Raw genomic sequence first — 288,358 nt, forward strand, 5'->3', positions numbered from 1 at the left:
CCACTTGTAGTAGAGGAGCATATACTTGCATCTTAGGAGCTTATTAGGAGTTCACCTTGAATTTGGGAAATACACATAGAGGAGATAGAAGATTGATCAATACACATTACCTAGCCTCATCATGCATAAATAAAAGAGGTATAGACTATAGCTAGCACATATCATGAGCCAAAGGATCATATTCAAGAGTTGCTTCATCTCCAATCCTCTACATTTTTAAGATCCACAAATGGGGTTGAGGCTAGGTCTTGGTTACTTAGCTTGGACTTATGCTCTGGGTTGCATCTATATGTGAGCAACCTAGAGGCATAATTTGCAATGCAATTTTTGAGAGGACTTGCTTCCACCTTGTGGTACTCGGAGGATAAAATGCACCAACACACATTGGAAACCCTCTCATGGGATACCATTTAGGATTGCTTCAAAATGTGTTCTATTTCAAAATATTTTTGATAGAGATGCATAGATGAGTTTCACAATTTACATAATGAGGTTTCCTAGTGGCTCAACATGAGAGTTAGTTTTTGGAGTTCTTTTAGTTTGTATATTACATTCAAGAGAAGTTAATTTTCAATTATTTCATTAGGGGTGGAAAGCCCAAAATTTCAGTTTTCCTACAAATGGCCAATCCAAATGACTTTAGGGTTGTTATGGAAAAGTCTCTTATGGAAAAGAAGGTACATGGGAGGACACAAGAGGCATGACAGAAGTTTGTAACCTTGATCAAGGGACTAAAGTGTCCATAGACCTCCCTATCCTTCAAAGGAAAATTTAGACTTATTATAGGATTTCAAAGAAAAACCCAATAGTATCAATATTAGGGACAAAGGTCTAGAGCATAGTAGGGGTCATAGGGTAGTCACATGTGACCATCATCGACACAAATATATTTTAGGTATGAGAGACTATAGGGCTATCAAGCTAGGCCTTCTATGACTCAACAACCTTTTAGGGGAGAATCTAGTATTTTTAGTAGTTAAAATCTTCTAATTATGGGGGGGCCTAGCCAACATAGGGTTACATGAGAGGCACATGTTATGTATATGTTAGTATCAGACAAAGAGTGCCCACAAGGTTTTAGAGTAGGTGGACACCATCCTAGAATGTCAAAGTAGATAGTTGATATGTGGGTCTTTACCCCCCCAACCACCCAAAGGTCAAAGGAAGATTCATTGCTGCAACACTCACTTTTTGTGACAATCTCAAGCACTTAGGATAGTCACTCCTTTCATGGCCATTATTCTTCACAATACTCTCTAACATTAATTATGATGATAGTGTAAAGACCCACGTATCAACTATCAAAAATGAGAGAAGAAACATTCATGTTCTTTTGGTACTTTGTGATTTCTAAACCATGTTTGAATCTTTCTTATCTTATGTCAAAGAATCTTAGCATGATGCCTTTAAGTACATAACCTTAGATACACAATTCAAAAAATTTGACATCATACCAATGGATAACAATTAGATCTAGGAATCGTCAACCTTGAAAATAATATGAATTTAAACAACTAAAATTTGGACCATGCCCATTATCTAGCCTAAGGATAAAATCATATATGTGATTCTTATATGATAAAAAAAACTAGCACATATGGATTTTTAAATTTTGAAAGATCAAACTACAAAAGGTCAAAAGGTAGGAATCTTATGTCTAAGACTTTTGTTGTGGAAGTTAGGGTGGTTGTCACCTATGTTTCCTTTACTCAATGAAATTTGTAGCAATTTGTTGAATCTTTACACCTCAAGTTAATCATTGATAGTGTTGAGTTGGTTGATGATAAGCGATGAAATGAGGGTAGAAACAAATAATATCTCCCTCATCTTGTGTCTATGTCTATTTGTCTTGTGGTACACTAGGTTATCCTAAAGCAAGACACATGTCAAGGTTTGTATAAGAGTGTATGTGAGTGTAGTGTGTTTTCTATGTAGAATTGTTTTTTTTTTTTTGAAGATCGATTACCAAAATAAAATCAAAGTACAAAGTCAACTTACAATAATAGTGACCAAGTTGATTACTCCATCAAATCACCAACCAGGCTAAACCGCCTTAAAATTAGAAGAAAAAAAAAGAATCAGTTTATACGATTAAGAGTAACGTGTAGAGCTTCGAGTCAACGCCAAATTACATCAATATTATATCATCTATTGACAACATATTAAAAAATATAGATTGTAATAGCTTATTAAGATTCATTATCACTATCATTATGTGGATTCTCCTCTTTCTCTTCATTCTCTCCATCTTAATTATTAGCTTCTTTGTCTTTTCCTTTGTCATTATTCTTAGGTTCAGTCCTACTAATTTGGAAAGTATCAAATTCTCTTCCAAGGGGCGCAAAGATCCTCTCTCAACTAGAGCAATCAAAGTTTTGGTGAGCCATTTCTAGGTGTCTTGTAGCTTCACCCCTCTTTAATTTATATTAGTGTTCTTTTTGGTATTTATTGTAAAAGTCTATATACTCTCCCTAGAATTTATTCCCTATCTTTCTTAGATCTTGGGGTCAATAGGCAACATCCTAAATGTCTTATTTATATATTTAAGAGGAACCTTCATCCAATATCTTCATGAATCTTCATGTTGGCATCTTCAATGTAAATGATACCTATTCAATAATCATTAGCATTGTTATTCTAAGATTACACTCAATAAGAACCCTCCCTTTACCTTGGAACACATTCTCATTCCTGCTCTTCCAAAGAAAAAATAATTTCAATAGACAATAAAATCCATAAATAGTTAGACTTTTTACTCAGATTGCAGACATACCTGACAATAATTTCAAACCATGAGAAATTATCAACAATATTCCCGCCTAAAATGTTATAACAATTGACAATCATGAATTTTCTCCTAATTAATATCTTCCATGGTTCATTCCCTTCTAAAGCCTTGACAATCCATTTGATTTCTAAGGCAATACCTTGTTGCCTGAGGTCTTTGATCCCCAATCCACCTAAGTCCTTACTCAAGCAACACCATTTCCATTTAACAACATGGATCATTTTCCTACCTCTTCCATCTAACCACAAAATTGCCTAATAACTTTTTTCACCTTATCTACTTGATAACTAGCAAGGAACCACATAGATGCATAATAAATGGTGTAAAAGGATAAGATTTTTTCACACACTTGGACTCTACTTACCAATGACAGAAAGTTCCTATTCCAACCATTTATTTTTCTTTCTATCTTAGCATACATCCATTCCCACATATTAGGTAATGAGGGGGACACTAAGAATGGTTTACCTGGGCACCTTACAATTTTACTAGGCCCTCCCCATTGCCAACCAAATTGACTCAATCAATCAGGAGGGTCAATAGTCGATCCTAGTAAAGTAGATTTAGGCTAAGAAATATTTGATCCAGATGCATTACAAAAGAACTCTAATCTATAATCAATTTGATCATATTATTCTTGTCCAAGGTAGGAGACATGGCAATATCATCTGCAAATTGAATATTCAAAAGAAAATATTGATTGGGTGGACACCATCCTAGGATGTAAAAGTAGATAGTTGATATGTGGGTCTTTACCCTCCCAACCACTCAACATATACCACCATGGGTCTTTACCCTACCAACCACCCAAAGGTCAAAGGAAGATTCACTGCTACAACACTCACTTTTTGTGACAGCCTCAAGCACTTAGGACAGTCACTCCTTTCATGGCCATTCTTCTTCACAACACTCTCTAACATTAATTATGATGATAGTGTACCTCCTTAAACCTTCCACCAACACCAAACTCAATACCAAACTCTTTCCCAATCTCGCTAATGGACTAGAAGGCATGAACAGAGGATCAACCAAACTCTTTCCCAATCTCGACTAATCTAGACTTGTAGTAGACCTTATCAATTTTCTGATTTTCATAAAGATCTTGAAGATGATGATCACTATTTTATATCATCGACTATGCTCTGAATTTGACTGCATCCTACATTGTTCACAATAGCCATAGATCGTCATCTTCACGCAACAATGACATTTTATCAAATAGGCTATCATTATTCATCTTGTATGCTCTCTAAACTTGGGCATTAAAGTTGTCCTGTGCATTATCACATGACTATTTTTTCTTGTTCTTAGGGTTTCTTATTGCTCTAAACATGATTAGGCTTTTTTACTATGTTTACTACCACCTTTAATGGACTTCCATCATGAAGACTTATTACTATTGCCCTCTTTGATTGTCACAAGATGACTAAAATGTTTGCATAGGTGACTAGATCTATTCATGTGGGTTCTCTTCATAATATTGGTAATTGTCATACTTTGATTGTAATTGTCATTTTTTTAGTAGTTAAACTCATTTTCACAATGAAGGAGCCCAAACAGGAAGAAAAGTTGACATGAACACAAAGATACCCTGAGTGCCATGTGAAATGATGATGATGATGGATTTTAATAACGTCCACGATACAAAAGCAGCCCATGGGACCCACAGACAACACACACCCTATAAAATTAGGGCATTATGACTTTAAACAACATGTATCCTCTTCTCAAGATCTGCTCTTCTTCAGTGAATTTTTATTAGCAAACTTATCATTTTTTTGAGTTTTGTTTCCTCCAAAATCATGCTTAAATTATTTATTTTCAAAATGTCTTCGTAAATGGCACAAATGTCACTATATGCTGAGCATTTCATGACAAAATGTCACTTCGTCTCTACTGCTCCAGTGTTACATAATAGGCACATTCTTTTATCCCATTCTTCTTTAGGCACATAAGGGATATAAATGATGGAAGAAGGAGATACGTGGGGGGAAAGAGGTTTAGGATGTGGGCAGTAGAAGGGGTTGGAGTTAGGATATGTTGGGGAATAAAGTGGAGTGGGAGGTATAAGGGGGTAATGAAAGGGTAAAGGGAATGTAGGTTATAATGGGAGTTATAAGGGGCAAGGAAAAAGGGTAAGGGGGTTGAGTGGTAGGTTAGAATAGGGATAGGATATGGGTAGGCTAGGATGGGGGTAGGTGATAAGATGGAAAGGGTAAGTTAATAGGTGTGTGGTAGAGGTAAGATTAGTGAAATAAAGGAAGTAAGACTTATGGGATGTGGGTTAGAATAGTTGATTTTAGGGGAATAAAGGGGTAAAGGGGTAAGTATTGTGGAGGGGAGTGTGAGATATATGGTATGAGGGGAAGGGAGATGCTAGGATAGAATAGGGGTAGGGGTAAGGTGGAAAGGAAGTTAGTGGAGGGAGGTGAGGGTGTAAGATGTAAGGTAGGTTTAAGTTAAGATGTGAAGGAGGTTAAGGCATGGGGTATGAAAGGTGGTTAAAGGATAGAGGATAGGAAGGTAGGTGAGTCAGAAGGTATGGTAAATGGAAGTGAAGAGTGTTAGGGGAGGAAATGGAAATGGGAGTGATTGGGTTTGGGCACCCACTGAGAGGATCGACAGAAGTGGAAGGGATTATGCCTTGGTTGGGCAAAGGGAATGTTAAACCTCACTTCATTTCAAAGAGAAAGACTTGGCCAGGTAAGACAACTAACCTAGAAAGCGAAAAACTGTATTTTGGTGAAGATTGGGAATATTGTGTTTTGGTGAAGAAACATGATGTGAGAAGTTTGATGCAGAGGCAAGGGTAGAACTTAGTATTTCATATTAGGACAACAACCACATTGATTAGGAAAGTCAAATAAGGTCTCTCCAATGTTTAGGATACAGAAGGGCAGCATTAGTCATGTAAGTATGCATGAGCATGGGAATGGATAGTTACTTTCCTTTTAGACTAATTTGTGCCTATGACTCTCTATAACTTGGGTCTATGACTAACTTGGGTCTATGACTCTCAATGGGCATATCACATGCTCTAAATCGCCACAAAGCCATTAGATATGTTTTGAGATGAAAAGAAGAGTTAAATGGTTTTGGTTCAATTTGCATAATTTCTATGTTCAAGTAATTTAATTTGGTATATTATACTGAAACATGATTTTAGAACTAACATTTCAACTTCTATATAACTAGTTCTATAGCCCGATTTTTTTTCCTGTGAAGAAAGACCATGTCAGACAATATAAACGAACAACAAAATAAGGAGACAATTGCTAGATTGTGGTCTAAGTTGAAAAGAAAAGGTGATGGAAAATGTTATTGTCCCTGCAAAATTTGTAAGGGGTTAAAGACTAGAAGACTTCTAATCAAAACAGCTAAGGAACATTGTAGGATGCATGGTCGTATTGAAGGTGGACATGATTATCATCCATTGATAAGTGTTTCATTATATCATTTTAACAATTTATATACATAAGAAATCACTTGATGATGAGATCATGATCATGGTTTATTTATGTTTATCAATTTTATATAGGTCGAGCACCCCAAAGCACATGATATGGATCAACACAACCAGAAGAATATGGTTTTCAAAGTGGAGGAACATGGAGGTGTGAATATCAAAGCTGAAGATAATGATCCCATGGAAGATGATGATCATGAGCTAAAAAACACAATTGAAGATGATGGTACAAATACATTGATCCATGACACATTTAGTACTAGCATAGATGATCATGATGATGAAGATGACCTTGATGTTGTTCATGGTGTCCCTCTACTCGAGAAGGCATCTGAGGCCTTTTATGAATGCTCCCAAACAACTCTTCTCTCCATTGTATTGTTGTTGGTGAACTTGAAGGTTATGAATGGTTTATCCAACATAACAATCTCACGTATGTTAATGTATGTCATATATGTCATAATAAATGGTGAATCATGATGTACCATTAATATTCTTTATATTAACAAATTATATTTTTTTGATGTAGATTGATAGGTGAGTTTTTGTTACCACCATCAAATATTCTACCTCGCTCATACCGAGAATTATCTGTCATTATGAAAGATAACGGAATGGAGTATCAAGCAATAGATGCTTGTCCCAATGATCATATTATATATCAGAAACAACATGAATTTCGAACTAAATGCCCTGAATGTCATATCAGTAGATATCAAATAGATCAAATAACAAAAAGGGTTCCTCGCAAGGTTCTTCGCTATATTCCCATTATTCCATGTGTGCAACGATTATTCAAGTGCACTAGCTTGGCACAATTTATGGATTACCATGCACGCAATAGAAGTCGAGATGACATTATTCGAATGCCTATGGATGGTTCAACATTTATGGACATAGAGGAAAAGTGGCCACACTTTAAAGAAGATCCTCATAATCTCAGGCTTTCATTGGCAGCGGATGATGTCAATCCATTTGGAGAGATGGGATTTGTTTACTCAGTGTGGCATGTTTTGTTATCAACAATAACATTCTTCCATGGATGTCAATAAAGAGGGAGCACATAATGTTGGCAATGATTGTTCTAGGTATTTTATTATTTAAATATAGTCGTCTACATTTAATTATAAATATTGCAGTAAAATGGTCATAATAGTTATATAATGTTTTTGTTCATTCGATTAGGTAAGTACCAAGTTAAAGATATGAATGTATATATCGAGCCTCTTATCGATGAGTTGTTGGAGTTATGGAATGGTGTCACTATGTATGACGTCTCTAGACCAATAGGACAAAGACAATTTCAATTCCATGTGATGCTTGTATGGACAATACATGATGCCCCAGGGCTAACACATTTTTGTGGTATGTTATAGTGTTCAAGTTGCGCATGATAATTATAATTAAAAAAATCAACATATTTAATCCAATTATACATTATCTTGTAGGTCTTCAAACAAAGGGAAAATTTGCATGTCCATTTTGTGGTCCAAAGATGAAATCTCGTCATTCAAAAAGTTTAGGAAAGTAGGTGTTTGATGAGTATGGGCACTTTCTCCACAAAAAATCATAAGTATCGAAATACTGAAAAACATCTTTTCAATGGGAAAGAAGATAATACATCAAAGCCATGAAGAATGAAACCTCACATGTGGAAGTTGGAATATAATAGAATTAATCGTCAAAGTAATGTCATTCCATCTAATGGTTTATATCATAAAACATCTTTTCTATTGTGTTTTGTTTACTGATGATGTGATTGATGATTGTGAAGGTCGTCAAGGCATAAATGACCACCTTCCTAAGGGACTAAAAAGTTGTCCCCGATAATTTAGTAGGTTGCCCTACTACGAGCAATTATAAATTATGCATTTGTTTGATACTATGCATATTGGAAAGAAAATAATAGAGACATTATGGAAAATATTGGATGGAAGGAGTGACAAAGAAAAAAATGTCAAAATTTGTAGTGACATTCAGGATTCCAATCATGTAATAAAAAATGTCATTCAATCAAATAACCATGGACACTAGATTAATATAAGTGAGCTTACTTGGTTATTAACAGACCAACAAAGCAATGCTATAAAAGAAGTCATACGAAAAATTCAATTTCCCATAGGATTTGTTATGAACATAAACAATCTCATATCAAAGAAAAGTGAATTTGGGATAGAGATGAAAACGCATGATTGGCATACCTCCATTAAGTTAATTCATGTTCTTGTGTTTTTACTATATATTTATATACTACGCATGTACTTTTCATTGTATTATGTTAGAAAAAATGAAAAGATAATTTTATAATTGTTGCAGTACGTTCTACCTCTATCTCTCCCAGACGACTTCGACAATAATGTCAAGCAATTCATATATGATCTTAGAAAATACATGAGGTAAGAAGTGATATTTGTTCAGTTCTTTGTATAGATATTATATTTGCGATTTGTTTTACTTGTTATGTAATATATTTTTTTGTGTCTTGAATATCTTGTAGGTGGTTGTCATGTAAATAAATCCATAAAGAAGATATTAAATATTGGAAGAGAAAAATTCCTCATCTAATGTGTGAAATGCAAAAGTGTCTACCTTCAGCTTTTTTCAATGCACAAGAACACTACCTCATACACCAAGTTGAGGAGATTGAATTGTGTGGACCTGTACACACTAGGTCAATGTGGATGGTTGAGAGGCACTTAAATTTTTTGAAGGATTTGGTTCGACAAAGAGCACATCCTGAGGGTTCTATGGTGGAGGGATATATTGTATACCAAACTATGGTGTACATTTCTGAATATCTTCCTAAGTTTGCAGCAAATATCCACGTGGATCACATTTGGGATCCCAACCCCATTAACAAATTTGAAGGGGAGTACTTGATGGGGAAAGGTAGATTGAGGAAAGTGAGAGGTAATTATAAGATGTTATTATAGTTAATTAATTCTTAATCTTCAAAATAAATCGGTTGTAAGACGTCTATTTATTTTTTTGTACAGTTGGTCGAGAGTGGGATGCACTACATTTGTATATTGCAAACAATCTTGATTGGATGACAATGTGGATTGAACATTGTCAACATTTTGCTCGCACATTAACATGGGAAGGTGTGGCTTCATAGGTTAAAGAATCTCATCGTAATGGAGATTCCAATGTTACGCAAAGGGAAATTGATTTAGCATATGGTTTAAGAGATAAATAGGTACGTATAAATTTATTAATCACCCATATGTTTATCAACTCGCGATGCAATAATTTTTACATGTTTTACATATCATAGGTCAAACACCACAATGCTATGTGCTACAATGGTCATAAATTTCACATCAAAAAGTTGGATGACATGAAGAAAACTTGTGATTCTGGGATAACTACAATCTTTGAGGTGACAAATATTTCATTAAGAAATGGCATACATCCTCAAGAGTCTCAAAATCAATACTATGACATTTTGGATGATAAACCTAAGTGCGACTTTAATTCCTTCAAATTATTTTTGTTCGTCGTCAAATGGTACAGACTACGATTGAATAAAAATGATCATGATAGAACTATTATTGAACATTATAATGGTTTTAAAATGGTTAATACAAGGTCATTTGAACCAGTTGGGGATGAGCCCTATGTTCTTCTGAGCCAATGTGAGCAGGTATTTTACTCAGAGGTTCCACATAAACTAGGTTGGTCATTTGTTGTTAGACATGATCCAAGAGGAAGGTCGATAAAGTATAATGTGATGGAAGAAGAAGATACTGAAGAAGTAGAAGATGAAGTAGATGATGATCACAATCGACAGTTAATCGATGATGATGAAGAAGAAGAAGTTGATGGTGATGGTGATGGTGATGGTGATGGTGATGGTGATGGTGATGGTGATGGTGATGGTGATGGTGATGGTGATGGTGATGGTGATGGTGGTGGTGGTGGTGGTGGTGATGGTGATGACGGTGATGACGATGACGAAGATAATGATGGTGGTGGTGGTGGTGGTGGTGGTGGTGATGATGATGATGATAATGATGATGATGATGATGATCATCATCATCATCATCATCATCATCATCATCATGAATGAAATGTATGAGGTATGCAATTAGTATATTATCTATTTAATATTGATTTCTTGATAGAATTTTTTTTGACTTATATGGTTACATAATTAATTCATTATGTTTTGAATTCTAATGCCATTACATAATTAATTCATGATGTACCTTTTAATGTTTTTAATTCATGTTCCATGACCTCTAGCAGGTCCTTATAGTAGAACTATGCCACCCCGAGGAGATGGAGATAGGGAGAGTGACTATTTATGCGACATTTTAAAAAAAAATTGTTTATTTATGGAATTTGGATTATTTATTAGCTATGTGATGGATGTTGATTTAAAATACATATGTGATGGATTACATATTTATGATGATACATGTGACATTTTTTGAACTTTGTGTTTATTTATAGAATGTGGATTGTTTATTACCTATGTGATTGATGGTGATTTATGATACATATGTGATGGATTACATGTTTATGATGACACATATGTGATGCTAATTATGATGCTCAATTACATATATGATGATACATCATGTGATGCTTATGATGCTTATGATACATATGTATTTATTGTTAATCAACTTACAAATATAATGCTTATGATGGTCAATTGATAGTGTTGATTTCATGTATAGTCCATGTGTGATGTTGTCACCCTTGGTGGGAACAGGTCATTGACTACAGACATCGTCAACCATTTAGTTGAGGATCCTGCATAGTCTACGTAAAGTAAAGGTAAGCAATTAAAAAAATTACAATGATTATGATTACAACATATTTTTTTTATTTAATACTCTTTTTGTCTACAAAGTTCATGTTGTTCATGTTGTGTACTATGTAATTTATAGCTAACATAAGATAATTGAATTACATGTGTAGGAACCTGAACCCCTTTGACGAGGATCCTACATAGTCTCATTGATCAACAGGTATAACTAGTCAATACACCCTATAAAAACAATTTATTTTAAAAAAATTACTTGGAAAACAAACTTCCTTAGTTTTTCAAACATCTACATTAGCAGCAAATCTAATACAGTTATCAACACTTGAGGCCCCAGTTGGACTTATTCAAATTTTAATCACAACATAAACTTTAGGGTCGACTTCTTCATCAACATTACCCTCATTTGCAAAATATCTCTCTCATTACCAGCTAACTCTCTCATTTGATGGAATACAGGTACCACCAAATAGGTATTTGCCAGATGTGTCTTCCTCGAGTGAGGGAAATGTAGGAATAGAAAATGAAAGTGAGACATGTAGTAGGTCTACAATAGGGAGATCAACTAGAGGTCAAAATATTAGAAGAAAATTCAATAAATGCATGAAATTGTTCCTTGCTCAAGGGGGGCCATGTTCTTATGATGATGGGACCAAAGGCATCATTGAGGTGCCCTTGAGGTACAAAAATCTACAGAAACAATGGGTACCCAAGGAACTTCCTCCAATAAACACCGATTTTTGTGTTAACGATAGGATATATCACATAGCACCTTTGTCATTACATGGTTTGGGCCTATTTTCCATGGACGACATAAAGGTCTGTTACAACAAAGTTGCTGAATTGATGGAGTTTGTTAGACCTTGTTACAGTTACAATAATTGGATGCAAATTGTTCGATATAAAAAAAGTATGCGTAGGTATGCATTGTCAGCAAATTATATACAACAGAAAGATAATGATCAAAGTAAATGAGTGGTTGTATACATTGATGGAAGGCCAAAATAAACAAGGAATATTGCAGGTTTTATAAATAGTACGTGACATGGGTCAACTAATAAACAACCCAATTGCATATTTGAGGCGCACGAGGGAAATCATGTATTCGCATGTGCGATAAAATCAATAAGTGTAGGGGAAGAGCTTCTAATTGATTACAATTTGAATCGTATAGATACAAAGTAAGTTACTATCGTGGGGTTGGCATGTACTATATACCATTTAAATTAACCAACCTCCAATTAATGACTCAAATATACCATTTTTATTATGAAGTTTTTTTTAAGTCTATTGGTTTAATTTTGCTAACATTTTTTATATTTTTTCTATGTCACAGGGTGACATGGATCCATCACATAGTGCAGATAGGGATGTAGGTCGCAACACTTCGACCGGCAGGTAAACCTCATTGTAATTGTATAAATTAGATAGAAGCAAATTGTTACATTATTATGTTCTTTTTTGAGTGTTTAGATTAATTTTGTAATTGTTAATGATATTATTGACACAGACGGATGTTTGGGGAAAGGGAAAGGGAGTTGTAGTACCTAAGTACCTCTCTAGGGATGTGGACTCAACAAGATTAAGTGATGATGACCCTGGAAATTCCACAAAACCTATGGAATTGATAAAAAAATCTCTTAGAAAAATTAGTAGAGAGATTGTTGCTTTGGCATCCATGGAGCCTCAGACTGATGAGATATGAGAGAGGGTGCAAGTATTGATGCAGACAACACAAAACTTGCAAGTAAGCAGTAATGAAAGCTTTAATTATAACAAAAGTTCAATAATGGTTTATATTTTATTCTCTTTTATGTCATTAACTAAAATATGTATGTGTTGTTTTTACAGCAATTTATGCGTCCTCATGAAACTAGTGGTCGTGATCAGGGCGTTGTAGGTAGTTTAGGTGATGACGATTTTCTTGGCTTATCACTTGCTTGGATTGTCACTTTGAGTACCCAAAATACATCATACTTGATACTGTCAATGTTCATAATAAAGGTTCATCCTTGTTTACAATTCTTGCATTTTTCATATATTTAATGTTTTATATATTTAATGTATTATTCTTCAGGGTTTGTCAATGTTTATGTGCAAATGCCATCGATGCCTCATGAGAGGTTATCCCCACTTGTATTGCCGATTGCAATGGCGGCAACACGTAGCATGCAAACATCCTCTACTGCATGTCATATTGGCCCGCCCACTGTTGGTAGATCCCTCTTTTTCTCTATCTTCTGTTATGTATTTATTTCCCTTCAAGCGTTCTTTCTTGGGGGCATTTCATAGTGGATTCATTTTCTGCAGCAGGAGATGCACATGAGGATGCACCAGAGGCGACTACTGCTGATAACATACCATCATTTCCTAGATCTTCTCATATTGCTAGTACGGGAATGTTGCAGGCCACATTGGTGGTGAGCGATGAAGAAATGATTCCCTTAAAGATACAAAAGGTTCCAGGTACTTTAAAATTATTATTATATGTAGTCTAATTATAATTTACTTTCTGATCACTCATTTTGGACTAATGATCCCATGAATTTTTTTGCAAGAAATTATATTTTTATAAAAATCTTAGTGACATTGCATTGCAGATATTTGGGCCCACCATTCGTAAAAGGTGGTACATCATATGTGCACTAACCCTAATCCACTATTTTGATTTCATATCATTGCTAGAATAGTTTTCCTTTGATCCATTTCTTGAACTATAATAAATGTAGCTTTAGTTCATTTCTAAATCTAACAGGTTTGTTTTAGCTTTAAAAGGTGGAATGAACAAGAAAAAAGGTTAAAAGATGAATTGACAAACCATATGGTTGAGTGGTTTGGAAATGATGCCTTTGACAAAACCAAGCTCCTTGAAAAAGATGGCACATATCTAAAGTATGTGAGGGACCAATACAGGACCCATTTAGAGAAGAACCTAAAGTACGAGTGTCCCCCATGATTCCGGAGAGGGAGTGGAAGGACCTGATTTTGGATGCCAAGGAGAGAATTGAAAGGAAAAAAGGAAATACACCACCAAACGCCAAAAGAAGGTACGAGATACTATTAAGAATGTAATTATGTACTAATTAATTACTCTTTATATTTATATAATCTAACATATTTCAAACTTTTCATAGACTGAGTGAAACATCAAAGGCAACCAAGGCAAGACAAGAAAAGCATGGGCAACACAAACTCGGCTCTGGTGGTTATATGAAACTTGCCACATGAATTGTAAGTATCTGTAAATGAAATATTGCATCAAAATATTTACAAATTGCAAATGGATTTTTTTTTAATCAAAGAATGCAAGCAAAATTCAGAATACCAAACAAAAATACAAGGCTCTGAATTCAATAGAGCGCCCACAGAAGATGACAAGAGAATTGTCTACCAGCAAGGCAATACAGTCGTGGCTGATCGGTTATGAGAATTGAGTGGGCAAACACAATATTCTGGTGCATCTCTCACATAGGTAAATATGTTAAATGAAAATTATTTCAAAATGAATACTTTACCAATAATCTAATTGATGTTGAGTTCCAATATAAAGTGACTATATTTGTTTTAAATAAGCAAGCAATGATAACAATGTGCATGACATTGGAATGCAGCCCGCTAATCATGAAACACCACCTACACACGAAGCTCTGGATGTACATCCTAGTAGTGGAGGTATTCATTTGCTATTCAAATTTATTTATGTAATTATTAATACAATTAAACATCTTAATTTTTAATTAGAGTAGTAATTAATGTAACCTTTTTTGTTAATATTTTAGAGCATGTATTTGGTGGTGACCAAGTGGAGCATGATCCGAGTAAGCAACATCAGGAACGTGATGTTCCCCAATCAGGTAAAGAGGACCACTGTTATTCCTTTAAACAAATATAATTGCAATTGGTGTCCAACATTAATGTAACCTTTAGTATTTCAACTCCAGATGACTAGAGGGTGTTTAGCATGTTGAGATTGAGGCTAGACAAAATGATGTGGCCCCATAAGGTAAAGAGTGCAACAGTTATGTTCTCTAAATTAATGAAATACTTGTAACAATAATTAAAAATGTTTTGAATTTAACCCATTTCTTTGTTATTGCAGAGGACCCCCCTTCGCTTTAGTGTCCTCGTCCTCAGTATAGGACTAGGCATACATCAAGATCACGAGAACAGGGCGGAACAACTAAAGAGGGGGGAATGTTGGTATTTTGATGATGTTTAGTTGTGATTGTCATTGATGGACACACACTTATTTTATGTATGAACTATTCTCAACCGGTAGCTGTTCTAACCGGTATTGTATGTATAGTCTTTGTTTGTTGAAGACTATCGGTGTTGTGCAGAAAATGCTTATCGGTCTTAGTATGACCAAAGACCTCAAGTGGTATGAAGATCTCAAGCTGAATGAAGACCTCGAGTGGCAGTTAATCGATATATTTAGTTAACCGGTATACATGTAATGTGTGATGAGTTATCATTCACCGACACTATGGCGGTGTTTCTGTGTTGTGTTACCAAATGTGTCTAGATGCACTATACCTAGGAAATTGTAGTCTAATCTTATTGGACTGACATGAAATCAAGTTCCTATATAAGGACATCATGTCTAGGGTTTTCAATATAGAAGAGAAGTTGATATGTGCGAGTCTTTGAGAGAAGAAAAGGTATCTCGTGACTGAGATTGAGAATGAAAAACATAGAAGACTGAAGTAATGCTTGAATGCATTAACAAGGAGTTGTCAAGGATCTAATCAAGAATTTTGTCCTACTATCTAGATCATTCACTTGTTGATTACGAATATCTTTGTCAAGTCTGAAACCCTTAACCGGGTAGGCCCAGCCAAGCCTATTGTAAATCCTCTAACAAGGTGGTTCACAGTTGTGAATCTGAAATCCTTTAATAGGGTAGTCTCTAACAGGACTTATCTCCTAACAGAGATCCGGATTCCTAACAGGATCTGTTCTGGTGAAGAACATTGTAAAACCTTAACCGGTCTGGTTACTATTCTGCAGATAGTTGACTTGTGAGTTTTACTCACCATGGTTTTTCCCATTTGGGTTTCCATGTCAAAACATCTTGTGTTATGGTGATTGCACTTTTGTGGGTGAATGCTTTATTTGCTATTTGGATTATTTATGTTCTAATCAATTTATTGTTTAACCTACTACACCGATCTGCAGTTAAACTGGTTAAGTGTTTGTTTAACTTATTGGGTATACTAATTCACCCTCCCCCCTCTTAGTATTCATCAATTGGTATCAGAGCCAACCTTTCTATAAGTCTAACCACTTGGAAGGAGATATGGGGGAATACAACATGAGGGAACTCACTCACCATTTGGCTGAATCTGAGAGAGCCTATGATGAACTCAAGATCAAGTTTAAAGCCTCTCTAGCCAAGAGAAGAGATCTTGTTGAGTTGTTGTTGGAACTTACTGAAAACAACTCTTCTGATGAAGCAGACATGGATGCCCTAGTTGGAGAAGTGGAAAAATTAAATGAATCCAAAACTAACCTGAGGAGGGAGTTGGAAGGACTGACTATTAGGATGAGTCAGGAACTAGAAAACAAAAGAAAAGCTGAAGATTTGGTAAAGGACAAGGAGCATGAGATCTCTAAATTGAAGCAAGAAATCGGTACCATTACCACCTATCTGCGGGAGGGTAAAGAAGATAAAGAAGAAATGCAAGTTGAACTAAATGCAGCTATCTCTCAAAATGAAACCTTGATGGAGACCAATGATGCTCTTTCCAAGGAAGTTGCTGAGACAAAAGAGATACTTGCTAAGTTGAACCGGAGTGCTGCTAAGTTAGAAAAAAATCTGGAATCGGTAAAGCCATCAAAGGATACCTCTGGACTTGTTTTCTCTAGATACAAGGAAGGTGAGACCTCTGGAACCAAGAGTGATGCACTGAAGAAGCAATCAACACCTAAGAACAACAGCGGAAGTAAAGGTAAGCAAAATTTTAAACATGTTTGCTTTAACTATCTTAAGGAAGGACATACTGCCAATGTATGTAGGAGCAAGCCTTACAATAACTTTCCTTATTTTCAAAACAATGTGACTAGACCTAGTAGATTTAATAGTCACTGTTATGCATGTAAAAAGTTTGGGCATAGACCTTTTAAGTGCAGGTCGGTTATGAACAACTCTGGGAGTTATCCACCAAGATCCAATGGAGTTGTCCCAGAACCTCCTATGAACCGAAACCCAAACCAGTACAGAATCCATGACCACCAGTCAAATGGTTATGAAGCGGCAACCAGTTGGAGAGCAACCTATCCGATCTATCATGGTAGCGGTCACACTGCTGCAACATGCAAAAGGAAGAATGGAAATTTGAACACCGGACCATGAAGAACACCTGGAATGGTATGTATCACTGCAAAAAACCAGGACACACTGCCAGAGCATGTAGACTGAGAAAGAATCCATCGAGAGACATACTGATCAACACTGAAGGGAAGATTAATGTTGAAACCGTTCAGATGGATATGGACAAAACCTGGAAAAATAAATCGGACTGGAAGCCACATAATGTATCAGTTTCCGCACCAAGTGTGGAAATCCTTGAACCAGCAAACTGAGCTTCAAAAAGTTTAGGGGGAACATATCGGTATAAATATTTTGAAACCCCCAGAGTATATCAGCACCTTTATCGGTATTTGTTACTTGTCAACTGACAGAAGAATTGAAGCAATAAAAGGTAAAATTAGGATTTGAACCCTAATAGTGATGCATTTATTATGGTAGGTGGGAGCATGTTTAAAAGTGACTTTTGCCATCATTTCTACTTACCTATTTTCAGAGAATAATTTTTTTTAGCCTGAGTAGCTCAACCAGAGCGATTCATCTTGCATTTGAAAGAATTCAGAAAGGAATCTTGCACAAGATCTTGCAGCCACTTCGTGCTATCAGTGTGAAAGTCAAAGTGGTAATCAAGCATCCAGAAAAGTGTGTTTTGCTCGACACCGGCAAACCCTAAGTTCAGAGAGTAAAGTTATTTCTCGTTGAAACATTCTTATCATTTGGAATCCGTTTGATATGGCATCTGCATCTAATATTCCCTCTAGTTCTACTGAACCTGAGGATACACCTGAGCTTCTTAACATGAGATATAATGCCCTATCTCAAATTCCTGTTGGAGTCATTGTTGAAGGCGATGTTTCAAGATATATTGATTGTAAACTAGAAGACCTAGGGTCCCTAGTAATTCACTCCCAATTGAGTTTGTTCTGTGGAGAGGATAAAAAGATTAAACCTAAATATAGCATAATAGAAAAGAAGAAATTGCATAATGCAGTATACTTTATCAAAGAATTTACAGAGGAACACATAAGGATCATCCTTAGTAGGGTTCACGGTGACAAGATGTACCTTGAACAAATCCATGAAATTACACCGGAGGCAATTCATGTCATGACCGGATTCTGCAATGTTGGGGAAGTCCCTGTTCTTCGAAAGATCCCCAAAACCAAAGTAACAGAGCTCACCACTTTTGTGAGTGACCAACGGGCAATGTCGGTCAATACCATTAGAGATGATTTGGTGAAATATGCGTGTATGGTAATTGGGTATAGAATATTCTATGCTAGTAGAATGAATTATGTTCCTTCAGCTGTGGTGCATGCCGCTTATAGGATGATAAAGGAAAATGTAGAATGTGACTTATGTACCTGTATGTACCTGTATGCAGAAACAACTCATAGATAACCTGAAGTACATCGGCAACTTCAAACTGCCCTATGATTTGTTCATAGCCTATGGACACACTGTTCATCATTATCAACATCAAATTGGAAAGCTTGACTCAGAGATCTGCAATCAGACTCGAGATCTACAGGAGCTTCAGTTGCTCCTATTGCCAAAATTGCAGGTTCTTCAGAAGTGCTTCCTGAACTTAGAGGCTATCACTGTGACACAGGAGTTCAGCACCATAGATGCGATGGAAGAATTAGCCTTCCAGATGAAGACCGAGAGTGAAATTGTTGCCTCTCTTCTTGAGTCATGGTCTTCAGACATGAAGAATTTCATGCAAAACTTTAAATCTCTTTTTGAGAAGTTTTATTCTTTATTGTCATGAACACATACTCTATTTTTATATTATGCAAAATGGCAATATTTTGCATTACTTTGTCATTGTTGGCAAAGGGGGAGTAGTGTATCTTAAAATTTTGGCGAGTATTACAAATTCCTGCACATACTTGTATTTTTTGCAAAGGGAGTAGTGTATATGCATAGGGGGAGTAATTTTGCTTATGGCATCTATTTTTGTTTTGCAAAAGCAGTTGGATGTCAAAAAATTTCCTAAGTGTTGCCATCAATGCCAAAGGGGGAGATTGTTGGTATTTTGATGATGTTTAGTTGTGATTGTCATTGATGGACACACACTTATTTGATGTATGAACTATTCTCAACCGGTAGCTGTTCTAACCGATATTGTATGTATAGTCTTTGTTTGTTGAAGACTATCGATGTTGTGCAGAAAATGCTTACTTGTCTTAGTATGACCGAAGACCTCAAGCGGTATGAAGATCTCAAGCTGAACAAAGACCCCGAGCGACAGTTAATCTTTTGATCAGAATACTATGTTCCAGTTTTCCAGTCTTCACTTGTTAACCGATGATCGGTATATTTAGTTAATCGGTATACATGCAATGTGTGATGAGTTATCATCTACCGACACTATGGCGGTGTTTCTGTGTTGTGTTACCAAATGTGTCTAGATGCACTGTACCTAGGAAATTGTAGTCTAATCTTATTGGACCGACATGAAATCAAGTTCCTATATAAGGACATCATGTCTAGGGTTTTCGATATAGAAGAGAAGCTGATATGTGCAAGTCTTTGAGAGAATAAAAGGTATCTCGTGACTAAGATTGAGAATGCAAAATAAAGAAGACTGAAGTAATGCTTGAATGCATTAACAAGGAGTTGTCAAGGATCTAATCAAGTATTATGTGCTACTATCTAGATCATTCACTTGTTGATTACTAATATCTTCGACAAGTCTGAAACCCTTTACCGGGTAGGCCCAACCAAGCCTATTGTAAATCCTCTAACAAGGTGGTTCACAGTTGTGAATCTGAAATATTTTAACAGGGTAGTCTCTAATAGGACTTATCTCCTAACAGGGATCTGGATTCCTAACAGGATCTGTTCTGGTGAAGAACATTGTAAGACCTTAACCGGTCTGGTTACTATTCTACAGATAGTTGACTTGTGAGTTTTACTCATCGTGGTTTTTCCCATTTGGGTTTCCACGTCAAAACATCTTGTGTTATGGTGATTGCACTTCTGTGAGTGAATGCTTTATTTTCTATTTGGCTTGTTTATGTTCTAATCAGTTTATTGCTTAACCTGCTACACCAGTCTGCAGTTAAACTAGTTAAGTATTTGTTTAACTTATTGGGTATACTAATTCACCCCCCCCCCCCCTCTTAGTATTCATCAGGGAAATGATGAAGAAACCGATGTTCCACTTAGACTTTTCATAGCTTCAAAGAAAAAAGAAAAAAAGAAATGATTGTAATCTACCTTATTTGATAATGACTGATTTTTATGTGTTAATGAATGTAATTATGTGCTAATGAATGGTTATGAATGATATGTGTTAATTAATATTGATGAATGTTGTGTGTTAATTAATGTTAATCAATGTTATGTGTTAATGAATGTTATGTGATATTAATGAATGAATGTTATATTTTATTAATGGTAGAAAGAAAGAATGAATGAATGAATGTTAGACGTTAACAGGGAATTTAGAGTGATGTTAGGGGGGGGGAGGGGCCAAATGAGCTTCCACCTTCATGTGGTTGGCCCTGTTTACTAGAGAATATTAAACTATTCTCGAAACCAAGTGAATCTCAATAAGATAACACACTTTTCAATATTTCATTATGTTGCATAGTTAATTTTATTGAATAATGTATATTGAATCTTAATTGTAGGGTCCAATAGAGCCAACATGAACAACATCACCACAAGTTGCTGGGTATAATGAACTTCCATATTGTCTTGTATGTACACTAACAATATGAGTTGCTTCTAGTGTTAATATCCATGGCGAGACTGCAAAAGCTATGAATATGCCTCATCCTTGTAAGGTTTGTTATTACTTGTCATTTTCTTTAGCATTTATTTACTTCATTAATGAGATGTTTTCAAATGTCTATTCCATGAATACCTCTCTCTTGTATGCTTCATGATCAATGTGTCTTCAGCATGTCCCCTCCATGAGAACCTTTCTCACATATGCTTGTACCTTGTGTGTATTTAAGTATTACTTCATGGTTTACATGTATGATTGATGCCTTGCATGTATTCATATGTATGGTTTGTGCTTTACATAGCTCCTTCATGCCTTGTGAGCATTACTTCATACCTTACAATCTTCTCAGAATATTGCAAAATCATTCAACAAGAAAAAGAGTAGTAGAGGCTACATACTAAAATAAATTAGATCTCCCTCTTTATTTCTTCACTTTCTTCCCTATTTTCTTCCTCCCTTCTTTATCACTTCCCTTTTTCTTTGTTTTTCCTTGATATAACTAACCTTTTCTCCTTAATGTTCTTCATGAATCCAAAGAATCCTTTACAGTCCCCACTTTACATCCATGGCAACTACCTCCATAAATTCACTTAGTGTGAAGTAAATATTCTCTTCTACCATGGCCTTCATATATCCTTTCAAATATTACCATCCATATATATATCGACCTCATTCTAAGACTTTGAATCTGCTCTGTCCAGTTCTGCTTTACATTTCTCTTATGTGACAACAAAATATGAGGATTTAAGAGAAGCTTCAAATCATAATAGCCCTTAGCATTGGTTCAGAAAGAGTCTCATATTATGCCTCCTAGATTGGATGGCTCTGATCCTCATCACACTATTCAACTTTGTCCTCCTCACTAGATTGTTTGTACTCGTGATGACATTATTGTGAAGATTATATTTCAACAATTTTTTTTTTCTCACTTTTGATTCAACGAGAATAGGTTAACATATCCTTTCGGTGAAATATTTTTGTCCACCTTTGGTCAATGAAAAGAAATGTATTGTCATGTATAAAAGAGAGGATGGATCGTGGGCACGTAGTCCCACAAAAAGACATTTAATACAATATATATTAAGATGTATGGTCTAAAAAAGTCCACAATATATATTAAACTACCATATGAAATTGAAGAGTATCAAGTCAATCTTTCCTATCCCTATCCTATTGTGCCTTGTTACACAATATGAATAGAACCTTAGCATCATTGATCATACCCACCACTTTTTATTTTAAAATTTAAAATCAACGTCTGCCTCATTTCTAATGTTGGTAAGGTTCACTATTTTTAAAAGAGTATTAGATAAAAGATTTGATGGAACAAAATTGACAGAGGAAAAGAATAACAACATTATATTTTAGATGTTAAATGTTTTTTAATATATATTTTCTATATGATAATTAATATTTTGGGAGTAGTTAAGGATAAGGACATCAGAGTTGATATTTGATAGTCTATCACAATCCTTATGTTATATTGTACTTTTGTTCTAGGAAAGCTTTTGATATTTTGCAATTAGTGTGGGTTTTTAAGGTGACTCTATATATTTCCTAAAATTGTATGAGCCTAATAGCTTCTACTCTTGTTGATAGTTTGGTGGCTCTGAACAATGGCTCCTTCGAAGAAGCGTGATCCTTGTAATTTTGGTCTTCCTTGTAATTTTGGCTTTCCATGATGTGAAAAGAGGTTATGTTATGAATAATGGTCCAGATGCTTTAGTTATTTCTTATTATGTTGAGTATAAGTAAATTTGGGCTTCCTTGGCTATGGTCACTATTTTCTACTAACTATTGTGATTTAGTGTGATTTGAGCATGGACTTCAAGTAATCAAGAGGGTGGAAACAATATTCAAGTGTTAGGGGGTATGCGGCCTTGACCAAGGGATGAAAGTACCAGGAAAGTACAAGTGATTCATGTGTAGATCAATGTATCATTCACCTATTAATTCCTAGCAACATTCTCAAATAAACAAGCAAAGAGGTATGTTGAGTGCATATATACATTTTATGTTGCCATAATATATATAAGTAAGATATCAAACATGTAACTTAGATTGACTTGCAATTTCATTCATAAATATTAGATCTTCCTTGTGGATTTTTGAATGCATAATGTGTCGTTGATTTCAATATCTTTATTGCAAGTACTCTTTTTAGCATGAAACTCCACTCATTGAGGTCTCTTACTAAATGCAAGTTAGTAATCCTATCAATGACGATGCGTTTTGCATGCATTTTATGGGGAAATCTTATTAATAGCTATGGTTGGGTTGTTCATTGTTTTGTGAAAATATATACAAGTAGATTGGGACATTAGAGTTATAAACATCCTAAATTGTGTTTGAGATCATTGTCCTAATTGTAACAGTCAATCACCATTGGCCCAAGGCCACACCAACATTGTTGTGACACCAAGGTTTGTGCATACTAGTGTAAGGTCTACTATTAGGAAATTTCATTACCATTACATATCCACACCTGGGGTTTCCAAACACAACTTGTTTGAGTAGGCAGTATCACTGGTAAAATTGTGATTGTCATAATCGGTACCCTCAGGACAGTCATTAATATTTGGTCTATGGCACTTTTTAATGGATTCTAAATGCTTCTATGGGGTGTGCAAGGGTCCCACACATCTCTTCCAACATTCCATCCAAGGCACTTCAATATTTAATAGTCTTATATTCCACTTTCTCTATGCTGCTATCCCAGAGGTCCGATACATGATGAATATCAAACCAATCAATCAAATCATAAGCATTGTTCTCTTTGGTGTGGTTTTTTTCTCACAAGGGTTTCACCATGCCAATCACATTTTCTTGAAAGATTCTAAAGCCTTTTTAACAAACCTATCCTATGCTTATCTTGCAATCGTAACGTTTCATGAGGTGACAATAGCTATGAGTTTTAATGGATGCTTTCATTAAAGGAGTTGTTGCATATCCTTCCTCAATTGTGTAAACTACTTTATGTAAAACTCCATTGGATTTATATCTTAAGACTGAAATCTAAACTTAATTATTATTATAATGACATCAAGCAAACAATAAGGTAAAGAAAAATCGAAGCCAAGCAAAACCTTAGACAAAATACCTTTGATGATAATTTATTTCAATTATTTCTTTCACTTCTAATCACCAAAGGTCTTTTGTCTAAGGTTTTTCTTGGCTTCGATTTTTCTTTACCTTATTGTTTGCTTGATGTCATTATAATAATAATTAAGTTTAGATTTCAGTCTTAAGATATAAATCCAATGGAGTTTTATGTAAATTAGTTTACACAATTGAGGAAGGATGTGAAACAACTCCTTTAATGAAAGAATCCATATACCCTTGTCAATATCTTCCCACTAATTATAGTGATCATGGGGCAGAGATCTAGACAATGGAGTGTAGGCCATGGTTCAATAGTCAAGCAAACTTTGTCACTTTTGTCTACCTATTGATAGAAATCCCTTTCAAGGGTTCCTTAGGGACCAATTCATTCTGCATAGATTGATTATATGTAGAAACCCTAGAATTGGCAAGCGATCATTTTTGTCACATGATCCTTGTACTCATGTTAGCATGCTCACTGATATATATAAATTGAGATAAACTAATAGAGCTAACAAATAGAAATTGAAGATAGTTGAGAGACATGATAGACAAAGAAAATAACTTTCAAGACATTATTGTAAGTTTACAAGTATGATAGTAGTTCTTTATAAATTTAACGCTCTTCCACTATTTTGTTAATTGTTATTTAATTTTAGTCTACCTGTAGTATTGTTGGTGTGTAGATATGTTGCACTCTAATACTTGATCAAGCACAATCATCTTGTGATTATGAGAACTAATTATAAGATCTTCAATAGGTTCTTTGCATTCACTTTTCCAGGGAGAAGCAAAATAAACAAATATGCTTAAGAAGATATAGAAATGAACTTAATATAAGGAAATGGCCAAAAGGTCATCACTGGATAACAATAATCAACAAATCCATAACATAAGAATTCACAAATTAAAAATTCACAAGTACTTCAATTCACAATGACAATGGTTTCATATCCCATCCTTTATGGGTACCCTTGGACACACCTATTGGCCACTAGACTTTGATCACCCTTTCAAGGCTTGATCCAACATTACAAGGCAATATAAACATCATGGTAAACTAGTATTGGGCTTGTGACATCATAACAAGTGCAAATTAGTGGATCTCAACAATGTCACACATACTATCATTGATGGTTACTAGTCCTTTGCAATTAGGACTGTCAATGTTGATGGCCAAAGGCCAAATCAACACATCTATGCCTTTAAAAAAACCCCTTGAAAGTGACTTGCAGAACCTACACAAGAAGTAGGACTAGTTTCTTGGACTTCCAACCTCCCAAACCCTCCAACAAGACTCTGTTTTGCAGCAATGACACTAGTAATTTCAATTTGTCACAGTCTGTCCTTCTAGGACAGTCAATAGTGATTTTGTTCTTCCTTTACAACATGATCTTTGACCTTGTTGATTGGATGCACAAGGCCCCCACACATCTCTCTATCACCAAACACGAGGTGAATTAATCTCTATTCATTGAACATGGTGTATATTCAATCTTGTTGTCCTTAAATGTCTGATACATGGAGATATCAGACCCTTAATCCTTCACCACAAATTGGTTTGTGAATAAGCTCTTGATTCTAGTGAATGTGAACCTCTATGTGATTGGTGCTATGAAATTTTTATGGTACTAGAGTTTTTATAGAATATGATAAATGATCATTCGAGCTAGATACCAAACTTGGGGAGAATATGTTGAAGGCAAATGGATTTTTCTACTAAGATAGAGTTGTACCATTCCCATTAGGTTGATAACCTAAAATGGAAACCTGATGGGGGGCAATGTTGAAAACATGCAAGGGAGTCAAAGGCTACAAGCTTAAGAAAAACATCCAAAGCAGGTTTCAAGTAGATAAAGTCATTGCAAACCAAGTGTGACTCATACAACTAGCTTATGAAAAGAACAAAGAAGAACAAGAACAACTAACTTAGATAAAGTCGATAAAGTCATTTCATCTCCCTGATTGGGTTGCTCTTATTCCATTGGTGTTGTCTCTTCCATTTCCAAAAAATTGGCTTTAAAGGCTCTTGTATTTGGGTTAGCTAATTCCCTATCAGCATTAGAGTTGCTCCCTTTGATCCCATTTTTAATAGGTTTACTAGTACTCAGTGGTTCATACAGTCCTCTTAGGAGTTGGACCATCTCAACCATGATGTGCCTCATATTAGCTTGAAACCAGTGCCCCTCATATTATCTTGAAACCTATGCCCCCTATTGGTAGCTGATGGGGATAGAATACCATTCGATGTACATATCAATGAGGTGTGCTTTACGTCTAGATAAGGAGAACATGTCATAGTACAAAATAATCAATTTTTTTTAGTTTTTTAAAAATAAATAGCCATCAGAATTTCGATGGCAACTAAACTTTGCACCGATGGCCAAACCATCGGACCCACAACATTCTCGTCAGTGCAAATTTTTTGATGCCATCGGAATTACGATGACAACTAAATAAACATCCGACAAGGATGTTGTATGTCTGACGACACTTCCTTGTTAGACGATTGTCGATGCATGGTAGTGGGGGAGCATCAGAATTTTGACAGCCATCCGACAACATTTTTGGTTGGAGGAGTGATCATAGCTATCGTCGGAAGAGTTCGTGGTGTCGTCAGAATTCCGACGTTCAATGGCATCATCGGGAAGTCCGACGATGAGTTTTCGACGACTACATTTGTTGGCAGTTTGACAAAAAGTAGTCGGAATTCCGATGATAGGCCATCAAATATTAGCCCCGAATGTACTAGTGTGAGCATTTTAATGTGGTTTAGTGTTGTTGGTCTGCACTTTCCAACTTGTTGTTTTTGTATATCAAATTCTGAAAATTGAAGTGTGTAGTGTGTTTTGAGAATAGTTAGTCTAAATGTAGCTTTGGGAGTCTGTAACACATCATTTGTAGAAATGGACAATGATATTCTCTAATATGAAATTCATGCTATGAAATGCAAAGTTGATTGGTAGTACTAACAACTATCTTATTTTGAATTGTATCACAAGACCCACTAAATAAGTGGAAGAGGCTAACTTTGCCGCCTATCTTATCTTATTGTAATGTTGTCCTCCTGTTGAATAAGAGGTTGAGTAGATTATTATTATCGTTTTGAGTCCTCCTACTGAATAAGTGGTTGAGTGATTGTTGTTTACTTTAGAATCTTTGGTTTGTAATTGGTTGATTACACTGCCAAATTGTTGTTAAAATTTCTATTACCTGTTGGACAAGAGGAAGGGGTTGGCTTGCTGTCCAACATTGTAATTTCCAGTGGATTATTGAAGCTAACGATCCCCTTATCACTGTATGCGCTCACCTTCCCACACTGGGCTTTTGGTGATCAGAAAGTGGAAGGGTTACCTTTCAGCAATGTTATGAATATCTTTTCTAACCATAATAGGTGCTTTGTGATGTTTGTAACTATAAATAATTGAAAAAAAAGTAAGGGGATATTTCAGTGGTATCAGAGCTGGTTTTCCTACCAGCCTGTGTGTTCATTTGATTAGAGCACAAGTTCTCCCTGTCATCCTGTCGGGTCATGTATTTGGGTTGCATATCAGAGTTTGGAAGAATGTGTACAACAAATAAGTCTATGTTTGGGTTAATTGAAGGATTGATTAATTTGATGAAGGGTCCATACATTAAAAGGGGGTTCGTAAAGGTTGTCTCAAAATCCAAACATAAGGAAGAGTTTGAAAATAATATCTTTAATAAAAAGACAAATGATGGAGTTGGTGCTTTGATACATAACTTTGAGACAATGCTTCATGAAGACTCTTTGGCGATGCATGCAACTCTTGTGGTTGAGGTTTCGCATGAAAAAAAGAACAAAACAACAACCTTGAGTTTGAGATTAGACATTTCTAATGATGTCGATCTAGATGGATACGAATTGGATGTCCAAATAGAACCTCTGAAGAGTGATGCTTATGATGACATGAGTGCTAGTGAGTTTGGGAATGATTGTTTCGCAAAGCCTACCTCTCATGAGGAGTTTGGTGAGTGCATTTCCTCTAAACAAGGTGATAAATCCTTGAAATGTGGGATCTAAGTGTGTTAGCTACTAAATATGATGAGGATCCTATATTGGATGAATTTCCTTTTGCTGAAGACCATGATATAAAGTCTAATTTATCCTTGCATGGGGTTGACTTTGAGAAAAAGTTTGGGGATTTAAAAGATTTTGATCCACAACATACTGTTGAAAATAATAATGAAGATGCACAAGAGATTTTGGACAGCTATGAAATCATTAATGATAGGAATGGTAGTTTTGATTTTGGTACTCATCATAACAATAGTTCACTTTATGTACAAAATCAGTTTGTGGTTCCCATTGAAAACCCTTTGTTTGACATGGGTGATGAGAAGATAATTGACAATCCTCTTTTTGAGTTGGATGATGGAACAACTCACAATTGTAGCATTTCACTTGGTGAAAAATAGCAAGGTGTGGGATCCAGGACTTCAGTTTGAGTGTGCTTCCCAACTTGGTTTTGATTCATGTTTACTTTATGAGGTGATTGGCTACCCTCTTGGGAAGCCATTAGATATGACTTATGCAAATTAATAGATAGATGGATGATGCATTTGGACTGATATGAAAGTAGGAGGCGTCATTGTTCCTTACAACATGATGAGTTGTAAGTGTGGTCTTGAGTTTTGGAATTGGCCAACAAGTGAGACACTTCATACCAGATCAAAATTGATAAGTAGTCTTGCATGTCTTTCATATGTAGTTGGAGGTGTTGCTTCTTCATGGGATGAATTGATTCATAGACTTCTACATTTTATATTTTGAAAGATTTCCAAACATTGTTCTTATGCTTGTTGAATTTTCAAAACAATGGTCAGGAAAGGTAGTTTCCATCTTGTTTCTTATGTAGCTTTGGAGAAAGGATAGAAATATGAAATCTATATACTTGACAATCCATCCCTCGGATTGAGTAATGTTTTGGCATTTACTAGTCTTTCTTTGGGGTTGGTTTTGAAGTCAACAATTACTCCTTGTACCTTAGTCATTAATGCTTTCATGGATGACTTATATGAGGTTACACAAGAAATCACATATTTCGTTAATGTGCATGTTGATTTGGAGTTCTAGTGTGCACCTTTCTAGGTATGAAAGAGATTATTCTTGGCTGGCTATCCTTGCTTGGGATTTTCAACAAGAATTGATAGAGATTACTAAGAGTCATAAGAATGACCTTTGGAGTGATAAGGATCAAGATTTCAGACTTAAAGGTGTTGTTCCTTTCTTTACCAACCACTGTGTGTTTCCATTGTTTCACCTATAGGTGGATTGGAGAGAAGTCTTAAGTAAGGGTTGGAACATTGATCAAATTCATACTCTTGGGCATCTTCTTTGAAAAACAATGGATAAGATTTTCAGATTTGCTCTTGTCGATTGCTTGCAGATTAGTCACTTGAACTTCACTTTATTGTTTTCTCTCATTCAGGGGAATAGGTGCAATTTCTTTGTTCATGCACATAATGGTTTTCAATTGGAGATTTCTTGGAGGGGTTTTCTAGCCACTCTTGATTTAGCTTTTAGCATTGGAATGCTCAAATTTTATGCTTATACTTAGAGATTTCATTGGTACTATTGTTGTCCTCTATGTAGAGCACTTCAATTAGATTGCACTTCATTGATTTCAATCATTTGCAGCAATATTTATTGTTTATTTCAGACCTTCCAAACTCAAGAAGTTCTCTTTATGAAGGTTTGTGTTGTAAAATTTAACAATTTACCTCCAAAGTTGGTCCAGGAAAGTGAACTTCTTTATGAAATGGCTCATATTTCAGAGAGCCTTGAAGTTGTGACAATGAGTGTTAGCGCTACTGTCCACAAGTTGATTAGCTTATACATGAGTTTAGATTCTAATTAGCAGATGTGTTGGAGGGTTCCTTCAGGGCAGCAGATGAGTTGTTGATCATGGTTGAGGATTGATGGTAGAGATGAATTTATTAGAGTTGGCTTTTCAACTACTCCCACACTCATGTCTCCAATGCATTTAATGAGATTTCAAATCATTTATATCTATCCGAGTCGTTCCACGTTGTTTATGGTGACCTCTGACTTTGGGCAGTTTGATTTTGAGCACTTGCAAACGATTATGCAACCAGTTGGGGGAGATCCTCTAGGTATGGTTATGTTATTCCCCACTTCCACATGGGAGAGTTTGGGTCATTGCAGTCACTTCATAATGATAGTATGCATACTTCTAGATGATGGTTGGTTGACTAAAGTGAGTTTGGCTTGTTGGGGTACTTATGTTTCTTCCCTCGACACATGGAGGTTAAGGGTTGGTGATATGATTTTGATTGGTGATAGTAGAGGCATTCCTTGGTTGGGAGATTTTAGAGTAGTAACAATGATTGATCTTCTTCATTTTGAGGACATCATGAGAAGTGATGCTTGGGTTTATGTTTTATGGTTGAGTGGATTATACTTACTTTTACCCAAGATTGTCATTATCAGTGAGTTTGTTGATGTGGATTTTATAGATTTACCTTGGCATGATATGTTACATGGCATTGATTTTAGTTGTTTCAGGATCTTTAGTATGGTTGTTGATGTTTGTTACTTAAATGGGCCAATGGAGAGTGTGAAAAAATGGCTGGAGGGCTATTTAAAAAAATATATTTCAGAGTGCAAAAGGCTTGGGTAAGATGACTTGTTGGCATTGTGTTGTCATTGATGTCAACCGGTATAACAGGATACTAGTATAGCTTGTTACTGGTAAGAAGAGGATGTCAACTAGTAGTATGGATAGTGAAGCCAATCGGTAAGCAAGTTAGAGTCACTAGTATACATGTCAGTGCATGGGAATAAGGAACCGATCGGTGAGTAAGTATTGACATCACCGGTAAGTGATGTATTGGCATTGAGTTGTTTCCAACCGACAAGCTTGTGGAAGGCATGTGACCGGTAAAGTTGCTGCAGTGTGAAATAATGAAGATGTGCAGACAACCGATATGCAATCTGATGACACATGGCAGAACTCCCACCGAGTAATGATGTTGCCTTAGGGTGAAGAGAAGAGTGAAGAAAGAATAATGTTGCAAGAGACCAAGGAGGACAAATTGAGGAGCCTACTGGATAAATCCTCCCCATTAGTTGGAATGTCTACATCTCTCCTACTGGTGATTGACGTGCAAATTTCCATCTACTCCCACCGGTAAGTGGTAATACCTTACTTATCCCACATCATACATGACATACTTCATGACTCCTTGGGACAAAACAGTCAGAGTAAGCAAAGGCAGGTAAATGCATGCATAGACCAGATGACCAAAGTGGAAGATGAGGAAGCCTCCAAAGTTTGAGATCAGAGATGTACACTAGATCAACATGTGAAGACATGATGTGCTCCCAGGACAGAGAAGGAGGAGTTGAGATGATGTGTTTGCCACCTTGGCAAACCGGTTGAGAGGAGAACTAATCAAATGAAGATGAGGCTCTGCAATTGCACACATGGAGTTACATGGATGCAAATGGTGAGTGGTGTTGCCACAGGTTCATAATAGTTGGAGATTGATGGCATGGTGTCATCAAGGGTAACATCAGTGTGCAGGCAAGAGAGTTGTCCACCAGTAAACATATCTAGTGGTACGTTGGACAATCTGCATTGGAGACAGTTGTTATGTTGTGTCAATCAATGAGAGACCAAAGAGGCAAAGGTGAAAGGCTCTCACCTGATGAAGAGAAGTGCATACGTGAAGGTTAACCAACAAGGTGAGTTGTACTGACAAGGTTAGAGAACCGGTAGGCAAAATGGACTGGTAGTATGAAACATACATCGGTTGTGTGTTGGTGGTCGGTGACCAAGTCTAACCAACATAGAGGTCTAAGTTGAGATGGATACCGACAGAGGTGCCACGTGGAGTTGAAGTGGGAAGCATGAAGAGGACGGTAAAATGCTCTGTCGATAAGGTTGTTGGCAGTTGGTCGACATTAATGTCAATTATGTATTTCATGGATCAGTTGTAGAGGATTCGCAGCTCGAAGCAGATTGAAGGGGTAGATTGGTGAGTTGATAAAGACATGATGATCCAATCTTTTTTCTCACTTGTCGAAGGAAAGAGCTGAGACATTTATGGCATTTGACAGAAGCAGGTCGAAAAACAGGGTCGTGTTTGCCAAAAATACAAGATGTGCACTAGAAGGCATGATAATGGTAGTGATGTGCAAGAAATCATCTTCGAGACATGATCCGATGAGATTTGATTGAATCTTTTACACCAAATAGATTGGTGAATAAACCCTAAGGCGTCAAGTTTGAATTGTCACTTTGGCGGGAAAGCTTGGATATAAATCGACAGATAGAAACTGAAGAGGGGTGATGCTGGTTGGTGGAGTTGAGTGATCCTGAGCAAAGTAGAGAGCTGATCAGATTGAGAAGAGTCAAGTATCTGAGCATATGAAGCAAAGAGTCAGCAAGGGAGATACAACTGGTGACAGGGGTTAACAAGGGTTCAATCGGTAAGGTTTGAGTAGCCAGTAAGCTACAAGAGTGATTCAGACAAGTGAACCAGTGGTGTTGGAACCAGCAGGAAGGCAACAAAGAGCAGAGAGTGAAGAGTGTCCTATAGAGGAGATCTGATAGGGAGAGAAAGGCTAAATCGATGAGTAGAATAGTTGGTAACTGGTACAATGATTGACTGTTCATCAAATCGATAGTGCAATAGTGGTGAGCTAAGGAGAGCAGAGAAAGAGAGAGTTAGAAGTAGATAGACAAGGCTGATGTTGTGTAGAGGAAGAGGCTAAGGAGGAGTCACACCGACAGGGAGGAATCATTTGCAAGTGGTTACAAAACTCATTTGTAACTGGGTGACTACTTTTGTATTTATTATATGATCTTGTAATCACTGAGTTGGAGCTTAGTGCAGGAGTTGGTGCTCCTTGGGTTGGTGCCCTAAATCAGCAGGGGTTGGTGCTCCTTTGGGTTGGTGCCCATAAACTATCAGGGGTTGGTGCTCTTTGGGTTGGTTCCCTAAAAGTTGTAATACATTATTTTGACTGTGAGGATGGATTGGAGCAGTAGACTCCAACAACATTTCTCACCAAGGTTTTTCCCATCTTAGGTTTTCCTCATATATACTGGTGTAATGTGATGTGGCTTTGTGTGGTTCCATTGTGGTCCCTTGATTTATCTTACCAATAGGATTACTTGGTCTTTAGGTTGTTAATCGATAATCACTCAGGACTATAAGGGTTAAAAATTTGGAAACCACTGATTCACCCCCCCTCTCAGTGGCATCTTATGTCCAACAAGCTTCATTTGGGAGAGTATTGCTATAACTCTTCCTTCCACATGTCATTCAAAATGTTACCTTTCATGGCTCTGTATGGATATGAGGCATCAAGCCTTGTTAATTTGGTATTTGGTGATAGAAAAGCCCCTCAATCAAAGGAAATGGTGCAATAGTGTCAAGATATTTTGAAGGCTTTGAAGGATAAGCTACAGATTGCACATAATCATTAGAAGTTGTATGCTGATCAACAACATGTAGAACACTCATTTGGGGTTGGAGAAATGGTCTATCTTAGATTTCAACCTTTTAGACAGTCTACTCTCAAGAAGAGTGGAGTGGAGAAGCTCAAGCAATGTTTCTATGGGTCATTCAGAGTCATCAGGAGAGTTGGTCCAGTGGCTTATGAGTTGGAGCTACTCGCAAGTAATAAAGTTCACAATGTCTTCCACGTGTCTCACCTCAAGAAGGCACTTGGAAACAATGATGTGGTCTCTTCAAATTTACCTCCCTTGGATGAGGAAGGATAGTTGGTGTTGATTCTAGAGGAGATCATTGATTTTAGATAATGCTCTTTGAGGAGAAGGACAATCAACGAGTACTTGGTGAAGTGGAAGAATTTGCCTGTGGAGGATGCTACTTGGGAGAATGAGGAGATTTTGCAGCATCCAGACTTGCGGTTGCTTGAGGACAAGAAATCTTGAGGAGGGCGGACTGTAATGTCCCCTTCTCAGCAGTGACTAGTTTTGTTGGTCGTTAGCCTATTTTAGAGACCCATATGCTAGCTGAGAGCATAAATTAGGGTTTCCTACCTTTGGGAGGATATTTCAATGTTTTTGGTGGCTTGCATGTTAGAGTTATAGTTTTGGTTCTAGATTCCTTCTGGGTTTTCAGAAAGCTTTGCAATGATGGTACATGCATAGCAATCAATGAAGTTTGGAAAACTTACTATTTTTAGTAAGTGGGGGCGAGGACAGTTTATTTCTCTAGGTTTTCAAAAATCTTCGCGATGGTGTAACATGCAAATGAATTTGAAAACTTTTTTGGACTTAGCATTTTTAGTAAGTTGCAACGGCTGCTCAGAATGTGGTAAAAATCACTTTGTAAACACTTACTATTTTTAGTAAGTACAATTTTTAGCAGGGGTTCAGTTGGTTAGTTCAAATGGCTATTTCTGGCAAGTTAGTTTGAGCAGTTTGTCTTCCAACATTTTTGGAGCTTGTTTGGGCAAGTTAAGTATTTGACGAAAAATGATGTTTTAAATTAAATTATTAACTTAAGGCAAAAGTTGGACGATTTATTTAAGGGGGATTACTTAAGTTATATTGATATCTAAAGTCATTTCCTTTATTATATGTGAGCGATTCTTGGTTGGGGAAAATATTTAATAAGTGAATTATTGTTAAGGCAAGATGGACGCCTTAGGAGGAAAATAAGACAATTTTATGATATAATTCACTTTATTCTTTGGACGTCATATTACACTTTATTGATGTATTTTTTATAAAGTGTATTTGCCATCATGTGATGGGCAATTTTGGAAAAAATGAAATGAAATGCAAATTAAGGAAATTGGAATGTTGTTGTTTAATCCCATATTGGAGGGAAAAGAAGTTCCATTTGAGGAGGATGTTATAAATATGTGCCTTGGCCTTCATTTGAGACCATCCATGAATATTGCAACAAAGTGTTACTAGGATTTCGTTTGAATGCTTCAAGGAATGCTTACCTCCTAGTTGAATGATTAGCTTCTCACTTGAAAGATAGCGACTAGTTTAGACCGTGAGACTATTCTTCACTCAGGAGAATAGATGGAGTTCATTGAGGAGTTTATGTTTGATGTTTTCTAGATTTTTGGTGTGAAGTGTGTGAGTTGCAGGTTGTTGGTTTTTAGTATGGTTGTAGGTGTGTTTAATTCACAAGTCTTTGTGTGGATCCCTATTGGTTTTGGGTATTTGCTCATCCTCTCCCTAAGCTCTAGGCGATTCTTCCTGTCAATTTTCAACACTTAATTCTAAGTCTTGATTTTTATATTGTAAATCAAACTTTTTGCCCTAGTTGTACCATGTTGAAGCTATCTTGGGATACGTGCAAAATATGTTTGGGTGAGTATGTTGCAATTTGTGGGTCTTAGCATGATCACCTACCTCCTAGCTTTCATTTGCAATCAATTTTGAGTTATTCCGTGGAGTATTGATTAAGTTGTGATCATTTTAATATGGTTTAGTGTTGCTGGTCTGCGTTTCCCAGCTTGTTGTTCTTACATATCAATTCTTAAAATTGAAGTGTGTAGCGTGTTTTGAGAGTAGTTAGTCTTTGTAGCTTTGGGAGTGCATAACACATCATTTGTAGCGATGGACAATGATATTCTCTAATATGAAATTCATGCTATGTAATGCAAAGCTAATTAGTAGTACTATCATCTATCTTATTATGAATTGTATCACAAGACCCATTGAGTAAGTGGAAGAGGCTAGCTTTGCTGCCTATCTTATCTTATTGTAATGTTGTCCTCCCGTTGAATAAGCGGTTGAGTAGATTGTTATTATCATTTTCAGTCCTCCCACTGAATAAGTGGTTGAGTGATCATTGTTTACTTTAGATTCTTTGGATTGTAATTGGCTGGTTACATCACCAAATTGTTGTTAAAATTTCTATTACTCGCTGGACAAGTGGAAGGGGTTGGCTTGCTACCCAGCTTTGTATTTTCTAGTGGATTATTGTAGCTAATGATCCCCTTATCACTGTATGCTCTCACCTTCCCACATTGGCCTCTTGGTGATTAGAAAGTGGAAGGGTTACCATTCAACATTGTTGTGATTATCTTTTCTAACCCTAATGGGTGCTTTGTGATGTTTGTAATTGGAAATAATTGAAAAAAAGTAAGGGGATATTTCACTAAAGCAATAACATTCTTGCACACGTATAGGGCTTGTTTAATTATATTATACCCCTATTCAACCTACTAGATGCATAATTTTAGCCTATTCACACGCATGGATCCTCCTACAACCTAATCCATACCTATTTAATCCTTCCAATACCATATACATATTTTTTCAATAAGGTTTGTTAATTGTTATCTTGATTTCAACCTTTTAATTTATATGATTAAATGACATATTTTCCTTGATTTTGTGAGTAGTTGTTGGGTTGGAAAGAGATTAAATGTAGACATGGATTAAGTGCAAGCATATTCTAGTAGATTTGCCTAAAATGGACAATCCAATAGTTGGGGAACTTACTCCATGATAGATTCAAAGTACTTTGAAGACCAAACACATAGAAGACATGTATGGGTTGCTTGTTCCTCCCTTGGCCCTACTGATGGCCTACTATTTTCCTATGGTTAGCTTCCACGTTTCAAGCTCATTCTCATGATGTCCAATGTCTAACAAACAATGATATGGATTCTTAGAGCTAACTTTAAAATGATTATTCTAGATGTTTGTAAAATGTGTTGGCCCAGAGGGAAAATGTATACACAAAATGATAGAAGCTTTGAAATTGCACTATGCTACTTAATAAAAAATTAAATGACAACTATTAATGGAGAAATTAATATGTTTCTCTACACAAGAAAGTGCTACAACATAGCACGATATATGGGTTAGGGAAACCACAATCAGGGGTGAAAAAATCAATTGGTAGAGGAAACTACTCTTCTACTCAAGTATATTACCTATAAACGATTAAGTATAAAGATGATTCAATCCTTTGTAAAAATTATGGCCACTTGAACTTTTTAATTTTAACATATATCGAATAAAGTTGTCCCCCTCTTTTAAATATGAGATCTACAACACACAATTGTCTTTCCTTGCTTGAAAAAACCATGCTTTCATCCTTTTATAATTGTTGCTCATGTTGAAGTGAGTGATAGAAATGTCTTCTTAGAAATTGGAAGTTGTATGAATACTTATTTATTTCATATTATCTTTTACATAATCAAAGTTACTAATGCATATATGACCAAATTTAGACAATTCCACAATTATAATTTTGTTGGGATGCTTTTCAACCCTATAATCTTATTTTATATCTTCATCTAAATTTGAATTTACTTTCCTATAAGTTCTTCTAATCTATTGAACTCTTTCACTTTTTATTAAAATTTAATGATCAATTTAATCTATTTAAAAAATAAATTAAAACAATAAAAAAAAAATTCCCCAAGGCAATGCATAATAATTAGGTAGTGACAAGCTAAATGTTCCATACAATGATGCTCATGGTCTTAAAACAAATTGTGGGTATGTGGTGGCCACACTCCTTTTAAGAGTAAATCCCCAAGCCATGAAGTCTCGGAGAGGTCTATTCATTTGGGTACCAATCTTGGAGGTAAAAACAGGCCAATAGCCTATCTAAATAAAAACACGTGGCAGGCTGTTAAGCCATATTGGCATATAGAGAATTGTGGAACCTGGAACTATAAAAATTGAGAGAGCGGAGCCTGCGTCGGGGAGATGAGGAGTACATAGGTTTGAGGAAAAATGCAAGGTGTTGCAGGGGTAGTGGGAGGGAAATCAACAATATTATTTTATAATAAAGATTGTGTCCCAACCAGAAGATTCACAAAGCCTCATCTCCACTTGAGCAAATGTCTCCTCCAATCTCAGTCTAAATCTCAATTTCGTCAGTATAATTTTTTTCTTTTTCTTTTCCTGCTTACGGATTTTGTTTAAGTGCAGTTCAAGTTTTTGATTTAGTAGGTCAGCATTTCGACCTTCGTAGCTTCCCGATAAATATTATATGGCATCACCCCAGCTTGCAGCTTATAAAGGGAGCCCTGCTGATGGGCATCATCATTGGCACTTTTCTTCTTGTTTGAAACCCAATAACGGCAAATCAGAATTGTTTATTTTTAGTACTACTAGTATTGTAGTTGTTATTGTTCGTAGCTAGTTGCAACAAATACCAGCTGAGGCTTCTTTTATGTTCTTAACGGGCAGTTCTAGTTACCAATGAGTTTTTAAACATTTTACAGATTTTCTTGACTACCAAATTTTTCTCTGTATTTCCTAGTCGGAAGTTAATTCACTGTAGACATTGCCAGGCCCGAATCATGGGAAATTTATGATGTTTTGCATCGATGTCTAGGTCAATCGTCAAGGTTTAGTTTACTCCCAAACTTTGGACACAAGGTCAAAGCCTAAATGAAACAAAGCCTAAATGAAAAAATCCCCTTTATAAATTCACAAAGGCAGTCTAATGCACAAGATCGATGTCTGGCTTGGTTTAGACCTGCAAAACTTTTAGCTTATATACATAAAACTTCCTCAATCCTGTTTTTATTTCTTCTTCCGGCAACTAGAAGATTTCACACCATCGACACGTTACTAGAAACCAGAAATTGCAATGTAACGGAAACGGAATAATGGGCTTGGTGGGGTTGCGCATAAGAAACAAATCCTCTGTACACACATTTATATGGATTCCTTATAAAGATTAATATACCTTTCACATTGATTACGGTGCAGAGATAATAAAGTAACGGAGATTATCTGTAAATGGTGTGGAGTTGCCATTTCTCTGTTTTTCAACTACAGATTTCAAATATACCAGCTCAGACAAACACTTCTAAAAAGCAATAATAAGCTTAAATGCTTCAGAAATCAGTTAAAGCAAGGTCCTATCACTTATGCCAACAATTGTGTAAAATTACTGCGGAGGATTGAAAAACAGTAGATGCAAACATGGAAAGTAGGCTTAACACAACGTACACCTGGAGAAACCCTCAATGGGAAGAAACTCTCGTATGAGTGAGTCTCGGCGCGTATTATATCCGAGTCTAATGCGTATAATAATGTCACACAAACCACTTGAATCTCAAGGCCACAAAAAACCAAATTCCAAACCTACCCGAAACTCCACGAATATCCTATTCGTCAGCTTGCTACAGCCTTCTATGAATATAATAAGAGTGCTGTTCACAAGGCATTAAAGTATTTATATAACTTTATCAACATTCATTTGGCGGGTTTCCTTTGCATTTAACTCTTGGAAGGGGAAGAGACATCATTTGCAACTGTTTATTTGCCCATATGGACAAATTCGTGAAATCACTACTTTCTTCAGTCTGGCTGTTGCTAAATGGTTCCTTCCTTAAACTGGTAATTTTGTCGCCAACTCAAAATTACTCTGTATCTTAAGCACTCCGTTGAATCTCTGATTTCCCTGAGAGGCTCCTGATCAAATCAAAGTTATTTTGACCTTCTCCTATTTCTGATGAATGGTTGGCTGAATGTGCTCGTTGTAGAATGCTAATGTGGGGTCCTCTCACATGACAGCCCTCATTTGGTCTAGCATGGAATCAATGCACTCATACACCTCTCCAAGGCTAGGTGCATTGGCATCTCTATATCTAATTATCTGGACTACTGGAGTAATGATGGAGACTATATATTTTGCATCACCCCAAAAACAATTTTCTTCACTACATCCTTCACCCTCATCCCCTGCTCTGTCTTGGACTCGGGTCATCGATTCCATTCTGCTGTCATAACCATAAGTTGCAATGCCTCTTGCAACTCAAGCATTCTCTCCAAGAGAATGAAATAGGATGCATATCTAGTCTTGACAAGTTCCAAGAATTCCTTCACAGAGAAGGTCCTGAAGGGTGCATGTGAAGTGTGGTGGTTGCAGATAAACATCTGCTCATCAAATGAAACATATCATAGTATTATAAGTTCAACAAAAGGATTAGTTAAACAAATATACAAAATTTTGTTTCATGAAACTTTCTTTTTCCCAATATTATGTCTTCTGCATCCCCATGTCTTGGAAATGTACCCGTCTCAGAAACACAGGGATTTTGGTGGGGATGCGTACCATGGAATACTGCATTTAACCATCCTTACCATTGGTAAGGGGATTACAAGCATAAGGAGAACTATCTTTTGCTAGCAGAATTATGAAATAGGTATGGACTCATGGAGCCTTAGCTGAACTATTTTGTAATAAAGAATGCATGTAAGATCCATATATTCATAATTCTTCCACTATTAGTTTGTTATGAAAGAGAAGTTTGAATACACAACTTTAGTGATGTTTACTGTCAAACAATTACACTACCAATTGCAATATAAATGGAATATAATTCGGCGTCTCCAGATCACTTCACTTCGGTCGTCGAGCCCGGTTAGGGCCTTTAGGGCATTTACACCCCTCTCCTGCCCTATCCATAGTAGAGGGGCCCTTATCCACCCCCCCACTATAGAAAGGGGGGGGTACTTGGCCGAGTAATGGCCGAGGGTTTCCCTCTCTCTAGCGGTCGAGAGCACCCTTACCCTTGTCTTCTCTCCTCCACCATAGAATAGTGGGGCCCACCCCAATCTATACCTGGGTGGGGGGAAATTATAGGGGTGGGTGGGTGGGTGGATATAGTTCGTGGGGGCCCTCAACCTAAAGGCTGAGCGTGTCGAGTCCTTGCGGTCGAGCCGCTGCCTGATCGACCAACCTTTCCCCATGGCTCACCACCGCTTTCTATTGTAGATGAAACCAATGAATACTTAATTTCAGGGTAATTGTTCTATGACCTAAATGTAGACCGAGGAGGATTGCATAGACAATTGGACTACCTTCCTTGACTATGATAAGCCTATTTAAAATTTTAAAGTATCCAATGCTAGTCGAACAAAGAATGACTGTTTGTTGGTGTGAAAGGGGTGTTTTTACCTGGCTAGTTCATCATTTAGGTTCTTTTCAATCATGTTACTTAAGTTTATTTAGGGTAAACATAGGATGGTTATAACTTAGGTTACACATAGGATGGTTATCACTTTATGTCTGAAGTCATAAGATTAAGATACATGTTAATGCATTAGTAGCCTCTGCAAAGATAAGATTTTCCTAACCCGTTAATCTCCTCCATTCTGTTAGATTATCTGATTTATGCTTTCAGAACTGAATATGTTTATCAGACTGTAACTTTGATCTTGATTATGATATTGATATTGGATAATGATGGATTAGATTGACGACCTACTTAACTATGTTAAGCGTCAATCTAAATGCTATCGGGCTAGTAACCCAATAGCATATTAATGTCGATTCATATCTGAATCGGCATTAATATACTATCGGGGTATTAACCCGATAGCATATAATGCTAACAGTTATTGTTATTGTTTACTTTAAACCGATTCATTATCGGTGTGTTTATATTGATCCATTATCATTTGCTTTGACACCGATTCATTATCGGGTGTGTTCATATCGATCCATTACCATTTGCTTTGACACCGATTCATTATCGGGTGTGTTTATGTCGATCTGTCAACATGGCACCGATTAGTCATCATAAACACCGAAGCAAATATGTGGACAGTCACGACCAAGTGACATCTTGGTCGGACATGTCTAAAAGACATGCCCGATCAAGGTGCCACTTGATCATGGCTACCTTGCTACATATACATCATTCAAAAGAAAAGGCATGACATTGAAATCGATAAATGTTCATCCTTCAGACCTGCAGAAGAGAATTACAATAATATTATTGTCATAGTAATAATACCAAAATTGAAAATACACAATCTAGCATATAACTTGTTCATTGAATTGGAAATTGCAATAACATTTACACATGTCATAATCTTATGCAATCCTATGTTCACCTTGGCCTATATAACCAAGGATTCTCCTTTGTAATCTCAATCTTTTTTATCAATCTATCATTTGCATCCTTTGATAGAATACATTATTCTCTCATATGTGATCTCTCTTGTTCTTTCATGAAGTATAGAGCATTCTATAGCCAAATCTTCAGCCAAATCTTGCATGGTATAGAGCATTCTATAGCCAACTCTTACATGCTATCAATGCTAGCTATCAATTCTTACACTGTTGACAACCATTAACAACTGACTCCTAACAATCCACAAGTAGAAAGTTAATTAATAAAGAGTTGGATACAAACATGCTAAAATATATAACAATTTGATTTATGCTATTTACAGTGCCCTATATCTTCTAAGTGAGTAATATTCCACATTATCTTGCTAGGTAACAAATGTTTCTTTTTGCTTTTCTTTGCAATGTATGATGGTCCAGGCTGTTGATAGTTGTGTGCTCCTTAAAATGGGATGGGGTGTTGGTTCATTGACAGTAACAGCACTTGATGGTGCATACGAACATGTCTTAAAGATTTTCATTCAGGATAAATTTGCATGTCCCAGTGGCATGAAAGGATGTTGCACTGTAGGACAAATCAAATTGGGTAATACTATAATACAGATGACGTGCTGGTGAGTTGGATTGAGTATTATTTAAGAGCTACAAAGAGGCAGAAGAAAATCACAGAATCAGAAGTGTATTGTTGCCATGCTCATCTAAGAGTCTCTCAGCCTAGGCTATTCTCAGAATCTTATGCAATGATATGAAAATTCGGACAAATTACTGTTTCTAAGATATAGTTCACTCTTTAGGTTGTTTGATATGTATGGTTTACAGTGAAGCTAGAAAATTAATTTAATGTTTTATTGACCCGATGTTTCTTACATAAGGGTGATTTTATTCATATCTTACTAATTTCTTTAAATTCAAGCGTGCATTATGTTTGAATTTTATTAGCTAGGACAATCTCAAATAGGTAGACATCACTTACTATATTCTCTTTTTTGTCTGCAGTAAGGTACAGGAAATTGATTCGGCTGAGATTGACACAAGATTCCTTTAGAGTTGAAGCGTCCAATGCAGATGTTGGAACTGGCAGATATGAGGAACATGATGAAAAAAATCCACAGGAGCAATTTTCTGTGGATCAATCCCAGATTGATAACGTTTCAAATTTGTAAGTTGTGAATTCAGTTTTGGTTTCCTTACTTCAAATTTATTATCCTTATGTTTGGATTTATACTTATTGAGAGAAAAAAAGAACAATAATCCAAAAAATTCTACTTTATTTTTCTTATATTGGAAGTTTTTCTCACAAGGGTTTCTAGCAATTGTAAGGTGGTAATAATCAGGATTTATTTTTGTAGGCACCTGTTTTTCTGATGCTACTTTTTATTCTCATTAGTTCTATTAATGTAGTTCTTTGAATGATGGATAAGTTACTCCTTGTTCAACTTGCCATAACCTCAATGCTTTCTATTACCTTTTGGGTGACATACATTATTTTTCCAGGCCAGGGGAAACCAAATCTTTGCTCAGTGTCTACAATTATTTGTAGATATGGCTGTGCAAATCCTTACAGCTATCAAAAATTTAATCCCTCATAGATCTCAGACTGCAAAATACTAAGAAGACCTCATCACAATAGTACTACCTCTTTCCTGTTCAGGTGGTGTGATAAAATAGGTCCTCCAAAGAGTTGAGGGCTAGAAAAGGACATCTTGACAAGATAATATCTGAATCACTTAAGCACTAAACCTTATGAAGATATGCAGCGAGTCAAAGGATACTCTCTAGAGAGTGATTGTCATCAAAATTCTGTTGGGATTATAATATAAGGCAAAGTGTGCTTACATCTTGTTATGCAACACAAGATTATGAACTTTATTAGTATACTCTAATTCAATTGGTCAAGAGTCCAAGAATTGTTACCCTCACCTTAGGAACATATTATTATATGCTTGACAACAATGTTAGAAAGGAACACTTTTGAACGCCAATCTTGAAGATCGAGATGAAATTCCTAGAATTCATTATTCCTTACACAATTATGATTGAGAAGTATTAGATAAGATGAATGATGGATTAGTAGAATATGTTAGTAATATTAGTTTCTTCCCCCATGTTGAGTGAAGATTGCATTGATCATAGCTAGAGGTAGTAGAGACCATAAACTATCTATAAGGTTCAGAGACAGTTGGGTAATGTTGTGATGTTTTCACACATTGTCCCATCGCAAATGGGGACCACTGCTTTTCGCTTTTTAGAGTCGTTTTAGGTTAGTTGTCCTAGCTTACCAGCGGTTTCTTAGTTTAAAACCTTTGTGTATGAGAAGGTTTGGTTTGAGTTCGGAATCCATGATAGAGTGTTAGGATTTAGTTTGAGGACAAAATGCTAGAGGTTGTAAAAAATTGTCAAATGTTGTCATATTGCAAAGTTGTCAGGAAAGATGTTAAGGTGGGCAAAAATTGGAAATTTCCTTCCAAGTGTTGTTTTTCCACCCTTTGGAGAATGGTTAAAACCAAATATTGAATGATGAAGTTTGTTTCAAGGTAGTGAAAATTGGAAATTTCCTTGTGGAGGTTGATTTTCCACTCCTAGGGAAAATTTACAAGTAAAGGCAAAAAGGAAGAGTGGAATTTCCTCATCAACCATGAATTTCCACCATTTGACAAGTTGGAAATCAAAATTTCCTTGTACCCATCGAATTTCCACTTTTGGAGATTGAATGTTAAATGAAAAATGAAAGAGGAGTGGGATCTTCCTTGTCAGGGTCGTTTTTCCCCCTTTTGAAATTGAATGAGAAATAAGGTATAATTGAAGAAAAAAATTGAAAATTGGAAATTTCCTTGTGGAGGTCAATTTTCGACTCTAAGGGAAGATTTACAAGGCAGAATAAGGTGAAAGAGTGGAATTTCCTTGTAGACCACAAAATTCCACCAGAGTATCAAAACCCGCTGTGAGTCAGACGAGTTTCCCGAGTTGGCGAGTCGAGTGAAGCTCGGCGAGTTTTTTCGCATAACTTGCCGAGTTCGAGCTTCAGGACTCACACTGCGGCATGTCATGTTTTGACTTGCAAAAAACAAAAAAAATAAGTTTTTTGACATTTTTTTTTGTATTTCATTTTCATTTAACCCTAAAAGGTCTTCTAATTGCTAGTTGTGAGAAGAAGAGAGGAAAAGTGAGAGAGAGGAAGGAAAACAAGAGGCCTAGGTATTTTGAGTCAGCCATGCAACGCTCTTGGATGTGAGCACAATTGGTCCATGTTCGCGTACATCCACTCGAAGAGGTGTAATAGATTGTCTGTGCAGAGGTTGAATGATCCTGTTTTTGTTCATTACAACCTCCGTCTTAGGACCAGACAGGTTTTGGACACTGACTCCTCTCCGATCACTCTAGTGGAGATCGATCCAGAGTTTGAGTGGATCTCTGAGTCTACCCATCCCGTCTTCATTGAGCAGGACCATGAGTGGGTTGAATAGGAAGACATAGAGGCTGAGGCTGTGGCTATGGCAGAGGAGGAGTATAGAGCACAATCCCGCACAGGCGGAGACTATGGCTACTTAGTCATCCAGGACCTACCTTAGACGCCTTTGTAGGAGGTAGACAGACTACTTTGAGGTTGAGGTTGAGGATGAGCTAGAGCCTAAGCCATAGACTTGTTTTTGTTTACAGTTACATATATGTTTGGGAACATTTGATGTCATGGATTTAATATACATTTGACAACATTTTTAACTCTATATATTTATGTTTTCTATTTCCTTCAGCAACAATTTACATTTCTATGCATGTGATGAATGTATGTGATCAAATTACCTTCTATTTGATGATGTTATAGTGTCTTTAAGCTTTATTCAATAATGGGTGCATGAAACAAGTTTTAAATCGTTAAAAATCTCTAAATTTCAAGGGTTTTTTTATTTTGCCGAGTCATAGCTGAGTCACGAGTCGAGTCAGCCTTATCGAGTCAGAGTCTGGGAACTTTGAATTACACCCTTTGTTTGAAAATGAAATTTCTTTGTGTGGCTCGAATTTCCACCCTTCCTTGTGCATATTGGATTTCCACCCTTTGGTGTTGAATTTCAATGAAATTATGAAATGGAAGAGGGGTGTCAACTGTGAGGGAATGCCAAAGGAAACAAAATAAAAGAATTTTATTTGCCTATACAAGGCTGACTTCTACATAAAGATGAAGCAATCCTTTCATTCAAGCATTCATTTCTAAATTCAAAATTGTAAAAGGCAGAGCAAGTAAAATCATTTAAACTTACATTCAAAGCAAAATTCAGCATCATTTAAGGCTGAATTAAGGACATTAAGGAAGCAAGTTTGTGGCAGACCTGAGGTGACCTTTTTAGTGACTATTTGAGGCAGACTTTGAAGCAATTTTTCACCACTTTGCAAGCAGAATCAGAAGTATGAATTTGACCAGACTCAAGAAGGGCAAATTTTTTTAATAAAATGGAGACAAACACCTTGATTTGGAGTGAATTTCTTCAGAGCATTGATCAATTTCCAGATTTGGAACATCAGCATTTCCAGTTTTAAGCATAATTTCCAGAATATTCTCCAAGATTTTAAAATTTATTTCCAGATTGGGAGGTGTTTTTTAGGAGGCATGATTTGCAAGATGTTAGTATTACTTTCATTTACTCCTTAGTGTTTTGATGCAAAATCTCTTTGTCTTTCAGGTTTGATGCATAGGTGAAGCAATAAATAAGGAAGAGCATGGAATGAAGGACTTTTCCACCAAATCAAGAGGACTTCATGGGGATTTCTCCACAAGGATAACGCCAGGGAGTTCAAGAAGATGAGGAATGATGCATCAAGGCTCAACAACATGAAGGCTTCATGTTTAACAACACAAGGAAGGACAAGATTCACACTCCAAGAGTGACAAAGAAGATGATAGAGTTCAAGGTGTTCAAGTTCAAGACATAACTCTGCAATGAAGGATATTTTACAACAACCTTGAATTTCCTTCACAAATCCAAGATCACTGCTAGTACATCAAGGTAGGAATCCAAGACAAGCAATTCTAGATGAAGGATATAATGCATCACTAGGACGTGGATTCTCGAGTGTCAAGATTGAAAGTGAAATGTGATCAAGGAAGGATAGTTTCAAAAGAGTTAATCAAAGTTAGAAGGTCGACTTGATCAAGATAATGCAATTTGGGAATATGATCCACCGCATCACACCAGGCAATTGGGTAATGTTGAGTATCAAGAGATATTGCTTAATCACAAACACTTTGTGATGATCTACATGAGGAGCAAACTTTGGTGGCATCTAGTCATCATTCAACCAATCCGGTTATTCCAAGTCAACACGTCCAAGTTCAACGAACTTGACTCATCCTGTCAAGGAGTAAGTGACAAATGGTGCTTCATCAAATATTATTTAATGTACCTAACCTCATTTTCTATTGGTTAGAACTCAAAGGAGGACATGTGTCCTAAATAATGTAATTTTCTCATTGGCCAAGGAGTTTGTTGTAACAAACCCTAATTGGAGTTTTATTGTTGAATCACGACCATTGATCTCAAATTGATCTGAGTCATTGAGTTGTAAAGAGTCCTCTATGTAAGGCTCAAATCTCTCATTGTAAAGGTTACTAGTTGGTAGTAGAAGTAGTTAGAAGTAGCAGTAGAGTAGGAGGAAAGGAGATTGTTGCCAAGACTTGATGTAATAAACATAGTTTCTTTATTGAAGTTATTGTGGATTTTGGTGTGCTACTTCAACTTGTTGCATGGTCTCTACTTCTCATAGCGTAGATCTTAATTAGATGAATGGAAGACGTTATTGTTGATGAATGGTGAACCTATGTTCATACCACTTCGAGTTTGTTGATTGCAAATTGCAGTGCGTGGAGTTTGTTGTTCATAATGTTGGTGTGCATGGGTGATATGAAAATCATTTTCTTATCCTTAGAAGATTGCACCCTCTTTATGTAGTTGTTCCCGCATGGCGAAGCAAAGCTTAGTTTGGTTGCACCTAATCAATAGTCATTTCTTACATTCTTAGGATTATCATAGGATTTCTATACCCTTATTTCTTTTGTCTTTTATTTTCCAAGTATTTAAGTTAGATTCCATGTTCCAAAAGAGTTAAAGTAAAACACAAGTCCCCTTGTGATTCCAGCAAAATCACATCATATCACTGAGTCTATCCTAAGCAATTAAGTCGCATAGTTCACATTATAAACCTTGGAGTTTCCTTATTTGATCACATCATTCAGCATATAAGGTTTCTTTGTTCAAGAGAGGATAGAATACCTTGGTATTTTATTTTGTGTTCGAGGTGCATAAAAACACATCAACATGTAATATTACAGATTAAAATCCAAAGTATCCAATCTTTTCTCAATATTACCTTTAATATGGTAAAAATAATTCTGAGTTGCATCTTCCATTATGATGTCTGGCTACCTAAACCATTGAGTGCTTTTTGGGTTTTGGATATTTCTTCACAAAAATATCTTTATGTAATTACTATTCTCCCGTCTTTCAATTTTTTGATATAAAAAAAATAATATATATTAAAAATGTTGTACATATTTTTTAGATTAGTCTCTGTTAAAATTTTCAGACCATGGTAAGCAGATTTTGCACTTAGAAATTTAGCCCCAACTGCAAAGTAGCTTGAAATGAAAAACTCCCATAAAAACAGCAGATCTGAGTATGCTAATCTACAAACACATACCGCTGAAAATATGAACAGCAACTACTCACAAATCTGAATCCTCAATTCTGCATCTATGTCCAATTACAACTGAAAAGAATTACACTGCACTGGCTCAACACTCAAATATGCTTTCGCTATCTATTTCAATGGTGTGCCCAAGTTCTCTTTTATAGAACAAAGAGACCTCTAGGGTTTACAATGGAAAGTCACCATCTAAGTGGAGTGCCTAAGCTGGGAGAAAAAACTATAGCATAAAAGTGCCTTGTTCTAAAATAAGAACAGCATCTCACTCACAGAATTTAGAATCCAATTTAAATATATGAAAAGCAAGTGTTGTCATGCTAAAAGACAGAGGAATTGCACCCAGCTAAAAGTTAAAAAAAACAAAAGAAAAAAAGAAACTGATTGTTGTGCTGAATCTGGTTGAGTGCCCTGGAGAACAATTGCCAAGCAACAAGTACAAAAAACTAACAGTTTCTTGATGTACTAGTGCATGCAAGGATTTTGTACAATAGGACAGCAATTGCACCATTATCTAAAAGGATATATTATACAAAAACTATTTTTTATATTTCCTACATTCATTTACAAAGGAGTATCTAATGACTGAAGGACTGGTGTGTAGTATATTGCCTACTTACAGGCAGCACAGTAAAGAACAATTTAGGTTGTACTATTAAAATAGACTTCCACAGTACACAGTTGCAGCAGTAAATGATCTCAGATTAACTTGAATTTTAATAATTCTGAATGGTTTACAATCAGAAATGTCTCTGCACACTCAGAAGTTACAGTAATTTTCAACCTACTTGCTGATTCTATGTTACTGAGCAACCAATAGGTCTGTGGGAATGTCCTGTCACCCATTTCATGCTCAGTGATCAGATCTGGACAAGTCTGAACCCCCAGCAAATCATATCTCGGCGAAATTCTTGTATATAATTGATCTGTGTACTGGCATGACTGGTTAGTGTATGCCTGGTGGTATGGTCGACTGAAGTAGGACTGCTGGTTGATGACTTCGATTGAGTGTGTAACCCTCCTGTTTGGTGTGATGGTGTAGCCTTGAGCCTGTAACTTTTCCTCCTTCCTTAGCTATTGTCTCCAAGGATTTTGTTCTCTTCAGCTAGATGACTTGAAAAATTTAAGAGAATTAATTTTCAATAATTCAAACACATACCTCCCAAAGTGCTCCAAGATACGATTTTATACTTAATGAAAAATAGGTCCCAAGGCCCTAAATTGGGTGCCACAATTTGAAATTTGAACTGTTTTTTAATTTTATTTTATATTTATTATTATGTTGTTTATTTTTTTTAAATTATATAATATATATTGCAGTGTTTAAAAAAGCTATTTTTATTTTTTATTTTTTAAAAATAACAAGGCAAGGCTATTGGTGGGAAAAAAAGGGATCTGACAATCCTCCCTTAAATTGCTTACCCTCAAGAAACTTAAGATTTGAATACTCAAAAAGGTCCACTTCTTCACATGTAGCATCTTCTAATGGAATATTCTTCCATTTCACCAAATATTCTGGAATATTATGGAATGATATTGTTCAGCATCTAATGGTGGTACCTCTTAAGAGGGTATGACCTGCTGTCCAAGAGCCTTTTTAAGGCACGACACATGAAACACATTGTGAATTCTGCTGTTTTTTGGAAGTTCCAGTGCATAAGCAACTTCACCTATTCTTCAAATGACCTTATAAGGCCCATAAAATCATGGCTTGAGCTTTTCCACACCACATCCCCTTGAGGGAAGCCCATCTCTAGGGCTTTAACCTCAAGAAGACCATGTCTGCCATACATTTTTTGCTGATTTTGGGCTTGCTATAGGTTCTCGTTGAGTGCATTCAAAATGTCTAGACTTTATTGTACTAAATCTCTAGCTCTAGGAACTTTACTATTTGAAATAATCAAATCCATGAATGAAATCACATCATAACCATAAAGGGCCTTCAAAGGAGTCATACCTATAGACATGTGATGAGTAGAATTGCAACAATACTCTCTAAGGTGGAGCCACTTAATCCATGTCGTTTGCTGCACTATGACATAATTCTTCAAATACCCTTTCATCTTTTTGTTCACAATTTTTGTTTGTCCATTTGTTTGAGGATGATAACTAGTGCTTGGAGTTAATTCTGTAAGAGTTCTTGGCAAAACAAACTAATGAATCAATTGTCCTTGTCACTCACAATATTCCTTGGTAGCCATGTACTCTAAATATCTTTAAAGAACAAATCAACCACTTGTGGAGCCTTGAATAAAAACGAACAATCTTAGTGAGTCTATACACTATTATAAAGATGCAATCCTTGTTGATGATATAGCGTTTGTAGAAATCTTACAGGCCGACTCAGCAAGATCAAATGTGTGAATGGCCTATTGGCCTTACACATTTGATGAATCTATCAACTTATGTTAATCCTTTAATATCTTTATTAAGTCACATATGCATTATCAGGTTTAATGATTAAACATACATTATCGAGTTTGACTTATCGGATTTGTTTCAAAGGGCCCGACTTTTGGTTAAAGTTCGCCACCCCTCATTTGAAGGCATGCGATGCTTCATGAAGGCTGTGCCTCCTTGATGAGAGCCGACTCTTGGATATCTCCTTTTGACAGATATATATGGACGTGGTCTTCCCTCTATGGAACTGAGATCAGACAGTAAGTTCAATCATAATTAGGCAAATCGAATTCATATACAAGCAGATCAATTGATGGTGAGAAATTTTTGCAGCGTGCTCGGGGGCGACGATAAGAGCTTATCGTCTATGGTTGGGAAGGCACTAGATTTGATGTTTGCCTGTGGTTAACAAGCACTACCTTAAAATCAACATGGTATCAGAGCCAGGTTCCTTCTATAGAGCCTAACCGCTTGAAGGTAGATCCTGTGCTCTCAAGGGAAATTCAATTAGAAAAAATTGCAGATTTATGATCTCTTCCAGATCGAAAGGCGACTACAGAGGATAATGCAGCTTTTACACTCGCTGACCTCCGCCCTTCACAGTGGCGTCGGTCAGGCGTCTAAACAAATCAGGTGGCAATCAGGGGATCGAGTCTCCCCATGCCTCAAGAGCAAGTATGATGGCCCAAAATCCTTTTCGTCTGAAGTTCCGTGGGGGAATGTAGACAACAACCTGTGCAAAATGTTGCCTGCTGCCCAGTCACAGGTTTTCGCCCAAGATTTCAAAGCTCGCAATTGTCAGCGTTGAAAGATGTTGGGTTGTGACTCGAACTCGGGCTGCTGTGGCTGGAGAGGTTTCTGCGCTCGATACAAATTCTTTGAAGAAGAAGAAAGGACTAGAGATGGAGCCCACAACCCTGTGGAATCGGTACTTGGATTGGCTTTATCAGCACAAGGAGCTCGGATTGTATATCGATGTCAACCGAATCGGGTTTATAGATGAATTCGTGGAGGCGATGGAACCCAAGTTTCAAAGAGCTTTTAAGGCCTTGGAAGAACTTGAGGCTGGTTCGATTGCCAATCCAGACGAGGGCCGCATGGTCGAGCATTATTGGCTCAGTAAGTCTAGTATTGCTCCCAATCCTAATTTGCGGTAGCAGATTGATAGAACGCTTGATGCTATCTGCAACTTTGCTGACTATGTAATCAACGTCAAGGACGACCTCTCTACTCAGGGCATTGCCTGATTCTTGTTGCCAACTTCCCAGCGTGACTTCACTTTGAATTTGGTTTTGGAAGAGTTGTAGAAGGATCCATGGGCGGCGCAGACAGATGCAAGAGCTGCACGTTGCACTGGCTCTGCTCTCAGCGTGGCCGCGGGGCTGGTTGGGGCTTTTGTGCTTGGCACTGCTGCCAGAATTATGCTTTTCATTGGTGGTCCCTCTACCCAAGGATCAGACACTGACGAATCTCTATTCAAGGTAGGAAGATTGCTTGCATTTCTTCACAGAGGAAGAATCAACATTCAGAGGGAGTCTGACATATCGTCAGAAGTAACCTTGGACGAAGAGATCAGAAGTTTGATATTTGCTTTAGAGGGAGCTTGTTTTTCAGCTTCAGAGGGAGCTTGACATTTCAGCTTCAGAGGGAGCCACATCATCATGAAGATTTGGTTAATGCATTTTTCTCCGTGATGGAGAAATTTGAGGCGAAAGCCCTTGTTAATGAGTTCTTCTCTGAGAGAGAGAAGTTCAAGGTGCAATCCCTTGTTAATGAGTTCTTCTTTGTGAGAGAGAAGTTCGAGGTGCAATCCCTTGTTAATGAGTTCTTTTCTTGTGAGAAGTTCGAGGTGCAATCCCTTGTTAATGCATTCTTCTCTGGGAGAAGTTTGAGGTGAAAGCCCTCGTTCCACCCTCTGCAAGTAGGTATGGTGGATCCACCCTCTGCGAATAGGCATGGTGGAGATGCATTCTTCTCTATGAGAGGAGTTTGAGGTTTTAGCCCTTGTTATGCATTCTTCTCTGTGAGAGAAGTTTGAGGTATTAACCCTTGTTGTGCATTCTTCTCTGTGAGAGAAGTTTGAGGTTCTAGCCCTCGTTCCACCCTCTGCAAGTAGGTATGGTGGATCCACCCTTTGCGAGTAGGCATGGTGGAGATGCATTCTTCTCTGTGAGAGAAGTTTGAGGTTTCAACTCTTGTTATGCATTCTTCTCCATGAGAGAAGTTTGAGGTATTAGCCCTTGTTATGCATTCTTCTCTGTGAGAGAAGTTTGAGGTATCAGCCCTTGTTGTGCATTCTTCTCTGTGAGAGAAGTTTGAGGTTCCAGCCCTTGTTCCACCCTCTGCGAGTAGGTATGGTGGATGTCATGTGAGAGACTCCATGACTTAGTATTTGTGTGTATTCAGCCTCTGGGAGTAGCCATTGTGGTCAAACATCATGATGAGGTGATATGCTATCACGATCAGGTGATAAGCTTCTTTCATTCACATGAGTGTAGTCATTATGTTAGTCATCTATGAGGTGATGTGACTTGTAGAGATTAAGAAGGATTCCTCCCTAGCTAAGAGGGAGTGTTGATGATATAGTGTCGGTAGAAATCCTACAGGCCGACTCAACAAGATCAAATGTGTGAATGGCCTATTGGCCTTACACATTTGATGAATCTATCAACTTATATTAATCCTTTAATATCTTTATTAAGTCACATATGCATTATCAGGTTTAATGATTAAACATACATTATTGAGTTTGACTTATCGGATTTGTTTCAAAGGGGCTGACTTTTGGTTAAAGTTCGCCACCCCTCATTTGAAAGCATGCGATGCTTCATGAAGGTCGTGCCTCCTTGATGAGAGCCGACTCTAAGATATCTCCTTTCGACAGATATATACGGACGTGGTCTTCCCTCTATGGAACTGAGATCAGACAGCAAGTTCGATCATAATCAGGCAGATCGAATTCATATACAAGCAAATCAATTGATGGTGAGAAATTTTTGTAGCGTGCTCGGGGGTGACGATAAGAGTTTATCGTCTATGGTTGGGAAGGCAACAGATCTGATGTTTGCCTGTGGTTAACGAGCACTACCTTAAAATCAACAATCCTTACCTTGGCTTTTCCAAAGATTTGTGATGAAATCCATTGAGATGCTCTCCAATTTCTGATTTGGAATGGGTAAAGGATGCAATAAATCAGTTGGAAATACATGTTCCACTTTATTTTGTGGACAAGTTAAATTCTCTCTAACATGCCTCAAAACATCACCCTTGAGTCCCGTTGGTCTGATTTTATGCATGTTCAACACAAAATAAAATACCCAGAGATAAACATGATTGAAGGTAAAATACCCAGTTTTGTGGGGGAGTTTTTTTGAAGTTTTCACATGATCGAAGGTAAACATGCATGTCAAACAAAATTTTGGGGGTTTTGTGATCCGCATGGGAAAGTGCTCGAGTCTCTCCAAATCTTCAACCTCCGCTATCTCGTTTGACAAGTCCATTCGAGGTCACTGCCTGGTTACCTTCGACACTACAAGGCAGGTGGGACATTTTGTGGAGCCACCATTTCGAATTTCCCTCTTGTTCGGCACCTATTCCTTGTGGTTTTTGTCGACCATCAACAATTCTTCTTCGACAAGTATGCCTTTTCGAGATATAGCAAACTTAAAATATTAATTTTTGTTGCTATACATTGTAATATGTTAATTTAGCTTCTTATGCTAAATTAATATAATGGGTTATGGATCGACATATATGTAATTTCTAGTTTTATAGGCATCCTTTCAGAGATCTTATCTGATATCAAATGTACAAAGTGCAATACGGAAGATGCTTGTAATTGCACTCATAAGTAGTTGATTAGGCCCTTTACCTAATCTTGTATTTTGTATTTGAGCTGAGAAGGGAGGTTTTCTTTATTAATTCTTTCCTCCTGGAGCTCTTGAATCAGTTTTTTTATATAAATATAATATATTAGTGGCTTACCACTTTTGCCCAAAAAAAACCTAAAAAACCCAGAGATATCCTATTCTCTCTTGATCAAAATCTTCTATGTGCTAAACAATTGAATTGTGTGATCACAAAGATGACTCCAAGTTTCCCAAATGCGTACAGATTGTCTTAGTCGATTTGTTGTGATTTGTTGATAATCTCAAGGGGGACTTACATAATGGATCAAGGAGTTAATCAATCTAAGGATTCTGCTGATTCTCGACACTTGTAACTTTTTTTTTTCAAAATGATTTTGCAATAAGCTCTTTTCAATCCTACTTCTACTAAGACTTGGAAAAAAAGAAAAAAGGGTGAGGGGTTAGGAAAATAATTCTAATCCTAAACTAATCCTATGAACTCTGGAGATAGAAATTGCAAAAGTGTAACCAGTGCTGGCGAAGGAACGAGTAACCTCCAATGGAGCAGCAAGTACGTCATTGGGGGAGTCAGAGAAGAACATAGTTCGGCAGGTGCTACAGACAACAGTACCCATCAAGGTGGCAAAACTTCTTCAAACTATGCCGAAATTGAGAATGGCAATTGCCAACACGGTCATCCAAAAACAATGTAAGCCACACAAGGAGGAACTGACGGGAAAACCACCACCCGAAGGGAATGAGTCCAGTGATCCAATGTTGCTGACGGTGCGCATTGGGAGGAAGTCGGCGGTCGTCACAACAACGGATTATGTTATTCATCGTACGAACACAACAACGGCATATGTCATCCATCGTATGGACACAACAACAACGTACAACATCCATCATACAAACACAACAACAACGTATGCCATCTACCGTACGAACACAACAACTTACATCGTCCATCGTACGATCAAAATGGCGTATGCCATCCACCGTACAAACACATGTACAAGCACGCCAACGGCTTCATCTGTACGCCATATGGGAAGAGAAGTCCGCACGGATTGAACCGTACAAGGAGTTTCCATGGCATCTGAAGAAGTCTGTATGACGACATGAGACAAATTCGTACAAGGAGTTCATATGCCAATTGGAGAAACATGTACGGTTTCCAAAGGGAGCAAGTCCGTAAGAGGAATGGCAATTGAAGAAGTTCATACGACATGAAGCAAAAATTGTATGTGGGGGTAGTTTGCAGAAGGCCGTATGAGTTCAATATAGGAGACAATTTGTCAAGTTGTATAGGCAGAGAAGGCAGAAAGAGCCGTACGGTCGGGGAAGATTTATGTTGGATGAGGGGAAGGCAGGAAAAATGAAGCAACCTCTAGTACAACCATCAATTTTGAAGAGCATAATACAACTTGATCAGAATCTTGACATCATATGTTGGTTAAACATTGTGAAATCTCTATTTTTTGGCATCTTAAAAAATCACAAAAATCATTTGCGCCATGGAGTTCTGTTTGGTTTTGAAGGTCTAAGTTTGGTGTTGGCGGTGAGGGCACTACCTTAGGACCTTGCCCTGTACCGCAACAGGGAGTGCACCTTGGGCACTACCTTGGGATCTCGCGAGGGGCGTTGCCCCTCGATCTTGCAAGGAGCACTGCTCCTTGACCCCGCAAGGGGCAAACCCCCATTTGATTTGGCAGGTACACTACTAGTTGGGGTTGTCTTGTCCAAGTCATTGTTTGTCATTAGTCCTCCCGATATTACTTGATGTTTGCTTGTTGTATGGAAGACGACTTTTTCTTTTGGGGGGGGATAATGTTGTTGGCATAAAATTCTTATTGTTATGTTTGATAATTTTGGTTACTCGACAGTGTATTAATTAATTGTATTAAGTGGGTTGTCACTCTCAGGTAGTTATGTGCCGGTTGGTTGATGGTTGTGTACCTCTTGGCAACCATCGGGTTGTTTAAATATGTTGTGTGCAAGGAAGGCAGTATGATATAGTCGGGTGAATTGTAATCTTTGACCGACCATCTCTGGTCTTCTTCTCTGTAATAATGGCATGTGTGAATAAAGATATATTTTCCTATCGTGTCTAGTATGTGTTGTCATGTACATTATTATTTCTTGTATTTATTTTATCGCTTGTAGCGGTAAACATTCGCCATGTGGAAACAACTACACAAAGATGGTGCAATCTCCTAGGGGAAAGCAAATGATTTTCATATTACTTATGCACACCAACACCATGAACAATGAGCATATATCAATTGATGCGAAGCTTTTAATCAAGTTCACTTTAACCACACATTGCAATTTGCAATCAACAAACTTCAAGCAGTATGAACATTAGGTTTCACCATTCATCAACAATAAGATCTTCCATCCATCCAACAAACATTTACACTATGAGAAGTAGAGACTATGCAACAAGTTGAAATAGCACACCAAATTTGAAAGAAGTACATTTATTACAACAAGCCTTGGCAACAATCTCCTTTTCTCCTACTCTACTGCTACTTGCTTCCTAATTATGAACTTCTAACTATTAACCCTTACAAATGAAAAGGATAGACCTTTTATAGAGATCCTAGTTACAATTCAAAGGCTCAGATTGATTCAAGATCAATGGTCGAGATTACATGACAAAACCCTAATTAGGGTTAACTCCATTCGACCAATGATAAAATTACAATGAATTGGGTGCATGTCCCTCTTTGAATTCTAATCAATGAGAAAATAGGTTAGGTATGCTTGAACAAACTTTGATGCAATGCCATGTGTCGCTTGCTGCATCCTTGAATGAGTCAGATTCAAGAACTTGGATGTCCCAATGTGGCACAACTGGGGTGGTTGAATGATGACTGGATGCTACCTCAGCTACATCATGCAAATCATCACAAAGTGTTTGTGGTTGAGCAATATCTCTTGATACTCAACATCTCCAGTCGCTCAATGTGATGAAGGTAGTGGAACATATTCCGAAATTGTATCATCTTAGCATGATCAAATCAACTTTCAAACTTTGCTCAACTCTTCTGAAACTATTTGCTTCCTTGATCACTTTTGCACAATTTCATCTTTTTATAACTTGGGAATTTTATCCTTGAGATGCACTTCATCCTGATGATGCTTGTTTCTGACCCTCGTACACTTGACTTGAACTCCTTCATTTGGTTCATGCTTGATCATCCTTGTGTATGACGTAGGAAGTATCTTCATTGTTGTACTAGCCTTGATTATTGGATTTCCGGAGATTGTCTTATGTTTTTCCTCATTGAACTCTCATTTTGAAGATCCTTGGACTTGTCTCCCCTTTGTATTGCAATGTTGGAAGTGTGAGGGGTAAGTGTGATCCCCGTTTTACTCGAAGTCCTGATGTTCATTTTCCATGTTTGATAAACTTGGTGCCGTGATGCTCTTCATTGTGACTCCTTACACATTCTTGTGAAGTCTTCTCTCTTCATGTGAATGAATCTTGACACTGCATCCCTTAGTGAGCTTCATCCTCATGTTGCATTTGCCTCTTTGATGCCTTTGTGGAATTCCTCATTGCAAAGCAACTCCCTGCATCATTTCATTCTTATCTCCCTTGTAATGATTCCTGAAAAAGAACAAACACTTATGAATCATGATTGTCAATGCAAACAAATTATGATAGGGAAATCAAAAGATTAACCTTGCACTCTAAATTCATTATGAAAAACTTTGAAAAGGATTTAAATCTGAAAACAATATTTTAGGTCTTTGAAATGCATCAAGCTCGTGAGGGAATTGCTCAGATTTATAATTAAATTACTAGCTTTCTCTCTCATAACCATTTCCTCCTATCTTGTTTCCTTCAATGTCAACTTTGAAATCTGATCTTGATCAGACCTGTCCCTAATTCGCTGTAGGTCTGCTCTGCTCCTAATTCGCATTAGGTCTGCCTTTGTATTGCAGATTCGCTTATAAACTCTTTAAGATATGGAAATGATCCTTCATAGACCTGGAAATGTTTGATCTTCTTATGATTAATGTTTTTTTTGAGATTGGGAAATGCATGGTTCCAGGTCTGCTTCTTCGCTTCTGGTCTGATTGCTTCCTTTCTTTGAGTCTGATTTGTCTTTGATTTTTTTTTGTGGGAATCACTCCTACTTGTCCATGGGCTTACTTTCCTTCAGGCTGTAAATCGCACCTCTGCCCTAATAATTGTTGATTGTTGATTTGAAATGTAGATGGTAGAAATAATCTTCATGCTCTCTCTTTATAGGATTCCTCAAACACTTGCATTTTGTAAAGGATAAGTCGGCCTGGGTTCTTTTCAATTTGTTTTCGTTGTGAATTGTCTTTCTTTCCATTTGAAATTGCACTCACCACTCATTCCTCAAACACTTGCATTTTGTAAATGATAAGTCGGCCTGTGTTCTTTTCAATTTGTTTTCGTTGTGAATTGTCTTTCTTTCCATTTGAAATTGCACTCACCACTCAATCTGGTCAGCCATCTTAATGATTTGCCCTTGCATATGGTTTGGATGGAAAACCTACCTTGTACACCCCAGGTCGGCCCTAATTGCATCTTACCTTGAATAGGTGTTGTTTGTAACTAGGAAAGAGGGTTCAGATTGCCCTAAGGCAACATCCAAAACCCTTCCCTTAAGTATAACGTGGAGGACCGGCCCTAAAAGGTTAACGTGCCTCTAAACAAAGACTAGCCCTATTTACCACGCCACATTAATAACTTGGCGCCAAAATGAATATGTAAAACAAAGCCGACTTAGAGGTTATGTGGGTTAAATGATCATATAAATAATGATCATTTACCAAACACAAATACACAATCTTATTTTCCTCTTGCAAAGCGAAATACTTCTCCAACTAAGTGTGCGAAATTGAGAAGTAAATTGGGCGAACTTATCCAAGAAGGTCAAAGGCATTTGATGTTCCAGATTTCTGTTAAAAGAGCAGATTTAATGCAGACTTGGAGTAATTAGAAGGGCAGATCTGACCATTAAAAGGTGCAGATCTGATAAGAGGTTGAAGGTTTCAGCTAAGTATTGTATTGGTACAATTCAGATTGAATACATAATCTGACTTGTGGGTCATTAGTGCTGGGTTTGTCCTCCTTGGAGGTTTTCCTAGGGTATTTATGTTTGTCTCTTATGCACTTACTTTCATTTTGTCATTTACTTTACTTAATATTAGCAAACAATTAAATACTGATAATCTGATTACTAATCTGGGTTACAAAATTTAACATAGTATCAAAGCTAAGGTGTTACTAACTTCAGATTTCAGTATATCATTTGTTGCATTTAGTTGCTGTTTGTTTTCAGATTAAAATGTCAGGTTTGAGGGCTGAAGACAGACTTGATGGAGCCCTTGATTTTGCTGCTTGGAAAGCTCGTATTCTATTGATTCTTGAAGAGAATGAACTACTTAAATTCGTAGAAGAAGAAAGGCTGTCCCCTCCTGAAGATGCTGAAGAACTGAAGCAATTCAAAAAAGACTCCCTCAAGGCTAGGAAGATCATAATTGAATTTGTCAAGAATCATCTTGTCACTGTCATATCAAAATTTGCTTCTGCTAGGGAAATGATCAAACACCTAGAAGGGATGTATGAAGTCAACAACCTCAGCAGGGCTCTTGCTCTAAGGCAGCAACTACTTCACATCAAAATGAAAGAAGACTCAATCATGGCCTACTTCATGAAGATCAATGAACTAAAGGACAAGCTAAGTACCCTTGATTGCCAAATTTCAGATAAAGATCTTGTCATGATTGCATTAAATGGTCTACTTGATGAATGGGAACTATTCATTCGTAGCATTGGTGGAAGAGCTGATCGTCCCAACTTTGAGCATCTTCAATCTGATTGCATTGAAGAGGAATCTCGAATTGAGGTAAGAGGAAAACTCAAGAACTCTCACAAAGATGATAATCATGTTCTCATAACTAAGTCTAGGAAAGGTGGGCATTGGAAGAAAGAAAAGAGAAGCAAAGATTTTAGATCCTCCTCTTATGATCCAAGGAAAACGTCAAGAGATTCCTCCCACATTCGTTGTTTCAGATGTGATAAGTATGGTCACTATGCTAGAGATTGTCAGAATGATCCTAAGGAAAGAGAAGTCAACTTAAAATGAAGTTGCTGAACAAAATGAGGACTATCTTCTTATCTCTGCTCTATCAAGCAATGTTCCTATGGATAGTGATGCTTGGATAATTGACAGTGGTGCCTCCAGACAAATCTCAGGTTTTCGTGAGCATCTTTCAGATTTGACAGAAAAGGATACCAACCTTCATGTGGTAATCGGTGATGATGCTCGATACTCGGTAAAAGGTTCTGGCACTACCTCTTTAAAACTAGATTCTGGTATTTCCTTACAACTCTATGATATCCTTTTTGTACCTGGTATTAAAAGAAATCTTATTTCCATTTCTGCTTTAGAAGATAAGGGTTTACAAATAACATTTTCTGAAGGGAAAGTACTTGCTTGGTCGAAGAAATCTAACTTCAAATCTGCTCGTGTTATTGGAAATAGATATGATAGTTTATATAAGTTTGCAGCTAACCCAATTCAAGCTCTCATTCATGAGACCCTTGAATCATGCGAGCTATGGCATAGAAGACTTGGACATCTACACTTTCAAGCTCTGCCCACTCTTGGTAAAATGGTTAAAGGTATGCCTAAACTTAGTTTATCCCTTGATGATGCTTGTAAAGGTTGTGCAATGGGTAAGAATGTGAAGAACCCTTTTCATAAAAGTGATAGTAGGGCTAAAGAAAGGTTAGAACTTATTCATTCAGATCTATGTGGTCACATGTCTGTAGCATCTCCTAGCGGTTTCCTTTATTATGTTATCTTCATAGATGATTTCTCTAGGAAAACTTGGATTTACTTCTTAAATCTAAAGAGTCTGAAGAAGTCCTAAACAAATTTAAAGAATTCAAAGCCTTGGTTGAAAACTCTACTGGAAATCGAATTAAATGTTTAAGGTCTGACAATGGAGGTGAATACACCTTAGGTAGTTTTTATGAATCTGTATTGAGACAGGAATTAAGAGGGAGTTCTGTGTTTCCTACAATCCCCAGCAAAATGGAGTTGCTGAAAGAAAGAACAGGACCATTGTTGAAGCTGCAAGAGCCATGATTCATGAGCAAGACCTGCAACCTTTCCTATGGGCGGAGGCATCCAAAACAATAGTTTACATTCAGAATAGGTGTCCTCATCGTGCTCTAAAGAATGTAACCCCTGAAGAAGCCTTTACAAGAATCAAACCTGACATTAGCCACCTAAGGATATTCGGGAGCCCTGTGTATGTTCAGCACGAAGAACTACTCTTGCAGGCTACGACTATCACGGGTCTACGACTACTTCTCCTGCAGGCCACGACTCACGACAGACTAAAGATGTGTTTAAAAAATATTAACAAAAGAAGAAAGCCAAAAATTTATAAAGAAAAAAAAAAAAAAGTTTTTTGAAGTTCGGCAAATTTCAATGAATTTTTTTTTTTTTTGAAGTTCGGCGAATTTCGAACTTTAAGGATGAAATTCGGCTGAACTTGGTGACTTAGCCTGTATCTGCCTCTGTTTTTTGCATTGGGATTTGTGCTTAAATTTTTTTTTTTTCGTGCTATTGCCTCTTCTCTGATTTTCTTTTTTCGTGCATTGGGAAACGTGCAAGATGGCATCATTGACCAACTTGATGTTGGAAGGCATTCAACAATTTAATGGCAAGAATTATAACACTTGGAAGCAGCGCGTGCTGACTATTTTTGAATATCGTCGCCGTGATGATCTTGTTTTGGGAACAAAATCTCGTCCTACCACAGCTGGATCAGATCAGGACAAGTTTGATGACCAGAATCGAGAGGCTGTTATGCTTCTCAAGCTCTCTGTCACAGATGACCAGTTACCTCAGATTTTGCGACATTCTCCTCAGTTTGATGTGATCTTTGGTGCACATGAGTGTTCTATTGTTGATCGTGCAACACGCACTATAGTTGCTGTTGGTATTGAGGATCATGGTCTTTATAGACTTGTGGATACAGGTGATTCTCTTGAGCATGCCTTCGCAGCAAAATCCTCCTCTATCTCCTGTCTATGACATCAACGATATGATCACCTGAACATTCATTATCTTGCTCAGCTTGTTCGAGAAGATTTAGTACATGGCTTACCTGAAATTCAAACTCAGAATCAACGAGTTTGTGACACTTGTTAGGCTGAGAAGTAGCATAGGACACCGTTCAAGGATGGTGACTCCTGGCGAGCATCTAAGGTACTACAGTTGGTCCACGCTGATGTATGTCGTCCAATGAATACTACTTCTGTTATTGGGTGCAGGTATTTCTCACTTTTTGTTGATGATTACAGTCGTAAGATGTGGGTGTACTTTCTTAGATATAAATCAGATGTGTTTCCTGTATTTCAGAAATTTAAGGCCTTGGTAGAAAGAGTCTGGTTGTTCTATTATTACTCTTAGGTCTGATAATGGGGGGGAGTTTTGTTCTACTACTTTCTCCACTTTCTGTGATACACATGGCATAAACGTCAGTTAACCACACCATACACTCCTCAGCAGAACGACATTGTAGAATGTCGTAACCGATTGTTACAGAAATGGCTAGGTCTATGTTGGAACACAAAAATGTTCCTAAGAAGTATTGGGTAGAAGCAGTGTTTACTGCAGTCTATCTCCTTAATAGGCTTCCCACTCATGTTGTTAAAGGGAAGACTCCTGAGGAAGCCTGGACTGGTCGCAAACCCAGGATCAGCCATTTGAAAGTTTTTGGCTCTCTTGCATATGTTTGGATTCCAGATGCCAAGCACTCTAAGTTGGATTCCAAGAGTCAGAAGCTCATGTTTATAGGATACAGTGACAACCATAAGGCTTACCGGCTAATTGATGTAGACATTGATCGTCTCATCTTCAGTCGCGATGTTGTCTTTGATGAAGATCGAGGACCATTTCAACTTTCATTGTCTGAGCAAAATTCTGAGGATTAGCCTTTGAAGGCTTCTGATTTAGGTGTCCGTCTTCCATTTGGTTCATCTAATGGGAGGGATGATGCAGATTCTGTATTTGATGATGCACTACATGAATTTCCTCCGGATGATGCTAATCTTCCACCTGTTCTAGATCCTCTTCCACCTCCAGTTCCTGCTATTCCTCCTCCATCTGATGTTGGCACATCTACTCTCCGGCCTAAGTGGTGGGCTAAGACCATCAGTTATCTTTGTCCTGATGAGCTCATTGAGGGTAGATCTTCCAGAAATAAGGGCAAGCAGCAAAATACAGTTAACTTTGATCTCATGGCCAACATTCATAGCATTTAAGAGCCTTAGACTTATACCAAAGCAAAAGGGGTTCCAAAGTGGGAACATGCAATGGATGCAGAATACTAAAGCCTTCTGAAGAACAACACTTGGGTTCTCTCTGATCTTCCTCCAGGGAGGAAACCCATTAGCTGCAAATGGGTCTATAAGGTCAAGTATCATGCAGATGGTACCTTAGATAAATACAAGGCCAAATTAGTTGCTCGAGGATTCACATAGCAGGAGGGCATTGATTATGAGGAGACATTTGCTTCTACTGCCAAGATGAGTACCATTTGTCTTCTTCTCACTATTGCAGCTTAGTTTCGATGGAAAGTCCATCAGATGGATGTTAAGAGTGCCTTCCTCAACGGTGAATTGCAGGAAGAAGTCTATAGGACGGAGCCTCCTGGTTTCAAGGTTGTCGGCAAAAAACATCAAGTATGTAGACTTGTTAAAGCACTCTATGAACTTAAACAAGCACCTTGAGCGTGGTACATTAAGATTGATCAGTACTTTGGTTGCTCATGGTTTTCAGCGTTGCCCTTTAGACAGTAATCTGTATATCAAACACACTAGTGATGATATTCTCTTTCTTGTTGTCTATGTGGATGACTTAATCTTTACTGGCAGTTTAGCACATTTGACTGCAGAAATCAAACAAGATCTGTGCAAGGATTTTGATATGACAGATTTGGGGCTTCTCCATTATTGTTTAGGTGTTGAGGTTTGGCAGGCTGATCCTCCTATAGATTAAACACAATTCAAGCAACTAGTGGGCAGTCTCATCTACCTTACTGCTACTAGACTCGATCTCAGTTTTGTAGTGAGCTACATTTCACGCTTCATGACAGCCCCCAAGGCTGATCATTGGGTAGCAGCGAAGCGTGTGCTGCGTTATGTGAAAGATACCTCTGATTATGGACTTCTTTACACTAGGAGTCATGATCCTAGACTTAGTGGGTTCACATATTCAGATTGGGTAGGAACGGTTGATGACAGGAAATCAACCTCTGGATATGTGTTTAGTTTGGGATCCGATGCAGTCACTTGGACTAGTAAGAAGCAGTAGGTAGTGGCTCTCTCCTCGACAGAAGAAAATATTGGGGAGCAATTAAGGCAGCTTGTGAGGCAGTTTGGCTTCGTTGGATGCTTGTGGATATGCAAATATCTCAAGTAGGTCCGACTCCCTTGTTCTCTGACAATCAGGGAGTTCTCAAACTTGCCAAGAATCGAGTCTTCCATGAAAGAACCAAACATGTAGAGCTTCATTGTCATTACATTCGACAGTTGGTTGAAGACGGATCCATTGAGTTGTTGTATGTTCCTACAGCAGAGCAGCAAGCTGATATTCTCACCAAGCCCCTCAGTCTAGTTAAGATTGTAAAATTTAGGGGGTCTGTTGGTGTAGTTGATAGATTGAGCATTAAGGGAGGGTATTAATATTATATTTTCCTAAGTTATTAATGCTCAATAATGTAATATATTGTAATTTTAGTTTCTTATTAGAAACTTTCTATTTTGTATTTCTTTGTAATTTTTTATAATGGTCTTCATGATCATTCGTAAATACAACAATAATGTTTTACCAATTATGTCCCTATAATAATTTTGACATCTTTGAATTGGAGTTTAGATCACTTTAACAATTTTTGCAAGGGCAAAATTTAATGAAGATTAGCACACTTAACAAGATCAATTTTTTTTGAAGTTTCACAGTTTTTTCATTTTTCATTAAACGAGGGCAGACTTTGATTCAACACTTAACTTGCTTCATTTTAGTGCGAAACCCTCTAGGTTGCTCAATCACTTAGACAAACAATGCAACATTCTCAAAACTTGATAACCTTGACATTTCCAACAACATTTTCAATGCTACACCTGTCAATTTTAGCACTTTACCCTTTTGACAGCAAATTGACAACATTTCACATTTTGACAATTAAGTGTCTGTTTTCAACATTGTAAAGCAAGACTTGTATGAAATACTTGCAATTCCTTATGAAATTGCAAGTTAATTTTCCACTCCAAATTTGAACTTGCATTTTAACAATTTGCCTTGACGACAGTTTTGCAACTTTTTTTGCATCTTTGACAACATTGCAACTTTGATGACATTGACAAGCCCCCCAACATTGAGCAACTTTCACCATGTTGACAACGCCATTTGACTCAAACATACCCCAAAGACAAATCTTGCACTCCTAGGACCCACTCCATTTCAGGCTGATCAAACCGAACCCTCTCATATGCAAAGGTTGAAGACTTGAACTATTGCTAAGCTAAAGATGACTAAGCAAAACAACTACCCTAAAAGCAAAAATTGGGGGGTCCCCATTTGCAATGGGGCAATGTGTGAAAACGTCACAACAATACTCTCATGCTCGCTAGTTGGATCGTCCTCAACCTCAAGCACAAGAAGGTGAGAAGTGGTAGTATTCAATTTAATATGCTCTATCTAGATACCCTACTCCTTTGTGTCTCTTTGTAGCCACTTTCTTTGTTTGAAAGGAGACACAAGTTGGAATGCACATACACTAAGTCCTCTACTTTTTTTGAGTGTAGTTGATTACGCTTTATTGAGTTTGTGAAGGAATATTTGTTCCATTGCCTCTTGGATGTAGTTGAACTAGCAACCTATTAAGACACAATTAGAGAGTTAGAGCTATAAGTATAATATTAAAATTTAACTTACAAATGAAACAATTTTAAAAATAAAACTCATGATAAAATTTTGATTGGTCATGGAAGTGCCATCAATTGTGAGCATTAACCTTATACTTGAAGAGAATCAATACTAAAGTAATCAGAAGGTACAAAATCCATGAACTTGAGTCTAATTGGACCCACATGTTTGGATGAATGAAGAGTCTACGAAGTGCTTCTTGTACCTTTGGCTGACTTCAATATCTCTATTGGGTGCAGTCCTTGTCGACATAGAAAGGACCCAAATACAATAATATTTGGAACTCAACACAAGGTAAGAAAATGTAGTGGGGTGGTCATTTTATCTCATCTTTTTCAATAATTTTGTGTAGTTATTTAAAAATAGTTTCTTTAGGATCTTGCTCTTTTGTATTTATGATGGCTTGCATCTTCTGAATCATTGAGTCAATGGTATCATATCTCTTCCAAACAAGGCCTATCCATGTTCGCATAATGGATCATACTCAATATGGGCTTGGTGAAATTAAGATATTCGACATGATTGTACCAAGTGTCATATAGGATCACTTGCTTAATATTTGCTGCCCTTACAGTGCTAGATTGCCTCCATAGGGACCAAATTTCGGTTGATGACCATGTTAGAGAGTCTCTTGAACTTTTACAAGTTGTATTAAGACAATTGTGCTAGAGCCAAAACAGGTCTTAAAAACCTATTCAATAGAATTAAAAATGTAAATATAAAGAAATAAAGATTCTTAACTTCTTAAAGAAGAAAACATAAACTAAACTTTAAAAATAAATTAAATTACTAAGATGAAACATAAATATTTAACTATATTTTTTTAATAAATCTTATTGTTTCACTTGCCTTGAACAGCTCCAATTTTGAGATATTCTAAATATGCCTTGTGATATATGGTGGTCGGTGCTGAATATTTTGGATGTCTTTGACCTCACTATACAACTATTTGATCTAATACCAAGAAATATTTTTGCTACTATGAATTTGATCACTCACTTTAAACATATACAAGAGGTGTACACGACAGGTTTTATTGTTAGAATGCGATTTTACAGATACAAGTTCTTGCAAGTATGAGAATGTTAAAATGCAAATTTCAGCAGTTTCAGAACACCAGTAGAGAATTAGTCTAGTTTCAACAAGCTTGAATGACAATCAAACTTTGTTTTGATATTGCATCTACTACTTATATGAAGAAATGACTGAATGCATATCATCCTAGATTTTCTGATTGGTTAATACAATTCTTATTTAAAGCAAACTGCTGTGCAGTTATGCATTCGCACTGGTTGCTTTCATTAAGTTTGTTTTGCTGTGAGGTTTGACTAATTTTTGCTGCTGTTCAAAATTTCAAATTGATTTTGCTTTCACTTGCTTGTCTTGGAACACTACATTTATTTCTTGAGTTTGTAACAGTGAAAAACAGACTGGGAGAATGCACTTCATTCGTTCAGTTTCAGTTGTGATGGTTATAGGCATTGCAGTAGCTGCTGTAGTTACTCTTGTTCGTGGAGGTCCATCGGCCCTCATGGCTACAATTTCAAAATCAGGCTTTACTGCTGCATTTTCGTTGATAAGCGTCTCTGAGATTGGTGATAAAGTAATTGCTTTCCTTAGTTTGATTAATTTATTTTGCCTTTCTGTAATTCCTTTTTGTTTATTCTTCTTCTGGAACTTAATATCCTACAAAACTTCTTTTATGAATGAATGTACCTGTTGCAATTATTACAAAACTGGACATAGAGAGGAGTGCTTACAGCTCCAGTAGTTTTTGATTTGGTTGCCTTTCTTGATGATGGTGGCGAACCTGCCTATTTGCTTTATTATCAAGAAAACTTGCAATAATCACATAAAGGTTCAGATCTGCAGTGTCACAGGGAAGGCACAAAACTCTGTGAAACTCTAGCAAGTTGCGGAGTGTTCAACACTTACTTTCCTTACACCCAACAATATAACGATTCTCATTTGAATTTAGCTTCAACAATAAATTGAGATGGGAAATTCAAGTTAGAAGATAAACAAGAGCATAAAGGTCTGATAGGATCTCTCTGAAAGTTGAGAAGAAGAAACAAGGTTCTCAATGTTTGAGAGTATAACAAGATAAGACAGGTTAAGAGAAATTTGTCTCAAGACCTTAAATAAACAAAGAACCTAATACAATCATGCTTGAGTATGGTGGGGTGGAAAGAGGAAATAATTGGATTTGGACAATAAATGAAATAAGATTCTAAAGAAGTTTTTGAAGTGCTTGATGCATAAAACAGAAAACTATTGGGATAACAAATGGGACTTAAAAAACAAAATTGGTGGGCTGCTTTCTATAATTGAGGAGTATATTTTGTTATTTCTCAATGTCTTGTCTTAGATATGAAAATTAATGTAAACTGGTTCAAAGTCACAAACAGTATTTTTCTTGCAATAATATCATTTTTAGTTTAACTTTCTTGTGAAATCCTTGTCTTCAAACACTCTGGTTTATCATTTTACGAGAAGAACTATGACAATGGGTACCCAATGAGAAATGGATTTAGATTAGATGCGAGTCCAAAAAAGAAGTGCATTAGTCCACAAAGGTCCTAAATTTAATATGCATATATCAACAGAAATAGAAATATATTAGTTGGGTCAGTATGAAAAAGGTAGGCATTTCGTTACTAATAAACTAAAAAATTTAGACTTGCTATCAATAGTGATGAATAGTAAACTTCAAATAAAAGTATATTAAAATTTAATCTCATCCTAAAATCAACTTAATATGTGTCTTCCTTGGGGGTTTTAGAATGTTTTGGGACGTGAGGACAGGGTCAAATGCATACAGAATGTACCCAGCTGTCTCTATTCTTAGAAATTCTAGTGACATCTCAGGGACACTCCCTCACCATGGGGAAATCTCCTTGGAATTTTACATAGAGGGGGACACCAGGAGGATGCAAGGGCATCTCAGACACCCCTATAACATCCTGGGGATGCACTGATACCAATTCCCCCTGGACTGTTAAATTTAATACACGAACAACAAATAAAAATTTTACCTATAAAAAAAATTAAAAATATCTTAAACACTTTTGGTCCTTCCAACATAAATAACATATTATTTACTTCTACTTGCCGTACCCCACTATAATTTTATTGATTTCATTTGCTTTATCAATTTTTTGATTTTGCAAGTAAGAAAGAAGTTTAACAAAACAAAAAGTTGAGGAGAGGTGAAAGAAAACGAAGGAGGAGGAAGGATGAGGAATAGAAAGAGAACATACTTGCAAATGCTTTCGAGTTCCATTGTTTTTTAAACCTTCAATGCTACTTTTACAAACTTACATACATCATGTTAAGTTTTTCGAACCTCCAAACCTTACAAACTTAAAATTTCAACTTGTTTAAAACCTTCAAACATATTTTTTTTAACTTGTTCAAACTTGCAAAGCTGATTTTTTTATTGTTTCTGGCAAGCAAAATCTGCTGGATTTTTTTAGCTTGAGAAGTATTAAGTCTTTTTTGTTATAGTTTCTGTTTTCAGGGTTAAGATGGGTCATTCAGTGGTGGTAATGACCTTGATTTGGGTGATGGTGTAAGATTGAAAGAAAATCCAATCCAAAGTCACAAACAGTATTTTTCTTGCAATAATATCATTTTTAGTTTAACTTTCTTGTGAAATCCTTGTCTTCAAACACTCTGGTTTATCATTTTACGAGAAGAACTATGACAATGGGTACCCAATGAGAAATGGATTTAGATTAGATGCGAGTCCAAAAAAGAAGTGCATTAGTCCACAAAGGTCCTAAATTTAATATGCATATATCAACAGAAATAGAAATATATTAGTTGGGTCAGTATGAAAAAGGTAGGCATTTCGTTACTAATAAACTAAAAAATTTAGACTTGCTATCAATAGTGATGAATAGTAAACTTCAAATAAAAGTATATTAAAATTTAATCTCATCCTAAAATCAACTTAATATGTGTCTTCCTTGGGGGTTTTAGAATGTTTTGGGACGTGAGGACAGGGTCAAATGCATACAGAATGTACCCAGCTGTCTCTATTCTTAGAAATTCTAGTGACATCTCAGGGACACTCCCTCACCATGGGGAAATCTCCTTGGAATTTTACATAGAGGGGGACACCAGGAGGATGCAAGGGCATCTCAGACACCCCTATAACATCCTGGGGATGCACTGATACCAATTCCCCCTGGACTGTTAAATTTAATACACGAACAACAAATAAAAATTTTACCTATAAAAAAAATTAAAAATATCTTAAACACTTTTGGTCCTTCCAACATAAATAACATATTATTTACTTCTACTTGCCGTACCCCACTATAATTTTATTGATTTCATTTGCTTTATCAATTTTTTGATTTTGCAAGTAAGAAAGAAGTTTAACAAAACAAAAAGTTGAGGAGAGGTGAAAGAAAACGAAGGAGGAGGAAGGATGAGGAATAGAAAGAGAACATACTTGCAAATGCTTTCGAGTTCCATTGTTTTTTAAACCTTCAATGCTACTTTTACAAACTTACATACATCATGTTAAGTTTTTCGAACCTCCAAACCTTACAAACTTAAAATTTCAACTTGTTTAAAACCTTCAAACATATTTTTTTTAACTTGTTCAAACTTGCAAAGCTGATTTTTTTATTGTTTCTGGCAAGCAAAATCTGCTGGATTTTTTTAGCTTGAGAAGTATTAAGTCTTTTTTGTTATAGTTTCTGTTTTCAGGGTTAAGATGGGTCATTCAGTGGTGGTAATGACCTTGATTTGGGTGATGGTGTAAGATTGAAAGAAAATCCAATCCAAAGTCACAAACAGTATTTTTCTTGCAATAATATCATTTTTAGTTTAACTTTCTTGTGAAATCCTTGTCTTCAAACACTCTGGTTTATCATTTTACGAGAAGAACTATGACAATGGGTACCCAATGAGAAATGGATTTAGATTAGATGCGAGTCCAAAAAAGAAGTGCATTAGTCCACAAAGGTCCTAAATTTAATATGCATATATCAACAGAAATAGAAATATATTAGTTGGGTCAGTATGAAAAAGGTAGGCATTTCGTTACTAATAAACTAAAAAATTTAGACTTGCTATCAATAGTGATGAATAGTAAACTTCAAATAAAAGTATATTAAAATTTAATCTCATCCTAAAATCAACTTAATATGTGTCTTCCTTGGGGGTTTTAGAATGTTTTGGGACGTGAGGACAGGGTCAAATGCATACAGAATGTACCCAGCTGTCTCTATTCTTAGAAATTCTAGTGACATCTCAGGGACACTCCCTCACCATGGGGAAATCTCCTTGGAATTTTACATAGAGGGGGACACCAGGAGGATGCAAGGGCATCTCAGACACCCCTATAACATCCTGGGGATGCACTGATACCAATTCCCCCTGGACTGTTAAATTTAATACACGAACAACAAATAAAAATTTTACCTATAAAAAAAATTAAAAATATCTTAAACACTTTTGGTCCTTCCAACATAAATAACATATTATTTACTTCTACTTGCCGTACCCCACTATAATTTTATTGATTTCATTTGCTTTATCAATTTTTTGATTTTGCAAGTAAGAAAGAAGTTTAACAAAACAAAAAGTTGAGGAGAGGTGAAAGAAAACGAAGGAGGAGGAAGGATGAGGAATAGAAAGAGAACATACTTGCAAATGCTTTCGAGTTCCATTGTTTTTTAAACCTTCAATGCTACTTTTACAAACTTACATACATCATGTTAAGTTTTTCGAACCTCCAAACCTTACAAACTTAAAATTTCAACTTGTTTAAAACCTTCAAACATATTTTTTTTAACTTGTTCAAACTTGCAAAGCTGATTTTTTTATTGTTTCTGGCAAGCAAAATCTGCTGGATTTTTTTAGCTTGAGAAGTATTAAGTCTTTTTTGTTATAGTTTCTGTTTTCAGGGTTAAGATGGGTCATTCAGTGGTGGTAATGACCTTGATTTGGGTGATGGTGTAAGATTGAAAGAAAATCCAATCCAAAGTCACAAACAGTATTTTTCTTGCAATAATATCATTTTTAGTTTAACTTTCTTGTGAAATCCTTGTCTTCAAACACTCTGGTTTATCATTTTACGAGAAGAACTATGACAATGGGTACCCAATGAGAAATGGATTTAGATTAGATGCGAGTCCAAAAAAGAAGTGCATTAGTCCACAAAGGTCCTAAATTTAATATGCATATATCAACAGAAATAGAAATATATTAGTTGGGTCAGTATGAAAAAGGTAGGCATTTCGTTACTAATAAACTAAAAAATTTAGACTTGCTATCAATAGTGATGAATAGTAAACTTCAAATAAAAGTATATTAAAATTTAATCTCATCCTAAAATCAACTTAATATGTGTCTTCCTTGGGGGTTTTAGAATGTTTTGGGACGTGAGGACAGGGTCAAATGCATACAGAATGTACCCAGCTGTCTCTATTCTTAGAAATTCTAGTGACATCTCAGGGACACTCCCTCACCATGGGGAAATCTCCTTGGAATTTTACATAGAGGGGGACACCAGGAGGATGCAAGGGCATCTCAGACACCCCTATAACATCCTGGGGATGCACTGATACCAATTCCCCCTGGACTGTTAAATTTAATACACGAACAACAAATAAAAATTTTACCTATAAAAAAAATTAAAAATATCTTAAACACTTTTGGTCCTTCCAACATAAATAACATATTATTTACTTCTACTTGCCGTACCCCACTATAATTTTATTGATTTCATTTGCTTTATCAATTTTTTGATTTTGCAAGTAAGAAAGAAGTTTAACAAAACAAAAAGTTGAGGAGAGGTGAAAGAAAACGAAGGAGGAGGAAGGATGAGGAATAGAAAGAGAACATACTTGCAAATGCTTTCGAGTTCCATTGTTTTTTAAACCTTCAATGCTACTTTTACAAACTTACATACATCATGTTAAGTTTTTCGAACCTCCAAACCTTACAAACTTAAAATTTCAACTTGTTTAAAACCTTCAAACATATTTTTTTTAACTTGTTCAAACTTGCAAAGCTGATTTTTTTATTGTTTCTGGCAAGCAAAATCTGCTGGATTTTTTTAGCTTGAGAAGTATTAAGTCTTTTTTGTTATAGTTTCTGTTTTCAGGGTTAAGATGGGTCATTCAGTGGTGGTAATGACCTTGATTTGGGTGATGGTGTAAGATTGAAAGAAAATCCAATCCAAAGTCACAAACAGTATTTTTCTTGCAATAATATCATTTTTAGTTTAACTTTCTTGTGAAATCCTTGTCTTCAAACACTCTGGTTTATCATTTTACGAGAAGAACTATGACAATGGGTACCCAATGAGAAATGGATTTAGATTAGATGCGAGTCCAAAAAAGAAGTGCATTAGTCCACAAAGGTCCTAAATTTAATATGCATATATCAACAGAAATAGAAATATATTAGTTGGGTCAGTATGAAAAAGGTAGGCATTTCGTTACTAATAAACTAAAAAATTTAGACTTGCTATCAATAGTGATGAATAGTAAACTTCAAATAAAAGTATATTAAAATTTAATCTCATCCTAAAATCAACTTAATATGTGTCTTCCTTGGGGGTTTTAGAATGTTTTGGGACGTGAGGACAGGGTCAAATGCATACAGAATGTACCCAGCTGTCTCTATTCTTAGAAATTCTAGTGACATCTCAGGGACACTCCCTCACCATGGGGAAATCTCCTTGGAATTTTACATAGAGGGGGACACCAGGAGGATGCAAGGGCATCTCAGACACCCCTATAACATCCTGGGGATGCACTGATACCAATTCCCCCTGGACTGTTAAATTTAATACACGAACAACAAATAAAAATTTTACCTATAAAAAAAATTAAAAATATCTTAAACACTTTTGGTCCTTCCAACATAAATAACATATTATTTACTTCTACTTGCCGTACCCCACTATAATTTTATTGATTTCATTTGCTTTATCAATTTTTTGATTTTGCAAGTAAGAAAGAAGTTTAACAAAACAAAAAGTTGAGGAGAGGTGAAAGAAAACGAAGGAGGAGGAAGGATGAGGAATAGAAAGAGAACATACTTGCAAATGCTTTCGAGTTCCATTGTTTTTTAAACCTTCAATGCTACTTTTACAAACTTACATACATCATGTTAAGTTTTTCGAACCTCCAAACCTTACAAACTTAAAATTTCAACTTGTTTAAAACCTTCAAACATATTTTTTTTAACTTGTTCAAACTTGCAAAGCTGATTTTTTTATTGTTTCTGGCAAGCAAAATCTGCTGGATTTTTTTAGCTTGAGAAGTATTAAGTCTTTTTTGTTATAGTTTCTGTTTTCAGGGTTAAGATGGGTCATTCAGTGGTGGTAATGACCTTGATTTGGGTGATGGTGTAAGATTGAAAGAAAATCCAATCACATGGATCTGGATCCAGGTGAATGAATGAAGTTACAACAGCAAAAGAGCACAATGTCAACAAGGGTGGTAATATGCAAATCAGAGAGCTATTCCCAAATACAGGAAATCACAAATCAATAATCAGAATCAACTGAATCAACTACCAAATAGATTGATAAAAGTACATATAATTAGGCCCTCTTGGATGCATGACTCAAGGAGATTACATGTCTAGACGTCACAAGTTTGACTACCAATTAGTGGATTGATTAATTGACTCAGTTAAACTAAGAGGGCAAGAGTTGAACTATCACTTAGTAGATTAATTAACTCCATTTGACTATAAGATAGGGGTGGCCTTGATTGAAGAGAGTTGGTATCTAACTATCGTCAATCAAGGATTGATGAGGTAGTGGGGGCACTTCCGAAGTCAAGGTGTACACATTATTATTAACTACCTCGGTGAGGATAGTTAAATATTCATACTATCCTAAGCAAACAATTAATTAAGTGCAATATCACATTTGGATGGAGACATATCCAAGGTGAAGTATGAATATTAAACTGAGAGATGAAATTTAAATGTGGTGGAATTAGTTGAGGGTAGCCAAACTTGAGTCACACGTACAAACAATTCAATTGGGAGTGCTTGCAATCAGTTTGCTCCTCTAATTTGTTGGCACCATATGCCAAAGGGTCATTAACAAAGAAAATCCTTTGCAATGTTATTTGACTCTAATAGGTCAAAAAATTCATATGGAAGTCAGCATCAGAAATGCAACATTTTTCTAGAGCATTGGAAGGATACTCTTACGAGTGTTATTGCATAGTTTTTACATTACTTAATTTAAGGGTTGATGTTTACCCTCTCGGGTGGCTAACTTAAAGTACACAGATAAAACACATAATGCAGAATAACAATGCCATAGATATCAGATAAAATATAAAAGATGTTATTCCATTCATAATCGTTCTCCCTCGTCACAAGTTACATTTGGAAGTATATAAAGATACTGAGGGGGTGCGAGCGCCAACCGTCGCACTGCAACTGCCACCCCTCGGTTGCTAACTAACCAAGACAATTACAACTTAATTAACTAGTTTTATTTTCATGTACAATATTGCCGCCAACATCATCCCCCCCAAAAGAAAAGAAGTCGTCTCTGGACGACTTAATACAAAATAGAGATGACATTAAACAGAACTGTTGACGCCAGTCGAGCCCGAAACTTATGCACCTGCTGCGTCCTCACCTGAAAACCCTTTTTTGCTACCATCTGATGCTCAAGTGCGGATTTCACCATTAGTGCTTCCTTTGACATCACAATCCTCCTGTGCCTAAACCAAACTTGTCTGCAAAACATGCTTTTCAGTCTCAGCCTCTACCAACTGCTACTCAAATGATACTGTCTCCCTAGCCAATTTGTCCTCGATAGCCACCGATGTTGCCCTCTCGGCATCCAACTCCTGGGTACGCTGAGCTAAGTCTCACGTTGTACTGCCTCCAACCTGGTGGTCAGCTCCTCCCGAGCCTTTTGTGCACCCACCAAGGCAACCTCACGTCCAGCTGAGACATACTCCAAGTTCCTCAAAGCGTACCATTCCTGCCTGGAGGTGGCCACAACCCTTTGGCACAAAGGCTAGGAGATGCCTCAAATCCTCCATCACACTCCCCAAAGGTTGATAACTAAACGGAATAACTCTCTGGTGTCGTATGACTTCGCATTCTTGCAATGCCTTCCCTCAAATTCTGTTTGTTCGCAACCTCCAAATCCGTCTCCCTCTACGGCTTATGGCTTCCTCGCCAATGCTTAGCTGCAGGCTTCTTTCTCACAGTACGGAACAACCCAACACTTACCGTGCCTTCTTTGATGCCCTTCGCCCAACTCAAGAAGTGTATTGTAGCTCAAAAATAAATTGGGGGTCTGGGGCAGCGCCCCAGCGGGGTCGAGGGGTAGCGCCCCCGCCGCCAAGACCAATTTACAACCTTTAGAACCACACGAAAGTCCATGGCACACATCATTTCTGTGATATTTTAAGATGTCAAAACCCTTCTTCTCCACTCTAATATTTTCAGTGTCCTGGCTCCACATGTCATCGAATGATTTTTCAATCTGGTCGTCATCGTTTTTTTTTTGTTTCCTCTGTAATGTCCCCGATGGCACCCTGGCCATACAACCTCCCCGTACGGTCAACAACAACACTGACACCTCCAATCGTACGACCACCTTCCCGTGTGGTCAACACCCTCCTTACTGTACGAACACACCTCCAACGTACGGAAAACATGGTCAACTGTGCACACCGTACGGTCCTCCTTCCGCACGCCCAATGCTGCGTGTGTGTTTGTGCGGCTGCGTGGTTGTGCGGTTGCGTGTCTTATTCTTTGCGTGGGCGATGTATCCACCGCACGGTGGTCCCACTGCCGGTGGTTCCACCGTGGCATCTTCGTTTTTAATTTTTTTTTTTGAAATCGACAATACGGTCAACTGTTGTACGGACCCGTATGTTTTTCTTCTTCTAAGTGTCCAGATTTGGCTCGGGTTTCGTGCCTCTGGGATCGCCCTTTCTCGGTTTGCCTCGCCTGAGAGTCTCCCGCTTTGGTCTCGTGCCTCTCGAGTCACCTGCTCGGCCTCTTAGGTCCCCTTCCATCCTATCGGGTTCCCCTCCAGACTCTCGGGTGTCCTTCTGGCCTCTCGGGTCCCCTGCGCGCTTTTTGTGGTAGGGTTTCAATTTGGACCCGTTGGTGGCAAGTCTATTTTCAATGGCCATCCGAAGACCTGGAACCACAAATTCTACAGGGACCACGGTCTCCTTCCCGTACATAAGAAGAAGAAGAATAATAAAGATTTTGAAGGCTGCGGCCTTCCACACAGGGTTCCAATTGTTGCCGACACAAATGATCTTGGGATTATCTACGCCATCGAGGTTTGGGGCGTCTCCCTTCCAATATTATCTATATTTTGGTAGGTACACCTCCTCCGTTACTTGCTCTGGTTCCTCTACTTCGAGCCTGTAGCTCTGGAACATTTCGTAATTCTCCATCTTCCAGTGGAAGAGCCCGTTCAATGACCCTGTCTCATCCTCGGAGCACTCTCCTAGTTTGAGAATCCCTTCGTCGTTGGGCTCTCTACAGCCCCGTCCTTCGTCCCTCAAGTCGCCTTTTCCTTCACCCTTCGATTCCGAAGATGATGCCAGTTCCTTGCCGACAACCTGGGTCCTCAGATCAATGGTGTACTTCCGCCCCCCTTTCTCCATAGAAAGGGTGTTCTTTTTCCAGTTGTGGTTCACCTTTGCTGTAACCAGCCACCCTCTGCCTAAGATGGCATCGTACCCCTTCTTCTTGAGTGGGATTACCACAAAATCTAGTATGAAGGGTTGCGTGCTGATGGTGACCGGCTGGGCCATCAGGGTACCGAGTGGCTTGATGCCGTGCTGGTCTGCACCTACCAAGTTGAACGTGGGTGGCCATAGTGTTGGCTTCCCCAGCTTCTTCCACGTATCCTTTGGCAGTACATTCACCCTCGAACCTCCGTCCACGATGGTGTCTTTGAGGATAGTCCCGAGAATTCCCATCTCTACTACAGAAGGATGCTGACCACTATTTAAAGCCAACAACATTGGGTCAGCCGAGGGGCTGACCGGAACTTCCGCTCGTGTGGCACGCAAAGGTGCCTGCGCAGTGGTTTGTATGGAACTAAAAATGGTGGTTCTTAACTGTGGCATTGTTTCTAGAAGGTCTTTTACCCTTATAGGTACTTCCATCTGCAGTACTTGCCCAATGATGTTATTTTCAGCTTCCGTACGGGATGATGTACTCACCACCTCGTTGTTCCGTCGTTCAGCCGTCATCTCACGTTCAATATTGGCCTTTGCCTCCCGTAATCTCTCCTCCTTTGTACGGGGGTCGGGATAAGTGGCCTTTTTCGTCTGAGCGCGGGTGATCGCCAGTACTTCTTTCTCACCCGCCTTCTCAGCCTTCTCAATGTTGAGGAGATTAACCCCTGCCTTTGGGCAATTTGCGTCCTCATGGTCGCTTGACCCACACCATCGGCAGAGGTGCTGAGGGGTGGCTTCCTTCGTGCAATCATGGGCGAAGTGCCCCCACTGATTACAGGCCCTACATTGGATCATTGGCCGGCCCTTGGTATCATACTGGATACGGCTTCCGTTATTGTTATTGTTGTTATTCCTTCCGCCACTGCGTATGTTGTCCCGGTAACCTTCAGATGATGTCGTTGTGTTGGTTTGCTGGGCCGTACCCGCTGGTGCGGCTGTTGTGGCCTGCTCCGTGAACAACACTCGGCTCATTTGTGTACTTCGGGTTTTCATGTTGTATGGGCATTCCTTGATGGAGTGTCCCATCACTTAGCAAATCTCACAAAAGGCCTTCTTCGGGCAAGTGGCTTTTGTGTGGCCTTCTTCCTTACAATCAGTGCACCACACCTCTTTGTTTTTGCTCGTGATTCCTTTCATGTTCTTAAATTCCTTCAACATATGGATTTTATCCTTTTGAAGAGCTTGCACCTTCTTACTTGATGATTCGTCACTGCTGCTTTCTCCCGAGGACTCTTCTTCTGTAGAGGACTTGTCCTTTTTTTTCCGCGATGTTTTGCCTTCACTTTCCAAATCCATTGCGCGGTTGTATGCGTCATCATATGAGGTGGGCGGTACAATCTTCATCTTCTTCCGCAGGGATGACCGCAACGCTTCCACGAACCATCTCTTCTTTAGTCCGTCAGCAAGCTGGTTTTCCATCTTCCCCAGTGATTCCTTTAACCGTCGGCTGTATGTTCGCACTGTTTCGTGCTTTCCCTGCTTTGTGCTTAATATCTCTGCCACGATCTCATTATCATCTCGAAGGAGTCGAAACTCCTTCTCAAAAGCTTTCTGTACGTCATCCCATGTTCCCACCTTTGTTTTATCCACATCAGAGTACCAATCAATGGCTACTCCTCTTAGGGTGGCAGCGAACTGCACCACCCAATCCGCTTTGTCAACTACCCCGTTGGCTGACCATATTGTCTCACATGTACGATAGTGCCGTACGGGGTCATCGTTGCCATCTCCATTGAATTTAGGCAACTTTTGTTTGCCCGCCATCGATGGGGGTCGTCTTCCTGGAGGTGGCTGTGGCTGCGTCTGTGTGCCGCTCCCTCCGGTGTCGGTGGTGTGTCCTGCGTGGGTGACTGGAGGTACGGTGCTTTGCCTGCTGTGTGTGGCACCTGCAACCGTACGGTTGTCCTCCCCTCCGTTCTCCCCCGCACCCACTCCTGGCTCCCTCTGGTGATCCTCACTTCGTGGCGTAAGGGATAAGTTTCTAAACTGATCCCGAGTCTCTTCGACTAGATTCCTCCGTAACCTTGTTTCCTCTAGAAACTCTTCGTGGCTCCTCACCCTACGGTGTTCTGGTGACGTGTAGAAATTTCCCTCGGCTTCTGCACCCTCCGTGACACCTCCTTGGTTTCCTTCAGGCTACCCTTCGACAGGTCATCCCTCGGCAAATTGTCTCAGCTTCCGTCTACGTTCTACTTGCTGTTCCAGAATCAAGGCCCTCTGCGCGGCCTCCCACTCGTCCGTTTCTGCTTTCTTATTTCTATCTTTATTTAATAGGTTGGGCATTAATTCCCATACATTTCCATAATTCACAACACATAGACCAGAACACGCCTTTATTAATTCATTTCGTCAATACAACTCGTGTCAATATTGTGACACCTTTATTTGAATATAAAATGTTCCTTTGTCCCAATGGGATTCAGGGTTCAATTCCTTCCTGGCCTCGTGCCATCTCGCTCCGCTTCCTGACGGCTGCTTTCTTCGTACTGTTGAAGGATTTGTTGGCGTCACTCTTCCTGGGCAATCTCCTCCAGGCGAGCTTGTTGTGCCAGCGATGCTTGTGCAAGCAACCGGGGAAGGTGATTCATCAACCGATTTACTGCCGGGCTAACCTCCAACGCTGTCCACACGACACTTGGTGGGATTTCCGCCTCTGTGGCCTCTCGTCGGACGTAGGTCTCGATGGCTACCTAGAGCAGAATTGAAAATTCCCTCATCGTAGTGTCTTCTCCGTTGTAGAGCTTTGTTTGTGCATCGTCGGCCTCTGGGTTTATCTCACCAACGGGTAGGCCCATCGTGTCCGTGCGCCATCCGTGTCTTCCGTTCCCGAGTACGTCTAAGCAACGACGCCAAATGTTTACCCTCTCGGGTGGCTAACTTAAAGTACACAGATAAAACACATAATGCAGAATAACAATGCCATAGATATCAGATAAAATATAAAAGATGTTATTCCATTCATAATCGTTCTCCCCCGTCACAAGTTATATTCGGAAGTATATAAAGATACCGAGGGGGTGCGAGCGCCAACTGTCGCACCACAACTGCCACCCCTCGGTTGCCAACTAACCAAGACAATTACAACTTAATTAACTAGTTTTATTTTCATGTACAATATTGCCGCCAACAGTTGAGTCTTGTGGCAAGCTCATACTTGAGGAGAGGGCTAGGATGATTAGATTGTATCATGGAGACATTATTGCACCAATCGTTTTTTGTATACCATGAGGTTCAAGTAGACCACCTACACTTCAGTTGTAGGTTATCATCTTTGAACTCAATTTCATGTGCCAATGAAGATATATTTTACTTTTTTGTCTTGTATGTGTTATCATTTTTATTATTATTTCTTGTACTTAATTTATCAAATATAGCAAGAAACATTTTGGCCCTATTGCCGTAAAAGAAATCGGGTCAGCCCCAAGTAATTCATGCCCTTAGATCCCAATAAAGGTGGGAAGAGGCCACTAGGTGGTCAAGACAAAGTGATTAGGCAATCTTTAAGGATTGTAGAACAAAGAGAATAGAGAAGAAGATTACGAGAAACATTCAAGGAAAATCTAGTCGAACAATTAGACCATCCATCCGTATAGTCAGCATCAGACATGAGGAGTACGAAGAGGGAAACCCTAAACTCATAGACATATTCCACCATCTATCCAGCTCAAGGGAATTGAGATTTGGAGGATTTGAACCGAAGACCCTCGGTTGAAGGGAGCACAGGGACGAGTTAGAGCCTAGGAGTATCCGAAGTGTTGGGGATGCTAGAGGTGGACATGTAGAGGACGTGCGTGTGGCCGATAGTGCATGGAAAGCACCGAAACGTAGCAGTTAGAATAGTCCACCTAGGTTTGGCACACAAGGGAGTAAGCAGGCAAGAGACCAATTTGCATCGTACTGGGAACTTGTCCCTCGTTGAGGAATCAAGAATAAGGGGGCTCGAGCCAAAAACTGCAGGGAGGAGAGAGAATAGAAACGAAGAGGGTGACCAAGGTGTAGAAGATGCAGAAGGTGGACACATAGAGAGCTCTCGCGTGACCAAGAGTGCAAGAGAGGCACAAAAACACGAGCGAGAGTGAGACGGTCCAATCTAGTCGAATACACATGGTACCTTCCGAGTGAAAACAATGATGAACACCTAGGAGAAGCAAAAACTCCCTAAATAAATAGGGGACGGATCGAAGGATCCCGTACGCCATTGCAAGACTTGCATAACAATATGGGAGGCGAATGGTCAAGACGACCAAGATTATTGGTTGAAGACATTCCCCACCACCTTATGGGGAATTGCCATTGATTGGTATACATACCTAGCAACTCAATATAAAGCATCATGGAACGAATTGAAGAAGGCATTTCAAAAAGAGTTTAAACTGCTGAGGTCACGACAATGAAATTGTTGCAGAAATTTATAACACTAGGCAAGGGAAGAATGAGAATGTGCAAGCATATAATCGTAGGCTCAAAGAACTGTTGAACAAGATGGAGAACCAGCCAGCCGACGGGTTGAAGAAGAGGTGGTTCATTGAGGGATTGATCCCCTCATTGCGCAAGAAGATGAACCCCCATCCTCGTAAGACGATGCTTACAATTGGACGATGGACATCGAGAGTGAAATCAAAACATCCTCCTGAGGGAAGAGGAAGATCGACGATGACGAGAGCTCCGAAGGTAGTAGTGATGGAGAATCCAAAATGATTCAAGCCCTTTGATGAGATATGTTGAGAATGATGAAAGAATTGAAGGCTGAGAAAGGAATCAATAAAGACAGTAATGAACTATGGTGTACTAGGTGGAAAATTGAGGGGCACACGAAAGGTAATTGTCCTTAAAAGATGTTTTATGAGATTTACTAGCTGATGGGCCATTCAATAAAGGAGTGTCCATATAATTTGAAGACTAGAAGTACGCAAGTACTCTTTACGCAAGGAGAGTCTAGCTCACTAAAACCACAGAATGTATTGCCTGGCGGCAATGGAAATCAACTAGGGTGAAATCAAATATAGTATGACTCCAGAGGACGTCCTATCATATAGTGTTGACAATGCAGTGAATGGGGACACTTTGCGAGAGATTGCCAGAATAAGAAAGGTAACGTACAATTATTGTGCAAATGGTGTAGACCGGTGAATCGTGAAGACACCTACTACCCGAATCAAAAGGGCATCATGTAATATCCCACAATTTTTTTTTTGAAAACTAGCAATTTACAAGACAAGGAGGACCTGTTAGGGTTAGCAGTGAAAAATACAATAATTCTGAAAACTACAACTCTTCCACTTTCTGATCACCAAGTGCCCAATTTGGGAAGGTGAGAGCATACAGTGCTGAGGGGATCGTTAGTTGTAGAATACTGAAAATTATTACAATACTTGGGCGGCAAGCCAACCCCTTCTGCTTATACAGCGGGTGATGGAAATTATGAAACTTCCTGGCTAACCAAACAACGGAAACAACAATCACTTTACTGCTTATGTAGCGGGAGGACTGGAAATGAAGATTACTATCAACTCCACCGCTTATTTAGTGAGAGGACAACATTACAAACAAAGATAGGTGGCATGGCCAACCTCTTCCACTTATGTAGTGGGGGATACGAGTAATTTGCAGCAAAGGTATTGATCAGTAGTACTGAAACAATCTTACAATAATGAATCCTGCAACTACTGTCGAACCAAGAGAATTATCAACTCTAATAGAAGGAAAGTTCTACTAGAGATTACAATGGATAACACTGAAATTGCAACCCAAATACACACTTAATCAAAACTGAAAAGAAACTATCAGCAACACCAAAAACAAACCAGCAACAATGAAATGCACACAACTCACTCAAAACTCCACCAAATAGCTTCAAACCAGCAGCAAATGAATGCTAGATGATAGGCGATCAAACCCCCCAGCTCAACAACCCCATCAAATCACCACTGAAAATGCTGCACACTGCCCTAGGGTTGGCTGGAAATGTATGGCCAGCAGCGAAGTTTGATCAGCAAGAGAAAAATGCACACCAAACCACTTGACACGAGCCTCCAGATGATGAATCGCTCAACAGAGAGGCTTCTAACGAACTATTTCCCAGAACAAATAGTCACTCGAACAGGAAGATATGACTGAAAATCACCTACAACCACTCCAAAAACTAGCAAATTGGAAACACACCCAACACACCAAAAATGAAAATCTCTCAATCTCTTCGATCAGCACAATCTATCTCTCTGGATGAAAGATAGTCACAAATAATCAGTTAGGTATTGTCTTTCAAGCACGAAATTGATGGTTGCTAGGAAGCTCTGAACTTCGAAGCTCAATTCTGGCACTATTCCGACAACATAACATTATCATTCATCAAGTATATTTGCAAATGAGAGCTCAACACTCTTATTTATAGATTTTGGAGGCTCAAATTTAAATTCACATGGTGCTCAAATTCACCTTTTTTCACTTGCATTTCATTTAATGACCCCTCAAGGCTTGGCGTCCCCTCTTCAACCCTCCTAGTCGAACTTTCCAAGGTCAACATGTTATAACATAAAAACATCATAAAGCGTGAAATATTTTTCATTCTTGGCGCCATTTGACTTGGGAAATAAAATGAGAGTTGGGATAAAAAATTATATATTTCCATTCCTAAGTCGTTCCTCCACATAAATTAAATATTAAAACCTTAGGCTAAGTTAATAATATATAATAAATCACCTTTAATTCAACAACTGATTAATGCCAAATTGAGCTGAAAACTTAAGTACTGAAACCATCAAAACTGAACTGGGTTGGAGCTCTGCACTGAACTGCTAAGAATAACACTGCCTAATATAGCACTTACTAAAATAGTAAGTCCTGGAAACAACTCCATAAAGATTGCTCTTCGAACCCTGTGGATGAGCTCAAAAAACCCAAAAAAACCCAGAAACCCTGACGGTTGCTACCAACTTACTAAAAATAGGAAGTTCATAAAACTTCCTCGAACATAATGCATGGCACACCTTTGTGAAGCTCTCGGAAAAACTAGAAGGAATCTATAGTCTGAATTGTAGAATTCCAACTAGTCCATCATCAAACAGCACATGTAAATCTCCCCAAAAGTTGGAAACCCTAATTTCTGCTTCCAGTTAGCCTACGGGCCTCTAGAATAGGCTAATGGCCAACTAAACTTCTCATCATTGAGAAGGGGACATTACATCTTAATATGTTGGACATAGTAGAACAAGACGAGGCAGCTCTAGCAATCATGAGAGCACAAACGAAGAAAGTAGTGTATTTGGACCCTTGTAAGGAGAAGGAATGACTTAGAGAAGCTAGAGAAAAAGTAGAACAAGTGTTGGCAAAGGAATGAATAACTTCCAATGGAAGTGCAAATATGTCATTGCGAGAGTCAAAGAAGAACGTAGTTCAATAGATGCTACAAACAACCATACCCATCAAGGTGACGGACCTTCTTCATGTTGAAATAATAGCTAGCTTGGATAAAGGCAATTTCCAATTGTACGATTTATTATTGGGTCTGGGCCCAAATCAATTATAATAAATAAAGGCAATAACTTCATTATGAGGCAGGACCTATTGAGTGGTCTAATTGTAAGATGTAAAACTAAATAAAGGCAATGACTTCATTATGAGGCAGTGCTATTGAGTGGTCTAATTGTAAAAGGTAAAACATATAAGCAAGCCGACTTGCTAACTTGACACCTCAAGTCAAGTATATAATCAAGTAAATTGTATGACATTAGACACGATACATTACATCAATGAATTATCTCTGCAAGACTAGTGAATTTCTCCAGCATATGATCAGCGAATTTCTTCTGTGATTCATCTCTCTAGAGGCAGCGATTCATTATTCATGAACAACAAGTCTGAGAGCAGCGAATATCATCCTTGGTCAACGAATTGACTTGCATAATCTGTGCATGACAACGAACAGGCTTCTGAGATCTTGCAGATAAGTTAATGCTATTGTTTGTGCCCTAGTTTGATGTCATCATTCTGCTGTTCTGAGTTATCTGCTGCTTCAAGTGTTGAAGCAAAATTGTAATGTTACAATTTGTTTCTGCATAATAAAGATTGAGATTTGTTGCTGGCTTTTTCACCTCCAAGAGGGAGGTTTTCCTAGGGTACTCTTGTGTTCTGTGTGTGCATTGTGTTGTTTTCAGTTCATTGCTATCATTTTGATCTAAAAATAACATGGTATCAGAGCTTTAGGTTCATTATAAAGTAATTAGATTATTAGTTATCCTTCACTTTCAGTTTGCTATTTTAGTTTTGCAAGATGGTTACAAGATTGAAGGTAGAGGACAGACTTGATGGTGCTCTCAACTTTACTTCTTGGAAAGTTCGTGTCCTTCTTGCCCTTGAAGAGATTGAGCTGTTACAGTTTGTGGAAGACAAGGATCTGCCAGAACCCTCAGATCCAGATGAGTTAAAGCAGTTCAAGAAGAATGCTCTTAAGGCAAAGAAGTTTCTAATTGATTCTGTGAAGGATCATCTTGTTCCAGTCATCTCCAAGTTACCTTCAGCCAAGGAGATGTTCAAACACCTAGAAGGAATGTACAAAATCAATAACATCAACCAGGCACTTACTCTAAGGCAACAACTTCTTCATGAAAATTTCAGAATTGAAGGACCAACTCAACTCCATTGGAAGTGAAGTAGTGGACAAGGATATTGTCATGATTGCATTAAATGGTCTCCCTGATTCTTGGGATCCATTCATTCAAAGCATAAGCGGAAGAGATGAATTTCCCTCGTTTCGCCTCCGGTCTGATTGCATTCAAGAGGAATCTTGCCTAGCCGCAAGAGGAATGCTCAAGGGCACTCATGGAGGTGACCATCATGTGCTTGCATCTCAACATGTCAAAAGAAAGGGTGATCATTGGAAGAAGAACAACTTCAAAAGAGATAGAGACTTCAGACCTCCTGCTGCTTACGATTCAAGGAAGAAGCCAAGGGATCTTTCATGTATCCGTTGCTTCAGCTATGATAAGTTTCGACACTATGCTAAAGAATGTCAGAATCTGCCCAGGCAAGGAGAAGCAAACCTGAATGAAGTTGCAGATCCAAAGGATAACGAAGACTTCCTCTTCTTTTTTGCCTTATCCAGCAATGTGCCAACTGACTGCAACACTTGGTTGATAGACAGTGGTGCATCTAGGCATATCACGGGATACCGGGAGCACCTCTCAGACTTAATGGAGAAAGAGTCCAATCTTCATGTGGTAATTGGTGATGATGCTCAGTATTCGGTAAGAGGTTTTGGCAATACTTCTTTAAATTTAGAATCTGGTATTTCCTTGCATCTTAGTGATATTTTATTTGTTCTTGGAATTAAAAGAAATTTAATCTCCATTTCTGCCCTAGAAGATAAAGGTTATCAAGTAGCATTTTCTGAGGGTAGAGTACTTGCTTGGCCTAAGAAATCCAGTTTTAAATCTGCTCGTGTTATTGGAAATATATATGATAGTTTGTATAAGCTTTCAGCTCATCCCGTTCGAGTACTCATTCATGAAGCTCCCAAATCTAGCGAGCTATGGCATAGAAGGCTTGGCCACCTTCACTTTCAGGCACTTCCTTCACTTGAAAAGATGGTTAAAGGTATGCCTAAACTTAGTCATTCTCATGATGATACTTGCAAAGGTTGTGCATTAGGTAAGAACACTAAAAGTCCATTTCATAAAAGTGAAAGTAGAGCTAAGGAAAAAATAGCACTTGTTCATTCTAATTTATGTGGACCTATGTCTGTTCCTTCACCTAGTGGATTTCTATACTAGGTTACATTTATAGATGATTTTTCTAGAAAGACCTGGATTTACTTTCTAAAATCTAAAGAATCTGATGAAGTGCTAAGTAGGTTTAAAGAATTTAAAGCCCTAGTTGAAAACATGTCTAGTAAAAGGATTAAAGTGTTAAGATCTGACAATGGAGGTGAATACACCTCAAGTAGTTTCAATGACTTTTGTGTAGAGATAGGAATTAAGAGGGAGTTCTGCGTTCCCTACAATCCTCAACAAAATGGTGTGGCTGAACGAAAGAATAGAACCATTGTTGAAGCAGCTAAAGCAATGATTCATGATCAGGATCTGCAGACTTTCTTATGGGCCGAAGCATCCAAGACTGCAGTATACATTCAGAACAAATGCCGTCATCGTGTCCTGAAGAACATGACTCCTGAAGAAGCCTACATTGGAGTCAAACTGGATATTAGCCACCTAAGGATTTTTGGAAGTTTTGTCTATGTTCATGTGCCAAAGGAAATTAGAACTAAGCTAGAGCCATCTGGAAAGAAAGATATCCTTGTTGGATACAGTGAATCCTCCAAAGCATTTCGTATCTACAATCCAGGACAAAGGTATATTGAGGTAAGTAGAGATGGTACGTTTGAAGAAAATATTGCTTTTAAGAAATCTAAAGGTTCCCTTGTCAATGATGATAGAGAAGTTAATGATAATCAAAACATGGATACTGATACTAACCTTGAGATTCAAAGGGAGTCTATTGAGCCTCTCGAACCTATTGAGCATGGTGATCCTCTTGAGCCTCTGGATCCAACTGATGGACCTAGAGATATCGCAGTTAGCAAGAAAATGCCATTTTGGGTTAGGAGCACAATTCAGGAAACTTAAAAGTTTGCAGCTCCTAGTGACACTTTCAGAGAAAGTAGGAGACCTCATAAGTTCTCCAACTATGTTGCAATGATGTGCAACATCATTGAGACTGAACCATCCAACATAGAAGAAGCTATGGACCAACAAGCATAGAAACTAGCTATGGACGAAGAGTACCAATCCATCATCAAGAATGATGTCTGGGATATTGTGCCTAGACCTAAAAGTAAGTCTGTTGTTTCTTCTAAATGGTTTTTTAAAATTAAACATGCTGCTGATGGTAGTATAGAGAAACATAAAGCTAGATTTGTAGCTCGTGGTTTTTTCTCAAAAGGAAGGCATAGATTATGAAGAAACATTTGCTCCTGTTGCTAGATATACTTCTATTAGAACTATTATAGCCATTGCTGCAGCTAAGGGTTGGAAGTTACATCAGATGGATGTAAAGACTACCTTCCTTAAGAATCGATAAGTACTTGGTTAGTTTAGGGTTCTGTAAGAATGATGCTGATCTTAACCTTTACTTTAAAGTATTTAATGTTGAAATGCTAATTCTGGTTTTATATGTGGATGATTTATTTCCAGAGTTTCGTGACTCGCGGCGAGTCACGCGAGTCAGCGGGCCGGGTGACCTCTGCCGGGTCACAGTGACCCTGACCCGGGCTCGGACGGGTCAGTGGGCGTGACTCGCCTGACTTGCCACGAGTCAGCGAGTCACTCCTTGACTCGCCGAGTCCGAGGGTCGTGACCCGGCCGGCGTCACTGACCCGGCCGACGTCACTTACCGAGTCTGATCTGATCCCAAAAATAGCAGGGCCGGGTCCGAGTTTGATCTGATCTGATGAGTTCCTTTCAAGTTTTCTAGATTTGGGGTGAGTGTCTTGCAGTTGCAATATTGAAGAATTATTGTTGGAGTGCCATTTGTCAGAGGCCACCCCTTGGTCAAACCAATTTTTTTTGCCTTCCCCAACTAACCCACTGCTGGTAATTTGTAAAATGGTTTGCTAATGTGATTGGCCTTAAGATTTTATTGTTTTCAGATTGATGGATTTTGTCATATAACACATTCTCTAAATTGAATTGCAAAGTAACCCAATTTTCACAAATATCAATTTACCAAAACTGAAGGCAAGGAGAATGGAATGCATTATTTGAATAAAATACAAACCTGACCTTCAATATTCTGTGGCAGAAAATTTGCCAGCAATTAACAAATAATAATAGGATGCTCTTATCCTCCACTGTTGTTGGTACTAAAGGAATATAGCAGAGATAAATTTCTGAATACGAGTTACCATTGAAATCAAATTTGTAATGACTCCTACGACTCACAAAGCACACAACAGTGGTAGTACAAGCATATCACCTTTGACGTGCATTCAACTGTCCTTATTCAATAATGGGTGTATGAAATTAGCTTCTATTTGATGATGTTATAGTGTCTTTAACCTTAATTCAATAATGGGTGTATGAAACAAGTTTTAAATCATTAAAAATCTTTAAATTTAAGGGTTTTCTTATTTTGCCGAGTCGTTGCCAAGTCATTGCCGAGTTAGCCTTGCCGAGTCAGAGCCGAGTCCGAGTCCGGGAACTTTGTTTATTTCTAACTGGCGAAGATAATCTCATCATTAGGTGTAAGAAATAATTAGCTACTGAATTTGAAATGAAGGATCTAGGTCTAATGCATTACTTTCTAGGGTTAGAAGTGTGACAAAGACCTAATGAAATCATTCTAAGTCAAGGAAAATATATTGTTGATATTTTGAAGAGATTTGAAATGTTGGATTGCAAACCTATGTCTACTCCTATGGAAACTAACTTGAAGAAATTGAGTTTATCTGCAACTAACTCTGATTTTGCAGATCCTTCTGAGTACAGGCAATTGATTGGATCATTGATGTATCTAGTTAACACTAGACCAAACATTTGTTATGCAGTGAGTGCACTCAACCAGTTTATGAACAAGCCAAAGCATGTTCACCTTGTTGCAGCCAAACATATTCTGAGATACTTGCGTGGAACTATTGGCTATGGGCTAAAGTATCCAATCAACACTATCGTTACCGATAGGAAGAGCACTTCAGGTATTTGTTTCAGTTTGGGTTCTGGTGTGATTTCCAGGGCCAACAGGAAACAGTCCTCAGTAGCCTTGAGTACTGCAGAAGATGAGTAGATTGCATCGAGTGTTGCATCGAGAGAAGCAGTGTGGCTTCGAAAGCTTCTTGTTGGGTTGTTTGGACAACCTTGGGAACCCACAGTTATTCATTGTGATAATCAAAGTTGTATTAAAATGTTTGCTAATCCTGTGTTTCATGACAGATCAAAACATGTGGAAACTCACTATCACTATGTTCGTGATATGGTACAAAGAGGTGCCTTACAGCTGAAATACGTCAGGACTGATGAGCAGGTTGTAGACATTCTCACCAAGCCCCTTGGTCATGTGAAGTTTGAATACTTCAGAGATAGACTTGGAATTGTGGAGAATCCAGCTATGACTGAGAGGGAGTCTCAATCTCAGTGATGCATTAAGTTGCATCTTCCACCCTCTGCGGGCAATGCATGGTAGTCACCCTCTGTGGGCAATGCAAGGTGACAGTATATCCTTCTCTAGGAGAAGGTTGAGGTGAAAGACCTCTTCCACCCTTTGTGGGCTATGCAAGGTGGATCCATCCTCTGCGGGCAATGGAAAGATGGAAAGTTTTGTTGTTTTCTTGCAGGTTACATTCATCCTCTACGGGCAATGTAAGATGAATCTCATAAAGAAGTCCATGAAGCATGATTACACTATAGCTGACTAAATCCTCTCTAGCTAAGATGGAGTGTTGAAATAGTAGCTAGCTTGGATAAAGGCAATTTCCAATTGTACGATTTATTATTGGGGCTAGGCCCAAATCATTTATAATAAATAAAGGCAATAACTTCATTATGAGGCAGGACCTATTGAGTGGTCTAATTGTAAAATGTAAAACTAAATAAAGGCAATAACTTCATTATGAGGCAAGACCTATTGAGCAGTCTAATTGTAAAATGTAAAACATATAAGCAAGCCAACTTGCTAACTTGACACCTCAAGTCAAGTATTTAATCAAGTAAATTGTATGACATTAGACACAATACATTACATCAACGAATTATCTCTGCAAGACTAGCGAATTTCTCCAGCATATGATCAACGAATTTCTTCTGTGATTCATCTCTCTAGAGGCAACGATTCATTATTCGTGAACAAGAAGTCTGAGAGCAGTGAATATCATCCTTGGTCAGCGAATTGACTTGCATAATCTGTGCATGACAACAAACAAACTTCTGAGATCTTGCAGATAAGTTAATGCTATTGTTTGTGCCCTAGTTTGATGTCATCATTCTGTTGTTCTGAGTTATCTGCTGCTTCAAGTGTTGAAGCAAAACTGTAATGTTGCAATCTGTTTCTGCATAATAAAGATTGAGATTTGTTGCTGGGTTTTTCACCTCCAAGAGGGAGGTTTTCCTAGGGTACTCTTGTGATCTGTGTGTGCATTGTGTTGTTTTCTGTTCATTGCTATTAGTCTGATCTAAAAATAACACTTCAAACTATGCCGCAACTAAGAGTGACAATTACCTAGAAACAATGTAAGCCACAAAAGGAGGAACGCGGTCAGTGACGACACAATCATCTAGAAACAATGTAAGCCACAAAAGGAGGAATGAGTGTAGAAACCACCATGTGAAGGGAATGAGGCTAGTGATCCAATGTTGTTGACGGTGAGCATCAGGAGGAAGTCAACTGTTGTCGAGATGGAAATAATGGGCCAAAAGTTGATAAACACCATTGTCAACGGGGCTCGGGAGTTAAGGTGTTGTCGAAGGACACTTGGAAATGTCTAGGGAAGTCAACGCTTTGGTCGTTAACCTTCCACTTGGTAGGTGTCGACCAACATGGCATCGAGCCGTTTGGAACAGTGATGGCATAAAAAGTAATGATTGGGACACAACAATTTTTGTTGGACTTCGTAGTCATCCTATTGTAGAAGAAGGCGTATGATGCAGTCCTTGGGAGGGGATGGTTGATTACAGCCAAGGCAAATCATAATTGGAAGCAAAACACACTCTTGATCGAGGGTGATGGGAGGAAGTACGTCATTGACCTGAGGAATCATGTAGTGAATAAAGAGTTGGCATCCTTCGACTCAGAGTCTGAGGGTGGAGAGTTAGGTATGGATGAAGGGAGGAAAGGCATGGAACCTAATGATGAAGGGGTGCTTGAACTTAAAGATTGCTCCAAAAATGAGACGAGTTCCTTGAATGGACTATTCCTCTGGCAAATGGAAGACTACGAGGTATTTTCGCCAACATGTAATTTCTTGGAAGCTACAACCCTTGGCAAAGAGCAATCGATGAAAGTGTGTAAAGTTATGGACAATATATCTGATAATATGAAGATGGAAAATGAAAAGAAGCAAAATATAATGGAGTCAGTAAAAATTAAAAAAGTTAAATGGAGGGCATGACAACATTTGGTGGACAACACTATAAGAGTTTGGCCATGGCATCCCCCGACCCTCATGCCGTACGAAAAGAATTTAGATGCTAGGACCCTCATGCCATACGATAAGAATTTAGACACATGACGCTATGCCTCAAACAAGTCTTCCCAGTTCGTACGGAGAAAGGGATACTTGGTTGTACGAGAACATTGAACCATACGAGGAAAAGATTGGTAGGTTGTATGTGAGCAAAGCAATAGAGCCGTACGGAAAGGAGGACCACACATTGTACGTGGGAGTGAAAGGAAGTAACTTGTACGGAAGGAAGGACCACATGTCGTATGGGGGAGTGGAAGGAAGTCATAAGGAGGAGATGAAGTACTATCCAAGCTCGACAAATCATATGCAAGGGAGCCGTACGAGGGAAGAACAATGTATTGTTGTGCGTTGCACACACTACCTGTTGCCGACAGGGTCCCCCTCTTTAAGTTTTCAGCTTTCGTCCTGCGCAGAGAGTCTCACATTTTTGATTGCCCAAAATCAAAATAGGAGAGTCTGGTTATAGCGTAAGCCTGACAATCTGCTAGATGAAGTAAACGCCTAAGTTTTAAAACCTTGCGAAATGGCCATTTGGGCTGATTTTCGCCAAATGGAGGTAAAGCGTCTAAGTGAAAACCTTTTCAAAAGGGCCATATAGCTCGAATTTCGCAAGAAGTGCATTAAAGTGTTAAAGCGTTAGAACTCAACCATTTAAAAAATTTCGCCTTGTAGCCCGAAATTGCAAGGGTGGAAATCGCAAACTGAAAACCTTTTCAAAAGGTCCCTGTCCCAAAAATCGTTGAAAATAGAAGACCTTTTCAAAATGGCCTTATGGGCCGAATTTCGGGAAAGGTGAATAAAATGTTATGATATAGAACCTTTGCAAAAGTGCCCTTTGGGCCGAAATTCGGCGAATAGAGGTAAAATGTCAAATGTTAAAAGTTTGCAAAAGCTCGATTTAGGCCGAAATTCGGCGAATAGAGGTAAAATGTCAAATGTTAAAAGTTTGCAAAAGCTCGATTTGGGCCGATTTTCGGCGGAAAGGTTAAAAAGGGATAATTAAAAGTTTGCAAAATGCCATTTAGCCCGAAATTGGGCGAACAAGAGAAACGCAAACTTTATAAAGTTTTTGAAAAGGCCTTTTTAGGCCGATTTTCGCCACATACAGTTAAAATGAAAAACTTAAACGAAGTTTGCAAAAGTGCCATTTGACCCGATTTTCGGGGCATAAGGGTAAAACGTTAAACTTGATAAAGTTTTCAAAATCGCCTATTCAGCCGAATTTCGCAAGAAGTGCGAAAGTTATAAAAGCGTTATAACAGTAAACCTTTCCAAAATCGCCCCCAACCCGAAAATCGCCATAATGATAAAGTGTTAAACTTTAACGTTTGCAAGAGGACTCTTCACCCCGAAATTAGGAGAATTGCGCAATACATGAGGCAGGCAGGGTGTCACTAAATTGAGTTTGCAAACACCACACCCAGGCCGAAATTGGAAGAAAGGACCATTTTCGCGAAATAGGGTTAAAGGCCGAAATCGAAAATACCAAATGCGTTAAAGAAGAAGGGAGTGTTTGAAACCATCCGCATGAAACTTGCGCATTTCCTCCTAAAGTCGTGAAATCCCGATAGGCCAAAAAATCAAAGGGCGAGAATAGTAAAGGTAGGGGAAGTCGCAAAATAAAGCCTAGGCGGTGTCTTAGGGTTTACATTTGTTTCCTCCAGCCCGAAAATTGGGCAATCTGAGAATCACGTGAGTTGAAGGTAAGGCGTTTTCAAGAGTTTGCAAAACTCTCTTTTGTTCCGAAAATCGCCAAGGAGTGAAAATTGCGAAAAAAGGAAAGGCATTTTCAAAGTTTTCAGAACGACCCTGCAGGCCGAATTTGCACAAAGCCCTTCTAACCCGAAGTTTGGGGAGATCGCAGGATAGACACCTTGTTTGCCAGGTAAGCTCGCTTTATCTCCTTTGAAATCACTTAAAATAAATGCAAGACTGGTCAATGTGTTTAAGCAGATAATAAAAAATTAATCAAATGGTAAAATTCTGTAGACCACAATTTTCTTTTTAAGGCATCAAGCAAAGCGCAACAACAAAGTCTGTCAAGAAAATTAACCCAAGAATGCAAAATTCAGACTTAGGAAATTTTGAACATTTTTGAAAACTGAACTTAAGACTTCAAGTGCAAAATTGGCAATCATTGAACACCCAAGCCCTGAGCCGCAACCAAGTAGCAAATTTTAAACGAAGAGCTTAATAACATTTCATTTCCAAATTAATCGGGCTCTTTTGCTAAAGCATCGTACTTTCTTCAAATTTCAGTTTTCCCGTTGATCCTAACATGCTAACATCATCCTCTATTTTGACTAACTTGTTTGTTTCCTTCATCTCGTCTCGTAATCCGCATCCGGTTGTGCAGGATAAATGCCTAAATCCGTGGTAGAATCCTCAAAGATGCCTGGTGCAGTCGGAACATCTTGGGTTTCTAAATCAGACATTCCCCGCAAAGGCGAGAAGATGAAGTACCAGTACTAGAGAGGAGGACTGAGGGAGTCAAAAGTCCAGAGCATATTGGAAAACATAGGCGATACTGACTTGGGCCACATAGACATTCAAGACTTCCGAGACCAGGTATATTCTCCTAACGCCTATGGCAAGCCTAGGCGGATGGTGGAAAGTGGTATCGCCCAAGCAGCAGGATTTCCTCCATCTGTGCAAAATTATGAGCTAGTAGTTGACACTGCTCGACATTATCAGCCAGAGACCAGATTAGTAGTTCTAGAAAATATGGTGTTAGCTGATTTCACGCCTGAGGCCATTGGCGAAGCATTCGACATCTCGTTTCCTGATAATCCCATTGCGACAACCATAGATGAAGCACAAGTTGCATATGACATGAACCCTGCTAAATGCAGGACATTTATAAATGAAGAATGGTATAAGGAGAGAAGGCCCCCCGAGTATTAGAATCGAGAAAAAGACCACCAGAAGTGACTTTCATAACGAGCATGGTGATATGGTCACCTTACTCAGTCGGGTTATGTGACTCCCTCAATCTAACTTTTTTGAAGAGTGGATGTTCTACTTTACGGAGCAGGTCTTTGCCAAGAAATCCAAGTTCGACTCGGCCCAGATCATCAATGATAATATCCATACCCAGTTGGTCGAACTTGAAGAAAAGAAGTACTTCATCATGACCTCCTACCTAGTCTATATGTTCGCCCAAAACCAGCCGCTGACAAGATTAATCAAGAAGGGTGAAATCGGGAACGGGCCCAATCAGGTAAAGGTGTACGACTGCTATCCTCAACTACATTACTATGACATAGCTCAGAGGGAAAAGAACAACCCAGCTTATGCAATTGGTCAATATGAGCGTGTCAATGACGCCTTCACAATGCGCCTAGTCAAGTTGATGTTGGGGGGATTGCACATAAGGCTCTCAGAGCAGGCTACCATGTTGGTACAAAAGTACGGCGCCTGGTTTATTCAATTCCCTAGGTTCTCTTATATTCGGATAGCCGGTTTTGAGGGAGCTCCGTTTCGACTTCCACGCTATCCAACATACAAAGTAGTTCTTATGGAAGTTGCAAGGCAAGCACATCCAGCGGGCAGCTTACTCAGAGATAAGAAGCAGTCCGGATTCACCTTCCCTATGATTTTGGGTAACCTCGATGTGCATTTCAAGAATTCAGTACAAGCCGATGAGTCACTTGCCGAGTTAGCATCTTATGGCCTACAGGAACATTTCCCAAGGAAATGTTTTGATCATGACAATTTGGCAAAAAGAGCCTATGACAGGCGCTATAGAGCAAAGGAATCAATTGAGGACTATTGAAAGAATTGTTCTGATGACTATGAGGTCCGATGGCATGAATATTCAAGGTTAAGTGTGCAGCAAATGCGACTTTATGAATACCGTCGGGCCCCGGATCAAGTGACAGATTCTGACAATTGCTTGCAGGTTTAGGAGTTTGAGGCAGTAAAGTACCTCTTGCCGGGCATTGATTGGTCTTAGGATCCGATTACTGATTTTGAGGTAGTTATGGTAGCTCTAGGGAGGTACACCGATGATTGGTTACACCAGTAGATTGAGAGACTAACCCATGAAGGAATTCAATTCACATACCATTTGATGGGCAGTCTTGATTCTCAATCCTCGGAGGATGAGGGAGCCTCAAGTGCACCAAAGGAAGAGGTTGAGAAACTCGAAAAGAGGAAGAAAGCCAAAGCTAATAGAGGGACTTGGATGTCAAAAAGGACTAGGAAGGAAAAGATCCCTATTAGAAGGCCAGAAGTCAGTTCGTCATCCAAGGACCCTAGTTCCGAGGATGATGTAGTTGAACTTGACTATATACCTGCTCCGCCCTCCCAGAGCGATGTTGATGCATTCGAGGCTAATAATCCTCCGACACAAAATGAGCTAGATACAGAGGTAAGGATCATTGGTTCTAGTGAACCTGGAAATAAAGCTAAGGAGGGAGAAATTCTGCCTAACCAAGAGGCTGATATGCATGAACTCACCCAGGGGAGTTGGCATGAATTACATTTGAATAGTGCAGGCAAAGATGACACCACCGTCGAAGGAGAATGAAAGGCGAATAAGACCCACGAGCTCGACAGAACTGAGGAGCAACCATTGTTGGTTGAAAATTTTTTACACTTGGGGAAATATACAAAATTGTGATTTCAACCACAGCTTGTGAGTAAAACTCTCCTAATTAAGGGAAGGCTCCCCCTATCTAACTACAACTTTAAAAATAAAATAGGATGGGACAACAATCTTTCTTCTTCTTTCAAGAAAGACAATATCCTTTTCTCTTCACGGAAAAGTGATAGCGATTTGATATAAAACAGCAGTAACAACTTTCGAAATGAAATGAGAGAAAGGAAATGAAGTTTCCTGAAAGCTCAAAGACCTCTGTCACTTCCTTCGGGACGGGACAACAATATCAAGCTCAAAAACTTGATTATATGAAGTCCTATCTACCCTTTTCTACACTAATTCTATCAAGAACAAATTATAACAGCTCAAAGACTGGAATATCTTATTCTTTTCTACTTAAAACAATGGGAAGTAGTATAAGCTCAAAGACTCTCAGCTATTTCTCACAAAATCTACTCCTAAATTCTCCTAAGAACAAGTGAAAGCACAAAGACTTACAACTTCTCTCAACAAAATATTTATTTTAACCTATATTAACCTCAAATACTTGCAGCACAAAGACTGCAAATCAAATGTGATTAAGCTCTTTAAGAAACACTTGCAAGAAAGATAATATAGAACACAAACTCAAGTATGTAGCACAAAGACTCAAAGCTTGAGCAATTTCCCTCTATTCCTTTCAATTCTTGAATTTACACATGAAAGCTCCAAGACTTCTTTGTTGTAACTTTGGCAGAGTTTTTGCTTGCTTTCCAAAAGATAAAGATTACAATAGACCCCTCAAGTATTTATAGACGAGGAGCCTTGAGAAAAAGGTGGGAGGATCCTAACTAACTTGAGAGATTCTCTCAACCACCAAGACTTATTCAATAACTAACTAAGACTTATTCCAACTACAATCCTAATTGAATACAACTTGTAGTTGCCATACATGTAATTACAAAAGTGCAAGTAATGACTTAACTTGCATTTTACAAAAAGACTTTTACATGTAACTTGCCAAAAGAAAAAAACTACAACTAAAGATTACAAAAGTGGAAAAATACAACTTAGTGCTGAAAAACACTTAATCTGTAGCACGTGAAGACATGAATCCTTCAAACTTCTGGATGATCATTTTTAGTTCATCGAGATCCGGTTCATGGGTTTTCTTGGCAACAAAAATGGTCTTCACAATTGTATCATGGCATCGGAGGAGTGCAGAGTTGTTTTTCTCCAGGATGGACTGGATTTCATGCAAAAAGATTTGGTGTTTCATCAACATTTGAATTGAAACGGCCGAGAATTGTTCGCTCCTCCATTCATTATGAATCCTCATCTGTAAATCAGCAAGAACTTCTTCTTCTGAAATCAGCTCTCCATCCTAACTTAATATGTTGCATGAGGCCTTTTCACAATGAGAGACAATATCTCGGAAAACTTCACCCCGTAATCTCATTGTATCACCAATCTCCTCAATGAGGGATTTAAGAACAAGGGCCTTATTTTCCAGAAGCTCTTCAAATTCCAAGTACATGACCCTGGAAGAGATGATGGCATGTTCCTGTAGAACACTCAACTGTTGTTGGGGCATGGTACGCTAGATTGTCAAACTATCTTCAACACTTTCCAGATTCTTTTTGAAAGTATTGGAAGTCTGATCTAGTTTCTCTTCAACGGTTTCCAACTTCGACATCATCTGAAAAATGTCTTTCATCACTTGTGCACATAGATCATGAAGTTGATCAACTCAGGAATCCAATGCTTGTACCTTCTGAGCAGCCCTTTCCACTCCACGAATTGATTCTTGGGAACTGGAAGAACATATGGAATTACTCCCTTCAGCAGCAAGTTTTGTGATTTTATGGACAACTGCCATAAGTTGTCGGTTTTCCTCTTCTAGCTTGTCTTTCTTTGCTAGAAGTTCATCACACCGCTGTACCAATGAAGCTACAAAAAACTGAGCATCATTTTTAATCACCTCATTCATTTGCTTACCCAATTCTATCCTTGTAACTTTGTAATCAGCAGCTGACATTTCTTCAAGTGGCTTATCTGCAATGGGTTCAACAATTTCAGCTACCTTCATCTTGTTGTTGTCAACAGTTACTCTGGAGATAGTCTTGGCCTTTTTAGCAACCTTGGATCTAGACTATTTTAGTTGCTGATAATCAAAGGCATCAGGTGAGATTTCTTGCTTCTTCCTTTTTGGAGTAAAAGAACTAAGCCATGGAGGTAAAGCCATCAACTCTCCTTCAGTAGGAGCTGTAGGCAAAGGAGAAACAGTTTCTGTTAGAATAACCATGGTCATCCTGGGAGGAATATTTGTTTGGATGGCGACCACGGTTTGCTCAGTAACCAATGGGCATGAAGATTGCCTCGTGAATTCTTCAAAACCAGAAGTGGAGGTATCAATTTCTGACAGCTGGATACAAGCAGGAGTATCTTTAGGAATTTCTTGCACACTCTCTTGTTGATGGTCAGGAGGTGGCTCGTATGCCGAAATAGGAATGGCATTATAAGGAGATTCATCCACAAGCAAGTCAGGAGGAGAAAGGGGCGTCTCAATAGAAACTGGTGGAATAATCTCATGAGGCGAGTCTGATGCGGAGACTTGGGAGCATCATCAAATTGCTGCCCTTCATTTGGATTGTCCAGATTGATCACCTGAACATGAAACCATGACTTTTCCTTCCCACGAACTGTCGCCTCTTCAGGAAAAAACACTACTGCTCGACTAACTCGCAATTTGATCCTTGTGCCCGAAGATGATGTGCCTTCCTTGTTGTCAACCTGAATCTCAGACTTACGTCCGAGAGGCTCTGTAGAATCATCTTCTTTTCCAATCTTGATTTTTATGAGTCTAACAACATTACTTTTCAGCCAAGTGTTGGTGTTAGCCAAGATAGGCTGAAATCTCTCAAGAATGGATATGCACTCCTTGTGTGACCATTGGATTAAAGGAAGTGGAGCTTCCTCAACCCTTCGTGAAAGATATTCAGGATCAAGTATGTGCCCATTGTCAATCATCCCTTGTGGAATATCCACCAAGTTCAAATCAACAACTTGCTCAACAGTGAGTCTGTAGTAATCCATCTTCAGAACCTCGACCTATGTACGAAGATCTACCTAGATATCCTCAATGCGATGCACGTGCACGAAGGATTTTTTGATCTTCTCCTTCATACCCCAGTAATCAAAATCACAGTCGGATACCCGACAGTTGTTCAGTGAGGTAGGGGAGAACTCGGCTATAAGTAAAGGGCTGGATACTGCATCTGTTCGTTCTATGACAGATCAATTGCAGATAGGCAGTGAACCAGCTGAAACCTCTAAGGAGCAGAGTGGAAATTTGGTCATAACATCCGGGCAGACCATACCTCACGACTGGTTAGTTGCTTGTGCACAGCGGAAGGCACCCACCAAGCCACCTATCGACTTGGAGGATATTTTCTCGCGCATAGGGGAAACAAAGTCCAAAGGGAAGAAAAAGCCTAAGACCTACTCTCGGATCACCAAGGATGAACAGAGGAACCACACCATCCATATCGCTATCTCGCCTGTCGATAAGCCAACAGATCAAATTGCGTTGGCCGATTATAGCATTACAATTGTCCCGATAGGGCGAGCCACCAAAGAACAAGAAAGGGAGGAGTTGAAGGACTCCGTGCAAAATATGCTCAGGCAACTCGATGAAATAACTGCTGAGAGAAACATGTACTGAGTTCGTGCTAAGCAAGCTGAGGGGTATATTGATCACCTGCTAAAACCATTGCAACACGCCCCTGAATCCCATGTCCCTCCATTGGCATTGGCGCAAAGGACTACAACAGAGTTTGAAGAAGGAATGGATTTGAGACATTAAGGAATAGGGAGAGCTGATCATTGAAGATGTAAAGGAAATGGCCCACCACCGAGAGACCATTCTAGTGAAATTGTTCGAGGTAAAGAGGGAATGTCTCAGGGTTAATGAGGTGGTTGGTACAACTCTTCCCCTCATGAGGGCTCTTTTTTGGACCCATGCGCAGATTCCCACATTGTCTACTATCTTGGATCCCTATGACATCGACATCTTTAAAGAATGGTACTTGATTGCCACCATGAAGAATGAAACAAAAGATACCATTAATAAAGAGCAGGCGGAATGCGAGGAAATCTTGAAAGACATGAGGGACCTTGGTGGATGGATCCTCCGATCAGTGGTTTTGGGCTGGAAGAATAGTTTGTCCGATGACCAAGTGCAACCAGATTGGGAGGATAGATTGAGAATTGATAAGGTCGCATACTCCACGGAGGACCTGGAGTTTGCCAGTGGATTGCATTCAGACATTTTATGTTTTGAGGCTCATCGGTCCGATTGGAAGGATGGGTTGAAGCATGTAGATCGGCATTTGGAGGGCATGCAATATAAAATATGCCATCCTCCTATGCCTCAATTTATGGTGCTATTCCAGCTATGCATCGGATTTCAAGATTATGTTCGGGTAGAGCGTGCAGCAGGTCGGAACCTCTGGAAGGAATATTTGCATGCCGAGGATGAATTTCTAGAGAAAGGGTCTACTGCAGAAAAGGAGAAAGTGCTTTCATAAAGTGCAAGATTCTTTTAAAATCTTAAAAATCACTTTTTGGCCATAAAGTTCATTTCTAATTGACAAATCAATCGTAAATCTTGAGCTCCATGCGTGTGCACTTTTTTGAGCTGCTTTTGGTAGTTATTAATTACCTTTTTAGGTAGTTATTATTTCTCCTTTGGTGGTTGTTGATATTTTGCCTCCTATTTATGGGCATGGGTACTATGTTGTATTGATGAATCTGGGCCACTTGTTTTGTTTTAATCTTGGCCATTCATCTAAATTTTGAAGCTCTATTTAAAGGGGTTGGTTTTCCCTTCGTTTTATAAGAAGTCTAAGATTCTTGCTGAAACTTTGGCGAAATTCATGTAGAATTAATGGAAATTAAAGCTGTCTTATTTCTTTGTGAGTGCATGGTCTCCTTCTTCACCATTTAATATTCTTGTTATGCATTTTGCTTTCAGATAGTATTTTTAGGATAATATTTGATAGAAACCTTGGTGTTCATACCATTAAGGATTCGCTGATTGCCATTTCCCCCTGCATGGTTAGTTTGAACCCATTTATGTGTTTAGTTCGGTTGTTAAACATCAAATAAATGGATGTCAAGTTCTGCATTTATGTTTAGTAGCATGAAAATTCAGCTCCCTTTGAAGATTGCACTAGATTTTACAACATTGTGCTTTATTGGTTGATAATGTTAAATCTGGTCTTTTGAGGTTTCTGTCTATCTTCCTGAATATGTTATCTTAGATAAATTAATTAGAATATTCTCTATCTCTTTTTCCTTCCCTTTTTTCCTTTTTTATCAAAAGAAACCATACAATCAAGCTGAGATAGTATCAATCCAAGCAAAATTAGATGATATAGGACTGTTGAACTTTAGGGAACTTGTTTGAAACCGATTTCGTCTAACCTTAAGTCCCCTTTGTGTTTCCAGCAAAACACATCAAACCGCTAAGCTATCCTGCAGTCAAGACCTGACAACCAAAACATTGAGGTAATCCCCATTGATCAAATTAACACAACATTAGGGATTTCCTTATCTCAAGAGAGGATAGGATTCTTAGCATTTCTATTTTGCGTTGGCCGGATGAAGTCGCAAGTTCAACGATTTTAGATACGTCAACATGTATGCAAGGAGTATACCGTATGGGCAAAGACAATACGTAAGGAGAAGCAACTAGCGAAGCATTAGAACAAGTAATCCGTATGGCAAACAAAAAGCGCATGTGAGCTGATCGTACAAAGGTGAAAAAGGTGGAAAGAACACGTCGTACGTGGGAGAAGATGAGGTGCTAGGTGAGCCGTATGTGAGGAAGCCGTACGGAAGAAAGAGAAGGTTGTACGTGAGGAGTACACCGTATAGGCAAGTAGGGAGGAGGCCGTACAAAGAGAAAACACACAAGCCGTACAGAAAGAAAGACCGCATGTTGTATAGAGGGGAGATAGTAAGCCGTACGGAGATGAAAGACCGTATGTAACCACAAGAACATACTTACATGTGCCATATGTACATGAGAAGAGAACGTATGGGTTCAGGTCATACACAGAGCCGCACATGATAGTAGAGAAGTCAAGTCCGTACAGGATAGAGGAGAAGCCGTACTCGAATTCAAATACATTGTCCGAAAACACTAAACTGTACATGGAAAACTAATCTAGGCAGTCAAGCCCGTACATAAGGTTTTAGAGTGTACATGTTTTGTTTTAGACCAGATGTGTTTTGTTTCAGGCTGTAAGTGATGTGTATCAGGTTGTACGTGAGGTGAGGGGAGCCGTACGGGAGAGGCATAAAAAGCAAGTGGTAGGAGCGAAATCTCCATTTTCTGGCTTCATCAACAATGGTTTTGGCATCTTTAAAAATAACGAAAATCATGTGTGCCATGGAGTTTTGTGTGGTTTTGAAGGTTATAATTTGGGCTTGGCAAGTGCGCGCCCCCGAGACGCCATGAGGGGCGTTGCCCCTCCACCTCACAAGGGTCATTGCCCCTTGAATTTGATGAGGGCGTTGCCCCTAGATCCCCGTTGGGGGCATTGCCCCCAAAGCCCCATTTGATTTGGCGGTACACTACAAGTTGGGGTCCTCCAATCCAATTCATTGTTTGTCATTAGTCTTTTTGAATATTACTTTATGTTTACTTATCGTCTGGAAGATGACTTTTTCTTTTGGGTGGATGATGTAGTCGACATGAAATGCCTATTGTTATGTTTGAGAATATTTGTTATTTGCCAATGTATTAATTGTTTGTATTAAGTGGGTTGTCACTCTCGAGTAGTTAATGTGTCAATTGGTTGACGATTGTGCTCCTCTTGACAACTAAATATGTTGTGTATCGCCAAGGAAGGTAGTATGGTACAGTCAAATTAATTGTAATCCTTGGCTGACCATCTCGTATGCATTATCATTTGTATTATTATTTCCTATACTAAATTTATCAGATATAACAGTAAACAATGTTCAGTGTGTAGGGAAGGGAGGTGTAGATGAGATCGTTGCCAATTATTATTTTTTGAAATGGTATTCCTTTTCATGTTGCGCAATCACTTTTTTGCAAAGAGCTTATTCACAATGTAGGCAAAGTTGGTCTTGGTTATGTGGGTCCCATGAGACTTGTCTAAAAATCGTCTTCGAAAGAAAGTTATTCTAAGGTTAACTTGTTGATGGAGGAGAGGAAGCTCAAATGGATAACACATGGTTGCAAAATAATCATGGATGGATGGACAAATGTTAGACATAGCCCATATATCAACCATATAGTTTCATGCAACGAAGCAATCGTCTGCAAAAAATAGCGATTATACCTGATTAATCCTGGATCATGGGGCCAGCTGATTTATTCCCCCAAAAAATCCCAATTCACAAAAATATCATTGACCCAATTTTCAATGACATTTTGCATTTAAGTTGTGTTAAAATCATGTTAAAAACCCCAAATATGGTAAAAAAGTGAAAAAAATGTTGTAAAAGCTCCCAAAAACCTAGAAGAACTCATGAAATTACTGAATTGCTTAGAAATAGGGCCGATCCGAGACAAAATCAGAGTCAATGTGGAATCAACATTGAAATAGTTTGTTATTTTGTCCCTTAGTTTTCTTTCTGACATCTAAAAATCCCTAAATAAAGGAGTGGGAGGAGCAATGGCGGTCATGAATCGAATTTGAAAGTGCCTCAATCATCCTAAATTGTGGGGAGCATATGAGATAGTGTCAAAGCAGCTGGCAAATCTGTTCTAAATTGTGGCTTTGATATGAGTCAAGCTCACTGCACATCTTGCCCCATGGATTCTAGTGCGAACAAGTATATGATTAATATTGTACACTAACTTTAAAATTAAGACTATTATGCACTATTATAGATGGCACTTTGACGGGGAATGAGCGAATCCCTATAGTTTACAATTAATATTATAAAGTAGTATTAAAATTTAAACTATTATAGATTGAACATATATTAATAGTTATATAATAAACTATAAATTAAAAATAATGTAAAATTTATAATATACATATTTAATTTTTAATATAATATAATATATATTAATGGAGGAAACTTAGGTTTCTAGATTGGTCTGATCCCAAAGAGACCACTTCTTACAGAGGATCTCTTCCCATGAAGCCATTTCTAGGGGGTCATCATTCCCCACACTTAACTTGTTCAAACCCACGAGCTCAACGGCCTAGTGAATTCAGAAGGCCTGCGAGCTCAATGGCCCAGCAGGGATTTGAACCTTGGTGGCTGCCTCACCAATGAAGTGTTTCTACCATGGCACTAAACGTTGAAAGACATATATAATATATATAGATATAGATATATGATTTATAATTTATAATTGATATAATTAGTTTTTGCTCAAGCAAAATACATATTATGTGAGCAATATATCCAAAGTGCTCCATGAAATAAATCTGAATGACAACAAACAAGCTTACATACTTGTAATAAAACAACCTCCAACACATAATCTTTAAAAATTGTCTCTACCTAAAATATTAGTTTCAACCTAGGTATTGCCAAAACCAGAGGCTTGCTAATCTTTTACTTCAACTAAAAAAATGCCTTTTGTGTTGAATTTTACCCCATATAAAAGACTTACCAATTGCCATCGGGGAGTATAAAGCATTGCAACTGTGGAATATGATTTGAAAAGATTTCTCAAATATTGAACTACCCCTAGAAAACTCCTTGCCTCAATCACAATGAAAGTCTTGGATCACTTCAAAATGGCTTACACTTTTAATAAGTTCCTAACAATAGCTGGATCGCTGTCTGATAAATTTTGATCTCAGCTACTTCATAGACTTGGCTTATCTTTGATCTCAGACTTAGATAACTATTTGGTTTATTTGGTGACTGCCCTTTTAAAAAGTTAACTGAATATTTGCCTATGTAATCAGCAATATGAATATAAACAACAAAAATCTATTTCCTACAATTCATGGGTTAAACTCTATTTATTAACTCTCTATATCTCTATGCTATGGAAATGCCCTTAAGTTCTAAAAAAAAGCAGTTTGTGTCTATTTTTCTACAATTTTTTTATGATTTTTAAAATCCAATTTGTTACCCATTTTTTCAAAAAAAATTATATTTTTGGTTCTCTGATTTTTTCCCCAAATGATTTTTTCTGCTATGATTTAAAGCATTGCAATTGTGGATTATGATTTGATAAGCTTTCTAAAATATTGAATTAACCCTACAAATTTCCTTGCCTCAACCACAATGAAATTCTTGGATCTCTTCAAAATGACTTCCACTTTTTACTAAATTCCTAACAGTGGCTGGATTGTTTTCTGTTAAGTTTTGATCTCAGTTACTTCATAGACTTAGCTAATATTCGATCCCAGACTTAGACATCTATTTGGTGTATTTGGTGACTGCCCTCTTGAAAAGTTAACTAAATATTTGCCTATGTAATCAGCAATATGAATATAAACAACAAAAAATTATTTTCTACAATTCATGGGTTAAACTCTATTTTATTTGCTCTTTATATCTCTGTTGTCGGCATAAATTGCCTATTGTTATGTTTGATAATATTTGTTATCCGACAAGGTATTAATTAATTGTATTGAGTGGGTTGTCAGTCTCGGGTGGTTATGTGTCGGTTGGTTGATGGTTGTGTACCTCTTGGCAACCGTCGGGTCCATTAAATATGTTGTGTACTGTCAAGGAAGGGGGATGGTATTGTCGGATCTAGTGTAATCCTTGGCCGACCATCTTTGGTCTTTTTCTCTGTAATAATTGAATGTGCAAATAAAGATATATTTTCTGCTGTGTCTGGTATGCATTGTCATGTACATTATTATTTCCTGTATTTAATTTACCAATTGTACCAGCAAACAATCTCTATGCTATGTGCTGATGTGTTTTTTATGCACTATACAACACAAAATAAAATACTAAGTATTCTATCCTCTCTTGAACAAAATCCTCCCAAGTGCTAAATTGTGTTATCAAATGAGATGACTCTAAGGTTCCGAATGTTAGGTCTTGATGTACTCTTGGATAGACTCAGTGTTATGATGTGATTTTGCTGGAATCACAAGGGGGACTTACGTTGACTCTTGAATGCTTGAAATGCTGCTGGAATGTGGAAATTAACTTGACTTGAAAAAATAGCAAAAGGATAAGGGTTGAGAAAGCTAATCTAATTCTAGGAATGCAAGAGTGATGGACAATCTTTGGTGAAACTCAACTAGACTTTGCTTTGCCATGCAAAGCAACAACTCCACAAAGTTTAGTATGATATCCTAAGGTAAGCATATGATGCTCAAATTACTACCATGGACATAGACACCATCAAGATGATGCCTATCAACGAGGAAGTAGCAATTGAAGTTAAGTTTGGTTAAGATGGATCCAATTGACTATGCAAGACACTTTACAATCATCAAGGTGTTAGTAGTATGGATGTACGAATTTCACCATTGATCATGCACAAAGTTCTTCCATTCCTCTAACAACATGAAAATTAAATGAGTAGAGACCATGCAAATTGTTGAATCAACACATAAAGTTCACCATATCTTCAATGAAGTTGATCTGCTGCTTACAACAAAGTCTTGGCAACAATCTTTGCCCTCTCTTCCTACTCTACTCTAGCTATCTGCTTATAATCTACTTGCTATTCACTATTGTTGAACTATTAACTATAAACCCTTCAAATGAAGAAGTATAAGTGCTCCCATTACAATGAGTGGATCAGATTGATTCACAATCAATGGCCACGATCAAAAGATAAAAACCCTAATTAGGGTTTGTTACACCCATTACAAAGCATTTAATGCTTGACCAATGACAAATTACATTGAGTGGGACACATGTCCTTCATTGAATTATTAACCAATAGATGAGGGTAGGTACATTGAACTTTGTGCCCTTATGTGGTAGTTATCTGCCTCGTTGAATGAGCTGGGTGCAATGAATCTAGATGCCTTATCTTGGAACGATGTGTAAAGATGAGTTGGTGATGACTGGGCACCACCTTAGCCAGCTGATCCTTGTAACTCATCACAAGTTGTAGGTGATTCAGTCATATCTCTTGATACTCAACATTACCAGGCACTTGTAATGAAGAATGGGATGATGGTGGGAGATATTCCCAAATTACATCATCTTCTAACTTTGATTAACTCTTCTGAAACTATCTCCTGTCTTGATCATCTTTTCATCTTCTTCTTCTTCATACATCGAAAAATCTCTTGATGTACTGACATTGATTCTTGGATTTCTGGAGGAAATTTAAGATTGTGAAAATTGTCTTCCTTTAATGTGTGCATTCCCATGCTTGCTCTTGTAAATCTTGTGCTTCTTTGATCTCTTCTGTGGTGAGATCTCTCTCTTCATGAAACAAGTTTATAGTGTCTATCCTTTGTGATGGAAGTCATCCTATCTAGTGCCTTGCATGAGCTTGAGACTTGGAGTGCTGCAATGTCTTCCTCAGGCCCTTGTCTTTGCCTGCAAAACAAACAAGAGGGTGTCAAATACATATGATGCGAACTAATTCGACCTATCTCTGTGCTTTGAGTTGTCTGATTAAGGAATGTCTTTAGGTCTGATTTTGATTGATTCATGTCTGAGACTTATCTAATTTTACATTACTTCAGGTCCGAGACATGTCCTTACTTATTAGCTCTCTAAGTAGTGGATTGGAAGTGCTTCTCAAGAAGTTCGGGCTTTTTAAGGGTCACTGACAATCAGCACAAGTAAGTCAGACTTTTGAGGGTCCATTTGCTAGAGGTGATCAGACTTCTTGGTGGGCACTGACAGTGCTTGCAAGATGATTATGGTTTTAGGGAGGCATTGACGATGCCTTGATCTTGGTTATAGCCTTTAGATGGAAGCAAAAACTTCCAACTCTTGCCCTCGATGTGCTTTAATTGTCACCTTTTGACCTTTCACTTGATCAGCTTTGAAAATTTCTCCCTCTTCACCTATTTGACCAGATTTTCAAGGCAAACTAAGACTTCACCCAGCATGATTGGACTTTTGACACCCCATGGGAAGTTCAAACTATTCAATGAGCATTGTTTGGGAAAGTTCAGGGATCCAATAGGGCATTGGCTAAGGTGTCAAGCAGGTCGGAGATCCAAGGGGTCACTGACTGTGATAGTTCGGACTTTTCACAAGGCACTGACTACCATCAAAAGAAGATAGAACATTGGGGTAGGCATTGATAGTGATAGTTTAGGGATTTCATGGGTCATTGACAGGAAGTGCAAGCTGATTGGGTTTTGGAGGTAGCATTGACAGTGGTAGGTCGGACTTTTGAGACGCCACTGACTAAAAATGGTCAGACTTTTGATAGGTCATTGACAAGAGGTGGTTCAGCCCTTGATAAAACTTCTAGCTTCCATTATGTTCATGCCTTCAAATGTCTTTAGTGATCCATCTTTTTCATTGAATTCATCTCACTTAACACATTAAACTCATCTTTCCTTCATCTTTGACATAATCATTGCCTTAGACACTTTCATCTAACCTTGGGCAGAGTTCTTAACATGCATTGACAGTCACCTTATGAGATTGTGGCTTTGATAAAGCACTGACTGAGATGGATTGGGCTTTTGATAGGGCATTGACTGTGCACAAAAAATGTTAGCCTCACTTACTCTATCACTTCAATTTCATCAAACATCAAGCATCTATCGTTAAAAATGTTCATCTTGCAAAGCAAAAGGGGCTCCTCATCTAGATCGGACTTTCAGGGGGTCACTGACTAAGCAAGGCAGAGATCGGACTTTCATACCCCACTGACTGAATGAGGTCGGACTTTTTGGGGGTCATTGACAGAGAAAGTTTGGACTTTTGGAGAGGGCACTGATTGTCAGCTAAGGCAAGGTGGGGGTTTTGGGGGGTCATTGACAGGGACTCCACCTTGTCAAATTTTGTGAGTAGTAGCACTCACCTTGCCAACTTAGAGGGTCTGTCATCATGAACAAATTTTTCCCATGCCATTCAAGCCTCTATCCTGATTGACTTGCATTTAACCTCTCAATTTCTATGAATCAACACTTAGACCCATCACCTTGAAGGCGTAAGATGATGATGATCAAATGTAATGATCATCACAAAATTCGTTCATTTCCTAAGCCTTGCGAGCTAACTGACCTTAATTCATCCTGAAGAAGGAGACATGACTTGATCACTTCTTGGCAACCCAAGATACTGCACCTCCTCTAGTGAAAGGTTAATAGCTAAAGACACTACAACTAACCCAGAAAGCAGAAAAAAGTGGGGGTGCCCATTTGCAATGGGGCGATGTGTGAAATGGTCACAACAGTATGGAAATGCCCTTAAGTTTTTTTAAGAATTTTTTTTTCTCTTTTTCTACAATCTTTTTTTTTCTTTTTAGATCTTACTTTTTTCCCGATTTTTGTCAATTTTCCCCCATTTTTCCAAAAAATCTTATGCTTTTGGTTTGCCGATTTTTTCCCCAAACAATTTTTGCTGCTATGGTTTCATTTATTGATGGAGCTTATTTTTTGAGGGGAATTAATTTGTGAGGAAAATGCAAGGATGTTGAATTTTGATTCCAAATCTTGAGAGAAGCTGTCAAGGAAGTTAGTCCTCATAATGAAGTGCAAGTGATTATTGATGCAATATATGTTTGTAGGTTAGTAGGTAGATTGATTCAAGCAACATACGGACACACCAAATGGACCCCTTGTTGTGTGCATGCTATGAACAATGCATTCAAAGACATTGGAAAGATAGAGTGGGTCTGTGATGTACCCATCCAATATGTAAAACCAAACAAGCAAACATTGAGAAAGCTCCTTCTATTATCTCTATAAATGAAGTTGATAGCATACAAGACTAAGCAAGATTATTGGCCAAGTCTATGAACAGCAAGGCATATACTATGACCAACTATGGATAGCCAAATCATATGATCAACAAAGATGGCCAACATTGCTTATGAATACAGAACTGATATTACATCTAAGGTAGTGAACTATTGTCAACGGACAAACACACAACAGCATTTTCAAACATCAATCACACACAAGCGGCCACAATGAGGGATAATCAGGTGCAGATTTAAGCAGAGATCATTATCAAGACAGTGTCATTAATATTCTTAATTAGCATGAACAATGCAGCAGTGATCCATTCAAAACAATATGATTTATGTGATTGGCCAATTGTTGATAAAGAAAGGTAATGCAGTGATCAGATTTAGACATGAAAGACATTGATGATAGCAATGAACAAAGACAAAGATTGGTTCCAAACAATATCATCGACTCAGCATGAGATGGTGGTCGATTCATTAATTTGCAGCAGTCAGCCGATTTCATACAGTGATCAAATAAGTATTCATAAACACCAATTAAAGTCGGCTGAGATAAGACAAATTTAATACTCATCTTAAGAATTCCATTGTGGAGCTTAAATATAACATTGTCAAGGAAATATATATGTGAGTCATTGCTTGTACTGGTGACGGAAGGATAAATCACCGGCCATTGTTGAAGTACGGACAGTAATCATTATTAAAGACAGCGGTTGAAATCTTCAAAGGACAGATTTACACAAATTAATGATTATGGTTAGTGATATACAGCAAAGTCATATGCAGCCATTAATGTTGTGGAGTGGTGCGATTTGAAGAAATATGAGTTTCTAAAAGAGTGTAAAGTTTGTAAAACATGAAGTGTGTTTTCATTAATCAAAGATGCGATTCACATCCTTGACCAATATGCTTAAACAGCTCTGATTATTAAGAGATGCGATTATGGTTAAAAGAAAACAGTTCTAATTAAAAGTATTAAGGAAAAGCCACATTGTCTTTACATTGGAAAGTCACAACCTTTCCATGAAAGGTTATATGAAGGATATAAAAGGATGAATTTATTTTTAATTATGGGGGGAATAAGGGGAAGAGGAGGAAGTACATCAAGGTATGTGACGTATAAATGTACATAGAAATAGAAAGAAGAATTAGAAAGATGTTTCTTTTCATTTGGTAGATATTATAAAAACAGATTGTAAAGAATGAAGAAAATATAAAAGATATATAATCCAGTTTTGTTACAGCAGAGGACAAACAAATATGAAAGCATACTTTTGAAAGATTACCTCCCTTGGTGAAGAGGTATGTTGAAGTTGTATATGAGGAGAAGGGAGAGTGGGTGATGTGTGGTTTCAAGGACATAAAACATATGCATCAGGAAACATTGATAAGGAGATAGACTGCAGATTTAGTTGAGAATTTTATCTCGAATTTATAGCGAAGAATTTTATGGCAGATTTTATGAGGAGATAGTGAAGAATTTTATGACAGACTTATGAGGAGATAGTAAGAAGTTCTATAGCAGATTTGTAAGGAGATAGTAATCAGTTTTATGGGAGATTTATGATCAGCATGAATCCATTGTCGAATCAAAGAAAGCTATCAAGATAAGTTCTATCCTCCGAACTATTCTTAGAATTTTAATTAAAATATTATAATGAAATGTCTTCAGATTTGATAAAACTATATTTATAAATGTATTACAATTCTCACTTTAAGCTGGAAATGTTTTCTCAGGACTAAATTAAGGTAAATCCCAAATGGGGACATTACATCCCAATAACCAGTGGGGGTTTGGGAGTGAAGACCCCAATGGGTTTGAGGGGTAGCTGAGTTTTTTCCAGAGACTTGTTGAGTTCTTGTGAAAAATGCGCTAAAAACTCAGTGAGTTTTCTCTACGAGTTTTAAAAAAACTCAGGAGCAAAAAAAACTCACGAGTAGTCCAGCTATGCTTATATCAACGATCAAGTACATACACTATAAATATGTACAATCTACATAGTGGATAAAGAATGAGAATATATCAACAGATAGGTGAGATTGAATGAACGGGATAATAGGTTAGTTATATGCAGACCAATAGGTACATTCAATACATTGTGTTCTATTAAGGTGAAAGGTTGTGTCTTCTTGTAAAAGTATTATTAACTAATAAGGCATCTATTAACACCATGCTATTTGGCCTGCTAGATATTTGTTTGGGCTGCTTCCTGCATATATTATCTACCATGCATTTTTATTATGATTGTTTTCTTGGTAGGCTACAAAGAGTTGGGAAACCTACACACTTCATGGAATATCAGGAGGAAAGTTTGAAAGTTACAAAACCATTTAATGAAGTGAGTATATTAAAAGGACAACACATTTGTTTTTGTTGCCACACCCATGCCATACAAACAATTCTCACATCTATTTTTAATTTCTGGGCTGTTTTTGCTGTCAATCGCATGTCATAAAAACAATTCTCACATCTATTTTCGATGTCTAGGCGGCATTGCAATCTTAAGGAAATTATTGCTCTTAGTTTAAAATTGGTGTTAACCTTTGCTCATTATACTATTGGTTAGATAGAATGTGGAACGATTGTGATTGATTGTTTTAGATTTATATAAAGTAGCAAAAAAAATGAATATTCAATTTACCAGGGATCAACAAGAATCCAAAATTCTTGACACAGAGATCTTTAACTAGTTTTTAATGTATACAACCATAATACGAAGAATACTAGTTAATTAGGCACCGAATCTGACAAATTGTCAATTTTTCTATGGTCTGACATTTGTGCTGATCTCTACACTTGAGTTGGCATGTAGTTTAATTGGTTGATATTTTATACTATTCTCCATGTTATGTATGTTTTGTTCACTTTTATTTTGTTTCGAAGGTTGCTGAGATCATAAACATTCTGCACATACTGTAGGCTAGATTGGGCTTCTTAGATGCCATGTATCTTTCTTATAGTATGCTTACTTAATTTCATTTATGTTTTGTAGACATTCTTTATTGCTGCGTTATTGGCTATGCAATATACAAAATGGATGGTATGTGGTTTCTATCTACATAATTCATTTGGTTAATTTATGTTTGACATCATATCAGCAGTTTCTTGGTGCACGATTTGTTCTATGTTTGACGAATTTCATTGCAAAGATTTCAAGTGTCTTTATTTTAAGAAAGATTGCAGGGGGAAATGCGTTTATGTATATGAGATGTAAACTATCATTTCACTTAACTAATTGTTTTCTTGCATCTTTAATACACATAAAGAATATCTTTTAAAATTTACATTAAGGAGTTTACATCAGAGGATCTGTGGGTTTACTTTAAATTGGGATTCATTCAATGTAACTGTTTGGTAATGTTCTTTGTTTTAGAGGACCCATTTGCCTAAGAAGTGGAATATCTACATTGTGTTAAGGATGGGTAATTAAGTGACCTTAAGAGAGTAATTAGAAAAATCATTGTGCTAGGATTTACAGCTGTCAAAGTTATTCAACATGTTTTTAAAAAGAAAATCTATTAAATTTTCATTTTTAACAAGGATATATAGCTCATAAGAAACCAAAGCAACAACTATGCTGAGTAACTTTAACATGGTGGTTTACAAGTTTGGTCCATAACATATAAAAAAATGTATTGAAGAAAATCTAAAGAAACATCTACCAACGTTGTCCACATCTTTGCTTAAAATTAGTCAGACAATTTGATTCAAGCAAAATTTATTATGCCGTGTTATTAACAGTCTTACAAATTATTGGACAATAATCTCTGGAGCGGTTCCCATCTATTAATCCTCAATCAAGTTAAACAGAAAATTGAGCTTCCTTTGGTTTTGTGACACACTTTGTGCCCTAATTGTAGATGCATTAAGTCTACTTCCAAAGCTGGCAGCTCACATACATTGTATTGAAAATATGGCACTTACAAGGAGGCAAACATTTCTGTACCACTTGAAGCAAAACAACAAATTTCTACTTGGACAAGGGACCTATTCAAAATCCTCCTCCATGACTAGTTATATTTCCTTGCACTGAAAGGAAACATTTATGCCGATTGGTCAGCTAACAATAAAACAATAGATAGTTAAAAGTAAAACAGATGATTAAGTTAAAAATCATTGACACGAGGATTTTAAAGCTGACATTTTTTGGACTTTCTACTACATGTGATGAATGAATCTTCACAAAACTTGTCAGCATATACTTTCTATTTTACATTAATTGTAGCAAAATTAGGATATACCAACCAATTCATGGCCACAATCCCTTCCAAAGAAACGAATTGTTTATGCCCATTCATCTTCTCAGTCGTTAATAAATCTCCCTACTTTCCCAAGTCTCAATAGAACAAGGCTTGAAAATGTTGTGCTTATAAAAAAATGGTAAGGACACTCTGATGAGTATGTCTAAACATTAAAAGTATAGAGGGGCAATCTATTGATTACTCAATAAAAGATCTAAAAAAGCAGGGTTATTCCTTTGCTAAGAAGGAAGCACTGCCCATTCTCAGGTACAAGTCAATAAAGATTCTCATCTAATAGGGTTTGGTTGGTTGCCCTTACAAACTTGATTAGGAAAAGGAGGACAACAAACCAAGGTGTAATGTCACTTTTCTATTGAACCTTATCTTGATAGGGTGCAATGTGATGTAATTCCCATGGATTGTAAGAAAGTTACCCAGTCCATTAACATGATCCCAACTATATGGTGGCTTCTAGAACAACTACAAATCACATAAGAGGACAAGATCTATAGTTTCAAGTCCCATCAATGCCTTCTTTACCATTGTATTGGTCAAATTGGAAACTATGATTTGTCATCTAATTGAGGCATTCAAGTGGAAATTTCTTGGCTGTTTATTTTTATATAACATTTGACTTACCTATGATGGCAGTAGTAAAGTTGCGAATAGGATTCTTGTGCCTTATGAACATAGTCATCATTTTAAGTTGGACTCGGATTAGGTTTACTAACATTTTTTTGTGCCTTGGCTAAACTTGTCTGGTTTTATGCAGAGTCACAGACACATACTTTTTAAACTTCTTTGAAGTGAAAATTTTTAAATAATTTAACCATCTTGCAAATAATAGAGAAAAAATGTAAATTTTAAACAAGTGTTCTATCCATGGAGGATGGCATTGAGGAAGCTGATTTTGAAAATAAATCAGAATTTATTGCATGGAGCTATTTCTGAAGAAAGGCCGAGTGACTTGGTTGATTTGGATCTACAACCTAATGTTGAGAATCTTCATCAAGTTAGAAGAGAGGCACAAGAGATTTGGGACATTCATGAAGATACTGCCGAAAGGTATGAGGAAAGTTCTGATTTTTACATGCATCATAACAACAGTTCATTAAACTTGCATAATTTGTATATTCATGAGCAAAGATGGAAGAATTAGTTATTGGTGTCCATTGAAAATGAAGTACACACATTATCTAGGTTGGATGACACAAAAAATCTTGTTGAAAATTTCATCCACAGGACACCAAGAAACCAGTTTGAGCAAATTATTTCCCTTGTTGATATGCAAACGATTAAGAATACAATGGAAGAAATGAAAGCAGCCTTCTATGATCTATGATAAAGATGTAGCCACCAAGATTGCAGATGCAGTTTTATCTATGTCTAGGGAGACAAATGGAGAGGTAAGTGAGCTCACCATTGAGCTTAAGTCCACGAAGCTTGCTTTGGAAAGTGTCCAAAATGCACTTCTTGATGTAGTGAAATATCCCAAACCAATTTTTTCAATTTTTCAATTACAAAAAGTAATGCAACACACATCCATTAGGGTTAGCACTTAAACCAAAACGATGCGGAATACAACTCTAACCAAGAATGTACAACAGGATCCCGGGTTGGGCAAGGCGTGAGCATATGGTCAGAGGGTCTTACAGCATTCTAAAAGTGACTCTAACCAAGAATGTGCCCAAAATGGACTAACATATGGTCAGAGGATCTTAGTGCATGCTGAGAGCAACTCTAACCAAGAATGTGCCCAAGATGGACTAACATATGGTCAAAGGATCTTTACAATTACAACTGCTGAAAGGAAAACTCGACACCAAGCATGTGCTTTCAAACCCAGGGTGGGAATGGAGCTACCATATGGCAGAGATGCTAAGAACTTAGAAATGGAATTAAATGTAAATAACAAGCGTGAAATGGAAATGAGAAGAAATGCTGCCAGTACTACTGTTCAGCTTACAATTTGATAGTGAATGCTTGCCAAGATCATAAGATTAAGACTATACAATGCTGCAACAATATAGAAGACTCTCCCAGGCTTAACAAAAATGATAAGTCCAAGAAATTCTTCTTAAGGATCAATCTTAATATTCTGATTTATGACAGACCTGCACTTGAAATGCTTAATCCGCAACACCATGGAATCACTAAAATGCTCATTACTCTCTCAATACTAGTCCGAATGACCCAAAACCAAAAGCAATGGCTCCCTATGAAGGAGGCGACCAAACCAATACCAAGAAATCAGACATTAACCCAATAGATTATTTAACACGAACCCCAAGGCAATTCCTAGCAATGACGCCAGGCAAGAATGGCGATTCTTCTCTATAAAATAAAACACTTCATATTAGAATCTGCAAATTTGCACAAAGGAGCGCCCAGCCAAAACAAGAGGAAATATGCAATACCTAGAATGAATATGTTTTTATTTTGAAATATACGAGTGAAACTACAAATCTGCCCTGCTAACCGCGACTCCCGAAAATGAAATGAAATGCAAATAACTGAACTTTAAGCACAACTCAAGCTACAATGCAATCCCCACTACAAACTCTCACAACTACACTAAATCGCCACTAGTTGCTATCTTTCAAGCAAGAAGCAATGCCAAGGCTAGGAGGCATTCATTCCTCGAAGCAACCCCAATACCATTCCGGTAGAGTAACATTACAATAGACATAAGATGCCCAAATGAAGGGAAGAGGCCTCCATTTATAAGCTTAACAAGGAATCTCTAGAGGCTTCTAGAAAGTGCGCCCTAATTTCACATTTGAATTTTCCTCCAAGAGATGGCGCCACTTTTAAAAGCTTAATTAACCTTTATTTTAATTCACTTCTCTTCATAAAGTTGGCACCCCTTTTCATAAGCAAGATTTTAGACCTTAGGAAATATTAAATCCCTTCCATGATGCGTCCACTCTTGAAGACCACCTTCTAAAACAACTTGAAGTGATGAAGCTAGGCCAAGGGGTCAACTTTAAAATATAACATTAAAACATAACATTATTTAAATGAATTGAACTTATCTCTCCAAAAACATCCCAAGGCCAAAAGTGACGAAGCCAACTGAACCAATTGAAGAAGAGAACCAACTGTGCCGAAATAATCAGGACCACTGCCAGAAATAGAATTTACTAAAAATAGTAATTTCCAAAAGATGCTCGGAACGCAAAACCAGACATACCACTGTGAAGCCATCTGAAAACCCAAAAAGAATCCGCGATCCAAACTCTAATTCACAAGCAACAACCTCCAAAACTGGAAACCCTAATTTCACCCATTGAGTAGCCTACGTGTCTCCGAAATAGGCCATCGGTCAATTGAAACATCACGCCTGAGAAGGGGACATTACAGTCTGCCCTCCCCAAGAAGCAATTGCAAGTTTGGATGCTGCAAAATCTCCTCATTCTCCCAGGTTGCATCCTCCAAGGGCAAATTCTTCCACCTCACCAAGTATTCCTTGATTGTTCTTCTTCTCAAAGAACGCTCTCTAGAATCAATAATTTCTTCCGGAATCAAAATCAACTGCCCTTCTTCGTCCAAAGGTGGTAATTGTGAAGAAGCAATAACATTATGTCCAAGTGCCTTCTTGAGGCGAGACACGTGGAAGACATTGTGCACTTTACTACTCGAAGGTAGCTCCAACTCATAAGCTACTGCTCCAACCTTTCTGATGACTTGGAATGGCCCATAGAAATGAGGCTTGAGCTTCTCAGCTCCACTCTTCTTGAGAGCAGATTGTCTGTATGGCTGTAGTCGAAGATAAACCATATCTCCAACCTCAAAAGAGCGCTCAATGCGTCGTTGATCAACGTACATCTTCTGCTGATTCTGAGCAATCTGCAAGTTGTTTTCCAAGGATTTCAAGATGTCTTGACTTTGCTGCAACAAATCCTTGGCTTGAGGGGCTTTGCTATCACCAAACACCAAATCAACAAAGCTAGGAGCCTCATAACCATAGAGAGCCATGATGGGAGACATCCTTATTGACATGTGAAAGGAAGAATTGTAACAATACTTGCCTATGTGGAGCCATTTCACCCAGGCTCTTTGCTGCTCCGAAACATAGTTTCTCAGATAGCCTTCCAACCACTTGTTCACTATCTCTGTTTGTCCATCGGTTTGGGGGGTGATAACTAGTGCTTGGAGTAAGCACCGTACCACTCATCCTGAAGACTTCTTGCCAAAAGGTGCTTAGGAACTTGCTGTCCCTATCACTCACAATGTTTTTCAGCAACCCATGCAATCTAAACACCTCATGAAAAAACAAATCTGCAACTTGAGCTGCTTAAAAAGAGCTCGTGATGGCAAAGAAGTGAGCAAACTTTGTCAATCTGTCCACTACAACATAGATACAATCTTTTCCTTGGGCCTTTGGCAACCCAGTGATGAAGTCCATTGATATGCTTTCCCATTTTTGGTTGGGAATGGGAAGAGGTTGCAGCAGACCAGCAGGTAGAGTGTGCTCATTCTTGTTCATCTGACAAGTAGGACATTTCTGGATGTAGCGTTGAACTTCCCCTTTCAGCCCTTTCCAAGCAAATCTTTCCCGAATCTGCCTATATGTTTTGAAGAAACCCTGATGACCAACAAGTGGAATGTCATGGAATGTCATCAAAATCTTCTTTCTGAGCTTAGAATCAGCCACCACAAAGATTCTACCCTTGTAGTGTATCAGCCCGTCAACCACCTTGTACCTTTCGTCATGAAAAGTACCTTCAATGATGCTGATTGCCAACTGATTTTTGGCATAATCAGCGAGCAACATGTCCTTCCAATCAGCAGTAAGCTCACACAATGAACTCAGATGAGGTCTCCTAGATAGAGCATCAGCCACAATATTGTTTTTCCCTTTGACATACTCAATGTCAAAATCGTAAGCTTGAAGCTTTCTCACCCACTTTTGTTGTCTCTCGTTCAAATCCTTTTGATGCATGAAGTGCTTGAGACTATTGTGATCAGTCTTGACCACAAATTTGCTCCCCACCAAATACTGTCTAAACTTAGCTAATGAATGCATGAGTGCAAGCATTTCCTTGTCATAGATGGAGTAGGTCCTTTCAACACCTCTTAATTTTCTGCTCTCAAACACAATGGGATGCTTGTCTTGCATCAAAATAGCCCCAACACCTTCTCCAGATGCATCACACTGTAGCTCGAAGGGCTTGGAGAAATCTGGAATTGCCAAAACCGGACAAGAGCTCATGATCTTCTTAAACTTATCAAAAGTAGTTTGAGCCTTTTTTGTCCAACAAAAAGCTCCCTTTTTCGTGAGGTCAATAAGAGGAGTAGCGTTCTTTGAATAGCCCTTCACAAATCTTCTGTAAAAACCACAAAGACCCAAGAACCCTTTCAAATGAGTCAAGTTCTCTGGGGGTGGGCAATCAACTATTGCCTTGATCTTTTTGGGATCAACCTTCACTCCATCAGCACTAATTATGTGACCAAGGTAAAGTAGCTCCTTCATTCCAAATTCACATTTGGATTCTTTGGCAAACAGACTTTTTGATTCAAGGATGCTAAGCACTTCCTCTACGTGCTTGAGGTGTTCTTCCCATGTCCTACTGTAGATCAGAATGTCATCAAAAATGATTAACACGAAGTTCCTCAACTGCTTCTAAAAGACTCTGTTCATACAAGACTGGAAGGTAGCAGGAGCATCAGGCAACCCAAATGGCATGACTAAAAACTCGAAGTGACCATAGTGACATCTAAATGCTGTCTTCTCAACATCAGACCCTCTCATCCGAATTTGGTAGTAGCCCGACATCAGATCAATCTTTGAGAAGAACTTGGCTCCATGTAGCTCATCTATGAGCTCATCTATCCTTGGAATGGGGTATTGATTTTTGATGGTGCTTTGATTCAAAGCACGATAATCCACACACATGCGAATGGTACCATCCTTCTTCTTCACAAGAACAACTGCTGAAGTTAAAGGACTCTTACTTGGACGAATGAAGCCCATCTCCAAGAGTTCCTTAATGTTTTTCTCAATCTCATCCTTTTGCTTCTTAGGGTACCGATATGGAGTTGTGATAACTGGTTTAGCCCCTTCCTTGAGCTCTATGACATGCTTTGAGCCTCATTCGGGAGTTGGCCCAGGAGGTAAATCAGCAAACACTTTACTCTTCCTGGTGAGTAAGGACTGGATATCAGGAGGGTAGTCCCTCTTTGTTTCAACCGGACTAGCTGGGAGAATCATACATTCTGCAGCCCACTCAACTTGATCATGCTGAATCAACTTTGCCATTCGCTTGAATGACACGATCCGAGGTCCACCGTTAGACATTCCTCTCAACACCACCTTCTTCCCATCGGATTGAAACTTGAGCTCCATGGTTTGCAGATTTAGGGAGATCTCTCCAAGTGAACGCAGCCATTGAATGCCTAGGACGGCATCCATATCTCCAATGCTGACTACATAGAAGTCATCCTTGACTTCGTAGTTGCCCAATTGCATAGACATATTTGGGATCTTCTTGGTGCAAGAAATGTGAAACCCATCAGCAACCATAACCTTGAAGCCTTCAAAATCTTCTGTTTGCAGCCCTTTCTTTGCCACCAGAACTTCATCAATGAAGTTATGTGTTGCTCCAGTATCAATCAAAGCGACTATTCGCTGCCCCTTAATCATCCCTCGAACCTTGAAGGATTCATTTTTTTGAAAGCTCGAAAGTTGAGCCAAGGTACCCCCACTTCCTTTTTCACCTTCAAATTCTTCGTGAACTCTTTCCACTTCGTTGTCATCACAATCTGATTGCTGGTCTGAAGAATCAGAATCGCTTTCTCCAGCTGAATAGTATTCAATTTGATGAATTTTGACTCCCTTTGGGCAAATATGATCTTGGGACCATTTTTCTCTACATCGGAAACATAACCCCTTTCTTCAGAGTTCGTTAAGTGTCTCTGGATCCAGCCTTGTGACATGAGTGTTATGCTGTTTGAACTCCTTATGGTGAGGTCCCTTTCCTTTATCCTTTTTGTGAAATAATGGCTTCCATTGAATTTTTGCCTTAGGAGCAGCCCACTCCATATTTCTTGCTTTCTTCATGGCCTCTTGTAAGGAGGGTGGATCGAAAGCTTTAATCCAACCCTTGAGTGGTTCCATAAGCCCTTCACTGAATAGGATCACCAACCACCTCTCGGTGATTCCCGTGACCATTACTGAAAGCCTTTGAAATTCAGCTATGTAAGCATCGACTGTGCCATGTTGTCTAAGTTGTGCAAATTCTCTGAAATGCACTTCTGGATCCTTTTTCTCGAATCTCTCTGTGAGCCTATTGGTGAACTCATCATAGGTAGTGATCGACCGATGCCCCAAGGTGACTAGACCATGGTACCACCATTCGTGTGCAACCCCATCTAAATGAAGCGTAGCAAACTTGATTGCCTCCTCTTCTGTCATGGGTCTAAGAGCTAGATAGTTGTCTAACTTCTGTATCCAAGCTCTAGCTGAACTACTGTCACTCCCGTCAAAATGTGGAAGCATAACCTTGTTGATTGCTTGATGCAAATCCCTCTGTACTGTTGCTTACCTATGTTCACGATGTCTCCCATGTCCTTTATTCTTCCTTTTATGGTCCACGAAATCATTGTAAGACATGTCTAACTTGATTTCATCAGGAAGAGACTCATACTCAGCACAATCAAGTCTCAACTGTTCCACAAATGATGCATTCTCTCCCGGATTAGGTTGAGGGTTCACTGGTGCCAAGAAGGTGGGTTTAAAAGGCCTAGAAGAAATGTTTGTTCTAGTTGAGGTATGCGGAGCAACATGTTCACTATGCTGGTTGGAGCCACTGTGTTCTCCGGTGTGCCCTTGATTGTTCTATGAATTATAACTCTGACCCATTTTCCCCATCATGAGAGATGCCATATCCAATAAGGCATCCATCTTCCTCTCGAACCTCCTTCCCGGACTTGGTGTTCTTTCCCTTCCTTTTCCACTTTCATTCCGACTGCTTGTAAACCTCTCAGTACCACCCACTAGCCTCTCACTGTCCCCCATTTTTGTTTCCGGAGAAGACTCCCAGTGAGCCCTCAAAACCTCTGATGCTGTTTGACCTTCAGGAACCTGATACCACTGAAACTGAAACTGACTTGCAGCCTTCTTATCTTCCCTTGCTAAGTATCTTCTTTCTCTGTCACTCATAGAAGGTTTGTTTCACAGGATGGCAGGATGTGAAGCTCTAATACCACTGAAATATCCCAGACCAATTTTTTCAATTTTTCAATTACAAAAAGTAATGCAACACACATCCGTTAGGGTTAGCACTTAAACCAAAATGATGCGGAATACAACTCTAACCAAGAATGTACACCAGGATCCTGGGTTGGGCAAGACATGAGCATATGGTCAGAGGGTCTTAAAGCATTCTGAAAGTGACTCTAACCAAGAATGTGCCCAAAATGGACTAACATATGGTCAGAGGATCTTAGTGCATGCTGAAAGCAACTCTAACCAAGAATGTGCCCAAGATGGACTAACATATGGTCAGAGGATCTTTACAATTACAACTGCTGAAAGGAAAACTCGACACCAAGCATGTGCTTTCAAACCCAGGGTGGGAATGGAGCTACCATATGGCGGAGATGCTAAGAACTTAGAAATGGAATTAAATGTAAATAACAAGCGTGAAATGAAAATGAGAAGAAATGCTGCCAGTACTACTGTTTAGCTTACAATTTGATAGTGAATGCTTGCCAAGATCATAAGATTAAGACTATACAATGCTGCAACAATATAGAAGACTCTCCCGGGCTTAACAAAAATGATAAGTCCAAGAAATTCTTCTCAAGGATCAATATTAATATTCTGATTTATGACAGACCTGCACTTGAAATGCTTAATCCGCAACACCATGGAATCACTAAAATGCTCATTACTCTCTCAATACTAGTCCGAATGATCCAAAACCAAAAGCAATGGCTTCCTATGAAGGAGGCGACCAAACCAATACCAAGAAATCAGACATTAACCCAATAGATTATTTAACACGAACCCCAAGGCAATTCCTAGCAATGACGCCAGGCAAGAATGGCGATTCTTCTCTATAAAATAAAACACTTCATATTAGAATCTGCAAATTTGCACAAAGGAGCGCCCAGCCAAAACAAGAGGAAATATGCAATACCTAGAATGAATATGTTTTTATTTTGAAATATACGAGTGAAACTACAAATCTGCCCTGCTAACCGCGACTCCCGAAAATGAAATGAAATGCAAATAACTAAACTTCAAGCACAACTCAAGCTACAATGCAATCCCCATTACAAACTTTCACAACTACGCTAAATCACCACTAGTTGCTATCTTTCAAGCAAGAAGCAATGCCAAGGCTAGGAGGCATTCATTCCTCGAAGCAACCCCAATACCATTCCGACAGAGTAACATTATAATAGACATAAGATGCCCAAATGAAGGGAAGAGGCCTCTATTTATAAGCTTAACAAGGAATCTCTAGAGGCTTCTAGAAAGTGCACCCTAATTTCACATTTGAATTTTCCTCCAAGAGATGGCGCCACTTTTAAAAGCTTAATTAACCTTTATTTTAATTCACTTCTCTTCATAAAGTTGGCACCCCTTTTCATAAGCAAGATTTTAGACCTTAGGAAATATTAAATCCCTTCCATGATGCGTCCACTCTTGAAGACCACCTTTTAAAACTCCTTGAAGTGATGAAGCTAGGCCAAGGGGTCAACTTTAAAATATAACATTAAAACATAACATTATTTAAATGAAATGAATTTATCTCTCCAAAAACATCCCAAGGCCAAAAGTGACGAAGCCAATTGAACCAACTTAAGAAGAGAATCAACTGTGCCGAAATAATCAGGACCATTGCCAGAAATAGAATTTACTAAAAATAGTAAATTCCAAAAGGTGCTCGGAACGCAAAGCCGGACATACCACTGCGAAGCCCTCTGAAAACCCAGAAAGAATCTGCGATCCAAACTCTAATTCACGAGCAGCAACAACCTCCAAAACTGGAAACCCTAATTTCACCCATTGAGTAGCCTACGGGTCTTCGAAATAGGCCATCGGTCAACTGAAACATCACTCCTGAGAAGGGGACATTACATGTAGAAGAACAACTTTATGAGGCCGAACAATTCAAGGAGCAAGAGAATATAGAAAGGGCCAAGGAGATCAAGCAAGGTCATTGAAGAACTTGATTCCCTTAAGGAGGTTTATGATCTAATCCATTGTTCCAAGAAATTAGAAAATGGAAGACGAGATCAACAGGAGGATTGGTTTGAGTTTGGGAATGCAAATAATCTTTATTTTGCTGATAACCCATTGTTTGAGATGAGTGCTGATAAATCATTTGATAATATCACTCTTTGAGTTGGAAGATGGATCTCTTCTCGATTTTAGTAACATGGTTGGTGATAATCATAGGATTTGGGACCCAATGGAAGTTTTCAGCTGTAAGGTGTTGACTTGGACTGGAGTTGTGGACAAAATTTCAAAATTGCTACCATTGTCCACTTTCCAATCAGTCCACATAGAACTTTGGTTCCTTGCACAAAGATACAATTCTTGCCCAACAATGGGTTTTTAGTGGTTGGAGTTGATTGGGGAAGGTGATTTTTTCCAGCCATTTCCATGATCACATATCCTGTGTTTTTAGAGGTATTTCATATTGACAGCTGCTACCCTTGTATTTCCATGTTGATTATGGCGACATCAGTTTATGAGCCGATAGTTTTTGAGCCCTTGCAGGCCTTGTGGCATCCAATTGTGGGAGTTTTTCCGTATATAGTTCAGTTATTTTTTGCTTATACCTTGGTGAGTAATGGTTACTGCAATCATTTCATGGTGTTGGTATGTACATCTTGAGATGATGCTTTGATGATTGTAGTGGGTAGGGTGTGTTGGTGTGCTTGGGATCCCCCCTTTGACACTTGGAGATTAAGTGTCAATGATGTGTCATTGGTTTATGACTGTAGAGGCATTCCTAGGATATCTAATTTCTGAGTTGGTTCTGCTGACATCTTCTATAACAGCCACTTGTTAGGGACTGATCTGCCTCAGTTCTAGGGCATTGTGAGGAGATATGCTGATGCTTATTCTTGGGGGTTGAGCAGATTATTTTTCTTGTTGTCTAGGATCATGTTAGGCAGTGGGATTGTAGATGTGGACCTCACTGAGGTGCTTCGGCAGGAGATCTTTCAAGGTATAGATTTCAACCCTCAGGTATTTTAGCTTGTATTTTGATTATGGTTACATTATTGGGTTACAAGAGAGGAGAGTGTGGAGTTTTCACAATGGATTTTCAGTTATAATTAGAGTGGTGTAACATTAGCATGGTGGGTTCTTTCCGCGATTGACGTGGGATCCTGGGATCACATTGGTTTGCAGTCTGGATCAGTCTGGTGATTTTGATGTTGTGCAAGCAATCTTTGGGGAGGAAGGACTACAATGTCCCTATTTTTGGATTCTCTAGCTTTGCAATTGGCTCTGACCTTCTCGATGAGTGTTAGCCTTGTTAGTGGGGTTATTTGATGTTGTCATTGAGCTTAGATATCTTGAGGACACTTATGCATCGTTACAAACTGATTTCAGGCTGTCAGTGTGTTCTCTAATATTCTTGGAGAGAGTGTCTATTTACAGTAAGTTACTTAGTTGGCTTTGTTTCTCATTATTCATCATTGATATCACTCTAGTGCAGTCAAAATTTGATTTTGATGCCATTCAACAATTTCTACAGCTTGGGTGTATTAATGGCTTTATTTTAATTATTTTACTAAGCTTGCTTAAATTATATTAAAATATTTTAAAAGCACTTTGGTATAATAGCTCCTCAAAATGAGAATTGAAAGTTCTAAATGTTGGACGCTAGTAATGTGACTTTAGTGCCAAGAATAATCAAATAATAAATTAAATCACTTTTTGGAGCATTAAGGCTTATTTAATTTATAAAGTGATTTTTTATTATATGTTCCAGAAAGGTTTTGGAAAGCTTATAAAGGAGGTTTGGAGAGCTCTTTTGGGATTATGCAGTTTATTCTATTTCTCTCTGGTGAAACCCTTGTGGTTTGGGAATTGAACTTGGTTCATCTTAGCCTTAATGAGGACAAAAATCCTCTTGGAGAAGAATACTCATGATGGTAAAAGATCCTCCTTTGTTATTACGGTGTGGTTCATTTGGAGTTATAGTTTGTGTGGAAAGGATTTGTAGGATTGGAGTAAAGATTCATCTTCCTAGTTTTGCAGGATTTCTTGGTTCGTAGGTTAGATTTGTAAGGGTTTACAGGCAGTTGATCAATAAATGTTTTATTTTTCTGTTTGTGCTTTTAAAAAATGAGTAGAAATTATGTATTGAGCAATGCTTCATATGATGTCGTACATAGTTTTGTGGTGTCGCACCCTTTATGTAACTATTGTCATTTTATGACACCCTTGGTCCATCAGTGAGAACCGATCAAAGATATGTTCCATGGACCAGCGTTGCCTAGTTTGATCCAAGAGAAGACGATGGAATCATAAAGTATGAAGTGTTGTCTTGTCGGAAGTTCCTTTCCCAAGCCTTCTCTTCCTCTCTCTTTCTCGGAACTCCGGAACCCCAAGGTTCCAAAGTTCCCTTCCTTGGTCTCTTGTTCTCTTTCCCCAGAACTTCGAAACCCCTAGGTTCCCAAGTTCCTAGTTCTTTGACCCGGAACTCCGCAACCCCCAGGTTCCCAAGTTCCTTTAGTCTTCAACCCTAGAACTCCGAAACCCCCAGGTTCCCAAGTTCCTAATTCCTCAACACCGAAACTCCGGAACCCTCAGGTTCCCAAGTTCCTTATTCCTCAAACCCGGAACTCCGGAACCCCCAGGTTCCCAAGTTTCTAAGTCTTCAACCCCAGAACTCCAAAACCCCCAGGTTCCCAAGTTCCTAGTTTTTCAACCTTGGAACTCCGGAATCCCCAGGTTCCCAAGTTCGTAGTTCTTCAACCCTGGAACTCCGGAACCCCCAGGTTTCCCAAGTTCATAGTTCTTCAACCCCGGAACTTCAGAATCCCCAGGTTCCCAAGTTCCTAGTTCTTGAACCCCAGAACTCTGGAACCCCCAGGTTCCCAAGTTCATAGTTTTCAATCCCGGAACCCCCAGGTTCCCAAGTTCCCAAGTCTTCCCAACTTCGGTGACCTAGGTCTCCGAAGTTCCCCCAACTTTGGTGACCTAGGTCTCCGAAGTCTTCCAAACTACTTCCGGCTTGCAACACTTCCAGATAGCGTGATCGACACTCAAAGCTTTAAATACTTCAACAACTTTGGTGACTTATGCACCTTTTTTTGTGGAGCCACAAAGGTGCATTTAATGTTTTTGGTAGGATTTCCATCAAGGGAGGTATGGGGCCATGCTTGTTGTGGTGACTTATGTCATGTCTGCATACTCTGACTTTGGAAGGTTAGTCAATCCACCCTTCTCAGAATTGCCTTTTGTGGGTATGGCTAGGTTGCTTGCATGTACAAGTCAAGTGCATGCACTTCCCTGCAATCCCAGGCTGACATACATGGGTCACGATCACTCTTGTAACCATTTTTCTATATAAAGGCTGTAAAGGGTTCTCTCTTTGCTGGTTTGAGCTATTCCATGCTCTCCCACTTCTCTTCTATTTATCTTGCATTTGTGCAACTGTAAGTTTGGCCTTTGGCCTTTGAACGAATTGAAATTACATTCTTGCCTTCCTTCAACTTATGCATGTTGTGTATGTTTCCTTAACTTCATCATAAGTGTATGTTTTGTGGTTCTTCTCTCCATATATGGTGTGTTTGTTGGTTGAAAATTTTGTACACTTGGGGAAATATACAAAATTGTGGTTTCAACCACAACACCGTCGAAGGAGAATGAAAGGCGAATAAGACCCACGAGCTCAACAGAACTGAGGAGCAACCATTGTTGGTTGAAAATTTTTTACACTTGGGGAAATATACAAAATTGTGATTTCAACCACAGCTTGTGAGTAAAACTCTCCTAATTAAGGGAAGGCTCCCCCTATCTAACTACAACTTGGAAAATAAAATGGGATGGGACAACAATCTTTCTTCTTTTTTCAAGAAAGACAATATCCTTTTCTCTTCACAAAAAAGGATAGCGATTGAATAACAACAGTAACCACTTTCAAGTGAAATATGAGAAAGGAAATGAAGTTTCCTGAAAGCGCAAAGACTTCCGTCACTTCCTTCGGGACGGGACAGCAATATCAAGCTCAAAGACTTGACTATTGGAAGTCCTATCTACCCTTTGCTATATTAAATTTTACAACGAATAAAAGATAACAGCTCAAAGACTGAAATAATCTATCCTTTTAACACAAAGACAAGAACTAATGCAAGCTCAAAGACTTGCTGCTATTTCTTATCAAACATTAATTTTTCCTCAAGAATAGACGCAGGCTCAAAGACTTGCTGCTCCTTCAAGAGAGTTTCCTATTTTAATTAATCTTCTCTACTTGCAGCTCAAAGACTTCAAATCAGATTGGACTAAGCTCCTTTAGAAACACTTGGCATAGAAGAAATAAAAGATTCAAACCCAAACATGTAGCTCAAAGACTCAAAACTTGAGTAACCCTTCTTTATTATTCTTCAAAAACTTTCAATTCACATACATAAGCTCAAAGACTTCTTGTTGTAAATTTGGCAGAGTTTTTGCTTGCTTTCCAAAAAGATATATTTACAATGGACCCTCAAGTATTTATAGAAGAGGAGCCTTGAGAAAAAGGTGGGAGGATCCTAACTAACTTGAGAGATTCTCTCAACCACCAAAACTCATTCAATAAATAACTGAGACTTCATTAACTAACTAAGAGTTACTCCAACTAACTAAGACTTATTCCAACTACAGTCCTAATCGAACACAACTTGTAGTTGCCTTACATGTAATTACAAAAGTGCAAGTAATGTGTAACTTGCATTTTACAAAAAATACTTTTATATGTAACTTGTCAAAACAAAATTACAACTAAAGATTACAAAAGAGAGAAAATTCAACTAAGTGTTGAAAGACACTTAAGTTGCGTTTTGTGAAGACATGAATCCTTGAAATTTCCGGATGCTCGCTTGTAGCTCCTCGGGATTCGGTTCATGGGTGTTCTTGGCAACAACCATAGTCTTCACAATAGTGTCGTGACAGCGGAGGAGCGTGGAATTGTTTTTATCTAGGATAGACTGGATTTCATGCAAAAAGGCTTGGTGTTTTGTCAATGCTTGAATTGAAGCTGCCGAGAATTGTTCGCTCCTCCATTCATTATGAATCCTCATCTGTAAATTAGCAAGAACTTCTTCTTCTGGAATCATCTCTCCATCTTGACTTACTATATTGTAAGAGGCCCTTTCACAATGTGAGACAATACCTCGATAAACTTCATCCCGGAATCTCCTTGCATCACCGACCTCCTCAATGAGGGATTTAAGAACAAGGGTCTTGTTTTCCATGAGTTCTTCAAATTCCAAGTACACGACCCTGGAAGAGATGATGGCGTGCTCCTGCAAAATACTCAGCTGTTGTTGGGGCATGGTACGCTAGATTGCCAGACTTTTCTCAACACTTTCCAGATTCTTTTTGAAAGTGTTAGAAGTCTGATCCAGTTTCTCCTCAATAGTTTCCAACTTAGACATTATTTGAAAAATGTCCTTTACTACTTGTACACATTGATCATGAAGCTGATCAACCCAGGAATCCAGTGCTTGTACTTTCTGAGCAGCCCTTTCCACTCCACGAATCGATTCTTGGGAACCAGAAGAACCTATGGAGTTACTCCCTTCAGCAGCAGGTTTTGTGATTTTATGAATGGCTGCCATAAGCTGTCGATTTTCCTCTTCTAGCTTGTCTTTCTTCGCAAGAAGATCGTCACATTTTTGCACCAGAGAAGAAACAGAAAACTGAGCATCATGTTTAATGACCTCATGTGTTTGCTTGCCCAATTCTACCCTTGTAACCTTATAATCAGCAGCTGACATTTCATCAAGTGGCTTATCTGCAATAGGTTCCACAATTTCAGCTACTTTCATCTTGTTACTATCAACAGTTACCCTAGAGATAGTCTTGGCCTTCTTAGCAACTTTGGATCTGGACTGTTTGAGTTGCTGGTAGTCAAAGGCATCAGGTGAGATTTCTTGCTTCTTCCTTTTCGGGGTGAAAGAACTAAGCCATGGAGGCAAAGTCATCAACTCACTTCCAGTAGTAGCCGTAGGCAAAGGAGAAGTAGTTTCTGTTTGAATTACCGTGGTCACCCTGGGAGGAATATTTGTTTGGACAGCGACCACGGTTTGCTCAGTGATCAATGGACATGAAGATTGCTTCATGAATTCTTCAAAACCAGAAGTGGAAGTATCAATTTCTGATAACTGAATGCAAGTGGGATTATCTTCAAGAACTTTCAACACACTTTCTTGTTGCCGATCAGGAGAAGGCTCGTATGCTGAAATGGGAACTGCATTCTGAGGAGACTCATCTACGAGCAAATCAGGAGGTGAAAGAGGCGTCTCAATGGAAACTGGAGGAATGACCTCGTGAGGCGAGTCTGAAATTGGAGACTTAGGAGCATCGTCAGATTGCTGCCCCTCTTTTGGATTATCCAGATCGATCACCTGAACATGGAACCGTGATTTCTCCTTCCTACGAATAGTCATCTCCTCAGGAGGAAGCACTACTGCACGACTGACTCGTAACTTGATCCTTGTGCCCGAAGATGAAGCACCCTCTTTGTTATCAATCTGAATCTCAGACTTTCGTCCAAGAGGCCCCGTAGAATCATCTTCTTTACCAACCTTAATTTTGATAAGTCTAATAGCATTACTTTTCAGCCATGCATTAGTGTTGGTCAAGATAGGCTGAAATCTGTCAAGGATGGAGACGCACTCCTTGTGTGACCATTGGATCAAAGGAAGTGGAGCTTCCTCAACCTTCCGTGAAATGTATTCAGGGTCAAGTATATGCCCGTCATCAATCATCCCTTGTGGGATATCTACCAAGTTCAAGTCAACAATTTGCTCAACAGTGAGCCTGCAGTAATCCATCTTCAGAATTTCGGCTTCTGTGCGGAGATCTACCCAAATGTCTTCAATGCAATGAACATGCACAAAGGATTTCTTGATCTTTTCCTTCATACCTCTATAATCAAAATCAGCTCTAGGTTTGAACCTCTTAAGCTTGATTTCCTGCAATTCAACCTCCATGGCCTTAGCCTTTACAGATGTGACGAGGGAGTATCGACCAATTTTTAATGGGTTTGTGGTAGAGATCCCCATTCCAACCTTGTGTCTAGCAGACTGAAAAGTATGAACAGCCATGATCTGTCTTCCCAACTCCATAAGAATTATCTTATCGGTTGGGTATCTTGGAAGCATGTATGGCTGACCATCATAGCATCCAATCCTCATATAGGTGAAGGTGGGAAATTGCAGGAACAAACACCCATACTCAGACACCTTGACCCATGCCTCATCTAATACTCTTTTGTTCCTGAGATCCATGTCAAACTGACACATGAAATATCCGAAGAATGCATCTTGGACCATTCTAAAATGCAATCTGCTGGGTTTCAATGGCAACTGGTCATAATATTCCCAAACTGGTATAAGCGAACGATCACCCTTGGTAGAAAGACCTGGAAAGTGTCTAAGTGACGCTGCTAAATATACCAAATAAGAATTCATGAAGAAGGTCATGGTGGTAGGAACTGCTGCAAGTTGTTCGCACAAGGTATCGCTGATGACTTCTCCCCATGAAATGTGATGTGACTACCGTATGAACATAATGAATTGATACATCCATGGCTCAAAGACATTGGAATGCTCAAGGCCCATCATCCTGCTGAGAAGAGTGATGGTGTCTCCTATCTCCCATTTGAAATCACAACGGTACAACTTTGCCCACCTTGAGAAGGAAGGACGTGGCTCTTGGATCCACCTATTGATGTGTCGCTTGCAATCTTTTTCCCTTTTCACATAATACTCTGCTGCACTTTCTTTGGTGATTTCCATATAAACAGGTGCAGGAGGTATTCTGAAGACCTTCTCGATTGTATCCGCATCAAGACGAATTATAGCTTCACCATCATCATTTTTGATGATTCTTGACTCCTTGTCAAAATGATGGGCGGATGCAAGAACGAACTCAGGTTCTAGGACAGCCACTGGAAAGGAAGATGCATGATGGATATGGCTGTCCAACAACCGCTGCAAGTTGTTATCCTGTGGATCTTCTACCTTGTTGATGAATTCTGCCATATCAACGTGCCCTATCTCCGTGTCTTTGATGTGATCCAAAGGAGAAGAAACCTGGGAAGGTGCAACCTCATTCTGATATTTGTCATATTTGTATTTCATTTTCTTTGGAGTTGGAGATGCCGACAAATCTGACATTGATTGGGAACCTGGAATGCTGTGATGAAGACTTAAAAGAGTTAAGGCAACATCATTAGTTAGCTGCAAATATCATTCTTCCTTCTTCAAATGGGTAAAACTTTGATTTTTGAATTTCATGGTTTTGAGAGAGGAAGAGGGGAAATATGTAGAAATGGGAAAATCTTGACTTTGACCAATTTCGGATCTTGGGAGAATTTTCGCAAGTATACAAGTTGGAAAGGACATACATGTAATCGGGGTTTTAAAACCCGAATACAACTACACTTGTAGATTCGAAAATGGAGAAATGGACGAAAAAAGAGATTTTGACTTGCGGGAAATGATGGAAATGGAAAGTACGGATATGTGGAACATGAATGGATAGAAATGGGAAAATCCGGGAAAGTCATTTTTATGAAAATGGGAAGAACTCTTCAACATGTAATCCGGTTTTTAAAACCCGAATTTGCAAGGGAGGGGTATTTCACACTTTTCAACTTGGAATTTTAACCAAAAATGGTTAAATTCTTTAACCGTAGGGGAAGAACAAGAATGTCCAGCGAACTTGTAATCGAGATTAAAAATCCCGAATACAAGTAAAGAGGGAATTTTGGGAAGAACAATGCAATTCAACAATTGCATACCAAGGGGAAGATTTGTTTCACAAAAACAAATTTTTTGGGGGAAGAACAACACATGCCAAAAATGCAACTAAGAACGAAAATTAAGAAATCAAGAAAATAATAAAATGAAGGGAAGAATAGAAAGAGAACATACCTTTCTTAAAAATGCACAATGCTTCTCCAATAATGCAACAATTTTTGGAATGAAGAAGCAAAACCAGTCAACAAACCCAAACCGCAATGCCAAACCCTTTACACGTTTTTGCAAGAATGTCTTATATGGCAGCAAAATGCAAACTTGGAGGCACAAGAAGAGGGCGAATCTTCCTCAAATCCCAATGCCTTAGAATGGAGAGCAAAAACGATTCCTCTTATCAAAGATTCGTGGCATTTAAACCCTTCAAATTTGCAGCCAAAGGAATCACGTTTTTGCAAAAAACATGGTATTCAATGCATCATCAATGGATCATTAAATGGCTCGAATCTTATCCCAAACTCCACGCCTAGGTGAGAGAAGGGAAAACGATTTAGGAGAATGCAGATTTGTGGAGTAAAAAACGCCTAAAATGTAGATTGAAAGAACCACGTTTTTGTTGATTTAGCTCCAAAAACCAGTAATAATAAACTCTAAATGGCGAAAAATGTGTTTGTAGATGCACGAGAATAGGATAGAATCCTAAACGCCTTGCATCTCCAGCAAATCTCCCCAAAAAATCGCTTTGACATCTTCAACAAATCCATTTTTCATGCAAATCGGGTTTTGGAAGACAAATGACAAGTTCGAATTAGCCAAAAACATGAAAATCGGGTTTTGGGGAGAAAATAACAAGTTTTATTTTCACTTTTTCCACTTACAAGCCAAAATCGGGTTTTTTAAGACAAATTGCAAGTTTTATTTTTTACTTTTTCACTTACAAGACAAAATCGGGTTTTTTTGGACAAATGACAAGTTTAAAATTGTCAAAAATGCACTTGCAAGGCAAAATCGGGTTTTTTGGAGCAAACTGCAAGTTTAAAATACTTGTAAAAGAGAAATAAAATCTCTACAACAAGTTAGAAATACTTGCACATATGTAATGGGGATTTAAAATCCCTATTACATGTAAAAACCATTAAAGTAGGGGTTTTTTGACCAGACTGCAAGTTTACTTGCAGTTGAGCCAAAAAATCCCTATTTTTAACTAAAAATGACCAAAAAACAATAAAAAGATAAAAACAACAAAGGGGAAACTTAAAACAAATTACAAGTACCATATTTGAAATAAAAGTGCACATGTAATCAGTCAAAAATTCCCTTACAAAGACCAAAACAATGAATATCATTAAAACTTGCAGTTTGAAGAAAATTCTCCACCTGCAGTCGGGGTTTTAAAACCCGAAATTGAAGGAAAGGCATAGCAAACGAACCCAGAATTGGACGAAATTCGAAACGTAGTTCGAGAATGGACTGAGGATTAAGCCAGTCTAAGGATTAGTCGAAATTTTGCCTCGGGAAGCGTGCCATAGAGTAAATTTTTTTTTCATTTTTTCATAAAAATTCAACGTAGTGGTCCTTCATTTTTGGAAACAAAAATGAGGACAACAGTGTTAACTTGTTTTTCTGAGTGTGATTTGTGGGAAACCTTCTCCCCTCTTAGCATTCAGTGCATTCTAACCTTCATACATGCATTGGGATCACTCACACAACTGAAGTTTGTGCATCTCCTAGGTGTTTCAGTTAATTCTTTGTGTCATTTCGGTAGGGAGAGGAACAATCTCTTCTTGATGCATCACCTCCTTTTATTTCAAGCATTCTCTTTTCCCTTTACCTCTGCAATTTGTTAGGATAGGCTTAGGAGTTAGTTTTGAAGTGTTGAGTTGGTTCAACACCTACACCTGGATTGAGAAGGAACCCGACCTTCTCCGGAGATTCAACCCCCTTGTGCAAGGTCTAACACTTTGGGGTTGTTTCCATGTTTCACAAGGTTGCTGAGTTGATAGCTCAGCAAGGGTGCGAGCTTTTGTGATAATAGTAACTTGAAAAGAGGGCTGATTTTAATTAAAGAAGGCTTTGAAGCCTTTTCAATAAGCCAACATGGCCTTTAAGATGTTTCTTCAACAAAGCACAACTCCTAATTAAGTTTTGTTGGCAATTTTTGTGCCAACCTTAATAGGTTTTGATTGCGCGGGATAAGAAAGTCAAAGAAAGGGCTTTTCTCTTATCCCGCGAAGTGAAACAAACGCGACAGAGGTCCCACAGGATAAGAAATAATGATAGGCTCTTTGCTTATCCTGCGGAGGTGTAAAGTTATTAGCGACAGTCCGTGGGATAAGAGGTTAACTAAGGCAAGTGTTTTTTACCTTTTCTCGCGGAGTTGAAAGGGCAACAATGTGATGCCGCGAGATAAGAAGTGAAGGAGTAAAAGTGAGAAAAGCTTATCCTGCAGGGTAAAGTGAAGGCTTAGAAACTGTCGCGGGATAAGAAGTAAAGAAGACAAAGCAAGGAAATCTTATCCTGCGAGGATAGAAAGGGATAAGAGAGATGTCGTGGGATAAGAGACAGTGAAGGCCAATAAGAAAAAACTCAAGATTGCTTATCCTGCGAGGCTGAACAAACAGTAATGAAGGGCCGCGGGGTAAGCAGAGCGAGGTAGATCAGAGATGTGGCTTATTCCGCGGGGGAAAAGAAAGACACAAATGATGCCGTGGGATAAGAACTCAGTGTAGTCGACGGTCAAACACAGCTAGTGAGGTGTGGACTTGGGGTGCCCCGTCAGTCAATTGCGGCCATTGGATCTTCATAAAGGCCCGATCCGATGACCATGTTTTAATCTTACGCTGGGCCTGATGGACGCCTACATGGAGAGACCTTGCGTGTCCATCTTCGTGCGAATATCTCAAATCATCGACGGAGGTTCGAATTCATGGTGGCCGTTGGGTTTTGAATGCTCTACAAGAGGGTGGTTGTCGACCCGATGGTCGAGAACATTTCCAGGACCCAGTCAACGCCCATTTCGGACCCAATCTCACTCCAACCACAGGATTTCAACGCCATAACTCCAAAGATGACCCCTGCAGCCCAATTTCACATGCCACTAGGCCTTTTCAATACAGAACAAAGATCTTTTATCCTCGCAAGTGTGCTCGGCCATGCTTGTCGATAGGGATTGCTTCACCAAGGGGTGTTTCTGCTCTTTCCTAGAGGTAGAGGACGTCTTCCAGAGGATGTTCCAGCACATTATCAGATCTGTCGATTTGATCTTCTCCCCCCTCAGACATTTTGAAACCTAACCCTGGTTAGGGTTAGGGTTTTCATCAGTTGGAAGCATCTCAGTTATGCCTGAACTATAAAGGCAATTTTGCAACCTATTTACAGGATCTTCTCCTCTGTTTCTCTTACAGTAGATTATGACTTTTGCGATTGTAAAAATCACCTTGTCTCTGCATTAATAGAATTGGCTCTCCTTACCTAGTTTCAGTTTATGCAAACTTGTGCATTTCTTTTACCTGTTTGTGTTAATGCATCCTTTCTCGCTTTCTCATCATCTGTTATAGTGTTGACCCCTCTTAGAGTGGCATCTAAGAACATTGTTCGTTCCTCTGCCATTGTTAAGAATTCCAACCTTGACTTAGTCTTAGAAAGATAGACATAGATAGAAATTTGTGTAACTTTTGGGCAGTTTTATTGATGTTCTATGCAATTACAAGTGGGGGTAGATCAACTTTTAGTCTAGGTGCAAATCTTATTTCCGCTCTTTCATGCAACCCTTCTCTCTCCCTTTTCCCTATCAAGAACATAGGTTAGTTTTAATAGTGTTGGGTTGGTCCAACACCTGCATCAGATTGGAAAGGATGCCGACCTTCTCTGGAGACTCAACCTCACTTCTGCAAGTCCCACACTTGAGAGGTTGTTTCCATGTTTCACAAGGTTGGTGATCAAGCCTGATCACCAAGGGTGCAAACTTTTGTGACAACAGTTTTTGGCACGCCCGGTGGTACTCAATTTCAACATTCTTGTTGAGGATTCAGTGCTTTTCCTGAGCAATTCAGCCTTTAAGGCAATCAATCAAGCACTTGGTGACTCTAAGGAAGCAAATTCAGCCTCTTGGTGATACCAGTTGCATCTTTATACCAAGAATACACACGAGCATTTTCTAGAGGTAATTTCCGAACCTCTGAACTTTCACATTCAAATTCTAGAAGAACTAGAGGTAGACATTCGTTGTCATGTACAAGGGGAGCTCAAAGAGAATTACCTACACCCTTAAGGTCTTAGTTTACCCCGCCTTTTATCAGACCTTCTCAATCTAGAGGCCCTGCCATCCATATTAACAGACCCTTATTTGCAATGGCGGTCCCAAGAGCACATACTTTTGTCATCTTCAATGGTGGCAGTCCCTTAGTCCTAGCTCAAAAGAATGACATTTTAATAGCAGCCTTGAAGGCTATACCATTTTTTAGTAGAGAAACATCTAATTCCTTGGAGGAACATATCCAAGATGTGTCAAGCATCTGCACTATGTTCGATGTCACTAAAGACAATGTTGCAGTGAGACTTCTTGCATCCTCATTCAAGGAAAAAGCCCTCCAATGGTATAGAGGGCTATCTCCTAACTCCATTCGCAATTGGGATGAGTTAGGAGAAAAGCTATGCAAGCATTTTGAAGACAAAAGTGATCATCTATCACTTATGCAGCAACTGACCACAATAAAAAGAGCACCCCATGAGTTCATGGGTGATTTCAACTATAGATTTCAAAAGACATGGGATAGGATCCCATCATTAGTAAAGCCTTCATCAAATCATGCTTTTCTATATTTTCTTAAGGCTTTGAACAATGACATAGTTGCTGTGATTCAGTCTATGGGAGGAAATAATCTCCCGTTAGCTTATGAGACTGCCATAAGGGTAGAAAATTGCTTAATATAGGCAGGAAAGTTGTCTCCTAGGCCCCCAATGCCCTAATTTCTAGAGGCTCCTCCACAACAGCCTGTTTTGGCTCCTATTCCAGTGGCTTCCATAAGTCATCTGCTCACACCTGCACCCTCTCCCTTATCTTTCAAAATTAAGGAATTGCAAGCTTCTCTTGAGGCTTCAATGTAGAAAATGATCAATCCATTACAGCAGCAACTGGAAGGATATGGAAATGAATTGGTCTTAGTCAAGAGACAATTACCACAGGCTAACAGTAGGCCTTATCAGCCCCAAAACCAGAATTATCAGCAACAAAGGCCTAATTTTCAAGGGTAGAACCAATGGAGCAATGCTAGGCCCTTGAATAGTTTGAATCCCACAACTGCAAGCACCTCAAAGGCTATAGTGCCAATTCAGAACAATCTTGCTCAGGAGAAGGATTGGTGTGTCCCATGCAATCAGCCACACAATCAGACCTCATGTCAGAATGGTGAGTTTTCTCAGGCCCTAGTAGCACAAGAGGAGCCAAAATCATCAGGGCAGCAACAATTTGCTGACTGTCCCAGTCATACACAGGGAGATACAACTTTTATGAATTGGCAGGTTGCTGATTTTTGTGGAATGAATCAGACAAGTGGGGACAATGTGGCCAACAACACGATCAAAAAGGAGGGCCATATATCCTAGTGCTAATTCTACAGCAACAGCTCAAACTCCATCTGTAGCTCAAGCTTCACAACCTACCCTACAAACTACAATGCCAAAGACCTCTGATAAGGTGGCTTCTCTGAATAAGGAGCAGGATTTGACTCAAAAGGTCATGCAAAGAGAGCCAACTAAGGCTCCTATAATATCAAAACCGGACCTTGTTGTTGCAAGGCTCCCTGCTAAGGCTGCCATCCCCTTTAACATTGTTGAACAGATGAAGAGGGCTAGCCTCAATGTATCTATGTGGGATGCTCTTGCTATCCCATCTCAAAGAGACCTATTTCAGGAAGCCCTAAAGGGGATGGATGTTGCAAAAGGTACCGGTCAAGGTTGCAGCTCTTCAATTTCTACAAGCCTAGTGCAGCCTTTGGAGGCAGAGAATCCAAAGAAGATCAGTAAGCCTCCCCCTTTTTATCTGTCATTAATCATAGGAGATAAAATAATCATAGGAGATAAAATTGTTCATAATTGCATGATAGATAGTGGGGCTAGTAGTTTAGTTATTCCAAAAGAGATAGCGGACCGCCTAGATATCAAGTATGAACCTATAACAAGAGGGGTGGTGCAGCTGGATGGCACATCAATTCAGACTGTGGGAGTCATTAAAGATTTAAATCTAACCTTGCATGCCTGCCCGGGTTGTAGTGTTTTGCAAGACATCTCAATGATTGACATCCCTGCTTATTTTGCTATTTGTTTATCTAGGGAATTCACTGCAAAGATAGGTGGCTACTTATCTTCTGATTGGTCACACATGTTGTTTAGGAAAAGATATGGTACCAAAGTAACCATTAGGGCTGAGCCTGTTGCCAATGATCATATAGAGCCCTATACCGAAGTCCTATCAACATGAATTGTACTCTCCATGAAGAGAAAGAAGAAATTTTAGTAAGAGAGTCTGCAACTCAGTTGGATGAGGTTCTTGACTGCCTACTTGATGAGTGGGCAAATGCATTTCAGTTTGACCCCATTGATAAGGTCAATGATACTGGCCTGGGTACATATTGTATACATGAAGAAGACACCCTCATTCCCATTCTTTCAAAGGAAGACAATGATATGCAAGGGATATGGGACATGTTCTTTGATGGTTCAAGGAACAAAAATGGTGCAGGGGCCGGTGTATTGCTGATTTCTCCTAAGGGGGAGAAATATTTCTTTTCTTTCAAACTTTAGTTTAGTTGCACTAACAATGTAGTTGAACATGAAGCCCTGATTTTGGGTCTCCAAACAACACAGAGTATAGGGATCAAATCTTTGAAGGTGCATGGAGACAGTGAGTTGGTTGTAAATCAGATTAGAGCTTAGAGCACTACCAAGAACAACCTTCTCAAGTCCTACAAACATAGAGCATGGGACCTAATTGAGGGATTTGAGGCCTTCAATATTTCTAGTGTCCCTAGAAATCAAAATAAACATGTTGATAGACTAGCAGTGGTAGGTGCCCAACATGACATTCCATCTCATGCTGCAGTAGAGAAAGAACAACAGATCAAACTGGTGGTGAGACCAGTAGTGCCTGATAACCAAGTGTATTGGCAGGTCTTTGATTTTGATCAACAGATTGTGAATTTCCTGCAAGATGAAGCAGAGTTCTCACATAAGAAGTAGGGCATGCTGCAGGACCGGTATGGGGATCGGATCATGTAGCTAAGCTCAAACAAGCTACCCAAGGGATTAATCACCTTGGAGGGAATCTTCAACCATAATGATCAAATGAAAGGGAGAGCAATGAACCTGGCCGCAAAGAAGGGAGACTACAAATCAGTCTCCATATTTGATGGCAGAGCTCTCAACTTGGGAAAGGTATGTTCCCAAAGTGATCAAGGTACTTCTATCAATCTTTGTGAAGAATATAATGATATTTTTGCTTTTACATATGAGGATCTAAAAGGGTTTCATCCTAGTTTAGCTCAACATACCATAGAGTTAGATCCTAATGCTAAACCAATCAGACAAAACAAAGGCCTATAAATCCCAAAATTGAGCCTTCGATGAGGATAGAACTATCCAAGCTTATAGAATCTAGCATTGTTTTTCCAATTAAGCATTCTTCTTGGGTAGCCAATCTTGTTTTGGTTAGGAAGAAAAACGTGGAAATAAGACTGTGCGTAGACTTCAGGGACCTAAATAAAGCCTCCCTTAAAGATCATTACCACCTCCTTTCCATGGAACAAATTTTAGCCAAGGTTAGTGGCTTTGAAAGATTTTCATTCTTGGATGGATACTCAGGGTGAAACCAAATCTTAGTCCAAGAATCTGACCAATACAAGACTGCTTTCACTACTAAATGGGGCACTTATGCCTATTGTAAGATGCCTTTTGGACTAACAAAAGCAGGTGCAACTTTTCAAAGAGCCATGGATATGGCTTTTAAGGGAGTATTAGCAGAATTTGTACTAGTATATCATGATGATATTACTAGATACTCCAAGCATGCGGCAGACCACTTTGCTCATTTTGAGCAAGTTTTCAAAGGTGTAGGGAATATGGTGTGTCCTTGAACCCCAACAAGTGTGTATTTGCTACAGATCGGGGCAAAGTACTTGGACACATTGTATCTAAAGATGGTCTGGCCATAGACCCTGAGAGAGTGGAAGCCATTGTGTCTCTTCCTCTTCCACATCACAAGAAAGGACTTCAGAGCTTTTTGGGTAGAATCAACTTTGTTAGAAGGCTTATCCCAAACCTTGCAGCCTTGGTCAAGCCTCTCACAACCATGCTAAAGAAGGATTTTCCCTTCAAATGGACTAAGGAGGGGAAGGAGGGCTTTTTCTAGATTAAGCGGGCTATTGCTCAAGCTCCTGCCCTAGTAAATCCAAACTATGAGAAGGATTTCATCCTTTACACCTTGGGAGGAGAATCAAGTATATTTGCTATCCTAACATAGTTAAATCAGGATGATTTGGAGCAGCCCATAACATTTTTCAGTGAAGGCCTAAAGGACTATGAACTCAGGTACAACTATGTGGAAAAGAAAGTCATTACAGTTGTGAGAGCACTAAAGAAGTTCAGACACATGCTCTCAAACAACAGGATTCAGCTCCTAGTCCCACATTCCAGTGTTAAGGATTTCCTTCTCAACAAGGATATAGGTGAGAAGAGAGCTGGATGGATCACTAAGGTCATGGAGTATGACCTTGATATCAAAATTACTAGGTTAGTGAGGGGAAGAGGACTCAGTGAGCAGTTCAATTCGTCTTTTGGGAAAGAGTCAGAGACCTCCCTTTTGCTGTAGGAAGAAGAACAGGTTGATAACCAGGGAGATGCAGAAACCGGTTGGTTGGAAGTTATGTTTGCCTTCCTAAGGGATGGCAGCTATCCTCCTCACTTTGATAGAACCAGGAGGAGGCATCTCAAATTGCAGTCCATCCCCTATGCCTTAGTGGATGGTATATTATTCAAAAGAAGCCTGGATGGTGTCTTGCTGAGGTGCATCCATGGAGACCAGACGAAGAGGCTGTTAGAGGAATTTCATAATGGGCCCTCTGGTGGCCCTTTCTCAGCAAAAACTACAACTATGAAGATCATGAGAGGAGGCTATTATTGGCCTTCTCTATTCAATGATACTCACAAATGGGTTAGACAGTGCAAAGAATGTGCATTTTTTGCAAGAAAGAAAAGGTTAGCTGCCCTTCCCCTTCATCCCATTTCAGTTGATCAACCTTATGCACAATGGGGGCTTGATTTCATTGGCCCTATCAATCCAATGTCAAGTGCAGGCCACAAGTGGATTTTGGCTGCCATAGACTATTTGACAAAAGGTGGACAGAGGTTGTTGCTCTGAAGGATGCAATTGAAAATTCAGTGGTTCAATTCCTTGAAGGAATTACGACCAGATTTGGAGCCCCTTCCACAATTATATCAGATAATGCTAAGGCCTTTGTGGGATCTCAGATCAGTCTATGTGCAGTCCAACATGATGTGTTTCTAAAAACATCATCAAATTACTATCCTCAAGGCAATGGTTTGGCTGAGTCCTCCAACAAGAATCTAATCAGGATCATCAAAAGGATTCTTGAGGACAGTCAAAGAGCATGGCACTTAAAGTTGGGAACAACCCTGTGGGCTGATAGGATTACTCCCAAGAGAGCATTGGGTAATTCTCCTTTCATGCTAGTATATGGGAGGGAAGCAAGGCTCCCCTTATCCCTTGAGTTGCCATCTTTAGACCTAGCTCATCAGTTGGAGCTCCTGGAAAATGATGCCTTGCTAGTAAGGTATGCTGAACTTGCAGAGCTTGAAGAGGTCAGAGAGAAGGCCAAGCAAACTTTAAATGTCCACTAGGGACAGGTAAAGTGATACTTTGACAAGAAAGCCATTTTGAGGACCTTCTAGGTCGAAGATTTTGTACTAAAATGGATCTTCATAAAGGCCTGATCCGATGGCCATGTTTTAATCTTACGTTGGGCTTGTTGGATGCCTACAAGGAAAGACCTCGCGCGTATCTCTCAAATCGACGGCGGAGGTTCGAATTCATGGTGGCCGTTGGGTTTCAAATGCTCTACAGGAGGGTGGTTGTCGACCCGATAGTCGAGAACGTTTCCAGATGCCTGTTGGCGCCCATTTCGGACCCAATCTCACTCCAACCATCGGATTTCAATGCCATAACTCCAAAGGTGACCCCTGCAGCCTGATTTCAGATGCCACCATGCCTTTTCAATATAGAGCAAAGATCTTTTGTCCCCGCAAGTGTGCTCGGCCATGCTTGTCGACAGGGATTGCTTCACCAAGTGGTGTTTTTGCTCTTTCCTAGAGGCAAAGGACGTCTTCCAGAGGATGTTCCAGCACGTTATCAGATCTGTCGATCTAATCTTCTCCCCCCTCAGACATTTTGAAACCTAACCCTGGTTAGGGTTAGGGTTTTCATTAGTTGTAAGCATCTTAGTTATGCCTGAACTATAAAGGCAATTTTGCAACCTGTTTACAGGATTCAACCTGTTTTGGTTTGAACTGAGGTGTGTATTTCATCTTCAGATTGGCCATTGTTTTTGGGTGTTACAATAGTTATTATCAGCAATACTTCATTACGGTAGTTGTTGAAATGTTTATTTTTTCATGGATTAATCTTGTAAGGCTTTGGATGTTCGTACAGCCAAAGAGCCTCTCATTTCTAAGCATTCATATTACAACACTGGATAGTAGTACCGCCAATGGTATTTATCTTAGTTTATTGTTGATACTTACGGTACTAAATAATTGGTTTGATTTGAAATCACTCACAATTGGATAAGTGGAAGAAGCTTGCTTTTCATTTCAAATTTGTATAAGCTTTTCCATTGGAATGTGAATTAGCCCATAAGCTTTCCCATTGAAAGTTGAAGTGCCAATGGAATTCCCAATGAATAAATGGATGTTTACTTTCGTTCAGTATTGCATATGGATCCCACTGAATAAGTGGTATCAATTGGCTTCTCGTGTGATGCTTTCTTTTCAGTTGCTATTTTAGTTAATTTTGAATCTTGAACACTGTATGCTCTCACCTTGCCCACTTTGGGATCTGGGTGATCAAAAAGTGGAAGGGAATTTGTTACGCATCTCATTTTCAGTTGAAGTTAATATTTTCAATTTTATTTTAGGGATTATATTAGCAAAATGTTAAATGTAAATAAATTAAGACAAATAAAATCTTATTAATGATAGTAGATTTCCACAATCCATGAAATTTATTGTTGTTGCAGTTTTTGGATTAGATTGTGTGTATATTTTTTTCATCAAATCTTGAAAGGGATGCCAAATAAGGCTCCAAACTCAAAATAACTTTTAAAACTCATGCCCATTGGTGTTTTGAATACAACAAAAGAGAAGAGGGAAAAAAAGAAGAGAAAGAGGAAGAGGAAAGGGAGTAGTTCCTAGGATATTAATTGGATGATGATTCCAAATAAAATCTTGAAAGGGATGCCAAATAAGGCTCCAAACTCAAAATAACTTTTAAAACTCATGCCCATTGGTGTTTTGCATACAACAAAAGAGAAGAGGGAAAAAAAGAAGAGGGAGAGGAAGAAAAAGGTGTAATTTCTAGGATATTAATTGAATGATGATTTGGGTTTTGAAGATAGTTGCTCAATGTACCTATGTCATATGCTTGATGCAACACTTCATTTTTTGGTATCTTTTTTTTTTATTGGTAAATATGTCTTCATATTGATTATCAAAATGGATTTACATATTATGTTCAAGTTTGGAATTCCATAAAAAACAACCAACATCTATAATTCTAGATCTAGAAGCCTGTATATTACATATTCTTACTATCAAAATGGGCTTTAGTTCTATATTCATAACATTATCATATAAACAAAAATTAACAGAAAAGAACCTGTTCACTGCTCATTGCTCCACTACACGCTTCTTGCAATCCTCAGCTACCTTTACACCTGCCACTTTGTTGGGAGCTACACCCTGGGCGTGCACAACTGAAGAAGAGCCTTCCAACGGAGGGTGATGTCGCTTCGAACTGAGAACCAATCGACCTACCTTGCTTCCTCGTGGGGACAATGGACACCTCCGTCTGTTCCTGGTTGTCTTCTTTTGGAAACCACTTCACAACTTCTTCCCTCACCAATTGGGCTTCCTTGGCTTTCAAAAACTCCTTTATCCCTTGCAAGCTAATTTGTGCCAAAGCCTGCCTAACTTCCTTATTTCCATTCGCACTCCACAACAGGAAAGGTTGGAGAGGTGGTATGAATTCCCTGACGTGGAGCCAATCTCCACTTGAACATACAAAGTCTTCACCTTGCCATGCCATCCCTATGGGATTTGCCAGCCCCCGACACTAGTCATCTTTCACACATGAATGCATTAACCAAAATGCTGACTCGTTCGATTCGAACTCAAGAGACCAGGCTAAGAATAGCGAGGTGATGTTGATGTTAGTTCGATATCGATATCCAACTTTCAAATATTCATCACCCAAGATGATTTTCACCCTTGTCATGAAGGTTGCCTTTGAGAATTTGAATACATGGGACAAGCGCTCATCCAAGATTCTTCCCTAGAAAGTCACCATAGATTTAGTGGCCTGGAGAGAGAAGTTAGCTTGCATCGTGACAACCTCTAACACTCACCAAATGAGAAGCTTCACCACCACACCTTCTTTCCTTAGTGCCAAATTTACAATGACAAACTATCCATCCACCTCATAAATTAAATCCCTCGCCTATTTGTCCCATGCAATGCAATAAATTCATCAGGGACTTGTCACACCACTTCTTCGTTGTAAGTGTATGAAATATCCGTTGGAAATAGAAATGTGCTTTTTTGCACATAAGAGATCTGTAGCCAAGTGATCCTTTGGTAGGAAATTCATATCCACCAATTGCCCACTTTCAATTCTCCTTGGCTGCGCTTCCACTCGCCACCACCTCAGCTCGTCTGTGCGTACTATGGTCTGTAATTTGGTTTTGAATTCCCCCTGATGTCCTTTCGCATGATGAAAAGGACCTCTCTCATCCCAAGCAAGCTTGAGGCCGCCCAAGCATGTCAAGCAATAAATGCATACCACTTGAAAGAGCCATCACCCTCATTAAATTCAACCTATACCGGCTAACATCCGCTCCCATAATGGATAATTACTATTCGTTCAAATTCAAATTCTTAATCTAGTCATCCCACATCTTGCGACATGTCAGAGTTTATCAAGACCATTTAACCTTGCCAACTTGGAGGGAAAATGCCAAGTTGGCTTGAAAGTCAGCTTCCATATCACCCTCCCTAAGCACATGAGAAACTTTAAATTTATTGAAGTTAGATAATAGTCATTTAATAACCTGGATGATTTTATCAATCTTCCAATTTTCAGCATAGCCTTTTGTTATTGCATTCACCATGATCTGTGAGTCTCCTTCCAGATGGAGATTGTCCACATTCAACTTTCTAGCCATACTAATAGCGAGGAAGGCAGCTTGTGTTTTTGCTTCATTATTGGTGCCCCAACCTAACCGTTGACTACAACAAGCTATAGTACATCCCTTGCAATCTTTTGCCACACAACCTGTGCACCCGTTGGTCCTGGGTTCCCTCTTGCAGCACCATCAAAGTTTACTTTGATCCAGTCTTGTTCTGGCAGAGTCCATTCTGTAATCCTGCTTTCAGTATGTAAAGGATGAACCCTTTTAGGCCCATTAACAGGCCTCATTTTTTGGTATCTCACAATATATATCAAGCTTCATATTATGTCTATGATTATTAGTGTATCGAATGAATTATGTGGATTGTTATTTGACCTTTTTTTTGGTAGTTTTGACTTCTTTAATTAATTTTTTTTTATATTTTTAATAACCATGCCATCCACTCCCGATTCCCGAAAATGTGGATAAACACTAATTTTCATATTTATTAATCTCCTGCACTATATGCTTTTTAAATAAACAAACTTCCAAAATTTTCCCTATTTCCTAAAGTTTTCGAACATGGTAAAATTGTTTCTATGCATATATTTTTTTTTCAAAATAATTTTAAAAGCACATGTCTACATCATCTAATGTAGTTATTAAATATATTTATAACAAAGTACTTGTTGTCATTTTATGACACCCTTGGTCCATCAGTGAGAACCGATCAGAGATATGTTCCATGGACCAGCTCTGCCCCAGTTGATCAAGGAGAAAAGCAGAGGAATCATGAAGTGTGAAGTGTTGCCTTGTCCGGAGGAAGTTCCTCCCTTGGCCTTTTCTTCCTTTCTCGGAACTCCAGAACCCCGAGGTTCCAAAGTTCCTCCCTTGGCCTCTCCTGTTTCCATCTCCGGAACTTCGGAACCTCAAGGTTCCTTCTCTTTGCCTTCTCTTGTTCTTTCTTCCCCGGAACTTCGGAACCCCGAGGTTCCGAAGTTCCTTGCCCTTGCTTTCCTCGGAACCCCAGAACCCCGAGGTTCCGAGGTTCCCTCCTAGCCTTTCTTCCTTCCTTTCTTCGGAACTCCGGAACCTCGAGGTTCCTAAGTTCTCTTCCTTTGCTTCCTTCTTCTCCTGGAACTACAAAACCTCAAGTTTCTGAAGTTCCTTCCTTCCTTGCCTTTTCTCCCTAGTTTCCTCGGAACTCCGAAACCCCGAGGTTTCGAAGTTCCTTTCCTTCTCTTCCTCTCTCTATCCCGGAACTCCGGAACCCCGAGGTTTCGAAGTTCTTTCCTTAGCCGCCTTCTAGTTTTCCGAAACTCCGGAATGTTCTGGAGTTCCCTGCTGTGTTTCTTTTCTTCTCTCCCGGAACTCCGGAACCCCGAGGTTCCGAAGTTTTTCCCTTGTCTTCCCCACTTCGGCAGCCCAAGCTTCCGAAGTCCCTGGACTTCCTTTCGACTGGTGACACTTCCAGATGGTGTAATTAACACTCAAGGCTTTAAATGCTCCGATAGTTTTGGTGACTTGTGCACCTTCTTTTGTGGAGCCACAAGGGTACATTTAATGTCTTTGGCATAATTTCCATCAAGGGACGTACGGGGCCATGCTTGGTGACTTGTGTCATGATTGCATACTCTGACTTTGGAAGGTCAGTCAATCCACCTTCTCAGGATTGCCTTTTGTGGTATGGCTAGGTTGCTTGCATGTACAAGTCAAGTGCATGCACTTCCCTGCACTTCCAGACTGACATACAGGGGTCATGATCACCCTTGTAACCATTTTTTCTATATAAAGGCTGTTAAGCCTCATTGTAAAGGGTTCTCTCCTTGCTGCCTTGAGCTTTCCTATGCTCTTTCTCTTCTCTTGAAGACTTGTAATCATTTTTGCATTTCTGCAACTGTAAGATTGGCCTTTGGCCTTTGAATGAATTGAAATTACATTCTTGCCTTCTTTCAACTTATGCATGCTATGTGTGTTTCCTTACCTTCATCATAAGTGTATGTTTTGTCGCTCTTCTCTCCATATATGCTGTGTTAACATGTTTCCTGAGTGTGACTTGTGGGAATCTTTCTCCCCTCTTGACACTTAGCAAATTCTAACCTCCATACATGCGTTTGGGTCACTCATGCAATTGAAGTTGTGCGTCTCTTGGGTATTTCAGTTGATTCCTTGTGCCATTTCGGTAGGGAGAGGAACAATCTCTTCTTGGTGCATCACCTCCTCCTGTTTTAAGCTTTTCTCTCTTCCCTTTAGCTCTGCAATTTGTTCGGATAGGCTTAGGAGTAAGTTTTGAAGTGTTGAGTTGGTTCAACACTTGCACTTGGATTGAGAAGGAAGCCAACCTTCTCCGGAGATTCAACCCCCTTGCGCAAGGTCCCACACTTTGGGGTTGTTTCCATGTTTCACAAGGTTGTTGAGTTGATAGCTCAGCAAGGGTGCGAGCTTTTGTGATAACAATACTACATATACTTTTTGTTAGTCATCTTTCAAGTTTGCTCTAGGTTTTAGCCACTTACACTATATGAACTCAAAGTTTCTTTCCCCATTCCTATCTTATCATAGTAGAAGGTTTTAGGGAAGAGCTACTACATTTTTGAAACTCTTTGTACTTGCACATGAATAAAATAAATATAAAGCTATATAGGGAAAGCATCAATTCAAATTTATTATCAGGTGAGAGATAGGGTTTGATACACTTTGACAAACAACAGTTTAAGAACCAATAAAATGATGTCTTAAGACTTGTCAAATATATTCCAAACTATACATGCCACTAAATGTAAGCCATTGGACGAATTTCTTTTTTCAAGGCTTTTTGGATCAATTATGAATTTGAAATCAGGGTGGAACCATTTTTTTAAGTAGAGGATTTTAAAATCTTGTCAATTATCCTCTTCAGATTGTAAGGGATAGAAGATATGGGACAACTTAGAGGGAATGGAACTATTGGTGATTAAAAGAAATTGACAATTACGAGGGATGGTCATTTGGATGGCAGAAATGGGAGAGCTTTGAGCATGTTTAGCTTTATGTGATAACCCATCTCTCATCAAATGTGTGCCTTGCATTCAAATTCTATGCATTGAAATTGGAAAAGAGAAAGAAACTCTATCTATGAATGTATTTACATATTGACACTTTTACTATTTGTCAACTTAGGTTCAAGCTCAATTCTTTTTTCATTGAAACATGGATCTAGTGAATTTCACATTTTTTACTTGTGTATAATCTTAGGGAGTGTGATAGTTACAAGTGTTAATTTTGTGTCTCAGATCAGAAATCAGAATTAATAAAATGAATTTAGGATTAAGTAGGCATGAAAACAAGGCAAGTGCACAAGAGACTCAAGACATTTACCCTGGGAAAACCTCTGATGAGAAAAAACCCAGCTATAAAGACCCACAGGTCTGACTATGTATTCACTTTAATTGTAACCATACAATGCATATATAGGGCTTTTGTCACAGCACCTCAACAGCAGATAAGAGCAGCACCTAAGCAACCATCACCTTTGAAGGAGAGGCTTCAACACAATTCGCACCCTTCTGGAGATAATTCGCACCCTTTTGAAGAGCAGATCAAAACTTAGTTGGTTTCATTTGCAACCAAAATGCTCTTCATTTATATGAGCTGCTGGGGATGCAATATGGGGTCGGCCTCATAAACTTTGGCACCAAAAAAAAAACTTTTATTGTTTTGCCGAAAATCCTTTTTTTTTGGGGCCACAAGTTATGTTTGCTGTTTGATAAGGGAGGTGTGTTCTCCCTTTAGGGTCCACCCTAAAGGGACACGCTACCTCTTGTAGCGTGAGGGCCCAGCCCGATTTTCTTACATAGTTACAAAACAACAAGAAGTTGATCATAATGAATGGCATTTGGAACCAAATAGTTAAGAGAGATAAACATAAGCAAACAGAGTTAAATTATGATATTTATTTTGAACTATACTTCACATAATATACCATTTCAAGATCAATGATTTAGTACCTCTTTACTCTTGGATGCTTTCTAACTGAACATTCAAGGATAATCATGTCTATGAAACAAATATAAATGTAATCCATGTTATCCACTTCAAATGCGGCGAGGCTAACAAAAAGAACGATCAATGAACAGGAGGAAACAATATATTATTCTGTTTCAAGAAGCATCGAATAAAATGTGTTCAAAGAAGAGGCTCAAAATTTTGTGCAAACCAACTTCTAGCTTCCTAGCAAGAAGAGGAGAAGAGAGCCATATGATCTTTCATTATCCACCTTGCACTGGCTATGTTTGTCCTATCTTGTTTTTAAAACTTTTATGATATGTTTTCGATATTGTTGGAGGTCCACTGTAATCAAAACATATGATACTCTTGATAACCTTCCTTAGCTAATTAATTTTCTACTTGATTAAAGTTTGCAATTATGAAAATTAACCTTTTATTTGTACTTTTAAAATCTTTCTCATTGCTCTTCATGCCTTTTGTTTCACATTTTGAATCAAATCAGGGTTAACCCATGTATCTATATGTACTTTTATTAATAGGTTCTTCTTGGATCTATGGGAGCATTATCATTAATGACTGTTATCTCTGTTGTAATTGGGAGAATCTTTCACTCTGTTCCAGAGCAATTTCAAACTAGTAAGATAACCTTATTTCTCTTTCTAGCTTCTGTTGCTTTCAAGCACCATCAATCTAGGCTAAGCTTGTAAGATGCAATTGTTAGAATAACACGAGCATTACTTTCTAGTTCAATTCTAAGGCATTGACTGAATGTAATCATCTTATTATATGGCTCAATTATTCCCTGCTACATTGTAATGAAAAAGTGTTGTATAAAATTGTTTGATAGGTATGGCATAATCTTTCTTTTCTATTAGATTTTGCCACTTCTTTCATGGTGTTCTCTTGGATGACCAAAGTAATGATTGCATAATTCGTTTCAAGTCAGAAAGTAATATTAACATTCATTTGGTGCCGAAATTACTTTAAGATCTTTGAAATGGTCCATTACAATGTTATCGGGCGAAAGGCAGCCAAATTCGTGAAGAAATCTAAAAGATGAAACAAGGAACCACTTTTAAAAAGGGGTTAAAAGACCCATTTCCTAGATGCTTTAATATCGCTTGTAATGAACCTTCTCTATAAATGGAAAGTGATTACCTGAACAGTAAATTTGATTGAGAATGGCCCCTTTGAGAGGGAAATCTTCTAATCTCCTATTACAATAATAGTAATACTCAAATGTCAATTAGAGTTCCTTAAGTATGCAACTCCTATTTATAAGAGATGATAAGATAGTCATGTGCTACCTCATGTATGTGGGATAAAAGAAAAGTAGAATTAATATAAAAGTGAGAAAAAGAAGATAGAAGAAAATAGGATGTAATGTGCCAACAACAATAGCTTCTTTTGTTTGCTAGCAACTTCCAACTACTATTGTGGGGGTCAAGGGGGGTAATGTGATCTTAGGTGGGGTTGAGGGGCAGCAATGTGAAAAGGTGTGGGGGAGAAGGGTGGTGCTACTGTCACTCATAGACTGTTACCAGAGATAAAACAACGCCTATCTGGGGATTGATCCCATTGCGAAGGTTTACTTTGAATCAAGGTGAAGGACTTTAAAATTGTAATCAGCTTTTTACAAACTAATATTAGTACTTTACTAACTCTATACAATATACATGCAAGTAGCTGAAATTATTGTCATTTTTTGCAATGTTTGACAGAACTATAGGTTAGAGATCTAGGTTTCCCACACCTTATTGCCAATCCTTGCCCAAGTTAGAGAATAAGAAGTTTGAGTAGCCTAATTTAAAACCTTGGCTCTATTTTCTTGACCATTTCTTTTGACTCTGCTAGTGCCCACAAGAAAAAAAATTCTTATTTCAGCTCTGAATTTGGATAAAGCTTGTCAATGGTACATGTAACCCTTTGCTAAAATGTATGCCTGGAATGAATTCACCCGGCGGGTCACAACTCACTATGGTAATGTTTGTGACATTGACTATTTCAACTACCTTTCCAAGTTGCATCAAGCATGATCTATCAAGGACTACAACATGGAATATTAGAGATTGTGCACGTGACTTGATGAGCTCAATGCTAACAAACTTCTTGAGTTGTGCATTGGAAGGTCAAATGAGGACATGAGGTATGATGTTAAGATCATTCTTTAGAGATAGCTGAAAGATTGAAAGTCCATAGATGGAAGACTCATAGAGTACTCTCTGAGTCTTGAAAAACTCACGAGTTTTTTCGCTCAGCGAGTATTTACGCCATAAACTCGCACAAAAACTCGCTGAATTTTGGCAAGTTTTTAACAAAAAATCAGCAAGTCTTTGGCAAAAACTCGTCTGCATAAAAAAGAGAGGCCCAAACACGTCAAAAAATTATCTAATTTTTTTTTTCAAGTTAGTCTCATTTTCTTCATCAAAATATATACATGAAATATAACATTTAAGTATAATTCATACTTTAAGTTATATTTCATGTATATATTGCGAGGATGTTTGAGATTTGTTTTTGATCTCTAGGATTTATAATGCAAATTCTAGGTTTTCAAAGATCTTTTAAGTTTTCAGATTCGTCAAATTTTAGTAATCAGTAGGCTTCTATCAGCATTCTCGCTCTCTATCTCACTCACTTTATCTATCCCGAATTCTAGACCTATCTATTTCCCTATCACTCTTTGTCTATCTCCTCTCTGTATCTCACTCTCTCCTCTCTCCCTAAGATCTAGACCTCTCTCTCTCTCTCTCTCTCTCTCTCTCTCTTTTTCACCCGTAGACCCCCATGAGGGGTGCTACCCTCAACCTCGTTTCAGCAAGGTGGAGGAGCCACATCAGACTTCTAGGACTAGACCCTCTAGTTCTACCTCTCCCTTAGTTTTCACTAGAGTTGGGAAGAGGAAGATGTAAAATGTTTTGAAGTCGTAATTACTTTTAGTTTTACAAAAACAATTTGCTATTTCATTTTGTTTTAGACTATCAGCCATCAACATTCTACATGAGGATGCCATTTTGTACCTAATATGCATTCAAACCAATCAAATATATCTAGACTCAACTTGTTTCTTTTATGTACTCATTGGATGTATCTCCTCATTGAATCTTGAAAAAAAATGCATTTCTTATTAAATTTAAGCAAATTTTTAAGTTGCCAAGTTTTCAACAAATTATTTTTTGGGGCCTTGACAAGTTTTTGCTTTTGGCGAGTAGTTCAACTATGATTGAAACCATCTACTCCACAACTTAGTATGTGGCCAAGTAGAATCTCCCAAAGATCAATATTTCTTGCTACTAAAAAAAAGATAAGAATGCAACTAATCATTTTTCCTCCACTATTATAAGAAATTTGACGAACATTGGGCCAATGGTCTATGTTACAAGTGAAACAAAAAGTGGTCGAAGGGGCATCAATGCATGGAAAATAGATTGTTTTACTTAGAAGATACTCTAGATGAAGCATATGAAGAACTTGGGAAGGTTTAGATGATGCTCCATATGTAGAAGATGTATCTTTGACCAACACTTATGTGCATGCCCTACTTGGCCTTTCCATACCTTAGATACCACAAATTTAAGCTTACATAAAAAATCAAAAGGTGAGTGTTCTGATTGACTTAGTAAGTATTTATCATTTTATTGTGAAGAAGTTGGCTAGCTAGTTAAATGACTTCCCCTACCAAGTCAAGAATCTTTAGATAGTGATGGCCATTGAAGTCATAGTTAAATGTTAAGTATTGGACCACAATGTGAAGAAAGCAATGCGAAAGTAATTGTTGGCCACATCTATGTATTCCATTGGTCTTGGTGAAGTGATGTTGTAATAGAGTTTAGTGGTTTAAAAGTTAAAACCCTAGGCACCTCCATAACTTAGAGGAACTATTCATTAGATTTGGGAAAAATGGAAAGATTCACCATCTGACAAGCATGGATACACAACCAACTAATACCATTATCTTGCATTGGATGGATAAATCATTGGGGAAGGGGACACAAGAAAGGAAACTTGGGGATGTGTCCTCGAGCCATCCTCAAAATTGCGCCAAATGCAAGAATTCTCCTCGAAACGCGGGGAGTCAAGGAAGAATTGCAGGGATAGTCGACCATCCCCTACAAAGAAAAACTCATTTTAAAAGGAAAAATACTCAGATGATAAAGAAAAAACATTTTATATTATTTCTTGTGGGCCCCCACACTCCAACTCGCCCTAGATGATATAAAAGAGTCTCATGTCATTGCATTTGCAAGTTTTATTTGTGAAAAACGTTGTAGTAGGGTTTGGAGGAAGAGCATTTTTTTAGTAGGGATTGAAAGAGCAGCTTCAAAAGAGACTGAATCCAATGCATCAGTGGTAGTGAGATTGCAATTTCTTCAAAGAGGTAAGTAATTTATTATTTTTTTTCAAAGTTTTAAGTGAGAAATGTTTGATATTTTAAATTTTTTTCATTTTTCAGTTTGAAGTTGCATTAAATCTTCAAAAAATGATATGAGCAGCAATGAGAATGATAGTAGTCACAATGAAGTGGAAGAAATTGAAACAAATGCAAGAGTTTCAACATCATTGGAGTGTGGAAGTGTTGAGGGTGGAGTTGGACAGCCACCAAATCCATTTGAGTGTCCTTCAAAAGTCTTGAAACCTTATGCAAAGGGCCCTTTTAACAAAAAAAACCTCTTCTCCAACTTGTTACAACCCTAGATACCAAAGAAAAAAATGCAGGGGGGAGTAGGTTGTGGCTTTGTCGCATTTGCAAGAAAGAATTTAGAGGGAGCTACACAAGGGTATGAACTCATTTTTCGGGTGTTAAAATTGAGTTAACGTTTGCCCATAAATAAAAGAGATGAGAAGATAGAGGCTCATAGATGGCACATGGAGGTGGAAATGAGGTCTCAAGGTGTGACAATGAAGACACATTATTTTGGAAGTGGGCAATCATCTATGCCTACACCATCCACGATTGTTAGCAGTAGTAGTGAAATTGCCACAAGGAAAGACGAAGATTAATGGTAGTGAGAGGCCATGGATAGTTGAAGCTATGTTTAATGTGCAAGCATGGGATGCAACAAAGTCTTCCATTGCCAAGTTCTTTTATGTCCATGCAATCCTATTTCATGTGGTTCGTTCCTCTTATTTCAAACAAATGAAAGATGTAGCCTCTATCGGTCCCTTATTTGTACCCCTTGGAGATCATAAGCTACACTCTATCCTCTTAGACAAACAATATTCTAAGGTTAATTTGCTAATGGAGGATATAAGGCAAATTTGGATCAGGATAGGTTGTTCTATTGTGATGGATGGGTGGGTTGATATTAGACATCGACCATTCATCAATATCAATCACATGCCCTTCTGGCTCTTATTTTCTTGAAGCTATGGATTGTTTAGGGAAGCGTAAGGATGCAAACTTCCAGTTCAACATTTTGAGAGAGGCCATGGAGGAGGGTGGGGCCTCAAATGTTCTATAGGTGGTCACTGATTCAGAACATGTGTGCAAATTGGCTGGTATGATGGTGGAGGGTGCTTACAAGCACATCTTTTGGACCCCATGTGTTCATGCATTGAAAGACATAGGGAAAATAGATTGGGTGAAGCAAGTGGTGGCAAAAGCTAGAGACATTAAAATGTTCATTTGCAGCCACCACACCTCACTTGCTCTCTTCGGGACATTTTCAAAGGAGTTCCTCAAACCTGTTGAGACAAGATATGCCAGTTATTTCATTTGTTAGAGAGGATGCTTGAGGTGTATGAGCCTCTATGATTTATGATGGTGTTGGAAATGTTGTCATTGATGTCAAGAAGGTAAGAAGAAAATGTTTGTCATATAGATGATTGTTGATGTCAAAGAGTTCATGAAGCGAAGATTGATAGACAAAATTGTTGGCAAAAACATTATCATTGATGTACACCATAAGAATAGCATTTTGTCAATAACAAAATCATATGATGGACAAAGACCAAAGGCCAAAAACCAATTAAATTAAGTCAAGAGCAAATTGCCTATTTAAAGGCATATATGAATGAGTATAATCACCCAAGAAAAGCGGCCTATGCATATGAATAAGCAGCTATGATGTTAATGAGCAGAACTTGTCATACTTTGTGGGCCATCAAGAAATGGAAATACATGGCTATCAATGTTGTTGTCCATCATCTAGGAAAACGTTTTTTGGTAGATTTTTGTTCACTTCAATTGGTTTGTGGAGGAAATAACTGTATGGCAGTAGTAGATAAAGAATTATCAAATAACGAATTTATGGCAGTAGCAGATGATGAATAAAAAAGAAAGTAATTTTAATATATTGAGATCAGCGGTTATCAAAGGAAATTGTAATTGGTATTAAAATAACATCTCAGAAAGTCAACGAGTTTGATTAAAATGAATATCATCCCAATTCAAAGCAGATTTAGAATAGCAGATGACCAATGGAATTATTATGAAGATCAACAATGATGTTAGGAAGAGCAGCAAACTTCATTAAGGATCAAAGATTATGTTTTACATGTGCAGTGATTAAAGAATGAGAAGTGACTAATATTCCTGAAGAGCGATTTATTAAAATGGTATTGAATGAGATTAAGAAGGCAGCGAATGGGTTTAAGAATGGCAATGATTAACATATTTATTGACGGACCACCCTTTGACGCCAAAGGCAAATGTAACTATAATAAGAAACGATGATGTTTAAAATGGTACTGCAGCGATTATAATTAAATGGAGCAATGGTTATGAGAAGATACAATTTGCTAAGTGCTGGTCGATTTATAAAAGGAAACAATAACTAATACTCATTCAAGGTGTGATTAATAGTCAAAAGGTGCGATTTCCTTAATGAAGGGTGACTTCATAATACATGTTTTTAAAAGGGCAGTGATTAAGATAAGAATTTGTTGTTTATTCTTTTGAAAAGGTGCGATCTGATTCGTCTCAAAGTAGTGTGTTTCTAAAAGACGTCACATTTAAAATGAAAGAGATGTCTCTTTAATCTGAAAGGGAATGTGTCATAGAAGCAAAAAGATATAAGAAGTCATTTTGTGGGAGGAGTTGTGTGCAAGATATAAAAGATATATATAATTCAGATCTATTACTGCAGAGGAGAAATAAATATGAAAGCACATTTGTGAAGGGTTACCTCTCTTGATGAAGAGGTATGTTGGAGTAGTATATGAGGAGATGAGTGAGAAGTGTGTGTTGTGTTATTTAAGTAAAAAACAATGGTTATGTATTGATTATCCAAGGTTCAATTGGATCACTTTCAAGGATCAATTTCCAATTCCATTCGTTGTTGACATTTTGAACAAAACCAATTGAGAATTTTTTTTCTACAAGCTTGATCGTCATCTTGGGTATATCAGTTTTGGATCCGTGATGACATGCCTAAAATCACTTTTAGAATACATTATGAACAAACTTCTTTGACCTTGCTTGTGCTCTATCTTGGTATTTCTTGATGACATCCTTGTATATAGTGAAGGGTTACCTCTCTTGATGAAGAGGTATGTTGGAGTAGTATATGAGGAGATGAGTGAGAAGTGTGTGTTGTGTTATTTAAGTAAAAAACAATGGTTATGTATTGATTATCCAAGGCTCAATTGGATCACTTTCAAGGATCAATTTCCAATTCCATTTGTTGTTGACATTTTGAACAAAATCAATTGAGAATTTTTTTTCTACAAGCTTGATCGTCATCTTTGGTATATCAGTTTTGGATCCATGATGACATGCCTAAAATCACTTTTAGAATACATTATGAACAAACTTCTTTGACCTTGCTTGTGCTCTATCTTGGTATTTCTTGATGACATCCTTGTATATAGTATTGATTGTGAATTCGACACAATCAAATACATCATGCTGAAAAGGCTTTGTAGATGTATTGTACCCATACAATTTTTTTTGTATGACAACAAATGTCAAGTTAAAGCATCGTGTTTTCATTAGAGTCAAAGGTCATGTTCCAAACTTCATCTCTGTTGGTCTTTGTGTTTTGTCATTGTTTTCTATGGTTTTGCAGGAATAATGAGAGAAAGTCCTTGTTATGGTGGTTTTGGAAATAGGCAATCAAGAGCTTCAAGTCAAAATCAATAAATATTAATTATTGGTGTGCAAAGTAATAGCACCATCCCTAAAAGTCAATTATCTCCTTATTCAAAGTGAAAATGAAGAAGTTTTCCTAAGAAATTGTGTTGTAACAACTATTGGACATGGATATATGGGAGACATACAGTCTCTTTTAAAAAACCTTGAATTGTCATCCATTATTGAAACTAGAGAATAAGTTTCAACTTGACGAGGAAAAATCAGGTTTTAAAGGAAGCAGTTTTCCAAAATCACTTGCTTTCTATGTTGTACCAGAAATTAAGGCGTTTGACTGTGGCAGACTCAATCTAATCTTTGTTTTTGCCTATTATAAATGATGCTTCATCCTCAACAACAACTAAAAATCTATGAAGAACTAACAGTGTTTTGCAACCAATTTTTTTTGCTTTTCTATTCACTGGGCATTATATTCAAACAGTTGCCCCATGTGCAATTCTTTTGATTTTTAGAACTGAGTATGCATAATTTGCAACTGAATTTGCATTGTTTGTAAAAATGTTTACATTCATTGTTCTGAATAACTTCCGCGTTTGCAAATTCAGAGGAGTTGTTTATGTTGGAATGTTTGATTGTAATGTAACAATGTCTGATTTTGATTGAGATTTTGTTATGCAAATGCATTCAACGAAGTATCCAGATTTATATGCAATAGAATTCCAGTTTCTGCAAACATTTAATCTTTGAATTGAAATACAAATCTGACCTTTAGTTTAAATGTAGCAGAAAATTTTATAAGTCTGAAAGTGTAACTCTATTCCAATAAGTTATTGCTCAGCATGTAACAGTAATAGCAGAGTACAAACAGATTGGCAACCATTAATCTGGAACTTGATGCTCACTGTCAGCTCATAAAAATGAATACACCCATGCTGTTGTAGGAAAGATGTTTGCTGTTGATTTTCAGATTATATCCATGCCCAGTTGAGTTTGGAGCTGTCTAAGCATTTCCCAATATGCCCGGCAATGTGCTATGACCCTCTTGAGCAGTTCGTGCCCTGTCTCTAGTGTGAATCGACTCAGAAAATCTATCATTACCAGTTCAGCAGCATGCTTTCTTATTCTGGCCAAAACATCACATCGAAGGGTTCTTATTCTCTTACACGTCCAACATATGTGTTTGGATCCCCATGTAGCTGATAGGAAATAAGTCCAACATATAATGTCAAATACGTCTTAGAAGATGCTGGGAAGTCTTCACGTCCTGCCTTCACTGATTTATGTTTCATAAGAAAGGCACATCGACCCCAATTTGCGCATTATATCACCCAAAAACTGCAGTCACAGTCCTACACCATTGAAAGCAAACTCATATACAGCAATGAAGTCGCATGAAATGGAGGAAACCATGCCAAAATTGAACCTCATCAAGTACCCAACACAAAGGATGCCTTCAAGCAGCCAGCAATGAAAATGCCAATGCCAGTAATTGAATGGCGTCTGGGAAAAAGAATTTAAATCGGCCAGAGATTTGGTGGAGTCAACTCATGTCCTGTTGATGAGTGTTTTTGCTTGATAAAATACACTGGGTATCCTATTCTCTCTTGAAATGAAATCGTATTTAATGACTCAAATATTATTACCCCAAGGTTCTGGTAGTCAGGTCTTGACTGTGCTTCAGATAACTCAGTGAATGTATGTGATGTTGCTGGTATCACAAGGGGCCTTACACACTTGAAAGTAGGAACTCTGTTCCTGCAAGATCTGTCATAAAATCCTAAGATCTAAAATCTCAATATCATTAGATTTAGCATTAAGAGTGGATGCTTTTCAACTTACCTAAATTCTTTCCAAAATAAACTTCAAAAGAGTAGGGTTTAGAAAGCTAAACTAAGACCTTGATGAAAACTTGTTGTTTCTAATAGATAAGTTCCAAAATGTTAATCAGATTTTGTTTCACCAAATTATATCACAGCGACAACAAAATAGATGCAATCTTCAGAGGAATACTTCAGATTTTCAGATCACAAGTCGTTCATTAAAACCATTCAACAATGCAAAATTAATAAACAACCAATAATTCAACTTGAGTTCATAAATAAAGGGGTTCAGACTAAGCATGCACCGAAACCTACAATCAACAAGCACCAAATGGTGTGAACTTGGAACTTCATCAAGTATCAATCTCAACAAATCTTCATACTATTGAACTTAAAATGATTTTGAGAAGCAAGAAACCATGCTAACATTCAAACTAAACACAAAGATCCACCAACAACATTGAATTTCTGTATTTATTCTAGTAGTATTTTGGCAACAATTTCCAATTCTTGTTTACAATGAGAGAGGCCATGGCCTTTTATAGATTTCACTTTTCAAATGGAGGGCCCATATTTAATCCTATCAAGGGCCAAGATTTGATGCAAACCCTAGGATGGTTTAGGACTTTTTAAGTGTAGTTTGTTACAACAACCAGAAAAACAAAACTGGCGTGGATCCTAATAAGGAAAAAGACAAAATGCACTTTCTGCCGTAGATTCCCAGAAAGAAGATGACAAAATAGGAAGGAGGCGTTGCAATTTTTTATTTTAAAATTGGCTAGGTGCCTAGATTATAGAAAATCATCTTCCAGCACCCTATGCTTAACTTTTCTCTCCTTTGCAGAATATTTTAGGAATCTTGAATATTTTAGGAATCTTGAGATAGCATTTTTGAGATCCTCCTTGGGTGGTGTGGGTGTAACTCTCATCTTTTATTCTATGGATGCCAACTCAGCAGTAGATTCCTTAAATTTTTTATCCCATTCCAGCTTTAATTCCTTGAAAACATGTATTATTATCAAAAAAGTGGAGGCATCTTCTAGTTTTTCTTTTGAGCAAGGAGGGTCTGGTTGCTGGAAGAAGTTATTTTTCTACTGAGCTTTGAATAGATCAAGAAATTTTTTCTATTTCTCATCAATTGTCTTTCCAATTATTGCTTCAAGGAAAGTAGAACATACCTCCTGAATACCTTTAACTGCCTTCTCTATCCCTATGCAATCATTTTGGACTCTTTCCATAATCTCTTGTCTGAAGCTCAGAGCCTGAAACTAGTCATTTGGATTATGCACCTTGTCTGCATCTAGTATCTTCTTATTTATCAAAATTTGATTAAGAATGCCTAGTAATACATTCAGGTGAGGAATGGTCTTGTCTTGGAAAGTATAAGAGTCTTCATACTCAGCTGTTATAAGTTTCACTCTCCGAAGGCACACTTGGGCCATATCATTTGTTTTTACCAATTCTTCCAAAGTCTAATTTCCCTTAACAAGCACATTAGCGATCCATTTCTCAGTGGTCTTGGTGATGGATTTCATTTTTTCTAGTTCATCAACTGATTGCTTGGAAAGAACCGTTGGAGGCACAAAAGATCCCTTAGCTTGCTGGATGGGATTGACCAGATGCTTGATGTAGTCTTGCAGTTCTGCACTTGAGCCTTTAGTTGAGCTTTGGCTTCTTCCTCCAATCTTTTCACAATTGTCTCCACTGAGTCCCGCAGTTCCTGAACTTGCTCTTTTCAAGTAGGACCTAGTTTGACAGAAGTAATATGGTATTCTTCAGGAGTAATATCTTTTGTAGATTTGTCAACTATTGGGGCAGCAATATATGCGATTTGGGATCTATAACTATCCCTGGTGATCTTGGAATATATTTTAGCTTTATTTTTCTCCTTTAGTTTTTTTATTCTAGTCAAGGAGTCTTCTAAACTGGCAGTGGCAGATTCTACCACAGGCTTCTTATAAGCTGATCCTACAACCATATAGGAGCTGTTGATAGTTCTAAATTTGGGCAGATTGTCCTTGTGTTTGATCTGCCTGAGATATCAATGCTTGCTGACCACTTCACTCCTCTTTCTATATTTTCTACTCTTGTTGTTGCTTTGGTTGCTGCTCTTCCTTATTTGTACCTTCCTTATGAGGCCCAAATTGCTCTCTTCATTAGTCTCCACCTTAGGAGGCTTAGAGTCTTGGATTTCAAATTGCTCTGCAACACATAGATCTTCTTCTTCCTTATTTACTTGTTCTGCTTCATTGCCCTATTCTGGAGCAGGAATTATTGCACCTTGAGAAGAAGCCTTCTCTTGTTCTTCCATATCCAAAGTTTCTCAATATTATCTAGTTTGGGGAAGGGTACACTCCCTTGAGAAGCTGATTTTCTTTGATAAACTACTTGCTTCCTCTGGTCAAGAGGGGTCTGCTCATATCACTCACTGGGCTCATCTGGGATATTTACTACCTTGATTTCAATATTGTCCCAAGAAACAGGGGTAGGGATTATAGACATAGTTGCTGTTGGCAAAGTAACTGTGGCAGCCACTTGCGGCTGAGAGGAAGATGGAAGACGCGGCACTGGAGAAGAGGTAGTAGAAGGTGGAGGCTGAGTTCTTCTTCTCTTTTGCTTCTTTGGGCTTGGTCCTTCTGTAGAAGTAGCTACTCTTCTTCTAGGCTTTCCAGCAGGCTTTCTTTCTGCTACTTCTTTTCCTTTCTTTCTTGTCTTGGTTTGTTCTTCATCTTCTTCCTCTATAGGATGAGTTCCTTCTGGAGTTTCATCTTCCTTCTCATTGGATGATTGGGAATCCAAATCTCCCATTAAGTCATAACTGAGAGCTACATCTCTCTCCAGCAGGTTGGTAATCTGATAATCAACCCACATTTTGTTATACTTAAGCATTGGCCTCATTGGTTCATCTAAGTCCACCACTTTTTCCTTAGATCAGTCAAGTGGAGGTATTGGCTTATCTTTGATTGGTTCATAATCATGATAGTGGATGTAATCTCCACCATCTTTAGCTTGGATAGGAACAGGTAATGGGTTATAAACTCTTATGATTTCCACAAACATTCTAGAATACAATCTCTTTCTGACTTCAAATTCGTCTGCGCAGTTAGCCCAATAATCTTCGATGTGTTGCTTATGCCTATACTCCTTCCCAAGAGATTTTGTGACAACATCATAAGGATTAAAATGCCTCCTTACAGTATGTGTCTTAAGAGTATAAAACTGCAATTCTTCATCTGACTTCTCTACACTCGGCCCTGAGGGATAAACTTTTACAAAATTCCTCAATATGATACGGTAACCAACTCCAGCCTTGTCTCTATCATTTTTTAATCTTATCATATACACAGAGTTGCCTTGTCACTTCCAACATTATGATCTTGTCAGTTGGATATCTTGGAAGTCTATAGGGTTTGCTAGAAAATCCTTGAATTCTGAGGCATGTGAACTTGGGATTTTGGATGTACCATGAACCATTTTTCTTTATCAATTCCATCGGCTCCAAGAATAACCTTCTATTGGTTCCTCCTTGCAAAGTTCTTGTTATGTACATCAGGAAAACATCATTTACCCTCTTGAAAGGAGCAGTGTTATGAAAGTGCAACTTAGGATAACATATGTAAACTCTATACTTCCCTTCTTGATTGCCAACTGCTCCAAGGTATGTTAATCTCCTATATCTGAAACTCCTGGCTAGCATATACACAGGATATGAGGTCATGGTGAACATGCAAGTCTTCTCCAAACTCTTCAATTGGGCATCTAAGTTGTCGCTGATTATCCTTGCCCAATGAATCTTCCTGCTCCATGTAAAGATCTCCTCTATATAATAGACATCCAATCTTCAAAAGTAGATGCTTGAGGACAGTCCATTATTCTGCTCAGTAAGGTGACAAAGTCACCATATTCATTGTGAAAATTAGATCTGTAAAGGGTTTTAGGCATTTTGGAATAATGTGTTGGAATTGATTGTCATTGATGTAAAAGGAATACAAGGAAGGAAAGATTGGATTAGGATGCACAACTTGCACATATATTTCCAATGTCATTGGTTTTGGCTGATATGTTGATAAGGAAGAGTTGGAGATGTCAGTATGTTTCTGTAATGAATGTGAAGGTTTGAATTACTCACGAAGTACCAAGGGAATGCTAATTCCTGCAACTCTCAATCACATGTCAGCAATATAGAAGATGAAAGACAGCGATTCATAAATCTAATACAACGGAGATTAATGAATTTGAGGCAGCGTTTATGTTTGAAGACAAAGGCAGTGATAATGTTTGAGAAGTAAGCATGACTGACAACAGCAGAGCTAGGATTATTAATGCGTACAGAGCAGTGGTTAAGGAAAACATAAAGGAAGTCGATTTACAGTTGCTGATGAAAGTAATGAAGTAAACAACAATATCAAAAAGTTAAATAAGACAAACTAAGGCTGCAACTATATGAGAGAAAAATAGAATAAGACAAAAGAGAATAGGATAATAGAATAAGACAAAAAAAAAGAAGGCAAGTGATTGATAAAGTAACAAAAAGCAGTGATTAAATATAATTTACAAGGCAATCATTAATAATGAAGAGCAGCGATTCATTGTGAATAGGTAGCAATTCCGATTGAAATCCTTAAAGGCAGAGATCACATTAATCAAAGACATTTGTTATGTTTTAAAAGGTGTTGCTTATGTTAAAGGCAGCCTTAAGGGAATTGTGTTTTGTCATTATATCTACTATTTCTGTATCCAAGTTCATGAGTTTTATTTTATAATCTGTCATTTCCAAAATTCTTTCTTTTTAATTCATTTCGTAGTATATATAGAAAATTATAATGTGTTTACTCCAATCAATCGATTTAAATGATTGCACTTGTTTAAGGATAAACTATTTCAATCATGGCAAGGATGAAAAACACTAAAATTATAAAACACTTAAACCATTGTAATTGAATGTGAGTATGTGGTTATATACTGTATTTAGAACAATTCTAGTCCTATTTGTTTTCCCCTAAGATTTGAAGTGTAAATTATGTTTGTAGTACACATTTATAAATGCTGGAAGAAAATGATCTCGCATGTTTCATCTATTTAATAGGCATACCTTTATCTCATCAATGATTTCTTGTACCACTTGTGTGCATTGATAGCTGTAAGCTTGCACTTGACTTCTGTTCCACTCTCTCGTATTTGATTTTGTTATCATCAATCACCATTGCTTATGTCTAGAGTTTGGACAAAGGACCTCGACTTTCAACTCTTCACTTTTATGTACTAATTTTACACAACTTTGCTTCTGCACCATCCATTCTGACTTCTCTTATTTGTGATTTTGATTTTTAATTATTTTAAGAGAAAATCTGAGGTCACCCTTTATTGGCAAGCAATCCCATCAGATTGTTTGAAGGCTGAAAAAAGGTCAAGTTTTTGTCAAGGGTGATTTAAAAAATAAAATTGAGTGAGAAATCTGAAAATTGAATTGTGACTTGTGCAGCATTACCTATAGGAGAATATGCAGCAGTAGCTTTACTTCTGTTCTTCGGATTGACGTCTATTAAAAATGCTTGGGATCTTCCATCTCAATCCCCAAAGAGTGGAGGCAGTGAACATGAGCTTGGCGAACTTGTTGAAGCAGAGGAGCTGGTGAAGGAAAAGGTAGTCTTCAAATAAAATATCTTATAAGAATATAATTCTGTCTTTTAAAATTTTTTCTTTAATTCTTTCTAACAGCGAAGAATAGAATTGGTTATTCTACTTGTATTCAATACTATAAGGCAAAGGTTAAAACAAAAGCAATGTTGCATTAGAATCTTCAATGTACTAAACTGACTGCCAAAGATTAGAGTAAAACTGCAAACCCTAAAACTCCTAAAAATAAAAAAATATTATCTTTACATGCCTAAAGGATGTAGTCCAGGCATAAATTGGTGGAAGTTTACCATAGCTGGTCCATGTTTGAGTCTAAGGGCTACATGCAGGGTGGGACTTTCCAAAGATACCATATTCTGGGGTTTTCATACAAAGAATTAAAAAGATTTTACCATAGTGAAAAAAGAATATCATCTTCATGTGTTTCTGCAACAATGTCTTCAAAAAGGCTCAATGTTTTGAGTCTCTTTGTAGTATTTTTTCTAATCTTTATTCTATATCATGCGTTATTATATAATGTTGAAATATTTTGTGCATGCCTTTTGTGGATGTCTAGGATTCAATTTGTGGTATTTGAGTTCAGTGGATTCCAAGTCAATCTATGTTCAATGTGACTTTGTGACAATCTTGTCAACTAGGTTTTTGTCTATAAAGATTACTTCAAGTTTTACTAGAACATAATTATTATAGGAATTTATTGGTACCAATTTCAAAGGTAGCTTATCATTTGATAGGAAACATAACATAGTTGATATTAGGCTACAAATATGATCAAACATAGTATTTTAGAGGTAGCAAATTTGGGTTATAACAAATTTACAAGACTTTATAAGATAAATTGCATTCAAATCTACAATGATCGACCTTGCAATTAGTGCAATACAAAACTTCCAATGATTGTTAAGTGATATTTAACTCATAAAACCACAATAACACAAAAGGACATATAACACTTCAACAAAATTTTGAACAACAAAATAAGCATAGAGCAATCTATTTGAACACTAAATCCAACTCCTACCCTAAGAGTAGATTGCTTGCATGCAAAGCAAGCTTTAATAGACAATTTTGCCCACTAATACTAAACCTAACTCACACAATCTTTAGTTAGATTCCTAATAAAGGTTGTCTGAAAATAGGTGATCTAAAAGTAGTCTCCAAAAATATCTTTTTTAAAATTCTATCACCTAAAAAACAATGATGACTCAAAATAGTATGGGCTAAAAATTGATAATTTTGACAGTTGGGTCCAGTTGACAATTTGATGAACCTTCTTATGTACTTATCATGATAGATCCTCTAAAGAAGCCCTGTAACTCTGAAAATTTAATTTTATGAATCCAAAAATCTGCATCCCTAGGAACTCTAAAATTTGGGTATCTATTGTCTGCCAATTCTACAACCTTTGGGATGTGAAACTTGTACAACAATCTCCTTTGGTGAACATCAGAAAACAGTCCTTGAAACCTTTTGGTTGAAGATGACAACTTTTCATTTTGGGGATGGGGATGGGGACAATAGGGGACAACAAGACATGTTTCCGGTACGGGGGTACTTTTGAGCCACTTTTATGTGACGATAGGGGACGACTGTTAAAAAAATAGAGAAGTTTTTAAAAATATAGAGAAATTTCAAATATGCATATCATAACATTGATAAAGCATTTATCATATACATTGTAGAAGTTTTATGCATAGCATTAGACTTGAATTGAGATTTCACATGAGAATCGACAAACATTTTACGAAAATTCAAATGCTTTCATTGTCAATGTGCATCCATACATATTATATTAGAGAATTAGAATTATAGAAAAAATGCCCAAAGGCTCCAAGTTTCAACTATGAAATGACATAAACAATTAAATTGTAAATAATAAACATAGAAGTCCATAATCAGCTGTCCATAATCAGCTGTCCATAATAATGTCAAGATAGAACTAAGAAAATATATGGTTGTCCATAATCAGCGCATGGTAGGTCTAATAGTCTCAATCAAAATCAGACCTCAAGTCTAAGTCATTGTTAGTATGAGGGGCTGCCTTAACCAATGGGAACCCCAACCAATCCCGGGGGTGTCTCCTCCTCCTCAACTTGCATAAGCATCTTCAAGATTGACATCCCAATGCAAGGCTGGAGTTTGATGATACTCAGGAGTTTGGCGATCCTATAGCTGCAATTCACTGTGAACAGACACTAACTTCTCTGATTGTCTAGAGGTAAGGTTGTTCCTCTTGATTGATTGGATGAAGCTATATGTGGATCACTTCCTCTTTGCAGTAGAGGAACGAAAACCTATGAAAGAAGACAAAAGACAAGTACTCTCAAGTTCGATGCATCCCTACCATGCCAGGTCCACCATCCAATAGGGTTGACTTGAGCTAATGTAGCTCTATCCAACCTTGCCTTTGGTCTGCTAAAGGTTGGACCATGAAGATTGGCAATTGCAAGCCACTATGGGCAAAGTTTACTGAAGAGCACACAAAAAATGCTGAAAGAGGGGGGGGGGGGAGTGCGGGGGGTGAATTAGTATTTTTAAATTTTTTTAAAACATGAACCTCATAAAACATAGAGAGAGAGAATACATCAAGACGCAAACACCAATTTTCTCATGGAAAACCCTTTCAGGTAAAAACCACGACACACAATAGCTTTCATTAACAAATGGGCACCAACCCAAATTACAAAAGTGAGCCACTAACTCAGAGAGAACACCAACTCCCAAAGAGCACCAACTCTGATCAGCTGCAGCACCAACTTTAGTTTTCACTAACTCAGATGCATAGAAATATAGAAAAGAACTTTACATCATATGCTTAGAACTTCATGTTCCTCTTATAATTTGCTACGAACTCCTCTCAGCCTCTATATCTTTTGTATGCTGTTCTTCATGTATGTATTCTGCACTCCTGTTGTCATTTAGCACCCACGCATCTAATATCCAGTCCAGTGTATTCCCTTTTTTTTTAGCAAAAGTTCAGAACACACAACCTCATAATCTAGACTCCCAAATGCTCATAATATATATACAGTCAGTTTATCTCAATGGTGACCCAATATTTGAAGCACTATATCTCATGTGATACTTGAAAAACCTTTTTCTTTCAAATCATTGCAGTCAATATATGATTTTTTAAAAAAAGACATCCAACACAATCCCCCTATTTTTGGCATGATTTGATGTAAAATCCTTAGTGGTTTCCAACCGTACATCATTCAATGCATTTTTTGTGTTGCATGTTTTAGTTTTTTTAACAATCTAAGTGCTCTGCACCATATTTCAGTATGCTCATGATTTTGATTATGCAACCCGCATACCAAAAAACAAAAACACTACAGAGGACTGGGTGTATTTGTTGAATATGTATATATTAGACCGCATACTGCTTGACCATCCAATAATAGATCATCCATTGGTTACAAGACATGATGAGCTGCTACGCACTATAATCTGCATGCTCCACCACACTCTATATGCTCCCTGCGTTACACCAAAGATAGCACATACACTCATGAAATCTTCAACCGGTAGTAACTGCTATACACCAATGCTGCATGATTCGCTACACGCTATATGCTCCTTGCGTTACATCAAAGATATCACATACACTCATGAAATCTTCTTCAACCTGTAGTAACTGCTATGCACTATATGCTGCATGCTTTGCTACACTCTATATGCTCCTTTCATTATATCTATAACAATCTGATAAAAGACATGCTGGAGTGTAACATATTGCCACACAGACACCTTTATTTGACACCTTCCATGCGTTAGATGCAGCAGACTAATGCCACACACACACCCTTATTTGGATCTTTTAATATTCTGAGGAGGTGTTTCATAAGTCTGAAGTTATAAGTTGCATAAGCTTCCTAATATCGCACATTTAAAAAATTCAAGGATGACATGTCACTCTGAAATAGACAGGCGGGCGTGTGACTTGAAAAAGCAACCAGCTCAAGCTAACACCCAAGTAGCTTAAACACACAACCAAGTAGCTCAACCAAACAACTAGGTAGCTCAAATAAACAAGCAAGCAGTTCAACCAAGCAGGCAAATAACTCAACCAAGTAGGCAAGTAGCTTGACTAAACAATCGATGAAGATCTATTGAATGATCAACAACTTGACAACTTTTGACATCAATGGCAAAATATTCAACAATCTCCCCCTTTGTCATTGATGGCAACTCCATCTGCTAGTACCTGGAAACCAGAGCAACTTTGAAACGAGTTGCTCTCCCTGACTTACTACTCACCCTTTGACATCAATGACTGAAACCAACCTGCATAATTGAAATGGGAAAAGAATGTGACAATTAAAACTCCCCCTAAGTTAGAACAACACTTCAAAAATGGAGTGAAATCACTCCCAACTTCTGCCTCAAATATTCAAAAGTATCCCTTGGCAAAGCCTTAGTGAACAAATTAGCAATTTGCTCTTTAGTAGAAACAGATTTCAGCTTAACCTCCTGATTACTAACTTGTTCTCTCAGAAAATGATACTTAATAGGAATATGTTTAGTCCTAGAGTGTAACTGGATTCTTAGAAATGTTAAAAGCACTCATGTTGTCACAAAAGATAGATATAGGATGACCATATTCTACCTTATCCCTTAGTGTTTGCTTCATCCAAAGAACTTGTGTACAACAAGACAGTGCTGCAATGTACTCCGCTTCAGTTGTAGACAAAAAAGCAGATGTTTGCTTTTTGGTCATCCAAGATACAAGACAGCCACCTAGGAAGAATACACCTCCACTCGTGCTCTTCCTATCTTCAATTGAACCACCCCAATCTGCATTAGTATAAGATGTAAGAGTAAAGTCATTACCTTTAGGATACCAAAGCCCATAATCCATACTACATAGTACCCTTAAGATACTTGAAGATCCTCTTAATTGCATGAACATGAGTACCCTTAGGAGTAGCCTGAAATCTAGCAACATAACCAACAACTTGCAAATGTCAAGTCTAGTAGCTGTAACATACAAAAAATTCCTATCATAGACCTGTACAATATTTGATTAGCATCTAGAGACTCGTCATTTTTATTGATTTTACATCCTATCACCATAGGATTGCTTACTGGATTGCAATCCTCCATTTTAAACCTTTTTAGCATTTCTCTAATATACTTTGTTTGAGAAATAAAAGTACCTTTATTTGATTGATGAATTTGTAAGCCAAGGAAGAATGACAACTCTCCCAACATGGACATTTCAAAATCCTTCATATTGGTAGCAAAAACTTGACACATCTCTTCACAATCACTACGAAAAATCAAATCATCAACATAAACTACAATAATCAGCATATGATTACCTTCTTCTTTTACATATAGATTGTTGTCTGCTTTACCTCTTCTGAATCCCTGCTACTGTAGGTAACTCTCAAGTCTGTCATACCAAGCATGCGGAGCTTGTTTGAAGCCATAAAGAGCCTTTTTCAACTTGCAAACATAGTTCTGATTTTCTGATAACACAAACCCATTTGGCTGCTCTACATAAACTTCTTCATTCAAATTACCATTCAGAAAAGTAGATTTAACATCCATTTGAAAAACTTTAAAACTTTTAAATGAGGCAAAGGCTAAGAACATTCTAATTGCTTCTAAACGTGCAACAAGAGCAAAGGTTTCATCGAAGTCAACAATTTCTACCTATGCATAACCTTTGCACACAAGTCTTGCTTTGTTTCTTACCACTTGGCCATCTTCATTCAACTTGTTTCTGTAGACCCACTTTGTACCTATCACATTCTTGTCTTTGGGCCTTGAGACAAGTTCCTAAGTTTCACTCTTCTGGATCTGATCAAGCTCCTCTTTCATGGCTACCACCCAGTATTTGTCTTCTACTGCCTCCTCAAAACTCTTAGGCTCAATCATGGATAGCAAGGAGATGTCTTCATCTTCAAAGTAGTTTACATTTCTTCTTGTAGTTCTTGGTCTGTCCTCTTGCAAAATCTGATTGATAGGGCGATTCTTTTGAACAAATCTCGATGAAGTCTTCAAAGATGTTTTGAATGTGGTCTTACTTTGATCAATTGTAGGTGTATTTTCAGCAACTGCATCTGCTGTCCCAAACTGAATATTTGAAGATGCATTATCAGAATTTGCATCTGATGCCTTATGTTGAACACTTTCAGATGTATTTTCAGAATTTCCATTTGCTGTCCCAACTTGTACATTTGAGGAAGATTGTTAAACAACACTTTCTACTTCATCTCCTTGAGAGCCATCATCACCATTTTGCAACTTTTCACATGAGTTAGTGTTTTCATGAGCTTTTACATTAGCACTTTCAACAATCTTGTGTAATCTTTTTATAAAACATCTATAAGCTTTACTCTTGGAAGAGTATCTTAAGAAGATACCTTCATCAGCCCTGGGATCAAATTTCCGAAGATTGTCTTCATCCCTCTTAATGTAACAAGGACTACCAAAAACTCTAAAATAATTAACTAAAGCAGCCTTACCTTCCATAGTTCATATGATGTTTTGTTATGCTTTGCTCTAATCAGCCCTCTATTCTGAATATAAACAGCAGTATGGACTGCCTCTTTCCAAAAAGAATTATTTACCTTAGATTCATTCATCATGCTACAAGCTATTTTCTTGAACTAATCTATTCTTCCTCTCAACAACACTATTTTGTTGATGCATCCTCTCTAACAAAATAAAGTAGCTGACATATCTAGTCTCCAAGGGCTTGAGAAATTCCTTCCTTGAAAATGTCCTAAACAATGCAAGTGAAGTGTAATGTTTGCAAATGAACATTTCCACATCTCTAGCCTTTGACACCATTGCCTTTATCCAATCAATTTTCCCAATGTCCTTCAAGGTATTGTTCAAAACATGCACACAACATGGGGTCCAAAAAATGTGCTTTTAAGCACTCTCCATCGTTAATCTAGTTAACTTACACATGGGCTGAATCAGTCACTACCTGCACAACATTAGAGGCTCCAACCTCTTCTATGGCCTCTCTAAAAATCTGAAATTGGAAGGTTGCATCCTTCCTTTTCCCTGAACAATCTATAGCTCTAAGAAAATAAGATCCCACTGTCGCATTTGGAGGATGGGCTAGAGCGGGGGCGGGGGGATGTGTTTCAAGGACAGGGACAATAGGGAGCCATTTATTTGGGGATGGTAGGGGATGGCTATTAAAAAAATAGGGTAAATTTAAAAAATACAGAAAATTTCAGATATTCAGATGATAGCATTCATAAGACAATCATCATATACTTCATAGAACCTTAACACATAAGATTGGAGTTCAATCGATATTTTCATTGTATTCATTGACAAAAGTCAGTGACAAAACAGTAAACACATGACATTATATAATTTTTTTACAATATAGTTTTGTATCTATTTTCTTTTATTCTTCCCCTTTTGGTCATCCGTGGACATTAATATAATTTCTCTCTTTCATTCATTCTGAAACTATAATATAATTTTGTATCTATTTTTTTTTTGTTCTTCCACCTTTGGTCATCTGTGGACATTAATATAATTTCTTTCTATCATTCATTCTGAAACTATAATATGAAAAAAAAAGCACTTATTGGAGTTGAAAATCTTAAATTTACAGCCCTGGTGTCACTGTTGTGAACTCAACTGCAAAAATGCAATTACCACGTTACTCCTAAAATATAAAACTAATGTTGCTGGACAAAAATCTGAAATAGGAGGAAAATCTAATACCTTAAATGCCATAAATTTTGGATTTAAGAGAAATCTAGCTTGAATTATGGGCATTTGTAGTTTTTTCTTTTAGATTTTTTTGGGCATAATATCAAAAATAAACTGCAATATTTGGATGACAAAAGAAATAAATCAAATTCAAAACACAAGCCAAAGAGAATTATATTGTATATCAGATAGTATTACCAAAAGCATGCAAAAATAGGGAACTTTCACGAAAAAGTATGGATGAACTCAGGCCCAATCTAAGATCATAAAACAAAAATGAACTTGTTAACAGCTGTGTTGTCGTGGACGGCTAACTGTCCCTAAGACGGTTAGGGTACGTCTAAGCGCCCCTTGCTTGTCTTGGGGATTGCTAGCTATCCCTAGACGTGTCCGGGTATTTTGCAAGCATACTCGAAACATCCCCAATTTCTTTTCCAATTTTGGGGACAGTCGGGGACATTTCCGAGGCATCTCTACATCCCCTGGACGTTTTCACTCTGGGGTGGCTGCCAGTTACATTCTGCATGTATGCAAATTATTGTACACTGAGTTGGAATGCTAAAAATAAAAAAAACTACTGCCTAGACTGCTGCAGTTAACTGCAATGTTTATTATGCATCTAAAAAATAAAATAAAATATAACTGCCATGGATAGCTACCGTTGTGAAACCATGGATTGGAAGCTGCATGTAACTGCATGTCTTCAATCTTCCCCTGGATGAAGAACAGGGATGAGTTCTAACCAATTTCTTGACTCAACAAAATTGGCTGTAGGACAAAACTGTGATTCCATGTGCCCATCATGAACCAAATCACAGATCTCTTCATGCATAGCATCAATCCATACTCGTTCTCTAACTGCTTCTTCATACATAGAAGGTTCATCTTGAATTGAACTAAACAAGGCCATGTTGACAATTGGATTTGTAGTAGAGATCCTATGGTAAATGTCATGCAAACTTTGTACCTTTCATGAATAGCTTGGACTTGATGCTTGACTAGAACTATCACCTAAAGGTGTGCTATCTTGAGAACTTGGTGGAATTAAGCTTGGAGGACTCAAACTTCAACTATCATTGGAGCTTGAACTTCCACTTGAGCTTGTGGGGAGAGGAGGAACTTGATCGTCTTCAAAACCCATGATGAGTGGTGTGGTTTGTTGAACACCTTTATCCCGTTGCCATACTCCCCCTTCATCAAAAATCGTATCTCAACTAATGATCCATTTCTTTGTGTTAGGATATTATAAAATTTGTACCCTTTGCTTTCATCTAAATAACCCACAAAGATACAAAGTTGGGATTTTGCATCCAACTTCTTTTGCTTTTGATCTGGAACATGAACATTTGCAAGACAACCAAATACACGAAAATGAGCCACTGATGGTTTGTGACCACTCCAAGCCTCCTTTGGACTGATATTCTTAAGAGACTTGGTAGGGCTTCTATTCAAAATGTATGCTGTGGTGGCTACTGCTAATCCCCAATAGAAATTTGGAAGATTTTTGGACTGTAGCATGCTTCATGCCATCTCCATAATGGTATGGTTTTTCCTTTCTGCAACACCATTTTGTTGGGGGTGTAGGTTGTAGTCAGTTGTCTCTTGATGCCATGAGTGCTACAAAAATTAGCAAATTCTCCCCCTCTATCAATTCTGAGTATTTTTAGAAAATACCCACTTTGCTTTTCTGTCAAAGACTTAAAGTCCTTGAAGCATGCAAAAGCTTCAGATGTATACCTGACCCATGTGTGGTGTGAGAAATCATCAATGAAAGCCAAAAAATATAGATTCTTACCCAATGATTCCTCTTGCATTTCACCACAGATGTCGGCATGCACAAGCTCTAGAGGAGATTTTGCCCTCCATGATTTGTTCATCGGAAAACTATCTCGATGCTTCTTGCCAAGTGCACAACCTGAACACACTCCTTTTGCCTGAATTTCTGGAAGTCCTCTCACCACATTCTTTTTGTGAAGCCAACTTAGTCCTTGAAAATTTAGATGACCATAATGTTGGTGCCATAACCACGAATCATCTGTGGTTGCCTTGAGGACATGCATCCTCGTAAAAACCAATCTGAAAGGAAAAAGCCTGCTCTTTGTCATACAAGCCTTTGCTACAAGATGATTGTTAGCTGATTTATCAAAAAATTTGCAGCAGTTATCTTCAAACTCAACCTCATAATTTTTTTCTATAATCTGCCCAATACTCAAGAGATTATGCTTTAACTTCGACACATGCAAACTGTCATGAATAAAAGTAGTTTCTCCTTTCTTAGTTTTCATGGCTAGGGTACCTTTTCCCATTACATCAACCTCTTTATCATCACCAAATTTGACTTGACTTCTTTTAAAGTCATCTAAAATGACAAAGAGATCAAATTTACCTGTCATATGATTTGAGCAGCCGCTGTCTAAGAACCACATATCATTTTGAGGTTCTTCAGCAAAATTGCATGCAAAGATTGTGGTGTGATGGCGTCTTCAAAAGGCTCTTCAATATAATTGGCTTCTGATTTATTCAAATCAGATTTCTTCATTCTGCATTCAGATTCATAGTGACTATGCCTTTCACAATACTTGCACTAGATGCTCCTACTATCCACAAAATTTATTCCTCTTCCTCTTTCTCGACCATGTCCTCTATTTGTAGAAGGCTCCCCTTGAGATTTATAGGAGAGAGAAGGAGAGGTTGTAGATTTGTCTTCAATTCTTACTGTAGACTGAAACACTTGCACTAGGCTCTCCGTAGAATGTTGCATACGCTCCTCATGAGATTGCGAAGAACCTATCAACTCTGCAACTTTGAAAGTAGTTAGATCTTTACTTTCTCTAATGGCAATCACCACTGGATCAAATTTTGGAGGAATAGATCTCAAAATCTTTTCTAGAATTTTTTACTCTATGATAGTTTCCCCTTGTGTTCTGAGCTGATTTACAATATCTTGAGTCCTAGTAATGAATTCACGAATAGACTCAACTTCTTTCATCTCTGGGAAATAGTAGAAGTTGGATACAATGAGCCTGCAGATCAAAATGTTTTGAATGCATTGAATGCAAATCTGTGTAATCAGTTGAAAGAAGACAGGAAGAAGGACAATCAAGCTCTCTTCAATATCCAATCCACATTGGATATTTCAAATTTTCGCCATATTGCTGGTATGATGAAGTCAAGGGATGCATGGAGTGCTAGTCAAACTGCATACCAAGGTTTTGATAAAGTAAGATTGGTAAGATTTTCAAAATCCCTTCAAAAGGTTTGAAGTCTTACCAATCTTACTTTAGTAGAATCTCGGTATGCGGTTTGAAGAGCATTCCATGCGTCCTTTGACTTCATCATACCAACAATACAGGGAAAAATTGAGATATCCAATGCGGATTGGATATTGAAGAGAGCTCGATTGTCCTTCTTCCTGTCTTCTTTTAACTGATTATGCAGATTTGCATTCAATACATTCAAAGCATTCAAAGCATTCTAATCTGCAGGCTCCTTGTATCCAACTTCTACTATTTCCCAAAGTTCTTGGGATTTTAGTAGGGTCTTCATCTTTATGCTTTAATATTCATAGTTCTCTCCGGTGAACAGCGGAAGCTGCAATGGAATGCTACTGCCATTTTGGAGAAGAAACTGCTATCTGCACAAAGGATAAAATCTGCAAGAAAATCTTCAATCTGCTCTGATACCAATTGAAGGAAAATAATATAAAGCTCTTACACTATACTGATCATACAACTCAGAAAATAAAACTCTTCACATTCATAAATAAAGAAACTTAAAGTTCTTGCTGTGCGAACAGAAGAGATAAAAAACTAAACTGTATTATTAATTGTGTCAATATGCTGCAAGGCAGCGTACATATAAAGAAATTACAATGCTAAAAATAGGAGCAGAAGAAGCTGCAATCAGCAAGCTAAGAGGAGCTAAAATTAGCTGTAACTCTTGGTAACAACCAGTTCTTAAAAAAGAACTAAGCTTGCATCGAAAGCAAGAAGAGCATTTTTGATCTGCAGGCTCGTTGTATCCAACTTGTACTATTTACCAGAGATCTTGGGATTTTAGTAGGGTCTTACATAGCTTACAACTGATATGATATAGGACAGCACTCAAAACCATAGAAAGTCAGCCAATTATCTTGAAGAACGGCCTCCTAAATCTCACCTTTATACTGCTGATTTCTGCTTATGAGATGACAAATTAATTCAATTAGGAAGAATAGAAATTAATTCAATTAGGAAGAATAGGGAAGGGTAAGATTTAAGGATAGGAATTTGGAAATCAAAGATGTTGTGTTGGATTTTTGGAACCAGTCTATACGGAGCAGCTGGACAGGTTTCACAGTAAAATGCAAGGAAATGACAGTTTGCAGGCTAATCAAATTTCTTTATGTTTTAAACAAGCCCCTTGACCTTGGTCACTACATGTAATTGGAAATTCAAGTTCGAGACAAAAGCACATTTTTATTTCTCAATCAAACCAGACAGCAAACTTGGTTGTGAAATTTAAAGAGGGACCTGTAATCAATATCATACATTCATAAACTTTGGGCTGAAGTTGTCCCAGGAAGAGGAATCATAAACATGTGATGAGAAATGGTAAAAGCGCCCTGTTGGGAATTTTCAATTTATTTTCAACTATCAGACTTGATATCAGATTGAACATTTTCTTATCTGGTTATTGAATTTCCAACCATCTTATTATGTTAAATTAATGCTGTGTAATAGAGGTGCAGAGTTTGATTTTAATTTAATTGCCAAAGATTTAACAATTGAATTGAATTGCAGGTTTCAAACAAGCTGACTACACCAGTTGAAATTATTTGGAAGTCTTTCAGCCTTGTGTTTTTTGCTGTGAGATCACTTCGCAGCCCACTATCATTCTTCAATTCCTAAGAAGATTTTCAATTTCCTTATATTATCTCAATTAGCAGTCATTTCATTGATAGTTTCATTTGTTGGATGATATGGAGTACACTCAAACTGCTTGTACTTTGTATATTATTATTTTTTGAGACGATTTTATATAGTGTACACGTTTTGAGAAGATACTGAGTACTTCAAGTCATTGAAGATGGCTGGCTACACTTAGAAACTATATTTTCCTAACTGTAACAACTATCTGATTTGATACAAAATATACAGGAATGGGGAGATCGTTCTATGTTAGCTACCATTGCCTTAGGTGCTGCACAAGTAAGTTTTTTTATATCACCCTTGTAACTGTCAGAGAACTCAACAATATTCTGTATTTATCATTTATATTGCTGGCAGTCTCCTTGGGGTGTTGCAACTGGGGCCATTGCTGGGCATGCTGCTGCTACTTCTGTTGCTGTTTTAGGTGGATCCTTTCTTGCTCAGTATATTTCAGAAAAAATGGTTAGTATTATTTCTCCCTCAAGCTTTGCATGTATTGTGAATCTGGGATTTTCACCAACATATTTGAAACATATATGTCAGGTTGGCTACATAGGTGGTGCTTTGTTCCTTTTATTTGCTGTGGCAACACTTTTGGGAGCTTTTTAGACATTTATAGTATTAATTATGAGCCCCACCTTCTTTCTCTGTGTTCATCTTCTAAAGGCTAAGTTTCGTCATGCGACATCTAATGTTCCATTTGTAAAGGCATACATATGGCAAGACAGCTGAGCACAACTTGAAGTGTTTGATGCTCTAATGCAGACTGTTTCAATTGGTTTTTTAAATAGAAGAGAAATGGTCTGTGGGAAAATGCAAACCAACTGAAAATATGTTCACCTATTCAAAATCTAGATCATTCATTGGTTGTTTTTGCTTGTACATGGCATTGAAGTGGAGTAGCATTACTTTATTTGACATCTTACCCCTACTTCTAAGGGTTGTTACGATTCCAGAGAATAATTTTCATACCTTACAAATCCCATTGTGTATATCCTAGCTCTATTTGTATCAAACTTCGTAAGAGTTGACAGAGAGTTTGGATGATGGCAAAATGGCTGCTGTCATGTTTCAAAGTTTGCAGAACAAGTCAGATCCCAAAAGCCTCATAATTAACTGTGAACTCAAAGCTTATGCCTTTTAGTTTTATTTTGAATAAAATCTTTAAAAAAGAGTTTGCATTGTAATGTTAAATGGGAAATTGCACGGACGTAGAAATATTTGGTTGAAGAAATTGACTGGTTATAACTTGTACTCATAAAGGCCATGATTTCATATCTACATTGTAACTGTTAGTTCTGTTCAAAGTTCGTGTTGTAATTTGTTTTAATTGAACTTCAAGTGTGCTTTTGGAAGGTAAAGTGATTACAAATGTAAATAAGTTTGACCTTCCATGGATGATTTTTTTTGTCTTTCCATGTAGACATTAATGTTCATTGTATACATACATACTTATAATGGAAAGAGAGTAGAAAGTGTATTCTATTGATGAGCATGAGTCACAATGCCCGTGAGAACAAAATCCTCACTACAGCACATTTCATACAAGAGATTTATTAAAAGAGAACAAGAAGTATGTATGGATGATGATATGGTTCTTAATTGCTATCTAGTATGATATGATCAAGAATCTTTTTCTTTTTTGCATGCTAAATGAATTCCTTGTATTTGGGAAATGTCAATCTTTTTAATAGTTATTGCAGTACATTTTGTTAATGCTTGAGAATTTGGAATATTAAACAGATAATAATCAAGAAAACTATTTAAAACGATTAGTCTCTCAGTTAGTGTTAATAATCTGGAAGAGCTAGTCTTTTGTTGAAGTGAGTCTTTTGAGATCCACAAAAGCACCATTTCATCTCATGAGAGAACTACCTTCCAATATCATTTTTCATGAGGACTAATCTACGAAAATAAGGGGTGACTCGAGACCACTACCTTGTCGAATTCTTGTTACCATTTGGTCATCACAACAACCTATGCACAAGAAGGTCTTGTTGGTGTACATTTTATCATATACCAAACACTTAGAATAAAATACCAAAAGGATACTCTATCCTCTCCTGAACAAAATCACTACTTGTGCCAAGATTGCGAGAAAGACCACAAGGCGACTCCAAGGTATATATGTGCGAACAAGCGACTTTAGTGTGATATCTGTTTGGGTAGTGTATGCTGAAAATCTCAAGGGGGACTTAAGTTTGTTAACTATTATCACTCACAGGTTGAACTTAGGCAGATTTAACAATTTATGCTCTATGTTTATGGATTTTCAATTTAAGACTTCAAAAAAAGATAAAAAAGGATGAAGGTTAAGGGATTCTATATTACTTCTAAGCTATTCCTATGAACTCAAGAGATGGTATAGATTAGGTGAAACCTAGTAATGACACTGTTTCGCCACGTTTGGACAACTATGCAGAGCGGGTGCAATCTTCTAAGGTTGTGCTTATAATTTTCACACTTTTGAATAATACCAACAATTGAACAATATTATTCTAAGTAGAAGTTAAACATCCACATAAAAGCTCAGACTAACTTTGCACATCAAATGAAAATCATTCATTCAAGAAAGGTATGAGCGAGATTTTACCTAGCTAAACTATCAAATCTATCATTCGTCTAACAACTTGAAACAAATTACTTAAGCAAATCTAATCTATTTGTTGAAGAGAGTATGTAACCATGCAACCATTTAGCAATAAAAAGATTTCAAAACAATACTGATAATTAATATTTTATTACTCAAATAGCTCTATGCAACAATCTCATAAAACTCTCCACAACAATGAAATGAGAGAACGAGGGGTTTATATAGAGTTTTGAAAGAGAAGTAAATGGCCGAGATCAATTTATGATCAATGGTCAAAATATAAACACACAACCCTAATTAGGGTTTCCCAAAATAATATCAAAGATCAATTACAAGGGAGACAAGTGGCACGAGATGCTATTTTTTAGGATTGCACCCCTTTCTTCTGATATTCGATGAACCTGGACATAATCTGGTCAATCTCATCCATGGAGACATGTGGCAATAGGTTGACTTTGAATTCTAATCCTTCCAAGTCATCGACGCACAAAGCAAAGGTGATTTCCCAGTCTACTTGTTGCTTCTGAAAGGCATCCCCGATGGAAAGAAGATTTGATATTTTAGCTAGGTGGTTTTTCAAGACCGGTTTGAGATGGGAAAGCAGATGTCATATATTTTGATCTTCAGATTCTCTAACTACATATCCCTCTCTTTGATTGTTTCTTTCTCAAGTACTTCTGCAACTATGAGACATTTCTTATCCCGAATGACTCTTATCCGCTTCTCTATTTTATCAACATCAATTTTCACTTTCTCCAAGACCTCATTCCTTGTAATCAGTGTTTAGAGCCAACTGTGGAAATCATAAGCAGCCCCTGCTTCAATTATCTCTTGATTGACCAACTCTTGAGATGAGATTCCTCTGAGCTCTCTAAGGGATGAAATGATTTTATCTTGGACATCCTGTAAATCAGCTCATATTTCTACCAAAGTCTCAATCCTAGAAAGAAAAGAGGAAGTTTGATCATATGCTGATGTGATCCCTTCTATGAACTTGACTGCTTCTTTTATACTCTCTATCCAATCTCTAGTTTCTCTGGTTGTTACTGCATCTTCCTCAAAACCTTTGACCACCTACTGTGAATCCAAAAGTAGGAAAGACTTTGGATTTGCTTGATTGAGTGGCTTGGTAGTCAAGTGTCAAATATAATCTCTTAGACGTTCTACTTCTTTCTTGTATTGTTGCTTCTTTTCTGTTTCTTCATCCAACTGTGCCTTTATGGATGTGACTGAATTGTCCAGATCTTCCTTTGCTTGGGCCTTTGTAGTTGGTCCCAAGTCAAAAGTGGTGATTTGAAACTCATGCAGACCAATGTCCCCCTTTGCCTTATCTACTTTAGGCATTGCTATTTGCATTGTGCTATTGCCCGTTTCATCTCTCTAGATGGTAGAATATCTCTTAGCCGGTTTCTTCACAACAATTTGCTCTAACCTGGCTAAGAAATTAGTCATGTCATCCTCTTTTGGCTCTTCCACTGCTTGTGTGTTCATTTTTAATCTTTCCCTCAACCATGCAGGAACAGTAGGTTGTTCAGCACCTTCCACTTCTTGGTCCTCTTTTGTTTCTTGGTCATGTGCAATTCCTTGGAGAGCGGAAATATTCCTTCTTGAAACTCTCATTTGCTTCAATATCTGTATCATGCTCTAATTCTAGGATTTCTATGCCAGTAGGTGATGGTGACTGTTCATCTTCTTGATGGACTAGTTCTGCATTTTATATATGGACCGAAGAAGGAATTTCTATTTCAACCAATGATTCATCAATATTTAGTATATATTTCTCATTCCTTGATGTAGCAGAATGAGATGGTTCTATTCTCTGCCTTTTTTGAACAGGTTCTTCAATTTCAATTGCCTTTCCTTTCCTTTTAACATTCTTGCTTGGTCTGGCACCTAGAGTTGCTTCTTCATTCGAAGAATATCCTTCCATTGCTCCCATCAAGTTATAGGTCAAAGTTAAATTTTTCTTATTCAACCTTTGACATTGCCGACCAACCCACCACCTGGTATATATCATGACTAGTCTCATTAGGATGGTCAAGTCTATAGGATCTGGCTCTGACCACTTGATATGAGGAAGGGGTACATGCTCATCAAAGTCGAGTTGAGTATGTTTTCCGTCATCTTCCAGCTGATCGGGCACAAGGAAAAGTTCGGTCATCCTGATGAAATTGACTGACAACCTGAAACACATTCTTTTTTTGATATCAAATTCATCTTTTGCATTTGCCCAATAGTCTTCTATATCCACTATATGTCTGAATTTTTCTTCCTTCGTTGATCTGATGTTATGGTGAGGGTCAAAATTAGCTCTGGATTGGTAGAACGTAAAAGGGTACCATTGCATCTCTAGCTTGGCACTTTCAACTGCTTGTGTTGAACAAGATTCTTCCATATTTCCAATAAAGAATGGAAATGATACAACTGCCTTCTGCCTTATTCTTTTGAAGCTTTGATATGTCTCCACTTGTTTGAGAACTTTTAGCAAGACCATCCAGTTGGTTGGGTAGATTGGCAATCGGTAAGGACGACCAGTGAAACCTTGGATTCTGATATAGGTGAACTTTGGAAATTGGATAAACCAGGATCCGTACTTACTGATTAAACTTTTTGATTCATGAGAAAGTCTGTTGTGAGTACCTCCTTGCAACGTTCTAGTGATGTACATCAGAAATGCATCATGGGCTCAAAAACTTTTATCCTTAAGTTGCAGCCGAGGATAACAATCATATGACTTGAACTCATTCTCCCCACTCCCTACTATGCCCTTACAAATCAGTCCCGAATATCTGTAGGTGGCTGCCAACAAATAAATAATGTAGGAATTCATGTGGAATGTCTTTGTCATTTCCAAGCTGATCAACTACTCATGGAGATTGTCACTGATTATACGTGACCACTTGAACAACTTGGTTCTTGCAGTGATCTCTTCCATGAAATAATACATCCATGTTTGGAACAATTGACCTTTAGAACTACCCATTATTCGATTTAGCAGTAGGACAAGATCTCCATATTCTTCCTTGAAGAATGGATGTAGAAAATACTTAAGTACTTTTCCATGAGGTCTCTTCTTCTCTAGCCAAAACTTATTCACATTCGCAGCACAAAGTTTGGATTGACTATCATAAACCTTTTGGGCTTGCTCCTTAGTCTTATAGGTGGTTTTACTGTGCTTTGGTATGCCAAAAGTGTCTTGGATGGATAGTTCTAAAAGATTAGCCAGGACTCTTCCATCTGGTGCAATAATTTCTCTCGACTGTGCTTTATAGTGCAAAGCACATTCGACTATCAATTCAATATATTCCTGGGTTGGTGGAAACCCAACTGCCTAGACAATTCCATTCTGCATCATCTTGCGAGCAATCGGTGTAGGAACGTGTTCATCATATCCATACATTCTTTTCTTGAATTCTTCCATATCAGCGTGCCCGAGACTTGTGTCGGCGATATTCTTCCATTTTGACTTGATTTTAGATTCCCGTTGCACTCCCTTGTTGGCGAACTTCATTGTTATTTGCAAAACACATTAAACTTAACATTATTTCTAGAATTTAATTATGATTTTTAATTCTCTTTCCTAAAATTTTCACTTTCAGCCTGAAAAAAGGGGAATTTTTTTGAAAAAACAGATTGAAAGGTTTGGCCAAGAAATTGATACAATTAAGACAAAAGGGTGTGGAAATTCAGTCAAATTGGGGTTTTGAATCCTCTATATGACTGAAATTTGCCTCTGATTCTGAAAATCTGTCTAAAATCAGAGAAAGTTTTTGATTTCTTCACCTCTAACACTAAGAAATTTCCACTTATGGATAATTCTTCTTCAAAAATCCAAAATTCATGAAATTTGAGAGAAGAGCTCTCCAAAATTCTCAACCTGATTAATCAATTATGGAGTGAATGGGTTGAGAATTTATGTAATTTTGGATTCCTAAACTTTGAAGTTTTATTTTATTTTTTTTAATTGTTTTTTTTAATTTTAAATAATTTATTATTAATATTATTATTATTATTATTACTCTTTCCAAAATGGAAAGTTTTATTTCCTCTCAAAAAATTAGATTTTATCCAGGAATCTTCTAGAACTTTCTAGAAATTTTGAATTTTGAAAATTTCTCTAAGTGTTGAAAATAATAATTTTGAAAATTATGGAAAATAAAATTATCTTCCAACTTGTTGGTCTAATTTCATGTGAATTGTGATCAGAATCTTATCCTCTTGGCATGACAAATTTGTCCTCGAATTTTAGGTCTCTAGCTAGGTATCTTCACATATTCCATTAATGTTTGACTAATTGGAATGGATTTGAACTTGTGTTTGACAACCTTGCAAGGGTTTGTACAATTTATTCATGTCTTAGGGTCTGAAAAATTCAGACAATTTTGTCTCAATCTTGATGTCTTGGATCTGATTTTGTAAGAACTTTTGGTCAATCATCTTTAGGTGAGCCTTCATGTCTTGGTGAACTTGGACAATCATGCATCTCTTTTGTCTTGGACTATTTTTCTTGTACTTAGTGAATTTTGGGAGGAGTTGTGTTTGTTGTCCATGGTAAATTTCAGGATGAATCAGATAGTTTGTCTTTCTGTCACATCTTTTTGGCAAAGTTTATTCCATCTTTATGTGATGCTTTATTTGTCCAATCCTAGGCAGACTTGGATGGTGTCAAATTTTTATGGAAAAGTTTTCATGCTTATACGTCTTCCTCTTGACATGGCGAAGTTCTCAATTTATTGGACAAAATCTTTGGACATCCGATAAACCCACGACATGAATCGAAACTCGACATGACTTAGTGAAATTTTTTGCAGTCCTAACAGGAGTTGGCATTTTGGAAAAATGGAAAAAATGTTGTTCTAACATCATGTTAAGCATTTAATATAGAACGATAGAAAGGTTCTAACAGTTATGCAATATAAATAATTTTATGGATCTTGTGACACAAATTGTTGCATTTCATGTTCAACATAATGTGGAACCAATTTACTAATAATTCAATTGTTTACTAATAATTCAAAAACTAAAATATAATTGTTTAATAATAATTCAAATTCACAATTAAAAATATGAAATAAGTATCCGTTCTGATTGACAAATTCAAGGAATACAATATCAAAAATCATCAATGACAACTATAGTATTGCAAATTGTAATATGACTCAAGAACTGTAGTATAAATACCTATAAATTGATTGCTAATTCACTTCAGTGACCCAGTTCGAGGCTTCTATATCCCAAATGGACTCAAGATCCTGAAACTGACTAGTACTAACAGGTTCATCTTCATTCTGAGTCGGGTATTCAAAAATTTCTCCATCTGCATGGTGACTCTGAGTCTGCGATCTATCATTTGTCTCAACACTAGCAGTAGCACCACCAGCTTTTAAAGTGTTGCACAACCCTTGTCTTTCACGCATGGAATTCCAGATTGCCAGTGCCCTATCATATGGAAAATCTCCAACATTATACTAAGTTACAAACAACCTCAAGCAAGTTTCTAAATTTTTGTCTAATTTGTTTCCGATTTTTGATTTCAAAAGCCGCAATGCATTGAAAACTCTCTCATCTTCCATCGACCCCAATATCATTGTTTGACATAAATCAGCAAGTTTGAAATATTCTGGTATTGCATAATGCAATACTTCACTCTGATCTATCATTTTCCAAAGCCTTGTGATTGATCCAGGTTCAAATGGATTCTCCAAGTTATCCAACTGTTGTTTCATACACAATGCAAAGCGTTTACATTGTTTTTTTAGATGGTCTGAATTTAAAATTCCTTCTATTGGTTGTCCATTGCAATATGCATCTTTCGAAAATGTCAATATCAATTCCTCTAGTTTTTAATGATACACCTTTGCGTCATTTGGATTATCTCCAATTGAATGCCAAAATTGAGGATACACACAACCCATGGCTTCAAGTATTTCTTCTCGAGGGAATGTTTCATGAATCTCAGTTGAAAGTTCGGATGCAATAGACTTCAAATTATCACTAACAGATTTAACAATCTTGTCATAATCTTCCTTTTTAACTGGTAGTGCTCTGCCTCACTTGCTCGTCTTAGATTGGTGCATTGGTAGTTGAAATCCTTTTACAAAGACACATTACTCATTTTTTGCATTGAAATGTAAAAAATATTCAGCATGATTCAAATCTGTAATTATCTGCTACCTAAAAAAATTTCGGCTTCGTCTTGTTAGATCTGAATATATACCATCTAGGCCCAAGCATGTCATTTTACATAGAGTGCTATACTAATTGATATACATAGTTCTGTCTTGGGCTTTCTTAACAAGTTTGTTCATTGAATCCAGCATGGGGAGAAGACTAGCTAAAGTTAACAGTCTCTATATCACTTAACTTATGTAAGAGATTAGGAGTTTTGTCTATTGTGAGGCATTTCTCATACATTAGTCCGATCAAGGATTGATATTCTATTAGAACTCATTCTGCTGGTCCATGCAAGGAGATCCATTTCGTCTCAACATCCTTGGGAAGCTTGTTTCATGCTATTACTTCCTCAACAAAAATCTGAAATTCTGCAAAAAGTTTAGGACTTCGACATAAGTATGAGTGGAGCTCATGGACCAGATCTTCAACTTTTGACACTGTAGGGAAATTGCTTACAATCCTATATGCTAAATTCATTCGATGGGCCATGTAGTGAATGGCAAGCATTTATGGTGCAATACTAGTTTGTAATCTTGCGCAAAGACCTGTCCTTTGACCTTGCATTACTGCAGCTCCATCAACTCCAACACACACCAACTTCTTGGCAATTGTCAAGTCATCCATACCAGCAATTTCATTCAAAGCTTTCTTAACTTCCAAATATAAATTTTCTGTTGTTGAATTGCCCCTCATTTTACGAACACAGAGTAGATGAGCTCGGCGAACGTGTTATTTTACGGTATAACAATGCACACAGACCCAAGCAGTGTTATCTACCACAGTAACTTCATCTATGGATAATGAAATGAATTTTGACTCTTTTACACTCTCCTGTAAATTTTGCTTTTCCACCTCAGCGAGACAGTTTGTCATTTCCCATCCAGCATTTATTGACGAATGTGACATAGGATAGTGAGGAACATTAAAAAAAGATAATAAATTACTATATTTTGGGAAATCTTTCATAGGATGCCCTCTCGACAGAATATGAAAAATAACACTCATCTGAACAATCTTTGTCAGGTTTGCATCTTTCGTTGTATGTTCAAGCCCAACCTTGATTGTATTTCCACTATTACCAATTAGTGTCATTTTGTGGTTATGCTCTTCATATTCTGCGACATACTTAACATGAAGACATTCTTCCTTTGATTTCCATCTTACTACTGGTGTTTCCTTTCTATCTATGATCTGTTTTTCATAAACCTTACCAATATGCTTTTCTATGGTGTCAAGCTTTAGTTGCATTTTCTTCTCTCTTTTAGTTTTCTAGCTACAAATCTTACTCCTGCATTCTGTTGGTTGTTCATCATTGTTTGAGACTGGTTCAATGAATGGGTACATTGCTACCCAATCAATCTTAAAACTCCTTGTCATTTCCCAATCCTGCCCAATTTTTATTTTCCTTTTTCTTTTCTTCCTACCAACATCATCTTCAGTACTAGCATTTTCATCTGAGTGAATTATCTCATTGTGTGTATCCCTTATAACATCTTTTGTTGTGTCGGTATTGTCATCCTCATTTGATGCATTTAACTCAATGACAATCCCACCTTGTGGTGATGGTGAGCTACTGTGAATGGCTTCTGCAATTGCAAAAGTTGATGGACCAGAAACTTTGCCAATTCCAAAGTAAGACTTTATGGTAGTATCTTTAAGTTTTGGGCATTTTGATGGCCTCCCAATTGTTAATGCATGGTAGCTTATGCAAGATAAGATCTTCCTAACCTTCCTTGTTCTGTTATTTATCTACATGCTTCATGTCTAATTTATATTGCATATGATTATCGGATTGTACAAACATTGCTTATCATTATGGTATCGGGCTAACAACCCGATAGCATATTAATGTCAATTGTTAATTGGCATTAATATGCTATCGGGGTATTAACCCGATAGCATATTAAATGCTATAAGTTATCAGGTTAAATTTGCCGATACATACTTGCTATCGGGTGCATAAACATTGGCACCGATTCACATCTGTTATCGGGCTTAATTATATCGGGCATATTTGTTATCGGATTTAATGAATACACCGCTTCATTTGGCATTAACATTGGTTAACAAATGCACCGGTTGGATTATATACATCGTGCACTTTAAATCATCGGTGTTTATATGAACTGATTCATTATATTGATCAGTCATTATATTATGATATTACAATATGCTATCGAGGGTTTTTGAACCGATAATCAACATTGTGTTAATGGTATAATTGTAAAGGCACCGATCAATGGGTGCATTGATCGGTCATGCCTAAAAGGCATGACCGGTCAATACACCAATTGACCGGTTGCCTAAATGATATATATGCCAATTGAATTCATTTGGAGGAGACATAGAAAATATTAAATGATCTCTCTCCTTCAGACCTGCAGATAAAAATCAGAATTATTAGACATTGACATAATTCCTCATATCCATATATAGCATTCATAGTTCATAACTTGTTCTTTAATTGAAATTGAAATAACTTTACATGGTATCAGAGCCAAGGTAATCGAACCTAAGGCTATTCAATTTTGATAAAATTCAAGGACTAAGTTACAAACTACATCACATTTCCATAATGGCCAATGCTATCAGATTCGAAGATAGACTCGGAGTTAGCGAAGATTTTTCAGCTTGGAAGTTTAGAATCAAAATGATTTTAAGAGAAAACAAAGTTGATTCATATGTCCAAACTGAAAGTGCACAACCAGAAGATGAAACCGAGAAATCCACATGGATCGAGGGAAATGATAAGGCTATTAAAATAATAGTGGATGGGGTAACAACTAATATAATGCCCATCATTAGAAAGCAGGAGACGGCTTATAAAATGTTCAAGGCACTTGAAAGGACATTTGAGATATCAAATGCAAGTCGTACTTTGGCATTAAAATGAGAGATCAACCATATCAGTATGAACAAAGGGGAGACAATTAACTCCTACTTCATATGGATATCAAGCCTAAGAGATGACCTAGCTTCCCTTGGATACGACATCCAAAGCAAAGAGTTAACACTCATTGCTTTAGATGGATTGCCTAGTGGATGGAACACATTCGTCCAAGGCATCAGTGCTATGTCCAAATATTCTAAGTTTGAAAGACTAAGAGATGCCTGTCTACAAGAAGAATCTAGATTGAACAAGGTAGGAATAAAACAGAAGAATATAGATGAAGACTTGCAAGTCCTAAATACAAACATCAATAAGAAATACAAAAAGAAGCAATTCAGGAAAAGAAAAGCTAAACAGGGCAAGAACACTTCTAAGAAAGACCTATCACATGTTCAATGTTATAGGTGTGACAAATTCGAACACTATGTTGCAAACTGTTCGGAGAAAGGGAAGCAAGCCACATTTGCAAAAGTGAGGAAATCTAGAAGAGAAAATGACTCCGAGAACTATGTCCTCTACTCAGCACTTACAAGCCATGCTTCAAACAAGTCTAACTCATGGGTGATCGACAGTGGTTCATCCAGACACATCACCGGCTTTAGAGAAATACTAGACTCCATGATAGAGAAAGATGATGAGGAAGTAACCATCGGAGACGATTCTTCACATCCAGTTAGAGGAATTGGAACCTGCACCATCAAACTGAAGACAGGCATGTCACTACGACTTGAAGAAGTACTATATGTTCCAGGCATCAAAAGAAATCTAATCTCCATATCAACACTAGAAGATCAAGGATACAGAGTGACCTTCATGGAAAACAAGGTGTTGGCTTGGCCAAAGAGATCCTCCATCAAAGACGCTAAGGTCATTGGTCGAAGACAAGGCTATTTGTATGAGCTATGTACAGAGCCCAATCTAGCATTGATCCATGAAGCAACTAATGCGAATGAAGTATGGCACAGGAGATTAGGCCATCTGAATTATAGAGCTTTGTCAACAATGGGAAACCTTGTCACAGGTCTACCTAAGTTGAAGCAATATCATTCAAAGGCATGCAAAGGGTGTGCCTTAGGTAAAAATACCAAAAGTGCATTTCAGAATAGTACTAGGAAAACTAGCAAAGTTTTGGAGTTAATTCATTTTGATGTATGTGGACCTATGTCCGTACCCTCGCTAGGGGGGATTTTTGTACTATGTAATTTTTGTTGATGACTACTCTAAGAAGACGTGGATCTACTTTCTGAAATGTAAAGAATCAGAAGAGATCCTAAGTAGGTTTAAAGAGTTTAAAACATTAACAGAAAATCTCTCTGAAAACAAAATTAAAACCTTAAGAACCGACAATGGGGGGGAATACACATCAGGACTATTTAAAGACTTTTGTAAAAATTCTGGGATTAAGAGGGAGTTGACAATACCTTATAATCCACAACGAAATGGAGTAGCTGAAAGGAAAAATAGGACCATAGTAGAAGCTGCCAAAGCCATGATACTGGATCAAAATCTAAACTTGAACCTTTGGACAGAAGCAACTAACACTACTGTGTACATACAAAATAGATGTCCTCATTCACACGTTGAAGATAAAACTCCTGAGGAAGTCTTTACCAAGACAAAACCAGATATCAACCATCTTAGGATATTTAGGTGTCCAGTCTATATTCATGTACCTAAAGAGAAAAGACTAAAACTAGAACCCTCTAGAAAAAGGGAAATACTTGTAGGATACAGTGAAACTTCTAAAGCCTACAAAATCTATGTACAAGGGCAGAGAAATATTGAACTCAGTAGGGATGTAATCCTTGAAGAAGATTTAGCCTTCAAAAGGGCCCAAAATACAATAGAACCTGAAATTCATAATCCTACTCCTAACCTAGAAGAAGAACCTACTCCTGAGCTTCAGAGGGAGTATCTTGAGGAAACTATAAGTGAAACACAAGACCCACCTATAGATAATCGCAAGAAAAGACCACTATGGGCCACCAAAACTGTAGCAAAAGCTCAGAAGTTCGCTACTCCTTCAGGAACCTTCAGGGAAAGCAAGAGGCCTAATAAATTCATCAACTATGTTGCACTTATGAATGATCTCTCTAAAGCTGAACCTAACAATGTTTCAGATGCACTCAAACATCAAGTATGGATATATGCCATGACTGAAGAATATCAGTCCATTATGAAGAATGATGTTTGGGAGATTGTTCCTAGGCCAACCAAGAAGTCTGTTGTGTCTTCTAAATGGTTGTTTAAAATCAAGCATGCTGCAGATGGCAGTATTGAAAAACACAAGGCCAAATTTGTAGCTAGAGGGTTCTCACAGAAGGAAGGAATAGATTACGAAGAAACATTTGCACCTGTTGCCAGGTACACATCAGTAAGAACTGTCCTAGCTATTGCAGCAGCAAAGGGGTGGAAGGTACATTGGATGGATGTTAAGACAACATTCCTAAATGGCGAGATCATGGAAGAAGTCTACTTAGAGCAACCTGAAGGGTTTGAAATTCATGATGTAGAGTCTCATGTGTGTAGACTCAAGAAAGCTCTCTATGGGCTCAAACAGGCTCCCAGAGCCTGGTATGAAAGAATTGACACCTATCTCTCAAAGCTAGGTTTCTCTAAGAATGATGCAGATCCTAATCTCTACCTCAAAAGAAATAAAGGTGATATGTTAATATTAATTCTATATTTTGATGACTTATTAATCACAGGAGATGATCACCTAATAGATCAATGCAAGAAAGATCTATCCACAAAATTTGATATGAAAGACTTGGGGCTTTTTCATTACTTCCTAGGATTGGAAGTATGGTAGAATTCTGATAATATTGGACTGAACCAAGGGAAGTACACCTTGGACATATTGACAAGATTTGAAATGCTAAACTGCAGATCCATGACCTCTCCTATGGAAACCAACTTCCATAAATTTAAAGAAGCAGTAGCAGAATCAAGACCTACTGACCCCACTCAATACAGGCAGATGATTGGGTCCCTGATGTATCTAGTAAATACAAGGCCAGATATCTGCTATGCTGTTAATGCCTTAAGTCAGGTCATGTGTGAACCTAAGGAGATACACCTGGTTGCAGTAAAGCATATAATGAGATATCTACAAGGTACCCTAAAGCTTGGTCTTAAATATGAAAAGGTTGACATAGATCTACATGGATTTACAAATTCAGATTGGGCTGACAGTGTAACTGACAGAAAGAGCACTTTAGGTTGCTGTTTCAGTTTAGGGTCAGCCATGATATCCTAGATCAGCAGAAAACAATCTTTAGTAGCTCAGAGTTCCATAGAGGCTGAATATATTGCAGCTTCAATGGCTGCTCCAGAAGCAGTATGGCTAAGGAAATTGCTTGTGGGATTATTTGGAGAACCTATGAAACCTACAGTCATTCAGTGTGATAATCAAAGCTGTATAAAACTCTCTGTAAATCCAGTATTTCACGACAGGTCCAAACATATTGAGATTCCATATCACTATGTACGAGATATGGTTGACAGGAATGTGATAAAGTTAGAATATGTGTGTACAGGAGATCAAACTGCAGATATTCTGATCAAACCACTTTCCAGAGTGAAGGTTGATCACTTCAGAAAGGGTTTAGGTATGATAGAAAGGTAATCTGTTTTGTAATCTATACTTACATATATTTAAGATGTTTAATGTGTAAACTTCTTTGTCATGTTTGGACTATCTCTTGGCTTCTTGCCACCTGTGTTCATATCTAAGAGGTGACGATCTGTCAGATACTGAACACTTGTATGTAGACATCATAAGGTGACGATCTTATGCTAGTCAAACCAGTAATCATGTTGGATCATTGGTAAGTCATGGATGTGCTATGACTATGTTGTGATACAACATTTGCACAAATGTTATTGCATTATCACAACTTGGATATGATGAGAACTTAAGCACTTCTCATATGGTTATCCTTGTATTGCGTGTTAGGTAATACTGATATCACGTGTAGGTGATATCTCAACCATTGATCATGTTGGATCTTTGGTAAGTCATGGATGTGCCATGACTATGTTGTGATAAACATTTATAAATGTTATTGCACTTATCACAACTTGGATATGATAAGAAACTAACCTTTCTCATAGACTTATCCTTAAGTATTGCGTGTTATGCAATACTGATATCACGTGTTAGGTGATATCTTAATGAATCTTACAAATCACATGTTTTGGTGATTTCTCACATGGTCAGGTGATGATTCTCTTACTTTTATCACATGTTAAAATAATACTTCATGTCACATGCTCAGGTGATGTTCTTCTATTTTGTATCATATGTCTTGATGGTACTTCTCATGTATAAATGATTTTTGCTGACTGACATTATCTTAGTTATGAAAAGGAAATGTGATGTAGGTTGCCTTATCTATCTTCCAAAGCTAAGAGGGAGTGTTAATGCATGGTAGCTTATGCAAGACAAGATCTTCCTAACCTTGTTCTGTTATTTATCTACATGTTTCATGTCTGATTTATATTGCATATGATTATCGGATTGTACAAACATTGCTTATCATTATGCTATCGGGCTAACAACCCGATAGCATATTAATGTCAATTGTTAATTGGCATTAATATGCTATCGGGGTATGAACCCGATAGCATATTAAATGCTATAAGTTATCGGGTTAAATTCGCCGATACATACTTGCTATCGGGTGCATAAACATTGGCACTGATTCACATCTGTTATTGGGCTTAATTATATCGGGCATATTTGTTATCGGGTTTAATGAATACACCGCTTCATTTGGCATTAACATTGGTTAACAAATGCACCGGTTGGATTATATACATCGTGCTCTTTAAATCATCAGTGTTTATATGAACTGATTCATTATATTGATCAGTCATTATATTATGATATTACAATATGCTATTGGGGGTTTTTGAACCGATAATCAGCATTGTGTTAATGGTATAATTGTAAAGGCACCGATCAATGGGTGCATTGATCAGTCATGCCTAAAAGGCATGACCGGTCAATACACCAATTGACTGGTTGCCTAAATGATATATATGCCAATTGAATTCATTTGGAGGAGACATAGAAAATATTAAATGATCTCTCTCCTTCAGACCTGCAGATAAAAATTAGAATTATTAGACATTGACATAATTCCTCATATCCATATATAGCATTCATAGTTCATAACTTGTTCTTTAATAGAAATTGAAATAACTTTACACCAATCCCTTCAGTTTCACCGCCCTGAGGAGTCTTAACCTTGTTTGACATCCCAATCCCTTCACCACCCTGAGGAGTCTCAGTCTCACCCTTGTCTGAGATCTCAATCCCTTCACCACCTTGAGGAGTCTCACCCATGTCTGACATCTTGAGTCTTGACCTCTCACTACGAATTAAAACTAATATTATCAAGTATGAAGAAATGATTACTCACCTTTATGCCTTCTCAATTCTTTGAATCGGGAATCAGGAATGCATGGGCCTGTGTTGCAGCATTGTAACTCGGGCCCTCCACCCTACAATCAGCTTCGATGTTCCAACTCAAATTGCGGGATGTGAATCGAGAGGTCCCAAATTTACTAATCAGACACAAACAAATTGTAAGAAAGAATGTTTCAAACTTTCAATTGTATTTATATCAATCCATGATTGCATTTTTGGCGAATCTTGTAGGCGTTTCAAAATGCATCTTGATTTAAGTGGGGCGAAATGGGTCCTCGAATGCTTATAATGTATTAATTGATATTGGCGAATTGGGTCTCATTATGCTTAACGTGAAATTTAACAATAGGCGAAATGGACCAACGCGTGCAATGAAGATTTAATTTACCATTGGCGAAATAGGTCCTGGGTATAGGGTCGTTTTACTATTTCTAGCGAATAATGAAAGTGATCTAATAACCACGTCCGAGTGATTCCAGGTGATTATTACGGGCATCCATATGGGACGGTATATGGTCAATGGCGAAGCCAGAATACAGTGGACCATTAACCCCAAAATTCTGGGCGATTTGACCACTGTATTGCCCCAGACTATTTGTCATTTCCTGAAAAATGAAATCGCGGAATTCGCCAATTGGCGAAGATTCCCCACTAAAAAACTCTCTGATCTTGATCAGGCATAGGAAAAGAAATCTGAAAATACAAATGCTTATATCTACCAATAAAATCAGTCACTTTTTCTTTAACGCCTTGTTTACAATGCATCAAATCAGTCAAAGTAAGTTTAGGACCAATGCTATTGTGAATTGGTTGAAAAAAAGCATTAGCCAGTTGTTGAAAGAAGTAATAGAATAAGGAGGCAAAGAAAAATACCATTGCAAAGCTCTCACTTAATTTTCTAGTAAACAATTTCGCTAACAATCTTTGATCATGAGCAAAGTCATTACACAAATCTTGGAATGTTTTAACATGAGTTAAGGGATCACCTTTTCCATTATAAAGTTCCAATTGAGGGACTTCCACATGTTTAGGAGGGACAACTCTAACAATGTCATTGGATAATGGGCTCGCTACATCAAATGTGGGCACATTATACTTGGATTGATTCATAGAAGCTATTTGTTGTTGTAAGGAAGACAATGTTTGGGCTAGACTATTGATTGTAGTTTTGATAGAAGGGTTGAAATTAGACGTGTTGGATTGGGAGGGAAGAGTAACATTGTTGAATGAAGGAAGAGAATAAGAATAAGGAAGTGGGACACTATGATAAGTAGGTAATGGAAAAGATTGTGTAACACATGGAAGACTCATAGGAGGAATGAAGGAATTGTGATTAAAGGAGTTGTCCCCTTGACTAACATTTATAAGTGGTGTGTAACTGGGTAACAAGAGGAACACTCATACTAGGAGGAATGAAAGAAGAGGTATTGCCCCATGAATAACATTTGTAGGTATGACATTTTGTGTAGAGGTAGCCATGATGTTTGATGTGAAGGTAGGCACACTAGTCATAGGAGTTGTCAAAGGAATGGAATGATTAACTTGACTAGGAGGTTGTGTATAACCTAGGTTTTCAATACAACTCTTCATAGGCATGATATTTGAATAAACTATATGAGCAATACCACACAAGATATCAACACCATGTTTATGACTTTGAATCATGTTTTTTAATCTTTCAATCAATGGGAGAGCTTCACTTTCTGGGTATTCTTGACTCATCCATTGTTGAAGATTGTCAAATTGATTGTCCATCTTCGTCAATTAGTCAATGGATACCCTAGTTAGTGATTCCTCCACATCATGAGAATTATCAAGAGGATGAACGAGAATATCGGTAGGATTGGAAGAACCACCAATATCCTTATTGAAAAGTTAGCCAAATTAGGCTGCATTTCCCCAGTGTTTAAACCTTGGGCAGCCTTAATTCTACAACTTCTCCTTGTTGGGATACTATAGGTAGGACTAATAGTAGTAAAACTCATGCACTAAGGGAGGGAAATTGGAAATTTGAATTTTAGAATGCAAAATGATTGAAAGAATAATGCAATCTCCTAGAAATTTGAAATTTAAAATTAGGGCTTTGCCAAAATAACCTCTTAATTAAAATTTGAAATTATCCCTTAGAAGATGGAAAGTGAAATTTAAAATTAGGGTTGAAAATGACCTCTTAATTTCAAAAATTTAAACATTGAAAGGAGGGAAGATTAAATTTAAAATTAGGGTTGTCCAAATCTAACCTCTTAATTTTGAAATCTTGAAATTTTGGATTGTTGAAATATTGAAGAAATCAATTTAATTTTAAAAATTAGGGTATATGTAATTTAACCACTTAATTTTTAAAATTTAATTTAAAAAATGAAATGTTGAAATTCATATTTGTTTTTTACCTTAGGGCGACCTAAAATCAATAAAATTCCACAAATCTCTTGAATTGAATAGTAAAACATAGTCGAAACAGGCTCCCAAAACTTTTACCAACTTTTTACCAAATTTTTAGGGAAACAAGATATTGTGATTTTAATGCAAATTCCAGAAGGATATTGGAATTGGAGATTTCTAGATATGCAAAAATAAGCCTTGAAGGTCGAAATATGACACACTTAGGATGTTCGAGAAGATGATTAATTGAAAGAATGAAACAAAAAAGGGCACACTTAAGGTTAAGGGCCAACTTTTATGATGTTTAGAAGTACAACAAGAGGCTTTAGATTTAATTGACTCAATTAATTGCTTAAAGGAAAGTTTGGAATTGCACAAGATTAATTTAATTTTAAAAATTAGGGTTTGTTGCATAAACCGCTTAATTTCAAAAATTTAAATTTGAAAATTTGAATGTTGTAAGGAGGGAAACTGAATTTGAAATTAAAGTGAGGACTCAAATTTGAAAATTAATTCAAGATCTACACAATCTACAAGTTCAATTTTAAAATAAAGAATTACGAAATTTTTATTTAACCACTTAATTTTAAAATTTAAATTAAAAATTGAACATGTAAAATGAAAACTTGAATTGTAAAATTGAAGAGTTCTCAAATCTAAAACAATCAATCCAATTTAGACAAATAACAAAGTTCAATTTTGAATCTAAAATTTAGGGTTTTTGGTGAATTTAACCTCTGAATTTTTTAAAATTGCAAGAAAATTAAACTTGTAATTGAAAATTTGAATTTTAAATTGCATACACTCAAATTTGGATTTTTTTTTTCAAAACTAAAGGTGTAAGGAGTCAGGTTCACCAAAATGTAATGTGAAAAAATTGAGGCTTAGCAAATTCACTATATGGAAGGGAGAAATCACAAAGCCGATTTTCACTTGGAGGACTTTACATTCAAAAGAGGGGATGAATCTACTAGATCCAATCCTAAATGATACAAGTTGTGAATACTAATTAGATTGATTGTGTTTGGAATGTGTTTGACCCTCTTTTGTAAGTTGACTAGTTGAGTTAAGACTAAGTGCTAGAAATGAAGACAAATATGAGAAAACAACGAGCTACAGATTTGGCATTTCGTCATGCACTTGGATCTGAGAAGTTTGAGATGATTTAGAGCTGCTATTTGAAATCTATCAAAAGTTGCAGGGACTATGTGTTCGGGCCAGGTCGCCCTCCTATCGGTCCCTCGAACTTTCTGTGCTTCGAAAAGGGTTTTTCTGTCTCTACAAATAAAGCTTAATTCAAGTAGAATGGTTGTGCATCTGCTTCCTGCACACAAAAGGAAATGGAAATGTGTTGGGAATAGGGGTTTGCCTTTAGGTCAAACCTCGATTTTGGAATTAACCAAGTGGTTGAAATAATGTAATTGAAATGACAGAAAGTAGAAATTCTCCTCTCTGAGGGGATGTGGAATTGATTGAAAATGAAATGCTTATACCTCCTTGTGAAGTTTTGTTTGCCTCCACATGAAATTATGATTTCATGGATTAGAATGATGATATCCTCTTCAATGCTCGAAATCTTGACTCTATTGCTGCGCGAAAACTTGAAGGAAGATTGAAAATGCTCAATTGCTCTTGAATGCTTGAATGATTGATCCCTTGAATGCTCAAATGCTTGATTGAATTTCATGATATTGTCAAATGAGAGGGGAAACCCCTCTTATATACTTTCATGTAGGATTAATTGATTAATTTTCCAACATGAGCCAACATAGAGGAGATTTTCCCACTTCAAATTTGAGATACGTTAGGGGGAGGGACCCAAGATAGGTCCCCATTAAGCGGGACCAGTGCGCCACGTCCTGTCTTGTCGTATTTGGGGCAGGATCACGGTGGTAGCTAGGTGCATTACTGAGTTGAATAAATATGTTGACATGTGTGAGCATAATCAGGTCTCCGATCAGGTCTAGGGGCACACACAGTAAGACAGAGACCCAAATGCAGTGAAAAATTGCAAGGGGTGCAATTTTAGGACGTTACAATATCTTTAGTAAGGCACTTTTAAAGAATGTTTTTGAGTATCTTAGGTAGAAGATAGGGGTTATTGCCCCTCCTTCTAACTAGATGCATAAGTTGGTGCATCTATCCAAGGAGATAAATTCAAGGTATATCCTTTGTCTCATGGATTGATGTTATCTTCTCTCAGGGGAAGTAGGTAGTTTGTTGGTTATTATTAAAAGGGAAGAATGTAGAAGTATTGAGAGAAATGTGCTAAGAATGAAGAAAGTAATTAGAAAGGGGAAGACGACGCAAATGAATAAGAATACAAAAATAGGTGAAGACATCTACCCTTTGTCCTTCATGTTAGAGGGGAAGAGAGTATAGATAGAAAGAATGTGGAGAGAATAAATATATAGAAAAAGAGTATAGTTGACTATTTTGCTAAAGTGGGAGAGGATACAAATATAAAGGATGTACAATTGATAAGTGGGTGTTTACATGAGTATTTTCATCCATGACAAATAGGGAGATTGTTGGTATTGTTGGCAATTGTTTTCATTCATGTCAACATGTAGCTTGTGTTGTAATTGATTATATGTTTGACATGATAAGTGTTCGAGTATGGGGAGATTGGTTTTAGATGAATGTTGGTTGCAGATGCTCTGTGTTGTGGATGTTTGCCTTCTTTGTGTCTAATGTCTACACTCAATATGATGTATTGATGTTGATAATGTGTTTGTTGGTAAAGATGGTATATTGATGATCATATAATATTAAGATGAGGATTAGATTCTTTGAGACGAGGATTAGATGCATTGAGATGAGGATTAGAAGTATTAAGATGAGGGTTAGAAGCATATAAATAAAGTGGATATGATTGTAATGATCTTGTGTATGCTACGTGATGATGGCTTATGATGTTTCTAAGATATTTTGGTCCTTGGAAGATTGATGGAGTAAGTAGTTGTAGGAATGTATGCAGAAGACATTTTGGAATAATGCTCTGCATTCCTCTATATTTTATAATTTGGTCTTGTAGATTTGAACATAATATGCATATTCTGTGAATGTTACACTCCTATATTTTCCACTCCTTGGTGTTACCATTGATGGGGTTGGTAATTGCAGTTTGTTGGCAGTCTAGTTGTCTATTATGATTAGTCCACAAAATGCTCTACATTTCTTTTCTTTAATGTTTTTATTGTTGTGGTTGCAAGGACATGCTTGCAATTTTTGTGTTGTGTCAGTTAAATTTTTAGGTGTTGAATTGTTTTTCAAGAGTTAATAATGATGTTTTGTTCATGACTAAGGTTTATGGCCTTTTCAAATGAAGTGTTTTGTATCTATTTGTGTTGTATGAGAATTTTTTATGTGAAAACAAGGAAGATGTATTTGAGAATGTTGTGGTATGTTCAATGAGTTTCCTCATGTGTTTTGCATGATATTGGATTATCTATTTGATGTTGTATTGTGTTTGATGTTATCTTTTCAAGGTAATTATTGTGGTTTGGTTGACAGAGCTTGTTCTCCTACTTGTGCTATATTCTTAAGGGCCTGTGTCAACTTTGAAGATTATGATAATTTGTATTTGGATCCTAATTTGGCTTGTGGGGATCTATATTGAGTTAGTTCATTTGGAAGGTAGGTTTTTGGGTCGACTGGTTATGTTCTACATGGTTTATCTACACATTACCTTGTTGTCGACTTTGGAGGATGTGTGCTAGTGTGTGTTATGTTTGGGGCCACTTAGAAAGATGTGATATGATGTTTTGTTACACATATGTCTTTGTTATCATTGATGCCCAACCTGATAGTGTGATCCAGATGTTAGTGTTATTGATCTGGATGTATCGTGATGTACTATGATGTATTTTTATGTATTCTGATGTACTGTGATGATTAGTTTGGGTGTATTGTGGTTCGCTAGTGTTATCGGTTTGTGGATCAGAAGTAATGTATAGCAAAAGTGTATGGTGCAGTATGTTGTCTAACAATTCATTCTAGTTCATGTTCCTGATGTCTGGTTGTTGGTCTAGATGTCTATCTGATTGGTTATATGCTACAAAATTATTTGTAGATTGATGTTGTGCCTTTTGGACGAATTAGGATGATGACACGGGGTATTTTTAGAAGATTAATGTTCTTTGTTTGGTCCGTAAGTGACATTGCTATAACTGTTGACTATTCTAGTTGTGAGATTTTGCCAAGATCAAGAGGCAATGGAAAACACAAATAAGAGAGACAAAATATATGATAGAAATAAACTGTATTCTATCAAGATGAAAATATTGATCAACTAGATCATCAATCGATGTTACATACAATGAATATGAGCCTGCTTATATAGGCAAGGCTATATGGATATGTGAGCACACAAACATGACATGTGGCTTAATAAGAAACAAGGGTAGGTAGGAAATAGGTGTGGGTAGGTAGGAGAAACAATATAATATTCCACATGAGGTGGATCACCCACTAAATGTGGAGTGTAACAACAAGATTACACCATAAAAGGTGGAAATTCTCCTACACACACTATCCCAATGTGGCACAAACACCCAAGTGTCTCATACCCAAACTACTATGAAATGCATTTCCTAAGTAAACTTAAGTAAGGTGTAATAATATCCAAGATGAATAATTATTTACACCAACACCCCCCCTTAAGTGCAACTTAGGGGAATGCACTTAAGTCTACAATGCAACTAAGCAATGCAAGATGGGTCCCGGCTACGAGGCCATGTTAGGTACCCATGTACAAATGCAAATGCATGAAAACCAATGCAAGGAAATCTCTCACAAAGTGAGAAAAGAGAAAAAAAACCAATGGGAAAAAACCCTCCCCCAAAAGAGAGATGAAAACTAGATACAAAGAACTCTCATAGAAGTATGTGAAGGACAAAACCCCATGTGAGGAAAAAGTCCCCCCCATATGAGAGAAGAAGAAGAGAGACTAGGAAGCCCCCCCTCAATCTGGAATCTGCATCAATGATAGAAGCTCGAAGATGAATGAAGAAACTACTCCATGAACGTCGAACAACATTCCTCCCCTTAGGAAGAAACAAAACCAAAGGTGTATCCATGAAGTCTCCCCAACCATGAAAGGAAGATGGAGAAAAAATACTCATGATGAAAGGAATCTCTAAAAACTGCTCAAGTGTCCCCATGTCGATGCTGAAAGGTACCCCCTCCAAAGGTGGTAAACTGTGCCAGACTGCTGAAAAAGGCACTCTAAGATCTAGTGGAGATGAATGTCGAACAGTATCCAAAGAGTCATATGTCTCCTCAAAAGATAAAGAGACCCCCTCCAAGTGTTGTACAAAAGTATCCACAATCATGTCAACCTCTAAAGATTGATCATGTAGAGAATGCACAAGAGGGTCAGATTGATCCCTCACAACAATCAAAGAAGGATCATCTTCATCAAAGAGAAGATGAATGTCATCAATGGTATCTCCCAAATCTGCAATGTAGGAGTCCATAAACAAACTTGGAATGTCTGTCAAGTAGGCATCCCAATCAACTGAAGCTGGAAGACATGAAATATCCTGCTGCACTGAATCATAAGAAGGCAAAACTGTCGCACTAGCTGCATCATCAGGTGCAATAGGTGGTGTGATATCAATAGAAGGAGATGAAATGCAAGGCTCAAGAATGGGGTCACATGTGAGAATCCCCAAGTTCAAATGCCCAAAGTTCTCCTCAAAATCTGAATCATCAACATAGGAAGAATCAACCTCATCAATAGGACCAAAATCTGAAAAAGAGTACAACCGAGATGAATGATCAACCACCCCAGTCGCAATGATAGCTCCACTCTCCAAGTCTCTAATGATAACTAAATCAGGTGTGAACTCCACAGTTTTCCTAGTTGCCCCATGTGTGATTTGATAGATGGAAAGAAGATTATTTGTCAAGTGGGGTACACACAACACATCATTGAAGGAGTTATCTCCAATGGCAATAGATCCTTTCCCAATCACATCCATGTATGTATGATTGCCCATCAAAATCTGTGGCATGTGGCAAGGCTCAAATGTAGAAAACATAGACTGCGAAGATGCCATATGATGAGAAGCCCCTAAATCTAGAAGCCATCTCCCTGAATCATGACTTGTAGCACAAAGAGCTTGTCCCTTTCCTTTATCTATCCCAAAAGAGTGATCCTTTCCTTTATCCTTGGAAGAAGAAGTTGATGTAGACATTCTAGAAGGTAGGTCGATTCTATTCTTCTCAAGAAGATTCTTCAACTCATCAATATCCTTCTTATAACAATGATGTTCAGCATGTCCTAACTTCTTGCAATATCCACAAAAAAATTGTCCTTATATGATTTCCTTTTAGGTGAGAATGGTGAATCACCTTGTTGTGGAGAGGAAGATTGTGCTCCATCTTGATGTTGTTTTGACTTAGGTTGCTTTTGATTCTTGCATTTTCCTTGATTACTCTGATTCCCTTTGTTAGCCACCAAATCTTGTGACTTTGAAGATTTGAGAATCCCCATCGTGGTCAACTTAGATTGCTCAAGTATCAACCTCTCCATGAATGAATCAAATGAGGGAGAAGTGTATGAGGAACCTTGAGCTAACCTATGGGTGTGAAAGCTAGATACAAAGGCTGCATACTCTGAATGAAGCTTGTCCAACAAGTTATAAACCAATTGAGCATCCTTTTTGTCAATTCCACAATTCTTTAGCTTTGCTCTTAGCTCAGTTGCTTTTGTGACATAATCTTGGATTATATCAAAATCCTTGGGATCCAAAGTTGTGAGTTCACTATCAAGCTTGTAGCCCTTAATCTCATCAACTTGACCATACAATTTCTTAAAAATATCCCAAGCCTCTTTAATTGTTGTACACTTATCAATGTGAAAAATCAGGTCATCTGATACATACTTTCTAAGAGTTCCAAGTGCCATAGCATTCTTAGTAAGCCATTCAATTTGAGCATTAGGATCAGCCTTAGGATCAGGTGGTGCTTTAATAGTTTCATTTACATAATGAATGAGTCATTTTTCCATTAGTTTACTCCGTGCCTTAATTTTCCATGATGCATAATTATGAGGAGTTAAAAGTGGAAATTTAGGAGAACCCATAGCACCAAAATGAAAAAATACAAGATAGAGAGAAGCACAATCACACAAAACACCCCCCCAAAATACTCAATCAAGAAATCCCCCAAAAATGGTGATTTTGGCACTTTATACTTAGTGCATATACAATGGGCCACTTGCAAAACAAGGCAAAGTGGACTTCTGATTTCAATTTACAACTTCTTAAAATGAGATCTAAGAGATTTCAACAAATACTACTAGTGATCTAAACTGAGATCCAAGCAAAATGCAAGTACCAAATATGCCAAAAATGGTCAAATACAGAAAGTACAATTTCTACTTAAAATCACTATAAACTGATGGCAGGTTATGAAAGTAGATGAAAAAATATGCACTTTAAATAAAAATGGCACCTGAAAAGGAGTCCATATGAGCCTAAACGAAGCCTCCAAAGTTGTAAAAATCGGGATTTCGCGATTTCCAAAAAACCTGTATCCAAAAATCAAAAAAATTCTGCACCACTGTACAGATCACGAAATTCTACCCCAAAACAAAAAAAAAATTGCTCGGAAAAACGAGTCCGTATGAGTGAGATATCGCTATTTGATAATTGCCTGCAAAATTATAATTTCTGGAAAATTTCCGCCGCAACGTCAAACTTTAAATGCCTCTAGATTTGGCCTCTAAAGTCCGATTTGGATGAAACAAAAGGCAAAACCGACTTTCTTGGTCCTCCTCAATCCAATGGTAACCTCAGATTTGACCCATCAAGCTTCAATAAAAACCTGCAATAGAAAGTTCCAAAATACACAATACCAAATAGCATCAATTTCTCTCAATTAGCAAACCAATGACACTGTAATGGCTCTGATACCATGTGAGACATGGACCAGCTCTGATACCATGTGAGATTTTGCCAAGATCAAGAGGCAATGGAAAGCACAAATAAGAGAGACAAAATATATGATGGAAATAAACTGTATTCTATCAAGACGAAAATACTGATCAACTGGATCATCAATCGATGTTACATACAATGAATATGAGCCTGCTTATATAGGCAAGGCTATATGGATATGTGAGCACACAAACATGACATGTGGCTTAATAAGAAACAAGGGTAGGTAAGAAATAGGTGTGGGTAGGTAGGAGAAACAATATAATATTCCACATGAGGTGGATCACCCACTAAATGTGGAGTGTAACAACAAGATCACACCAAAAAAGGTGAAAATTCTCCTACACACACTATCCCAATGTGGCACAAACACCCAAGTGTCTCATATCCAAACTCCTATGAAATGCATTTCCTAAGTAAACTTAAGTAAGGTGTAATAATATCCAAGATGAATAATTATTTACACCAACACTAGTGAACATTATCATGGTCTAAAATGTGTTTGTATCAAATATGTTTCAGATGGTTATGTTGACTATTATAAAATATTTCTGGCAGTTTGATTTCAAATTTCCAATTGATTAGATGGTTGTTCATGAGCAACATTGTTGTCTATGATCTTTTATGATGTTGTTTCAGGAGTATGCCAAGGAATGCGCTACTTTTCTAGTCTTGATATTTCTTTAAGGATGTTGTGGATCAATTGTTATTATTCCTAAGGTGTTGTGCTTCTTTTGTGGTGGATTGCTTATTCTATTTTTGGGTTTGGATTAAGTTGTGCTTGTGTATAGAAGATTGGTATGAAACAGTTTATGTGTTTTGGTCCGAGCAGTTGTGTGTAAAGTGTTTTTGTTGATAATTGGAAGGTGTGTCAACCTAGTGTGAACATTCACACATCTCCTTTATCTTTCACATGAATTGATTTTGGGTCAATGTTATATACACGTTACACTTTTCTTTTAGCTGACCTAGTAGAGACTATTGTTGATCTGGATGGTATATATGCGTTAGATTGGTTTTGTAATGTAGAACATGTGACATAGGGATGAGATAGTGAGATGTGTAGATTGAATATGATGCAAAGTTGAAGTGAATTAGAGGTTTGGAAGTTTTTTAGAGTAGTCAGATGGGTATTAACTTATGAACTATTATCCACATTTTGATAAATGCTATTGCTTATGTAGTTCGGTCTACTTTCTCATATTGTATATGGACAAATGTTTTGTATCTTGCCCTGAAGAAGTGATCTTCAGCTGTACAAGTCCTTATCTTGTATTTTTCCTAAGGTTGTGTGCCTTACTTTGTAAGTCTGAAGCATTGAGCTCCCTGGTTAGTGGCCTAAAATATCGTAAATAGTTTATATATTGCGAGTTTGATTCTCACCATGATTTTTCTGAATTTGGTTTTTCCACATAAAATTTTTGGTGTTCTTGTGTAGATGCATTTGTTATTTCAGTTATTTGCTATCATACAAATATGATTGGATCGATGTTATGTTTAATGTGATGAATTTTTAGTATATGTTGATTTTACACCCCCCACTTCTCAGCATCCAACAGTGTTCAACAATTGGTATTAGAGCTTTGGTTCCTAAATAGACAACTTAACCATTGATGTAGATCTAGGATTTTGAACACTGTGTTTGGAGAAGAATTGCATGACATGGATGTCATGGATCAAAGTGATTGCAATGACGTTGATGGCATTGTTGACATGGAAGGTGAAGTGAGATCTGCACTAGTAGACTTGGATGATAGCAGAGAAAATCATAAGAAGGCAGTTGAAAAGATCTCTTATCTAAGAAGCCTGTTTGAGAAAGGAAAGAAGGCCATTGATGAATTTGAAACAATACTTGATGAAAAAACTAAAGAATGTTCAATACTTGAAGAAGAAATAGTTAGACTTAAGAAGGGACTAAAATATGCAAATGATCAAATCGATAAGGATTGAAACTCAAAAGTGGCAGTGAAGTGCTAGGTGTTATTCCCAGCTCTCAAGAACAAAGTAAAGACAAAAGTGGACTTGGCTTTGAAGATGGTGAGTGTTCAAAGATACACAAGGGTAAGGACAAGGTAAAGGATAATTTGAAAAACTCTAACAAAGATCAAAATAATTTTATTTCAAACCAAAGCTTTAGAAACTCAATAAATGTCTGGAGACCTCCTCCTATTGTTTCCAAGTATTGTTCTTTTAATGGTAACTATTTTTCATGCAATAGATTTAGACACATAGCTGATGAATGCACAAATCAAATAAAAAATTAATCTTTTAATGAAAATTGTCACTACTATAATAAGTTTGATCATAAAGAAAGTGAGTGCAGAAGTAGGTTGAGTTGAAGTAGGAATGAAAATTTAGGTTTTAGTAGAGATGTTCAATCTTTCAATGTATATTGTTATGTTTGCAATGTCTATGGGCACAAAGATGTTGAATGTAGGACAAATAGGAGATTAAAAAATAAGAGAATGAATGGCAATGAATCTCAGAGAGGTCTAGCATGCCACAACTATAATAAAATAGGACATATTATGAAACATTGCAGAAGCAGAATTGAGAATTCTAATGGTCTAGAAAGGAAAATTGATATGAATGAGGAGAAGGATAAAATGAAGATGACATGGGTGAAGAAATCAAATGATAAGGTTGAAGAAAATATTGAAGATGGATTTGTGCCTTCTGTGGGTGTTGACCCTTCTTCCAATAAATAGCTTAGACAACATGGTCTAAGGGGGAGAGCTTAACGCAGTTTTTTTTCCCCCTCTTGTTTCAGTGTTGAGTTGTTCTCAACATGGAAGATGTTTGAAAGATATTTCCAATGGTTTTTTAGCAAGTTTGGTGATCTTTTTTTTTTTTTGTTTCAAGTGTATAGTGTATCAACTTTTTGAGGAAACCCTAAGTGGGGATTATATATTACTTTTAAAAATTCATTTATGCAAATGCGATCAAGGAACTAATAAGTGCGAAGTAGAGAAAATGAGTTCAATCGAAGGTAATTTTTTGTTTGTGAACTTTCAAATGGAAAATTCTAAGATTATCAGTGTTCATAGTGAGGCTAGGCCTACTTTCAAATTTTGTCCCTTTATTCTAATGATTAGCGACACTATTGGCCCTTTCTCTATTGTTCCTGATAAATTTTTATATAAAGAATATGTTTGTAGCTACATTCATGTTTCTATGGAAGAGTATAATCATAGTAAGATTTGTAATTTCAAAAGAATTCATCTAGTTAATGGTGCACAGAGGTTTAAGATAGATTATGCCAATCTAGGGTACAAGGGTTTGGACGCTTGGAGCAATTTTTCTATATTTTGTGATGAAGACATAATTAAGGTTGTACTAAGAAGAATTAATGAATAAATATGGTTATATTGACCATACTTGATTTCTAAGGATGCCCTAAGGGTTGTGATCAGATTATGTTTGTCTGGAAACGTATCCGCTTTGAAGTTAGTGAAGAATGAAGAGGTGAATAGGTTAGCTGGTGTTGTATCTGAGAAGAGAGCCCTTCAGATTGATAGCATTATTGATTTAGGAGTTAGATATGTGACTATGGGAATTTTAGACAAGGTGTATTACAAAAATCGAGAAGGTTCATCTTCCTCTACGACACTCTTTGTGGCCTATTAGATGGTGAAAGAAAATGCAGATTATGATTTATGTGAGTTGTTGAGGCATCAGTTGTTGGACAACCTCTAGTTGATGAAGGATGAGATGTACCCCTTCTAGTATGGATCTCTTATTGTTTTCTTGGTTTTCTACTTTCTTAATGCTTTCCTCAAAATGAAGAATGTCATATGGAGAAATGCTATAACTCTTGGAGCTCAAATTAAGGAATATATGGATAGTTTGAATGATAGCGATGATGTTTGTCATAAGTTATTTGTGGATCTTCGAGAAGAGATGGTTATGAGGAATCAAATTTCCCGAAAGGTTGTGGAATGGTATAAGGATGATATTACTTTATTAGTTGATAAGGATAATTATTTTATTAAAGCTATTGTTCTGAGGACTTCGTGGGTGACTAGGCTTCCCTATGAGGTGATTGAAGATGAGTGTATGAGCATTGCAAAGATAATTCTTAAAATGCCTAAAGATTTGGATGAAGAGAGATTCGAGACATATGATGAGACTGTGGGGATGTTTGGTAGAAATAAAGTCAATAAAGTTGAGGCTATATCAAAAGGTAAAAGATCTAGGAAATTATTTGTAGAGGCTTCTTCCTTTGTTTCTAAGGTGTTGAAATCTGAGCATGTAAGTTTGAGGATAATGGAATGTGCAGAAGTTGTAATTGTAGAGAGTGATGAAGAAGAACCAAAAAGGGTTGGAGTGCCGAAGGATTTTGTGATAGAAGAAAAATTGGTTGTTTCTTTTATTCTGTCTGAGGAATGTTCTTTTGATGTGTGCTTGAGCTGATTGGGTGACCAAATAGACTGAATAATGTTGGTGAGTTATATCTTACTATTCTGTCATATGATGAAGATATTATTGAACAAGAATTTGTGACATGTTTTCTCTGAAACAATTTTATTCCTAATAATATTGTTGATGTTCTTCCTGAAGTGTTGGTAGAATTGTTGATTGAGTGAATGAATTCAATTGGAAAAGATGACTGTGGTTCAAATGAACCATGTACTGAAATGAATTTGCCGGATAAGATGACAAAGAAGTGTCTAAGGGAACATCATGATCTTCAGCATAATCATATTGGTTTCAGGAAGATGATGGATAATATTTCTTGGTTGTATTGGTATTGTTTATGGTGGCTTGTTTCTACAAATAATTTTAAAGATGAGATAGACTCAATTGAGTCTCACCTTACTAAATTGGCTCAGTCATTCGATATCTACAAATATGCTAATGGTACTATGAGATCTAAGGTTAAGAATATCCATTCCCAGTTGTCCCTATGAAAAAATAAAAGAGAAGAATATTTGAGATTGTCCTATGGAATTAAGGATGCTATGGAATTACGTCTATCTATATTTATTAGATTATTGGCAGAAGCAAAAAAGGTAGAAAAAAGTGTAATCAATGTTAATCAAAGAGTTCCATTCTTGAAGTGTAAATAAAATAATTCCATGATTGAAGTGCAAATTTGTGTATTGAATGTGAATGTCAGAGAAAATTTTGTCTGCTACTATTCAAGCATGAAACTCTTTTGTTGTGGGATTGAAGATAAAATTCAAGGATATTTGGCCCAGTAATGTTTGACTAGCATGTTATTCGTTTTTGAATATTCTTGTTAGGGGGAGTTATAGTTTTGATGTCTACTTTTGGCTAATAGAGTTACCCTTTGTCTTTGATGTTAAAGGGGGAGAGATCTTGTTGATAGAGCTAGATAATTTTTGAGGAGAAATATTTTTGTTTTGCCATTAATGACAAAGGGGAAGATTGTTACACATATATGTCTTTGACGTCAAGCCAATTAGTGTGATCCAAATGTTGTTGTTGTTGATTTGGATGTATTGTGACGATTAGTATTGATGTATTGTGGGTTGATAGTGTTGATGGTTCGTGGATCAGAAGTAATGTATAACAGAAGTGTATGGTGCAGTATGTCGTTTCACAGTTTATTTTGGTTTATGTTTTTGATGTTTGGTTGTTGGTCTGAATTTCTATCTAACTGGTTATATGCGACAAAGTTATTTGTAGATTGATGTTGTTCCTTCTGGATGAATTATTATAATGACATGAGGTATTTTTGGAGGATTAATGTTCTTTGTTTGGTTTGAAAGTGATGTTGTTATAACTATTGACTTTTTTGGTGAACAATATCATAGTTTGGAATGGATGTTTTTACCAGATATGTTTTAGATGGTTATGTTGACTATTGCAAAATATTTTTGGTAATTTGATTTCATATTTCCAATTGATTAGATGATTGTTCATGAGAGAAATTGCTATCTATGATATATTTTGATGTTGCTTCAGGAGTATGCAGAGGAATGCACTGCTTTCATTGTCTTGATATTGCTTTTAGGATGTTGTGGATTAGTTGTTATTATTCTTAAGGTGTTGTGATTTTTTTGTGGTGGATTGCTTATTCTATTTTTGGGTCTAAATTAAGTTGTGCTTGTGTATAGTAGATTGGTATGAAATAATTTATGTGTTTTGGTTTGAGCAGTTGTGTTTAAAGTATTTTTGGTGATAATTGGAAGGTGTGTTGACTTGGTGTGAACCTTCATGTCTTCTTTACCTTCGACATGAATTTTTTTTGGGTTGATGCTATATAACCTAGTGTATATGGTGAAAATGGATAGCAATAAACAACAATATTGAAAGACTAAAATGGATTCAACCACCAAACCCTAGCCTAACAATGAACAAAGATCCACCATAACATATGAAGATAACCTAAGACAATGCAAAATAACTCAAAAATCACAAAGATTATACCATCACATGTCCACTAGGGTTTTGATCTCCATTCTTCCTATCTCCATTGATCTTGTTTGATATGCTTGCTCTCAGATTTTTGTATGCACAAGAGCTCAACAAAGAACGGAATGTGGTTGCAAGTAGGATCGTAGTGTAGCCAAGTACTCCAAAATTAGTCATTAGGGTTTGGTAATGAAGAAAGCATCTCCTTAAATAGAAGACACAATAAGAAATGGAGGGTTAAGATTGAGAGGTGTAAAAAGAGAGGTCGGCTAGGATTAGAGGGTAGGTATAAGAAATACCAAAATAATGAAAGAGGTAGGTAGTGTAGGAAATAAGAGATGAATGACATGTGTCATGTGTAGAAAAAGATAATGAATTAATTAAATAAATAAAGATTTATTTAATTAATAGAAGAAGTAGGACAATTAAATAAATAAAATATTTATTTAATTTAGGAAAGGGATAATTTAAATAAATAAATGTATTTATTTAAATGAGAAATAAGGCTAGAAGAGGATAAATGAATTAATTAAATAAATAAAGATGTATTTAATTAATAGAAGAATTAGGCTTAGATAATTAAATAAATAAAATATTTATTTAATTAGACATGACAATTTTGGGTGTCTACATTTTGCCCCTCTTTGAGACAATGCGGCTTGTCGCGTTGTTTCAAAGAAGATAAGATGAACTGATACAGAGTTGCCCCAGGATGGGAATGATATGCCCCCTCGAGAGATTGGAGGAAAAAGTCTGGAAAGATTGCAGACAATCTCTCGATAAGAAAGATGGGATAGAATGGACTGGTTGGATAAAGTGACAAAGTCACGGGATGAGGAAGACTGACTCGGGAAATGAGGGCGAGGGCTAGGGTAGGCTATAAGATAGACCACGGGCAAAAGACATCCTCATTGTCATTCACACCCTTACGAGATCACAGTGCAGAGTGAGAAAAGAGCAGCAGCAGTCAGCAGCGATGGCATTCGTTCATAGATTCGACCGTGTCTGCCGATTCCAGCGACCAGCCGATGCAGGAGAGCCAGTAAGTACCCGAAAACCTCCTCGTACTTTCACGCATTTCGAGTTTTGTCATAAATGCATGTTTTAGGAGCAATAAATGCGCTAGAAATAGGGTAGTTTAAAAGTGCAAAAACGCGCAACCGCGTCTGTGTCAGCGCCAGGCGCGTCTGTGTCCAACAGGCGCGTCTGTGTCGGGTCCAGGCGCGTCTGTGCCTGGAACCGCGTTTGTGTTGAATGCGGACGCGTTTGTGAAATGTAGTAGCGTCTGTGCTTTTGAATAGCGTTTATGTCATGCAGGGACGTCTGTGTTCCCTGGTCGCGTCTGTGTCTGGCATAGGCACGTTTGTGTTCAGAAAGCGCGTCTATGTTGCAGAGGCGCGTTTATGCAATCTATAAGCGCGTTTATGAGTTAAAAGCGCGTGTGTGTTGAAAAAGTGCGTTTGTGTGTTTAAATGCATGGTTTTAGTCCTTTAGGTCAAATCGGCAGTTCTGTGATGAACATACGCTGTCGATTGGATAAGCTGCTGAGAGGATACACTCAAGCAGGTCCTCTAGGAAGATTAGGATAGATCAAGGCACTTTGTGATGAACAGGGAGCACCAGGATATGCAGCACTTTGTGATGAACAGGGAGTGCGAATGTGAGTGACACTTTGTGATGAACAGGGAATGTCACACACGTAGTACTTTGTGATGAACAGTGAGCACTACTAGGATAAATAGCAACACTTTGTGATGAACAGTGAGTGTCACTAGGGTAGATAGCCATATGCATTTGGGTAGCAAGTAGCATTTTGTGATAAACAGTGAATGCCACGATAACTGACAAGATTGATTTGCTTGACTGCAGGAGTATTTGCCGATGTTGGAGTCACGGGAGAGATTCCCATCGACTCAGAGACTGCGACCAGAGTTGTCGATCCAGGACATGATTTCCATTGAGGAGATGGGTCTCACATATATGCTCTATGTGCCCGAGTTTCGGGCAAACATGGGGTTGCTGACTGCACTGGCCGAGAGATGGCACTCAGAGACATGCACGTTTCACCTGCCGATGGGTGAGATGACAGTGACACTGGAGGATGTATACAGGATATTACATGTTCCCATTGATGGAGAGTTGATCCCCTACGACCGTGACGGTGACAGGGAGGCCTTGAGACGGGTCTTTCAGGATCCTGAGTTGGAGATGCGAGCAGGCCATGTAGCCTGGGACACCATGACTGCCACAGGATTAGCATTGCCGGCAGTTGTTGGGGGAGTTATCAGTGGATACCTGTGTCCAGACAGGGCCACACGAGGATTGGCAGTGGGCTGGGGAGGGGCCTTGGAGACGCTGATGGCAGAGCACACTAGGTATGCATGGGGGCCATGTGTCCTAGCACATTTGTATTATGAGCTGCATCAGTTTGTATACCACGGATCAGTGGGGCTGGGCTGCGGTGTGACTCTATTGTAGGTGTGGGCCTATGAGCACCTTCCAGTGATGAGGCCGATTCATTTAAGAGGCAGAGGACAGGGACAGAGTTTTGTTCATTTGTATGCCATGATCACATCCCAGCCTCGGATTGGGAGATTGGAGCACTGGAGGAGAGTCATTGATGACATTGATATGGTGATCTGGAGGCCGTACCTGGGGTGCGAGGAGTGGGGTGACGATGCACTGGAGCTGCCCTACACCTTCCGGAGCAGGTACCTGATTGGGCGGACGCCCTATATATTAGAGAGACAGCTGGTGGACCGGGTATGCAGGCAGTATGGCCGGATTCAGAGGATGCCCCGAGGCTCGGGTATGTATGCCCGTACTGTTAGAGATCAGGTGCAGTTTGGCCCACTGCTATCTTATGATCAGGCAGTGATGCAGCTAGCGGAGATGATGCCGATGCCATGGGACATGTGGCCAGAGGTAGATGATGCAGGGATGGACGCAGAGTACTCTGCGTACTGGGCAGAGCATCCATTTCCTAGGTTGACAGATCCAGCAGAGCCAGTGGATGGAGAGGGTGGAGGAGATGATGATGAGGGAGGAGGGGATGCAGGTAGGGGCCGACGGAGGCGGAGGGGAGTGGTGGGAGAGAGACGGGTAGCACCTCGGAGGGAGGGAGGTCAGGAGAGAGCAGCTCCAGTGGTGAGAGGATGGGGTGGACTGCCCCTACAAGTGCCAACAGCACAGGGTCCCAGAGAGGGACAGAGACCGGTGCAGCCAGAGGGACAGAGACAGGTACAGCCACAGGTACCTATACAGGCACAGGGACAGGTGCAGGCAGAGGCACAGGGACAGGCACCTGTAGAGGAGGAGCCACAGGCAGGGACGGAGAGCGGAGACTCCGAGGAGGATGAGGTGGTGAGGCTGCGGGAGATCTGCCAGGGCCAGGCAGATGAGATTGAGGATTTGGTTCGAGAGAGGAACCACCTCAGGATCAGGGTCCGAGATACAGAGCGGGAGAGGGATCAGGCCATCCAGAGATATACCGAGGCCGAGACAGCTCTGAGGGCAGGTAGGTGGGCAGCAGAGGATGCAGGGGCAGGCTACGCCTATGTTTTGCGAGCTGGAGAGGAGATCGCCTACTGGAGGGATCTATATTATGCAGCCGTGCCAGCAGAGCAGCGGGCTAGGAGCTTCCAGAGGTCGTCGCGCACAGCGACGGCTACGGGAGGGAGCCGCAGGAGACAGGCATCCAGCGGTGGGGTTATGGGGCCTCCACCACCACCAGAGGGACAGGGGGATCCTGGGGCGGGTCCATCTATAGCTCAGACTCCGTCGAGGCGCGGCGGCTCCGAGGGAGGGAGTTCCTCATAGCTATAGTGGGCTCCCATTGTATCAGTAGATGTATCATTGTTGTATTGTAGACACCTGCGGGTGATTCTTTTGTAGCCATATGATTCTTTTGACATCATTGTATTATGACACATTTGATTATATATATGAGATGATTCATCTTTTGCGGCCGCTATATGCATGTGTACCTTATGTGATGAGATGTTCTGATGTGATGCATGTTTTATGATATGGATGCTTATATGATGCAATGCCATATATTTTTGTTCTTTTATGTTGTATATGTGATGCATGATGCGAATGAAAATGTATGTGATGCAAGTGAATATAATAATGCAAATGATTATTTACATAATGAAAATGTGAGATGTGCTAACATGTGTTGTATGCAGGATGTGATGCAATTATAATATCTATATGTATGAAATGCTTATATGTGGTGATGCAGGTGCAACTATATGAAATGCAAATGTTTTTGGTGTGTCATTATACTCAGTCATGTGATAGCGGGCTACGCGGACTCGAGAAGGACAATGAAAGTCAATCAAGAAAGGGGGATGGAAGACAGAAGATATGAACGTGAAAGAGCTTCTTGTGCGTTATCATCATTGAGCTTTATTATGGCAGAATAGGTTATGACAATCGAGGCATATGTTCGGCCCAGAAAGTCATTGTACCTATTTGCATGGAGATAAGACAGTCACAAACAAGGAATGCCCCAGTTCACACTAGACTCACAGTGTCCTCATATCCTTGGACAAGTCATAGCATTACTAAAAGACAATCCACAGACAGCAAATGCAAATAAGTGACGATACCCCATCCTCGCCTTTCTAGTCAAAGACATCCTGGAGATAGAATCTCTAGTCAAAGACATCCCGGAAAAGCTAAAAGACATGTCACCAAAAAGATAAAACCAAAAGAAAACCAAGACTCGACACCCACATCCACTGTAGTCCTCAAGTTTGTGTCTCTTGTCACTTGTTTAAGTCAAATTTTGATTGTGGTCACAATGTTCACTTTCACAAAAAGGATAGATAGCACTGAACCATATGTTGTCTGAGTCTGTTACAAGATTTGATTTTGTTGAAGCCCATTGTTGCTGCTGTGTCTCCTTGGAAACTGACTGAATCCATGAAACTGATACCTTATTGTGGAGAAGATGGAACTTTATTGCGGATCTGCGATGCAAAATGTTGCTTTATTGCGAATTGTGCGCGGATAGACTGAAGAGAGCTGAAAGAAACTGTACTCCTCGAAACATGTGATGTTCTCAGTTCCACACCCATTACTAGACGTAGGAATTGGCCGTAGTCACAGATAGGATCTGATTCATTATGGATGGAAAGAGAGTGAAAAGGGAGGGTTTATTATGAATGGCTAACCAATCTTAGGTAGATCAATAACAAGCCATGATGGGAATGGGTACGTTTATTATGAGTGAATAGGTTGTGAGTGCGTGCGAAGTGAAAGAATGAAAGGGAATCCTGAAAGAGGGAGGAGCAAAGTCCCTACGCATGGCGCTGGTGACCCAGTTTTCACCATGGTACTTGCCCAGGGCGCCACCGAAGTGGTTTTCACCGTTGGACGAAATTATTTCTCTTTACTTTTTTGGATTTTGCAATTTTTTTGTTGTCACAAGGCGCCTGTTTGCCAGGTTTTCACCAAGTAACGGTTTTTTTGTTTTTATAATTTTTTTTGTATTTTTGAATTTTTTTGATTTTTTTGTATTTTTGCATTAGGATACTCAAAAAGAGCTTATGTGTAGAACCTGCGAAGGTGCATGCTGTTGATAGGATCCTCCAAGGATTCACCTTCTGTAGTAGAGAGCTGATATGCCCCAGATCCATATACTGCTGTGATGATGTAAGGACCAAGCCAGTTGGGTTCAAATTTGCCCTTCTTTTCTCTATCTTGCTGATTCTTGGGGTTCTCTCTGAGGACCAAGTCACCTACCTCAAATGTGCGAGGCTTGACCTTGTGATTGTAACTGCGACTCATTCATTGTTGGTAAGCCTTGAGATGATTAAAAGCAGTGTGTCGTCGTTCCTCCAGCAGTTCTAGTTCTTGTAGGCGAGAGACCCTGTAGTCTTCATCGTTGATTATGTTTCTCAAGGAGACCCGTAAAGAAGGTAACTCGACCTCAATAGGCAAGATGGCTTCAACACCGTAGACAAGTGAGTAAGGTGTAGCTCCTGTAGGTGTGCGGACATTGGTACGATAGGCCCAAAGTGCGGGATTGAGTTGGACATGCCAGTTACGGCCAGCGTCGTCGACTGTCTTTTTAAGTATTTTGAGAATTGTTTTGTTAGACGCCTCAGCTTGGCCATTACCTTGGGGGTAATATGGTGTGGAGAAACGATGAGAGATATGGAATCGCTCACAGAGTTCACGAACATCCTGGTTCTTGAAAGGACGCCCGTTATCAGTGATAATGGAAGTAGGAATCCCGTATCGGCAAATGATGTAGTTCAGGATGAAAGTAGCGATTTGTTTCCCAGTAACTTGCGTGAGAGGCATGGCTTCAATCCACTTTGTGAAATACTCTGTGGCTGTGATAATGAATTTATGTCCGTTGGAAGAAGGAGGGTGAATCTTGCCTATGAGATCGAGTCCCCACTGACAAAAGGGCCAAGGAGATGCAAGTGGCTGTAGTTCTTGTGCTGGTGCGTGTATGAGGTCTCCATGAATTTGACACTGCTTACACTTCTTGACAAACTGATATGCATCTTTTTCCATGGTAGGCCAGTAGTATCCAGTCCTGATGAGTTTCTTGGCCAAGGTAGGACCACTAGTATGCGGACCACATATCCCTTCGTGCACTTCTCGTAACGCAATCTGAGCTTCGTCACTCTCTAAACATCTAAGGAGGGTGCCATCTAGACCTCGCCGGTATAGGATATCAGCTAGGATAACGTATCGGGAGGATTGGCGGATGAAAGTGCGGCGTTGGTTGTTCGATAAATCGGGAGGTAAGATGTTGTCGCGAAGGTATGTGAATATGGAACCATATAACTGGGATTCAGGACCGACAACACATATCATTTCCGTAGGAGTGATCTCATATGACGGAATCAGCAGGTTGTCCACCAGGAACTCATAACAGGTCTCATTTTGTGGTAGGTCAATGAGTGAAGCAATTGTAGCCATGGCATCAGCAGCGCGATTCTGTTCTCTTGGTATCTGCTCAAACTCTATCTTTGCAAAGTGTTGTTTCAGATCATCTACCAGTTGTTTGTAAGGCATTAGCTTTTCATCTTTTGTTTGATAATCATCAGTTGCTTGACGGATGACAAGTTGAGAATCGCCAAAAACACGAAGTTCCTGGATCTTCCACTGAACTGCAATTCTTAACCCAGTTGTTAATGCCTCGTATTCCGCTATATTGTTGGTACAAGGAAATGATAAGCGGTATGACTTTGGTATAGAATCGCCTTGGGGAGTTATAAAGAGTATACCCGCTCCTACCCCGTGCTGTGTGTATGAGCCATCAAAGTATAGTTGCCATGGCTTTGCAGGTGATATTGTTAGAATGGACTCATCTGGAAATTCTGACTGTAGAGGAACATCATCTATCATGGGAGCATCTGCCAGTTGATCTGCAATGGCTTGTCCTTTTATGGCTTTTCTGTCCACGTATTCAATGTCGAATTCACTCAAAATCATTACCCACTTGGCCAGTCGCCCAGTAAGTGTAGCTTTGTTGAGCAGATATTTTAGTGGATCAATTCTGGCAATCAACTTGGTCTTGTGAGTGAGCATATAATGTCGTAATTTTTGTGAAGCGAAGACCACAGCGAGACATGCACGCTCAATTGGTGTGTAGTTCAGCTCATATCCCACCAATGTGCGACTGATATAGTAGACTGCTTTTTCCTTGCCGTCAGATATTTGCTGTGCTAGTAGTGCCCCCAGTGCTGTTGGAGTAGCTGATATGTAAAGTAGCAATGGTTGATTCGGAATTGGTGGCATCAAAACTGGCGGGTTCAAAAGATAGTCTTTAAGTGCCTGAAAAGCCTGTTGACAGTTCTCGTCCCATTTGAACTTAATGTTTTTGTGTAGCAGGTGCTGGAAAGGATTACACTTATCTGCAAGTTGTGCTATGAATCTTCGTATGGACTGGAGTCTCCCTTGTAAAGATCGAAGTTGACTGATATTCTTGGGTGGCGGCATGTCCAAGATAGCCTTGACTTTTGCTGGATCCGCTTCTATTCCTCTTTTAGACACAATGAATCCTAGGAGCTTCCCGGAGGTTACTCCAAAGACACATTTCTTTGGGTTTAATCTTACCTTGTATTTTTCCAGCCTATCAAAAGCAACTGAAAGTATGTCCAAGTGTGTATTTCTGTCTATTGATTTAACCAAAAGGTCGTCGACATAATCTTCCACCTTTACATGCATGAGATCATGGAAGATAGTAGTCATGGCTCGTTGATATGTGGCACCTGCATTTTTCAGCCCAAAGGGCATGACATTCCAGCAGAAGGTTCCCCATGGACAAGTGAATGATGTTTTATGTTGATCTTCAGGTGCAATCCTGATCTGATTATATCCAGAGAATCCGTCCATTAAAGATAACATCTCATGGCCTGCTGTGAGATCAACAATTAAATCAATGTTTGGTAATGGGAAATCGTCCTTCGGACAAGCCTTGTTGATATCCCTGAAGTCTGTACATATTCGGATGCTGCGATCTGGTTTGCTAACAGGTACTAAGTTGGAAATCCATTCAGGATAATCAATTGGGCGTATGAATCCGACATCTAGTAATTTCTCCAGCTCTGCCTTGACTAGCAATGCCACCTGTGGATGCATTTTTCTCAATTTCTGCTTTACTGGTTTTGCCCCCGGTTTGACTGTTAAATGATGCATTACTAAGTCGGGGTCTAGTCCAGGCATATCAGCATAAGACCATGCGAAGTTGACTTGTCGTTCCTTAAAGAAGCTTATGAACCTTGCTTTCTCGGCCTCTGTCAATGATTGAGCCAAAAATATGTTGTGTGGAACCTCTGCTGTACCAATGTTTGTCTTTATAGTCTCCTCTACCAACATGGATGATTTTTCCTCGTATGATGCTGGGAGAATGTCAAGCCTTCCATCTTCGGGCGCCTCAGAGAGGTTTTCACCCTCAGATACGTCCTTTCTTTTTACTTTTTTAGAGTCAGAGAGCGCCACAGTGTGGTTTTCGCCATAAGACCCTTGTTTTGTCTTTATTTTCACATTTTTGCGACTAGAAGGCCCGACACCCTCACCAAAGTATGCCATGTTATTTAGCTCTATGGCGTATCCTGCTTTATGGTCTTCAAGAGGAAGATCATCGCGAATGCCAAGATAATCAACAATAGCTTCGTCATTTTGAAATGTATCAATCTGTGGTGGTCCATCCTGATCCCAGTCAATGAGTTGGGGGTGAACGAGGGGAAGGTCTTTAGTGTTTTTAGAATCCGCAAGGCTAATAGTGAAGATGTGGTTATATTCAGGTATGTCAAGGTAGTCATCGAGGTCGTCAATGGCACTCTCCTCATCAGTGTCGATCGTGAGTGAGTCCAAATTATCATTACTAGTAGCACCCTCAGGGACAGGTGTCCTCATCCTATGTGATCCTGACCTAGGGCCTTGAAACGAAGCTTGTGCGGGATCCTTATGGGTCGGTTCTTGACCAACTCTGAATTTCTTGTAAAACTCCTCCTCCTCTGTAGGTTCATCTGGCTCTCTAAATGTCTCATTGAGTTCATAGTCGCTGGAGGATTTGTCTGAACCCCATTCCCACTCATTGGAGTCTGTGGAATAATTATCCTCTTGTTGAACTTCAGCCACTTTGACTCGCCATATCTGTTTTGTTCTCTTGTTTTGAATCTTGGGATTTAGAAAACCAAGCCCCTTAGAGCGTTCCCTTCTTGTAGTTAGCTCAGGTTGTAGAGGCTCCATGACACCTTCTTTGCGTAGTCCGAGAGGACTTTTTCCATCATACCCGAATCTCTGCAGAATTTTGAAACCTTTACCATAGTTTTCACAGGGTATTATAATTTGATCATGTGTATCATCTTCAGCGTCCTTATATAGCATTTTATATAAACTTTCTTCCTCTAGTTCGCCCCATTTTTGAAAGACGGTAGGATCCCATTTGAGGAGCGTGATGGAGATTTGCTTATTTGGATGTGGTCTCCCATATTCCTTGGGGGAGTTCATGACTTGTCGTAAGAACATTGTTTGATTCAGAGTGTATTCTCCCATGCCTTTGTCTTGAAACTTGGCTCTAAGTTCACCTTGTTTGGATGTCGAGGGCTTTAATGACTCAGGATCAATATATGCTGAAGAAGGAGTAGCCTCACGATTGCTGGGAATGATAATCTCAGTATGTGATCTCAAGTTATTGCAATATATGAATGGATTTGGATCACCATTGACCGTTACCTCGACTCCATTATGAGGAAATTTTATGCACTGATGGTATGTTGATGGGACCGCTCTCATTTCATGAATCCATGGACGTCCTAGCAATATGTTATACGTGAGGTCTAGATCCAGGACTTGACAAATCACGTCCTTTGTTACTGGCCCTATTCTGAGTGGTAAGATGACCGTGCCCTTGGACGAGCGCTCTTCATCATCATAAGCCTTAATAGTGATTTGGTTTGTAGCATTCACAGCTTTGTCAGAATATCCCAATTGTCTGATGGTGCTCAATGTACAAATATTAAGACCTGCTCCTCCATCTATCAGGACTTGTTTTATTCGGTGTTTATGTATGAAGGCTTCAATATGTAGAGGTGCATTGTGAGGCTGACTTATGGAGGCGTCATCGGCTTCTGTAAATGTGAGGGAGTGTGGAACGGATAGGTATCCCACCATGGCTTGAAACTGGTCCACGTTTAGATCAGTAGGGACAGCAGTATCTCTCAAGGTTTTGTCGAGGACAGCTTTATGTGCAGGAGATATACGTAAGAGCTCAAGAATAGAGATGAGTGCGGGTGTTTTCCCTAATTGCTCTACAAGGTCATACTCAGGCTTAGTTGACGGAAGATTGGTATTCTTAGTAGCGGTACCTGGCAACGTGATCTTACCTCGACGGGTTGTAACATGACATTCAGAGGTAGCTTCGGATGAAGATCCCACACCTTTTAGGACAATTTTAGGTCGCTGAGGAGGATTCTCAGGATTTTTATTTTTGATAGTAATGGTAGAAATATGATTGTCCATTGAGATGTGATTAATAGTGGAATCATAATTGTAAGATGTTCTAGTGTAATTGGCTTGATCATCTGTGACTTTGCCTTTTCCCTTGTCATGTTTTGGGAATGGTTCCTTAAACACCTCATGCTCTTGGTTAGATGAATGTCCCTCAATCTCAATATCTCCTCTGTCAATGAGATCTTGTACAATTTTTTTCAATCGATGGCAATTACTTGTCTTGTGACCCTTGCTCTTATGAAATTCACAATATTCATCATCATTCTACCAATTCGGTTTTACCTTTGGTTCATATGGAGGAAAATCTGGGACCGTGATCACTTTGTTTGCTACAAGCTTTTTGAATACTGATTCAAGTGGTTCTCCCAATGGAGTGTACTTCCTTCGTGGTCTAGCAGCCGTTTGATTGTTCACTTGATTGTTGGTAGAATTTGATCCAGAAAAGATGAACTTTGGTCTCACTGTGTTAGCATCAACAACACCATCATTAACTGTGTTCTTGTTCTTGTTCCAAAACTTTGGTTTGTCCTTTCCCTTAAAGTCCTCTTTGTTTTCTTTGAATAGTTTGATAACTCCTTGTTCAATCAAGACCTTTTCTGTTGCTAGGCCCTTTTCAATGACATCCTTAAATGTAGACAAACAAGCTTTTCTGAGATCATAACCAATAGCTTTGTTAACATTTTGTGTGAACATTTCCACCATTTGTTTTTGCGGGATTTCACAAGAGCATCTGCTAGCTAAGTTTCTCCATCTTTGCAAAAATGACCGAAAAGATTCTCCTTCTTTTTGTTTCGTATTGCACAAGGTAGTAACTGAGACATCTGTTTCAATGTTGTAAGAGAAATGTTGAATGAATGCCTCTGCCAAGTCGCCCCATGACTTAATACCGGGAGGTAATTGAGAAAACCATTCCATCGCTTGATCTCCTAAGCTCTGTGGGAACAACCTCATTAAGTATGTTTCTTCTGCCGCTACCTCAATGCAAGCTGTGAAGAATTGTCTTATGTGTGCCTTGGGATCTCCTCTCCCTCTATATTTGTCAAATTTCGGTGTTGCAAAGTGCGGAGGAAACGGAGGCATTGGAATGCTCTTATCAAAGGGATAAGGGCATATATCTCTCATAGTATATGTGGGTTTTGATGTGCCCATGTCTTCCACTTTCTTTTGTAGATCTCTAATTTGTTGCTCCAAATTATTTTTGGGAGGAGATGGATTTCTTGTAGCATATCCCATGTTTGAAACACCCATTTGAGGAGGAGCTTGTTGCATGTATGGATGATACTGATCGTAGACATGTCCATATGGAGGTCTATATTGTTGCGACATGTATGGAGCACTTGGCATAATTTCTTGTTGAGGGACCCCATATCTGTTTTGTGTGTATAAACCATATTCAATAGGCCTTTCATTTTCCATTGTGTTGCCCCCAATTTTGGCATGAGGTCTCCTTGTGTCAAAATTTTGAGGAAGTCCTTGAGTATCCATTTGTCTTGGTTGACCCATATCTTGAACATGTGTTTGAACATAAGGCCTCCATGATGGTCTTTGAGTGTAAGTATCATGCATTTGAGCTTGTGTATGTGGGATTGCTGGTTTCTGAAGCAAAACTGATGGTGACTCCGGCATCATATTATTGGGTCCTCCACGATTTGGTTGAGTTTGTTGTGAAGGTCTACTTTCCATAAGTTGAGATAAGTCAAAATCATGTGGTATCTTAGCTCCACTTTGTGCCATCATGTTTAGAAAGTATTGACGATCTCTCCTCATTATCTCTTCAACCAATCTATTGAATTGAGGATCCATTATAGATTCTTGTATGTCTGCTGATAGTATTGAAGAATTGTCCACATTATCATTGTGTGTAGCGTTGTGTATAGCGTTTGCGCTTTCCATATTTGGATTGTGTCTATAAACATTCATGTCTGGTAATGTAGTGTGCTCAGGATTGTAGAAGACATCATTGTCATACTCATAAGAACTCATGTTTACGGGCCCTTGAGCTTCTTTAGCTTTTCTCCTAGATTTTTGAAGACGGGTTTCAACCATGAACTAGGTGTTAGACCAATATGTGAGAGACTTAGACGAAAATGACAAGAGTATGTAAGACCAAGAGTTGTATGGAGTGTAAATGAATCTGAAGTTTACTTGCAATGTCCAAAGTGTAAGACCAAATATGTATGTTGTAGAGTAGGTGTGACTTCCAAAGAGAGGATAGTTTCTCTTGATGAGGTAAGCTGACCTTGACTCTAAGTAAGACCAAATGAGACCCAAAGGTAAGAAACCTTGATGAGGGACCACTTAGCAAAGTGCTGTTGTATGTAGTGTGCTAACAAAGTATAGTGAGGACAAGCAAGTGACCTTTTTGACTCAAGTTTAGACAAGTATGAATGTAAAATGAGGTATGAAGCAATGATGGACTGTGTAAGACCTTAGAACAGGCTGAATGCTAGATGAACCTGAAGAGATAACCTAGGAAGCTCAAGTGTGCCGAAACTGATTTCTTTGTTTGCTTGACTGTTAAACTTTTTTCAAATCCTGACACAGACGCCTCTGTATACTTCACAGACGCGGTTTGAAGACACAGACGCTATTCTGTTTGACACAAACGTGATTCTGTCCTGTTGATGTTTGCTAAGACTGACAGATTTTTGCAATTGTGGACACAGACGCGCCTTTACACTTCACAGACGCTATTTCCAGACACAGACGTGTCTCTGTTCGACACAGACGCTGGTAAAAACACAGACGCTATTCTGTACTTCACAGACGCGTTTATCAAACACAGACGCGGTTTTAACAGACACAGACGCGTTTCTGTAACCTTAGTGCAATCTTTCCTATCTGTGAATTTGTTTTGCTGTGACCAAATCTGATTTTTCGACTGTTTTTCGTGACAAGAGGACACAGTGTTGATGACCCAATGTTTGCAGACTGTTTAGACTCCAAAAAGTGTGTTGTTTGATGTAAAAAGTTTTTGCATACACTTGAAGACACAAAAGACACAATGTTTTGCTGTTTTGTCTTGATTGTTTGAATGTTTATCATAAGTCAAGCACAATTCTTATGGCTGGCCAGGACAATAATTGTTGATCCCACATGGGGTTTTACCCCCGAGGCTACGCTATTCAGAGTGGATACTTAGATGCTTGACCTCACTGGCTCCACCCTCGGCACTCACTTCTCGGGTCAGCCAAGCATCAGTCCCCATGAAAACTCCCCATGGCGAACTTTGTATCTCTACTAAGAACCGTATGTGTGTGGGCCGCTACCAGAGGTCCGACCTCCTGCCTCAACAACTAGAAGGATTTGGGCATCTAAAACAATGAGGTACTAGTAAGGGCATCCGCTCGTGTGGCCATACATGCGGCACTTTCAGCTCTGTAAATACAGAAGGCTCCCAGCCGGTAGGGGTTACGCCCTACAAATGATCAAATAAATTTGATCAAACAGGTTTATGGGGAGACATAGTGTCGGTATGAACTAATCAGCACACGTTATTCATAGTTTTCACCATGAATACATTTGATTATAGTGGTTTGGATGAGGTGGGTTTTCCTCGCTACCACTTGGGTCGTTCTCTTCTCACTAGTAGTCCTAATGACCACACGGGAAGACAGGCCCTCTAAAGAATAAACAAAAAGAGCCTATTGCTCAAGACACAAAAGACAATGGTTCAATTTTAGTGCACCAATTGAAGTGTTTGCTAAGCTATGAAGACAAGGCACACAAATAAAATTACAAAACCCTAGCTAAGGCCCTGCAACAAAATTGTTAGTAGTTTGGGTTGTTTCAAATGATAACCCCTTCCTGCAAGCACACAAGTTAGGTAAATTTTAGAAAACCCAAAAAGACTTTGTGAAAAGGGGCCTTCAACAAAAACGTATTTGCCTCCAAAGCAAGCTGCACAAACCAGGTTAGCTAGATCTGCAAAGGTTAGCCAAAATAAACCAGATCTGAAAACCCTAAGTACAGAATCCGAAAAGCCGAATCGAAAAACTTGAAAATTTTTTTGCAAAACAGAATGCACAGACGCTGTTATACCAGACACAGACGCGTCTGTCCGACACAGACGCGGTTATGTGATTCGCAGACGTGATTTCAGAACACAGACGCCTTTTTATTCTGCAGACGCGGTCAGATGGTTCACAGACGCGATTAGGGATCACAGGCGCGACTCGGGATCACAGACGCGACTTTCGGAAACCTGCAAAAATAGAAAATGACAGAAACACAGACGCGATAAAAGATGTCACAGACGCCTCTGAAATACAAAAACGCGATCCGAACACTCGCAGACGCGGAAAAAACCTAAAATGTCGTCGAAATCGTCCGATCTGCAACTTCAAAAATGCAAAATCTGCAACAAAATGTTAAATGCAAAGGGACAAGAGTCCCACCGGGCGTGCCAAAATGTATATGGTGAAAATGGATAGCAATAAACAACAATATTGAAAGACTAAAATGGATTCAACCACCAAACCCTAGCCTAACAATGAACAAAGATCCACCATAACATATGAAGATAACCTAAGACAATGCAAAATAACTCAAAAATCACAAAGATTATACCATCACATGTCCACTAGGGTTTTGATCTCCATTCTTCCTATCTCCATTGATCTTGTTTGATATGCTTGCTCTCAGATTTTTGTATGCACAAGAGCTCAACAAAGAACGGAATGTGGTTGCAAGTAGGATCGTAGTGTAGCCAAGTACTCCAAAATTAGTCATTAGGGTTTGGTAATGAAGAAAGCATCTCCTTAAATAGAAGACACAATAAGAAATGGAGGGTTAAGATTGAGAGGTGTAAAAAGAGAGGTCGGCTAGGATTAGAGGGTAGGTATAAGAAATACCAAAATAATGAAAGAGGTAGGTAGTGTAGGAAATAAGAGATGAATGACATGTGTCATGTGTAGAAAAAGATAATGAATTAATTAAATAAATAAAGATTTATTTAATTAATAGAAGAAGTAGGACAATTAAATAAATAAAATATTTATTTAATTTAGGAAAGGGATAATTTAAATAAATAAATGTATTTATTTAAATGAGAAATAAGGCTAGAAGAGGATAAATGAATTAATTAAATAAATAAAGATTTATTTAATTAATAGAAGAATTAGGCTTAGATAATTAAATAAATAAAATATTTATTTAATTAGACATGACAATTTTGGGTGTCTACACCTAGCAGAGACTATTGTTGATTCAGATGGTATATATAAGTCAAATTGGTTGTGTAATGTAGCACATGTGACATAGGGATGAGATAGTGAGATGTACAGTTCAAATATGATGCAAAGTTGAAGCGAATTAGAGGTTTGAAAGTGTTGCAGAGCAATCAAATGGGTATTTTGTTATCCACATTTTGATAGATGTTATTTCTTATGCAGTTCAGTCTACTTTCTCAAATTGTATCTAGTTATTTGTTTTGTATCTTGTCCTAAAGAAGTGTTCTTCAGTTGTGTAAGTTCTTATCCTGTATCTTGCCTAAGGTTGTGTAACTTAGTTTGAAAGTCTGAAGTAGTGAGCTCCTTGGCTAGTGGCCTAAAACATTGTAAACTGTTATTATATATTGTGAGTTTGATTCTTGCAGTGGTTTTTCCCAGTTTGGGTTTTCTACGTAAAAATATTGGTGCTCTTGTGTGGATGCATTTCTTGTTTCAGTTATTTACTTTCATGCAAATATGATTGGATGGATGCTATGTTTAATGTGATGAAGTTTTAGTATATGTTGATTCATCCCCCCCCCTCAATATCTGGTAGTGTTCAACATTTTTTAGGTCCTCTTTATCTCCTAGATTGGACCACTTTCACCATAATTGTGTTTGGTGTTCGACTTGATAAGACTGTATTTTTTCCTTGTTCTGGCCAACCCAATTGATATTTTTGTGATGAAGAGGATGATATATAGAAGATCAAATCAATGTGGATGGTGTGGTATGAGTGTGTAGATCAAGGTGCTTACATGATCATATCAATTGTAGAGTACATGTGATGCGAATTTGAGGTAGAGAAAGTGTGTGGTGAATATTTTTGAAGTTGGTTGCTTGAGACAGAGACAACTTCATGCTTAGAGATTGTTAGAGGCAGTAAGATAGAGGCTTATTCATATTGATTCATATATTCATGTACCTTGCTCGGAGATAGCGAGTCTCCCTAGCAAGTTCTTTGTATCTTGCCATGAGGTAGTGAGTCTAAGCCTGCAAGTCCCTTGTATCTTGCCCTAGGGTAGTGCACCTTAGCCTACAAGTCCTTCTCGGAATCATGAGCTTCCTTGGTAGTGTGCTTAAAACAATTATTGTAATCTTGTTCATATATTGTGAGTTAAATCTCAATGTGGTTTTTCCCTATTTGGGTTTCCACATAAATTTGGTGTTCTCTTGTGCATGGTGTTCATTGTTTTATCTTTCATTGTTGTTGATAAGATTAAGGATAAGATGACATTGATTTGTGGTATAAAGTTTAAGTGATCAACCAAGATTGATTCACCCCTCCCCCCTCTTAGACTTGGGGTGTGTCTAACATATATCTCTTTCAACATATACCAAAAATAACTTGCAATAAAAAATCTCTTATCTCTAGCAACTTAGCTTTTCCCTTAGATCTGAGAAGGGTTTTACACAACCATGGCTCTGATACCATAGGAGTTGAAGACTCTAGGATCACCTGCAAAAACAAATACACCTTCCACAAGAGAGTATGCAAAATAGTGTTCTTTCTTGAATATTGAGATATGAGATATGGGATATGCTACAAATGTACGATAGTATTGCTTATATAGGAAAAGGGTGATGTAGTATGACCAACTACCTTGATGCAAATATTAAATGCCTAGATAACTAATGTAACTAAAAGTCATAAAGATAAGATAAGGATAAGATCTCAACTTAAGACTTCTAGAATGATACCTAGGACCTAAGTTGACTAAACATGTGAATATGTCCCCTTACCATAAAATTACAAGATACAAGACATTATTCACTCTAACACAACCTCCATGTCATCAATGCACTATAAGTATCATAGTAAATAATCCCATACTGAATGAGGCATCACAACTTTTCATTTACTAACTTCCAAATGACATAAATAAAATCCTAAGATTCCTTCCAAATAAAACATTCCAAATTTTATAAATGTCCTTATTTTTATAATTATTAAAAAAAAAATCTTGAATCCCCATCATAAGATATGAGCCTTTATTCCCCAAACAAAATGAAACAAAATATGTTCTTAATGTCGATTGCCTAATCCATAGGCTACTACATATAGAGTCTATAAATAATAAAAAATACCCTTATGATAATGATACTTAGGTGTCCAATTCTCTTGAAAAATCTTGAATCCCCATCATAAGACATGAGCCTTTATTCCCCAAACAAAATGAAACAAAATATGTTCTTAATGTCGATTGCCTAATCCATAGGCTACTACATATAGAGTCTATAAATAATAAAAAATACCCTTATGATAATGATACTTAGGTGTCCAATTCTCTTGGTGCACTTTTTTGTAGCATAACAATGATCTTAACCACTTTGTTTTTATGGCGATTTTAACAAATGAATAAATATTTGGTTGATGTGGTACATAAATGTCTTAAGTTCCAAGAAAAAATGCATCTTTACTTAGTAATTTTGATAATTGATAAAGAAAGAGAGTAAAATTTTAAACAATGACATTGTACTAAAAATTGTGCATGATGTGAAAATCTCTTACTTTTGAAGGTTTCATTTATTTATGATACCACAAATTAAGTAACCCTAACAAAACTTCATTCTAAATTATTGACCTCTAGGTTTTAAGAAAAAAATATAAAAAATATAATATTTGGAAAAATGATTGAAAAATAATTGAATTTGGTAATTCCAATTATCTCATTGCTTTGCATCCAAAACTCATGGTAGGTTTTTTTAAACTTTCAAATAAATAAAGAAAAAGGCATGATTAAAAGCAAAAGTTACCTCTTTTTTGAAGTTTCACATCATCAATTGGCATACTTTTCGTAAAGGAAAATAATTTCAACACCAAGTAAAACATTCAATCAAATTCCTTCTAATCTAGTCTTTATTTAGAATGCGAATCTTTATAAAGGAAAAGTATCATTGCTATTTTTAGAGTGTTTATTTATAGATGTGGAAACCTCACTTTCTCATGGGCCTTTTAAATTATTAGTTTGGGAACTTTTATTTTATAATTAGATCAAGACATATATGATTTGTGTGGACAAATTTTAAATCAAATGGAGAATGATTTTTAAAATATTAAAATTTAATTTCTTTATGAAATAAGTTCATCATTATTTTGATTAAATATTTTAAATTTGATATTCATATCATTAAAATCGAGAATAGTATATATCAATTTTTTAATAAATTTTGACATTAAGGAAATATAATTTATTGAGAAAAGAAAAAATAAATTAAATTTTTTAAAATTAAATAGTTAAATTTTGACATTCAATCATTTTTCTTCTTTTAAGTCTATATTATTGTAGTTTAAAATTTTGAGAATAGTTCAATAGTATTATAAAATAGATGGTTGAGAAAATATATAATTGATTGCCTTAATTAAAGACATTATTGGATAATAACGCTCACCATCTTGAAAGAGGGTGACAAGATAGGTAATAGATTTGGTAATTAATTGGTTAGAGAGATGACAATATCATCATGCAAAGGGTGGTCCTACCTAATAAATAAATTCTCTATCAATTATAAGAATTCCTGCAGTCCTTTCTATTTATTTGTACTATCAAAGGGGAAAGGGTTCTTGCTCCAACCTTGGTTAATGCCTTTGTGGCTAAGGTGAATGAGACTAAGTCTTTTAGTGATGCTCATGTAGAAATTTCTTTGGGTGTTGAGATATTTTTTGAGGACACCTCCTTAAAATGGCAACATTTTTCTAAGTAATTTATCTCTCCTAGAAGATTGCATGGGTGAGATAACCTCTATGCGCAAAATAAATTCTTTGGTTGAATTTCTTTATAAATAAATCTAAACAATGTAGATATCTCTTAGCGGATTGAATCTTCTTGACTATAAAATGAAACTATCTCTATATTGTTTCTCTTTAAGAGGTTTTTCCTCCTTTTCTTTCATTATGCTCAAGATCATGCTTTTGTGTGGAGTAATGAAATTAGTGGTTTCATGAGAGATCTTATTTGCTTTGAAGTATGTCATAGCCAAGTTCTTTTACCCCATTTATGCCTCTTTCTTGAAGATTCCATTTTTATTGAGTTTTACAACCTTCTTATAATTGTTTATTTTTAAATATGCTTCAAATATCAATGATTAGGATGTATTTATCTTCATCTTTACATAATCAACATTAAGTGTCACATGTGGGAGAATTTATGGCTTATTAAGAGGATAATTTCTTACTTTAGGATTTTCCTTTAGAACAAGATGATGTGCTGAATTTTTTTGGAGGGAATCATTTCAATTAAGAGTTTGATACCCATTGGTAATCCTAAGAAAAGGAGGAGTCACAAGTTGGAAATAGAAAAAAATATATGAAGGAATGAGAAATGCTTAATGAATGTTTGATTTCGTTCATTCTTAAGTAGGTCACAACTTGTTATAAATACTTGAGTTATCTCTTTTGTTAGGTTTAATTAGGTTTTTTGTCTACCTTTTTCTAATTTTTTATATATTTTCTTGAACCTTTTTGGCCTATATGTGTTCACTACTTGTCATAAATCTTTTAATGATAATGGTTTTCTTGTGATTAATTTTTTTCAGTTCTTCCTTATAAATTTATGGTCTGTTTAAATATTTTTGTAAGATAATATTTTTTGGGTTTAGATAAAGCTTTTATCAACCACTCCTTAATTCATTTTAAAAAATATTGAAGATTATATTTACCTCTATTTAACTTGGATACAATTTACAACTATCATAAAATGTAATTTAAATATCAAAATTAGACTAATTTCAATATTATAATATTCTATAATGATTAAAATATATATTTAATATTATTAAATAGTTTATTAATTTTTTCCCTTCTAATTTTATTTTCAAAAATTGTAAATTATATTTCACAAAATATTTGAGTGGTTTCTCTTTTTTAATCATACTTTGAATAAATAGGTAGAGAATGCATTTTTCCTCAATCAAAATAAGAAAAAAACATGTAAAAAAATGTTGTCTCTATAATGTCTGCATATTTATATATAAACCTTTGCAACCCTTATAGAGATTTCTATGAATAGGAGAGGGACAAAAAGTAGTGTAGCCTACGAATGATATTTCATTAGTAAACACTTAGAAAAACTTGGAGAATATATAAGATAAAATGTTGATAGAATGTTATACGATCTATTAAGGTGAAAATTATGATATTTTTAATATGGAGATGGTCAAATTTGATTCTTAGGTAATTTTGACCTCGAATGTATATTCTAGTTGAAGGAGACTTTAATATAGATGAATCATTACTCAACATATTATGGTCAATAATTTAAGAGAATTTCTATCAATATCTATATAATTTAGTTGTATTGATAAAAAAATGATAATAATTATTTAATTTTCATCAATGAAAATTGTATGTACCAATGCCTTTTTTGCTTATGTTTTGGATCCATAACAATTGGGTTATCTTTGATGCAATGACCAATGTTGAAAATGATATATTTACATGAAAGTTATAAAATATTTTTACCTTCGTATTTTTCCATAATCACTCATCCCCTAGATCTAGATCCAATCTTCACTTCTAGTTGTTAATCACCTTGATTTATATCTACAAGATCATAATTGCCCTAGCTCATTTTTGTTAATGTGAATGAGGTTATTTCCTATGTAGTTATTAGCAGGAACCAATTCACATGTTAAGTTTACTTCGGTGTTAATTTAATTTTCCTTATATCCTAGGTGTCATTTGTAGAAGTTAGTTATAATGGGGCCATGTCTCATTATTTACTTTAGTCATTTAGGCATTATATATTTCCGTTAGGCATTTATATTTTGCATTGAGAATTTAATTTTTGTATCAAGGGTAGTTGTCATATACCTCATCACACCTTGTCTATATATCCAAGGTGCTTATACATTGTAAGTATATCTCATTCATGTAATTGATCATTTCACAATATTCATGCAATCTTATGTTGCAACACTCTCGTGTAAGGTATCTTTCTTGGTCAATCCTTTGAAGTCTTCAACTTCATTATAGGTTCATTAGCATGTCAACATGGTATCAAAGCTAAGTTGAGATCCTCACAAATTGGAGATTCCATATGACCATACTAATCTGTACCTAGTTGTACTATATGAATCATATGGATAGTTGTAAAAAAAAGTCTCAGAACCTTATTAGAATTTTTTTTGGGCATTCGACATATTCTAGTGTTTTTCTACAATTTTAATTTTACTTTTACTATGTAATCTCTGCACTTCTCTATGTAATTGGGTTTACAAATTACCTATCATGTTGGCCTATACTATGAATTGCAATTTATTTTTTCAAATCACTTTGTTATTTTGGGGATGTCAACATATTTGTATTCATGGTTATATTATTTGATATTGGGTGAGTGGAATTTTATTTTTGGGTTGTTGATTGTTCATTGGTGGAAGAATTGATTTAATATTAGAGTCTATGTGCTTTTTTATTGGTGTAGAACATCTTTTTGTTGATTGGTATGACCAACAATCACATCAATCATATCTTGTGCCTTGCCAATGACCCTTTCAACCTTTTCAATTGCCTTTGTTCTCAACCATCAAGACTTAATTTCGTTGGCAACCACTCTACCACTATTAAAGTTATTAAGTTGTGGTGCAGCTAGGCTCACCACCACCCTCACCACTTCACTCGATCCTTTGACAACCCACCACCGAATTAAGCCCCCAAGGGCTGCTATATTTTTGGATTGGGTGTTGCCACAATTATATTGGTGATCAGACATCAATTCTTAAGGGGCTAGGGGTACTTGTAACCCTTTTTTGGCTATGTATAGGCATTTTCTTCAAACTAAGATAACTTTTGATCCAAGAGGCAAAAAATTTCAAAAGAGATATCGTTAGAGAGCTGATTCATCCAACTTCATAGCAGTGAGTTTATTTCTCATATTTTGTTATTTATAGAGGGTAAGTGCACCAAGATGGTGTGCAAAAAGGGGGGTATAAGTGGACACTTTTTTTTGGAGATCATGTAAACCTGAACTTCGAGGAGAAATTTGAGAGTCACCCACTCAAGATATGAAGATACTCAAAGAACAAAGATTGTAGTACTCTAAATCTAGTTTCCAAACTACTAGTTTTTTTTCCAAATTGGATAAGATTAAGGGGGTCAAATCCTTCACGCACGAAAAATAGACCTTGATTTTTTAAAAAATCATTACATAGTGTCTGACGTGCGCATGAAAATAGTCATAGTTAGATTTAGTATTTTGACAAATCCTTTGGCAGAAAGATAGTTAAGAGTGAGCACTAGAAGTTGTGTATTTTTGTAATTTTTTGTTGAGTATTTGTTTTTTTATGATTTTTCCAATTGAGCACATCCTGAAAATCAAGTACCTGTTAAGTGCGCGAAGCATAACTTGCACCAAAACAATCAAAAAATGCAATTTTTTTTTTTAAATTGTAAAGAATCAAGTTCACTACAATAATAGATAGAGTTTTTTAAATTTAGACAAGTAGATCAAAAGTTATTAAAAAATGGTACATGTATGTCTCTGAGAACTATGAAGACACTGGTAAAAGAAATTCAATAATAATGTTATTATTATTCAAATTTAAAAAAAAATAAATGGTTAGAAAGCTCAGAAGATGGGTGAAAATATGGTGGCAATTTTAGAAATACCCACTTGATGAAGTGTAAACCTGATGATGACAAAGTCGAGAAACCAAGTTCATAAAACAAAACACGTCAAAAAGGAGGGAAATGGAGGGAAATCAAACTTCCAAGCCGCAACTTTGTCATCCAAGCCTATTCACAAGCTTAAATAGACAAGATCGCATATGGGGTTTCTTTTGAATAAGAACCGTGTATGGGGCTCCTTTTAAATAAGAACCACGTACAGGGTTCCTTTTGAATAAGCACCATGTGGTTCTAAGGAAAAAATAACACATACGCGGTTCTGCCTGTGATACTCTAACATAAAGAAATTAATGTGTATGTTTAAAATATGTGTGTGTGCATACATATATGTATATGTATATATGTAGATATTATTTGTATATATATATATACACACACACACACACACATATGTATGTATATGTATATAATATGTATATGACATATGTATACATATGTATGTTTATAATATATACATGTATAATATATATAATGTGTATGCATGTGTATTAACTTTTGATATTTTATGTGTATTATATGTATATATGTATGTACATGTAATGTATATTGATATATATTGTCTTTTGATATCTTATTGTACATTGTATTCCTCTCTCTCTCTCTCTCTCTCTCACACACACACACACACACACACACACACATGACCCCACATAACATCTAATGACATCATGTAAGGTCCCTTAGCACACATATAACCCCTTAAGACCATATAATGTCCTAAGGGGTCATATGATGTTCTAACACATGTGTGGCCCCATTATGACCCTACATAACCCCCAATGATGTCATATGACTCCTTCGGACCATGTATGATATCTTAAGGGGTCATATGGTGTTGTAACACATGCACGGATCAAATAGGACCCCATGTGACCCCTAATGACATCATGTGACATATCTTCCTCTCCCCCCATCTCCCTCCCTCCCTCCTTTTTTTATTCCTCTCTCTCTCTCTCTCCCTCCCTCCCCCATCTCTCTCCCCCATCTCCCTCCCTCCATTTCCCATCCTCTGTCTGTCTGTCTCTGTCTGTCTCTCTCTATCTCTCTGTCTCTCTGTCTCTCTCCCTCTCCCTTAGGACCCCACATAACACCTAATGATATCATGTGAGCCCTTAGGAGCATATGATGTCCTAAGGGGTCATATGGTTTCCTAAGGTGGAAAGATGAATCATTATTACAATAGAAAAAGTAGTACCAATACTGCTTACAAAAATAACAAACCAGCATGCTCCCCCTCTCTCCCTTCCTCCATACCCCATCCATACACAAATTCAACTTGGTAAACAACTTCTTTATCTGAAAATTAGCTACAAGCCTCACAAGTTGTTTATAATTTGCAAAAATTTCATTATCACCCAGTTTTCTTGTGTAGAGAAAATTCAAAAACACTTTCAAGATTTCTCCTCCTACCTCCTCCACTATCACTTCTACTCTTTTGTTCTCCATGAAACCTACAACCTGAAACACAATACTTTCTCCTCCCACCTCTTTCATCACTATATTCTATTTACCCATCTCGTTATATACCACTTGGAACATAATAATATTATCTCCCACCTCCTTTATCACAATCACTCCTTTCTTTTGAACCATCAGATCCCCTTCAAACATGGCCCAAAAAACTTCTGACCTGTTCACCTGCCAATATATTATAAAACAAAGACAAGGGAATGTCCTTAATCTGATATATATATATCTCTCTCTCTCTCTATCTCTCTCTCTCTCTCTACTATAGGAGCACCCTTTCAAGCTCTCCCTCCTTCTTGTTTTGTTGGTGTTATGCTTCTTTTGAAGCCATTGTATATGAATAAGAGCCATGAGCTCATTTGTTTTAGACTAGGTCCTAGTTTTAAGGTCCTTAGTGTTTTGTTGTGATTTCTTGTGCAGGAGAGGTTGAGTGTGCCTTGGATGTGTGTTAGGCCTTATTGGCATGTTGATGTCTTTAGGATAGCCTAAAATAAACTTAGGAGTCATGAAAAGCAACAACGGCAAAGTTGCTCAAAAGATGCAAAAGTTGCATGACAACTTTAAAAAGTTGTCAAGCAACTTTTCCACCCAAAATGGTCAAAGACCCTTGTTGAGCATGGAGAGCCCTAATTTTGGCACACCGATGGAGGTATGGGTAATATAAGTATTCCCAAACCCTAAATGAATGGGTTGGATGTCAGACATTGTATGACCCTAGCAAAAAGATCAGACTGAGACTGTGAAACTATTACCAGTCAGTTTGAATGAAGAAAAAAAGCCAGTTAATGGATTGAGAAACGTCTAAATCTATGTGGAATGTTTGTCATGGTGTAAATACTTTCATTTCAAGCAATTAGTTTAGGTTTTTATTTGCAGACTGAGTGTGTTTATAAATAGTTTGTAAATAGTCTTCTTACTGTCCAGTTTTGGACAGGATTGTGTAAATGGTTGCATAACTCCATTCCCCATTGTGGAACAACCATGAAACCATGGGGAAGGAGAGTGCAGACCTTGTACCATACTAAAAAACAAGTAGGGCCCTTGAAAATGCAGGAAGGCCAAGCAAAGACCCACTCCTAGGCGAGACTGGACAGTGGTCGGTTAGGAGAGGTTAGATTGTAGAGGTCTTGGAGAGCAAGGTTGGACAGAGGAGAGTACACCCTTTGGAGGAGGTGTAGAAGAGTGTTTGACGCATCATTGGTGTGAAGGAGGAGCCTCCACCAATCCAAAAAAGGTGGCTAAAACTCAAAACACTCACTGTGACCTAGGCAGACCATAAAACCCTCACAAAACCCTTAAAAACCTCAAAATTCGCCCTAGGCACTGTATGACCACTTGGAGGCCTAAAACCTAGAAAATCCTTGAGTCCTTGCCAATTGATTGGCAGTCTATTTTGGGAGTTTGGGTTGATTGTGCATTGTTTGTGAGAGGAAGCCCTAAAGGACCGGGTAGGAGGCCTAATTGGTCCTAATCCTTGTAGCCCTGTTTTGTAAGCAAAAACACAAAACATTGAAATCGGTAGGAAGGATGAAGGTAGCCATTCCTTGGGGGCACATGGAGGGATGCAAAACATGGTTTAGGGCCTGATTTAACCTTGCTAAGACCTTGGAAAGTGTGGAACAAGCCTCAGCCCTTATTAGCCATAGTAAGGGGTTTTGAGTCTCATGAGTAGGTGAGACCTTAAGAGCAGCATAGGAACTCATTGGTGGGTGGATTGGGCAAGGTCAGGGGATTCCTCAAGAAAAGGGAAGTCCTAGAGACCCTAGGGTGTGGAGAGAACACCAGGTGATCCCAGGGAAGGATCCAGGAGCATAGACTAGGCTAGTCTATCCCAAACCCCATCCCATCAGATTGGTATTAGAGCAAGTAAAAGACTTGTTGGACTGTGTATGTCCCTATATACTGGTGAATCAGTAGGGGAGAGCAGAATGGTTACTAATGCAGAGTTGGCTAGAGAAGTAGAAGAGCAGAAGGAGAAGAACAGACTCCTTGAAGCAGCTGTGAGTGAGATGAGGGATAAACTGCAGGAAGTGGTGGATCAGAGGACACATGAACCTTGGGATGAAGACACCAAGGGAAAAGGCAAGAGAACCATTGACATAGATGACATTATACCTGAACCAGATCCCATGTTTAATGAAGAGCCATTTGTGAAGGCTATCAAGGCTTTGAAGACCAAAGCTTTTGAAGGATTGCCACTTTTCAGTGGAAGGATGGACATAGACACTTTTATGGAATGGATTGAGGGTATGGAAAACCACTTTGAGTGTGAAGGAGTGACAGAGGCTCAGAAGGTTAAAGTTGCCAAATCAAGATTAAGGGGAGCAACTTTGACATGGTGGAAGTACCTGCAAGAAGAAAGAGTTAGTATGGGAAAGCTACCTATTGCAAATTGGAAGGCTATGGTGAGCAAGATCAAGGATAACTACTTACCAGAGGATTATGAAGTCCAACTTCATAAGAAGAGATAGGGTTTGAAGCAAAAAGATCTTGATGTAACCTCCTACACCGAAGAATTTAAAAAGCTATGTCTTAGATCTAAAGTCCAAGAAGATGAATCTATTAAGGTGGCTAGGTATCTAAGCGGCCTAAAGTGGAACATTCAGGAGGAGATAAGCCTATGGACTCCTACTACTGTCCAAAAATGTCATCAGCTTGTTGCCAAGGTAGAAGAGAGAAACAAAAGGAAAGGAGACTCCAATAATAGGGGTAGAGGCAGAGGTAGAGATCAAGTGAATCACCGAGGTGGTTATCAAAGCAAGTCAAATGAGTAGAGGAACCAAGGAGAAGCCAAGCTGAATGAGCATGGTAGTGAAACCAATCTCAGAGGAGGACATACTAGAGTAAGAGGTGCACAAGGTGGTCCAAGTAGAGGTAGAGGTACCGACAGAGGTAACTCCTACTTTGCAACTATGAAGTGTTACAATTGTGGACAATTGGGACACTCGACATATAGATGCCCTGACAAGCCTACATCATCAAACAGTGGAAAGAGGGTTGCTTATGCACAAGAGGACTCATCAAGTAGCAAGACACCAGATGTAGACCAGATTGAATCAGAAGCTGGTGAGAACCTGATGTTCAATAGGATTTTGATCAGACAGCAGGTTAAGGAGGAACCCAAACATAGGAGAGCATTGTTAAGGGTGAGATGCAAAGTTCTTGGTAAAGTGTGCAAGGTGATAGTTGATACAGGCTCAACTAACAACATCATCTCAGAAGAGGCAGTTAGGAAGTTAAAACTCACAAGAATACCCCACACCAATCCTTACAAGGTGACTTGGTTGAACAAAGGACAGAGTGTGCTAGTCAATGAACAGACTTGGGTAGATTTTTCTATTGGAGGATACAAGGATAAGATCCTTTGTGATGTGTTACCTATGGATGCATGTCACTTATTGCTAGGAAGACCCTGGTAATTTGATAGGAAGGTGATCTATGATGGAGAAGAGAACTCCATTTCCTTTAAGAAGGACAGCAAGACTTTCAAGATTCAGTCTTTGATAGAGGATGAAGAGGGCACTTCAAAAACACATAGTGTTTTAATGGCTACTGGTAAAGAGTTCTTAAATTTTCTACATGAGGAGGAGATAGTGAAGTGTGTCATCTTTGTGAAACCAAAGGAAGAAGAAGACAAGTTGTAGGCAGAGGTACCCAAGGAGGTGAAGCAAATGTTGCAAGAGTATAAGGATATAGTGAGTGATGGAACACCTACAACACTCCCACCTAGAAGGTCTATAAGCCATCAAATAGAATTTTTTCCTAGTGCATCCTTACCTAACAAGGCTGCATATAAACTCACACCTAATCAGAATAAGGAAGTAGCAAGGCAAGTGCAGGAGTTATTGGAACAAAGACTGATTAAGAAGAGCATCAGCCCATGTGCAGTCCCGGTAGTGCTAGCATCAAAAAAATGAGGTAAGTGGAGACTTTGCACTGATGTTTCCTATTCCTATAATAGAGGATTTAATGGACTGTTTAGGAGGGGCTATGTATTTTACCAAGCTAGACCTTAAAAGTGGTTATCACCAGATTAGAATCAAGGAGGGTGATGAGTGGAAGACTGCTTTTAAAACCACAAAAGGTTTGTATGAATGGCTTGTGATGTCATTTGGACTTACTAATGCTCCAAGCACCTTCATGAGGTTGATGAATTAAGTGTTGAAATACTTCACAGGTAGATTTGTGGTAGTGTACCTAGATGATATTCTCATCTATAGTAGAACCAAGGAAGAACACCTTGAGCATTTGAGGTTAGTCTTAGAGAGGTTGCATGAGGAGAAGTTATCCATCAACCTAGAGAAGTGTGACTTCTTGAAGCAAGAGTTGGTTTAATTAGGATTTGTGGTGTCTAAGGGAACCTTGAAGATGGATCCAAGCAAAGTGGAGACAATATTGAATTGGCCTGCACCTAAAACAAGGACTAAAGTAAGAAGTTTCCATGGATTAGCTCAATTCTATAGGAAATCTGTGAGTAATTTGAGTGGTATATGTGCACCAGTCCTTGACACCATTAAAGGAGGTCTTAAAACCAAGTTTAAATGGACTGAGCAGGCTAACCAAGCATTTCAATTGTTGAAGCAAGAAGTAGCCACAAAACCTATCCTTCTCCTACCTATGTTTGATAAGCTATTCACTTTGGAGTGTGATGCAAGTGGAATTGCAGTAGGTGGTGTGTTGGGTCAAGAGGGAAGACCTGTGGCATTTTTTAGTGAAAAGCTTAATGAAGCAAAGAAGAAGTACTTAGCCTATGACCTAGAGTTGTATGCATTAGTGCAGTCTCTAAAGAAATGGAGGCATTACCTACTCCCAAAAGAATTTGTGGTGTTCACAGACAACCAAGCATTGAGTTACATTAATACTCAAGAGAAGCTTAGCAATAGACATATGAAATGGATGGAATATCTCCAATCCTTCACCTTCACCATTAAGCATAAGAAGGGGCAACTTAACAGGGTGGCAGATGCATTGAGCAGGAAGTTGCTGACAGTTCAAGAACTACAGCTGCAGAGCATAGGAATAGAAGGTTTCAAAGACCTCTATGAAGGAGATGAAGACTTCTCATCAGCTTACAAGGTTTGCAAAGAGTTTGATAACCATTTCCATGGTGAGTATGCAGATTACACTCTCCAAAATGGTCTCTTGTTCAAGGGTAATCAGTTGTGTGTACCAAGAGGATCCATGAGGGAGAACCTCATCCAAGAAAAACATAATGGCAGTTTGAGTGGACACTTTGGAGTCAACAAAACCTTGGATTTAGTACACAGGTACTATCATTGGCCAAAGTTGCCAAGAGATGTAAAGAGGTATGTAGAGCAATGTGGAGTGTGTCAAAGAGAAAAAGGTGGATCAAGCAATGCTGGTCTTTATCAACCATTACCGGTCCCTAACAGACCTTGGGAATGTATAAGCATGGACTTTGTAGTAGGACTTCCCAAGACAACGACAGGTATGGACAACATCTATGTGGTAGTAGATAGATTTTCCAAGATGAGTCATTTTATCCCATGCAAGACTACACATGATGCAAGCTATGTTGCACATCTCTTCTTCAAAGAGATTGTTAGGATTCATGGACTCCCTTTAAAGCATTGTTTCAGATAGGGACAACAAGTTCATGGGTCATTTTTGGCAAACATTATGGAGGAGACTAGGAGCTAACTTGTCATTTAGCTCAACTTACCATCCACAAATAGATGGTCAAAGTGAAGTCATCAATAGGGTGTTAGGTAACTTGTTGAGGTGTTTAACTAAGGAGTACAGCCAAACATGGGACCTAATCATTCCTAAAGTAGAATATGCATATAATGACAATGTGAATAGAACCACTGGTAGAAGTCCTTTTGAGGTTGTCTATGGCAGACATCCAAGAGGAGTATGTGAGTTGAGAGACCTTGGTAGTTTGGAAATGAAGAGTGGGCAAGCAGAAGACTTCACTCAAACCATCAAGGAAGTTCAAGAGCAGGTTAAACATGCCATCCTTGAATCCACTCAAAAACTGAAAGCAAAGGTGGATGAGAAAAGGAGAGAAGTTCAGTTCAAGGCGGGTGACTATGTGATGGTCCATTTGAGCAAAGATAGGATGCAAGGTGGTAAGCCTACCAAACTGCAGATGAAGAGGGTAGGACCTTGTAGAATCCTGTCGCAATACGGTAAGAATGCCTACAAGGTTGACCTGCCTTCAGATTTAGCTATATCACGAGTCTTTTATGTAGCTGACCTAATCATGTACAAGGGTGAGATAGAAGGGTAGACTGAGAACCAAGCCAAGGTACTACGGGACGTTGATGTTAATGTCTTACCATAGGTGAAGAAGCCGATAGCAAAGGAGATCTTGGAATCAAGAGTGAAGAAGTCCACCAGACATCAGGTCTACATGGAACACTTAGTGAAATGGGTAGATCAACCAGTATCTGAAGCTACATGGGTGGAGGAGAGCAGGTTCAAGACACTTGGAATAGACCCGATTCTCATCTCTTCTTCTTTTTCTTAGTTGTGTGCAAAGGGGGAGTATGGTCCAAGAGGACCCTTTCAAGCTCTCCCTCCACCTTTTTTTGTTGGTGTTATGCTTCTTTTGAAGCAATTGTATATGAATAAGAGCCATGAGCTCATTTGTTCTAGACTAGGTCCTAGTTTTAGGGTCCTTAGTGTTTTGTTGTGATTTCTTGTGCAGGAGAGGTTGAGTGTGCCTTGGATGTGTGTTAGGCCTTATTGGCATGTTGATGTCCTTAGGATAGCCCAAAATAGGCTTAGGAGTCATGAAAAGCAACAACAACAAAGTTGCTCAAAAGATGCAAAAGTTGCATGACAACTTTTAAAAGTTGTCAAACAACTTTTCCACCCAAAATGGTCAAAGACCCCCTTGTTGAGTGTGGAGAGACATAATTTTGGCACATCGATCGAGGTATGGGTAGTATAAGTATTCCCAAACCCTAAATGAATGGGTTGGATGTCAGACATTGTACGACCCTAGCAAAAAGATCAGACTAAGACTGTGAAACTGTTACCAGTCAGTTTGAATGAAGAAAACAAGCCACTTAATGGATTGAGAAACATCTAAATCTGTGTGGAATGTTTCTCATGGTGTAAATACTTTCATTTCAAGCAATTAGTTTAGGTTTTTATTTTTAGACTGAGTGTGTTTGTAAATAGTCTTCTTACTGTCCAGTTTTGGACAGGATTGTGTAAATGGTTGCATAACTCCATTCCCCATTGTGGAACAACCATGAAACCATGGGGAAGGAGAGTGCAGACCTTGTACCATACTAAAAAACAAGTAGGGCCCTTGAAAATGCAGGAAGGCCAAGCAAAGACCCACTCCTAGGCGAGACTGGACAGTGGTCGGTTAGGAGAGGTTAGATTGCAGAGGTCTTGGAGAGCAAGGTTGGACAGAGGAGAGTACACCCTTTGGAGGAGGTGTAGAGGAGTGTTTGAAGCATCATTTGTGTGAAGGAGGAGCCTCCACCAATCCAAACAAGGTGGCTAAAACACAAAACACTCACTATGACCCAAGTAGACCATAAAACCCTCACAAAACCCTTAAAAACCCCAAAATTCGCCCTAGGCACTGTACGGCCACTTGGAGGCCTAAAACCTAGAAAATCCTTGAGTCCTTGCCAATTGATTGGCAGTCTATTTTGGGAGTTTGGGTTGATTGTGCATTTTTTTGAGAGGAATCCCTAAAGGACCGGGTAGGAGGCCTAATTGGTCCTAATCCTTGTAGCCTTGTTTTGTAAGCAAAAACACAAAACAGTGAAATCGGTAGGAAGGATAAAGGTAGCCATTCCTTGGGGGCACATGGAGGGATGCAAAACATGGTTTAGGGCCTGATTTAACCTTGCTAAGACCTTGGAAAGTGTGGAACAAGCCGTAGCCCTTATTAGCCATAGTAAGGGGTTTTGAGTCTCATGAGTACGTGAGACCTTAGGAGCAGCATAGCAACTCATTGGTGGGTGGATTGGGCAAGGTAGGGGATTCCTCAAGCAAAGGGAAGTCCTAGAGACCCTAGGGTGTGGACAGAACACCAGGTGATCCCAGGGAAGGATCTAGGAGCATAGACTAGGCTAGTCTATCCCAAACCCCATCCCATCACTCTCCCTCTCCATCCTCTCTCTTGCCCCTCTCTCTCCCTCTCCCTCTCTCTCTCTCTCTCTCTCCCCCTTTCTCTCTCTCTCCCTCCCTCCCTTTTCCTTCACATTTTCTTTACTACAAGTAACACATACGAGGTTTTGATAAGTTAAAAGTGCATACGGGGTACTGGGAATATGGATATTGGTCTGCTGAGCATTTTTAGGGACTAAAAGCGTGTACAGGGTTACTGAACATACCACATACGTGGTTCTTGGACATACTTTTAGTTGCCCAATAGCCTCAATGACCTCAAAAGAATTTTTTGAGGTCATTGAAGGCCCCATTGCAACTGTTACTGCGCTTCTGTGACAATTTTATATGTAGAAGTAAGTGAAATTTTTGTTTTGCATGATTTCAAATGATTGAATTGTTGTTCTTATTAGTTTGGTCAATGCTATTGTGATTGTTTAATAATTTTGATTTAGAAAAAAATGATAATACTCAATTTTATGGTTATTTGATTGTTTAAGAACTTTTGTTTACATATATATGTAATATGATTCTATTTAGGACAACCGGTATTAACGATGGGAAAGAACAAGCGAGGAATGGTGGAACAATGATAGGCTGAAAAGGAAAGACAAAGGCAGTGTATGAAGAAATTACGTGACATAAGAATAATGGGACAAGAAGGTACATCATCCTTAACATCTCAATTAGATTTACCAAACGAACATAATGAAATTGAAGAAGAGATCACAATGAATAATCAAACAAATGATGAAGATGCACCAACAACATTTGATTTACCATATGAACCTAATGCATGCAATGATGAACATACATCAACTCTATTTGATGCAATGAATGTACCTAATCCATGCAAGGCACCAATGTTAACACCTCCTAGAATCATTCGTAGGAAACTAAAGTATCTAATTGACATTGATGAGAATATTTTGAAGCCAATGCCCGATAAAAGGAATGAACGAACTTGTAGGAGAATGATTAAAAGAATATGGTAAAACTATTTTGAAAACTTAAATCAAACTGCAAGATGCCAATTAATTGTTGAAATGATTAAAAGTTTGAATTTTAGAGAGACAATGAAAATTCTAGGCCTAAGATCATCCGAAAGTAATAGTGAAAGAACTATTGTGAGAAATCTATTTGATGCATATCAAACTATTGGTTCAAAATCACGTACTAAAGATTCTAATGTTACTCGACGTGTTATTTCATCAACCATAATGAGCAAGAAAAATAAAGATCATTTGATAAGAAAAACAAGTAAGTCATTAAACATAAGTAGAACAACATTACGTAAAGCATTAGATAGGTGGGAGAAAATAGAGGATCCTAACAATAATTCTCTTTGGGCGTTCTTGGGTAGACTACCACGCAAAGACAAGGTTGTTGTTTATGCACTAGAACATTAATTAAAACTTTTTGGCATGACAACAAAAGGGTTTCACCTAGCCAAAGAGATGTTGTTAGAAGGCGAATTGGATCTAGAAATCATGAGCCACATGCCAAACACTATTTGGATATGACTCAAACAAAATTTTCTGAAAGATTCCTTCAAAAGTTTCTTCAAATAAGAATTAGTCAAATATTTTTTGAAATGGCAAAACCTTTTTATGTTAAGATTAATCATGTACATACCACGTGTTGTTGTAGAATGCATATTGAATTTTCCATGCACTATGATATTTATCGTCATATATGTTTTACTTTGCACACTAACGATGTTTTGCAGGAATGCAATATACAACCACATTCTAAGTCACCAAGAGAATTTATTTCAAGTTTGTTATGTAAAAGAGATGATGGTTGCATTTATTATAAGATGATGTGTTTGAAAGGTTCTTGTGTTACATGTGGTGGTTTGCAACATTTGCCAAGATGTCTACATTTGGATAGCACACATGAAATTGGTAAAAAACTAGTATCTTTTGGAAAGTACAAGACAATGACATATGAGGTTAAAGATGGAAAAGAATTGAAGAGATGTGAATTAGTGAAAAATGATATATGTGTAGCTGATTTTATGAGAATGTTTAAAGAGAAACTATTTTATGAGTACATAATGCATTATTGCAACTTGAAGTGGAAACTCCCTTTTAGACTTTTGATCTCATAACTTTTTTGCCAAATTGTCTAATTTTGGTGATTCCAACGATGTTGGAAAGGTATTGAGGATCTCTATTTAACCACCCAAGCACTTTTATCCTTTGTATTCCCTAGTACATTTTATTTCAGATATTACCTAATGGGTAACCTAAAGTGTTACTTGGACATATTGTCACTTTGAAAAGGTGCTATTTTGATCTTTGTACTTGATTTCAATTCCATATCATTAGAAAATCAATTGTTGCTTCATATCTATTCTAGGGTTGTTCTAGATTGAGAGTTTTCCAATTGTTTCTTTCTAATGAGACTTATTCTATTTTCTTATTATGATTTCTATAAGACTCCCTCATTAAGAGTTTTCTAGTGTTTTTGCACACATGTATCTAGTCTTTTGATTCCTTAGATTCAGGGTTCTAGTGTTTACTCCATGGAGTGCTTTTAGTCCTTATTTGCAATAGGTTATCTCATTATGGGAGGTGGTGTCTCTCTTATTGATCCTTCAAATGAAAGTGGGATTGATTGATATTGTGATGTATCTATTTCACTTTCTTTTAGAATTGGTTGGAGGACACATTTCTATTATCTTTTTTAAGTTTGGTTCAAGGACATACACATTTGATGGGTTATCTCTCCTCTTTGATGACATATTTAGTTGTCATATTTGGGCCAAAGCATGGAGTTGTGTCACACTTTGGGCCAACGGAGGGTAGTTTGGTTGAACTACCCCTGGGCCGCGTGGTGCCACGTGGTGCCTACGTGGCACTGAGAGTCCGACTGAACTCAGTTCGGCCGGACTCCCCTAGTTCAAATGACGCCATAAAAAAATAATTTAATTTTTTTTTAATGTTAGAACTAAGGGTAGTCCGACCAGACTATCCTATGTGTCATGTGGCGTGGCACAAAAAAGGTCAAAAACTCTGTATTTCTGAAACTTTTCACGTTTGCTCAATTTTTCTTCATGCAAAATATTTTTTTACAAAAATCGAAAAATACCCTTTGGTAGAGCTCGAAGTCACAAATCTAGAGATATAATTTTTTTAGTATTTTGATTAATTTTAATATTTTTAATTAATTAAACATTGAGAGTAGCTTTTTAAAGTTCAAAAAGAGGCTAATTAGAAATTAAAAAAAAATATTTTTCACTAGGTGAGAGAATCTTCTCGAAAAGGGTTTTTTTTGGGGGGGGTTAATGATAAATTTAGTAGTCAAAAGGTAAGGCCAAACAAAAACTATCAAATTTAGCTATGTCCGACTTCAAAATATTATAACGAGAAAAATATACATCAATTTTTTTAAAATTTTTTTTTTTAACACTGCATATATATATTCTCTATTTGGAAAAAAAAATCAGAACAAAATAAGTCCATTTTCATTTTTTTTTGTGGCGCCAACTAGAACCCCTGATTTTTAGCATTTTTTAGCAATGAAAAATCTGTATTTGAATTTATAAAAAAAATATCAATTTTTCTCCAATTTTTTTTTTTAAATAATAAACATAAATTTCATTCATATTTCTACATTTGATCAGTTTACATCATTTCAATATTCAATTTAGAAATGTCACTTTTATGTGGTCAAAGTTAAACAATTTTAGTTGTGTTGGCTTATTCCTTTATAAAAGTGTGACACAACATTGTGCTTTTACCCATTTGTCTTTGGAGCTTGTTCTACATCAGTTTCTACATAGTTCCCATTTTGTCACCTATACCTAATTGGATTATGGCATCATCATCTTACTTGGACAAGGAGAAACATGAGTACTATTTAGAGACATCATCATCATCATTCTTGAATGGCAAGCATTCTTGCATTTGTACTTGGTTTTGTTTCTTCCTATGGGAGATGAGTTGTTTGTAAGCATTGGACCATTTTTTTCTAAACACTTACCTTTTGGATGCAATGGTAGGTATATTTTGACTCAAATTCTCTGAAGTGATAGCTACCTTATGGATTTGGCAACCACATCACATTTTTAAACCCTCATAGATATGGCCATATATGTCCAATTTGGATGAAGCAAAAAGAAAAACTGAATTTCTTGAACTCTCTGAGCTCAATGATGTGCTCATATATACACTAAAAATCTCTAATTTTTACTTGAAATACAAAGAGAAAAATAGGAAACCCCCTAGATATGATATTCCAATCTAGGTTTTCTGATTCTTTAGATCATCATTCAATGAAAGAAAAGAGTGTACTCAACTTTTCAAAATATACCAATATTTTCAAACTATATATCTCAAATAATATTAACAAGAAGTGATCCCATAAAATCTAATACCATGTAAGATTTGGTATGTAATGCTCTATACCATGCAATATTGGTTGAAGATTATGACCACCCAAGATCTAGGTATTTCATGGAAGCACAAGAGAGATCAATTATGAAAAAATAATGCTATTCTATCAAAGGATGCAAATGATAGATTACAATAGATTGAATTAATTTAATGAGATTACAAAGGAGACCCCTTAGTTATATAGGCCAAGGTGAACATAGGATTGCATAAGATTATGATTTGTCTTAATATTATGACTTAAGACATAAAGTGATAAGTTTCCTATGTGTTGTTAGACACAATGTGCCACTGAGAGGGGGGTGAATCAGTGGTTTACAAACTTTTCCCTTTATCTATCCTATGTGTGTATATCGATTATCACATCTAACAAAAAGAAGACTTACCAGTTCGACGAGAGACTATCACAAATGAAATCACACATGAAAGAACATCACATAACACCAACATATACGAGGAAAACCCAAGATGGGAAAAACCTCAGTGAGAATTGCTGCTAGAGTCTACTGCTCCAATCCAGCCTCACAATGAAACTCTGATTACAATATTTAGGGCACCAACCCCTGATTTAGGGAACCAACCTGTAAAGCGGAAAATCGAACCATAGGTGTTCCCCCACTCCAAGGAGAGAGAAAGGAGGTCACTAGGATTGACAGTTTTCACTTAGGAGAGACTTTACATTCAAAAGAGGGGTTGAAAATCACAAGATCCAATCCCACACAATGCAAGATTGAATTCTAAATGAGTTTCAAGGGTTGAGACAACAAGGATACCCTCTTTTGTAAAGAATGTAGATAGAAGGATTGAACTAGGAGTGTATGTAAAAGTAAGAAAGATTCGCTTGTAGACGGAGAGAGGGACACGGGATGAAGCTACGGACCTGAAATTAGCAGTAAAATGTCGAGATGATGCTGTCCTGCAAGTTTGAGCGAAAGTTGACGGGATGATGGCGCTCGGAGTGCACACGGTCCTCCGAAAAATCCGCGAAACGAAGGGGGATCTGTTTGTCTCTGCACAAGGATTCCAGATCTTCAATTACAGCCACGTACCTGCAACCTACACACAGAAAAGAGAGGACGATTGGGGGGTTAGGGATTAGGGGTTGGCCTTCAGGTCAAACCCCGGTTTTGGAATTAACCAAGAAATGAGAATGCTATAAATGTAAATGTTTGTAATGTAATCAAGTACTGATACCTTGTTGTAAGAATGTTTGTATTCTTACATGCGAAGGTGTAATGATGTTGTATGTTGTAGGTGATCTCCTCTTCAATTGTTGAATCCTTGTCTTGAATGCAACACCTAGCCTTGAATGGAGACCTAGAATGCTCAATTGCTTGAAGGAATGCTTGAATGCTTGAATGTTTGAATGTTTACCTATCGCTTCCGCCTCTTGCATACATATGTTTTTTTCGCCCTCCTTTCTGGGAGGGGAAATGTAGTTTATATACTTGTCAATTAGGATCAGGAGACTGATTTTTCCGACCTTAGGCCGACCTAGGAGCATTATTTTCCAAATTGCAAACTTGAAGACCCGATGCCCAACAAGAGACCGGGCCCAAAATAGGGCCAGGGACCAGGGCGCTGGGCACCATGGTCCTGAGGGACCAAGGCGCTAGGCGCCATGGTCCCACCTCCCGGGACAGTAGGGTGCAAGGAGGATTAGGCCAAGGTGCAGAAAGATGCAGTTTTTGATGTCGTAAACAGGTTTTGGGGTCTCCATTCAGGTTCAACGTTGCGCCACCATCGTGAAGACCCAAATGCAGTCGAAATTGCAAGTGTCACAATTTTACGACGCTACACAACCCAAGGAGCACCAATCCCTAATTTAGGGCACCAACATAAGGAGCACCAATCCCTGCTTTAGGGTACCAACCCAAGGAGCTACAACCCTTGCACTGAGCTCCAACTGAGTGGTCTACTACGAGTATATTCAATTACAAAAGAAATAGTCTTGTTACAAATGAATTTTGTAACTCTTCTACAACTCCCTTATCAGTTGTCCTCTCTCCAATTCTCTGTCGGTTCTCTGCTCACCTCTCAACTGCAACCCTATCTCCTGATGCAACTTACTCTCTGTTGCACCTTCATTGGTTCAATCTCTTCTTCTTCTTCTTTATCAATTCTCTCTCTCTGTCGATTTTGCTCTCTGTCGCACTGCTGCTACTCACCACCAGTCTTGATAACTTAGGGAAATGTCTATCATCCGATCCTTGTCAGTTCTCAACTTACCTTCTTTGCCATCATCTATGATTCTTCTCTGTCGGTTTGGTCACTACCGGTTTACTCCTCTGTCAGACTCAATGGTTGACTGCCAGTTGCCTCACTGTTGCTGGTTGAACTCTTCAACCCTGTTCTTCCTCACACTCAGTCTCTTCTTCTTCTTATTGAGCACTTGATTGAATTCCCTTCTTCAGCAACAACACCCTCTCATTCAGCGACAGACCTTCATTGATTTTGGCTTGCATATTTATAATCTGGTTTTCCTGCCAAAAAAAAATTCAAACTTCAAGCAGTTAGGGTTTCTTCATCGACCTCGAGGCAACCAAATCTAATTAGTTCTCCTTCCAAAGATCAACCTCCTACAATGGATCAATCAACTCCACCAATTGTGTGGCTTCAAATACATATTTGCTAAGTTTAGCAAACACGACTTCCTCTTCGGTATGTACTTGTCAAATACCTATGAAGTGATCATGCAGATAGATTCACCTACCCTGATCAACACCTGGACACTCGGCCTCGATCATGAAGTCATCCAATCAGATCTTTTTCCTCTGATTAGTCTCGAGTCGCACTCTTTTGCTCCTCGACCCGTGAATCACGCTATTGACATAAATGTCGGCCTGTCACCATCTACCTCGCTGACAACACATTCACCGACCTGTGCATGCATGCAACACCAACTCCACGTAGCCACTATGTTGGCATCCACCTTTGCTAGGTCATTTATGTTGTTCAGGATAGGATCACTGACCAACCTCAAAACTAGGTTCATCTACTGGTTCACAAACCCTATCAGTTATACCCTAACCGGTTTGCCATCACCTTGCACTTGGCTTCTCTTCCGGTGGAGCACCTTTGCCGATTGTCAAACATATCAATCCACCATATACTCATCTTCATCAGGCAGGAGCACATCACGTAGCTTCTTTTCTTTCTTACCGGTTCTCATACCTACCGGTAGGCACCCTTGAGGACACCATGTCATCAACCTTCAATGGTTTCCGTCTCAGGAATCTGTATGCCGGATGCACTCTCTATCTGCAGTTTCTCAACCTTTCCTTCTTCATCATCATCCCAGACCATATCTCAACTGGTTTGTCAAAGTGACAACCATATCCTTCAATCTCTGTATTGGCAGCTCAACATGTTACCTTTGCAGATCCGGTACACATCCTTGATCTCATGCACCTAAGGCAACTTAGTGTTTCACCAAATCATCCGGTGTAAGCCTTCAATCATATGCCTTCTACTCTTCTCTCTTATCTCAGAGGATTATGATGCATTCCATGCATAATAGTAGATAAGATCCACTTACCGGTGGGAGTGGATCCTTGTCATTTGCATTCTGCAATGCACCAATGTGGCTTCCCTGTTTGAGTAGCATATCTTCAAACAGGCACATGTGATTTAGTTGGGGCACATTCACTGTCAGTCATCTCTTCAAATGGTGATTGCATCTTTATCTGGTGGAGTCATGTTGTTTGACATCCACATAGCATACTGGTGGCTTGTACATACTTCTCCTCCGGTGTTGATGTGATTTAGATAACATTCCCCCTCTTCATCACAATCAACTGCCCAACATCTTGCTCTCTTATAGATGTCATCACTTACCGGTTGTTATATCATACCGGTCTCCTGTCCATATCTTCAACAACAAGTCAAACATTAACTTGTGTACCAGTGACTCCAATGGTCATTGTACTGAATGACATTCTCTCCCTTACCGATGACCTGCAATACTAGGTGACATCAAAGATACCACATCCGGTATGTATCAATGATAGTGTTGCACATACAACTCTTATACCGGTAGCCATCCTATACAGGTTGACATCAATGACAACACAATGCCAACATGTGTACCCTAACTAAACATAATCAACATGTATAAAGAGGGCATATGTGATGAACTAGCTAGGTAACACACCCCTTTCATACCAACAAAAACTATTTATTGACAAGTAAAATGTAAATAAATATTCAATTGAATTCAATTTTGTTGTCAACTAAATTGGTTAATTTAGTAAAGATGTAAACTTTAGTAGTCTCTCCAAATTAAAAATTTTTGGTCTCCAATAAAAGAAAAAGGTTCATCAATCAAGAGTTTTTTGACATCTAAACTTGGGCTGTAAATAAGGTACTTATGCCTTTACCTTAAGAATGTGCCAATTGGCATCAAGTAATATAGTGAAATTTTAATTTTTGGTATGCAATAGTTGATGATAGAAGATTTTTGGTATGCAATAGTTGATGATAGAAGATGATGTTAATTGACTCATTACATCTTAGACTACTTTAAAAAGTTTTGTTTTAATTCAAATTGGCACTTAGATATTTTATGTATAATCTCATTTGAAATTGGATTTAGATGCTAATGCTTAGTAATTCACTATATTTTAACCTTTTCACAATTAAATAATTCATAGACATTAAAATATAATTTGATGTATTATTATTTATTTTAATATTTTAAGGTTAATGAAATTTAGTAATACTTCAATTATTGGATAGCTCTTCATTTGTTTGTCATCATAAATTTAATCTCCTTAAGAAAAAGGATAATTATTTCGATGTATAATTAGTCTTAATTATTTTTCTTTAAGTTCCTTTCAAAAGACAAATTATAGTTTATATGTGATGAACATTTTTGAATTTTCTTTATTTCTAATTAATAAATATTCAAACTTAATCAATATTTAAATATAACCTTTTAGTATTTGGTAACAATGTTGCCTTTGGTTCAATTTATGGATGATGTCGTACCTCCTGAAGTATTGCAATTATAGCGTAATATAGATACAACAACAATGTCTACAACATCATCCTTATAAATGATCAAGAAGAAATAAGGGAGATCCTATTAATTAAAATCCACATAATGGGTAATTTTCCTTGAACCATAAACTAAGAAAGAGCAATTGAATGAATAAATTAATGTTTGATAAATTGAGAAAATCACCACCATCATATAAATTCATAGAGAAGAAGATTTACCCTCAACAAAGAATTAGAAAATCCATCTTATAATTTCAATGGGAGAACATAACTATTATCCTAGATCTTCTACAAAATGGGGCTATCAGATCTAGTGCAAGAAGAATTTTATTCTATTTTAATAGTATTAAGAAATAGATTAAATTAATAGACACATGTGTTGGTTGTGATGAATAGATACTTTAATTATAAATATTTTCATGGGTAGCATTCCAAATGGAAATATCTAGGGGAAAAAGAGTTCCTAAAAAGAGTTGTGTAACCACATAAACAATTCACATCAAACATAATTTAGAAAATATACTACATATATATTACACCTTGATCTTCTTGGAAGCAATGTATGTAGCTAGTCTAGAGAATGAAGGAGGTTCCCAATATGTAGTTCTTCAATTACAAGTTTGGGAAAGTATCCATGAAAGGTATTATCAACTTAATGATTCATTTTAATTATTCTTCACTTGAGAGAATCATTTGATAGAACCTAAGGGTGAAATCACTAAAATAAATTACAAAATAAAACATATTTGTTGTATACCTGAAAGAAACCTAGATGGATTACTTGATTCCTTGAGGCTTTAGGCCAAATTCTCAGTTGACTCTATGTTTTATGCATATATATTTAAATATACATGTAAAAGACAACAACCTTAATGCATTCCCAATAAGGGAGTGTAGACTTCAATGAGTGACTTAAGATCCAAAATGTCTCGATAAGTCTAATACTCTAGACAAAGCATAAGCCTACCCTATATGAACAGATTCATATCCCATTTGGATATATTTCTATTTTGAATGGATAGAGGGATACTTGTCCTACATGGAAAGATGTCTAACTCCTACATGGTTGGATGTTTGTTTTGAGTGGACAAATACATATCATGTATGGATTGAAGTACATAAGTATATTAAAAAATTTAGAAAAAATATAATAAAAATAAATTAAAATCTAGTGATAATTTTGGGTCTAATGGTTGGGTCCTTAGATGTGGTATCAAAGAAGGGTTTGAAGCAATAAGTTGAGCCTACTGCAACTTTCCATGATACTCCATTAAATTGGTGTAGGAAGCATTTTTGCATACCTTTCTTTCTTTCACTAGACATACAACATTCTTGCATGTTATATTTGATCTTGTTTCAGTATTTTTGAGTCAATGCACCTAAGGGTCTAACTAAGGAGAATATATTTCTTAACTAGTTTAGTACATTCCCTAAAGGTGTTTGTAAACACCACACACTTCTTACTATGATCTTTGTAGATTCAAAATTTGAGGTGAAGTATTATCTCTAGTCAGATTTCTACGAATTCATCTTTGAAATATATGCCAATGGTCATGCATCATTCCACTTCTATAAACATAGAAATTAGTTACATAGATGTAGATCTAAAGTACAATCAATTTACAAATTTTGAAAAACTAATCTAAATAAAACCCTAATTTTTAATACATTAACAAATACATTCTTAACATTTTCAACAATACACTCTATTATCAAACCCCGACCAAAATATTATATTCAAATGAAATCAATATTTAATCATTTCCAATCCAAACTTACATGTCCAAACCAATTCCGTTATCTATTTTTTATTCAATAGATCTAAATTGTCTATATATATATATGATTTGCTCCCTCACAAGGACTAACAACCCTTTTTTTTTCTTAAATTAAAAAGTGTAGTCATCATCCTCGGAAACATATCATTCAATATGGTCCAAGAACGTAAAGTACAGACATTATTGAACTTTAACTTTGTTTAAACTTTAGAAAACATAAACGATCTACCTATATATATCTGATTTGCTCCCAATTAATGACTTTTTTTTTTATTATTATTAAATTAAAACTTATAGTCATCATCCTCAAACATATGATTCAGTATGGCCCAAGAACGTAAAGTGTGGAAGTTATCAAACTTTTAACTTTGTTTAGACTTTAGAAGACATGAATGTGAAGGATTGGCACATTATTGAACTCATTCAATCTCAAGGATAATAATTAATGATAAATTGAATGAGCCAAATCCGTTGGGAATTGTAAGCAACAATGATGCCCATTCTTGTCGCCCCCACCCTCTTGACCTAATTTTTGCCTAGATGCAATCTCATTCGCTTTATTTTCACTTTTTTTGCACAGTGATAAAATCTTTATCCTCAAAAGCCGCAAAGAAGACGAATCCTTCTTCCTTTCTCTCTCCCCACTCAAAAAGCTTCCGGCCCATCTCCACTGGTACAACTTTACAACTTCTTTTCAGATAATGTAACTTCATAAAAAATACAAAGCAAACGGACCCATCTGATAATGAAGGTCAGGGAGAAACAGAAATCATGAAAAGTTATACGGACCAAAAGATTCTGTCTATATTTTGCGTACGTGAAATCATGTAATGGACGGTGATCCAAATTGAGATCAGATTTGAATGTCGAATCTATGAGTTTGAGTCGACAACAAAAGATCACATCAACTTTCTCTATAGTTTTTACAGTGTATTGATTGGAGAGGTTATCTGCATTGAACTGTGAAAGTAGAATTTATTGCGGAATGATTTAATTTAGTTGAAAATTTGTAGTTTAAGTGGTTGAGTATAATTTGTTACCATGATGTTATAATTTCTGATTTATCTTATTCACCAAGGTTCAAGCTTTGGGAGGTGCTATGGGTCAAGCTCAGTCTTTGGGTGACTTTGATGGATGTGATTCCTTTGCTTATTGTCGCTTAACGGCTTTTGATTTGGATGTATACTTGTATATCATGTTGTACTCTACAAATGCAATTTAGATGTGAGAGTATAATTTATTACAAACTAATTTGAGGTTATATTAAAAATATTCTATTTAGTTAGAAGGTTGTAGTTTAATTGGTTGAGTACAATTTGTTGGGATGATGTTATGGTCTCTGATTATCCTATCCACCAAGGCTCAAGCTTTGGGAGGTGTGATGGATCAAGTTGAATCCTTGGGCAACTTCGATAGATGAGATCCCCTTGCTCATAGTCGCTTAGCTAAAGAACAATTTTTTATTTAGATGTATTACAAAATAATTTGAGTTTATATTAAAATATTATGTTAGTTAAAAGGTTGTAGTTTAACTAGTTGAGTACAATTTGTTGGGATGATGTTATGGTGCTTGATTATCCTATCCACCATAGTTCAACCTCTTCGAGGTGTAATGGGTCAAGCTCAACCTTGGTGACTTTGATGGATGAGATCCCCTTGCTCATGGTCACTTAGCTAAAGAGCTTGTATTTTTATTTTGATGTATACTTACATATCATTTTGTACTCTACTCGTTCAAAAAAAGAGAGAGATGTGATTTAGATGTATGCTAACTTATCATGTGTGTAGTTGGCTTGGTAAAAAAAATAAAGGTGTTGATATCTTTGTAATTTGATTCTTTCCATTAAAAATGTATATATTAATTTTTTTGCTTTCTAATTAGAAAGATTTTGTATAAGATTAAAGAAAATAAGATATATAAATATACTTACAATTTAGAACAAGTTTAGATTTATATCCAAATATTAAAGATTAAATTGAAATATTATTTAATTTTTAAGATTTGTATAGTAACTATGAATTTAAGTCTACATTTAAGAATTATATTGAAATCTTTTTTACTTAAAAAAATTTGTAAGTAATAAGAAGAATAAGACGTACAAAGTATATATAAATAATTGACACTAAGATTGCAACTCTTAGCACAATGAAAGTGTATATATAGATAGATAGATATCTTATAATAAGATTGCAACTCTTAATAGAAATAAGGCATCTAATATTTCCATAGAAAAAACCTAGACAATAAGAATACAACATGCGATAAAATACTTGGAACTTGCATCCAAACCCAAAGACAAAACTAGAGCTTTTGATAGAACTTTGAATAAGATACATCATATCAACAAAAATGAGACATGTGAACTATATATATTACCAAATAATTTGAGTTTCTATTAAAATATTATATTTGTTAAAAGATTGTAAACTCATCAAATTTTCACAGTTCATGAAGTTTATTGTAAGTGATTTTGAATTCTATATGGATTTTTTTCGATCACACTCCATGTTTCCTATAGATGCTCTTTTTCGCTCTGATGATAGATCATGGAGTGTGATTTAAAATGTTGATGAAAAAAGATTTACACAGTTGAATCCAAAAATTACTTACAATAAAATGTTGTAGTTTAATTGGTTGAGTATAATTTGTGGGGATAATGTTATGTTCCTCGATTACCCTATCCACCAAGGTTCAAGCTCTTGGATCTGCAATGGTCAAGATCAATCTTTGGATGACACTGATGGATATGATCCCCCTTCTCATGTGGATGCTTATTTTAAGAACAATTTCTCATATGGATGTATATAATACATATCATGTTGTACTCTACTTTTCCAAAAAGTTAGTGATGTGATTTAGATGTATGCTTACTTATCATGTTGTAGTTGGCTTATTCAAAAAAATAAAGATGTCAATATCTTTGTAATTTAATTGTTTCCATAAAAAAATATTTATTTAATTAAAAATAATTTGTACAAGATTAAAGAAAATAAGATACATATAAGTACAATTACAAATTAGAACAAGTTTAGATTTATATCTAAAGATTAAAGATTAAACTAGAATATTATTTAATTTTAAATATTTGTATAGTATTAATAATTAAATATATATGAATTTGAGTCTACATTTAAAAATTAAATTGAAATATTTTTACTTAAAAAGTTTGTACAATACTAAGAAGAATAAGACATATAAAGTACATCTTTTCACTAGTCACTAAGGTTAAAACTCATAGGACAAGTAAGGTATATATAGTATAGATATAAGGTGATAAGATTGTTACTCTTAATGAATACATGAGGCATCTAAATGTACATAGACAAAAACAAACATCAAGATTACAACTTGGAACAAATATTTTGATTTTTTTGATAGAATTCATCAAACAAAATATCATATCAATAAGACTAAGGCATATGAACTATAGATACACTCAATTATAGCTTAGAAAAAATAAATTATTTATCTAGATTTGAATCTATATCTAAATTTTGTACAGTACCAACAACAAAATATCTATGAATTTTGACTTGAACATAAAAATTAAATTGGATTCTAGTATTATATATATACACACACACAATACAATCACATGACTCTAGCACAATTTGTATATATAGTACAATAATTAAAACAGTAAATTAGGTAAAAGAATGTGGTTTAATTAGTTGAGTAGAATTTGTGAGAGATGTTATGTTTCTTGATTACCCCATTAACTAAGGTTCAAGCTCTTCGAGTTGTGATGGATTGGACTCAATCCTTGAACAACTTTGATGGATTTATATAAAATATATATACTAATTTATTTGTTTATCTAATTAGAAAACTTTTATGCAAGATTAAAGAGAATAAGATACATATAAATAAAATTATAATTTAGAACAAATTTAGATTTATATCTAAAGATTAAAGCTTAAACATAACTATTATTTAATTTGAAGGATTTTTGTAGTAACAATAATAAAATATCTATGAATTTGAGTCTAGTTTTAAAATTTAAAATGAGATATTTTTTGCTTTAAAAAGTTTGTATAGTACAAAGAAGAATAAAACATATAAAGTATATATAGGCACTAGACAATAATGTTACAACTCTTAGTACAAGGAAGATATAAATATTATATAGATATAAGATGATATGATTGCTACACTTAGTGACAAAAAAAGAGACAACAAGATTACAACTTGAAACAAATACTTTGAACTTGAGTCCATACCAAAAATAAAACTAGAACTTTTGATAAAATTTTTTTTAAACAATGTATTATATTGACAAGAATAAGACATGTATATGAACTATAAATACACTTAATTATAACTCAGAACAAAAATATTTATCTATTTTAGTCTACATCTAAATTTTGTAGAGTACTAACAAATAAAATTTATTAATTTTAACTTGCACGTAAAAATTAAATTGGATTCTAGTATAAGATAGAATGCACATAAAATGTTTATAGTACCAATCAACACGACTACAAACTCTTAAGAAGAATGAGACATATTCAATGTAAATATATACATACTACAACAATATGACTCTTGTCTAGAATTTTGTATATATACACAATACATTAATTGAAATAGTAAATTAGATAAAAGGTTGTAGTTCAATTGGTTGAGTATAATTTGTGGGAATGATATTATGTTCCTTGATTACCCCATCCACCGAGACTCAAGGTCTTGGAGGTGTGATGGGTCATGCTCAATCCTTGTATGATTTTGATGGATGGAATCCCTTTGCTCATGGTTGCTTAGCTAAAGAACAATTTCCAATTTGGATGTATACATACATATCATGTTGTACTCTACTTGTTAAAAAAAAGATAGAGATATGATTTAGATATATGTGTTAGGGTTTTAATGCAGAGCAAAGCAATAAACAATATTAAACATAATGAAAAAAGAGGCAAAAACAATAAATCACAATAACACAGATATTTAATGTGGTTCACCCAATGTGGGCTATATCCACCAAAGAAACAGTCATCCACCTCTTTTCTATTATCCAACGAAGAGAAAATTACAATATGATGATCCAGCCATAATACAATGCCCTCATAAAATAGGGTTGCCTGAACTAGTGAAAACAAAAGTGCACAAAATATACACCATTAGATCTATGACCTAATGATAAATGGTCAGGATTCACAATGGTAAGTTATAAATGAAATTTTGTTTAGGGGGCACTACCCTCGAAATCCCTTGTTGAAGCGCACTGCCCCCTGGACCCCCAGTTGGTCAATGGATCAGAGCCCACAAGGGAGGTACCCCCCTTACAACCCTCTACACTCACGTATCAACACTAACTGATATAGGGGGGAAACACGGTTGAAAAAGGTCACCAAAATTTAAGCCTAACAGCATGATCAGTTGCCACATAACAACAATATATTTACTTGTCATGTTGTAGTTGAACTGTTTAAAAGATAAAGATGTCAATATATTTGTAATTTAATTGTTTCCATAAAAAACTATTTTAATTAATTAATTTTTTTCTTTTAATCAGAAACATTTTGTACAATATTAAAGAAAATAAGATACATATAAATACAATTTCAACTTAAAACGAGTTTACATTTATATCTAAAGATTAAATATTAAACTAGAATATTATTTAATTTTAAAGACTTTTATAATATTAGTAATAAAATATCTATGAATTTGAATTCACATTTAAAAATTAAATTGAAATCTTTTTACTTCAAAACATTTTTTTATTGAGAAGCATAAGACATATAAAGTATATATAAGAACTAGACAATAAGGTTACAACTCTCACTAGTACTCTCTCTCTCTCTCTCTCTCTCTCTCTCTCTCTCTCTACACACACACACACACACACACACACACACACACACACACATATATATACGTGCATACATACATACATACATATATATGTATACATATAAACATGTACATATATACATACATATACATATTCATATGTATACATATACATATACATACATATACATATACATACATATGTGTGTGTGTGTGTATGTATAAGTGTATATATATGTTTGTGCATATATATGTATGTGTGTGTGTGTATTGCTCTCTATATCACTTACTATATCTTTGTCTTACTATATCTCCATTTCTACCTCTCTCATTGTCTCCCTCTTTCTATATCTATTTCTCTCTCTCTCTCCCGCTTCCTCCCTCCTTCCATCTCTAGATCTCTTTATGTTTTTATCTCTCTCATGCTCTTAGCCCCTCTATCTTTCCCATGTTATATCTTTCTCTCCCTCTCTCCCTATCACTCCCTCTTTTAATATCTCACTATAATTCACCTTCTCTCTATATCCACATCTCTCTCACTCATGCACACACACACACAATACTCGTTTCTCCCTCCTCACCATCGCTCTCCCTCTCTCTCTACTACTTGTCTTTGTCACCTATCTCTCTCACTCTTGCCTCCTATATCTCTATCTTCCTATCTCTCCCCCCCCCCCCCTCTCTCTCTCTCATGTACACACACACACATTCACTCTATCTCTCCATCCATCTCTCTACTCTATACCTTTATATCTCTCTATTTCTCTTTATCTATCTCTTTCTATCCATATCTTTATCTATGTACACCTTCCCCTGTCTCTTTTTATCTTTCTCTAGCCCTCTCTCTGTCTCTGTCTCTGTCTCTGTCTCTCTCTCTCTGTCTCTCTCTGTCTCTGTCTCTGTCTCTCTCTCTCTCTCTCTATCCACTCTCTTTCCATCTCTATCTATCCCTCTACCTCTCTCTATCTCTCCATCTCCCTCTCTCCCTCTATCTTCCTCTCTACCTCTATCACCATCTCTCCTCCTTTCTCTCTAGACATGTCTCCCTCTATCCATCTATCTCTCTCCCTATTCCTAGACGTCTCTATCTATATCTCATTTTCTCTCTATCTCTATATCCCCATATTTATTCTTTCATCTCTGCTTCTATCTTATTATCTCTCCATTTCTCTCTCTACCCCTTTATCTCTCCTATTAGCCTCTCCATGCCCCCCCTCCCCTCTCTCCCCCCCTCTATCTCCCCCCCTCTCTCCCTATTGATGATGCTTGATTATCTTCCTGATTCCACACCTTTTTTGATGTACAAATTGTACACCAACATGCAATTGCTAGTATTTATATTAAAAATTTGCACAATATTAATAATAAAATATCTATGAATTTAAGTCTGTAATTAAAAATTAAAATGAAATGCTTTTTACTTCGAAAAGTTTGTATAATACAAAGAAAAATTAAACATATAAAGTAAATACACTAGACAATAAGATTCCATCTCTTATTACAAGGAAGCTATATATAGTATATAGATATATGATGATAAGATTGATATTCTTAAGTAGGAAAAGCTAGACAGCAAGATTACAACTTGAAACAAATACTTTTAAGAAAAGGAAAAGAACAACTATACTATAGCTTTTGATTGAAGACATATGATCTGTATACGCAATTATAACATTTGAGCCCACATCTAAATTTGGTCTAGCACCAACAACAGAATATTTATGAATGTATCAGGTTAGATTCTAGTGTTAATTAGAATGCATGTAAAACGTTCATAGTACCACAGAAGAAGACTACAAACTCGTAAAAAGAATGGGATATATTCAGTCCAGGAATATGACTCTAGCATAAATAAAATATATAAAAAACTCAGTAGCGTACAAGCAAGAATAAGACGTATAGAGACACCAGAGGCCCAGAGATTACGACAAGGAATCAAATTGCTCGTGTTTGAATGAGCTTAAACAGCAAACCGCCATTATATTCGATTCTTGCAAATAATACAACATTAAAATACAGTAGAGCAATTGTAATCATGTGCTCCTGGAGTCTCAGTGGGGAGAAATTAAATTTCAAGAGGAGGTTCTCTGAGATACATATTGAATGCGTATCTATGTATACGTGAGGAAGAAAACAAGTTCATGATTGAGAATGTTGGTGGGTTGTTGAGGTTGGCGAGTAGATGTGAAACGATGAGGAAGTGGAAGACGATGAGTTCAATGCAGGATGGCGGTCGGCGTCAGGTGATTGTTTGATGAGATGACTGGTCGAGGAGATTTTACAGTCTTCGTAAGGCTCTTGTTTGATTTCCTTCAGCATTGCGGCCACATCTTTCATGGTGGGTCGCTCTTCTGGATTGGAATTCACGCAGAGAAATGCCACGCCCAGAGCCTGTAACATTTCTTGAATCTGTGTGTTTGGTCGGCCTTGGAGTCGTGGATCAACCACTTCGACTGGTTCTCTGTCTTTGTTTTGTAGGGCTTGTCGAACCCAGTCGACCAGATGGACTCCTTCTGGGATCGTTGGGTCGATGGGCTGTTTGCCTGTCACCACCTCTAGGAGCACCACTCCATAGCTGTACACGTCGCTCTTCTCCGATATCTTCATGGTGTAGCCATATTCTGTGAGGAGACAGGATAAAGAAAATGTTAGTTTTTAGGCGTGAGTAGTTTTTGGATTCGATTGTGTAAGATTTGTTTGGTGTCAATGTTTCAGATCATTTTATAATCTAATGATAAGTAAACATTGCTTTTCAAATAATATAAGAAAAACGATAACTGTAGTATCAATGTTTCTCAACGATTGAAATAGAATAATATATCAAGCAATTTCGGATCATTTTATAATCTAATGATAAGTAAACGTTGCTTTTCAAATAATATAAGAAAAACGATAACTGTAGTATCAATGTTTCTCAACGATTGAAATAGAATAATATATCAAGCAATAAGTAAGCGTTGCTTTGCAAACATGGATTATAAAGTTCAAGCAGATGAGTTAAGTTAGTTAAAACATTGAGTTAGAGATCCACGGCCAGATTTTAAAGGTGTAATTAATGTGGGATTTTAAGTTGTGATTCTTGGTCTTTCATAGTTGGTTTCTAAAGTGGAGGTGGCTTCTAATGTATTTGTTGGAAAGGAGCTAAGATTAGTTTCATGATTGTGTTTGCAAGAACTTGTATTGGTCTCATGTTGATGTCTGTATGAACAAAATATTTGTAAACAATTAACAATATAAGAAAAGCATGAATTCCAAAAAAAAAGATAAATTCTCTATTATGAAGATTTAAAGCTTATTGACTGGTTTAACTACCTGAAAAAATAAAAAGAAGGATAGATAACCCTAGTGTGGTTTCCAGTGTGATTATTTGATAAAAAGTTAAAATTAATCTTATAATTATATTCGCAAGAATTTATATCGATCTCAAATTGATATTTGTAAATAAAATATATATAAGAAAAAACATAAATTAAAAATAAATAACTCAACTAGCAAGATTCGAAGCTTATTGACTGTTGTATCCACTTCAGAGTTAAAAATAAATAAGGAAGAGGGGGCATATAATCTATAGGATTACAGCTAAGCTACAATTTCATTGGCTAAGCTGAAATTTCATGGTTGAAGGTTTTCGATGCGTGATCTCTTTGGAGAAGTACAAATGCTTTATCCTTACCGAATCATTTAAATATATGACATTAATAAATCATTTATAACCATGAACAGTAGATTCTTGAAAATCATTTAAATGGTATTTATCCTTACCGAATCATTTAAATAATATTTATCCTTACCGAATCATTTAAATAAATGACATTAATAAATCATTTATAACCATGAACAGCAGATTCTTGAAAATCATTTAAATGGTATTAATAAATCATTCGTAACCATGAACAGTAGGTTCTTGAAAATTACTATTCATTTATTGATCGATCTAGGTAATGATTTTTCTTTTTTGATAACAAATTGGTGAGTGTGATTGGAAACGTCATCTACAAACATCTAGAGTTTAAATCAGAAGTTTGCATCACGACTCCATGGACGGCAGAACTTCATATACTATGATAACATCATCGAAAAAACATACACAATTTATACTAAAACTTGCATCACTACTTCATGTACAGTGAAAAACTCATACCAGCTAAAATTAATTTAAACAACAGAAACAGATAACTTGCTATACTGTAAAAAACACCATTTTGCATGAAAAAAGCTTCACTTCTGTAAAGTCTGTGACAATTACCTGGAGCAATATAGCCATATGACCCAGCAACGGTAGTGGAAGAGCGGGTGAAATCAGAAGAGTCGACAAGCTTGGCAAGGCCAAAATCTGCAAGATAAGGCTCGAATTGGGTGCCCAGCAATATGTTGTTGGCCTTAACGTCGCGATGAAGGATGGGCGGGCGACAGTCATGATGCAGATAGGCCAGCCCCTCAGCAGCCCCAAGAACTATTTTGTATCTAATCTCCCAATCCAGCATACTTCTCTTCTCATGGAGGAGGCCACCCAGGCTACCATTGGGCATATAGTCGTATATGAGAAGCTTCGACCTCCTGCTTGTGCAGCACCCGAGGAGCCGTACAATGTTTCTATGGCGGATTGAACTCAGTGTCCTCACTTCTGCGGAGAAAGAATCTCGTTTTTCGGCTTGGTCGGCCTGTTTGCAGGTCCACAATTTTTTCACTGCGACAACTTCTCCATTCGTCATTTGGGCCTTGTAAACCACACCGGAACACCCTTTTCCAATGACGTTCGTATCGACCAGAGCATTAATGACTTCTGCCACGGAGAAACTGAGCTTCTGGAATGGCGTCATATGCCATGCCCATACGGACTCTGCCTCCTCTGCGTCTTCCAGACCGGCCCTCCTACGGCCTTTTAATACCACGAACAGCCCCAAAACCAGCATTAATGCTGTGATGCTGAAAAGAATGCTTATTACCAGCCTCACATTCTGTCCGACAGGAGTCTCTGGCACGGAGTCAGTGGCAAAACAAGAGCTCGCAGACATGCACAGACCCGTATTGCCAGCCAGGGCACTTGCAGGCAGACTTCTGAAGAAATTCGTACCCGGAAGTGGCCCAGATAAGTTATTGAATGAGACATTCAGAGATGCCAGATTTTCGAGCTGGGCTAATCCAGACAAGTTCCCAGAGAGCATGTTATGTGACAGATCTAAATATGCCAGTTTGGTGAGCCCCGAGAACTGGAATGGAATAGGACCAGACAAGTAATTCCAGCTCAGATTCAATGCTATGTCTAGCTCTTGCAGATTCCCAATCTCTACAGGAATGTGACCTGTGAAGCGATTGTTGCTCAAATCCAGGAGCTGTAAACTGCTGCACTGACTTATCTCAGAGGGTACAATGCCATTTAAGTCGTTTGAATTAAGCATGAGCTTGTTAAGCCGACTGAGATTCCCAAATGACAGAGGAATCGTCCCTGTGAGCTTGTTGCCCGACACGTCGACGACCTGAAGACTGGTTAATAAGCCTAGTGTGAAAGGCAGGACGCCTGACAGCCTATTGTTGTGGAGATCCAGCATCTGAAGCTGAGAACAATCTGAAATCTGCGAGGGAATGGGCCCTGAGAAATGATTGCTTCCCAGCTCAAGAAAGACCAAATTTTCCAGCCTGCCGATCTCGGGAGGAATTGGGTCCATCAGATTGTTGTGACCGAGACGAAGCCGGACCAGGGCGGTGCAGTTTCCGATCTCTGGAGGCAACATTCCGGTCAGATCATTGTTCAAAAGCATCAACTTGGTCAGATTTTTTAACTGAAATATGGTCTCAGGAATGGCTCCGGTGAGCTGATTGTGCGACAGGTCGACCGCCTGAAGCTTTTCACAGCCGCCCAGAGTCAACGGAATTCTCCCTTGAAGCCGGTTTTGCCACAGAAACAACAGGGTCAAGTTCTTCAATTCTCCAAGCTCTTCAGGAATGGGACCTGTCAGCTGGTTATTGTCGAACTGAATCTGAGTTAAACTGCTGCAATTCGCAAGAGCCGAGGGAATCCAACCAGTGATATTGTTATCACTGAGTTGAATCTCCAACAGCCCCTGCAAGTTACCGAGAGTACTGGGAATGCTGCCATGCAATGAATTAATGGACAGATCGATCACCTTCAAGGAAGAACAGTTCCCGAGCTCGGGCGGAATGCTACCCGAGAGATCGTTTTGCCACAGAAGAATCCTCTCAAGATTCTGCAGCCGCCCGAGCTCCCCTGGTATGGACCCATACAAGCCATTACCATACAAATACAGATTCACAAGCTCTGAGCAATTGCCCAGTTCCGGCGGGATTGGACCCGTCAAACGGGCATCATAAACAGCCAAAGTTTGGAGGTTCTGCATCAAGCCAAACCATGGAGGAATTGGGCCTGAAATATTGGTCTCTGCAAGACCCAGAGTGACCAAACCAGTGCAATTACTAAGCTCCTCTGGAAATTCTCCTTCAATCCCCGGATTGCCCCCCGCCCTGAAAACTTCCAATCCAGATAACCGACCGAGCTCTCGGGGAATCCCACCGCTCAACAGGTTATCGAAGATTACTAAATTCACAAGACTACTGCAATCCCCGAGCTCGGATGGAATGTTCCCCTGAAGCTGATTGGAATTCAAAATCAGGCTTTTCAGAGCCTTCAGCTTGCCAATCTCGGGCTGAATTGTTCCCCCCAAACTGTTTCCACTTAGATCTAGAAGCTCCAAGCTGCCATAGCTTCCGATCTCTGAAGGAATCGTTCCAGTCAGATTTGTGGATGAAATCACAAGCGAGCGCAGGGACTTGAGAGCCCCAAATTGGGAAGGCACTTTGCCTGCAATTTGGGTGTTCTGTATATTCACCTCTGTGATAAAACCATCCCGGGAGCATGTTATCCAGGCCCAAGAACAGGGGTCCGGGGCGCTCTCTTGCCATGAGCTCAATGCTGAAACAGAGCCATTGAGAGTGTTTTTCCATGACAGGAGCGCCTGAGCTTCCTCATTTAGAGAAGCAGAAAAACCTCTTGCAGACATCAACAAGACCAAGAGGAACCCGATTATAATCATCCTCAACGGGATTTGGAGCTGCGCTCTCCGACAGTCCATCGGGCCGAACGAACAAGGCATTTGGAGCCCCGAAAAAAATGTGGGCGGGCGAGGGCAATGGAGTTCGAAGACTGTGCAAACAAAAGATTTGTTACCATCGGGCGGGGTGAGCGTGATGAGTAGTAGACTAAGACTCTCTTTTCTCTGTAACCTTTGCTTGTATTTAGTAAGGACGACCCACTGACCCGAAATAAAACACCTGGGGTAGAGCACACGTAGGTTGCTATTCACTGTACTCAGCTTTCGACTACACCTACGACCCGGGTCAGGTCAATTCTATTTCAGTCCTCATGTACGTTGATTTCTTTACATTTTGGACCCATGGAAAGACAAGCCAGCCATCCACGAGTTTTTAGTAATGGGTATTTTAAAATATTATTTTGAAATATCATCATAGATAAATTTGGGTCAATAAAAACAAAGACAATTATGTACTATTTTTTTTATGGATGAAGTGAAAAATTATCATTGGTCGTTTGATGATTGAATAAAATGATATCCTTTTGATGGAGGATTTTATGTCATCCATAACGAATCTAAGCAATTTGATAGAGGAGCATGAGCCTTTAGGCTAATATCTCTTTGGCCAAGAACCAAGCATCGAGGAGTATTCATTTTGCCAAATTCACTTAGGGTATGATCTTGGCCTTGTCTTTTTTGATGTCTAGTTCTTGCACTCAACAAGACTTGATCCCTGATGGACTCACTCAAAACCTTTCAACTTCACTAGCAGTCCAAAATTGTCTACTAGTTTTTTAATGAGTGAAGTGAAAATTTATTATTGGTTGTTTGATGATTGAATAGAATGAGATATTTTTTAAAGGAGGATTTTGACTCATTCATAAAGAATCTAAGCTATCTATTATGAGAGAATGAGCCTTTAGATTGAAATCTCTTCAACTAAGAGCCAAGGATTGAGGGGTATTCATTCTACCAAATGCACTCTAGGCACAATCTTAGCTTCATCCCTTATGATGTTGGGGCCTTGCACTTAACAAGACTCCATCCTTGTTGGGCTCATTCAAAATCTTTCAACTTCACTAGTAGACTACAACACCATTGCCAACTTTTCTCCTTCAGTTGTTCTCTTTCATCTTGATGATGGATCATAGAGTGTGATCCAAAATGTTGATGCAAAATAATTTTACATAGGCAATCCAAAAATCAAGTACAATCTAATAGAAAGAGATTTAAGTAATCTTGAGTTTGATAAAGCGTATAAGATTAAAAAGGTTTATGGAACTTCCAAAGTAAGAAAACTAGGGTTTGGTTGATAGAAGATTGGTTTACATTGAGTGACTTGTCAATTGCAAATCAATTGTTTGGAAGTTAGGCTCTCATTTGTCCTCCAAATGGTTGAAGTTTACTAAGACAAAGGAGATTTATAAAGATAACCCTTCGAAATAGTGAATGCAATTATAGAGGTAGCTCTTTGAGGTTTGCGAAATCATATAAGTAGTGCTCTCAAATAAAAGTAGAGGTATAGAGGAATCCACTAGAAATTTAGGCCCCTGCTTATCCTCCTCTAGTTGATTTAAGTCTACTAAGGTAGGGGGTATAGAAATATCCTTTTAAAATTAAAGTTATTGCAAGTAAGCATATTTATAAAATTCTTCTCTATAATTTTTTCAATTTATCTTTAGTTTGAATGAGTACTTTTTTTTTTGTAAAGGTTCATTACCTTGATATAAATTTTGATTAAAAGTTCCCTACTTTTTTCACAATTGTCTTATTTAACTATAGTATAAGGTTCTACTTTTTTCAACCTTTTGATCTTTGAATATTCTAAACAAAGATGGTCCCTATCGATTACCCAAGTAACTTTTTCAGATGCCATTATATGTGGACCATTCTATGATACATTGTCATTCCATTTCTACAACATGATATTTTTGAAGTGCAAAAACATGTATGCTTTATTCCCACCTTCCTTCTAAGATCTTCCACATACTTGTCTCACATCCAACTTTGCGTGATTGATACTTTAGTTGCATTATGTGAATTTTCATTTTCCATTTGATTTTTGCCTCTTACACAATTTTGTTAGGCCATTCTCATAAGTAGGATTGAACTCAATCATGTGGTAATTTTTTTCTTTTGTTGTAAAGGTTCATTCTCCTATTCACTAAAAGTTCCTCACTTTTTTCACAATTTTCTTCTTTGACTATAGTAAGGTTCTACTTTTTCCAAATTTTTGATATTTGAATATTGTAGACAATGACAATCCTTGTAGATTGTTTATGTAACTTGCTCAGATGTCATTTTATGCAGATCATACAATCTATCATTCCATCTCTACCACATGGTGTGTTTGAAGTGCAAAAAAATCATATTCTATATTCTCACCTTCCTTTTAAGATCTTCCACCTAATTGTCTCATATCCAACTGTGTGTGATTGACACTTTAATTGCATTATGTGAATTTTCATTTTCCATTTGATTTTTGCACCTTACATAAATTTTCAAGGTCATATGCTCACAAGTAGGATTGTGTACGGTCATGCAGTATATTTTATTTCATGAAATTCTCATTTCTTTACTTCAAATTTTCTTTCATCATTACTACACTACTACTACTTTTGATCATCTATTCTTCTCCATGCTTTCTATTTTATTTAAATAATCTAAGAAATGTCATGTTACTTAAACATCAAATGATCTAATAGTTACCTACATAAATAATAAGAATTTTACACATCATCTTCAAAAAAACTAGCATTCTTATATTTAAAAAAAATTATGTAAAAAAATGCCAATAGATATCATTATCCAAAAAAATATTATTTTTCTTTATTATACCATTTAAATTATATCATTTGCTATCACAACTTTTTTTCCATCAATCTATTCATGCTATTTTTAATGAGGGTTGAGTTGTTAATAAAGCGAAATCCAAACCAAATAAGGAAGGAAATTTGGCGGATAAGGATCTTTGAAACAACATTTTCAATTTTTATGCTTATCCTTGCTTTTTTGTTTTTCTTTCACGAATTCGTGTTGACCTCCTATAGGAGCTACTACCATTGTAGATGTTTATCAACATAATAATTACCACATTTTTATTAACCAAAACTTACTTTATGTCAAAGGATTGTGGTTTAATTGATTGACACAATCAATGAGGATGATAGTATGTGATATAGAAGCCATGCACCAAGGTCGAAACTCTTGAAGGTGCTTTTAAGCTAGGTTTGGTCCTATGTAAATTTGACAGACTAGATCCCCTTACTCGTGGTTTTTTAGTTGAAGGCGACTTGTGGTTAAGATGTATGCTTACGCAAATTTTCATAATCCATCATATAAAGATAGAGATATCGACATCTATGTATTCCAACTTATTTCCATAAAAACAATTACTTTTATCACAAACAAACCTTCCACCAAAGTTCAAAGCTTCAAAGGCACATTCAAGTCAAATTCGATCCCTGGGTTACTTTGATAGACTAGATCCCCTTACACATGATTCCTTAGCCATAGGCGATTTCTAGTTTAGATGTATGCTTACCCAAATAATTACAATCCACCATATAAAAATAGAGATGCTAAAACCTATGTGTTCCAACTCATTTCCATTAAAAAACATTACTCTTTATCATTTTTCATAAAAAATATATACAACTACATATCATAATTACGACTTTGATTAAAAAACTATTAAAATTATATTCATATAAAACCATTACTTTAATCTTAAAGTTACCCGTGACCAAAAAAATTCTGAAACGGTGCCAATACAAATTCCGTTCCAAGCCTTAAGGACGGCGGGATAATGCAAAGAAAATGAAACGGCAGGTTCCGGCGAAAGGCCCGCCTGGGCCAACGGCCGACCGGCCAATTTTATGCTGCACAAAGTACGAGACGCTTTCACATGCTCCGTGCGCAAAAAAATCCCAAATTAAAACCAGGCTTTTTGTAATTTCAGTGGAAGGGCAACCTAGGACTAAATAATAAACCCTGAAAATTTAAAAACAGGTCGGATTGTAAAACATATGGTCCCTTGTCCTTATGTCGGCCATTCTCGAGATTCGGCAAAAACAGCTTTGAAAGCCTGCAGTCTTAAAACATTTTAATATGGAAAGTTGCACAAATAAGTTGTGATTTGTTAATGGCGATCATATATTTTAATCAGAGCAGTTGGGTTTTGATTGGGGAAGTTTTGAGCTCCGTGTGTATCTAATGAGCGTTTCAGAGACGTCAGCATATATAAAGGCCGTGTGATTGTATTAAAAATTGTTTCTTTACTTAAAAAAAGAGTGTGCTGTGCAGGATATGTGTAAATTTATTTGTATGTACTGTGCAGGATATGTGTAAATTTATTTGTATGTACTGTGCAATTTATTTTGTATTCACAGAGAATATGATTTGCAATTTATGTGCAATTTCTTTTGTTTTTGATGGATTAGAGAATATGATTTGAAATGTTGATTCAAATTTTTTTTATCGAAATATTTTAACATAATTTAAATTTAAGTATATCAAGTTGTTTGAAATGAAATTTGCTTAACTTTTTATTGATGTGAGATTTGAGATTGTAGTTTGTGTTGATGGAAGTGTTAATTAATTGAACAGATTTAAAAAGAATTAAACATCACAAACAGAGGAGAAAACAGAGTGCACACACTATACATTACACACAGATTATGTGGTTTGCCAATTTGGAAAGATAGACATAATATCTTTATTGCAGAACAGCAGCAGAAAGTTCTTCATCTCATGGATTACAATTAACAATCTCCAATATATATAGAAGCAATTTGGGGAGCATTGTAAATGGAGAGGCATGGAATGTGAAAGGGCAAAAACAGTTCGACTTCACATACTCAACAGGAAGTATAGATGTATTATGAACTGTTTAAAATGAGTTTATATGTTATTGTATTGATAGAAGTTTTGAAGTCGTCACTTTTTATGTTCTATTGATGAAAATTTTAATGCTACAGTCTTTATTTTGTATTTTTGTATTGAGGGAAGCTTTAAAGTCACAACTATTCTACATCTCAATTTGATTACAATTAACAATCCCCAATATATATATAGAAGCAATTTGGGGAACAACGTAAATGAAGAGATATGAAAAGTGAACGGGCAAAACCAGTTGGACTTCACATACCCAACAAGAACTCTAGATGTATTAAGAACTGTTTAAAATGAGTTTATATGTTTTTGTATTGATAGAAGTTTTAAAGTCATTATTTTTTTGTGTTCTATTGATGGAAGTTTCAAGGCTACAACCTTTTTTTTGTACTTTTGTGTAATGGGAAGCTTTAAGGTCACATATGCTTTTACTAATTGATTGGATGAAAGCTTGGATTAGTTAGATGCATGAAATTTCCAGTTCATGAAAAATTGTCTTGATAGTTTCTGGATTTGATTGCAACCGATTCTTTTTATCAATGTTTCAAATCATGCTCCATGATCCATCAACACGATGAATAAGCTTGATGATGATCTATTATTCAAAATTTCAAAACCACAACCTTTTTTCTGTATGAAAGGAAACTTTCAAAAACACAACACGTCAAATACATAAACTAAAACAACTTACCACTACCTCACACTCACTTATCCAATCTAATCTACATTTATCCCCCTACAAACCTGGGAGATGATGCTTTTCAAATACAATATTTAATTGGAATGAACTTGCTGTCTTTTTGGATTTGTGGGCCTTGTGGGGCTGTCACAAACTCCATTAATCAAACATATCAAGTATTTTGATCAACTGCCATTCTGCCAATCTCTTTCATTTTAGTTGCAGTAAGCTAATCATTAGCTTGATGTAAGCAAGGTCTGAAAGAGAATTATGGTGTGGTGTGAATGGAGTAGCAGTAAAGACACCAATACCACCTAATCTGCTTACTTAAGAAGATGTCTGGACCTACCACACACACGCTTTGGTGCTTCACTTTCCTCCTTCCCAAGGAGGGCCCCAACATATCCTTTTCATGGTTGTTTTAAGTGGGACTAGAGTGTTAAATGCCCTCAAGCTTTCCAAATCTTCGTATTAATAATGGACATATATTGAAAAGTGCAAGACATGTAGAGTACTGAAGATTGAAATTAAGACACACAAACCAGTGGAGAACCAGGAACACACAGGATAAGCCTGGGCGGGATCCATTTTCAGCTTCTGTACAGTAGGATTCCTTTGAATATCTGCACTAAAATCTTAGCACTCTTTAATCATTGTAATGGTAAGAACAAATATCTTGTACTTTTTTGTTTTGTCCATTAATGGAGTGGTGTTATATCAAGCAGTGTATAATATATAGTAATATTTATATTAAGTACGAAGATAAAGTAGAAATGGTGTATGATAATATCCATATCAATTATGAAGATGATATGAGAGTAATTGTAATGGTGAAGAATAAATATCTTGTACTTTTTTAGTCTTTTGGATTATTGTATTTAGATGGAGTGGTGTTATATCATGAAATGTATTGCAGTAATGTTTGTTTTAAGTATGAAGATAATGTACGAGTGGTGTATGATAATGTCCGTATCAATTATGAAGATGATATGAGAATGGAGTGTAGAGTAATGTTTATATTAAGCATAGAGATAGTATATGAGAGTGGACAATTTAGTCACCTTGTTTATAAAGATTAGGTGTACAAAAAACAAGTCTTTTGATCAAGATTCATAATAGAATTATTGTGAAACATTATTAGATGGAGTGTTTTAATTTCATGGAGTGTATAATGTGTAGTAATGTTTGTATTAAGTGTGAAGATAATATAAGATTGTGTATGATAATGTTCATACCAATTATGAAGATGATAATAGAGATGAGAGTGGAGAGTAAAGTAATGTTTATATCAAGTACAAAGGTAGTATCAGAGTGGACAATTTAGTCATCTTGTTTACAAAGTTTTGGTGTGACAAAAAAACAAGTCTTTTGATCAAGATTCATAATAGAACTATTCTTCAATATTGAATTAGTTTAGCAATCAAATGTAAATTTGACTGATAGAAGTAGGACAACTATTTACTACCTTTTGGTAGTGATGAGGTGTCAAATTGCTATTGATTGTTTAACATTAGAAGATCCAACATCAAAAAGAATTTAGAAATTTGTGAGATTAATTAATGGCCCTTGTGTCTAGTGGGTACATGGGTTAGTGTATAAGTCTTTTGTTGTGACACTTGGTCCCATGAATTGTTTGATCTCATGGATATTATATTTAAAATATCTTATCGATTCGATTGACTTATTTGTTCTTATAGTAATGAGTAGTATATGGTTGATGCATTTTAGTGTGGAAGTTGACATACAACATGTATTTTATTTAATAGTAAATGCACAGATCTTCGACAACCAATTTCAACCTCTAGTTTATCTAGCCATTTACTTGGGTTAGATTTGTAGCCTTAACCATCAATATGCGTATGACCAATAAGCTTATCAATGAAAACTATTATATAATATTAATACTTTTATATATGTACATCTATTAAAAAAAATAAAGCTATTTTATTTACTCAAAAATTATTCTATGTTAGTTATGAACTTTTTATTAATTATATAAATATATGAAATTTAAATTTTAGTTAAGAATTGTTTTACTTTATTATGTTGTGTACGTTATTTTTATTTTAAGAATTATTTTACTTTTGTATGTATCTAGCTTATTTTTTCAATAGTCATTATTCAATAAATGTTTTGTTTTAAGTGTAGTAAATATTATATATTTAAATATTTTTTTAATAGTTTCTTTTATAGAAACTAATATAAATTTAATTTTTTTGTTGATTTCTTTATATTTCAAAATAAATAGTAAATTTTCAATTAAATTAAAATTAATCATATTGGTGGCATTGATCATGATAGTTCTGGTGTTGTTCAATTTTTATTTTTCATTTATAAAGGATTTCATACAAATAACTGCATGGAGGCTCTTGCAATCTTGTATGCTATGGAGAGAGGTTGTGCTATTGGTTGACAAAAGATTATTTGTGAGTCTGATTGACAAGTGACGATGAATTTGTTGAATGAGCAACGACTAGATAATTGACACTTAGCTATGTTTACTCAACAAAATTTGAGATTAAGTAGGTCTTTAGAATCTATTACCTTTTTCTCATATTCCTTGGGAGTGGAATAGAGTAGTAGACTATCTAGCTAAATGGGCATCTAAATGGATACAAGGTTGGAGTATGAGGATAGGGGACATTTGCCTTCGTATTTTTCTTGCATGTTAGAGCAATTAGTTGTTGAAGACAGGAATGTGTAATTCTTCTTTGTTGGGTTATTGACCCTTCTTGTTATGTAATTATCTATGTGTTTAATAATTTTTTACCTTTTTTGAAAAATAAATTAATTAGTTTATAATATATGTTATTTTTATTTGTTGACAAAGTAACATAAAATATATCTGTTTTTTACACATTTATTTATATTTTCATTTTTATTTCTATATTTAATTATGTTGATTATATTTTTAATTTTATTTTGTCAATTGTGTTTGATTTTTATGCATATGATCATGACATATGACTTTATATGTACTACCATTACAGAATAATCGTGACATAGCTTTATAAAAATCTAATACATTTTAAATATATAATATTTTTTTAATAATCAACTTTCTTTAAATTAAGAATAGAGATCTTAATGGAAAAAAATATTTATTTTTTACTAGCTTGTTCACACGAGTAGGGTGATAGCTAATGATAGAAATTTGGAGGTATTGAAATGGAAGAATGACTCTTAGGATCCATGACAAATTACAAACAAAGTCAAAATAGTGACAAAAATATTTTATTGTAGAGAATAATGACAAGGAAAAATTAGTATATGAGGGTGAGGGTGTCAGGGAGCGTGAGGGTGATAATAAATAAGTAGTTGGGTTGGGTTTCATGGCCATGAAACAACATGGAGAGGTGATAAATAATAAAGGGTAGCATCCCTTAAGGGTTTGCACCTCTCTATTAGAGGGTTGTATCCCATGTAGGAGTTGCCCCTTCATAAGAGAGTTTGCATCCCTTTGTGATATAGGGGTTGCATCTTTCATAATGAGGCCATAAGCCTTTTTATTGATTTTTTTCTATTTATTTATTTTTGGTGTGAAGCTTCATTTCAAACTTTAGGTATATGTGTGTGTGTGTGTGTATAATGCTATTGGTTTTTTGAATGGCAGTTTCATTCACATAAGTTGTTTGAATGTATATATAGATAAATAGATTTAAAATTACAACAATTAAATGGTTTGTGAGGTATAATATGTGTTTGTGTGCACATGTACATACATACATACATACATACATACATACATACATACATACATACATACATATATATATATATATATATATATATATACACACACACACACACACACACACACACACTTAAACATAAATATGTACACATATATATACATATATGTGTATCTATATGTGTATGTATATGTATGTATGTATGTATGTATGTATGTATGTGTACACATATATGTACATCAATAATGTGTATACATACACAAACACAAGATTCTTCCTGGGAGGAACCTCCCATACATTATAACTGGAAAAACTATATAGCCTCTCAATGAGATGTTCATCGGATATTACAAACCAAATGCATAGCCTCCCCAATTTTTTATGTAGAATATAAAGAAGTCGCTCAATCAACTTGTGGGATCTCATAATTCATTATTTTGTTAAAAAGGGGGTAAAAGTTTAGAACTCTATCACACTTTGATAAAAGAAATGATGAAACATATGCATATAATTTTTCAACTTGAACTATCTACAAGTGACATTTACGTTTTGAATTTTAAAATGATGTAAACTAATTAAATGTAGAAATTTTAATTTTGTTTATGTTTATAATTTTTTATTTTTATTTTTAAGTTAGTTAGATATACTTTTTTTATAAATTTAAGAGAAAAAATTTTAATTGTTGATTTTTAAAAAAAAGTGAGGTTGATGGGACATCACAAAAAAGGCATTTTTTGGTTTACTTTGATTTTTTTTCTCACATAGATTACTTAAAAATATAGTACATTGTTCAAAATAAAAATGGATGGGTATTTATTTTTTAAATTCAAATTGAAGCAAGACATCATAGCTTTCAATGGACAAAAAAAAATTGAAATATTTTTCTTTAAAAAAAAATTATACCTCTAGTCCATCATATATTTTCTCAAAATATATATATAAATATATTTTTATAAATTTATAATCGACATCATGTTTCATTATAATAACCTACTTGCAATAAATTTTAAAAAAATCTTAATATATACAAAAAATGGTTTCTAGACTTTAAACTCTACAAAAGGATATTTTTAGATTTTCATGAAAGTACCCCTAGTTGGAAAAACCTATAGTTTGAAATTAAGTTTTTAGATTTTCATGAAAGTACCCCTAGTTGAAAAAACCTATAATTTGAAGTTGTTTTTATTGAATTTACTCTAGAAGAGGGGTTCAATTATTGCATGGGCTACCACATGGGTAGTTCCAAGTGAAAAAAAATAGGAAAAAATAATTTCACTTAGAATTGATTTGATTCCTTTAAATTAATATATATGTTTAATAGTTTTGAACAAAAGTTTTTCACTTAAAATTCTTTGTGCCACATAGATGCCAAGTAGTTTTAGGTGAAACCATTTCACTTGAAATTGTGAAATTATTTTAAGATGAAATTATTTTGATCAAAACCTATTTTTTAGTCAAATGTAACATAGATTTGAACTTGGTAGCAATCATACATTGACCCTCACGATGTTTCCCGCTCAGGCATTTTCTCCCGCCCAGACATTTTCAAACGACTCTCATATCCTTGCTGTTGCGAATGGTGCAACTGCTAGGGATGTCGATGTTGCTATGGGTAGTGGTGGGGGTTGCTTTGCGCCCTTTACCATTGCCTCCCCTCCCCTCTCTGTTGAGCGTACTGTGCATGATTCTTCCTTGGTGGTGGGTTGTGATGGTTCCCCCATGATTGGTGTCCCTGATTCGGTTTTAGATTTGGATGCCCTTGCTGCTGCTGCTGATTCTTAGGTTAATAGGGATTCTCCTCAAATTGGTGGTGCTCTTGACAACCCTCCTGTGGGTGCTAATGTTTTTCCCAGACCTTTTGCTGGGAACTATAGCTTTGCTCGCGTGGCTAGATCTGTTGCCCATCCTTCCAAGGGGGTTTGTCCTCTTCCTTGTGCCAAGACTTCCCCTGTTGTGGTCTATGGCTAGGAGGTTGTGGAGAATATCGATTTCTACCAACATAGTGCTTTGGTTTGCAAATTTGCTGGGTTTTGGCCTTCTCTTCCAGACCTTCATCATTGGGTGAGTGATTCCTGGAAGCCTTTAGTTGCTTATGGCATTGAGATTTTCCCTTGTGCTAAAGGCTTTTTCTTTGCTTCTTTTACCTCTACTCTTGACCATGATTTGGTTCTGGAAAATTATGGTCTTGGGGGAATCACTCTCTCTCTATTAAGCCCTGGTCTTCTTCCTTCAACCCCCTTACTGAATCTCTGTCTATTCATCCAGTTTGGGTCCGCCTCTCCAATCTCCCCCTCCATTTCTGGGAGCCTTCTTGCTTTGAGGCCATCAGTAACTCCATTGGCAGCTTCTTGAAGGTTGACGATGCCACGACCTCCATGGGTCATTCTACCTTTGCTTGCCTATTAATCGATGTTGACATATCTCTGGCCCTCCTTAGAGATCTGGTTCTTATGATTGGGGATAGGCCATGGGCTCAACCGCTGGATTATGAGGGTCTCCCCTTTCGTTGTCGAAGTGCTTCTCAACTGGCCACTTAGCTTCAAACTACTCTCTCCCTTGTCAAAGAGGCACTGCTACTTGGTGGAAGGATGCTACTGAAGATCACTTCACAATTAATGCTTTTGACTCTGTCTCGGTTGAATCCTCTCGAGATGAGGTACCCCTCATTGCTGATGATGTCTTTGCTGAGGTTAATACTATTGTAGACTCTTTTGTCCCCTTGGCTCCTACATCTATTGCTCATGATCCTCAATTTCACTCTTCTCCTGGCAATTCGGTTCTTCTTCAACAGCAATCTGTTGTTGTTCTGCAACAACAATCTGCTGGTGTTCTGCAACAACAGTCTGCTAGTGTCATGCTGCAGCAGTCTGGCAGTGACTCTGTGGGGTCTCCCCTGCCTAATTTGTCTTTGAATATTCCTAATGATAGTGTTGCCTAGACAGTTGTTTGTCATAGGTGGAAGGGAAAATCTACCCCCCTTCCCTAGCCCCCCCTTCGTCAAGTTGTGGATTCTCCCCACTCTTGAGTTGGGTTGGGTTGTTGATGGTTTGACAAGTGGGTTTGTTTGGCCTGTATAACCTTGTTTGTTTGGGGTTTACACTCATGCTTGGTCTATTTAATTCTGATAGCCTGTTGGCTTTGTAAAGAGCCAATGCCCTAGTTAACGTTGCTTTATTTATCAAAAACATAGATTTGAACTTTTGACCAAGAAAGATTAGAATTCAACAACTCTTGAAATCCCTCTATGTCACACTTAATAATACCAATCAAAAAGTGACTAAAGATATTCCTATAATAAACTATTCTGCTAAAGTAAGTTCATATTGAAAATACCTCATAGCTCACCCATAATAATGGGTTAGTCATATCTCTAATATTACCTTCATCACAACCATTCCATGAGTTATCAATAAATTTATATGCTACTAACTTTCCCTATTAGGTCCCAGAGACACCTGAGAGGGGGGGGGGTGTGAATCAGTTGTCAAATAAATTCAAACCAAAAACAACTTAACCAACTTAATGCTTAATACCAGTGAACCAGTCTTTTATGCCGGTAGACAGTTTATCAGTTAATTGCAATATCGATAAAGATTAATGCATGAAACAAAAGGACAAAGATATCCACAACACATAACACCAATGTTTGTACATGGAAACCCTATAAGGGAAAAAACCACGGTGGGAAACCTTACCCACAATCAGATGATACTACTGCAGATAGTAAGTGTATACAAATGGGGTTTGCACATGCAGGAAGGCCAAGCACCTAGAGCTCACTGCTCAAACACAAAATGGGAGTCACACTGACTACAATTGGATGATTAAATCCAATAATAATGTATTGCTCAAAATAGCATCTTCATATGCTGGATTCAGTACCAGTGTAGTTCTGATATGCTTTCACAAAACCCTCCTTTAACCTTCAAATGATGTATGCATGTATAGCTCTACTTATTCTTGCATATACCTTCACACAATTCTTTTTCGCATTCCACACCTGATCTTACAAATAAGATCTTACATTTATACCATAACCTAGGACCAATTTTAGTAGGTCGACTCTAAAGGATAATACAATAAAATTAATTTACAAATCAATTAATACCCAATGCAATAACCGATTCAACATGTCGGCTTTAGTGCATTTACAACAATAATAAGTCATCTCCATAGTGTGCCATGCTAATCTGGAAAAGATAAACCTGTCGGTGTAACCTGGACCTATTTGCCGGTAATAGCAAATATGCAAATACAAATATGCCAATTAACAAACCTTCAATACAAAGTGTCCAAACAATGTCTTTGACATAATCATGTGATTTCCATATCATTCCAAGTGTCGATGATCATTATATCCTGCCGGTGTACCAGATACTGGTGACTGTTCATAAGTCATTTGCTTGCCAGTGAATGTTGTTGATTCTCCAAAGTGCCAGAGTTGATAAGTGTTTAGTAGGTGTTGACATCAATGACAAAACCATACCAAAATACTAAAATTCCCTACATATTCTACCTAGGTAGAATATCAATATTCTTCAGTAAGAATGCTTCCAATATTGGGCTATCATGAATGTGTACTCTCTTTAACACATTCTATCCAATAATAGGTTTTTATTGGGCTCTTTGCAAAAGGAGATTTGATGTAGAAGACTTGGAGTAGCTACGTAGAAAGAGTTTCATATATAGATTCACAAGGACAATCCCCTAGATTAAGCCTTCGAGCCATTATTACTTTGAAGATATTGATACGCTTACAATCTTGAAATGCAACTTTATAGATGTGTACTTCAGATGACCAAAAACTATAAATAAGGAATTGTATCACACATTGTAATTGTAAAAGGATATGAATAATATCATGGGTTTATAGTAGATTCTCATCATTTACATTAGAATCTAGTATATACATATGCTAGATTATGTGATCTCTTGGATGTGCCTCCAAGATTATCTATAATCTAGTAATATTTTATTTTCCTATGTAAATGCATGATCATCCAAAGAATCAAACACCATATTTGCTTCTTGTTAAATGTACTTGATAGAGAAATTATACATCTTGTCTATGATGGGATATATATTCTTAATTCTCTTATTTAATTTCATTTTTTTGGTTTTCTTATTATAGATGGCATTGATGCAATTGAGATATTTTCCTATGATAGAAATTAAAATAATGTTATTATGCACACATGACTTCAAACTTCCACATAATGCTTCTATTTAATCATGTATCTTGGCTTTAGGATGCTTTTTTTTGTTGTTGTTGGAAATATCCATATGAAGATTTGCAAATCATTCCAAATAATACATGAAATACTAGAGGCCCCCAAAATTGTCTTATAGATTCATCACGATTGATCTTAAGTCCCATTAGGAGGGGCCATAAACTTAGCATTCTTCTTCTTATCCATCGATTAACCAAGAGGTTTCGGCCTCCTCTTATCTACCAATTGACCTATACTTGCTTGGTTGAAGAAAAACTGATTGAAAGATAAGTGATTTTGATTTTGTTGTGATTTAACAATATATATCTTCTTGGTGGAGATGAACTCACTAATAACAATATATATCTTCTTTGTTACCTCCTCTATCACTATCTTATTTTTATTAAATATGAGCTTATTTTATTCCTTCTATAAATGCCAAACCTTTATAGATGGATAACAATCCATAACTTAACCCAAGTAAAATTATTGTAAATTCCTAACCATTTTGATAACGTGCTAAGATATTTAATTGGAAAGCACCCAACCAACCCAAATAATCCTGAATCTATTACCAATACTTGTATTCATATCTATAATAAAAAATATAATGATTCATTATCTCTTTTATAACCCTATAGATAAAATAGCTTGGAAAGCCTTCTATTATAATTGAGTGAAGCTTGTCCTCCATAAGGACTTATTTGTGTAAAATTTGTTTAGGTAAATACAAGAGTCTTAGAGAAATAAGTAGGCTCACAACATAGGTTAATTTTTCATGATTTATTTTATGGGGATCACGTTGGATTAGATAACCTAAATTGACTGTGTAGCAACCAAATTTTTCCTTAATCCAAATAATTTGATCTTTTTTTGAGATGTTAAGATTGCTCATTTCTTGAGTTCTTATGCAACTATATTTATCTTTGAATATGTGTTAGGAGTAGTGTTAAATTCCTTCCATCCCAATTTGGTCCCATTCTAATTGGAAACCACTGCCATATAATTGATCACCTTTTCACCCCTCACATTTTTTATGATCTCCTTGCATTTGCCTAATTCAAGGATGATTGAGAGAGGCGGGACAATATTCTATGGTCCATCCATAATTTTTTAATTTTAATATTATTAATATCCTATGTGAGGTGTTTAATCACCAAGGTCTTGTAGGTTAGCATAAAGTTTGGTAGATTGGTATTAGTGATAATTCTTTCTAAATTCCTTAAATTGAGATTTTTTTCCTATAAAATTTGGATCCATAAAGATTTTAGATTGGCATTTTTTTTTTCATAGAAAGAGTGTATTCCTTATTTTCAATTAGCCTTGCACCTACTTATGATGTTCTTATTAATTAATAAAATCATTTTTTTTAAAATCTTTTTCAAAGGAATTTATTTGTAATCACATCTAAGATTAAATATCCTTTCTTATAAGTTAAATGTAGTATATCTTGTAGATTGGGATCTAAAAGATCATTGCTTTAATCATTAATATTCTTCCTACTAGTGTTAACCATAAGGAACCTAAGGTAACATAAAAATTCATATACTAATCTTGAGAGGATGACTATGAAAAATATTTCAAATATTTAT

At 37.4% G+C, this 288,358-nt stretch overlaps 2 protein-coding genes across 3 annotated transcripts; one reads left to right on the forward strand and one right to left on the reverse strand.

The window, feature by feature from the left end:
• The first annotated feature begins 37,754 nt into the window (after positions 1-37,754).
• LOC131054615 (protein PAM71-homolog, chloroplastic) lies at positions 37,755-182,268 on the forward strand. Of its 2 annotated transcripts, none has more exons than XM_057989159.2 (10): positions 37,755-38,069; positions 43,065-43,227; positions 68,428-68,611; positions 115,346-115,393; positions 153,520-153,616; positions 168,315-168,475; positions 180,946-181,011; positions 181,303-181,353; positions 181,432-181,536; positions 181,618-182,268. In XM_057989159.2, exons 1-10 carry the CDS (start codon positions 37,928-37,930, stop codon positions 181,681-181,683), a joined length of 1,083 nt encoding a protein of 360 aa, XP_057845142.2. In that variant the 5' UTR covers positions 37,755-37,927; the 3' UTR covers positions 181,684-182,268. The 2 variants fall into 2 exon arrangements, with proteins under 2 accessions (XP_057845142.2, XP_057845143.2); XM_057989160.2 differs by having other exon boundaries at positions 37,935-38,073.
• An 84,779-nt stretch (positions 182,269-267,047) lies between these two features.
• Positions 267,048-272,574, reverse strand: LOC131054624 (LRR receptor-like serine/threonine-protein kinase RGI2). Its single transcript, XM_057989173.2, has 2 exons — positions 269,490-272,574; positions 267,048-267,864 (listed from the first exon to the last, which is right to left on the reverse strand). Exons 1-2 carry the CDS (start codon positions 272,350-272,352, stop codon positions 267,383-267,385), a joined length of 3,345 nt encoding a protein of 1,114 aa, XP_057845156.2. The 5' UTR covers positions 272,353-272,574; the 3' UTR covers positions 267,048-267,382.
• Positions 272,575-288,358: the final 15,784 nt, after the last annotated feature.

Source organism: Cryptomeria japonica, chromosome 5 (genome assembly GCF_030272615.1).
Source record: "Cryptomeria japonica chromosome 5, Sugi_1.0, whole genome shotgun sequence".
Classification (NCBI taxonomy): Eukaryota; Viridiplantae; Streptophyta; class Pinopsida; order Cupressales; family Cupressaceae; genus Cryptomeria; species Cryptomeria japonica.

Bases quoted from the DNA above. Each gene is read 5' to 3' on its own strand.
- LOC131054615 (XM_057989159.2), top strand. From the start codon at position 37,928: ATGCAAGGTGTTGCAGGGGTAGTGGGAGGGAAATCAACAATATTATTT. The intron at 38,070-43,064 runs GTCAGTATAATT...TTTTGTCTGCAG, and splicing joins TCAGTCTAAATCTCAATTTC to TAAGGTACAGGAAATTGATT. The intron at 181,012-181,302 runs GTGAGATCACTT...CAAAATATACAG, and splicing joins TCAGCCTTGTGTTTTTTGCT to GAATGGGGAGATCGTTCTAT.
- LOC131054624 (XM_057989173.2), bottom strand. From the start codon at position 272,352: ATGCCTTGTTCGTTCGGCCCGATGGACTGTCGGAGAGCGCAGCTCCAA. The intron at 267,865-269,489 runs GTAATTGTCACA...GTCTCCTCACAG, and splicing joins ATATGGCTATATTGCTCCAG to AATATGGCTACACCATGAAG.